Source organism: Squalius cephalus (genome assembly GCF_949319135.1).
Source record: "Squalius cephalus genome assembly, chromosome: 8".
NCBI lineage: Eukaryota > Metazoa > Chordata > Actinopteri > Cypriniformes > Leuciscidae > Squalius > Squalius cephalus.
Window position 1 is genome coordinate 9,438,513 of NC_137129.1, and position 257,273 is coordinate 9,695,785.

Consider the following 257,273-nt stretch of genomic DNA (forward strand, 5'->3'; position numbering starts at 1 on the left):
TTGTTTTGTTTTTTTTAAAAGCGTAAATACATTTTTTTGGTTACTCTTTATTTTAAGGTGTCATGGTTACAGTGTAATTATATATTTAAGTACTGAGTAATATTAATTAACTACATGTATTTACTATAGGGTTAGGGTAGGATTAGGATTTGGTTGAAGGTTAGTTACATGTAATTATGCATAATTTACTCATAGTACTATGGTAAGTACATGTAACCTATGTAACAAGGACACTGTAAAATAAAGTGTTACCATTTTTTGTCAAAGATTAAGTCTGGATCGGATACACAACAATGATCAAAACAAAGATGGAGTAGATCGAGTCCATCAACACCCCCAAAGCTTCACAGTCCTATACTCGTCCTGGGTCGACATTTCATTCAGTAACGTTAGGCAGTTTTAATTTATATGCTGTTTAATGTTGATGATCGCATTATTTTACATATGCATCTGCTTACATATGCTATCGCTTGTTTCTGCTGCTGCTTTGCATGAATCTGTATATTCAGTACTCTTTTTAGAAAATGTGTCATAGTGCCCCCTACCGTATAACAGTTAAAACACGGAAAGCCGGAAAATTCCGTCAGTGGGGGTGAAGCGTTGTCTCACAAATGACGGAAATGTCCATCAATGGCGGTGAAAGTGTTAAAAACACACAGCAAGCTAAAACCCAATACTTACCAAAAAAATAAAAGTGATAGGCTAGGTTACGAACGATCCACTATTTTTTTGCGGCTCAGGGAAAGAAGGACGAATTTGTTTGAATTGGGACAGCCTTTGTCCCACCGATGTGTCGCATATTCGCCTTCAAAGGATGCAGCCTCTGAATTGGGATGCAGCTTATATTAGTTCTGTGCATTAGTGCATTCTTTTCTCTCCTTGTTTTCATTATTTGCCGCTCCATGCCCAGTTGTACAGCACATGAAGGCAGTTGTTTCTCCAGTAAACATGCATTCCACACACACACACACACACACACACACACACACACACACACACACACACACACACACACACACACACACACACACACACACACACACACACACACACACACACACACACACACACTAATAAAGCCTATACCACACATGCACCATGGATGTCCTTCCCTTTACACTGGAATTTTGCTCCAGGATCAGAGTTATGGAATGAGTTGAATTCAAGGAGAAGGAATGTTTGTTCCAGAAAGGGCATGTGACTTAAATGGCTGGAATAAAATTACATAGACAAGGTTAATGACAATTTGAAACACTTAGCAGTATGGATTGGTGATGGAGTCCTGATGGGTTTGATCTCTGAGGAGAGTGGAGCAGACCCAGACAGAAAGTGCATTAAGATCTCATTTTCTGTTTTACATTAATAGAAATCCTGGAATACTTAATGGCATGCATCATAGATGGAGTAATCAGAAAGGATTTAGCATTGACGAAAATATATTTAATTTGGTTGATGATAAAGTTCATATATGACAATAATAATAATGTATAAAAGTTGTTTAATGTTTTGAAAGAAGTCTCAACAATGCTCACCAAGGCTCCATTTATTTGATAAAAAAATACAGTAAAACAGTATTGTGAAATATTACTACAATTTTAAAAGATAATTTATTCATGTGATGCAAAGCTGAATTTTTAGCATTGTTATTCCAGGCTTCATTGTCACATAATTCTTCAGAAATATTTATAATATGCTGATTTATGTCTTAAAGGGGTCATATAATGCCACTTTTTGTACAAGCTAATATGATTTTTAGGGTCTAAATGAAAAGTTTGTAATATACTTTAATTAAAAATTCTCATTAGTATTGTAAGAAAACATTTTACCTGGTCAAAAACAGCTCTGCTTTCAGCACGCTGTTTAAGTGCATGTGTCTTTAAATGATAATGAGCTTTGCTCACCCCACCCCTCTGTTCTGTGCGTACTGCGTACACAGTTATTTCAAATAAACACTGTTCTTTTAACACTATAACCATAACACATTGTTCATTATAAACATGGGATTATGAATTATATTGAGAACGTCGTACATATAAAACATGCCGTAATGTACCCTGAGTGTAAACCTTAGCTGCATTCATCGTGAAGCGTGCTAGCGATTTGCAAAGATTAATGTAAATATTAATATAAAGGTCAATAAAACGTTACTCTCACTTCAGTTCTTCTGGAGGTTCAGCAGGAACATGAATAGTTGGTACCGATCTTTTTTTCAGGAGCAGCTTCTTATACTGACCCTCGTTTGTAAAGCAGTCTGGTGTGTGAAATGATTCGCGCAAACATGAAAGCATTGACGTTGATCATGGGGAATATTCCCTTCGAAAACAAAACTCAACCACTGCGTCTTCAGCGGTTCGGATTTAGGAACATCAAAATGAATGCTGTGTTCCTTATTACACCCAAAAACAGAACACCACAATCGCTTAGACGCCATTCTGCTCATAGACAGTGCTCCAGCATATCAACAATGGACTATGGACTGTGGACTATGATTGACAGCTTGCTCACGAGCGAGGGCGGGTCTGTGTTGAAACGCTGCTGTCAATCAACAATCGTGGGAGGGGCGTCAATTTTGTGAAGTCACAAAATCAAACGGCTTGATTTGAGATGGGGGAAAACAGAAGATTAAAAAAAAAACACTGGATGGATTTTTATCATTTTATGATGGTTGTGTACAGGCACTGCCAACACACGTTTCAGTACCATCAACTTGTAAAAGTGCATGTATGACCCCTTTAAGAAACATTATTAGTATCAATGTTAAAAAACGTTGCTCATATTTTTGTGAAAGCATACATTTTGATTAACTTAATGCATCCTTGCTCAATAAAACTATTCATTTATTTTAAAAAAATATCAGTAACACTTTATTTTACAGTCTCCTTGTTACATGTTACATGTACTTACCATAGTAATAGTAAATTATGCATAATTACATGCAACTAACCCTCAATCAATCCTTAATCCTATCCTAACCCTATAGTAAGTACATGTTGTTAATTAATTACACCAGTGACACCTAAATTACCAATAACCAAAATATCTTACAGACCATTACACACTATTGTTATATGTAGTATACGTAAGGGTTAATGCCCGACGAGGTGTCCATTGTCAGGTATTAATGGACGACGGCGAGGCGTCGGATCCTCCGCCGAAGTCCATTAATACCTGACAATGGACACCTCGAAGGGCATTAACCCGCTTATACCATGGTCACTTGCCAAATAACACATTTTTAAAACATTAGTTTATATTTTAATTAGTTTTACAATCGAAATCTAAAGTTTTTACAAACAATAACTTGGTTTCCCTGGTTACACCTGACGGTTTATTGGTGTCACTTTTTAATGGACACCCAATCAGAATTGAGTATTCACCCAGACCATGGTATAATAGCATATACTACCAGCATTTTGTAAAATAAATAAATAAGTAAATAAAAATAAGTAAACAAACAAACAATAAAAAAATAAAGCTAAACTTGTGCCAGAAGCAACAGAAACTTGGTCTTTTATTCATATTGAATGATCTGGCCAAAAAAGCAATATCCAACGAAAGCAAACAACCTAATTGCAAAAGGACTAATTAACCTGTAATATTTTACCTGAAACAAGATTTGTACAGAAAACCTCTTAAAAACACTATCTCGTCCACACAATCTTGCTCACTTCTCTCCTGTTGCCCACACACATTTCAGCGTTTGCCCGCTGTTGGCACATTCTTCCTTCCCTCAGCATGCCGCCCCATCATCCCATTAAGAGTCTGAGACACGCATCCAGTGACCAGGTCAATCGATAATGATGCAGACTTCTCTCATTAGGAGAAGAAGCCCAACTGCCAGGCAAACTGCCACTATCCTTCTCACCTCATCACAGATACAGTAATATTCACAAGCCCAGAAGCCTACAGTGATATGGAAAAACTTGACAGATGGAGTCTAGGATTCACATGGCTTAGATCTGTGAATCACAGAAGGATGTGGTGGTTGGCACTCCGAGTTATTCAGGAAGGATAAATTATGTAGCTATTTCAAATCAAGGATATCGAATGCAAAATAAAGTATGTTTTAGCCCAAAATAAGCTAGCATTATAGCATTGCATATATATATATATATATATAATAAAATGAATATTCAATGAATTCTCAATAAGCATAATACAGACTTTAGAAAATGGCTGCCTTGATTCCAGTGACTCCCTCCATTTCCTAAAATAGAGACCCCACATCACCACTTAGGGCTTGAATGAAGAAAGCCACAGAAGATTAATTTACATACCAAAGAGAACCATGGCACAAGAGCAACAGTACAGTGTTTGATCTGAGAGCATCGACCACTAAAGGAGACCATGAACCCCCATCCCCCCTTTTTTCAATATATTCACAGATTTATTCTATTTATTTATTTATTTTTGCAAAAGAAAATCTATAAACTTTCCTTGAAGGAATGAAAAGATTTCACGAATAATACAGTACTACAGTACAGCTGATGCAAGCACCAGTTAGTAGTGCTTGCTAAACTTCACTCTTTCTATTGCTCATTCTTAAAGGGGTCATCGGATGCAAAATTCACTTTTATATGGTGTTTGCATATAAATGTGTCTTCGCAGTGTGTGGACACAACCACCATTAAATGAAAAAAATCCATTAACTCCTTTTTTTTAAATCCTCAAAAAGTCTAAACACTCTCAATAATCAGGCCGTTTGGATTTTCTGAGCACTATGATGTCATAATGCTCATGCTCCGCCCACGACCACTCCCGTATTAGCATATTTCTGCCCTCAGCCATTCGACACCCCCCATGGAAGAGAGGGGTGGGGTGAGCAGGTGCTCATTAACATTTAAAGAGACATGCACTGAAACAGGTCACTGTGAACAAAGCACTTTTTGAGGAGGTAAAAAGGGTGTTGTTTTACACAACCATTGAATTTTAACCAAAGTATATACAAACTTAACATCATGAACACCGTAAAGAATCATACCAACTTGTGGAAAATGGGCATCCGATGACCCCTTTAAGAGTAGGGAAAAACTACTCCAGTACAGTGACAGTGAGTTTTCCACTGAATAACAGCTCAAATCATGAGGGACAGTTCTCAACACTCCAGTACAGTGACAGTGAGTTTTCCACTGAATAACAGCTCAAATCATGAGGGATGTTAAAATAAAAGTTTGCTATTACTTTGCTAAGTCGCTAGCCTAGAAATCTAGACACACCCTAACGGCAGCAAATTTTATTTTGCAGCCAGGGTGATCTAGCAACTCTCTGTTGACTTGCGAGCTGGAAAAACCAAACTCTAGTCAGGCCAATCACATCATGTATAGAGTCGGTGGGCGGGCTTAACATAATGACGACAGAGTTGCGATGGTTCTCTGCTACTTGAAAACAAAGAATGGCTGCTACTGCTGGCGAACAGCGATCTTTCGAATCGGCTTTGGCCGCGACTCTGGATGACTTGGTTTTAAGTTTTTCTTTGAGAGAAGAACAAAGAACGGCACTTAAGACATTCTTAAAAAAGGAAGATGTGTTTGTAGTTTTGCCGGCCAGATACGGCAAACGTTTAATCTATCAACTAGCTCCGCTGGTGGGAAAACGCTGTGGTTGGTTGTAGCGCTGTCCTATTGCGTGAAGAGGGAATTTGAAAGACAACCGTTTATCCCGCCCCTCAGATTGAGCCCTGCCAATGGTGAGTTCCCAGACCCAAGACTTAGCCAGACTTATTCTTAATTCTCAATTCTGTAGAATTAAGGCCTGTTTACACCAATACCATTTTCTTGCATAAAAATTCAGTCCGATTTTCAAATGTGATTTGTCTGAAAACATACAAATGTACTAAAAAAACAACCATATGCTTAGTTTATGTTACAGTGCAAATAGTATTGGTTGGCCAGTCTTCGTATAGTGCAATGGAAAAGAGATTAGAACACCTCCCGGGTGAAGAAAAAAAATCTCTGTCACATGCCAATGTTTGTGTCAGTCTGAACAGATGCATTAAACAACCATTCATTCAAATAAAAATGTTTATCAATTATCGAATATTTGTCTTGATGTGAGAAGGCCTTTTCCCAAAGGAGAGACCCAAGGCATATCTAGAGACTAGAATATCATAGACTAGAGGCTGCATCTGAAATTGCATACTTCCCTTCTGTATAGTAGGCAAAAAACAGTATGTGAAAAAAATAGTATGTCCAAATTTACAGAACTCATAAAACAGAAAAGGTGAAAAGTACCTAGATGACTTACTTCTGGTGAGATTCTGAGGTGCACATCCAATGGACACTTTACAATCAAGTGGCCACGGGAAAGGAATTGTGAATGGCAGTGAAGCAACACAACCGATGCTGTACGTCAGGGGTTTTCAAAATCTAAGACAGTGGGCCTCCCTTTTGACACAACTTACCCAATGGCGCCCCAATCCCTGTATACATTCTGGGAACTATATTCTCAGAAGGCGAAGCACTGCTACTTGGGTAGCAGGGTAGCACCTGAAAAGCACCGTTGTTACTTCCGTCAACAAAACCAACGTGACTAGCTAGCTAGTAGCGAACGTGACTGGTGATCATGGCTGACTTTGAAGAATTGCAGGACTTTCTGCAAATCACTCCGCAGAAGTAGCAGTGCTTCGCCTTCTGAGAAATTAATTCCTAGTATGTATACGGTTAGAAGATGGCTGTGTCTCATGTGACCTTGTTATTTGTACACGCTGTGACTATACAAATCACAACATGTAAATAGAAAAATGTTGGCGTTATTTTGTCACTTATTGGGAGCAGTATGCTAGATGGAGCCGTTTACCTCCAATATTTGTGCTAAGCTAGGCTAGCGGTGGGTGCGTCAGACAGAGTTACGGCACGCACGGAGATGAGAAGGGTATGTATGGCCAGTGAATAAGCTAAAGTCCCAAAAAATCGGCGTGTTCCTTTAAGCGCCATTTGTTGAACCTTCCAGTTCGCAGGCCGCTGCTGCCAAAGTAGTCGATATGGTAGATGTTGTTCGTTCATAGCATACGTGACCGAACCACTTTTGGATTGCATTGGATTTCGCTTTTGGATTTCTTCTTTAACTGTTCTTCTTTGACTGTCCTCAGTCTGATGGTGTCATTTCGAAGCCAGTCACATAACATGTTCATCCTATATAGAACAGTTGCAAAGTAATTGCTTATTCAAAAGAAGTACTCAAAGTCAAGAGTATATGATTTTGGATGCAGCCAGAGACTTTAGGATGTGGCTCTTTTTTTTTTACTTGGGCTAGTATGCCGATTAGCAGCCACCTAACAAACACATACCAATGCGGCAACGCCCTGGCAACCTCCCACAACACTCCAGTACAGTGACAGTGAGTTTTCCACTCAAATTTTCTACAGAAATCTTATTTAATTTACAGTCTTCTGATCCAGTGTGGCTATGTTGCTAATAGAGTGCCGGTTGTTGGTGTGGTCTCATATGGAGATAAGCATGCTTTGGCAAGACTTCAGTACGAAAACTGTAGCCCTCCTAAGGCTAGTGTGGACACCACAGGGACACAGACCCTCACCATCTGCACCAAAACAGTAGGGGTGCCAGCAAGCCCAAGCAATTAGCACGCCACCGCTGTCTGTATGAACTTCCTCCCACCCACCTGACAGGCATGAATGTTCCGGAGCCCCGGTGCTGGGCCTCATCGATTGCCTCTTTGAAAAGGTCGGTTTCTTGGCAAGACACCGGCACCCCCTGCACACAATCTCTTCACAGCCCACTCACCTACTGCAGAGACAGCCGACCAATCTATTGTGGCAGGAAACACCAGCCGTCCTGTCAGAGAAAGACAGGACGCCCTGTAGCGGCAATTCCTAAACATGGGCTTTAGCGCACATGCAAATGTCTCAGCAGTATCTCCCTAGGAATTTGAGGAATCTGTGACATTCTCAGAAGAGAGAATATGTAATCTATGCTATCCAACAACAAAAAGATTGTACTCCTGACAGAAAAATAGATGAGGGCTTTACAGTGATGCCACCATGCCTGTCAGCAGTGGATCTCTTCAAATCTTTTAAGGTGGCTGTCATGTGCGAGCTATGAGTGACACATGAATGCTTTGTAAAACAGCTTTCAAAGCACTTGTGCTTCAGTCTCCCACCACAAAATAAAAACTGTCAGAGGACACTTCTCTTTCTTTGCCTGACACATCACAAAGATCTTTTATCTCACGTGTCTTGCTTGCTGCAAGCAACTGTCTCCCTTACAAAACACGCCTAAAAGACATTATGTTTGTCAATGAATGGATGGATAAGATGGAAGGATGGGGAAAATTTGATAAATATAATGATGGATGGATGGATTAGATAAAAAATGATGGATGGAAAAATTAGATAGATATAATAATGGATGGATGGAAAATTAGATTTAAAGATGGATGGATGGACAAGACAGGCAGACAGACAGAAAGACAGACAAATAGATAGTTAGATAGATAGATAGATAGATAGATAGATAGATAGATAGATAGATAGATAGATAGACAGATAGATAGACAGACAGACAGACAGACAGACAGACCTCAGCTGTTTTAAATGTGTTGACTGGATTTTTCCCTCTTCCCAGAATGATACATGCGTGTTTTGACAGGAAATGCCATGAACATTCGTTTTGGGATGGAAAGATGAGCAGATTCCATACTTTGCCATGCAAGTGTGATATGTGTTGTGACTGTGCTAATCACCGTGTCATCATGGAAACATTTTCTACACTTCTCAGGCTCGTCTTAAATAGGAACCGGTAATATTGCTTAAGGTGCGAGTAATTGTCTCTAAATAATTTTTAAATATTGATGCAGCATCACAATACATAAAGCTGTGGAGGATATTTTTAGGTTTTAATGCAACCTTGCTTACCATAAAATGTAAATTCTGTATAATTTATTCACCCCCGTTTTGTGTCCTGGCTGCTCTTTTTCCCACAAAGACTCGAGTAATGGCTGCTGAAAATACAGCTTTGCCATCACAGGAATAAATTACATTTTAATTGTATTAAAATAGAAAAGATATTTTACATGGTAATAATATTTCACATTATTATTGATTTTACTGTATTTTTAAATGCAGCCATGGTGAGAATGGTCAAAACATAAAAAAAATCTAAACGAGGTCAAACTTTTTAGGATACTTTGCACGTGACATCAGTTGTACTGGCTGGCGGGCAAGAACGTCATTCTCTAGCAACGAAAACCAGTAAACTAATCAAGGATCTTGCCAGGACGTTGCCAGTTTTAATATACAAAAGTTGGTGTTTTGAGGTGTACACGACATGCCAGATAGTTGTTGTGCGATTGGATGCACTAACCGCGTTTGTTGCCCGCCAGATATCACGTGACTGCAAAGTATCAATATGTCTAATCTTTATATCAAACTTGGCTCAACACAGCCATATTTCAATGTCTTAAAGTGCAAAAGAGATTTAACTGTAAAAGAGTAAAATAGGTTTATCAGTGAATCATTTTTCTTCTTCACATAAAGCTATATGATTTCAGAAGATCTGAAATATAGTGCACAAGCCATATGGACCAATTTTATGAGCTTCTTTTTGGAACTTGAAAGTTGCTGTCCCCATTCACGGCCACTGTATGGGGAAAAAAGCAACCAGGACATTTCAACAAAATTTCTCCGAAAATCTAAATTGCAAAAAAAGCAGCCATAAAGTTTTAATAAAATCCTTCCCAACAACTTGACATGACTTTTGACTATCAATCTATCGCCTCCCTTCACTGTGGTTATATTGTAATGTCCTGCAGCCACCTGAGGATCATGTTCAACTTCTCATCTCCGGTGCTCTGCCTCGGACTCGAGGTGGCGTTAAGCCGAGGGTCGCTTTCAGAAGCAGCTGCTGTTTCTTCATGTATGGTCAGTAACTCCCTGCAGTCCTGCATGTCCTTCAGCTTACGGTAGAATGCTCTGCAGCTGTAGCCTTCTGTCCAGCCCTGCTTTATGTGTGCCATCAGCTGCTTCAGCTCATTGTAGTAGCACAGACAGCCTGCGCACTTATACCTTTTAATCCCACAAACCCTTTTTTTCGCCGTTACAGTTTGGATAAAACAAGCGTTTAGTCCTGAGCTTTGAAGGTCTCGGGAAAGGTGGTTGATTCCTGTGCAGAACCTCGGGTCAGTTGTTTTGGTGATGGCTTGAAGGTGACCAAAAGGTCCACGTTTTATGGTGTCTAGCCTTGGGAGAAACTTGGATCGTCTAGGTTTAACATCCGGTCTCTCCATGCTTTTGGACGGCGCCCTTGCAAAGTTTGCAAGGCTGTTCTGACCTCGACTGTTTTTTAAATACACTTTAGGGTTTATTCTTGTCCTTGAACACTAACACACATTGACAAATAATCTGTGACAAGAGAGAGAGAGAAAGAGAGAGAAAGATCAGCATTTAAACCAAAAGGTCAAACATTTTTGAAAGAACACAAAAATGGTGAAAAATGGGTTTAATTCATTTTGACCTTTAACAAGTCTGTAAATAAATCTAAGATATATGCTTTTCCCAAGATTGATTTCCTCTCAGTCACTGTGATTACATGCTATAGACAATTTCCTTTCTACTTGTTGAAATGGTAAGAGAGGATATGAGTTGCACTGTAAATCAATAAATCTGATGAAATACAAAGAAAGACTCCAACAACAACATAACTATCAACTTGAAATCCCATAATGTGTCACCATAACAATCCTGTTTGATCCTGCTTAAAGGGGTCAAATCGTGAGAAATGTAATTTTTCCTCAACTTTGGAAATAAAACTTTTCGAACTGAAAACGGCAAGCTACAAAACCAGCTCGCTGAGGTGAGGTGAGTAAGATATAGGTAGGCTAATATTTTTAACAATATTAACAAAAACTAATATTGGATATATTAGTTGAAGTATTAAGAAATATTGGTGAAGAAAAAAAAAACATGATATGGTAAAATTTCAACTGAATATAACCTCATACTTCAATGACAAACAAAAAAAACAAAGGACAAAACAAATGGTACTCGATTCTCAGTTGCACTTCTGTGACTTTGTGAAGAGCAGCAGGCACTTTCCATACTGATGTACTCCAGGCTTTAGTGAAGGTAATCTAATCAATTCACTTAAGAGTCTGTGCGTATCCGTCTGTGGGCGACATTCTGTCACCTCAAATCATTAAGGAACAGACAAAGATGACAAAGTTACCTTCCTTTGTATATTGTCTGGCATCAGTGTCCGTAATGGCAGTTTTTTGGAGGCTGGTTATTGCACAGACCCTTTGAAAAATGACTTGAGAGGAGAAACAAACAGCTGAGATGGGTAAATGCAATCCATAAATAAATCAAACGAGGTAATTGTCTGTGGTATCCAAATGCAACTGTGACTGGAGCATTTATAACGTTGGCTTAAGGCTCGTTCACACAGAACGCGGTTTTTTTGCTTTGTAAAGCGCTAGACGCAGGCAGTGGAAAGGGGGATACAACGCTGAATTGATTTTTATAACTTGAGCGCCGCGTTTTTAGAACGTGCGGCAGACGCTGCAACAGTCGCAAGGCGCGTGCGCAACGGTTATACACGCCAGTCTAGAAAAACAATGGAAAAGTAGCGCATTAAGGCCTATTTATACTTCTGCGTCGAACTGCCGCCGTAGCTACGTCGTAGGCTCTGTGTAGCGCGCGTACCCTACGGCGTACCCTGACGTGCACCTCTCCAAAAATGTAACAACGCGTCAATTCAACGCGGACACAAGTGCTGTGATTGGTCTGCCAGAACCCCTCCCTCGGGGTTTCACATGCTCCCTAGGTGCGTCAACGCGGACAACGACGCAGAAGTATAAATTAAAACCAACACGTTGCCTACGGCGTATAGGCTCCGGCGTAGGTCCGACGCAGAAGTATAATGAGGCCTTTAGAATGGAAAAATGCGTTCTGTGTGAACGGCCCCTTAGACACAAATGGTATAAATTATTCCAATTCTGGGGAAATTCGGACATAAATTCAAAAGTAGCCTACAATAAACTGATATTTAAAAAGGATACAGTGCATAGCAAATGAAAGGAAGTCCTCCTTTTAAGTGGCAGGAGAGACGCAGAAAGGGAAGGAAAAGTGGGGAACGCAGAACGCAACTCCATTAGGAGTTAAATTATACATAACCCCAATAATAGCCTAATTTTCAAAAAGCTTGAGGAGGCATAACGTCTTACATCAGGCCACAACAAAGAAACCTGGATCTAAACATGTAATAGCTGCAATACACTCTTACCTTTAATGTCCTTCAAAACATATCCATCATATTTACCAAGTAACGAGCCTAACTTACACATTTAACAACTGTCTAATCTGTTACAGCGTTTACATTAGAAAAGCAACAGTATCCATCCTTGTTATTTTTTAAATGATAGTTTAGTGTTACCGAGGAAACCAGAATAAGGCTCTAACTATGATCAGATGTTTACAGGTGCTGAGTGAATTAAGTGATTTTTAATGAAACAGCACTCACCTACCTACCTGACAGAGATCGCTGAATTCAGTGTCCATGAAATATCACGGCTCGCTGTCTCACTACAGTAAAAACAGAATAGGACAGCGGGCCGCGCTCAGAACCGGCATAGTGAATGAAAAAATTGAAAAGGCTTTGAGGTGCTCTCAGCCTGTCAATCATTTTGTAAGTGTTCACAGGATGGCTCATGGCTGTTGTAGCAGAGAACGTGGATCATTTTTAAGCGCTATATTCAGTTTAATTAGCAGTAGTCTGTTCGTTTGTCGTTGGATAATGCTGTTGTGCTGCTGCTGTTTTTTTTTTGGAGGGGGGTTTGGCAACAAATAACAACATTTTCAAGCATTTCAAAGACAAGCAAAACATTCTTAGTTTACATATCGTGTTTAAAAACGCGTGGAAGGCACGGCTGTGCCGCTGTCTCCTTTCCAAAGCGCTTGCGCTCCTGTGGCGTCTGTCGTTGCTATGCAACCATGAACAGGGCACTCCACATCATGTTGACTGAGCTTTCAATGTTGTTGCCATAAGGGTGAAGCTGATTGGTTGGTTCTTGTCAAATGACCTGCGGTGCGCTTGCGGCATGGTCCGTGTTCACAATTGAGTTTTCAGACCATACAATGCAAATGCAAATGCAAAAATGCAAAATCGAAACCAGACGTTCATTTTTCTTCTTTTTAAGTTACATCATCAATGGATACTTGAATGGATGGCCATTTTCTCCCCTTTTTTCAATCTTATTTTTGCTAAATTGAGAAACAATCATTTGAATAAATGAAATCTTGCGATTTTCTATTTTTACATTTTTTCGTTTTGTAATTTGCGCCATGGGCTGTGTAGCTAGTTGTAACACCTTTGTTTTAAATACTTCCACACATGCTTGCATGACAAAACTTAGTATTTACTAGTTGCCATATCAGCACAGAAGACAATAGCAGGGTTTAAATCCCAGTTGTGCAGGTGGGGCATGTTGTAACACTGCGTTACAATGTACCCCTATTTGAACTATGCTAGTATTCTATTCCATACTTTTATGAATTATATTGATAGAACATGAGAAAAAGGTGAATAAAGACTGAGAGACACCATCGTCACTGGCAGGGACACCACAGTCTCCGGCACGGACATCAATGTCTCCGGTACGGACACTACTGTCTCCGCTACGGACAGTGGCACGGACACTAACGTCACCGGCATGGACATCATCTCTGGAACTGACACCGGCGTCTCCGGCACAAACACCAATGTCTCCGGCACGGACACCACCGTCTCTGGCACAGACACCAATGTCTCTGGAACGGACACCACCGTCTCCGGAACGGACACCAAGGTCTCCGGCAGGGACAATAATGTCTCCGGCACGGACACCGGCACAGAACCAATGTCTCCGCCACGGACACCTCCGTCTCCGGAACGGACACCGGTTTCCCCAGCACAAACACTGATGTCTCCGGTACGGACACCAACGTCTCCGGAATGGACACCATCGTCTTCAGCACGGACACCAACGTCTCCAGAACGGACACCAGTGTTTCCAGAACGGACACCACTGTCTCCGGCATGGACACCAACGTCTCTGGCATGGACACCGGCACAGACACCACCGTCTCCAGCACAGACACGGCGGTCTCCGGAACGGACACCAGCGTCTCCAGCACGGACACCGTCGTCTCTTGAACTTTATATTGTTGATATCAAGAATTAGCATTGTTACTAGTGGAAATGTAATTCCTGAAATCAAAAATTGCCATTGTTACTAGTAGAAATCCAATTCATGATTTCAATAATTATCATTTTAACTAGTGAAAATTTAATTAACATCCTGGAAATGAATAAAAGTTAAAACGGCTTGCCATAGGGGAGCGCGGGCCACAACCTAACGTGGGGTTAAATGTATCCCTACAGTATTAACAGTGAAAAAACGAAAAGCCAGAAATTTCCGTCAATGGCGGAGAAAGAGTTAAAAGGGGTTCACATGCAACAGTATGTTAAGCTTCACCGCCTGAAAGCATGTTGAACATTTATGCTAAACATGTGACTTTTACAATGCAAAATGGGGTGAAATCAGTCATTCACAGTGAAGGCTATCCAGTCATTTGCTGAACAGACAGTGTAGAAAATGATAGCGTGTATCTGTCAGTGTCTTTCTCATCTCACTTTGCCAAATCAAGCTTATTTCCATCTCTGAAAAGAGAAGCTCGGGTATACAGAGAGACCTTGTCGAGCAACACATGGGATGTAGGCGAGCAAGCTGCCGTCATATCTAAGATCCCAAACGCATCACAAAGAGGTGAGAGCCGTTTTCAACATAGAGATCATTTCAATATTTAATGGCCTTTTCTAAAGCAAAAAAGTGACGTGGTCGAAATCCCTTTTGCCGATGACTACCGTGTACCAACACGGACGCCGTTGCCGAAGAAAAAAGAAGTTGAAGCTTAAGCGAGACGAAAATAAGGTTCTCCACACTGATTCACAGGGAAGGCACATTTAACGCCTTTCTGGCAGCAGGGCTGGTGTGATCTGACGGCTTCCAAAGCTTCATTCCATGACCCTGTTTTTCCTAAAGCCTGCCGGAGTGTTCCAAACTAATCCCATCCTGCACCCGGAGAGCGAGGCAGATGACACCATACAAAAGAAGCCCACAAACAGTATGAAATATCAAACAGACGCACATCATGAATGAGTAATTGAGAATGACTGCGGGGCAGAGCGCATGAGGAGCATCTTGGCATGAGCGCTTCCTCATACTCAGCTGCACATCTTCAAGCCAGTCAGATAGACTGCCAATGACACCTCCATCGTCTCTCTGCGACTGCGACTCCGACATAAACGGTAAGAACAAACACGCATGCACAGGGAGAACGAGATTAGTGCTTTATAAAGGGAAAAGTTTGCCATTTATTTTCCACAGTAACACGAGTGACGTGCCAGAATACGAAATCAAACGCTTGCTGGAAAGAGACGGGAGTGTGTAATACAGCGGGAAAAAAAGATTGCCAGGGATTGTCGGTTGTTGGTGAAGAAAGAAGACAGGCACACATTGGGATGTTATTCAATGGCTTTAATGTGTAAAAAGTCAAACACGAATTCAATTTTAAGTTAGAGCAACTTTCATTGTTCAATTTTCATTACAGTTAAAAGGTGCACTCAATCATTTTTCTTCCTCACAAAAAGGTTTCAAGACAAAGAAATAGACAGTACACTCACATCAGATGCCTAATAAAAGCGGTTTTATGTTGAGATCACATGACCATTAAATACAGTAGTACTAATCTTGTTTCAGAAACTTTGCAGAATAAATTAATCATTGCTGACTGCAAATAACAAATACCGTAGCGTAACAAACAAAACTGAGTGCACCTTTAGTTAGAAATAAGACATTTTAGTAACCATAATTAAAGCATTTTCAAAAAAAAAAAAAAAGAGAAAGAGAAAGAATACCTTCATTTCTGATGTTAAGGTCACTTACATAACAGCATAAAAGCTACCTGAATTTTTCTTCCAGCATAGATATAGTTTCAAAACATTCTGCCTTCAGCAAAATTAAATGGAAAGTAAAATGAAATTAGAAATCATTCATTATTCCAAGAAAAGTGCATATTCACTGCCGCTGTAACCAACACCACTGTTTTGGCCATTTATTTAATTTGGGAGGGGATAATATGAACTTTAAACCACATTTATCTAGAGAATGTATCATTGTTTGTGTTTTGTACTTCCATTGTATGGAGTATACAAAAATGACCATAGACAAAATGGTCTCAATATGACTTATAGCCATCCACACATCTTTTTTGACCTGATTAAACAAACCCATTGTCAATTCTTAGGCTTTGATAGAAAGGAAAAATCCTACTGATTCAAACATAATGGGTTCTCATTTTATAATCATCATATAATCAATCTCTCAATCACCTTCTTATCTATTGAGGCCCTGGAAACATCTGTCCAGTATTGAGCTCATGTCACATGTTCTCAGAGAATCACATCAGTAAACCAATTCTCCCTTTGACAATGATAAGTTAGCCCATCACCTTATAGACTAATGCAAAAAAAAAAAAAAAAAAAAAAGAATTCTCCATAAACCTCACCATAGAAAACTTTCCTCTCACCCGTATTTTAGAAAAATGAACTGTTCACGTACTTTCGTCACTTAAAACATGTTAACTGTCTTTAAAAATAAAACATTTGTCTTTATTTACTCGCTTTTAAGTCTTTCAAAAACATTTTTCTTTGTGGAACACAAGATAAATTTATAGCAGAATGTTGCAGCTGCTTTTTTTTTCATAAAATGAAAGTGAATGATAATTTTCAATCAATAACTACTTTCATTTTTGCCCATTCTTCCCACAAAACTTCCATATGACTTCAGACGAATATAGTACATGACTTGTATGGAACACTTCTATGATACTTATAAAGTGCCTTTTTGGGGGGGAAATATCAGCATGTACATTCTTCAAAATATCTTCTTTTGTGTTCCAAAGAACAAATTCATACAGGTTTGGGTGAGTTAATATTTGACTAAACTAATACTTTCATGTAAAAAAAAACTGGTTTTAAACATACCAGCAATGTCAAGGACTCCAACAATAGAGTGGTGCAGGAATGACATTTTTTGTAGGACAAAATCTGGAAACGAGTTAGCATTTTAACATTTCCGGTTCTATTGTCCTGAAGTCAATGGGATTTTTGAATGTTATTTTGTTTAAATGCTTGAAATAAGGTCTGTGGTTAACACAATCTCAAGATATTTCTTTTATTCTATGATATAAAATATATCAGTAATACCTTCTTGTGATTTTTTTTAAAGCTTTTACTTGTCTCGTAAAAGCCGGTTGATAACAAGTGTCTAAATGTGAGGAAACAGAGGTTGTCGGGACATTATCAGGTAAACTCATCTACTCACTAGTCCGTTTTCACAGCCCCGTTGTGTTTATAATTGCGCTCTTTCAAACTATTATAACTCGAACTAACAATGATGGTGATGTTGAAGTCATTCGACTGTGGTGTAGTTCATATACGTTTATCTTTTGACTTGCCGCCTCATAATCCATAAAAGTGGTGTTCACTTGTGAAGATTAATTCTACAAACAAAACATCTAAGGATCATAAGCTTCTGTTATTCACAGACCTTATTTTCAGCAATAATCCAAAAGCCAATGAAAAAATCCATTTTTTTTTGTAGCTAGGGAACCAGGGTGATGCTAACTTCTGGGTTGGCCTACAAAAATACGTAATCCCTGCACCACACTTTTACTTAATAAATAACTGAGAAAGTTAATCAAACAAATTTGTGACAAATGACGTTAGCCTGACAGAAACGATCATTCAGCATGGGAAACTGACCCACAGATGGCCAGAATTTAAAGACATTTATGGCGCTTTGTCACTGCATGGTACAGCTCACTTTTGGGGGGGTTTCCACTGTACCTAGTACATTTTTGCAGGCGAGCCGTACCGATGCTAAAATGTAACGTGTAAACACTGCAGATCCCTGATTGGTCAGAGAGAATCGTCACTACCAGCGTCATTAGATTTGCGACACGAGACACCAAACCTGCTAGATTTAAATAGCCGGCAACACCCACCGCAGTATCATTTGTTCGCAGTTTTTTTAAACGACTTGCTTTACATGACCGTCACACGCAACTTGAAAAAAGAAATGGCTGTATCATGGTCAGTAGACGAATCCCACCCACTTTGAAGCGGTACTAAACTGCAGTGGAAAAGCAAACCGAGCCAAAGTAAAGTGAGCCGAGCCGAGTCGAGTCGTTCAATGCAGTGGAAAAGCACCATTATATCCACATACTCTAAACTGACTAGCATTGGAAAATGAAGCAAAATCACAGCACTTTGGCCACTACAATCTAGTATTTGCTTTGACATCCAGCTCTGTTTTGTTCCCTTCAAATGCCCAACAATCACATACAGCAGGTAAATGACTAGAGGTAGGCTGCCATACGCTTTCAGAAACAAGTAACAATCATTGTCCATTTTTAACTGTAATTAGTTATAAAAAGAGTAACCTAGCATCTCAGTCAGTGCATAGTGAGCTACTGAAATTACAGACATGTACTGTAAATATGAGCTGATGTTACAACATGGAGGACATGGAGTAAAATGGAGAATTTGGCACCATCTAGTGGTTGGAAAGAGAATGGCAGCAGTGGCACTGCCATCCCTGCTGCTTCTCTGAACCTAAACTCAATACTCATCCGAAAATAAACACACGACGAAGCTGCCAAGGGGCTCTAAGTTACATCAGGTACCAGATCACAGAGGGGGAGATTTTAAAAATGCTAGAAGCTGGAAAATGTCAAGTCGAAAAATTCTAACAGAAGCTACTTTGCAGAATAGCAGGGGAGATGGCAGCACTGACTGATTAAAATAACTCAAATTACCTTCCTGTAAAATTAAATGATAAATACAGTGTTTATTTCTTTGCAGAGAAATGGATGCGTTCAGTGACAATGTCTATTTGCATGCCAGTCTGGAAGACTAATTCACTGTGGGTTCCCTCAGGAACTTCCTGTGGGCTTTAAGAAAGGCCGTTTTGGATTTATGATTAAAATAAGGTTTTGAGACTTTCACATTTTATTATGCAACATATACTAGTGTTCAAAAGTTTGGGGTGTGTAAGATTTTTTTTTATGTTTTTGAAGTCTCTTCTGCTCACAAAGGCTGCATTTATTTGATCTAAAATACAGTAAAAACAGCAATATTGTGAAATATTATTAACATTTATTAATAATAATAACTGTTTCTATTTGTTTATTTTCAAAATTATTAATGTATTCCTGTGATGGCAAAGCTAAATTTTCAGCATCATTCCTCCATTCTTCAGAAATCATTCTAATTTGCTGCTCAAGAAACATTTATTATTATTATCAATGTCGAAAACAGTGCTGCTTAATATCCTAGTAGAAACCGTGATACATTCTTTCAGGATTCTTTGATGAATAGAAAGAACAGCATTTATTTGAAATAAATCTTTTTAACATTAAGAAACTCTTTAATGTCTATTTTGATCAATTTAATGCACCCTTGCTGAAAAAAATATTAATTTCTTTAAAAATTAAAGCGTAGTAACACAAACGGTAGTGAAAGGTAGTGTATGTTATATTACTCAACGCATGTTTACACGTGTTATTTTACTCATAAATCCAAAACTCTTTTGAAATTTCAGAGAACACTCATTGGCACGAAAATGGTCACTCTCTTCAGGTTTCAGGATTAAAAACTGAACGACTCTATTATAAATGATGAATTTTAATACACTGCAAAAATGTTCAAATCTAATACATTAATCACAGTATGAACTGTGCACCTCTTGTAACAGGAAGGCACTATCAATCCTAAGTGGAGGAATTGGAATGATCAATAAACTGCTGTGGAGTTGGAGCAGCTGATATGAAAGGAGTAGAGAGAACCTTTGCTATGTTCTCTCTTCAAAGTACCACTTCTGGGAGTCCGAGTCGGAGCAGGAGCGGAGAGCGGGGCCAGGGTTCCCATTGTCAGTCCGGTCCACTGCCTCAATGCATTTCTGTGACTGAACGTGGTAGAGAGAGCCATCCTGCAAATGCAAAGATTATGACATGCCTAATTTTAATACTTAGAGTCAGGGGTTTGAAATACTATAAAAGCCTCTGGCCCACTAGAACAGGAAGTTCAGCCACCCCTAGCATTTAATTGGCTCCCAGCTCTAATTCCCCACAGTCTAGTGAGAAACCTGCTGTCGTCACGCTGCTCTTCAGGTGCTCGCTGTACTGGCAAAGAGTTCACACTAAGGCTTGCTTCTGAAATGACACCGCAAGCCACACTGAAACCTCTTGCTGTCCATGACTTTCTCAAGTAACGCTTTAATGTGACATTTACTTGGCCCGTTGTTTGCTTTGAAGGACACTTGAAGTGCTGCAAAGCATGCATGTTAGTGTGTACAATTCTTGTCCTGACTACCTACCAAACCACATGATGACACTTGTAAATGTAAAACTAATACATTTTTATATACATACATACATACACACACACACACAAAAATATATATATATATATAAAGTTTGAGGTTGATAAGATTTTTTAATGTTTTTGAAAGAAGTCTCTTATGCTGCATTTAATTGATCTAATACAATTAAAATAGTAATATTGTGATTTTTTTTTTCCAGAAGTCTTCTGTTTTAAAATATAATATATTCCAGTGATGAAAAAGCTGAATTTTGAGCATCATTACTCCAGTCTTCAGTGTCACATGATCCTTCAGAAATCATTCTAATATACATATTTGGTGCTCAAGAGACATTTATTATTATCATCATCAAATGAAGCTTAATATTTTTGTGGAAACCGTGATTTTTTTCAGGATTCTTTGATGAATAGAAAGTTCAAAACAACAGCCTTTATTTGAAATATAATCTTTTGTAACATTATCAGTGTCTTTACTGTCACTTTTTGATCAATTTCATGAATCCTTGCTGAATAAAAATATTCATTTCTTTCAGAAAAAAATCTTACTGACCCCAAACCTTTGAACAGTAGTGTATATATATATATATATATATATATATATATATATATATATATATATATATATATATATGAGATTATTTGGGATGTATGTAATTCATTTTAATAAAACTGTTTGTACTGATGTGTTCAATGATCTCACCTCTCTGAATATAAACTTCTGGTCTTCAGGCACAGGTTCCCTGGGTTTACTGCAGTGTTGCATGGTAAGGAATGTGGAGACGGGATCAGCTACGATACAGCCTGCAGGATCCCTCGTGTTATAACGGATCTCTTGGAGCGTTGAGTACTCGAAGAACTGTCACAAAACAAGAAAGGAAAATATTCACACACAGAAGCTCAACACATCAAATCTTAATCAAAGACAAATCCAAAAAAGGCAACATCTGATAGAGAGGCACATACGGGTCAATCATGTTATGCAGTACATTTTGTCCCCATCATATAGTATCTTAATATATTAGATCAAATATTTAATCACATTTTTTAAATCTGGAAAACCTGGAAAACCTGGAAAGTTTTCTTTTATCGTAATATCACACTTAACATAAAAGTGAACTAGAAATAATTTCACTACTTTAAAGACATCAAAAACTGGCTAATTTATAAAGAAATATTCCAGAAGTTTATTATTTCTTTCTCTAATCAAAATGTTTCCTGTATCCTCAATATCTTCACTGACTAACATCCTTTAATTTTTAGTAATATCCAAAATCCAGTTCCTCAAAGACATCATCCTCCAAGAAGTGACAAGATTTTTGATGGGAGAACAACAACAAAGTGTATTAGTAATGGATTTGATGGACTCCTGCCTCTATCTCTAAAACATGTCATGCTGTAAAAGAATTGTATATCATAAATAATGTATATCATGTAAATAATTACACTATAATTCAATAAAGTTGCCTGATCTTGACCAGAACACATTTCTAAACGTCTGCTATACTCTTTTACAGAAATACTTCTTTACATTTAGGGCTGCACAATAAATCGCATTTTAATCGTGATAACGATATCAGCTTCTCTCGATTAATTTAAAAAAAAAAAATCAATACTGGCCTGCTGGATATTTGTCCTAGAAATATAATTTTTATTTGACATTTCCGTTATCTTGTATTGGTAACAAGCCTCCACTATCTTTCCTGCTTGGGGTTGCCAGATGTCAAGATGCCCAAAACTTAGTTTTCTCTTAAAATGATACTTCCTTAGTCTTTTAATCTTTTAAGATTGAACATTAGTCTGGGGAGTCTGCTCTGTATTTTCAACTGCACAAGAGGCGTGATCAACGGGCATAGTTCAAATGACTCTGTATGCAATTGGATAGTCCTTCAACCAATCAGACCAATGATCCAGGTGACGTACTTTGCAGCGAAAACTCCAGGCAGGAAATGTGTCAACAAACGTGTTGGTTTGGGGCATTGATTAGCGGTTTGCAGAAGCAGCAATGGCATCGAGCGATTTTTGCAGGTTGTGCAAAAAAAAACAACCATGAAAGTGAGTGATATTTACACCCACTCGAGTGATTTGTTTGCTAAACTAAAGAAGCCATTGAGCATCGTCGAGAGGTTAAAAGGAATTGGACTGGATTAAACCCGCCAATAGCGAGCCAGGTGGATAAGCCAGTTTGTGATTGGTCCCCGCAAATTTGTAATGGAAGCAGGATAGAAGAATGTACAGGTTTCCAGCCTGAGCTGCAGGGCGAAATCAAATCGCCTGCAGATCAGGCTGGGTTTACCCAGTCTAATACTTCCTAGTATTTTACTTAATCTTTTCTGATCTGGCAATCATGTGCAAACGCTTTCTCTAGCCTGCAAAAAAACACAGATGATCTTACAAAACTGACAAACATTTTTGTTGGGAGTTTGGCAATGTACATTGTGAAATTCGACTTGAATGAAAGTGTCATTCAGCCAGTCTGTTCCTTCACGAAACCGTGTGTGCAGTTTGCTGCTACTAATGCTGCCTTTGCGTGCTATCGATTATCGTAAATACGAGTTTCCAAGTAGGAATTTGGACATGAATGCCCTCTCATGATGGGTATTCTTTATTAGCTCATTCCATATCAGGTACATCGCCTTGTCTTGTCGTTAAAGTAGTGCATATTTGCATGTATAAAATAACCATTTGAAGTTTTTTACACAGCGAAAATGCATTTGACTGAAATTCCATAATCGTCAGCAAGCTGACTATCTAGATAGCACCATGTTTACATGGTTGTCAATGAATGGGACGATTAATATCATTTTGGCTTTAAAGGGATAGTTCACCCAAAAATGAAAATTCTGTCAGTAATTACTCACCCTCATGTTGTTCCAACCCCGTAAGACATTCGTTCATCTTCGGAACACAAATTAAGATATTTTTGATTAAATCTGAGAGTTGTCTCACTCCTCCATAGGCTTCTAAGGGACGGAAACTTGCTGGCCCAGAAAATGTATTAAAGACATCGTTAATATAGTCCAAGTGACTCCAGTGGCTCGATCTTAAGTTTATAAAGCGACGAGAATACTTTTTGTGCGCAAAAACAAACAAAAATAACGACTTTATTCCACTTTTCATTTCCTTCTCTCTGGGCCTCGGGTCTTTTCACGTAGTGTTTAAGCGTAGCGCGTCTGTGTTGCACGTCACCACGTAGGCTCACTATTGGCCGACGCTGGTCATGTGTGATACGTGGTGACGTGCAACACAGACGCGCTACACTTAAACACTACGTGAAAAGACCCGAGGCCCAGAGAGAAGGAAATGAAAAGTGGAATAAAGTCGTTATTTTTGTTTGTTTTTGCGCACAAAAAGTATTCTCGTCGCTTTATAAACTTAAGATTGAGCCACTGGAGTCACTTGGACTATATTAACGATGTCTTTAATACATTTTCTGGGCCAGCAAGTTTCAGTCCCTTAGAAGCCTATGGAGGAGTGAGACAACTCTCAGATTTAATCAAAAATATCTTAATTTGTGTTCCGAAGATGAACGAAGGTCTTACGGGGTTGGAACAACATGAGGGTGAGTAATTACTGACAGAATTTTCATTTTTGGGTGAACTATCCCTTTAATAAGATTTCCCCAATAAAATAGGCAAGAATAAACCTGGTGTCCTCCATGATTCCCAATCTTTCCGACAACAAACCAGTTTTCATAATGTAAAGCAGTTGAAAACAACAGAGCCACCATCTGTTTGCAGTGTTTAACCATATTAAAAGATGTATGAATTTGAATCTGTCTGTATGAATATGCATTTGTGGAGCAATCTGGATCTTTGGTTTGTCTAATTTGCAGATGAATAGCTTCTCTTAAAGGAGAACTCCGGTCAATTTTAACATTGAGCTCATTTTATTGTACATTTGGAGTGCTGTCAATACAGAGAACAACTACAAAAATCGGTGTTGCCTACACCGAGTTATTCTATTTTTAAAAATTGCACCCTGTTGACTTCAATGGGGCAAGTACTAAACCTGCTTTTAGCCTCTTAACATCCTTGATGTGTCATTACAAGTGCACAGAAAATGTGAGTGATTCCTTCTGAGTGAACACGAGTGGATCTGACTGCAGTAGATGTAAAAGATATGTATAAAAATGATGTTATTTAAGCCAGCGCAAATACCTGTTTACATCCTGTTTTTCGGTTGAAGTCCAAAGTAGTCGATTGCCGAGTTCACGCGCGTGATCATAGGTAACTAAACCTATGCGCGTGAACTCGGCAATCGACTACTTTGGACTTCAACCGAAAAACAGGATGTAAACAGGTATTTGCGCTGGCTTAAATAACATCATTTTTATACATATCTTTCAAATCTACTGCAGTCAGATCCACTCGTGTTCACTCAGAAGGAATCACTCACATTTTCTGTGCACTTGTAATGACACATCAAGGATGTTAAGAGCCTAAAAGCAGGTTTAGTACTTGCCCTATTGAAGTCAACAGGGTGCAAATTTTAAAAATAGAATAACTCGGTGTAGGCAACACCGATTTTTGTCGTTGTTCTCTGTATTGACAGCACTCCAAATGTACAAAAAAATGAGCTCAATGTTAAAATTGACCGGAGTTCTCCTTTAAAATATCAAACGTGAAGGCAAATTACAAAGCACTCAACAAAACCATGCATTACCAGTAGTTGTATTAATAGGAAATATATTGTTTAAATCACATTATTATAATCAATAAAATTTTTGTATTGACTTCCGTTTGATGAAGCTATTATAGTTGGTTAAAGCAACACTAAGGAACTTTTCCTCTTCGGTCGCCCTACAGGTTGGAAGCGGAATTGTCCATTAGCGCTGTCGTAAATAATTTAGCTTACCACAGCCTACTGCCGCACGCATGCTCGCTGTTTATCCAGCACCGGCTTTGGAATGAACGATGTCCACAGACAAGGTAGAGTATGTTGCATGATTTCATGAAAGTATGATGTATTGCGACATCAGAAACGAAGAAAAACTAAATAATGACTATTGTAACGCTTGACGTAAAGCAAGTCAAATTTGTAGTTTTCTTATGTCTCATTCGAACTACAGAAACGTGACCCGGTTTGGCAAACTTGCATAGTGTGGTTATTGCAGATATAGGGCCGCAAAGCGAATGCAGAAGTGCCTTTCACCCTGTTACGACTTGATGAACCACTGATACGATTTTGGAAACATTAATGTAAAAAATTTTCCTTAGTGTTGCTTTAAATGAAGTCCATGTGACACCTACGGGCCTATTAGGTAAAGAGTAGGCTGTAAGGTAAAGAACAAGAAATGGCCTCATTACATTACCTCTTTTGATAATTGTGTAATAAAAGCAAATATAATATTATATAATAATAAGTGTATAGCATCTGTCAAAAGTTTGGAAACATTAAAATGTTTTTATGTTTTTGAAAGAAGTCTCTTATACTCACCAAGGCTGCAATTATTTACTCAAAAATACAGTTAAAACAGTAATATTGCGAAATATTACAAATTAAAAAAACAAATTCAAAACTTTGAAAAAGGGTGAAATAGGTCCCCTTTAAATCTCAAAATGTGCTGCTTAACAGGATTGACCCATATGTAAAAACCAAAACAGAATGAGAGGAACATTTATCTTGTATTCACAGAGAGAATCCATTAGAAGAGTGTTGTTGTGCTGTACATAGCTGATATTGTGCACTGATAAGTCTCTAGGGCTCATCTGCCTCCCCACAGAGAGGGAGGAGACGAACAAAGTCACGCTGCTGTGCCAGGCGGCTAAAGTCACTTTAAAAACAAGCGTGCTGTGAAGTACACAACACATTATTTACTGCGCCATATTAGAATGGCATTTTAATAATACATTACAGCTGTGAGAGACACTTCCATGTGTATTCCTGAGGACGCATTAAATCTCTGTGTATTGTTTTGAATAAGTATATGTACTCTTTACTTCAATACATTTGTGTTGAGTAATGCAGTTACTCTTTACATTTTGCATGTCACCTAACCTTTTCTACTTTTTCTGCAGCTACAAAAGAAGCAATATCACCATTGCCAGGGCATTGAAAGTACTATATCTTGTGCCCTTATTCACCCAAACTTGTCAACATGGCTACTTTACACGAACACGTGTTTCATATAAGAGATGAGGACATGGCTGGAGCCCGCAAGTAGTCAAGTAACAGTAATTTATTTATCTGTTATACTGAACAGACCTTTTTGAAGGATATTTGTTTACTTATGCCCTTTTTGAGCCCTTTTTTTTTGTACATTTGGAGTGCTGTCAATACAGAGAACAACGACAAAAATCGGTGTTGCCTACACCGAGTTATTCTATTTTTAAAATTTGCACCCTGTTGACTTCAATGGGGCAAGTACTAAACCTGCTTTTAGCCTCTTAACATCCTTGATGTGTCATTACAAGTGCACAGAAAATGTGAGTGATTCCTTCTGAGTGAACACGAGTGAGTCTGACTGCAGTAGATGTGAAAGAAATGTATAAAAATGATGTTATTTAAGCCAGCGCAAATACCTTTGTTTACATCCTGTTTTTCGGTTGAAGTCCAAAGTAGTCGATTGCAGAGTTCACAAGCATAGTTTTAATACCTATGATCACGCGCGTGTTAAAATCAGATACTCTAAGACTTTTACTCAAGTCGTACTGAAATTGGTGACTTGTAACTTGTAATGGAGTCATTTCCACTGTAAGGTATCTGTACTTTTACTCAAGTATGTTTTCAGGTACTTTTTACACCTCTTGGAGCAGCACGGATGTCTGTCGTTACAGTTGAGAGAATGAAAGTTACCTGGTTTTGTCCCATGCCGTGACACGGGTAAAGAATGACCCGGTGACCGGCCATATTATGATCATCAGGTGGGTTGTAGTCAAAACAGTAGTTGGCCTTTCCTTTACTCTTCAGCTACAATTGAGAAGAAACAAAGAAATATTCCAACAATAGGGTCCAAAAATTCAATTTTTCATATTTAATTTTTTTTTTTTTTTCAACAAATTATATTATCAGCATAATATGAGTGAAAAGTTAAAGAGAAAACTATATAGACATTAATATTTCCTTTTCATTTTAAACTATATTATTTCTAAAAATCAGAAAAATTTGATATATTCTGAATGTAGTCTACACTTTTCCACTCGCTTTGTTGATTGTAAAGGAAGTGAACTCATTCCATGTCACAATTTTCTTGCCTTGCATTTTAAACTTTGAACCAAAAGAACAAGCAAACAGCTGCGGATAATGGCATTTTTACTTCTGGAGCTCTGCTGTTACAAAGCTGTGCATGTAAACACAAGAAGTTTGCATCCTCTCACCATGCCAAACATTCCAGGCCTGTCCTCTGGGACTTGAATGTCAGGATAGATGTTGTCCAAGAACCACTTAAAATCTTTACACCTAAGACGCATTCGGAGTTTCCGTCTGTCCGTTACATCACCATATGCTTCCTGAAAACAAGCAAAGAAAACAAGTTAATAATTGCTCTAATATAGCATAAGGTACAGTGATGCATAATAATATATATTATACATTAAACATTATATAAATACAGATTAAATCATCTTCATTAAGAAAAAACACCAGGAAGGAAGGAAAGGAGGACCAATATTTTATTCAATACAGCCAATTGAATAATTGGGGGTAATTAAGAGCCATTACACATTAATCATTATGAAATTGTATCTAATTGAGGAGGAGCACCACATTTACCTCAGAATGATAGATCATTTACATACAGTAGACAAATTTGGCTGCTTCAATCATCTGCATTCAGAGTTTACAGTTTCGATTTGTTCATTTTCGTATTTAATGTTTTTTGTTTTCTAGAGTGCTCAGATCTGCCAAGTTCAACGTGGGCACCAAAATGAACATGTGTAGCTCACGTCCCACAGTATGTGCAAAACAGGCTTAAGAGAATGTGAAACGAAAGCTCATATGCCATTGGTCAGTATGTTTTCTTTGTCAAACAGAGACAAAAATTTGGTCTTTAAAATAAAAATATTGACAGACGAACATTCGTCCCCAGTGTGAATAGGTCTTTAGGAATCCATAAAGTATGAGCAACGATAATTCTTGCCTTAAGACCCCGATATATTCAAGGCAAAGTTCTTTTTCACTCTTCGAATAGGGGTAAGAAGAAGCTTGAAATACCTTTTAAGCGGTATACTGTAAGTGAACATTTATATGAATGTTCAGCGGCATTTATATGAATATGTGAATATGTGCTGAGCGCTTTCCTCTCAATAACAATATAAACAAGAAAAATGACAGCAGTGAGAAAGCAGCAGTTAAGAAAGCATCTGATCATAGCGATGTGGATATGTTCGCGCTAGCTCTGCAATTCGGCACTTCAATCGAGTCAATTCATGTTTATATAGCACTTTATACAAAAGATTGCTTTAAAGCAAGCAGCTTTACAGTAGTAAACATGAAAAAACAGTATCGGTGTTTCCTTCAATTAGAATCACAACTTCAGTCTGCAGTGTGTTCATTTTTTTACTCGCATCTGAACTTGACAAACTGAAAAAAGAAATGTTCTGTAGAAGATTTTCACATCATAGAGGGTGGAGCCTCAGAGCACACCCACCTATTATGTCATCGGCACGGACCAATGGTAACGTTAGTTCAAAGGTGTTTACCAGCCGGAGCAAACTTTTCCAGTAAGTTCGCTTTAGGCAAGTTGTTTCAAACTCCTGAAACAAACTTCGTTTCCTGATTTTTAGGGCCCTATAATTTCCGCGATCACGGAATCGCGGACGGAATCGTGGAATTGGCAAATTAACGCGGAATCTAGTGTCAACACGGAATTTCGTGGAATTTTACATATTTGGAATAAAATTCTGTTTTTGTGTGGGAGAAAAACGTATGTCTGAGGAAAATTGCATATTACTGAAAGAACGAGCAGAGAGAGAGGCCCGGTCGCGCGCGCGTCTTCAAACTGTCTTGCTCTCTCTCGCTCCCTCGCGCTTATTAATCTAAATCAATGGGTGTGAATTGTGCAAAAAAAAACTTTTTACCTTGCCTTCTTCTCTGAAAAGCATTCCGCCCATTCAGCTGACATAAAAACACTTTCAATAAACTAAACAAAACCTATCCAATGATGAAATGTTTTCTGTGTTGACAAATCTTGTGCGATATCCTAACTGCCGGGATAATCACACAATGCGTACAAGTCTGCTAATGATACGTCCGATTCGCGAACTAATGACTCCTTTGAACCGATTCACTTTAATGAATAGTTAAAACAACTGATCTGTCCAACACTGAATCGGTTCGGTGTATAACAAAATCAGTAACACTTTACAATAAGGTTCCATTTATTAAACTCATTAACTATTAATAAACTGCACTTCTACAGCATTTATTAATCTTTATTAATGTTAATTTCACCATTTAGTAGCCTACATTATTTAAATGAAAAGTTGTATTTGTTAACATTAGTTAGCTTAATGCACTGTGTGAAGTAACATAATAAAAATACAGGGTTAGGGTTAACTAAGATTAACAAAGATTAATAAATACAGTAACAAATGTATTGCTCGTGGTTCATGTTAGTTAGCCTAATACATTCACTAATGTAAACAAACCAAACCATATTTAACACCTCTTAAAATGAGAATTTTGTTTGTTACCTCGATAAATTTAGGGTCATTCCTATTTTATTTGTGTACATTTTAATCATTAACATTAAAAACACTCTTTTTACGACAAAAATAACAGTAAAGGGTAAAAAAAAACTGAATTCCCAAAAATTAAAACGGAAAAAACGGAATTTGCAAAAATTAAAACGGAAAAAACGGAATTTGCAAAAATTAAAACGGAAAAAACGGAATTTGGGAAAAAATAAAACGGAATTTGGGAAAAAATAAAACGGATTTTATAGGGCCCTAGATTTTGTTCGAAATGATGTCTGTTCTTCGATTTCGCTTGAATTACATAGGGGCTTTAGTAAATGCCACATGAACAGACTGTCTACAATGCTCTCTCTTCATAGTACATCATCTGTTTTCACAAAATGATCACATAAAACCAAACATCTAATCAAACTTTCTCATCTTGTTTTTTAAACATTCTGATGCAATTACCCCACTGCGGTATACCACAAAATACTACATGATGCAACATCCTCTCGGAAAATAATGCTGCAACCCCACCTCAGCAAACAAGACTGATAAAGGCCAAGTTCCCCTGTTTGTTTGTGGCTGTGGTACCCCCTCATGACCGCCTGTCAGGCAGGAATTACTGTTGAGTGATGGTCTGTACAGTGTTGCCAGAGATATGATTCCTTATGAGGAACATCTGTTGGAAGTAGAGCTCTGTCGAAGAGGCTCAGCAGCTCTGCGGAAAGATGAATGAATGAAAGGAAGTGTACTTCTAATTAACCAACTTGATAGTGATTCATCAATAACGTACGGCCCTGCTGTGAGTGCCAGCCGGGTGGCACAACATCACACACATTGATGATCTGTCTGTGATCAGGCTTCAGTCTCAACAAAGTCCAGCTACACGGTCAATCGAGCGGCTGTCAAATGAAGCTTTCTGATCATCGGGATCCATCACAGAGCCTCGTTTTGTTGATCTTTAGGACTATGTGGCACAATCGACAGAGATTTTGGCCATGAATAAAATATGCCGTGAGGCTCGGAGGGTGAAAGAGAGAGTGATCCTCTTACGAATTTGTGTGGAAGCGGAGTATGAAGGTTGTCAAACCTGATCCACGCTGGCAAGGCCAGTGTTTGCATGTGGTTTATACCTGAAGAGAGAGAGAGAGCCTTATCTGCCGGCATCACATTAGATTGATTTCGAGTTGGCAGTGCCAACCTGGCAGCATCTCCAAGTTTCAGAGAGAAAAGGGTCACCAAATCTGTCACCAAGAGCACCTCTCTCTTTAACTACAGGGCTCAGCGGGGACCGTGAATGACAAACGCGGACTGAAAGTTGCTGCACTTCTCACTATAGTAATTTCACACTGAGCACAGAGAATGTCACCTGAGGAGTTTCAGCCCACCAGCTAAATGCCATTCATTCACAGCATATCAACAGATTGTGCCAAATACTATGTGCATCGTTCACAAAGGCTACGCAAGTCTATTTCCACTAATCTCAAAGATAGATGGTGATATAAACATACTCTTTGAAAACGAGCAGACAAGCAAACAAAAGCAGAGTTATGCAACAGACCGCACAAGTAGGCGTACCAGACGTGCATGAGGGCTGCGGTGATAATAAACTTCTTTGAATTCATCCATCCAGACTTCTGCCGCCCGCACGCTGTTGGCCAAGGCCTTGTTTCTTGAATATGGCGCTTTCTTTGGAAACACGTGACCCACGTGAGAGCAAGGATGGATTTCCAGAGTCCCTCCACACTGCCAGATCTGAAAAACACCACCAAGACAGGACATAGATTAGCCATCCGTAATAATCCATAGGCAGCATTTTAGGCATCATAGGCATATTTGGATATTAAATTATGCTGCCCCCTAAAACACATTTTAAAACATTTTGAAATAACAGCTATTAGTAAAACCTAAAATAAATTCTAAAATCAAAAACAGACTAATGGCAATTATAGCTTTTTTTTTTAAACTACCCCCAACCCTAAACCTAACACTAACTGTACCCCAATAAGATTACAATGTAATATAAAGAAGTATTTTATAGTTAAATTTCCATCAGATGTTCATCAGTTCATTAGCTGTTCTTACAACAGGAACTTCTTATTATTGCTATTAATATACTTGTTACAAATAAATTACATTTTATAATGAAGTTTTTAAAATATGCGTTGTGTATGAGTGTGTTTGTGTGAGTATATTCCCTATCTGCTATCTACTATTAAACATTTCTAACCCTTGAATTCTTAAATTTGAACTTCATATGAACTGTATGACAAAATGCATATTATATATTACAAACAAAACAAAGCAACTTGAATTAATCTGCTTATACGCAACTCGAACTCTCCCACCATCAAGCTTTAAAATGAATTGTGAGGATTCACCACCCTATGTCACATGACCATAAATAAATGCTAAAATTACTTCTTTGAAGGGACAATCGCATGCACCCATCGCTAATGGACTTGTGTAAATTCAGTTGTTCAGTATTTAGTTGTTCACTTTCGTTTGGAACACCCCTTAATTGGCGTTCCCTTCCCGAAGGGCTCTTCGAGAGTGCAAAAATGCTGTTTGGAATGCGCCCTCTGATAAGATCCCCTAATTGGCTGTTTCGTTGTAGAGGTGTAACTTGTAGTAGGGGTGTAATTTGTAGGGGTATGGTTTGTAGTACTGCAGGACACAGTAGGATACACTTGGGTTTACAGACAGTCAATTCACTAGATTTTGGAAAGGATCTACTGGTCCAGAGAATAAAAAAGCTGATCTGTCATATTGCATTGAAAGAGCATCTGTCTGGACTTTGTGATGTTTCCTGCCAGAATCTGGTTAAAACACATACCAAGGCGTTCAAGGCACTCAAAACTCAAATGAACCATTACTGTCTATGTAACAGTGTTGGAATCCTTCAGGGCATGAGCTGAGTAATCAGAGGAATTATGAGTAAGTAAACAGTGAAGGTCGCTTTAGTCATCATACTTGCTGGCAGACACTTAATAAAGGCGCGGAGTGACCTCCAAACATTGTGTGACTCATCACACAGTTTTCAAACTAGGATTGTTACCATCTGCCCAAAGGCTTTTCCCCCTCAGGAAGCCAAAACCTGGAGAGAATCTAGAGGAAAATGTTACAGAAAAAGCAACAAAATGCACTTACTCTGAATGAGAACTCCAGGTTCTCTCCACCCCACACCTCCATTCCTGTGTCATATGTGCCCAGGTAAAGGAAGTACTTCTTATCGACTGCAAACAAACCCCCAGCCATTGTAGGAGACCTGGATCAAAGCAACAAACAGAATTATTTCTGTGTCTACTTACATTAACTTCCAGGAAAAGCATAACGGCAGGGTTTAATGTTGTTTGATATTTAATTAGTAGAGAGCACGTTCAATTATGTTCACCTAAACAGTTCTGGTGCCTGAAATATGGCCATAAAAAAACATATTAAATCTTAAAATCTGCAGATATTAAAAATGGACTTGTGTGTTTGAATCAGGCAAAGCATAATAAAGCTCAAATCGCAATGACATACCAACCAAAACTTAGACTGAACATATCAACGCCATGTTGCATTGTTTTTCAATTGGAACAGGACCAAAAATTAAACACGTTTCCTTTAGTACTACAAATTGTTTTCCGCTTGAGTGCAACCATGAAGCACAGACCTGACGACATCAGTGACAGAACTTCTGCGTTTCTGCTCATGTTCTGGGATAGTGTGCCACGTGAACACCAATCGCCAATCAAATCCCCCGATCTGAGGTTCTCCAGGGTTTCCCAGGAACTCGAAGGTGTTCCAGTCAATGACGTCAATTACTGGACACACCACAGCCGAAGGCTCGTCCTTAATTCTACAAGATTTAAAGATAAAAAGGGAGATAAATATTAGTTCTCATAAAAAAAACTGTGATGTGACATGTAGCAAATAAAAAAGCATGCAAATTTGTTACGCTAATGCAATGTAAACACAAATTAACTTGTGCTGAAAGCATTTTGCCATAACAATATTTGCTAAAGAGCAAACGTATACACACATTTTGAAAATACTGCATGTTTTTGGGTTTGTAGAGGGGTTATCTGTCTCACCTCTGGAGTAAAGGCTCCAACCAGCCTTCATGACACTCACAGTGGCAATCGAGGAAGGTCAGTACATCTCCTGTGGCAATGGAAGCTCCCAGGAGCCGCGCTCGCACCAAACCCTCTCTCTTCCTTGCTCGGATCAGACGCACCTTTTTGATATTGGCGATGTAGTTTTCTAGAGGCTCCTTTAAATGATCTGTGGATCAAAGTCATGAGAAGTGCTCAGTAACAGCTGCAGTCCTGAAGGAAACAAGAACTTAGGACAGAAATATGCTAATTGGCTTTTGCATTAAGGAACAACTTGCTGTTTCACCACAGGGTGGAGCTGAGATGATGTTGTTGCTGTGGTATTTCATTGATAAGAGTTTTCAAATCTTTAATTATTTTGAACTTAAATAACAGCTATTATATACTTATTTATGTACACTATTTTATTAACATCCTGCATCATTTTACACAGGATTTTTTTTTGTGTGTTAATGTTAAATTTATGAAACATGAATATTAGCCTAGGTGACAGTATAAGTTGGGTGAGCCATCGTTTATATTTTTATTTGTTTATTTATGTGCATTTTTTAATTTGTTATTAATATAATTATTATTTTTATGTTTATTTTATGTTCACATTTATATATGTATATATTTTTTTTTTCGATTTCTTTTAACTTTTAAAAAAGTCTATCTGATTTACTCACGTAAAAAGATAATATTTTGTCCATTGCAATGTTATTTAAGTTTTATTAATGTTTTGAACTAGCTTTTATTTTGATATTTTTTCTTTTAATGTTAATTTTAGTTTTAAAAAACATTTTGATTAATTTTTAGTAATTTCACTATGTGCTTTTGTCATTTTATTTTATTCTTTTAAATATTGCTATTCTAGTGCTTCAACTTGTTGCCAAGGCAACATTTCTAATTTTCGTTGAATATTTATATTTTATTTTAGCTTTATTTCAATTATTAAAAATGTTTAATAGCTCTAGTTTTAGTCAATGATAATAACCCTGGTCCATTGTCATCAACTGTTCCCTGTTATGGAAAGTAAAAAAAACATCTGTTAAGTTCACCATTCTTCAGTTAGAATTTAGCAAACGGATTTCACTAAAGAAATAAAATATCACAATATTTTTACATTTTCTTGAAGAAAATGTGAGTGGTGTTTGCACATGCAAAACCTTATGATAGCAATGTTATCTATGGCAGTTATTTTAGCTGTTTGCAATGCGGTTGCTACTAGGATCTTGTTCTTGGTGGTTCCCACTTCCTTCCTGTCTCAAATCAAAAATGTTCCAAGTTCATCCTAATATGATTAACTTTAATACATATGATCTTTTAACAATCATGTGCTCAAAGATTGCATGAGAAGTTTCCGTTCAGACCAATACCTCGGTCACTGTAGTCATCCACCAGTATGACTTCAGTCAGCAGGAGGTCAGGCGAGGTCTCCAGGACACTGTGCACTGTCCGCAGGAGTGTGGACCAGGCTTCATTGTAGAAGGCTATCACTACTGACGTCGTGGGCAGGCTCAGGTAGTCATATTTCAGGTTTCTACATCTGAATAGACAGATCGTGTTAGTTAATGTCTTGCTTGCTGATGTACTGTACATCGCCAGATTACATTCATGTTTACAGTAGCATTATAACAAACAAATATGCACAGTAACTGCAGGATATTGTTATCTTAATGCCCAAGGGGACATTTGCTATTGCTAATTAGGCACATTAGGCACATCACAAATCATGGTGCAATATCAAATCAAAATCAAACTAAAATGTAATTATAAAACCACAGAGTGCTGCACAGTTACAGGTTCAAAAATATAACAATCACATATAAAAGATAGAAATAAAAAATATTAATTAAAAAGTAAAAATACATAAATAAAATAACCACCACAGATGCATCTGTTCAAGCCTAATGGTCATTTTAAAATATTGAAGGCTTCATTTAACAAATATGATGCAAACAATAAACACAACACATTAAAAACACGACCAAAAAGAGTAAATAAAATAACAGTTTGATAAAATTAGTTACATTCATTTTTAACCTATTAAGGTAAAACCAATTGCAGAATGTTCCTCTAGGTCAGTGGTTCTCAACCAGGGGCCAAGGCTCACTGTAAGTCTTGTGTTATAGTAACATAATATTTTAAATTAAATGTTAAAAAAAGAAAAGAAAAAAAGATATGTAACATTAAACTGACATTTTTTTTGTTAATTAGTTTTATTACAACAGACATGCCAGAGGTACATATTAACTTAGGATATAACTAATAGTTACAAATTAACTTTGAATATTGTCTCCTAAAAAGGAGGGCCTTGGAGTCAAAAAGGTTGAGAACAACTGCTCTAACTGGCTATAATAATGCACACCATTTGGCTTTGGGAGGGGCCACTGGTCACTTCAAACTATTTTTTTTTTTTATTCATTTTGTAATTAGGGGTCCACAAACGGGTCCTTGTTCCAAAAAACAAAAGGGATGACTGCTGTTGATTTTATTTATTATTATTATTTATAATTTATTAACATTTCAATCGTTTTTTTTTTTTTTTTTTTTTTAAATCCAAATAAAATAATAAATATTGTTTTGTTTTTTATTCTGCATAATTTATATGAAAGTAAGGCCAACTGCAAACTGCACCTCTAGATGTGACGGAGCCACATTGCACGTTTTTCTCCTCCTCTGGTACTTTGTAGACGTTCTCTATCTGTAATCGCACATTAAACACTGGGGCAAAGATAGGGACTGTTTACAAAAACATTTAGGCTACTACTTCCCTGTTTTGCATTTAATCGATGCGGATTTAAACAATAAAATACAGTCTGTATCCTCTTCTACATTCTGATGCTATTCAAATCAATCAACTTAATACATTTATGGCAAAGAGTTAATGATCTGTTGAGGCTGAATATCAGAACAAACTTCAAACATTCATGTACAGCATGGAGACTTACAGTGGGTTCCATCTTTCAGGCAGTCTGCGGTGTAGTGATATTTTATCGCTCACATAAGTGTTTATCTGATGCTTTTTGATGCTCTCCTCCTCCTCTCGCTTTTCTTTTTCAGTCAGGTCTAGTTTAACAGCTCTACCCATCTCTCCCAAAGCATTTACATCTAAAGGAGGCTTCTCGTAAACCGGTTTCTTCAGGAAATCTTCGTCCACATTTTCGCGCTGCTCGACTGGCACTTCTCTTCGACTAGCCAGGCCGACATCACTCTTTGTGTTCCTATGAAACACTAAATATCCCACTACAAAAGCCCCGAGAACGTACAGAATGAACTTGGACCGACTCCGTCTTCCACATATTGCCATAATGTGTCCGTCTAGTCCGTCCTGTTTCCCTCAAACTGTTTGTCATCCAAAGTTCAATCTCATAAAAAGTTCGAAAAAAGTTCGCCCATGTTAGAGGATATCGTTTCAAAGTCGATAAAGTCGACTACATTGAAGGGGAAACTATCAAAGCAAAGAGAAAGTTGGTCATTTCATCTGTGGCAAACCAACTTGTTGAAGTGTGTGTGTGATCGACATTAACATGAAGGGCGAGCAGAGCCGGTTACAGGGGGAGGAGTTGAAAACAGGAGTTGCTATATGGAAGCCCATTTTCAGCCACATATTAAAAAAATCGTGCTTTTGTAAATCATAATGAGGTGAAAAGTCGTCATATTATGAGATGCAAACTCGAAATTATGACTTTAAACGTCCTATTTTTGACATACAAAGTGGAAATGATGACAATGAAACTTCTTTAACGTTAGTATTTCATAATTATTACCTTTTATGTCATAATTAAAGACACCATGAAATCAAAACTGGCCATTCTAATTTTTATATATTAGAATTTTGCAGTAGCCTACTTATTATAATGACTTATCTGTGCGCATAATTTTTTTTTTAATTCATTAAACTTGTAATATTCCTCTAAATTAGGAAGTTATATGGAATTAGTAAATTGGGGAAGTTAAAGATTACAAGAGCAATTGCATAAATCATTTATAATAAATACTGCAATATTCGCTAAAAATAAGAATGGTCAATTTTAATTTCATGGTGACTTAAATGTGAGATATTGAGATCAATGATTTAGTATAAATATAACTTTAAAATAATTGTCAATTTGTTTCTGACTCTTTACAGAAAGAACAAAGAAACCCCTTCCTTGAACTTACCAATAAAGTAACTGAAGGGATAATATTGATTTATATTTTTTTATTTTTTTAACTGAGTTTCTTTGTTTGGAATTACATATTTATTGATAACGATACATTTCTTTGAAGAAGAAAAAAAAAACAGGGGTAATCATGCTTCCACTTCAAATCAGCGATACGGAAAACTTTTTCTTTGGTTATAGGATCTTTCTAATGTTATACATTTTTTATCCCTGATGTCAATGTCCCCATATAGGACCTGGAAGAAAACCAATTACAGGTTTATACATCTTTTTAATAAGTAGTTTTGGGGAAATACAATGAACACTTTTGAAAAATTCTGTTTTTAGATAGATTTATGCCAACATTACTGGTTTTGAGCCACAGCCATACAGTGGCACACACATCCCACAGGTCTGAGCACTGCAAGAGGGATTTGCGTGATCACATTAGCAGGCTTGTTTGTCAGATAAGGCCATGGCAGAACTGGAAGAGGCATGAAGAAAGAAATCCAGGTCAAATCACAGAGAGTCTTAGGGGTCACACACTGTGACAGAGCGCTAATCCAAATCCAGTTAGAGCCCGTCCGCTCTATAAACACTGTTATGCCAAGATATGCACACAAGAGTGCACACTCTCATCATTACTTAATACATGGAAAAATGGATGATTTAAATAATAATACAGCCTAACCCTTAGAGTTGTTTACTTTGACAACTTCGAGCAAAACACTTTCCTTTGCCAATGTTTCTTCGGGAGTTTGACGATATTTTAGTTGCAGACTGTAGATGCACTGTCATGCGATTCAGTCATACGTAAATATTTATTTGTGCATTCCTGTTGAAATAATTTCCCCCCACAGTTTCTGCCATATTATGCATTGTTGTTTATTAAATCCATATAATCATCTGCATATCTCTAGTGTCGGAACAAGGTTCATTGTACTGGACATTAAATGAGTCAAATGTTCATACAGTTTTTTGTTTTTATGAAATGAAGCATATTGATGTTTTTAGAGTCTCGGGCCTGAAAGGGTTAATATCATGATACAATTATAAAGTTTCTTTTGTGACCTGATGGAAATTCTTATCTAACTAATAGCAAATTACCATAGTCATAGTCACTACCACCAAAACTAGTGGTTTTAAGTTAGATTGTAGTTGTTGATAAAATGTAGAACAATCCAGAATTCTAATAATTTTATGTATTAAAGTTTTCCTGCTAGTCTGCATATTTGTGAGTTGTCTCTGTATCGCAGCAACAAAATGTAATGTGAAAGAAAGTGAATTATACTTAAATTCCCATTTTAAGAAAGTTCTTGTACAGCTCTTTTTTTATACAAAATAAAAAATTTAATTCGCATTTTTAATAAGTATTGTGCATATTGAAATTAAAATTTAGGAAAGAAAACATGACACTATACTTGTATACAGTAGCAGAATTGCTAGAAATATTGGTAGGACTTAGTCTAATATACACCCATAGAAATATTGTAATATTTTCCTCCCCCTACCATGACTCCATTCACTTCGTACAATAAATATTTTATAATAAAATATGTAAGATGATCCATGTAGCAAGCAAAATATGTTTACCCAAATTAATGTTTAATTATTGATTAGACCATCAGAGAGGTGAGATGGTAATCTGAGTGCCACACTTTTTTGATTGAACACTCTTATTGTGTTGTAATAATCTATGGTACACTGCACACAATGTTGCACAGTCATTTACCTCGTATGAACACAGAGCTGTGTATAATAGCTTTTCTAACATGTCCAATCAGCCACCAATGTAAAATATAGGCTGACATATTCATAACACCCAATACAAACCAGCACACTATACGTGTTTTTAAGAGATTAGAGTTTTGCACGTATTATCAGGATTGTGTAATCAAATGTCCCTTTAAAGTAAGCATGAAACGGAAGCTGCAATAGTCTATTCTTCCCTATTGTAATGTGAATCCGAGTGAAGCGGCTTCTCAGCCAAAAAACAAAACAAAGAAGAAAGTAGGACGGGACTTGATTTGCTATTGGTCGATCTCGTGTGAGTGACAGGTTGTCCCGCCCTCGTGCCAGTAAACACATCATCAGAAAAGACATGTCGCTTCAAGAGCGAGGGATTACAAGGGCACATGATGGATAAATCACTTATAATAAAAACAGCAATATTCCATTAAAAAAAAGAAGAAGAATTGTCGATTTTGATTTCATGGTGACTTGAATGACAAACTACATCCCAAATCTAAATAAAGAAAAATCTAATTGTTTGCACTACCACTGCATGACCTTAAGGGAAATGTGATGTGTAAGATGGCAATTAATGAAGGACTCATTGTTGCAATATTCTCAGAGGTCCAACTAGATGACAGCTTCTGTTAAAGAGCATTCATCATGCACCAACTGCCCACAATCCAACCATAAGTCATAGGGGGAAAATACAGCCTAATTTAGATATAACTGTAGATATAACATGATGATGACAATGTTCAGTGACCTCCAGCTTCATTTGTGTAATTGCGTGGCACACCTGGAGATTGTGCCATTAAACATTTCAGCCTGACTTGGCAGAACCTCCTTTCTGGTTTCCTCATTATCTGGTTTGTGTAAGAGGCTCAAAAAAAATTATTTTAAGGTGATGTAAATCAAGAAACTTTATCTGATTGCATGCATTACAATGCTATAATATTTTGGAAATATTTAGTCTAATCCCACAGCACATTTCCCCACCACTAGATGGCACAGCAACAGAAAGTCAAGGAAAAGTCAGTTAAAATAAACAAACCACCACAACAAATGTAACATTTTTAACTTTAATTTATTCAGACAAAAATACTATGCACTTTTTTTCCATGTTCCAAAAATACTTCATTACAGTCGATAAGCAAAACACATGATCACCACAAACTGTGCTTTATCAGTAGTAATTTCATGATCACTTTCCCACAATCCCTATTAAACCATTTTATTCACTGACAATTACAAAGGATGAGACCTAAAAACTTATGTCGCCATTTTAAATCCATTTAGTGCAAAAATAAAGGTGTTATCCATGTAGTCATTTACGATATAGCACTTTCAAGATATTTACCGATAGTCCTGTGAGTTTTGAATGCTGGAAGACCCATGATAAAAGCACTTTGTAAATTTTCTGAATGTTTTACTTTGGCCAATACCGTGGTAAAGTACTGTAATACTCTGATTTGTGAAGATAAATGAGCACTTTTGTGAAAGGAATCAGGCTGAAGAGGCACTTTCTGTTGAGTCAATAAATTACCTACTATACATTTTTTTTCATGGAAAACAATTTACAGGTAAAGTGGATAATTCCCAAATAGGTAGTAGAGAAAAACTTGGTTCTTAAATGCAAGGTAAAATGGGTTTAGGCCAATGAAAACCATGCAAGATCTGCAAAGTTTGGTCCATAATTGCTTAATATTTTGTTCCAACTCTTAAGTGCAGTTCCTGTAATCTACTTCAAAATGAAGTGTACGTATTAACAAACTATTTGAACACTGACGTTAGTTTGAGTGAAACTTGAATTGCTGGTACAGTTCCATCAACACCAGTGTGCCAAAATCCTCCATGAAGCTTGCACAAAATAAGGTGAAAAGACCCTAAAATCCCTAACAATATAAAAAAAGAAGAACAAAATAGAAAAGAAAACAGTCATAAAATGATAAAAAAAAAAATACCTTAGGAAACCAATAGGCAACAATCAAGACAAACCCATTCACAACATCTTCAAATCAGTCACTTCTGGTACAATTAAATAAATCACTGTGCAGTAGATTTAAAGATTAGCTACTGCGGAGTCTAAAAATGATTCACTAAAAGCATAGTGCATCAATGTAAACAAAAAAGCTGCTCCAACACAACACTATGTTCGTTGGATGGTTGAATATGCTACAATGTGATATTAACAGTACTAATATGCACTTCAGACTTGTAATAGCACACTGAACGTCTCTAACAAGGAAACGCAAGAATTGGCACTACAAATATATGTCCGCTTTGGTTTGCAAAGGCACTATATGGAGGATGGGTCCCATTTTTATGCCTTTTTCAATGCCAACCCGAAAGAGACGTTCCTTTTGATAATTGCACTTACATTTAAGTTCACATAAGGGTTAAAGTCACTCGAAGTTCCAGCGCTGGTGTTTGTCTCCGGGAGAGCAACTTCTCATCTGGATATCAGTACGGCCATCTTCTTTGCGGTAGGACGTGATGCACATGTTTGAATGAGGGTTATATATGCTGCCATCCTGAAAAGACACAATTGCCAGACAATGATCGTTTTAGGCATGGAAATGCTACAGGAAAGCATATCTGATACGCAATAACATGGCAAACAAGGTTTTGTCTTATCTCATCCTGTTTTCTGATGGCACGCCAGTGATAAACTGAGCTACAGGCGAACAAACTCACGTCTCTGAACTCCCACACGATGCCGGGAGGAACGGGAGCACCGTCTTGTGGACAGTGCTTCATCCCTATGTGTGTCAATCCATCCTGGACTTCAGCACACAGCTCGGTCACAGAGTTAAACCGAATCTCCTTTTGAGATGTGTACTCGAAGTACTGAGAGAGATAGAGAGAGAAAAATGTTTTTTTGAAATGTAATTTGGCACATTTCTTTGGCTTTTATGAGTTTTCATACATGGTGATGGTGTTAGAGTTGGGAAGTTCAATTCATTTCCATTTATGAGTCCAAATAGCCAATTTTAATGAATCTTTATAAATCACTCAAATATTCTGATTTGGTGCACAAGAAGCATTTCTTAGTAAAAATGATCCAGAAATAAATAAATAATAATTCTTGCTGACCCCAAACCTTTGAACAGTAGTGTATATGTTATTAAAAATGTGTATATTTATATATACACATTATATCATTTGAATCTACTTGGCTACAATGTCTGATACTCTGGAAAAGAAATGAGCTTAAGCCATTCATAGCAAATGCATAAATATTGAAATAGAAAAGGCTGAAAAATATTGAGAAAATATTTGTTGCATTTGAAAATCACTAAAAACATGCTTCTAGAAAAACTAAAAATGTTCAACAGCAAATGTCATTTAAGCGACAAATGAGGATGTTTGCAAGGATGGCGTTAAAAATCAACGCCCGGTTAATAATTCATAAGCAAACAATTTCTCAAAGCAGAGGATCAGAAATAGATCCTTTGAGGGTAAAGGTTAGAACGCTGGAATAAGAAAAAAGAAAAAAAAAAACATTAGTCTCATTAGCCACATGTATATTTCATACAGATGTCTATCTTTGAGGAGAAGTGGCTAAGGTTTCCTTTTCAGTCCGGGCTGTGGAAACATTGATTTTCACACACACATTCACTACTTCACCGTCCCTTGATGCAGAGCGGCGACATAAGCCACCGGACACATTTGCAGGTTGCCCTTTCCATTACATATACATCCCCAGCAACTCATTCACTTCTTCAACTGTGATACTAGATAAATAACAAACCTCAGAAGGGCAGCACATCTCAGGATGGATTATGTTTCTGCACAAATAAAGCTAGCTTTGTTTCGCTGCAAACGCAACAAACAGGGTCTGATGGATCTCCTGCATCTGCTGTCGTAGGTGTTATATAACTGGACATGAAAGCACCTCACGCTCATTTTTAAAGTAACTCGATAGCTCTGGCAAATATTTGAAAACCCCCTTTTATCCATTTTGAAGATATCAGGATGTGGGGAAAGACAGTGGCTTTCAAAGTGTGGGGTAAACTCCCTGCGGAAGACTATTCTCAAATCTCGTTCTCTTCCTCTAATTCAAATTTGCCATATTAACGATAGATGTGAGAACTCTTTCTCCTTCACCACTTTCTGCTTATATGGTGTTAAGTAGTGATGCACCGAAATGAAAGGTTTGGGCCGAAACCGAAAATTCAATATGCTCTTGGCTGAAAATTCCAAGTGAAATGACTTTTTTTGTATAATTGTATTAAAGGCTCAATATGTAAGATTTTTGCATTAAGGTGAAGACGACAACTCCCATCATTCCCCGCTCCTTCACAGCGTCATCAACCTATGCCTTTGTTATTGTTTTGAATATGCGACCTCTATAGGCGAAAATTACATACTGTGCCTTTAATACTAAACTTTTTAAGTACTTTCATGAATTAACACTGCAATTAAAAATGTCGGAAAATGAAAATAAAGTTTATTTATCAATCAATTAATTCATCAAATTTAGTTGAACAAAAAAATATTTGTTTTTATATTAACTTTTTAATAATTGAATTATGCTTCTACTCCAATTTGTAAACATTTACACATTGGCTGTATAAGATATCAGGAAAACAGTAAAAAAAAAAAAAATGTAAATATGATACAAATATAATATGCAAAGCAGTAGTTTGTATGTATTCATTTATTTTTTAAAAGACTACTTCCATAATTAAAATGTTTAAATTTGACACATTTTTAAAATGTATTTTGTTATTTTGATGTATTATTATTAATGTATTTTGCAGTAACGATGTAGGCCTAGTGACAAAACCATTTTTGAAGACTTTTTGATGCTTTTTATTATTCAACAAAACAGTGAAAACTGAAAGAACAGATTTTTTATAGCTATTTTTTCCCAATAATGCATTTTTCCACAGAAGCGTTAATATTGATGTTAGTTACCTGATTACCGCCCTGACCATGGCAGCCGAACAGGGACAGGTGAGCTCCTGTGGGATTGTGGTCCGGGGCATTGTAGTCCAGACATTCAGAGTGGATTCCAGCACTACGCACCTGCACCAGGAGCCAGGAAAAATGTAAAACCATTAAAGAAATTGCGTGAATGACATCAAAAAGGAACTCCAGAAGGAATTAGATTAGACTAGATTAGATTAGTCACTTACCGCTCCGTGCCATCCAGGCCTGTCCTCTGGCACATGCAGGCCGGGATAGATGTTCTGCAGATACCATTCAAAGCTCTTACACTGAAGCCGCTTTCTCAGTACAATCCTTTCAGATATATCTCCGTAAGATTCCTACAAGAACAAAATAAAATCAGGCCTCAAGACAAAGCTTACAGATTACCGACTGAAAACTATGTAGGACTGCCTTGACCACACGTCAGAAAGTATTATCTGTAATAGGGAGCAAATATTGGAATACTTTACAGCAGTCAATAAGACAATGTTCTACTTATCACACTTTTAAAGCTCATCTGAAGAAGTGGCTTATGACGAATCAGTTGTGTAAACATTTTTCTAAGAAATTTGAATAATGTGTTTGGGGTATTGTCTCTTTGTAGTGTTGTGTGTGTATAGCGGAGTATTTGTTCTTGTGTGTACCTGCCAAGGGACTGCGAATGTAAAATAGCAATGTTGCAAATGTTCATTAACATGCTTTGTCCCTATCAAATAAATAAACAAGAACAAATACCTTTTCTGCCACTAAAATCTTTCTGCTTTATCCATTCAATTTTTTAATCATCTTTACTGATATTAATAACTTTTTAATATCTTTACTTTAGTTGCAACTTCAAAAATAGCAAACAAGAATGCCACGTAAGTACTTCCTGTAGGGCGCTGTCCTGTAATGTTGACACAAGAACTGCCACGACACACTTCCAACAAGCCAAAAGTCAAAGAAACCCAACCAGGTAAACGAGATAATATTAATTTAGGTAACACCTCACACGGGTATGAAAAGGGTGTGTTTGCATTCAGACCTGAGGTACAAGAACAGCCATATATTGACAGGAAAAATATCCTTACTCATTGCATCTGGTGATGTGGCTACCAGAGAATGATTTATTATTTGATCACATTAATAATGTAATTTGTCTGTGAAGTAATATGGAGTTACATGCCACATTCATGTCAGCCAGGGTGATATAATATATGTCTGGCCTAGTTTTAGTATCTTTGTCAGCTAATAAGCTTTTCAAAGACAGCCAAAGGAAGAACAAACACTGTAAGCCGAGAGAACGAACGCATTCAAGCAAAACCTGAGCATCATTTATCTCTTTCACAGTTTTTCCCCTTCATTTTGAGAACAGCACTTTTCAAGATAAACACTGAAGCAGTTAAAAGAGGAAATAACACAATGGTTGTACACTTCTGATTATGCAACAACACAGGATGTTAATAGAGAGGTGCCATCCACTGACGGGTTATGCTGGATGGATGGATGGATGGATGGAGGTGTACCTTGCGTGCTGGAGGGTTTCGGTTATAGAAGTGCTGTTTGTAAGAGTCCATCCAAACCTCCGCAGCACGGACAGTGTTCTGAAGGAAGTTGGATCGGGAGTACGGAGCTTTCTTTGGGAAAACGTGACCCACATGGGAGCATGGGTGAATTTCTAAAGACCCTCCACACTGCCACACCTGTAACAAAACATGTTCAGAATGAAGCAAGAATCAAAATGAATTTCTGATAAAAAAAAAAAAAAAAAGACATTGTAGGTGGTTTTCCATTATAAAAAATTGTAAGGTGAAGTACTGAACAAATATAATATAGCAAATAATGCAACATCACCTTATTCATTATTAATAATTAAAATAAAGTTAAGTATATAATGTGTACCACTAGTGTCACAACATTAAGAAAAATGAATTACTAAATATATAATGTATTTTTTTATTATTAAATTATTAAATAAATAATTATTAATAATTGCAAATAATTAATGGCAAAAATCATTATTGTTTTCAGTATGGTTAGGATGCTAAAACAGATCAATGTTTTAAAAGATGTATGCTTTTAGGAAAATCCCACCTACGATTGACTTGTATATAGTTCTGCATATTAGAATATGATATGATAAAGTATTTAACACTGAAAAATTGTCACAGTTCAGTTTTAAAATGAAAGCTAATAACCCACAAGCATTTATATCTAGAGCATCATTATTTGTTTATGGAGATTCAACTCATCTCGCATACTTTTTTTGCACACACAAACTGAACATTTTCTGTGAACAAAGTATCTGATTTTAATGGAATGCACTGCCTGTCAGAAATAAAACATGACATGACAACAGCGCATTAGATCCGTTGAGACACCGACAAAATTCCTTTTTTTAGGCATTTTCCAGCTTTATTTCCCACATGCTTTTTTATTCCAATTCACAGCACATCTATTATACATGAACATCGTACAGCCCTAGAAGATAGAGCGTTGTATTCTGTTTCCATATGCATAAAAGATTACTCCATGGTATTAACCATCAATCTTCATTTCTAAGCATAGGCTGAAAAAAGAAATCCAATATGAGAGATGTGTCTAATTATAAATGCTCAGTCTCTCATGCAACCAAGAGCACGTCGACACGCTCTGATGAAAAGAATATGCAAATTACCAGTACAATAGGTAGCAGGAGTACAGAATACAGGTGCCTTACCCGGAAAGAAAGTTCCAGATTCTCTCCTCCCCAGACCTCCATGCCCATGTCGTAAGTGCCCAGAAACTCAAAGTAAGCCTTGCTTACGGCAAAGAGCCCCCCTGCCATAGTGGGAGACCTGTGAAGCGAAAAGCAGCAGATCATTGGCAATTCATCAGAGATATTCGCTGGCAGGTAAGTGCTTCTTAGTTTCAGTTAAGCACCTCTGGGTCTGCCCTCGGACGAACCTGGAGAGAAATCTAGAGCAGAACTGAACCGTATTTTAATGTAAGCCTAGGTCTGAAAATTAAATCTTTTTCACTGCACTGCAGTTAATCAACACAATACACATTTCCCTGTGAAAATAACTTTCTTAAAGTCTGGATGGCTTAAAGGGAGAGTTCAATTTAAAAGTCTCATGTCATTCCAAACTGTTATGACTTTCAATTAGGAATGCACCAAAATTAAACTTTCATAATTAATAAAAAACGGTTTGTAATTATGATAATCTGGTTGAAGGCCAATATTAAATGTCTATACTATTTTGTCTAAATAAGTTAAAAAATAAAACACTAAAAACTAAAATCAATTATAGACTTCATAACATAATGTGCAGCAAGAAAAATAACTATTGAAGGATTAGTTCACCCAAAAATGAAAATTCTATCATCCTTCACTCACCCTCATTTTGTTATAAACTCTTAAGACTTTCGTTCGACTTTGAAACACAAATGAAGATATTTGAATGAAATCTGAGAGATTTCTGTCCCTCCATTGACAGTCGATGTAGCTACCATTTTGACACTTCAAAAGTTCATAAAGTGTTCGGAAAATTAATCCAGATGAATAGAGCGGTTTAGTCCAAATTTTCTTATGAGACACAATCACCAGTTCTGGTAAACGGACACTCAAGCATGCTTGACGTGTGAGAACCAATGAGGTTCATTCTCGCGTGTCAAGCAGGTTCGGTTGAGCTTCTGTTTATGTTCTTTGATCAATGTGTATAAAAGCCTAAATAAAAAAATTAAAATTAAAAGCCCTGTCTCTTCAGAAAATTTGGACTAAACCCCTCAATTCATATGGATTAGTTTTATGAACTCTTTATGCATTTTTTCTAATGAGGGTGAGAAAAATTTAATTTCCAGATATGTTAAAAGTTACATTTAACAGTGTTATGAAATGCATTACATTTAATCAATCAAAGATTTTAAATATTAACTTTAAGTGAGCGTTAAATGATAGCAATGAATCTAAATGTAAAAATAGAGGAAATGAGAATAAACAATAAAATTTGCAATATCAGCTCATATAAATATCCAATATGGATCAATAAGCTAACAAAAAAATATACTACTATAAATGGTAGTATTGTAAAATATAGCAAAATTGTCAATTTCTTTTTTTGTGTTCCACAGAATAAATAATAAATGAAACAATAATTGAAAAAAAAATTCAATAAATTGAAATAACTTAATAAATAATAATTGAAACGACATACAGGTGAGGATGACTATCCCCTTAAACATTTATAATCTTTTTCTTAAATTGCCAAGAAATACACACAGCAAAGTTGGATTTGAAAAAGTTGACCAGAAACCAACCTAATGGGGTCAATTCTGGATTTGCGTATCTTGCGATCGATTTCAGGCACTCCATGCCACTGGAATGTCAGCCTCCAGTCAAAGCCGCCCACCATCGGCTCCTCAGTCTGCATGTAGAACTCAAATGTGTTCCAGTCAATGGTGTCAATAACCGGACATATGATGGTGGTCTCATTCTCAGCAATTCTGACGACAGAACAGACAAATAAAATTTGCATTTCCCTGGCTAATACACTTCACAAATCTGTTACTGTGGATTATGGAAATGTTTCTATGCAACATTTGAATTTTTAAGTCACACCTCTCCAGCAGTGGCTCGATCCAGCCAGGAACACACTCACAGTGGCAGTCAAGGAAGGTGAGCACGTGTCCTGTAGCATAGGTGGCGCCAATGAGCCGTGCTCGAACCAGACCTTCTCTTTTTTTGGTGCGGATGAGACGAACACGCTCCAGGTTACTAATATACTGAGCCAGCTGTGACTTCAGGTACACTGTAATCCATGCAAAGAAAATTTGAATCTTTTTATCAGGATCCAAAACATAAAGGCCAAATCACAGGAAAACAACTGATTAACAAGTAGACACATATGGATCTCAGCTAATATAAAAACTGGTAACACTTTATTTTACAGTGTCCTTGTTACATATGTTACATGTACTTACCATAGTAATAACAGTAAATTATGCATAATTACATGCAACTAACCCTCAACCTAATCCTAATCCTACCCTAACCCTATAGTAAGTACATGTAGTTACTTAATATAACTCAGTACTTATATAATTACACTGTAACAATGACACCTTAAAATAAAGTGTAACCTTTAACTGGATCTTATGGAATGATAACTATGGCTACCTTACTATCCAGAACTTTGTAGAGGAAGCATGAAATATGCAAACATGGACAAATGTGTGAGTATATTTCAATGCAATTAAGGCATGTTGAAAATGTTGCTTTTTAAACGTAATAAACGCAATATGAAACGTAATAAGGTTTTATTAAAGCCCGTTCACACCAAGGATGATAACTAAAAGTTTCTTAATGGTTCTAATTCCATGAGAATATGGCAGTCCACATCATGACTATAATGATAACGATATTGTTGGAATCATTTTCAGAACGATTTTTTCCTAATGATAAAAAACACTGACAGCCAATCAGAATCCACCGGCTTGAGCATTTTAAGGGATAGACAACATAACTGCAGAATGCACATAGAACAAACAGAATGTTATTGTCTGTTGGTGTGGATGGTAAAATATTCTTCAAATATTATTTAATAACGAGTTATTCATATAATAAATTATAGTTATATTTATAGTTATCATTCTTTGCATGAACAGGCCTTAATTCATCAATATGTAGCACCTAATAGGTTCAAAACTTTTCCTTGCTTCCAAAATATTCATAATTGGTTGTGGAAGTGCTGACCAATCAGGATGAGACAAATTTTCCTCTATAGTGGAAAAGGACGTAAATAATTAAAAAGTAGTTTTAAACTAGTGGAATTTTAGATTTAAAAACGTGAAGTCTGTCTAGAAAGTGTCACGTCACCTCTGTCGCTGAAGTCATCCACGAGTATGACCTCCTTCAGTAGGACGGCTGGCGTCGTCTCCAGCACACTATGGATGGTTCTCAGTAACGTGGACCAGGCCTCATTGTAAAATGCTATGACCACTGATGTTGTAGGCAGATGACGGATGTTGTACTTCTTTGCTTTGCATCTGGCATTGCAAAAAAGAGAAAGAGTTAATCAGACGGTTACGCAAACTAGCATTTATTCAGATCATGTGGTTTAAGCAAACAGTTTTCCCTGTGAGTTACACACTACATATTATAATGTGCAAATGTGAACATCTAAAACATAAAGGATCCTGACACAGCTCTGTGAAACTGACATCACGTTCATCCTGCAGTATGGATGTCGATTTATAATGTGTCACGTGACAATTATGGTGTGAAGAAGTAATCTGACTATTAATAAATCACTTTGAATTTGCAAAATAATATTTTTATTGTATTTGACCTCTAATTTAAAATCTGTAAGCAACCATTTCTGGTTCAGATACAGATTCTCAGTAAAAAAAAAAAAAAAGAGCTGATGGGAGACAACCAGACATGCCAGAGACATTTTCACAGTATTCTGAGTAACAACTTGAACCCTGGCAGAGACTTTAGAAATGCAGAGCTATCCAAAGCTAAAAGATACTCATTATTTAATGACTCACTTTTACTCAACAAGGACACATTCAATTGATCAAAAGTGACAGCATTTCTAATAGGGATGGAAACGGTTAATCGACTATCGATTAATTGTCGACAAGAATTTACTCGATTAAATTAAATTATTGTCGGCTAATTGACCTATGGTTAAGCCACGCCCCCTCCACTCAGTCGGACAAATAGTCAACATTCGGTAACAGACGCTATGGCAGCTGTCACAGTTGGAGACATTTCACAGGAGGCAATTGATGATTTTTGGAGACAGAAAGATTATATATCATCTCAAAGACACCAAAAGGGCCTTAACTATGCATTGGAGGGTTATATTAATCATTTTATTTTGAGAAGGTCGATGAAAAGCTTCAGCTCCAGACAAAGATTTAACGTTACAGGTCAGTGTGTGGTAAGTTTGGTGCTATTTCGCTTTAAACGCTCGCTTTATACGCGCGTCTTATTCGCTTTGGATGCGCAAATGGATTCAAAATGTTCAAGCGTCGAACTAGACGCGATACGCGCGAATTTGACGCTCTATTCGCGTTTTTATGTGAACGCAGCATAATGAACAGGCTGCATTGTCAAGATTGCGCAATGCTGGAATGTGTGTGTGTGTGTGTCAGAGAGAGAGGCGCGGGCGCGATCGAACAGTGGAAACATAAAAACATACTCCATTTTGTTCATACAGGACATCATTAAAACTGCAAAGTGTTTAGCCTACTTATATTTGTGTAAAACACAACATTGTGCTTTTGTCAAACTGTACTCTTGTCAAACTGCAACGCAACTAGAAGCTAGGCTAAAGTTACGTTAGAGATGTTAAAGATAACGTGCTGCTGCTGCTAATGTTTCAAGTTTTTCATTCAAGTAGTTTACCAGATAGATTATTATATGTAGGCTTAATATTGTAGGCTAAGCCTACCCATGTAGATTTTTATTTAAAATTTATTTTATGTTGCTTAATGTTTCACATGCAACAGGTGAGCCAGTGCACAATTATTTTTTATGTATTTTAATTTTCTGTAGATAATTTATTTTGTTAAAACTACATAAATGCCATTATCCCAACTGTTACAATAAAACATCAATTGAGCAATAACATGCATTTTTATTCAGTAGTCTATAAGCAATATTTAGCTTTTTATGTTAAAGACACTGTTGATACCGTGAGAAATTTACATTTTCAGGAAAATAGCCGCTTATCAGTTAATCGTTAATCGATCGATAAGGTCAATCAATTAATGATTAATGAATTAATCGATAATTTGCATCCCTAATTTCTAATGTTACAATATATTTCTATTTCAAATAAATGCAGTTCTTTTGAACTTTCTATTCATCAAAGAATCCTGAGAAAAATGTATCAGTTTCCATGAAAATGTTAAGCAGTTTTCAACATTGATAATAATGAGCAATGTTTGTTGAGCACCAAAATTGTACATTAGAATAATTTCTGAAGGATCATGTGACACTGAAGACGGGAGTAATGATGCTGAAAATTCAAAAACAAAATTGAAAACAGTTATTTTCTTTCTTTTTTTTAACTCTATTTTTGATCAAACAAATGTGTACTTCATTGTGTTCCTTGAACTCTTTAAACTCAAGACTCTACATTCACTGACGGCAACTACACTTGTGCACAGTTACAGTAATTATTGCTACAAAGAGAAATGCACAAGAAAAAAAAAACCACAGCATAATTTCTGGCAGTAATGCTTAAGTCTTTGACAAGAACTAACTTGCCTAAAAGTTATTTCAGAAAGCGAGCAAAAGAACTTCACATTAACTGATAAAAATCCCTGCTGATGCCAAGAAATGTGCTCCTGCCGTGTGTGATCTCCTGTGATGTGGCAACCGGAGAGCAGTTGAAAGACTGCAGGGAGAAAAAACGCATCCAATTTGTCTCACTTCTCGTCTTCCAAGGGGACACTTTCTCTTTTCAGAGCAGCAGCTTGAACCCTACTCATTATTGTGTGACAAGAACCATGAAACAATTATTCTCATACAAAAGCATTGCTGTTCTGAGAAAACATCCCAGCTCTATTTTCTATTGTTGTTCATTTTTAATCATGTTGTCTGGCTGCAGGCAATGGATTCGTTTCAGACAACAGACAACATCTGTAAAGCTGTGAGGTGGACAGAAGTGTATAAATCACCTGAGGAATCGCCATTCAGGACATGATTTCAATTCCTCTGGAAGTGAAAACAAGCACATTTTCTATTTATTTTTCATGCTTATTTGTAATGGAATATAATGTAATGCATTTATTTGCCACATGCCTCTATAAATACAATTGCAATGACAAGCATAGTCACCAACATGATCCTAGCTTATTCTTTGTGGTTGCCAGGCCATTTCTATACAGTTATTAAAGTGCATGTTGCTATGCAGTTTCTAGGTATTTGAGTGGTTGCCATGGCATTGCTAGGTGGTTACCAGGGCTTGGCTATACAGTTACTAAGGTGTTCTAAGTGTTTTTAGCATGTTGCTATGAAGTTGTTAGGATGTACTAGATGGTCGCTAAGGTGTTGCTAGGGGATTTCCAGGGCTTTTCCTTAACAGTTATTAAGGTGCATGTTGCTGTGCAGTTGCTAGGTGTTTTGGGTGCTTGCCGTGCCGTTGCTAGGGGGTTAACAGTGCTTGGCTATAGAGTTACTAAGGTGTTCAAAGTGTTTTTAACATTGCCATGCAGTTGTTGGGATGTTCTGGATGGTCGCTAAGGTGCTGCTAGGGGGTTTCCAGGGCTTTTCCTTACAGTTATTAATGTGCATGTAGTTACCAGGGCTTTGCTATAGAGTTACCAAGGTGTTCAGAGTGTTTATAGCATGTCGCTAAGCAGTTGTTAGGGTGTTCTGGATGGTTGCTAATGGATTTCTATGTGGTTGCCAAGGCTTTGCTATACAGTTACTAGGGGTGGAACAGTACATGTATTCGTATTGAACTGAAACGGTACGGGCGTCATGGTTTGGTGCATAAATTTACACGGATAATACACGGTATAAAAATAAATAAAACTCGCGTGCAAATTAATTAATGTAATGCGGAAAGAAAGAGAGAGAGAGAGAGAGAGAGAGGCGCGGGCGCGATCGAAAAGTCGCAAAGTGTTTACTTATATTTGTGTGCGTGTGTGTGTGCGTGAGGCGCAGGCGTGGGCGCGATCGAACAGTGGAAACATAAAAACATACTCCATCATTTTGTTTATACAGGACATCATTCAAACTGCAAAGTCTTTAAGTTACTGTTGATTAAAATTTTAAGGAATCTTAATCTGAAATGTAGCAAATTCATTTTCAATTCATTCAGGTACAATTACCAAACATATCTCAAGGTCTTTTTGTCTTTTTATTCATTTAAGTAATAAACTAATTATATAAAACTATTGTCAGTGCACTACAAATAAACTGGTTCTATGCCTTTCCTTTATTAATAACACTTATTTAAAAAAATACAAGTCTTAAGTAATTTATTTTCCTTTGGTGGTACAGCCTGAGACATGCACAAGCCTTCTGCATTTTTATTTTGCTTTTCCCTCCATTGTACCGAACCGTGATGTCTGAACCGAGGTATGAACCGAACCGTGACTTCTGTGTACGGTTCCACCCCTAACAGTTACTAAGGTGTGTTTTGCTTTGTGGTTGCTTGGGTGTTCTGGATGGTTCCTATTGTGTTGCTAGGTGGTTTCCAAGGCTTTGCTACACAGTTAATAAGCTGTTTAGAGTGTTTTTAGGATGTTGCTTTGTAGCAGCTAAGGTATTCTCTGTGGTTGCTAAACTGCTGATAGGTGTTCAAAGCAGTTACTATAGTGTTTTCAGAATGTTGCTAAGGCAACCACACACTACAAGATAATCAGGCTGATTGTGGGCACAATTCTCCGCTTTCAACAGTCCTAGGTAAAGTCACAATTATCTTGATGGATCTACAGATTATTGTATCAGATTTCCCTGAGGTGTGATGCGTGTTAAAATGATTGAATCTGCTCAGAAGAACGCAGGGGACTTAAACCACACGCACTCTGTAGATTGTCACGTGGAACGAAACAAATCAGAAAGCGAGCTGATAGAAGACAAAAGCATAACATTTTCTGTAAAAAGAAGTCTAAACACTATTATGGCCATTTTTCTTGCCCTTCATCTGCCATGTTTGTTTACTCTAAAGTCACGTTTAACCGCGAGAGATTTTCGCGAGGTTGTTTGTGAATGGTATCTGTTAGCGCGTGGTGTGCGTCTTGGTCACATCGCAGCACTCCACACAGAAACAAAACTGTTAAATCTATGAATGTTTTATCATCATGTTTGTGGCCTCTCACATTTTGAAAATCTGATACGTTTTTAAAAATCTTTTAGTGTGGGCCAGCCTTTAGGCATTGTTAGGTGGTAGGAGGGTGTGTAATGAGCCCATTGCTGTGAGCTAAGGAGTGGAAGACATACTCGTGCATCCTGTTGTCTTGAATATGGCGATGGAGAGATATCTTGTCGCTGGTGAAGATGTTGATGGCATAGCGCTCAATGCTGGCTTCCTCCTCTTTCTTCTCCTCAGTGCTGAGGGTCAATCGGGTGGCTCGGCCATATTCTCCAGGAGCGTTGGGGTCTGGTGCTAGCTTCTCGTAAACAGGCCGCAGGAGGTTGTCGGAGTTCTCCTCCTCAATGGATGGAAGGTCACGATCCAGGATGTGGCGTTGACCATCATTATCAGCCAGAGATGGCGGGGAAGAACGGACTATAAGGAGATAGAAGAGCCACAGCAGAGAAAAGAGGAAGCCGACCTTGGCCAGGAGAGCCACCTTCCTCGACCAGCGGATCTTCATGACCTGGCAGCCAGCACCAATAACAGCATTAGTCAAAGAGCCCCAGACTCCCACCTTTCTGAAGGGCAAGAGAGGAAAGAGAAGATGCAGATTAGTGATAGACTGATACATTGGCCAGGCTGATCTACTGAAAGCCTTGTCAATGAACAATGTACTGTTTACGAAAAAAGAGTGTTTCAAGTAGAAAATTTGTACATTTTTCTTTTTAACTGAAAACGGAACATATTATTCAGACACATCGTTTCTACTTTTAATCCCAAGGTGTTTGACTAAAGTCTCATGTTAACCGCCAGCTCCAATCACTGAAGCTGAATTTGAGGGGTTGAATACAGACAATCCATCATCAACTGAGTAATCACATAATTGAGCTGCATTAATATTTCAGCATGCAGGGATTTAGCTGAACAGTGGTCGTGACAGACGGACAGTCTGAGACAGTAATTCCATTCCTCAATCACAACACTTCAACATTTTAACCTCATTTAATAATGAATGTTGCTTACGCACACATATATATGCAACAAAACTGCACACTAAATAATATAAATGGACCATCAATGCACTTCAAATATTTGGGAGTCTGTGGTTAAAATGTTTGGCAGTATAACAGCTGATGGCAGATGCAGGCTTAACTACCGTATGAATGTGTGCAAATTGCAAAAGCGAGCGAAAAGAGGGGAAGATATGTATGAAAACAAACTCAGAACATTCTCAGAAGATCCAACTAGATGCTATAAATACCTATTAGCTTATTGGATTGCTTTAAATTGCTTCCACTTCTGTGTGCTCTTTAAAAATAGTAACACACGTATAGGTTTAACTGCACATCTTATGTTGAAACCATATGCCCATTATGAAACATTTACTCATAACACTTTGTCATAAATATAACCATTGAATTATAAATGATATATAAAACTAATCAAGTGCATTTCTTAAACACATTTTTGACCTTTAAAAAAAAAGAAGTAAAGTGGGCCCAAAAGTGTTTCAACACTTAAAGGTATAGTTCACACAATCTTAAAAATTCCATCATCATCATTTGTATGAGTTTCTTTCTTCTGTTGAACACAAAAGAAAATGTTCTGAAGAATGTTGGTATAACCAACCAGTTTCTGATCCCCATTGACTTCCATATCATTTTTTTTTCATACTATGGAAGTCAATTAGGTACCAGCATCTGTTTGGTTACCAACATTCTATAAAATATTTCATACAGGTTTACAACAATTTGACAAGTAAATGATGACCAAAAAAAAAAAAAATATATATATATATATATATATATATATATTTTTTTTTTTTTTTTTTTTTTTTTGGGTGAACTATCCCTTTAAGTCATTCCTAAAAGTGTTTATTTTTACAAAATGTTAGCAATTTTTAAAAAATGTATTATTTATATTATTTTTCATCCTTTAAGTTGGCTATCAGAATTATGAAAAGAGTGTTTTCTTCTCCTGCTCCGATCTATTGAAGATGTAGCTCCACCTTTCCAAAAGACTGGTCACAAGCCAAGTGACAAAAGCTTTCTGGGATTACAAAATGGAGAGCTCTCTGAAAGCAACCCTTGACTGGGCACCCATAAAAACTTCCGTACTAAACCTGATAGGTTGGGTGGATGTGGGAAAGCTGGGGAACTGCAGCTCTTGAGGGTTGAGAAGCTTGAGTATCACTTCTGTGGCATTATTACCTTTAAATTACAAGGTTCAAAAACTGGTTTTGTGCACAAAAGTGTTTAAAAGCTTATGTCTTTTGAAGTCCATTTGACTTTTTTTCCCCATGATACACTAAGTAGAAATTCACAGCAGAATGTCCAAGCTGTTATTTTTCATATAATGAAAGTGAATGGTGACCATAGCTGTCGAAGCAAGATTTTCAGTGAATAATAGCTTAAATGTCCTAACTATCATATGACTTCAGAAGACTTTGTTTATAATGCCTGCTGGGTAATACAGGCTACTTTTAGTGTTTTTGGTACATTTTGGAGCTTGACATCCACTGGTCACCACCTACTTTCATTGTATGGAAGAGAGAAGCTCAGACATTCTGCTAAACTTCTCCCTTTGTGTTCCACAAAAGAAAGGAAGTTATACAGGTTTTAAACAACATGAGGATGAGAGGGATGATAGAAAGGACTGTCTGTGCTGTATTAATAAGCAGGGAAAAATGAGACAACCCGGGCTGTTAGTACATCATCTAGGGAGGGTTTAGTCAGAACATTGTCATTATTCTGTGTACAGTAAGATGGATGTTGCTGCTACATGTGAATCAGGAGCCAGAACATCTGTGTTATAGACTACAGCTGGCTTACAGTTCCTGCTGAAAGCAATAGGCCTAGATGTATTTACTGTACATAACAGGACTTTGACGACGCTCTACTTAAATTTAGGTGAGTTAGTACCATCCCAAAATGATTCACATGTCCCGATTTACTTGTCGAACAAGTGCTCTCCATTTGCAGCTTTGTTCCCTTTTTTCGAAACACAACTATACCTATATATTTTTTTAAATGCCTACATCCACTTTGAAACGAATCAGTGATGGTCACTTGCTTGTTCTTAACACTAATGTAGCATTTCCTTCCATTTTCTCTTTTTTTAAATTATGACATTACATTACAGCACTCACTCCCCCTAAAACCACCTGTCCTCAAACCAGAACATCAGAACTTGAACTTCACATAGATTAAAATATTTTAAATAAAATATCTATCATTATTTATAGATATGTTTGTTTTTTTTTCTATTTTAAGTAATTGTCACTCACACCCATATATCAAAACATATTGGACTTTTTAAAATAATATTAAAATTATTTATAAAATTAAATATATATAAAAAATGTCAAATATACAGTACTGTCAAAGTACAAAAACATACATTTTTCTTGTTTTTGAAAGAAATCTCTTATGCTCAACAAGGCTGCATTTATTTAATCATAAATTAAGTAAAAACAGTAAAAACATAGGCTAATTGTTTTCTATTGTAATCAATTTAAAAATGTAATTTATTCCTGTGATCAAAGCTGAATTTTCAGCATCATTACTCCAGACAGTGAAGGTTTCAAATAATTGCTTTAATAAATTTAATAAATAAATGTAATAAATGCAAATAATACTGTTCATTGAACTTTCTATTCATCAAAGAATCACCATTTCCACAAAAATGTTAAGCAGCACAACTGTTTTCAACACTGATGATAATAATAATAAATGTTTCTTGAGCAGCAAATCAGCATATTAGAATGACACTGAAGACTGGAGTAATGATGCTGAAAATTTAGCTTTGCCATCACAGGAATAAATAACTTTTTAAATTATATTCAAATAGAAAACAGTTATTTTATTTTGCAATAAAATTTCTCAATATTAGTTTTACTGTGTTTTTAGTGAGACTTCTAAGAAAAACATTAAAAATGTTAATGTTTCCAAACTTTTGACAGGAGTTTTATATTTTCTGGATTTTAGACAACCCAGATGAAAAAAAGATGATTTCCTGGTCTTAGCTGGTCACCCAACCTTGTTGAATTGCTACTCAACTGGTTTAGCTGGTTTAGGAAAGTAAAACACACATTTTGTTAAAAGAAGAAGAAGCAGCAGCAGAGTTAATAATGTAAAATTCCAAAATAAGAAGTAGCAGTGCCGAATAAGGACTGAATTTTGACTCTCTCTCAACACTTAGAAACTAACAAAAACAAATCAAAGTACAAAGAAGTATGGTAATTGAAAACATGGTGGTACCGTGATGCATACCATGGTAGTGTAATACAGTTCTTTAAGAGCTTAACTATTATACACCATTTCATAGAAATATGGGCATCATTCAAAAGCATGTCAAAGCATATGGTTATAGTATTATTATGCACCATATGGTACCACCAGAGTATTTTTTACACACATACACATTACACACACATACAAAGTAATCTGAGAAGACTTCGTAAAGATGCAGCAGAAGCACATGACATCATCAAACTATTAATACAAGTATGCTAACCCATAACATTAACTGTATATAACATAAGGTAAATTTGCATCCAAAATACAATGATAAAGCCGAGCAGTGACTTTCCGTGTAAAAGCATGAAGGCTCGTTAACATGCAAAACATGTTCATATTGCACACTCACCCACATACATGCATCCACGAGACTCATGTAACTCAATAGCTGATGGTCTTACCTGATCTCTTCATGCCGTGCTCTTAGACAGTCAGATACAGTATAAGTGCCGCTCGTGTCACTGTCAGCACACACACATCCTCCTCAAACAACAAACCCGCTCTACTCCCCTCCACACACAACTGCAGCTCGCGCTAATCGCTTTAAGTAGCTGGAGTTTTTACAAACGGGCGATCTTTTGACGAGTTACATGGCTGAAGTAAATGTCATAGTCTTGCATGTACGGCATCGCACCCCAGGAAGTTTCAGATTTGACAGTCTGGGCTTCATAAAGTGAACCACGTGACCAGAGCATTATGGGAAGGCTGGAGTTCACTGTGCGTGCATTAGCGGAACACTCAAGAGCCCCTGTGCGTCATTTAATATTCACACTGTCGAATGTTTTTAAAAGATTTCCCCTGTATAATCTATCTATCTATCTATCTATCTATCTATCTATCTATCTATCTATCTATCTATCTATCTATCTATCTATCTATCTATCTATCTATCTATCTATCTATCTATCTATGTCTGTCTGTTTGTTAATTGCATTTATTTGAGAATCAACCAGTTTGTTTGTTTTTCGCCAATCATGAATCGACCAGCCAATAGCTGTTTGTTTGTTTGTTTGTTTGTTTGCTTGCTATCTATCTATCTATCTATCTATCTATCTATCTATCTATCTATCTATCTATCTATCTATCTATCTATCTATCTATCTATCTATCTATCTATCTATCTAAATCATTTTGTTTGTTTGTTTAATTGTTTGTGTAGCCTACTTTTTTTGAGAATCAACCATTTTTTTTTTTCTCTAATCATTAAATTATTTGAGAATCAACCAGTTTGTTTGTTTTTCTCCAATCATGAATCGACCAGCCAATAACTGTTTGTTTGTTTGTTTGTTTGTTTGTTTGTTTGCTATCTATCTAAATCATTTTGTTTGTTTGTTTAATTGTTTGTGTACAATTGTTTGTGTACTTCTTTTTTTTGAGAATCAACCATTTTTTGTTTGTTTGTTTTTTCTCTAATCATGCAATTTTTATTTTTTATTTTTAATCAGCCATCAATCAACCAATATTGTTTTTTGAGAATCAACCATTATTTATTTTTTCTTATGCAATTTATTATGCAATTTCATTATGTATTTCTTAAGAATCAAAAAGATTTACTTAATCTTTAATTATAAAATGTGTATCAGTTTAAAGGAATCAAGAGAAGACATCTTTAATTATGATGGATTCAGGTTAAGTGAAGAAATACGTTTTATGATCGATTGCCCTTTAAATATTTTTGTGAAGTATATATAAATAGCAATGTGAAGCTCCAACATCTAATTGATTTGAGTGAACACATGGAAAATCCACAGACAAATGAAAATGCTCTTATTAAATCAGCCTATAAAGAATACACAAGTTAAGAGAAAATTGACTCATTTAATTTACAAATAAGAAGCATGTGCATAAATGGTTAAAAATTTGAACACAGTGCTTGCTAAAGTTAGACAGCAGTTAAAACAGTTTTCTTTAATTAAAAGAACCCTATTAAATGACACAAAAGTATAAGCAATCATAATTGAATTGAAGTCCTGCTCATGTGTTGCTAGGATCCTCAGAATATAAGCATGTTGTAATTCTTTCAAATGTTGACTCAACAACGCCCTCAACTTGCAGACAAACTCACATTCTGCAACGTGGCAAGACTTTCATGTTCAAGGTTAGACTGTTAGATTGTATCTGGACATGATAGGGTTAACTGTGCTTCAGTATTACCTTTCGATTGTACAGGTGGAACAGGTATATCTGGGCCCTGTAAATCATTTCCAGCTCTGCACACAAGCCACAAATTAGTTTGGTTGCTATCAACAAATGTAAATATATTAAATACAATACATTGAACAGCTCATAGCAGGTGTTTTATTTAGTAGTCTTTTTCCATGACACAGCATGTGTGGACACCGTGAAATAACCACCAATGCCTGATTTTCTTTGCTCATCATGATCATTACTGTTACCATAGATCAGAAGTAATTATTGACAAGGGAACATGAACTGTATGCTGGCCAGTGTAGAGCTGCATGTTGAACAGAAAGCTGAGCTGCTGCCCTGCCAATGCACTGTATAACTCTTGTCTGAAACATTTATGCTCATTCTCATCTGTCCCAAGGCAGACATCATCAAACTGAGAACTGTGTCTCAGATAGTTTTATATGCTACATAATTCAAATGGACACAGAGACACTGAATTTATAGCCAAGATGTTACAACCTTGGACAGTTTTCATAACTTTACACTGTAAAAATCAATTTCTATAATCAGCATTTTGTCTCGTTCGCCAGTAAAAGTTTCTAATTAAAACGAGATAATAATGTTTTCAAAGAACATCTTGAATTAATCGATTTAAACAACAATGTACAAGTTCCAGGGAAAGTTTATCATTAGATAAATTAATTCAATTAATTATGACTAAATTTTTAGGCATGAATATTAAAACATTTAGTGTGAATGATCAGGCCATCTGGGAACATAAATGTAAACATAAATCTCTAAATAAGTCTTTCTCACACAATTTAAAAAAAAAAAAAAAAAAAAAAAAATTAAAATTTTTTTTTATATATATATAGGCTATATATATATATATATATATATATATATATATATATATATATATATATATATATATATTTTTTTTTTTTTTTTTTTTTTTTTTACTGAAAATCATTTTCTTTGAAGAGTGTTTAGATATTTTTACTGGAAAACATGACAAACATTTTGATTTATTATTTTATTGTATGCCAAAATGGTTAGGCCTATATAAGGAGAAATATCCTAAATTATTGAACAAATACTTTCATGTTTAACAAGTTATTTAATTTTTTTTCAACTGATAAAGTATGTTTACGAGCTGATTAATTCATAAAAAAGTATTTAAATAAAAAATGTATTAAAAACTAAATCCATATGGGCAAATATAAAACGCTCTATACTGTATATGAAGTGCTTGACAGAACCCTACATAACATTTTCGGTACCACTTAAGGCCTTGTATAATGCATTATAAAAGTATTCATAATGTACATTATAATCCATTATATCTTTTCATGAATAATTATAACCAAAGTATAAATGCATTATAATATTCACAGATTCCATCTGAAATTGGTTGTCTGTCGTGTTTAACTCGTGCATTATACTTTCTAAAGGTGTATTAGAACTGTGATTTCAATTATTTATGAGACCATAGAGTGCATTATTATGCGTTACAAGGCAAAATTAATGCATTTAAATACTTTTATAATGCATTAAACATAAATCATACATTTTCTTCTAAGAGTGGAAGATCAAGAGCTGTGTGTAAAGAGAACTTTGGTGACTTTCATGTACGGCGATTGTAAGATCCTTATTTGTAATGAATGACATTTCTACACTGTCCACACCCAGTTTGCTTTCTTTGGAAAGAATTGTCCTTCCCACCATGTCCTGCTAGTGCCGGACTCCATCTGGTGCATGTAGCATGACAGCTTTTAAAGACACAGTCCTTAATTTCAGGGCTGCTGTGTGATAGAGCACCAATGGCTCTGGATAAAATACTGAAAACATACTGAAGGCCACTTGTGGGAACATAGGGCTGTGGGAACATAGACATGCTCCCATGTTTATATCCCATTCCAACTCAAAATACAAATATAATATGTAGCCTACATATGTGTTTCTTAAGGTTTTAAAGTTATAATGTAGGCCATGTCTGCAGATCTTGCATGTTCAGTAATAGGCTATACCTGTTTAGAACAGCCCCTTTTCTGTTTTGGATTTGCACCTCCATGTTTGCCAAGAACCTGTAGCGCTTGATATTTTGCCAGTTGTGTTGCTGCTGTCTATGCCAAAACCAATTGATTTTTCTTTTTTGTCTCAGGGGAACTCGTTGCAAGAAAGGGAGTTATATTTCCACGATAAGATCTCCAGCAACCTTTACTAGATAGGAGCACACATTGTATGTCTTACATTACTGATTTTCTTCAGTGCACAAACTTAATAAGCCTGAGCAGAGTTGTGCTAGACCATGTTTGAGGTGCACTGTTGTCTGAATATAAAGAGCAACAACACAATTAAACCTGTAATCATCTATATCAAATGTTGTGGATATGCATTTCTGTGCTTTGGCAAATAGACTTTCAGACATTAAAGTTCATTCACAACTGAGTACTATAGCCTACTGCATGTCGCCTTATTCTAGTAAAGATATAAGTACTGACTTTTCCAAAAAAAAAAAAAAGATTACAGTTAGTCACCATTTTTACAGTCACCATTTTCAAATTCACGGTTTAAATTTGAGTCATACTTTATGATCTGCAGGAAGAGACTCTCTACCACAATAGCTTGATGAAGTGAAGGCTGTCACCTAGTGGTTATTGTATGAAACAGATTTATTATAACAGAGTTATTTTGATTAAATCTTCCATTTTCAGAATTTATCTTTTAGAGTTTCATAAGAATTTTTTTAACAAAACAGAGCAAAAGGAATATTTTATGCTCCAAAAAATCACACCGTGGTGCATTTACTCTACAGATCTGCAAAATAATGTCATATCAGAATCAAGTATAGCCTATATTACATTTTTACATTTACATTTATAAATTTATTTATCCAAAGCAACTTACAAATGAGGAATACAACAATCGATTCATATCAAGGATGCAATAACATGAGACGTTTCAAACATCGCAGTACAAACTAGAACAGGGATGATGATGATGATGATGATGATGAAGATTATAATGATGAAAATTTATTTGCACCGTGAAGGGGAAATTTGTTTTAGGCATACATATGAAGGAGAATTATTGTAAAACTAAAATTATTAAAAACATTTCTGTTAAATGAAATAAATAAGCTGAAATAAAATAAAATATTAAAATTAGTTGAAAAACTATTAGAAAATTAGAACGCTTAAGTTGAAGCACTAAGGTTGGAAATAAATAACAAACTAATTAAAACCGAAATAAAAATAAACTAAAAATAGCAATATTAAAAAAAACTAATAAAATGACAAAAGTACATAATGAAATTCCTAAAAAAAATAATTAAAAAAAAAATCTAAAAACTAACATACCTTAAAAATATATATAAAAAAAGCTAATTCAAAAGATTAAATTAAAATTAAAATAACACTGATTTGAAGCTGCGAACAACAAGACATAAAAAAAATAAAAAATAAAAAAAAAATAAAATAAAATGTCATTCACACTAGAATTCAACAGTTTTGTAGGGAGGGATAAACGAAATAGTGAAAGCATCACTATTTGTGAGTGTTCAACTGTTTCTTGAATATTGTCAGGCATTCTGCTGTCCAGATAGGGTTAGGAAGATCAATTCACCAGCAAGGAACAGTGAAGGAGAACGTTCTGGAAAGTGATTTTGTTCCTCTCTGTAACGGTACCACGAGGTACACCATCATATTCCTGCCTAATATCTCAGCCTTAGCGCTGATCTACTGACATACCATCAGATATGCTGGGAAATGTAAGGGTGCAAGCATTTAACAGTGTAATAAATCATAGCCAGACTTCAAAACACTGTCTGCAGCTAATGAACTTATTGAAGATTTACTCTGTTTGTTTGAACTAGTATGGAGTTTAGAAATGAGGTTTGGCTCATTCTCCCAAAGAATAACAATACAAGTTGTGACTTTGCAAAGCCTGGAAAGATTTATAAACAAGAAAGTCCTGGCGACTTGGATCAACAGTTAAGGACACAGTCAGGGTGAAAGTCTGTGATATGTATTTCCCAGGGGAGCAGACATTCACACACTTTAACAGTTAACACTTTCATTGTATGATTTTTAAATAAAAACAGAACGTTTGATTATTGCAATGAGTGTTCAGTGTTCCAATTCTAAAGGAAGGGTCACGGAGTTCGCTGTGGCGGCGGAGCAGCACCAGGATTACAGGAGGCAGCGTGCCATGCCATTATTCTGTGGCCAGGATCCCGGCTAACAGGGAACGTTCTCAGGGCTTTGGCATGGTTCTCTCAAAAAGTTAATAACAAACATTCTTCCAATAACATCAAAGGTGCAATATGTAATATTTATGGATTCAAATATTCAAAAAGCAATAGAACAATGTTATATTTTGTTGACTTGTGTACTTACATTGTCCCAAATGTTTTCAACAATGTTAAAATCCAGAGAAAGATGCAATTTTGACCAGTGTAAAGGTCTGTGTCATTGAGTCGCCTGTCAATAACGTCATATCCATGTTACCCTCGATTTTCGTTTTCACTTCCATAGAAACCATGAAAACATCAAAGGGCCTGTTTACTATTAAGATGTGTTTTGGTGGATCGGATCACAAGTAGAAGAGGGAGACACATTCCCATTTACACCTGGGGCCGTATTCACAAATAATTTTAAGGCTAAAAGTAGCTCCTAACTGGCGAATTTAGGAGCAACTCCTAAAAATAATGGGCGTGTCACTCGTAACTTTAGGACTCCTCATTTTTTTGACTAAGAGTAATTCACGAAGCATTTTAGCCCTAAAAGTAGCACCTAAGACTGGGACAGCTTAAAAGAAGTCGAGAGGACTCCTAACTCACTAAGACCTATTTACAAACCGCTTTTTGTTGCATTTCACGTTGCGATGTTTTGAAATGCGTATGCGGCGGCTACAGGAGCTTCCAGTCGCGAGGGAACAATTTTGCATCGTAGGCATAACTAGGGATGCAATAACGCCACCAACAACAACCAAAACTAGGCTACTCATTGCATGTAAACTAATTGTAACGTTTCATTGTGAATCAAATTAAAATGTTCTTCTCTTTGCAAACGTAGGCAGAGGCATATAGTGACAGATTAATTCAATAATGTTGCAAAGATATTGCATCAATCCATATGTTTCATTAGGCTACTAGGCTATTTGTTTTGACTTACTCTTTATTCATTTAGGCTATTTATTCAGTTATTCATCATCTTCCGTCCTTCGCACTACTTGTGTAGCGCACGCATTCTCAGACCTGTCACCTGTCACTCATCATCGTAGGGGAGGTGTTTGGAATCATTCCCGCGTTACAATCATCAGCCAATCAAGGTGGTCACTTCAGTCAAGCTCGTGCATGAGTAATGACGTCATCCATAGCAACGAAGACTCACTCTTAGTTTACAGGTGCTGGTCATAAAATTAGAATATCATCAAAAAGTTGATTTATTTCAAGAATTCAACTTAACAGGTGAAACTAATATATTATATAGACTCATTACATGCAAAGTGAGATATTTCAAGCCTTTATTTGTTATAATTTTGATGATTATGGCTTACAGCTTATGAAACCCACAAAATCAAAATCCCAGAAAATTAGAATATTACATGAAATCACACAGTAATTACACAGTGATACCATGGTCATTGAACCAGGTTTTGGTTATTTTGTCAGTGTGGGCAGGTGCCAATCCTGCTGGAAAATGAAGGAAGCATGAAGTGCTCTGAAAATGTCCTGGTCGACGGCTGCGTTGACTCTGGATTTAATAAAGCACAGTGGACCAAAGTCCTCTTTTCTGATGAGAGCAAATTTTGCATCTCATTTGGAAACCAAGGTCCCAGAGTCTGAAGGAAGAATGGAGAGGCACACAATCCAAGATGCTTGAAGTCCAGTGTGAAGTTTCCACAGTCTGTGTTGGTTTGGGGAGCCATGTCATCGGCTGGTGTTGGTCCACTGTGCTGTCCACTCAACGCAGCCGTCTACCAGGACATGTTCAGAGCACTTCATGCTTCCTTCAGCAGACAAGCTTTATGGAGATGCTTCCTTCATTTTCCAGCAGGATTTGCACCTGCCCACACTGCCAAAAGAACCAAAACCTGGTTCAATGACCATGGTATTACTGTGTAATTACTGTGTGATTTCATGTAATATTCTAATTTTCTGGGATTTTGATTTCGTGGGTTTCATAAGCTGTAAGCCATAATCATCAAAATTATAACAAATAAAGGCTTGAAATATCTCACTTTGCATGTAATGAGTCTATATATTAGTTTCACCTGTTAAGTTGAATTCTTGAAATAAATCAACTTTTTGATGATATTCTAATTTTATGACCAGCACCTGTAGGAGTTGTCATTTCTCTTTACTAGAGTAGGTCTGAACGGCGTTGTGAATAACTTAGAAAACTCCTAGCTAAAATCTTTTAGTGCGATTTAGGAGTAATCCTAGTGGTAAGATAAAATGCTTTGTGAATACGGCCCCTGGTGTTTTAATCCATCTCTTATCCACTTTCAACCACTTATGTCCTGATTTCTTCAAGGGGAGGGTCTATACACTGGTAAATTTTTTATTTTAATTTTTTTTCAGATCTTTTTATCTTAGACAAAGTAAGCTTGACTAATTAATATTTGAACGTGCTTGAAGACATCAGAAAAACATACAGAGAACAGCAGCTTTTGTTTCTGCTCTGATAGCCGGAATAGGGAATAGAGAGAGAACATTGTGCTTGGTATGTTTTTCATCTTCAACCCAAACTGGGGTCTTCAACCGATAAAGTTTAAATCCCATCTGGCTAGTGCCTGTAACATATCCACTGAAGGAGAGTTGCTGAACCCAAGTGCAGTTTATTTATATCCAAACGTGATCAAAATACAGAACAAAGACTTGATATGCATAACTTGACATGACTTGACAGAAACAAACACTCACCACACAGTGGTTACAGGGAAAACAATACTTGACAAAGACACATGGCAGAGGGCTCTGGAACGACGGCCATATTGGCAGAGGGCTCTGGCACGGCGGGCATGACGCGAGAGGCTCAGGCTCGACAGGCATGACTTGAACATTCTCTGGCTTGGCAGGTACTGTGGGATTGCTGGGCTCCTCATCCGCAAAACCCACAGTAAATGATGAGCCGCTCAAGAGAAGGGCATGGTCAATATATTGACTTAGAGTCCAGTGAGGGGTATTGTCATGCATGAGGTAACTAAGAAAGTCATTAAGTCAAAATGTCCTTTAAGGCAACATAATTAAAGTCCACCACATGGCAAAGCTCACAAAACTCTTCAACATAATCCTCAATAGGATGATTAACTTGACGGAGACACAAGAGACGAACTGCTGGGTCCATGTTAAGGTCAAAGATTCTGCAACGTATCCTCTGGAGGAGAGTTGCTGAACTCAAGGATTCCGGCCCCAACCCAGACCCCCGCAGGAACCCAAATGAAGGACACATCTTGTCCTCTATCACACAGTATTAAAAGCAAGTGGAATATTTGATATATTATATCTTGTCTGCATGATGCTTTCCCAGATTGTATACTAGATAATGCAGAAGCTATGGTTACATTTTGGTTCTGATTATTTTCTTCCAACCACTGTATTGCCAATAAAATTCCTAAAAGCGCTGCCGTGTAAACCGATAAATGATCTGTTGTTCTTTATTGGACTGCTATTTCATAATGAGGAATGAAGAAAGCAGCACCAGTACGACCTGTCTCTGGCTGATTTGATCCATCTGTAAATATTAATAGTTTATCTTGATAAAGGTCCATATAGTTTTGAACTATTATCCTCTGTGGCATAATTATAGGTTTTTCTTTTAACATTTGTTGAAGGCTTATATCTACATTTGACTTTATGAATTTCCAAGGTGGCACAGTTGATAATGCCACCGTGATAATGCTTACTTGAAGCTCGCTGAGGCTTGCATTTTGTGCTTTTGCATTTCCTATCCATCCAAAACTGTAATAATTAGTTCTACTATGTTCTGAGCAATCTTGTAAGGTGACCTTTGTGGGATGTATCCAATACGCCAGCATAATCTTAACCCAGGCATCTCTCCTGCCTCAACCTGTAATGCAGTCACTGGTGATGATTTAAATGCTCTAGTGCAAATCTGAAGTGCCTGTTCCAGTTTTTTAAGGTTTGATTCTGATGCTGACATATATGCTAGGCGACCATAATCTAACGCTGTTCTTAAAAGAGCCTGATAGATGTTTATGAGCGATGTTCTGCTTGCTCCCCAGTCTTGCCCTGATAAACACCTCAAAACATTATTAATCTTTTTACATTTATTCCTAACTTTATCAATATGTTGACATGTCAACTTCTCATCAAAGAACACTCCCAAGAATCTTACAAACTTAACAGTTTAAGTGGTACTGTTTTAGGATGTTTAGAAAAACATATAACTTGAAATTTTGAGATTGAAAGTTTAAATCCCCATTTATTTGTCCACTGTTCTACTTTCCCTATTACATTTTGCATTTTCCTTCTTAAATTCTATATTCCGACCTCTAACCCAGAGTGCCCCATCATCCACATAAAGTGACTTGACTATGTTTCCTTCAACCTGATCAAATATGTCATTAATCATAACATTAAATAATATTGGACTACACTGCCTTGTGGGATATCATTTTCCACTGTAAATCTATTTGAATATTCTGTACCTACTTTAATTTCTATTGTTCTTCTATTCAGGAAATCTAAAACCCAATTATACATCTTACCACTAATCCCCAATTTATTAAGTTTAATAAGAAGTCTGTCCTTCCATAGCATATCATATGCCTTTTCAATCTAAAAAAAATACAGCAATTTTCTTTACTTTGAGCTTTCCTAACTACTGACTCTAGGCATAATACAGAGTCCATTGTCCCCCTTCCTTTACGAAAGCCAGATTGATACGGTGAGAGAAGACCTTTATTTTCTATATAGTAAATTAATCTATCTGTTACCATCCTCTCCATGGTTTTCCCTAGTTGTGATGTTAATGCTAGGTCTATAACTAGATGGATCTGACTAGTTAAAAATCCCAGGTTTGAGTATCAGAATTATAATTGCCTGTTTCCATATTAATGGGAGTTTACCTGTATATTGGACAGCCTTAATATTATCTCAAGTGTAACGTCTTTCATATGACCTATGCTATAACATATACCATCTTTACCAAGTGTCGTTTGTTGTGTGCACTGTAAAAAATTTCTAACCTCCCTAACTCAATTTTCTAGTGACTGGTCACATCTACATTTTTCAATTGGCCCAAGTGAAATTCTGTAAATTTCAATTGGCCCAAGTGAAAATCTGTAAATTTAATTTTATAATTTACAGAATTTCACTTGGGACAATTGAAAAATTTAGATGTGACCAGTCACTAGAAAACTTTGAGTTAGGGAGGTTTTACAGTGTGTTTGATATAGCTCTTTTTAGCTCAAATAGAGTAAATGCCAAGTCCAGATCTCCCCCTGTTATATAACTTTCTACTATTCCTGGATTTTGAGCAAGTGTCTGGTCTCTACACTGCTTAGCTTTTGAGGATAGATTTTTGGAGCTTAAACAAACAAAAACAAAAAATCAGCTTTTTTTGAATTACTAATTTAATTTTATCATAACACTAGTATTTCCACATAGTTTCTTATTCCACTAATTTTCCTTATTGTTCTCCATATGTCTGACAACTGAGTTTCTCTTCCAATTCTATTACAGAATAGTCTCCAATATTCACGTTTGGCTGTCCTAATTGTTTTCCAAACTACTGCTTGTGTCCTTTTGGAGTTAATCAAAGTTTCCAGAGTGCTTTAATCTGCTTAAACATTTTATTCCTCTTCTTAATTGCTGTACTACAGCTCTCATCCCACCATGGCTCACTCTTTTTCCGTTTACTTCCTGCATTTTTAGGAATTGTTTCTACAGCTGCTTCTATAATTGCTGTAACCACTTTTTAATTCATTTCTTCTACTTCTTGTTATCTTTTTATTCAATAATTCTACACACTTAACTTCACTCAGCATTTGAAATGACTGCCAATCAGCTTTATCAAACTTCCCTCTTGGTGTTCTCACTTCACTATCATGATGTACACTCACCTAAAGGATTATTAGGAACACCATACTAATACTGTGTTTGACCCCTTTTTGCCTTCAGAACTGCCTTAATTCTGCGTGGCTGTGCTGAAAGCATTCTTTAGAAATATTGGCCCATATTGATATGAAAGGATCTTGCAGTTGATGGAGATTTGTGGGATGCACATCCAGGGCACGAAGCTCCCGTTCCACCACATCCCAAAGATGCTCTATTGGGTTGAGATCTGGTGACTGTGGGGGCCATTTTAGTACAGTGAACTCATTGTCATGTTCAAGAAACCAATTTGAAATGATTTGAGCTTTGTGACATGGTGCATTATCCTGCTGGAAGTAGCCATCAGAGGATGGGTACATGGTGGTCATAAAGGAATGGACATGGTCAGAAACAATGCTCAGGTAGGCCGTGGCATTTAAACGATGCCCAATTGGCACTAAGGGGCCTAAAGTGTGCCAAAAAAACATCCCCCACACCATTACACCACCACCACCAGCCTGCACAGTGGTAACAAGGCATGATGGATCCATGTTCTCATTCTGTTTACGCCAAATTCTGACTCTACCATCTGAATGTCTCAACAGAAATCGAGACTCATCAGACCAGGCAACATTTTTCCAGTCTTCAACTGTCCAATTTTGGTGAGCTCGTGCAAATTGTAGCCTCTTTTTCCTATTTGTAGTGGAGATGAGTGGTACCCGGTGGGGTCTTCTGCTGTTGTAGCCCATCCGCCTCAAGGTTGTGCGTGTTGTGGCTTCACAAATGCTTTGCTGCATACCTCGGTTGTAACGAGTGGTTATTTCAGTCAAAGTTGCTCTTCTATCAGCTTGAATCAATCGGCCCATTCTCCTCTGACCTCTAGCATCAACAAGGCATTTTCGCCCACAGGACTGCCGCATACTGGATGTTTTTCCCTTTTCACACCATTCTTTGTAAACCCTAGAAATGGTTGTGCGTGAAAATCCCAGTAACTGAGCAGATTGTGAAATACTCAGACCGGCCCGTCTGGCACCAACAACCGTGCCACGCTCAAAATTGCTTAAATCACCTTTCTTTCCCATTCTGACATTCAGTTTGGAGTTCAGGAGATTGTCTTGACCAGGACCACACCCCTAAATGCATTGAAGCAACTGCCATGTGATTGGTTGATTAGATAATTGCATTAATGAGAAATTGAGCAGGTGTTCCTAATAATTCTTTAGGTGAGTGTATCTCCACTCCAATCCTAGTTATTATTGGATAATGATCACTACCTACTGTCGACTGGTTTCCCAAGTCACAAAACTTCCCAAGGGCTGATTCCTGCAGTTACAGTTGACATTATTGTCAGATCAATAACACCGTCTGTATTATGTGAGCTACTACCTTGTACCCTTCCCGTCATTAATACATACCAAATTTTTATCATCTAAGAATTCTTCTATTATTGATCCATTTGCATCTGTATTCCTACTTCCCCCATAATGAACTGTGCATTAAAATCTCCACACCATCCTACTTCCCCTTGTATAATCCCACATACTGCATTCAGTATATCAGTGTCTGTTACAGGGATTATAGTAATTGATTATCATTATACTGTCTCTTCTTGTCCATACTTAGATTACAACAGATTCATGTTCTTTTCCTTTTTGATTGGTTTATCTTTTTATCCCATTTCTTACAAAAATTGCCACCCCTCCACCTTTTCCTGTTTCCCTATAATTTCTAATTGCAGTATATCCAGATATCACAAAGTCTAGCTGTGGTTTAACCATGTCTCCTGTACACATATTGCATGGGTTTATCTGATAAATCAGAAACAAACTTTTTAAATTATTGTCCATTAGTTATAAGACTCCTAGCATTCCACTGCAATATAACTAGAGTCATGAAGATCTATCAACCCATGATTGAGATTCAGAGATTCCTGCAGTTAACATTTCTTCCACAACTTCCTTCCACAAAAAAGACCTTTAATACCAAGGTATTTTTCCGCTGTTTTAACTATTATTTTGATCTTTTCAGTCTTCCTCTCTGTTTGTGCTGAACAATTTAGCACCTCAACCATAAACAACACAAATTCATTTTTGCTCATAATTAGCAAATTAGCAAAATAATTAGCTTTGCCACCATATTTCCACAGCTCCCGCAAGGTATATCTTTAGTTTCAATGTTTGCTTCTTTAGTTTCTTTGTTTGTCGATTTATAAACAATCTTTTCTCTAGACACTTTCTTTACAGCTTCCGCACATGTTATTCCTTGCAATGCCTTCACTCGTTGCACCTCCAATGCCTCTGGCTTCGCAGCCGTGGTAAGCTGAACTGTGCTCTCCTCCACAGTTGCAGCATTTAAGCTTTATTCCTTCTCCACAATTCCCGTACTCATGTTCGCCTGCACATCTACCACATCTCTGTTTGCCCTTACATATTGCTGCCACATGACCATATTTTTGGCACTTAAAGCACCTCAGTGGTGGAGGAATATATGGCCTAAGTTCATAGCTCATGTTTCCTATGTACACCTTATCAGGAAGTCTCGCTTCATCAAACTTATTCATAACAGAGAAGCTATTGCATTTCTCCCCATTTCTACTTAAGGCGTTTTACTTCCAGTACTTTTCCCTGTCATATTATCTTTCATTTGTTCTTCTGAAACATCTGCAGGTATTCCTGAAATGACTCCTCGAATAAATTTTTTTGTACTCAAACAACGAACACTGCACTCTCTTATTATCTATTTTATTCAGACGTAAGGCTTTTTCTTGCTGCACTTTTTCTACAAACAATCAACAGTGATCCGTTTCTCAATACCTTCGCATTTTTGACCACACCCAACAATTAGTTTATTGCTTTTGTTAATTTAACCGGGTTCAACTCACCAAACGTCGTCCCTTCTTCATTTAATTTTACGATCACTTTATGTTCCTCTTGCTACCTTGCTGTTACTTCGCTCACAGTCAGTTTCATCCATATTAGTTACATTATCCTTTTTTCACGTTTTCTCCATCGTACTACGTTCCATAGACTACTATCTCCCCCGCCATCTTCTTCAAATCCCATCTCACTTCCTGACTCGTCACTTCCTTCTGCCATCTCCTGTCCAGTCACAGTCCAGCCGAGCCAAACGCCCGTTCCAGTGTTCGGACCAGATGAGATCTCGATCGCAAAAAAACACGTAAATGTTAAAGAAGCCTCACTATTTCAAAAGAACGTTTGACAAAGACACATGGCAAACATGAGGCCTTAAATACACACAAGGACTAACCACTAAACAAGACACACCTGTGAACATGATTAGACAATTAACCAATGACAACATGACAAAAGAGACGAGGGAAGCACATGACAGGATCACATGAGGGCAAGGGAATCACATGACAAGACAGGAAACATGATTGCATGAAACAATACCAAAACAAGACGTGACAGCGCCCTTCAGGAGAGTAGTCGGTCTTTTGCAGCTGTTCGAGCGCATTCGACCACATGAGCGTCTACACTACGAAAGCAATCCGGTCTAATGCGTTTTCCAAGTGGTCGAAAGTGGACAATCTCAAAATGTTTACACACGTATATTTAGCGTCATCCACTTGTGATCCAATTGACCAAAACGCATCTTAATACCAGGTGTAAACAAGGCCTTAAATATATTATGTTTTATTAGACAGGTGAGAAACTGTTTAGATACCTTTATTGACAGAAAACTAATCAGCGCGAGGAGGCCTATATTTATAATTAGCCGACTATACTATAATTAGCTGACCTCTGTCCCATGACAGTTTTCCAGCATTCCTCCTCCACCCCAACTCCTCACTCTTATCTGTTCTTATCCCAGCCAGGGAAACGGGGGAAGTACTCTGGGATATGGCCACATTCCGAGCTCTGAGCCCTCCCCCCAGACAGCACGCCAAATTCGCATACTCTACTATTTGATTATGCAAGTGAATTCATGAAATAATGTTTTCATAACTTAATGGGAACGTTAGCAAAATATTCTTTGAGCATATGTGACAGATTTAAATATGTATTTTATAAATCCCTAAATCTTTGAAACACTGACAGCACTATAGTCACGCTATTTTGAATGTGTGTAAAAAGGTTTATAAAATGTAAATAATTAATTTGTATGTAATTTTGGGTTCATCTGCGATCTATTCGTTTGGCACAATCCCTCTATGGGCACAATGCGACATGCAATCGATTACCCTTGTCTTGTTGAACACTAGGGGGAGAACTTTTGCAGTGGGGAAACATCAGCGAGTTTTGTGTTTAATCTTTTTCCCCTCTATTCAGGGGTTCAACACATATATTTGTTAGCTGGGAGAACAGTATCTTCTGCAATGTTGTGAGCAAGCTTGTGCTCATTTTTCAGCACTGATTGTTGTGTTGCAGAGTATTGCACATTGGTTCAGCATACTTGACCCCATTTTTAATTTCTTCTTGTTAAAGAAACCACAGAAGGGGTCAAGGGGATCGAAACAAAAGCAGTCCTCTCAGTGTGTTTCCCTCAACCATTGACCCCCCTAAACCCCTATCAAATACCACAGAAACCTGAACTCGGCATCCTGGCAACAGCCAGAACTGTTTATTTGTGCTGAATTATAGACAAAGGGTGAAAATGTAGATGGAATGAAGCATGACGATAAAAGGAAGCCTTGCTAGGTGTCCTCTGTGAATGAAGGACACCATCTTGTTCTACTGAGAGACTATAAAGGGCTTCTGAGTTGCTCAACTGTCACATTCATTTCATTAATAATGATCACGATGCCAGAAATAATAATAATAAAAAAAAGGCTGTCAAGTAAAATAGCTAGTTGATTAAAATTAAAAGCAGTGACGGCAACATAACATGCTACATTTCTAACAGATATATATATGTATGTATGTGTGTGTGTGTGTGTGTGTGTGTGTGTGTGTGTGTGTGTGTGTGTGTGTGTGTGTGTGTGTGGACATTATGGGGACATTTTAGCACAACAACAAAAAAAATCTGTTAAATTTACGGTAAAAACAAAAACGGGCAGCTGTGGTTGCCAGAAAATAACCGTAAATAATACGGTAGCAACATTTTAGGTTTTACAGACTTAGCTTAAACATATTTCATAATATGATAAAATGTTAATCTACTGATCTATTGAAGTACTAATATCTGTTTTGTCCCATTGTATAACACTGAAAACATGATGAATCAAAGCTCGTCACAAACAGCTTTTCCAAGAAGCTGTACAGTGTCATTTACACAAACACAAAACACCATCATGGCAACACACATGAAATTTTAAAAATGCTACATTAATATAACAACATTGAATGTAACATAAAACCCTAATGTACATAACTGATTAGAAAAAACTAAGAAAAACTATAAAGAAACATTTATTTCAACAAAAATACATCAAATGTGAAGTGTCACGCTGGGAATTGTGGGAAATTTACGTTTTTTCACTGTAAATTATACAATGATGTTCTTTTTAACGGTGTTTTACAGTAAAATTACATTAAATGTACAGTTAGATCCATCACAGTTATTCACCGTATATAGTGCAGAAACTTTCTGTTAACCAATTAACAGTTTTTCACCGTTTTACCGTTAAAATCATGATAATTGTTTACAGTGAGCTTATAAATCAAGTATTTTGAAAGTGTAAAATTCGGAAAGTTTTCTGTGATGGGTAGGTTTAGGGGTAGGGTTAATTTAAGGAGATAGAATATACAGTTTGTACAGAATAAAATCATAATGTCAATAGAAAGTCCCTATGAAACGTAAAAACAACGTGTGTGTGTTCATCTTAATCAACTATAAAATGTCATAAACAGCCATTAGATTTAAGGGATGATAAGGAAAGAGTGGATGTGGTGCGATTAAATTGTCTCACTTGTCTTTATCAATAATAAGATGGCAGTCTAGGAGATGCTCTGGAGATTCGCCAGCTGAATGAGTCACGGCCTGTCCACGCTCATGGAGGAAGGCGAGTAACACGGCTGTGATCTCGTTCCTGCAGATGGGGCCTGTGACTCTGCCTGTTTGCTCCTGATAACACTGCTGGAATTGTTCCTTGCTTCACTCCCCCTCACATTTATCAAAAGCGAGTACAATGACATCCTTCAGTGCTGCTGCATGCTGAGGTGCTTTCATGGCTGTTGGCCATCAAACGAACATCCCCAGCACTCACACAAATATCAGTCTGGAAAATGTGATGGGTTTACATTCAACAACATTCTGACAAAAACGGTTGTTTTGTGATCATCACCAGCAAAATGATTGCAACACATTTTCATCATGCAAGGTGTTAGTTCAACACAGGTGTTCTGAGTGGTTCTTAGGCATGCTGGAAAATCCAGGATTGTTGGTCACTAGCAGGTATGTTTTCCATGCATGGGATGCTGGTTTGCTGGTCCCCAGTATGGGAAGCTGGAGTGCTGGTGGACCAACTACACCAGCTCAGATGACAATGCTGGTCCACCAGCTAGACCAGCCTGGACCGATATGGAATTCATGCTGGTTAAAGGCCCGTTCTCACCAAGAACGATAACTAAGATTACTATAAAGATAACTATTAGTGTCCACACCTCTGTGGTTCACACCAGTGGACGATATTGTTCTGTTTATTTTACGTACGTGCTTGTCTGCCGCTTTAAACGCTCTAGCTTATTACAGCAGGATGGATTCTGATTGGCTGTCAATGTTTTTATCGTTCATCAGCAATCGTTCTTAAAGTGATTCCAACGATATCGTTTCTCTGTGCCGTTATCGTTATAGTTGTGTGGAAACTCTGCTATTCTTTAACATTGAGAAGTTGAACGATTTTTAGAACTATATCTTTATCGTTATCTTTATAGTTATCGTCCTTGGTGTGAACGAGCCTTAATGCTGGATTTTTCAGCAGGGGGGTGTTACTACATCCAGATGCTATAGGGCATTCCCAGCTAACAAAACTATGTTCTAAGAACGTTTTACTAACGTACCCATGAAAATGTTATTTCTGAATGTTCAAAATGTCCAGGTTTTTTAATGTTTAAACAAAGGGCGCTGTCATGTCTTGTTTTGGTTCATGTTTCATGTCAGTCATGTTTCCTGTCTTGTCATGTAATTCCCTTGCCCTCATGTGATCCTGCCCTGAGCTACCCTCTTGTGTCATGTTGTCATGAGTTAATTGTCTATCATGTGTGTCTTGTTTAGTGATTATGTATTTAAGCCCTCATGTTTGTCATGTGTCTTTGTCAAGCATTGTTTGTGTAACCACTGTTTGGTAAGGTTCATGTTCATGTTCATGTTCATGTTCATGTTCATGTTCATGTTCATGTTCATGTTCATGTTCATGCTTGGGATCATTTGAATAAACTGCACTTGGTTTCTATAACTTTCCTTCAGTGGACTCCCTTTACAGGAACATTCCATTTCATCATTCCTCAAGCATTTTGGGGACGTTACTTTTGAATGTTCTCTGAACATTTTGAAACAAGTGGTAACATTTAAGGGGGTGGCACAGTGGCTCAGTGGTTAGCACTGTTGCCTCACAGCAAGAAGGTCCCTGGCTGAGCCAGGAGCCACTTTCTGTGTGGAGTTTGCTTGTTCTCCCTGTGTCAGCTTGGGTTTCCTCCAGGTACGTTGGTTTAGGTGAATTGGACAGTCAAAAATTTCCCCTGTGATGGAATGGCCCATCTGTCCAGGGTGCTTTTCCCTGCCTTTGGCCTAAGAAACTGGGATAGGCTCCAGCCTTATGACTTGGAAAGGTATAGAAAGAAAGAGAGAGAGTTACATTTAAACAATATCCTATAACTAAATATCTATTTCCTATAACTAAATCCTGAAAACTAAACCATCTCCCTCTTTGGTTCATGCAATTAAAATAAATATACCAAAACTTTTTCCGCTAAGCATGTTTATTTCATGACACCACTAGCAGAAGAGTTCCCTACCCTGGGGTGAGAAATGAATAAAACATGATGGAGAAGAGAGAGATCTAGTCAGCAATCTGAAAGAGACTGGCACAGATAGTCACCTTGTCTGGTTTCCCTGTCCTCCATTTCACCTCCCCGTGTTTCCGCTGCATCTCCCGCCGGCTCCTTTCCACTCCGCGTGTGTTTAATATTTTACGATGACAACGGGGACGATCAGTCGATATGAAAGCCTGTTTGCTATACGTTTAGGACAACAAAGTCACTTCATTATACCTCACAAAATAGCACATACTTTATTGCAATATTACTGCCTAGCCTATATTTCTTTGTATTGGTGACATTTGTATTGGCCTTGCTGTTATGAGCGAGACAGTCCTTGTCTGTCCTTTATAAACTCACAGCATCTGGCTTTTATAACAGAATTCGTGTGCTAAAATTATACCGTTGAATAGCGTGTTGTTTAGCTAAATCAATGCCCATTATTTCTCCCATCATAGGCATAAGCCCCCATGCACAGAGGAGACCGCAGGGCGATGTTTGTGTTATCAAAGGCTGACTCAAGCGCTCTGCTTCAGTGTGCAGAGGTAGCAATAAAACTCTCTGTCTGTGCGTTGTGTCACAGCTGAACGCTTTAACGGAGACTCACCCACACATCTGAAATGCTCAGCGCTTTGTCAAGGACATCCAGTCTTTCTTCCCATTTTCTCCACATGCTTTAGCCTTTTTTAGAGCACCAGAAGGTCTTAACACTCTGACAAGATATAATAACCCTCATGAGTCATAACTCTCTCCCACTGTTATTTAAAAATATTGTTTTTCCAGGCTGTTAAACTCCTAAAAACATTAAGTTATAGCCGTAAAGAAACAGTTCACCCAAAAATGAAAATTCTGTCACCATTTTGTTCAGTTTTCTGTATGGGAAAGAGGGACCAGCACAATCTTAAAAATTTGAGTTGGAAGTTTGAAAGAACACAAGGGAATAGTGAATAGAGTGGCGCATGTATGACGTCACTTTGTAGGCCAAAACGCAGAGGCGAGATACAGTAGCATTTTAGCATTTCCCAAAGTCTGTGTTTTTGGGGGGTTTTGGTTAAATGGCTTATATAAGGTCAATGGTGAACACAAGCTCAATACACTTTCAAGTTTTATTCTACAACATAAAATACATCAGTATTACCCCACTTAGTGATGGTGACGTTGAATTTGTGGGACTGTAATGTAGTTCGTTTATAATCTAACTTTAGCTTTTTACTTCTGGTGACTGCATTTAGGCTTCAAAATTCATAAAAGTTGTGTTCATCTGTGAAAATTATTGTGATGGACAAAATGTATAAGTATTAGAAACTTTTGTTGATCACAGAGCTTTAAATAATCCAAAATCCTATGGGAAAATCCTATTGGGTTTTTGTCGAGGGAACCAGTGTGATGCCAACAGCCGATTGGCCTTCAAAGTGACGTCATCCCTGCACCACTCTATGATGACAGATTTTCATTTTTGTGTGACTGTTCCTTTAAGAAACATGTTGTACTCTGAGAGATAGTTCACCCAAAAAATTTACTTCTGTCATCATTTACTCACCCTCATATTTAAATCCGTTTAAAAATATTAAAAAGGTCATTGCAACATTTTATCTCATAATTCTGACTTTATTTCTCACAGTTCTTAACCAAGGAATACATAACCAATCTACGCTCACCTAAAGGATTAGGAACACCTGTTCAATTTCTCATTAATGCAATTATCTAATCAACCAATCACATGGCAGTTGCTTCAATGCATTTAGGGGTGTGGTCCTGGTCAAGACAATCTCCTGAACTCCAAACTGAATGTCAGAATGGGAAAGAAAGGTGATTTAAGCAATTTTGAGCGTGGCATGGTTGTTGGTGCCAGACGGGCCGGTCTGAGTATTTCACAATCTGCTCAGTTACTGGGATTTTCACGCACAACCATTTCTAGGGTTTACAAAGAATGGTGTGAAAAGGGAAAAACATCCAGTATGCGGCAGTCCTGTGGGCGAAAATGCCTTGTTGATGCTAGAGGTCAGAGGAGAATGAGCCGACTGATTCAAGCTGATAGAAGAGCAACTTTGACTGAAATAACCACTCGTTACAACCGAGGTATGCAGCAAAGCATTTGTGAAGCCACAACACGCACAACCTTGAGGCGGATGGGCTACAACAGCAGAAGACCCCACCGGGTACCACTCATCTCCACTACAAATAGGAAAAAGAGGCTACAATTTGCACAAGCTCACCAAAATTGGACAGTTGAAGACTGGAAAAATGTTGCCTGGTCTGATGAGTCTCGATTTCTGTTGAGACATTCAGATGGTAGAGTCAGAATTTGGTGTAAACAGAATGAGAACATGGATCCATCATGCCTTGTTACCACTGTGCAGGCTGGTGGTGGTGGTGTAATGGTGTGGGGGATGTTTTCTTGGCACACTTTAGGCCCCTTAGTGCCAATTGGGCATCGTTTAAATGCCACGGCCTACCTGAGCATTGTTTCTGACCATGTCCATCCCTTTATGACCACCATGTACCCATCCTCTGATGGCTACTTCCAGCAGGATAATGCACCATGTCACAAAGCTCGAATCATTTCAAATTGGTTTCTTGAACATGACAATGAGTTCACTGTACTAAAATGGCCCCCACAGTCACCAGATCTCAACCCAATAGAGCATCTTTGGGATGTGGTGGAACGGGAGCTTCGTGCCCTGGATGTGCATCCCACAAATCTCCATCAACTGCAAGATGCTATCCTATCAATATGGGCCAACATTTCTAAAGAATGCTTTCAGCACCTTGTTGAATCAATGCCACGTAGAATTAAGGCAGTTCTGAAGGCGAAAGGGGGTCAAATACAGTATTAGTATGGTGTTCCTAATAATCCTTTAGGTGAGTGGATTCAGGTGGATTCAGTCATAATGAATCATTTTTATTTGAATAAACCAGTTACTATAAATGTTAACACATAAAGCACATTTTAGGTAACTTAATTTATCACAAAGTAGAGATATATTGAGAAAGCAGCTCCTTCTGAAGGTTCCCAGCCTAACATGCAATATTGACCTTGAATATGTAAACAGATACGAATGAATATCGCTGATAAAGAGCTTGATTTATAGATCTGCTGAGCGGAGACTGTGTTTTGTGCATTCACACCAGCACCTGGACACAGTTTGATGAAATGCAGCTAGACTCAGGTTAAGTACAAATCTAAAGGGCATGGCGGTGAGCCAGCTAACTGACTCTACCAATGAGAGTGCTTGGTTTTCTAGCTCACGCTGCAAGGGTAATCAAGAGAACGGGCATGACAAAACCAACCGTTGTTGCCATTACTTACAGGATCTGTCACAGTAAATCATTCTGACTCTATGTACTGTCAACTGCCAGGTGCAAAGACGCGCATTCATGATTCACACTGAGCAGAAAAGTCTTTGATATGCAGATCACTGCTTGTCACATGTGGCTTTTGTCTCGGCTATGGCTTGTCTTGAGCTTAATATCTGATATTCTCCAAGCCGAGTGCCTGATGCAGACAGTTAGATAAATAAATAAATAAATGCAGTCAAAAATATGTCAACAAAAGCAATCATATATATATATAGTAGTCAACATTTGAAGTGGATCAAAACCTTTTATCAAAGTTATACATGAATTTTGACAATTTTGCACATTAATTTTTATACATGAATTTGGACAACTTTTTTGATCCACTTCAAATGTTGACTACTGTATATACTGTATATGCAGCTCTTATTCTGATCGGGCAATTGAATAATTTAATGCAGTAAAATATTTTTAAACAATGACCTCTAAACTGAGCATCATAAAAATATAATTCAAGATGTTATACAGTATATAATAAGAAAGGAAATGTTTTGCCTGTCAGTATTTGATCATCTCATAACATGTTAAGTGTGTATATAGGTTACAGGTTTAGTGTATATGAGAGAATTGTCTGTTGAAGACTCCTTTTATGCCCATTCCACATAAAAGCTGCTGTATTCAGTCTTCAGACCATTACAATGTGTTTGACTTTGACACAAACAATTCTCTCTAAGCTACTGTTGGATTTAAATTCCAATCAAGTGGCACCCCTGACAGAAAACTACTTCATTTCACAAGTTTAAATTGGCAGCACCGCTTGCCTTTCTTCTGCTCTGGCAGGTCTCAGTTGGCAGAGCGGCAACATGATCCGAATATTTACACATGCCAGCAAATGGATCATCTCAGGCTGCTTTTCTCTCCTTTGTATGTGTGTGTGTATATATATATATATATATATATATATATATATATATCTGTGGAGCATAGCCAGGCTTTTTCATGTGTTATTCATGCATAACCTTGAAGGAGATAAAAGTCAATTAATGAAGCACCAGACAGCCAGTGCGCAACGTATGCTTTCCTAAACTAAACACAGGTGCATTAGTGTTGACATGGTCTCGCTCTGTCAATCTGAAATGTTTGCACTTATTGAAGTGGACGAAATTCCTATTTCAACTTGGGTCAATGACAAATAAGAATGTCTAAGGTGATGAAAAGGAATTTAAAATGATAGTGTTTTTTTTTTTTTTTTTTTTTTTCTACAAACTAATTTTCTAAATTAATTATGAATATCGGACATGATGGCTTTCTTGTCACATGACAACAAAATGGCTTCCTGCATGTTGGTTACACACCCAACTGGCAATTAGTTTGAAAGAAGTCTCTTATGCTCACCAAGACTGCATTTATTTGGTCAAAAATACAAAAATAAACATATTTATAAAACATTATTACAATTAAAAATATCCATGTTCTATTTTAATATATTTTGTTGTGCTGTTTTTTTTGTGTGAAAACCATGATACATGTTTTTTTCTTGATGAAAAACAAGTTTAAAAGAAAAGCATTTATTTGAAACTGAAATCTTTTACTGTCACGTTATCAATTTAATGCATCATTGCTGCATAAAATGTTCTTTTTAAAGAAAAAATCTTTCTGACTCCAAACCTTTGAACAATAGTGTAAATACATATGAATAATATAATAAAAGTCAGTTTAATGCAATTCAAGTTCATCCAAGTTGATTGTAGCAACTTTTTTTTTACAGTGTAATATTTAATATTACTATATATTACTACTAATATTTTACTAAACTGCATATTAAGAAATAATAATATAATATTACTTTCCCCTCTATGAATTCTGGCCAATTTATACAATGATTTTTCTTAAGAGATATTTTATTTTTGACTTTATGCCTCACAAAAAAAAAAAAATATATATATCTGCATGAATTTTATTTCAGAAATTAAAAACATATTCATCATAGAAGAGATGCATTCAAGTCATTGTCTATATAGGTTGCATTTTTAATGTTTCTGAAAATAAAAAAATAGATTCAGCCACAAAAAAAAGAGTATTCTTTCCATTGCACATATCCGTTTATTTGCACATACAGTAAGCATTTAGGTCTTTTAATCAGAAACGTACACATCGTTATCGACTCAGTGTTTTCCTTAGAAGAAGATGAGATGAGAAATGATTTCACAGGAAGCCACTGTAAGATGATGTAATGTTCCCAGAGCGTGATGGTCCCGTCCCGTCTCTGATGTGGACAGTGCAGCAGTTCCACTGGCTGCAACACAAGACACGAGCGGGAGTGAGAGGCAGCTCCCATGTCCTGTGTTGCAGCCCCTGGCCCAGCCACAGCTCACCTTCATCTCTACCACTTCTGCTGCCTAACTGCAAAAAAAGATAAAGAGGCACAGAATAAGTATAAAGGACAGAGAAATTGAGGGGGAGAGATATAGAATGGCGTGTATGTGAGAAGGAGAGAAAAAGAGAGAAAGAACGCTTGTGTCTTGAATACCACATCAATCCCAAACACTGAAAATAACTTCCCTGTTTCATCTCGTATTGGACAAGCCCTGCCTCTCACGCGCGCGTGCCCACGCCAGGGGAACGCAGACACTCTGGCCCATATTGCTTAAAGTGAGGTTAATGACATTGTAAGGCACCTTCCAGCAAAGACAGAGAATCTCTCGAGAGCCTTCCTCATATATCGAGCAAAGTCAGAGCAAAGCATTTCCATTTTTATCACAGGTATGCAAATCCCAGAGGAAGATACAGAAGGACTGGTGACAAATTTGTAATTCACAACACACAGATTATGCTTTGAATGCTTTGAAAAAGTGATAATCGTTATATCGTGTTGTTTATATATACCATGGTATTCTTTGAAGTATCTTGAAGATCATTTATTACCTTTCATGTCGTGTGTAATGTACACTGTAAAAAGTGAATAGTTGGATCAACTTAAAAAAATTACTTCAATTGGTAACACCTAAAGAAATTAAGTTTTCTCAACTTAAATTATCACGTTTTTCACGATTATCATGTTACACACCTACGTGACAATGTAAAAAATTTGCATAATGAAGCCTATGGTCTTCATTGGCTCCTAGTGAACAACGTCTACTTTGACCCGCCCTCAAACACTGAGGTTGTAGCTGAGGCCTGGAAGAGTTTGGTTTGTGTTGTTGGGAAGACGTGGTTTTCAGTGCTGCGAATCCACTTTGCATGCACTTCCAAAGGATGGGGACTCGGGCCCCTAAATTATGCCATCGTTACTGTTCGTATCACTGTCTATTCAAGCGCTGAGGAAGACCTGGAGCTGAAATTCAGATTCGTTTAACAACAAACGAATGCTTTTTGTCAACCAATCACAACAGACTGGGCCGACCAATCAGAGCAGAGTAGGTTTGTGGAAAGGTGAGGTTTAGAAAGACTGAATCTTTGAACAAACAGGTTTTAGACTCTTTGGGAAATTAGGTGATGTGCAATGTATAAAGGTGTTTTTTTTTTTTTTTTTTACCTTGTATGCATATAAATCTACTGTAGGAGACCTCCAAAACAAAATTAGGAACCTTTAAAATAGCATAATAGGGGCACTTTAAATTAACAGTTCACCCAAAAATGACATTTTAGTCATATGACTAGTTTGCTACATGGAAAACAGCTGCATGAACATCTTAAAAACTATAAAATAAAAAAAATAATAAAGATAATCTTGTAGGTATTAAGCTTTGATGGGTTTGAAATGCCATGAAAGTGAATAAATAATGACTGAACATTATTTTTTGGGTGAACTATTAATTTAATTCTCTCGCCTTTATATTCCAAATTACAACATACTTATATCTCCCTCCCATTAAGGTGAAAGACGGCAATCAGTGAAATCTCGCAGCTCCTAATGTGAAATTGGGTCCAACCTACTTCTGGAACTGCTGGGAGACGCACTACATGACACTTTAGCAGTCAGTCCAAGGACGACCCGGCAAGGTGAACCGAAAGAAGAGCTGGTAGGAAAAACGTACGTGCTGACAAAATGGTGAAATTCAGTCTGGACCCGATCAGATAATACGGACCTGAGAGTTCGGATGTGCTCTGTGATACGTGGTCTGGCATTGTAGAGGGAAAAGGACTCTAAAATGCGGGGAAAAGGGGGGGGGGGGTGGTTGAGTTGATCTGAGTGTGAATTATGGCACACAGGAAATAGGAAATGTCAAAAAGTGAATTAGTGATTTGAAATCATACTTTTGTCACACCATAAAGCAGAGTTATTTTAAGAAAAAGTAGGCCATCTATTTAAGCATTTATTCCTATGCTTACCTGAACTGCTTTTTATCAGTGCCTCAATGAAATGGATTTAAATGGGTCTTCGTGGTTTGCTGAGGGAGCTGCGGGCGATTAATGAAAATTGTAATTAAAGAATTGATGTAAGCTAATTAGAACCACTTACACAATGGCGGCACAGAATGAAACGCATACGTGTTCAGCCTTGTAAATGCCTATTGTCTCCTTCAAAGACCACAATGGTGTACTGTACGCACCAAAACAATAGCCAAATCCCACAGAGAAGCGTTTAGGACGACATCAATGTGAATGACTGTGCAGAGACGTGCTTTAAAGACCCTTTCCTGTATTATAAAGCTGATGTGGAGCTGTGCCCGAAAGTGTGGGCAATGACCTTGGGGTCAGAATGAGGGTCCATTGTGCTTGGTCCTACAACACAGTTCTTCCTGTGTGCGAAACAATGGATGTCCAGTTTTCAACAAGCCCACTGCAATCCACAGCCCAACAAACATCCTTCTTCTGTACCAGGCTCAGCCATCCTGCAATGTCTAGTGACAGGAACTGTACTTCTATCAGATCTATGAACAATCGGGCCAGGGGAAGCATATAGGGGCCGTCTGGGGAGAACACGGGGAGCCACTCGGCACACGTTCTGTTTTAATCATAGTAAAAAGGGGCTTAATTAATCGATTTGATCACAGAAGCTCAATGAAACGCTGAGAAATAACACACTGTGTCGGAACCGAATTGTGATCAAGTTTAGATTGGGAAAATAAGCATATTTGGCACTATAGTTCTTTCATCTTATTTCTGTAGAGCCAAGCTGACATCTGTATTCGCTACAAACTGATTATGCTGGGCAACCTGCGACACTCCATCTCATATGATTCGAGAATGGTTGAAACCGATTTTGATGCGGTTTAATAGGTTTCGCTTGCTGCGGCGCATACCCGTAAAATTAATTTCCTTCCTCAGCAATATACTAGTGGTTTTGAAGAGTCTACTTGAGTAAGAAGAAAATAACAACAATATCATGAGCGTTGTTTCTCTTTTCAGATACCCATTACACCTCTCATAACACCCCTAGAGCTGCTAAGATGTGCAGTTTTCTCTTCACTATCACAGTATAGCATTCTTATCCCTTGAGATACAGTACACATTAGAAGAACTTCTTCACAAACAAATTGGTTCAGAGGTCAAGGCAACAGCAACATTTTGTTAAATGGTTAAGCACTCACAATTGTTTTAAGATAAAAACCTCCAGGAATGTTTGATTATATATACATTTAAAACTTGATCAAATAAAGGATAAATCATCTCATAAACCAAGGTTATTCAGAAGAGAAGGTGTAATAAAGCACATTGTCACGGGGGGTTGCAGGCAAACAGAAGAGCGTTCTAACAAAGGAGGAACTTAAATACTGACACAATTAAATGACGGTGACCATGGTAACAAAGGAGTGACGGGAAAATCAAACAAAGGAAGACATGTGACTAAGGAAAACAAACTGAGGGTATGTTTACACGACGATATTAAAACTGAGAAGTTTTTCCTTTGAGTTTTCCGCGTACAGACGTCATTGTCAAAATGACACACGGATCCGCGAAAACGACTAAAAACGCTGTTTGCTGACGACAGGCCATTAGATGGCGATGCAACACTATTGAACATGTAATATGCATGCGCATGACGTCATCGTTTTCAGAGATTCACGTTTATTGTTGTTTACACAGAGGCCATTTTCAAAAACGTGCAATTTGAAACCCGTTTTCAAAAGTTTGCGTTTTCACCGAAAACGGCGTTGGCGTGTAAATGAACGGCCAAAACGCATACAAAGTTTTACGTTTATAGTTGAAAACGGCGTTTTGTAAGCAAACTGAACATGACTGTGACACACATATCCTGCAGTTGCGTTCCCGAGTTCGAGTCCCAGTTCAAGGTCCTTTTCAATCCTTCCTCTCTTTTTGCTTCCTGTCTTTTTCAGGGTGAATTTAGGTTGTTTGGGGCACTTTTTCCCAGTCGTCTCAATGGCAAAAAAATGTCCCAATCAACCTGAATTCACGCTAAATAAACAACAACAACAAATCTAAAAATGTTTATTATTTTAATTATCAAGACAATATATGTACTTTTACAGTAAATATTATTCAAAAGTAAGAGAACTTTAACTGATTTCAGTATTAAATATGAATCTTTCTTGTGAGTTTTATGTTACATTTCGGAGCTATACTGTTTATTGCATAATTTTAGTGTTGTGTATTAACCTGATGATGTGTTTGTCTTTGTAGCTAACAGCCAGTCTTATAATAATTTTCTTCAGAAAAAGTCTGTTCCAAAAACTATTCTAGAAAGAAATGATCTTTCCACACTAGCTTTAAAGCTGACGTCTATTTTTGTCCTGCTGACAGATTGGATGATCAAATTTCAATACGGATGAAAAGCCAGGGCTTAATGAATTGTTTACACTATATTTTCTTCATTGTCAAATTTAAATGAGGAAGGAAAATCACTATGTAAAAAATAGAGGCTTTTTAAAATGTTTCTACATGAAATGACAAGTAAAACGGTGCCAATTCACTCCCTGCTTTCATATCCATCTGTCATTTGCGCCGCCGCAAATGTGTGCCTATGCTTTACATCTACATTTGGGTGCAGTGACAGAACTATAAGAGGACTGCAAGTTTTAACCGAGTGGCTCACACGGACCTCTGCACCTCCATTTGCAGGTCTCAGCAGAATCAGAGTTGGTGTTGCATTACATATTCGTTGAGAGACTCACTCAGCTCTCTGCCTCCTACAAGCCAGTTTAGCGTTTCCAGTATGCTGACAGCACACTTCATCCCCCTCAAGACTTTGGACCTGTGAAAGGGGAAAGGCTTTATTCGCCAACACAAGAGGGTTCCTTCACTTAAAAAGGCACGGTTGATCGAGCCAGAACAACATTGGGGGGGCACAAACCCTCTTGCATATAGTTTCGCATTCAATGACACTGACATGCAACATTTTAAGCTCCAATAAGCAAAGTCAAGAATGTCCCTGCCAAATGTCTGCATCATATGCAAATAACATGTTCAAGGACAGCAGGATAATCATGAAGTAAATAAATAAATCTAATGTATATCTATTCTGGGTTGAAGTGAATTGAGAAATTAAGCTACAAAAGGAACCATTTTGCTGCAAATGAATGGAAAACGTTTGCTTGTTGCAGCCATAAATAACAGCCATTGCTTGTTACAAACATTCAGAAAGAATAATTTAAGAAATGGTGGTGGTGATAATAACACGCGGCTGTTCGCAAGAGGAAAATAACCTGCAGTTTGTGGCAAAACAAATAAAATGTTTAGTAACGATAAAAAGTGCACCTACCTGCAGCTGGAGTTCAGCGACACGCGCTCTTCTGAAAGGTGACGCACCGGTAACGCGCGCGCTGAAGTGAGCGCTCGCGGTCATCCTCCTCCGTCCTCCTCTAAAAACGAGAGCTCAATCAGTACCTTGTACTCTTCCCGGTCACGTATTCAGATGCGTCGTTCACAACACAAAGTCTCATTTTATTTGTTCAGGCAGTGACAGAGCGCGCGTCTACACCCCTCCGCCTCTCTGGCCGCGCGCCCGCTGAGAGTGAACGTGAACTGCTTTCTCCGCTGCCTTAAATATCCATTTGATCGACGCAGCGCCTCGGGCATCGAGTCCGTGTGATGTTGAGTTCCTCTCTGTCATCTGCGAGAAGACACGCAGCGAACGGTCCAGGAGGAGTCCGTTCTTGTGTAAAGCTAAATGGTGTATTTAAGTCCCTCGACAGTAATTGCGGGAAAAACAAACAATCAGTCTTGCTTTCTGTCAAAACTGAATCTTGAAATCTTAAATCTTCTATCTTAGTTTATTTTTGACAAATGATAATCATATTGCTAATGGCAACAAGCATGATATAAAATATTATAATATAGGCATATTATATTATATTATAGCTACTATTATATTTTTATATTATATTAGCCTATATAATACATGATATAATAATGTAATAATAGTTATAACATAATATAATATAATGTTGCCATTTATATATATAGGCTATATATATATATATATATATATATATATATATATATATATATATATATATATAGCCTTGTCATAAATGCAGAAAAATTATAATAATAAATAAGAATGAATTATTATAATCGGTTACTATTAATATAATATTATATTATTGTGTACGATTAAAATAATTTATTATTATTATTATTATTATAAGATCTTGACCTTGATATGTCCATGTAATCTCTGCTGCTAAAAAATATATATTTTATTTAAATTATTTTATTGATACTGAATTTTGATTTTATTATATATTCTTGCAACTAAATATAGCCTACTGTGGCTTTGGCAGACAAAGGTAACACTTTATTTTTCAGTTTCCATGTTACATGTTACAGGTACTAACCATAGTAGTTACAGTAAATTATGTATAATTACATGCAACTAACCCTCAACCAAATCCTAATCCTATAGCCCTACATGTTGTTAATTAATATTCTCAGTAAATATATATATATAGGCTATACACTGTAACAATGACACCTTGAAATAAAGTTGAACCCTTTATTTTAAGGTGACGTAGTTGTAGGCCTACTTACTGAATTATATGAATTAACTACATGTAGGCTACTTACTGCAGAGTTACGGTTAAGTTATATAGGGTTTGGTTTAGGGTTAGTTAGGCCTAGGCTACTTGTAATTATTCATAGGCTACTGTTATTAGGCTCTATATATAAGTAGCAATATAGTATTGTGTAGGCTACCCTAAAATAAAGTGTTACTGTATATTTACATATACATACATACATACATACATATATATATATATATATATATATATATATATATATATATATATATATTAGGCTATTGAACCTATGATGATCTGCAGTAAAAATCCTGAACACGATGAACACTAAAACGATAGCGTGCTGTTGTTAATGTAAATTAAAAATGTATAGCATTGGATTAAATAGTCTATACATCCTTAGCAATAGCTACAGTGTAAGTAAACGACATTGCATCTTGTTATTAGGGCTTTATTGGAGCAGTAAATCACATATGACCAGTGCACTGTAGGCTACGCGTCGCTAGAAAATAAACTCGCACTCCCAGAATTCCTCACCCGCATTGCGGCATTGTGGGTAATTTTAAAGTAAAGACTCGGCTGTTTCCTGTAGTCACGCTGGACCGAGAAAACATAATAAAAAATCCACACTGTTTTATTATACACCACAATTATATAATAAGTTAGCATTTGTAATAAGTTTGGACGCTGGACTGTTATCAAAAATGGTTGGCTGTAAAAGCAAACGCGATGACCAAAAAACGAGGTTTTTAATCAAGGCTTCTCTTCTTTACAAAGACATTTGCCCCGAACAGTCACGCTTTTTCATGTAAGTATTATGTAAAATTCTCATGTAAGTTCAGTTTTCATCAACTGTCTGTTCATATACGTGGACACATGCTGTACTGTAAATGCTCCTCCTCGCCATGCTTTCTACTGTAATATCATGAAGTCACCAGAAGATGGCAGGCTACTCCTCATTTTCACTTCACAACGCACTGTTACATTAAAAGACATTTAGAGATATTAGTTTTTATGACCATTACATTACCGATTATTTTTATGTCAGATAACTGATAAGCAGAACCGTTTTTTCTGCTTTTTTGAAATTTTTTAAATTATTATTATTTATGCAACGTTGTTTTGCAATCTTAATGCTAATTGAAATTTATTTATGTATATTTTTTAAACCTAAAACGATACCCTTTTCTAACTTGAGAATAAACGGTTTCTGATTAAAAGCACAGTTTATGCAGACTGTGTAAAAATTGCAGTACCTGTGAGTGTGAACCCCATTATTTCCTGTTGAATAGTTGCATTAATGTCATTGTTGGATAATTGTTCTTTAGATACTAAAGAATGACTCCATATTGATAATTATAGTTGCTTTCTATGTGATTTCTTAAGTGAATGTTCAGTAAACCTTGTGGTTAGTTCAGAGTGAAAAAATGTTAGTGATGTGTTCAAAAGCACAAGTGCAGTCCCAATCATCTTATTTTTGTATTTGTGGATATAATAGCAATTGAAATGCACCATCAAGGTGATGAAATAAACACGTGCACTCAAATCCCATCAGCTAAACAGTGTGTTAGTCATTTTAGAGTTTTTGTTCGGTGTGTTAAAGGGTAATCCCATGTGTAGCATCATAAACATCTGTTCTTTTAATATTGAAAGTGGATGGAGAATGTCTGATCTCCATTGAAAAATCCATATTGATTAACTAACACATATATAAATGGAACCTCAAATTCTTTTATCTGTGTTTTAGTCTAACAATCAAATAAAACTTCATCTTGAACAGTGCTACCGTTTCAGTTATAATAAGTGTAAATAATTTGTGTTATCAATATAGATTCCTTTTTTTTAACCTTTTGCAGAGCAACTAAACCAACCATATCTTCTGTGTTACACAGAAGCTAGGAAACTAATGGTGAAAAGTCAAATAAAAATGAGCCCGGGAAAGATTTGCTGAAGATTCTTGCTTTATTTAAATTCCTCAAGCTGCTGTGAATCACCTGGTTTATTGGCTAGTACTGACTGTGTTCTCACAGCAGAGTGAGTGAAGATCAATGACGCTTAGCCTTGTGTTGTGGCATGTTTTTCTTAGATTAAATGTCTCCCATGTGCAGGGTCAGCGCACTGCATGTTTCGAGTGTTAGTCGGCTTGTTGTGCTCGTCGAGTTCAGGGTACATCTGCACTGACTCACGACGTGCATGAACGTGAGTTACTGGAATCTGTTGTCTGAAAGTATGCGTGCCATGATGAGATATGTTCTTATTTATAAACCACTTGAGTTAAGCCCTTTTGAACGTAAGGTTCACTCTCAGTATCTTCCACTGGTGTGTTCGTAAGGCACGGGCTTTTGCTGCCTGGCTCGTCAATAGGGATAAGCTGTGTCTGCCAGAGTTATCAGTGGACTGTAATGGGGGCATTATTCTCTTTCTTGATTTTTATCACAGGTGATTTAGCTAGAGTAAGGTTTAGTTTTTGTTGATATAATCGTGCTGAGACAGTACATTCATTGAAAATGTTCTTTATCTTGGTTCTGAGAGCACTTAAAAGAAGCTGCATTATTAATAGGTAAATTATTTTAATTAGATTACCACAGAAAGAAGACATGTTGTCATGTCTAGGTGGTTTTTACTTTTTTTAATTCAAAAGGCAAATAAAAGAATGAAAATAGTCAAATCAAACAAAACTCTGAAATAATAATAATAGCCTGATTATAAAACAAATGAATAGAAGTAGTGCTGTGTGTGTGTGTGTGTGTGTGTGTTCAGTCAAAAAATTAAAATGAAACAAATCCAAAACAATCTTTTGGAAATAAACAGGCTCACATGCTTTTAAATAAAGCACTGAAATAAAACAAATAAATAAACATACAAATATTTTTTTCTTAAAAAATATCAGAAAAGCTTTGAAATGAAACAAAATAATAAAAACAAATAAATGAAAATAAAAAAAATTCAAACGAAACTTTAAAATGAAAGAAAACAAACAATTAAATAAAAGGACTATTTGTTGTTTTGTTATTATAGTAGAAAAGCAATGAAATAATTCCAAATAAACAAGCTTTAATGCAATTAAACAAAGCAAAGGAATAAAAAAAAAAAAAGCAAATAAATATGTCTCAGAAAATGTCAGAAAAGCTTTAAAATAAACAAATAATTGCTGAGTGGCAATTGTACAACTTTCAGTCAAAAAAAGCCAATAAATAAATTAAAATAATAAAATTAAACAAATAAACAATGTAACAAACAAACCCAAACGTTAAACCCTTAAGAATCCATTTATTTAAAAAGGGAAACAAAACTAAATGAAGAAAAAGAAAATCCATTTAAGCCTGGACACACTCGACAGAGAATGTTTGCGACACAAATGGATGTGTCCCTGTTTGTAATGTGTTTGGAGGACATTTATCAGACTTATTTCTCTCACACTTCATCACTACCCAGATAACAGCTCTATGTGTTCTCATTGAGCAAGAGGTCTGCCCCGGCTCTATGGCATGCTGTGAAACATCCACTGTGGCATTACAAACAGTTGTCCATGGGATGTCCATGTACATTGGATGATTAGAATAAAAAAAAAAAAAAAACTGCTTCTCTTAAAGGTCCCATTGCATGAAAATTTCACTTTATGAGTTTTTTTTTTAACCAAGGCCTGATCACACCGGGACGAATTTCGCGCGCGATATTCGCCGACGTTTAACGCCTCGTGACTAAATAAAGGGCGCCAATGTGAGTGTGCACACCGACGCGAAAAACGGCACGCGTAAAAGCGTAATTTTTTTTTAAAACACCTCGGGTTTGTTTTTTTGGTTTGACGCGCCGTGTCAAAAACTATCCGACCAATGAGATTGGCGCTTTTGCTCACGTGTCTGGAGCTTCTGAAGTTACAGTAAAACACAACTTTGGGGCGCTCAAACACAAAACGGTCTTGCCGAGCACACATACGTAACGGCGAAGAAGATATACGCCAAGTAGCATCTACACTGCCGGGAAGAGGCAAGATGAATGTAGAGCTGCTGGTCTCGTTGGTGTCGGAACATAAAGAACTATATGACAAACGCGACAGCGACTACAAAAATCTTGATAAAAGAAAAAAATCTGTTTTACATTAAGCGCCATCTAATGTCAGGGAATGAATTCGCATGTTCACTCGGCTCATCGTCAGCGAAAATCGCTTGGGTGTGAACACAAAAAACGCGTTGAAAAACGCTGGCGAATAACGCGCGCCGATATTCGTCCCGGTGTGTAGGGCCCTTTAATATGAGTTTCCCTAGCCTGCCTATGGTCCCCCAGTGGCTAGACGTTTTGATGGGTGTAAACCAAGCCCTGGGTATTTTTGAGAAAATGAAAGCGCAGACGGGTGAATCTAGAAATCTTCCCCTTATGTCGTCATAAGGGGAAAGGTTACCTCCCCTTTCTATTCTTTGCCCGCAAAGAGAATTTGGCTCTTTGCGAAGATCTTCATTCACGCGACCAACAGGCTGTCATCTGCTCAATGCTCATCACTGCAACTTTTTATGTGATGGGAATAGATCTAAATACTTAAAAAACAACTTCTCACGATTCGTTAATCCCGATAGCTGTAATAGTAAAAACGTTTAATAGCTGTAATAGTAAAAGTTTTCGAGAGAGTTCCGCATGTAATGCTAGATATTTCATATGCAAGCATGTCAGCAAATCACAGCAGTGGGCGTTTACACTGAAGTCTCACAGCAGACACGCCCCTTCAAACAGAGCATTCAAATCAGAGGCTAAAATCAGGCTAGGAAAAATGCCTTTTATTTCTAAATTATAACAACTTTTGATCTAAAAACATACTAACATTATAAGGGCACCCCAGGAAACATTCTAAAATAATAAAATAATCCATGCAATGGGACCTTTAACATGCACGTGCCACACAATAACAAGAGGCAGCTTTTAGCAATGTGAACTAAATTTAGACAGGATTATGAAGCTTATATAAATGAGATAGGAAGAACAGCACCATGTCCAAAAATAGGATGTAGCCCACACTCACAAAGTCTCAGGGGAAATTAAAGCCCCCGGGGAAGTCATGGCCACTGACAGCCTGTGTGTACAGCACTTTGACCTCAGTATTTGTGTTTTAAGGAAAACTCCTGAAATTACATATGTGGCGGGATATTGAATATTGTACCAGATAGCAACATTGGGTCAGAAGAATTATTTTTTTTGTTCATAGTCTGTTGCAGAGATTTCACTTTGCATTTTAGAATCTATAGACCTTAAAGCCCCGCCCCTTTTTCTGTCTTCCGGATTATATTTCCACAGCATGAAGGTAAGATCTTACTGATTTATGAACCGCTCATTTTAAAGGAAGTTCACTTAAAAATGTAAATTTGGTCATCATTTACTCACCCTCAAGTTGTTTCAAACCTGTATGAATTTCTTTCTTCTGCTTTCTATTTTGAAGAATCTTGGTAACCAAACAGTTGATGGACCCCATTGACTTCCATAGTATTTTTTTTCCTACTATGGAATTCAATGGGGTCCATCAACTGTCTGATTACTGACATTCTTCCAAACCGAAAGCAGAAGAAAGAAATTCATACAGGTTTGAAACTTGAGGGTGAGTAAATGATGACCGAATTTTTTTTTGAAGAGGACTATTCTTTAAAATCTTCCCGGTCTACTGACATTTGTAATGAAATCCGCTTCAAACATTACAATGCTCATGATAACTTTAGTTAACTCTACAATAAGTAAATCCGCTTCATCACTCTTCGACAGCGATGCCATAGAAATATACAGAGCTACAGTAAAAACGGAAGTTCAAACACTAAATTTTAAAGATGGTTGCGCGCTTGTTTCTCTGGCGCATAAGGTCTATAAAATATAAAAAACTGGATTAGGGTGCAAGACCTCTACCAAGCTCATAAATTATTCATAAGCTGCCATATTCCAGGCTAACTCTTTTAAAGTCTGAGATTTAAAGACTAAACTCTTTTACTGCTTTTTTTATTACAGGAGAAGGCATCAGAGCAACGGTAAGTTATGGCTTTGTTCTTTATATTAATAGACTTGTATGTCATTGTAAAGAGCTTTTAATGTACTCCCAAAGTCTATATAAGACCTTGTAGGCAACAGAACAGAAAGTTGGTTTTGAAAAGGAACGGTATCCCAAGTTAAACCCAGTAAGTCCAACCACATTTCCTGATGTAAAACATGAATCCATTTCTATGGCCTTCACAGACCTCAAAGGCCCGACAGCAGGGTAGGATGACCACATATTGGAAAAGCTGCTTTCCAAAGTCCAAAATGCCAAACTGTCCTCAGAATAGAGCATAGCATCACCTGTTTTATTTTAACCAGTTGCCATGTTAAAAACCTCATCTATGTTTCTCCCACCGTTCCAGCCGCTGCCCTGCCGGAGTCTGTGATCTGCCCCTTCTGTTTCCAGTGGCGACAACTGGGAAATCATCACGTGCGTCTGCGGCCCAAGCGGAAGCCCACGGCGAGGATCAGGAAACTTCTCAAGAGGGATTCGGCGGGAAAGAGACTCAGCGCAGAACAGACTGTAGTCCTCCGAAAGTTTAAAAGGGCCTCCAATGCTCTGGTGAGGTCAAGTCCACATGTTTTATGTCCTCTTGAGTTCAGTATATCTGCTGTCTCTATTTCTACCTTTCTGCCCTTTCCTGAGTGTTTTAAGAACAGGTGCTATACAGTTATATAAATCAGAAAGAACAAACACCATGTTGCCATATATGTATGCCACTGTTCAAAAGATTGGGGTCAGTAAGATGTTTTGAGAGAAATTAAAACTTTCATTCAGCAAGGATGCATTCAATTGATCAAAAGAGATAGTAAAGACATTTATAATGTTATGTAAGATTTCTATTTCAAATAAATGCTGTTCTTTTGAACTTTCACGGTTTAAATAATAAATAAATATCACAGAAATAAATTACTTTTTAAAATATATTCAAATTAGTGCTGATAAGTCACGATTAATCGATTCTAAAATGAAAGTTTGTGTTTAAATAATATGTGTATATATATGATTATATTTATATATTTGTGTGTATAGTGTGTATGTGTATACATATGTAAATATATATATATATATATATATATATATATATATATATATGTGTGTGCAATATATATATATATTATATAAAAATATATTTTGAATGGATTAATCGCGATTAATCGATTTGACAGCACTAATTCAAATAGAAAATAGTTATTTCTAATTGTAATAATTTTACAATATTACTGTAATTTCTATATTTTGATCAAATAAATGGAGCCTTTTAGTGAGCATAAGAGACTCCTTTCAAAAGCATTAAAAAATCTCACAGACTCCAAACTTTTAAACAGTAATACAGTAAAAAAAATCTTTGAATAGTGGGCAAGAACACATCATAAATATACATTTAAAATATGCAACAAGCGTTTCTGAATTATAGAAACATTTTATGTGCAAACTTTGCATTTTTGCTTTTTATTTTATTATCGGGGCTTTTTTAAAAATTTTATAGGATAGTGGCATAGAGAAAGGGAAGTATGGTTGAAAAAGGAGGCACGGAATTGGGACATGACCCAGGTCAGATTCAAACTGGGCTCTTCATGAGCCAGCAGCTCTTATGCATCCTGACCACAGTCCACTCTGGAATAGAAACTCAATAATAGAAAGGTAAAAGGTAATGCAATAGTACAAGCTAGAACAGGGAGATTAAGAAACAGTGGAAGCATAGGCGAAGACATTTCTTTCTTTCTTTCTTTCTTTCTTTCTTTCTTTCTTTCTTTCTTTCTTTCTTTCTTTCTTTCTTTCTTTCTTTCTTTCTTTCTTTCTTTCCAGGAGGATGTAGTTAAGTGCTGATGGAAGAGATGAGTTTTCAACTGTTTCCTGAATATTGTCAGGGATTCTGCGTTCCGGATAGGTTTGGGAAGATCATTCTGTGTGTTTGCGTATACCTGTATATCTCTTTTTGTCTGCTCCTTTTTTGGGTGACACAGCCAGGATCGTTGATGTGGCTCTAAAAGCAGTTCCCATTGATTTTGGTACATGGCCTATATGAGTGCACTTTACTGCTGATGCACACTTGGAAGACTGAATTTTAAATGTTTGGAAATTTCGCAAGGAGTATGACTTTTTTTAAAGTTATGGTTACAGACTATCACGTTAATTATCATTCATCTGGCAGAAAGACATTAATGAGACACTGAAAAGCTTCTTTTATAGTGATTTGTTTAGCCTCAGATGACTTCGATTTGAAACCAAGGAAGATGATTGAGAGCAGAAAAGTTCTCATTTTCTGAAGCTCTGCTGAAGTGTGGCTGGATCAATGTGTGATTGGAGGTGTTTCTTTTTAAAATAGAAGTATTTAACCCTTAAAACAGGGTTCACCAATCTCGGTCCTGGAGGGCCGCTGTCCTGCAGAGTTTAGCTCCAACCCCAATTAAACACACCTGAACCAGCTAATCAAGGTCTCACTAGGCATACTAGAAACATTAGCCGTTTCTCAATATGCGAACTTGTCTGTACTTGTGTTCTTGTGGACTTGTGAAACGTCATCAGTCGCTGCCCTAGTACTGTTCCAATTCAAAGTTCACATCTAGCCAAGTCCAGTTCGAATCCCCGGATGTGTTCTTGATCCGCCCCTTTTACCGAGGATGCATCGAGAGGTGACTTGTGCGGACTTCAGACAGCCAGGTATCCCAGAATGCATCTCACACCAACCAGCAAGCGTCAATAGCAGAGGAGAAACCCCGCGTAATTTAAAAATACTGCTATAATTGTGTCACAAAATGTAGTTTTAAGAGTATTTCAGGCGAGAATGTAGTTGTTAAAAGCTCAAATCTTTGGTTTATTTATAAAGATAGCGTCTATTTGAAAATTTGATCTGACGTTTTCGGAGTTTTGAGAACCAGGCAATCGGACGCTCGGCGCTCGTACCCCGCCGAGAACAGCCTCTCTCGGCTAGTGCTGCTGACTTGCCGGTGGCTCGGATGTCTAGTCTAGTGGTTTAACTAACATGAGATATAAATCGTCTTGTGTATATCCAACAGGCGATTTATTTATTTTATTTGTCTCATTAATATAATTTGTTCCCTGGCAAAACGTTTTAGCTGAGAGCAAAGTGAAGTTTCATAGCTTTATTTAACGTTAGTCTATTTAAATTTAACGTTTTAGCGAGAGCTGACATGTTTGACTGAATCGTTGGCTTTTTATTGTTGTATAGCTTCTTATACCTTTTAGGCTACTTATACTTTTAGAATGGCTATTATTGATCATTAAAACTGACATTTAACAAAAAAGGTTATGTCATTTTATTTTATATATTTAAAACATAGCCTATACAATATTTTATTATAGTCTGCATGTTGCCTATTCTCTTCACTGTATATACATATATGACACAACCCTGTCTCTTTTTGCTAAATATTCGTTTTAATGATCAATATTATAATGTTTTTTTATTCATCATATTTTTAAAATGAAAACAAAAAGAGTCAGGGTTGTGCTTTATATTTTGTGTTGTTGTAAATATGCAGTGAAGATAATCAATTGCGTTTCCTGAACCACATTTGTGTGGCCATTATGTTAAAGATTTTTTTTTAAATGAAAATGAAAAGAGGCAAAGTGGTGGTTTATAACATATTTCGTTTTATTTGTAGCCTAAAGAGATAACCGGAGTAGCCAGAGCAAGCTGAGTGAGTGACGCTATCAAGTACGCCGCTGTTCCATTTGCAGAATTATCGGACTTGTGTCCTCCCGTCCTCGGGAGTTCGTTCTCCTGAGTCGAACTTGTCAGTCCGAACTACCAAGGACTCAAGTCCGAACTTTGCGTACTTGGTATTGAGAAACGGCTTTTCAAACAGGTGTGTTGGAGCTGGTTGGAGCTAAACTCTGCAGGACAGCGGCCCTCCAGGACCGAGATTGGTGAACCCTGCCTTAAAAGGTCACGGATGTTATGGAGGTGTACGTGCTGGTGTACACTGATGCATATCTCATGCTTCTGGGGGTGGAGTGGTTGGCGTTAGACTGCTAGATTCTGCATACATTGCTGGCATTTGTTTCTCTGCAGGAGAGGAAGATTTTGGCTTGACGAATAATGAACTTGATAGGGAGACAATGTCAGGAGAGTTAATTTATATTAACCGTCTCAAAATCTCTTTAGTGGAGGTCATGAAGATCATCTTTCTCGGTTTGTCTGCCTTGAATACATGATGTCAGATTGAATAGAACATAAGTTTAGCATCATTGTCACTATTAATAAGATCCTTCAAAAAAAAAATAGTCAAAAGGTTGATGCTTGAAATTCATTTGCTGTGTATCCCAAAAAAGGATTACACGCTGAGATTCTAGCAATTTTCTTTTTATTACATGTGCAAAAAATGAAAGTGCTCAGTGCATTTTAAAAGTCAACAAACGTTGCGATCACGCAGGACCTTCTTCAGTTTTCATAATCTTTGGAAACATTTCATCTTTATATACAATTTCTTACATCTCATTCAACACGCATGAATTCAACCCATCAATTATAGACCGGTCTCTTTGAACCTTTGAATTAGTCAGAGCCACACAGTCTCTTGCAGTGAAATGCTTGACATGCTGTGGCTAATGACAGCTCTGCCTGGTCTTTAGAAAGTTATTTCAAGTATCCTTTTATATATTTGTTGGCTAGTTGGATTAATGACTGTTTCATCTTCCCAAACACATGCAGTATAGCACACAGTTCACTAGCGTATTTTTAAGAATCAAGACTCATTTTGGCACATATTACACCATGCAATAGTTTTTGATTACAGAAACCCTTGTTGCATACTGTAGGATGACCTATTACGTTTTTTTTCTTTTTTTTTCGTGTTTTTTATTTTTATTTTCAGCTTTCTTTAGTGTGTAATGTTGCTGTTTAAGCTTGAAAAAGATCTGCAAAGTTCCAAAGCACAAAGTCACTCCTAAAGGATTTATTCTCTAAATCAGGGTTCACCAATCTTGGTCCTGGAGGGCCGCTGTCCTGCAGAGTTTAGCTCCAACCCCAATTAAACACACCTGAACCAGCTAATCAAGGTCTCACTAGGCATACTAGAAACTTTCAAACAGGTGTGTTGGAGCTGGTTGGAGCTAAACTCTGCAGGACAGCGGCCCTCCAGGACCGAGATTGGTGAACCCTGCTCTAAATCAACAAACACTGATTCTGAACTCCCTGAAACACATTGATTGTAGTCTTGAGTTTTTCTCCCTCATTTAAATAATTCCCGCTCACAGCATACACAAAAAAGGGGGTGTGGCCTGGTGTTGAAACTCACGGTTATGGTAAGGGACGTGACATTTCTGTCACGTGGTTGACCAATCATAACACACTAGTCCAGCCAACTAATCAGGGCACATTGTTCAGTTCATTTCAGTTCAGTTCAGGTTATTTTTTAAGCACATTTAATAACAGGAACAAGGCTGACCAAAGTGCTGTACAATACAAAATAAAAAGACCATAAGATAACATATAAAAGGAAACAGAGAAGAACAAAACAAGACATTACAATGTTTCAAAAGCCAACAAAGACTAGATTTGAATGCAGATAAGGTAGAAGCAGCGCTAATGTGGTTTGGAAGGCTGTTCCATAAAGTGGGACCAGCCACAGGAAAAGCTCTATCACTTTAAGCGAGTTCATGGAATTTGAAGTAAGTTTTGATCTTCAGACCTCGGGATTATAGGGGTGTAGTAAATTAGACAGATATCTTGGCATTTGATTATGTAAAGATTTATAGACAAGTAATAGGATTTTAAACTCAATTCTATAATTAACTGGCAACCAGTGTAGATCTTTCAGAAGGGGGATGACATGCGTAAATATTTTACGTCCTTTCAGAAATCGTGCAGCTGCATTTTGAACCACTTGTAAATGAGAAATTTTAGACTTTGATATAATAGATGGATTTGCAATAATCCAGCCTTGTCGTATAAAAGCATGGATTGCAACTTCCAGAGACTTCTCGGATAGAAAAGGCTTAATTTTACCAAGCAAGCGGAGATATAAGAAACGAGAACCAATCACAGAGCTAATATTGAACTGTCAAACTCCACACCCAAATTCCTCACAGAAGGAGAAACAAAAGGTTGTAGATATTTAAGTTCTTCCTGGAGAAACAGAGGGGTTTTATCTGCATTCAAAAAAGGACGTTTTTAGAAAGCCAACATTTAACCTCATCCATACAGACAAATAGGGTACATTGGAAGTGGTGCACCACCTGAGCATCTTTGCCAAAAGATTACATGGCATGCTGTTTTCAACATTCCATGATTTGTGATGCACTAATTGCATTTTTATGTCCTATATTTAGAATAGATATGATGAAAATTTGTATGCAGCACCTGCGTTTCTAGTTCCTTTGTTGTTGTCACTTTTGAGTTGGAAAGTTTCCATACCTCCAACAGAAAGCTCAAATGTTGCATGTGCATCTTTCAACATTTGGGGAAGCATCTGTGCCAGCAACCTTGGCTTTTTCCAGCCTGTGTTTGATGCAGGTTATGCTTGGTGCATGTGACATCCTGTTTCCCCTCAGGGAAAGAATCAGCGATGCAGATTTTCCATGTTTGGTCAAGGGGGATGGGCGTATCACAGATCGATCGCCCTGGAAAGCAGATGTGTCTCCACATATCAATAGCTGAACACACACACATATTACTTGGCCAGGCTTGCATATCAAGGGCAGCTGTGGCATCTAGAATCTCAGCAGGAAGGTCAGAGCCGACAGTCTAGCCCGGTTTGTGGCTGCTGGGTTGAGGGTATTTCAGGAGCCTGGACTAATAATAGAACACAAAAAGCCCATCTGCTGGACTGATGTGTGTGTGTGAGGCAAAGTGTCAGTAAATGTTTAGAAGTTTAGGGATAGCTCGGTGAAAAGCTCAGTTAAACAGCTTGTCTATGGCATTAACGAAACATCAACATGATTGCAGAAAAAGGTTATGTATCCTGCATACATAGATATAAATGTATGTATGTATGCAGGATACATAACCTTTTTCTGCAATCTACATGTTGATGTTTCGTATATATATATATATATATATATATATATATATATATATATATATATATATATATATATATATAGATATATATATATAGATATAGATATAGATAGATAGATAATGTATAGGTTATCTATGACTGAAAAGTCTGAGACCACATTCAAAATCTTATATTAAACCTCAAAAGTAACAAATATATAAAAATTACACACACACACACACACACACACACACACACACACACACACACACACACACACACATTTTATATACTTTACATTACAAGTTAAATTTCATTAGGAATCACATTTTTTGAATAATCCAACAGATTAAAACAAATCATCACATTGCATTGTTATGGATTATACAGTTCTAAGTGTACAGGAGACATCGCCTTTTCCAAATAAACATACTTCCTATAGTTGCTGAGATTGAACAGCACTTTGCCAACTGTTTGGCCCGTTTTAGAAAAAAGTCCACGGATCTCTCACTCACACACACGCACACGCACACAAGGGAGTTATGGGGACTTTCTCTAGATTTGATTTTCATACTGTACAAATTTACCCATCACAAACTTTCAGAAAACTTTCTGCAATTTTACATTTTCAAAAAACATCACTTAGTATGATTTATAAGCTATTTTCTTCATGGGAACCAAACAATTTCAAGGCCAAGGATTTCAGATATTGTCATCTTTGTGGAGACATTCTGTTTATTGTGAGATAAAAAGTCGCAATTGCCTATTTTTTTTATTCTGTGGCAGAAACAAGCTTCCATAATGACTTCCTTTCTTCTGTGGAACACTAAAAAACATTTTGAAGAGTGTTGGTAACCAAGAGTTTCATTTGTTTTTATTTTATTTTTACTATCTGAGGTATGAATCAAAAATATTTCTTTGGTAATTTTAGTTGCCTCTGTTGGAAACATATGTTTTTTTTTTTGTCACATACTGTATGTTGTGTTTTAGTTGCTGGTTTGTTGGTGTACCTTTCAGGCTTCTTAACTATCTTAACCAGCAATAATTCCTTAATCTACAGGCTCCACCAACTACTAAAATGGCCTCTACTGCAGAATCATTTAACCCAGAACTTTCATTTTAGAAACAAGGGAATAGATACTGGTTATGAATGACATCTCTACTTTGTCTATATCTCTCATCTCCCTCTGAATCCATCTTTCTCTTCAACAGTGTTTATCCCAAGGATTCATTCCCAGCCTGGCTGTGTCGGATGTCTCTTTTTTGAGCATTGTGTTTATGACCCTGTTAAATGGGCAGATTTTGATCCTGGGGAATGATCTATTTTGGGATTGAGCTGTGTGATGGAGATTAAAGGATGTGTTATGTCTGCTGTCTTTATATGGAAAACTGCTCAACTTTTAAAGCAGTGGTTAACTTGTATTTGGTGTTTTCTATTTTAGCTGTAATCTTGATATCATATTCTCCTAAAGCTCTTTGCATGGTTAGTGTGGTCAGTGTTTTAGTCTAATGCAAAAACATTGATTTATATATTTATTTAGCCTCGTAAGATGAAAAGATAAAATAGACTTTTGTGGCACATTTGAGTTTTAATGCTGAATTTTTTTTTATTAAGTACAAGTGAAAAGATTTCTCATACAAACCATCTGTACTTAGTCCACAGTTCCCATTCAAGATGTGCAGTACTAAATGTACAGAAGAATTAAAAGGAGAATTGTTTGGTTTATTGATAATAATTGTGTTACTTTTTAAAGACTTGGTTCAAGTTTCTGAGGAATTCCATTAAGGATTGTTCGGATACTACAGAGCATTCTTTCAGTAACCAATCAGAGACAAGAGTCAGTCGGGCAGACTCCGCCCTCGCTGCAGCTGATTGGCTCGTGCTGCTCTTTATATCTCCACACATGAAGGGTACTGTAGTAAACATAGCTGTTCTCACATACATGCCTGGATCATCTCAAATCATCTACACGTCAGCTTAGCCACCTGTTACCTCAACAAACAATGGCAGCCTTTGTGTCGGTGAGTTCAATTTCCACACAGAAGAATGCAAGTTTCATCATGTGCAGTTAACATAAATTACATTAATGCAACAATGTAACCATATGTTCAGGATTTATGAATCAACCACTGAAAGGTTTTTCTTGTCTATACTACCATTCAAAAGTATGGGGTCTGTAAGATTTTTTTTATGTTTTGGAAAGTCTCTTATTTAACACAAAACTGCATTTATTTGACCAAAATTACAGTAAAACTGTAATATTGTGAAATATTAGAACAATTTTAACCAATTTTTATATTTTAAAATTTAACTTTTTTCAGTGATGGTAAAGATTCAGTGTCACATGATCCTTCAGAAATCATTCTAATATGTTGATTTGCTGTTCAAGAAAAATGTATTATTATCAATGTTGAAAACAGCTGTGCTGCTTAATATTTCTGTGGAAACTGATACATTTTTTTTTTAAAGATTCTTTGATGAATAGAAAGTTCAAAAGAACAGCATTTTGAAATGGAAATCTTTTGTAACATTATAAATGTCTTTACTGTAAATTTTAATCAATTTAATGCATTCTTGCTGAATAAAATAAATTGTATGTCAGTATATTGAAGTGTATAAATTTGAAGATTAATAGGTGTCAGTTGAAGATTGGAAATGCTAGGGGTTGGTCGGCTTAATTTAGTGCTGTCTCTGGCAGTTTCTGTCTGCGGATGGCCTCCGGGCATGTGGGTGTGTAGTGTACTTTTGGCCTGTACCTTGTTGTGTATAGAGCTCACGTTCATGTACAATGTGTGAAATACCTGAGATAAGTGCTCACAAGTGCCTGCTAAACCTCGCAACCTCTCATGCTACAAAACTTTTTTTTTGTTTATTTTATACATTCGATTTAGTAACTTATTCATGTTAAAGCATTCATGTTGCTATTTTGTTTGGGGTTCCAGTCAGCGTATGAAGATTGGGCAATCGACTTTTGTTTGTGAGACGCTTGTCTATCAACATTATTAATGAATGAATTGTGCATATCAGTATTTTTGCATTCCAATTTTAAGATCCACGAGTACATCTGATGTCAGACATCGTTTATCTTCTCTTCAGATTTTGTTTTGATAGATATTCTATTTTTGTATTACAAACAGGGTTTTGTGTATGTAGAGAATTTATATTTTAATCTATCCTTAATATGATAAAACATTTTATATACTCATTTTGTCATCAGGAAGAAAAAAAAAAACTTATCATATTAGGCAATTTTAAAGTTGGGATATCCAGACATTTTCTTAAATTTAAATTTTTTTTAAAAATAAATAAATATATATATTACTGTTATATTACTGCCTACTGTTTCCACATACATACATAACATAATGTACACATATATATATATATATATATAATTTTTTTTTTTTTTTTTTTTTTTTTTATATATATATATAAAATACCCCTGTGTGTATATATTAATGTGTGGGGGTAATAAGGGTAATTAATAATATATATATATATATATATATATATATATATATGTGTACAGTGTGTGTGTGTATATATATATATATATATATATATATATATATATATGTGTGTGTACATTATGTTATGTATGTATGTGGAAACAGTAGGCTATGTGTATGTGTGTGTGTTTTTCAAATAATTTTGCCATGATGACATATTTTATCATTTAACCAAGATACTTTGTTCTCTTAGATGGCAACGTGTTACACCTGTAATAAGATGTCCAGACAACCTGGAATGAACCGTGAGCTTTTGGCCACTCTGTCACAGAACCGAAGTACCCCAGGAAGTGCAGGCAAACAAAGAACTCCACAGTCTGTCAACAGGGCCACTCCAAAATCAGTAGCGGACAGAACACCAAGTGGCACACCAAGGTAAGCTACTCTTTGAACATATATGCTGCAGGTCCCAAATGCATCTCTCAGAACTACTGAAACCATTTACTCAATGATTTCTACCCGCAGGTCAGTGTCTTCAAACACCAGCTCGACATCAAAGTCTGGCAGCGCAAAGTCGTCACCCTTCGCCCGCCTCAAAAAGATCCTTATGCTGGAAAACAAACAGCAGAGTAAGAAAGGTGGTCTGAAGGACTTCCTCTCATCTCTCTGAAGACCTTCGGGATCGTTGAAAATGAAAGACTCTGGCCCACTTTGAAAGGAGCTACTGAAGTTCATGATGAGGATGATAATCACTTCTCCTCATGTGTTACAATGCCACCTAGTGGAGGAGTCACTGTAGCCTGGTTTATATTGAAGGACTGGGTTAAATTGAACAAAACGTCTCATTTCCTTCTCTTAAGAATCTGTTTCTGGATCCTTCTGGACAAGTGGCATAAACATTTATTTTTGCAGGACAGTGTAACTTGTGCTACAGAACAATGCTGTGACTTTTTGTAGTTTTTTTTTAAATGTGCTAATATTTTCATGATACCACATATTGTTATTTTTTCAACGAAAAAGATAACTTTTGATATGTTGTGCGTTTAATGTTAATTTTGTACACTGAATTCACACATTTGAATCCACTGTTTGGATTACTGATATTAAAAGAAGGATTGTCTTTACACTTGGCTTACACATTGAATTAATTTTTATGCTCAAAAAAATAAATAAAGAATTGTGCTGTGTTTACATTTGGTGGCATAGTTGCCTTCAGACTATATAGAAAAGACCAAAAATATGTCATACTGGCTTCTTTTTTTCTGTCGATACATTTAAATTGTCTTGTTTGATCTTTGACAGAATTGTTTTCCAATAAAAAGTAAAATAATAAAGTTTGTGTGTTTATTCCTCTTAAAAGAAATTAAAAGACCCATAATGTTTTTTCTAGGCCCCAAACTGTATTATAATAATTTTTAAATTGTATATTTTAAAAAAGCAACACAATTTGTGTAAAAATACTGTACTTGTAGAAAACTGGAATCACAAAATGAATCGTGGTAAATAAACTTCTTAATACGTGGTCAACCCTCCCAGTTTCTGTTAAAGTTCAAAAACATGCAGGCAATATTTTATCCATATGGACATGTATATCTTCATTTACTGTAACAGTGAGTACATAGAGCACAGGCTTATTTTTCAAAATAATACATACTAAAAATAAGTTTCTTAAATTATATAATTGGTTTTTAGAAGTTTTATCTTTGACGCACTGTAGTTTTTAAAAAAAATCTCAATGCACGTTTTAGAGGCCTTTTATTTTGAAAAAGCACTTTCACCCGGAAGGGGTCAGACAGACGCTGATATGTGCCTTTAGTTTACAATCATCATTACTCTGAAGTATTAACTTTTTGAACATAAAATGTGATTATAGATATTCAAGAAATTATCTCCGACGAATGTACAATGTCAGCTCGCAAACGAAGCCGAGAGCATCACGAGGACAGACATGAACGAAAGAAACACAAGGAGTCAAAACAAGATGATGACAAATTCAAGAACCAAACCAGAAAACTGATTCAAGAGGTGCAGAAACTCAAGCATGTGGAGACTTTGTGAGTATTTGCATAACATCCGTTTGGTATTGGTAATTCTTTTGTATAACTTAAAGTTTTTATTATCTGAACTGCTGTAGCATTATGTTCCACTTTTGTCTTGTATATGTTATTACTTTCTTTTTTATTTTTCCTTTCAGCTATGAAAATCCTCCTCCTGGGTTCATCAAGGTTTGGTCATGGCTTGAAGTGTTGCCATTAAATGCTGCGAATTTATCATGAGCTAGTTGGGTTGCACTTCATTTTAAGGTGCCATTGTTACAGTGTATACATTGTATAGAATTCAGTACTCAGTAACATGAATTAACAATATGTACTTACTATAGAGTTAGTTTTATACAATTATGCATAATATACTGTTATTAGTAAAGTAAGCAAGCACCTGTAATATATGTAACAAGGACACTGTAAAATAAAGTGTTGCCTCTAGTCATCAGAAATCATGATTCATGTAAAGGCATTAGAAATAAGTTTTTGAGTGAGCATTTTGCAATACACGCATAACTGCTTTTGCAGGAAGATGATTACAAACCAGAGGACTGTATTCCTGATGACCCTGGTAATGAGGACGCCAGGAGCTTCTTGGCTCACGCTCCCACCAAAGGACTGTGGATGCCTCTGGGGAAAGAGGTGAAGGTCATGCAGTGTAAGCAGACTTTCAGATATATTTACTTCACTCTTAAAATAAATATTTTTTTTGTGATCTAAACTGAACTTCTGAATTTAATCGAGTAGGTGTTCATTTTATGGAAGCTTCCTTCTGCCACGTAATTAAAAATAAAAGGTAATTGACTTTTTTTTTCTTACAATTCCAAGTTAATAGTTTGCGATTCTGACTTTTTTTCTTCTCAGAATTGTGAAACATAGATTCAGATTTGGGAGAAAAAATAATTATGATATAAAAACGTGTAATTTTTGAAGAAAAAAAATGTCAGAATTGAAAGACATAAAGTCCCAATTATAAAGTAATTGGGACTTTTTATCTCACAATTCTGACTTTTTTCTTGAAATCATTAGTTATAAACGCAGAATTGTGAGAAATGAAGTACGAATTGCAAGATATAAATTTGTAATTGTGAGATAAGTCATAATTGTGAGATATAAGCTTGGGAGATAATAAGTCATAATTGTGAGATATAAACTTGCAATTGTAAGAAAAGGTCAGAATTGTGAGAAAAAGTTGCAATTACATTTATTGCGAGTTTATATCTGACAATTATGACTTTTTTCTTGCAGTTCCGAGTTTATATCTTACCATTCTGAGAAAAGTCAGAATTGTGAGTTATAAAATCGCAATTGTGAGAGAATTTTTTTTTAAGTTTAGGATTTTTAGTAATAAACTCGGAATTTTTAGTAATAAACTCAGAATTTTAAGTAATAAACTCGGAATTGCAAGAAAAAAGTCAGAATTGCGAGATATAAACTCAGAATTGCGAATTATAAACTTGGAATTGTGACAAAAAAATCAGAATTTGCGAGATATAATCTTGCAATTGTGATAAAAAGTCAGATTTGAGAATTATAAACATGGAATTGCAATAAAAAAAGTCAGAATTGTGAGACATAAGCTCTGAATTCTGAGAAATTCAAAGTATCATCATGTTATGTTTACAACAGGCTTCATTTTACTCATAAAAAAATATAAAAAACATTATAAAACCCCAGAAGGAAAATCTCAAGGGAACCAGTGGCGAATTAATCTTCCAGATTTTGGCCATCCATGCAGCACTCCATTGCGAGATAGTCACAATTGTGTTTATATCTCAGAATTTCGAGCTTATAACTCACTATTCATACTTTTCCCCTGTCAGAATTGAGAGATAAAAAGCCTTTATTATTTTTTTATTACTTGGCGGAAACAAGCTTCCATAGTCTTTGACTGGTCGTGTATAGAAACGTTTTTGTGTCAGTATATAATTACATGAGTTTGTGCTGTTTATTATAGTTCTTTTTAGCGACAAATGATGTTTTAGATTTTACTGTGCGGATGAAGGTCATTGAGAAAACAAACTGTGTGTGTAGGCTGGAGATGTAAGAAGTACGGCCACAGAACAGGAGACAAAGAATGTCCGTTCTTTATCAAAGGCAACCAGAAACTGGAGCAGTTCAGAGTAGTAAGTGACACACACATGGCCTACTTTTTACACCGCTGCAGTTGAAGGGATTTATTTAAAACCATGTAGAGTAACCTTGACTTAAAGCCTGATTAAAAACTTTGGCCTTACATATACAGGGTTTGAACGTTTTTTAAGAACATTTTTAGAGATTGAAGTAGCAGATTACTGATTATACAAAGTATTGATATATAACCAAGCTTCTTTTTATCACATGCCATGTGGTTTTGATCTTTTTAAAAAAAAAAATGTATTGAATAAACATTAACATTATACATGCACTTTCATTCAAATGCAAATATTAAACATTAAACAATTATACATGCAAAAATAACAAGAAAAAAAAAAAAAAAAAAAAGGTGCCAGGGAGGTAGTAATATAAAAATCTGAATAAAAGTACAGTTGGGTATAAACATACCAAATAAATTCTTTCTTATTCAAAGAGTCTGTCTATGTACAGCCTTATTTCAGACAACAAAACCATGAATTAAGAGTTTTTTATTAGTAAACTTGCATTTATGAATATGTAATTTGAAATTGTCATCATGTGATTATGATTATTGTTTAGGTTTTCCATCCTTTCTCTGTCCATTAGAACTAAAACATTGTTTTTTTGTGTGTCCTTGTTTTTTCACAGTGTGTCTGTGCCTTTAAAACACGTATTACTGCACTTATACACGTTGCGGTTTTACTATTTTTAAATTATGCAATGTAGTTTTTATCTCCCACAACCTTCAATAACAGCCACTTTGCAAAGCTCTGAAAGGTACACTCAGTATTATTTTCCTTATAAATAAATTAATAGTACTTAATAAATTAAACTTAAACTTAATAAATTAAATTAATTAATTATAAATGAATAGGCCTAATAAAAGTTGATTTATTTACATGGAGTGGTTTGCCTCACGGGGTCCAACATGTTGAAGTCACATGGCCAGCCGGGCCAGCCTAATACAAATGATCTCTGTATCCCCCTTATTATTGTCAGATGCTTTCGCTGGCACACAACCTAAACTTTTATTTTTGTGTGATGTTGCATCCACACCACTAGGTGTAAGTATAAGTCCACAATGACTGCCATATTGACTGCACAACATAAAAAATGTACTATAACTGAACTGAAGCTATAAAATATTCTACTTCCACTGCAAGTTTTATTTATTTATTTTTTTTATACGGTGAACCTTAACTGTTTAATGAATGTTCATAAAATTCTTTCACAGGCACATGAGGATCCAATGTACGATATCATTCGAGAAAACAAACGCAATGAAAAGGAGACAAGGTACGTCAAGTTTTATAAATATTGAGTTTTATAAATAGCTAAAATAAGCAATAAGGATAGACACGATTTACAATACAATGTTCAGAAGTTTGGAATCAGTACGATTTCTCTCTCGTGCTCACCATGGCTGTGTTTGTTTTATCAGTACAAACATTAATATTGTGAAATATTATTACAATTTAAAATAAAATAACTGTTTTCTATTTTAATATATTAATGTAATTTATTCCTGTGATGCAAAGCTAAATTTTCAGCATCATTACTCCACTCTTCAGTGTCACATGATCCTTCAGAAATCATTCTAATATGCTGATTTGGCTCAAGAAACATTATTTTTGTGAAAACTGATAAAATAAATCAGGATTCTTTGGTGAATGGAAAGTTCTAAAGAACAGCATTTATTTAAAATAGAATATTTTGTAACATAATAAATGTCTTTAATGTAACTTTGGATCAATTTAATGCTTCTTACTGAAAAGAAAATCTCACTAACCCCAAACTTTTGAATGGTAGTGTGTGTCAATGAGATGAAGAGCTTTTAATAATGTTCAGCCTCTTCTGGATCTGCTTATTAATAAGTTATTTGGTGTGTTGAGGTCTCTCAGAGGCCAGTGTTGATGAATTGTGTCAGTTTAACAAAAGAACCCTGTTGCAGACGATCACGTAACTCTTTACTCCACTGTGATTAACTTCTGTTATGTGGTGACAAGAGCTCCTGCTACATGGGAGTAATTAGAAACCGTTATGTGGGATGTAAACCCATTGTGGGCCGTTTTGACAGATTATTTTGTTCGTACATTGCTGAGCTCCACATTTATGCCACAGAACTGTTACTAAACATTCCCATGGGACTGGCAATTTGAATTTTTCAGCAGGATGTTGGAATACAAGGAGTAGCTTGTTAAAAAAAAGTTGAAAGTCAGAAATCAGCCGCTTTAACATTGATGCAGACTTCACAGCATGTAGTGGATGAAAGCAAAGCTAAAACGGGGTTGTGCGGTTCTGTTAGAGGATGTGAACCCTCTGAACAGCAGTGATCTGATGAATTGTTAATAGTTTCAGGTCAGTGTGGCACAGGCTGTCAGAAGGTGCTTGTGCTTTCTGCTTCCTCTTATGTTGCCCAAATCAATAACAATTGAATTTAGTTAAAGATAGAGTTCTTAAAATATTCTAAATAAATCCAATTGCTCAAGGGTGAAGTGTGTAATTTCTGTGCTTCTAGCGCCACCAAAAGGAGTTGCAAATATATAAATAACTGTAAAATGTATGTTTTCTATACATTTTTGTAGGTTCTTAAATATTATAAATATAACACTAAATGTTATTTATATTTTATAATATTTAATATAATATGAAATATAAATATTATGTGTGTATTTATGTGTGTAATATGTATATAAATATTTATTGAATATTATAAATATATATAATATACTATATATTTATAATAATATGGTATATATTTATAATAATATTATATATATATATATATATATATATATATGCTTATGTTTATATGTATATAAATATATATTAAATAATATTTATATATTTTTTATATTTTATTTAATATTTATATATACAGACACACACACACATATATGTATGTGTATATATTAGAAACTATTAGAAATATGTTAGAAATATTATTTGTGTGTATATATAAGACTATATACACAAATATTTATAATATATTTAATATATATTTATCAATACACACACATGAAATAAATATTATTATTATAAGTGTGTTGTGTGTATGTGTGTATATATATATATATATATATATATATATATATATATATATATATATATATATGGATAATAATATTAAATATTATTATTATTATCATAATAAATATTATCATTTGTAAACTAAATGTAATTTTACATTTTTAATCTGTAATAGGACTATTTTAAAGGAGATGCGTATATTTTTTCATGTTAAATGTTTTCATGAGTTCCATTATCTATAGTTTGATTATCTTTTTTTGTCTGCGTATTACAAAATTGTGCATAGAAAATAATTTTGATGTCTTTTTTTTTCTCCTCACTGTAGGATCCAGCAGTTGAAACAGCTCCTTCAAGACACCACCTCCGACTCTGACTCCACCTCAACTTCCTCTGCCTCCTCGGATCACAACCGGAAGAAGAAGAAGAAGAAAAAGGAGAAGAAGAAGAAAGAAAAGAAGAAACACAAGAAGAAAAAGAAGAAGCACACGGCCAAGGCTAGCGATGACTCAGACTAAAACAGGGGCCAGTGTCTGGGTGTCTCAGTGCTCATCATTAGCTCTGCAATAGTGTGTCAGCCCTATCAAGTATACACAGGAGGCTTCCCATCAGTTCTCCAGGCCATCTTCATATCTGCTTAATAATTCATGGATGCATTAATCCCCTCTGTCGCATGGAATGCTTAGGATATGTGCATCTTTATCAGATTTCCTATAGCTCTTCCTTATCAAACTGTTTGTTCCTTGGGCTTATTGGACTGAAGTCTGAGGTGAACAGAGTTCTGAATGTATGTTAATTTACATTTTGAGAATGCGTCACTGTGAAAATAACTGACGAGAGCTTATGATACATGCCATCTGCTGTCTTGAACAGTGACGTCCTTAAATGTCATGCAAATAAATCAATGACTATTCAGCATTTACAGCTTCTTTTTATGGTAATCTGATATGTCCTAAAGAGATTTTGAGGATTTTTAGGATCGTGCACCTCAAATTACAAGTGTGAATTCACATCCTCTGTTTCCATCAGAGTGTTCGGGGCTTCTGCATCTGGCTGTAGTACGTAAGCGCAGCCAATTAGCACCTCTTGAATGGGTGACAATGGTTTGCACATCATTCACATCACCAGAGAGGCTTATTGAGAGGGGAAAAGATGCTTTTCCTTTGATCTCGTCGCTGAAATCCGGAGTCCTGCGGTTGTCGTTGAAGTACATGTGCCATTTTGTATCAAGATAAATAATGCATCATATTTTATCAAAGGAGCTCTTCATAATGCTGATTCAACTTTGAGACTATTTAAACGTGCTTTTAAAAAAGAAAATAATAATGAATTATTCTTAAATATTCATATTAATAACATAAATCAACCACTTCAAAAAACAGTCTATGACTGACTATCAGGGCTTTATTTGATTTTCAAGTCGTTAACTTGCGCTCATCTTCAGAATGAGTTTGTACTGGTAATAAAAGCTTGATTCTCATGTTTCCTTTTTAGTTCCTCTCTTTTCATTGTGTCTCCCTTTGTTCTGATCTGGCCAGGGCCAATAGAAACGTGTGTATGTGACATGTTCCCTTTTTATCAAGCCGTGAAGGTCACAAATGAGTTCCCCACTCTTTAAATATATTATACATTTTGGTTTACGCTAGAGAAGTGTGATTTAAAGTTCAATTGTGACAGAAAATTCCAGCACAACAATTTAGCCTACAAAAATATGTATTTTATTAAATAAAATAAATTACATTATCACATACCAATTACAAACACACATACTGTATGTGCATATATACAGTCAGAGGTGGACAAAGTACACAACTTCCTTACTCAAGAGACTTGTGAAGAGTTTTTATTATATTTTACTCAAAAAATTGAGGAGATCAGAAGTGCAATAGAGCCTTCACATTCCCGTTCATCAATTAATCCTGCGCTGTCTAACAATTTGACTAACTCTGAACCAGTTTCATCAGCGCAGCTGGCAGATATTGTCTCTAAAATGAATGGAGGTAGCTGCAGACTGGATATTCTCCCTACTCATCTTTTAAAATTTGTTATTCCTGCTGGGAGTTCTAGCCTAACAGCTATAATTAACAGTTCCTTAATGAGTGGAGTAATACCAAACTGTTTCAAACATGCAATTGTTCATCCCTTGTTCAAAAAACCTAATTCGGATCATACAGTATATAACAACTATAGACCTATATTCCTAAACTGCCTTTTATCTCCAAGATTTTAGAGAAAGTGGTCTACTCACAGCTATATTTGAATACTTTTGATATTTTAGACACATTCCAGTCAGGCTTTAGGACCTGTCACAGCACAGAAACTGAATTGCTCAAGGTCACTAATGATGATATATTATTATTGTTGGGCTCAGGATCACATGTTGTTCTAGTTTCATTAGATCTAAGCGCTGCCTTCCATACGATTGACTATGAGATTCTTCTCAACCGTCTGGAGTGTTGGGTTGGTGTCCAGGGTACAGCCCTTCAGTGGTTTGCCTCATATTTAAAAGACAGGACAGTTGCTGTGAATCTGGGAGACTTTTCTTCCACATTGGCCCCTTTAGTTTGTGGTGTTCCTCAGGGGTCGATTTTCGGACCGTTGTTGTTCTCTCTGTGTATGCTTCCTCCAAGCACTATTTTTTGAAAGTATAGTATTGTGTACCATTGTTACGCCGACGATCTCCAGCCTGTGAGCTTAGATAAAACCTGTTCGCTGGACAAAGGAATGTTACAGTGATATTAAACTTTGGCTTTCTAGCAACTTTCTTCAATTAAATGAGAGTAAAACTGAGGTTTTGATTGTAGGTTCTCCCATCTCACCTACCTTTCCTGATCATTTAGGTTCCTTGTCCTTAAAGATTGAAGATCATGTAAAGAGTTTAGGGGTAATTATGGACTCATCACTAAATTTTAATAAACAGATTGGTGCTGTTGTTAAAGGTAACTTTTTTAACCTGAGATCAATCGCTAAAGTAAAGCATTTTCTAGTCAAGTCAAGTCACCTTTATTTATATAGCGCTTTTTACAATACAGATTGCATCAAAGCAGCTTCACAGTGATAACATGAAAATAATACAACAAAGCTTGTTTCTAGAAGAAAATTGCGTCATCGTCCACCTTAAGTAAGGCAGATCAATAATATTGTTGAATATTAAATGTCCCCAACTAAGCAAACCAAAAGCCAAGGCAACAGTGGCAAAGAACCAAAACTCCATCAGGTGACAGAATGGAGAAATAAAAAACCTTGGGAGAGCCCAGGCTTTGTCGGGGACAGGTTCTCCTCTGGCCAATGAGCGAACAGTGTATGATTATGACCCAGGCAGCATTACAGGTCAGAAGTCAGATTGGATCAGAACATTCAGAATATTTATCCAGTTCCATCTGGTTGGATGTCGGAGTCATCACGCCGGTATGGAGACGAGTTTGTTGAGGATCAGTGCCGATGGCTGTCGTGCCGTTGAGGCCTTCACAGGGCTGATGAGGCAGGCACCTCAGGGATGGGTCCAGGCGCAGGTCCACCATCTGATCTGGATACGGCCGGGGTCCGGCTGACTTCAGTAAACAGGGAAGGGACTGGTTGACACTTCAGGACTGCATTGTCATCGTGTCCAGGCGCAGGTCCTTCATCAGATCTGGATGCGGCCTGGATCCGGCGGACTGCGGTAAACCTTGGATAAACAGAGAGACTAATATTATCGTAAACAGCATCCTTCTTATGATGTAACAAGTACATCAGGATTTATGGGAAGTGTTCCCGGTTCTGGCTGACCTAAACTATGCAGCCTAACATTGAATTATAGAAGTCTATAATGTATTATGTGTATGCTAGGCCAAAGAGATGTGTTTTTAGTCTAGATTTGAACTGACAGAGTGTGTCTGCTTCCCGGACAATGTTAGGAAGATTGTTCCAAAGTTTTGGTGCTAAATAGGAAAAGGATCTACCGCCAGCAGTCGATTTTGATACTGTAGGTATTGTCAACTAACCTTTCTATCCAGTAAGGATTTGGAAATTGTGGTTCACTCTTTTATCTCATCAAAGATTGACTATTGTAATTCTTTATATATTGGTCTCCCCCCGACTATGTTAGTTCTCAGGTCCTCAGATCAACGGCAATCATGCTTTTTCCGTGGTTGGTCCCAAACTCTGGAATAGTCTCCCATTCCATGTGAGGTCAGCTCCATCAATTGCCACTTTTAAGTCTTATTTAAAAACTTAATTATTTTCTTTAGATTTTGAATAAGTTATGTTTGTTTTGTTGTATGATTTTAATGTCATCAGTTTTGTAAAGCACTTTGGGGCAACGTCTGTTGTTTGAAAATGTGATAAATAAAGTTGCTTGCTTGCTTGCTTACTTGAGTGAAAGTACAGATACTACTGGTCAAATATTACTCCGTTACAAGTAAAGGTTGTAAGGACCGATTTTTACTTAAGTAAAAGTACAGAAGTACTCATTTTTAAAAGTACTTAAATATCAGAAGTAAAAAGTAAATGTCAATGCATTGTTTTATTATTGTTGCATTGTTGTATGTAGTAGCCTACCATATGCCTCTGAATCTATGCCTACCTACCTACCCTCATGTCAATATCAAATTTATTTCTAGAACACAGTTCCAGTAGTGAGATTGAATGTGAGATTGAATAAGTGCACTCAGTAATGTCCACAATGGTTCCCTCAAATAGTACCCAATATTTAAAGTTTTTTGGCTTTTAGTATGAACATGTTAGCCAGCTTGGAGCTAGTGTGCTCCAAAACAATGACAAAATTCACATTTAGAAGATGAAAATCAGGTTGATGTCAGAATCCAACGTCACATTGACGTTAATCTCCAACGTTGGACAGATGCTGTTGGACACAACATCTGTCCGATGTTGGATGTTGACGTCAACCCGACTTTCATTTCTAGCCAAAATCCAACGTCTGTCTGACGTCGGTTTCTGACGTCAGTCCGACTTTCATTTCCAACCAAAATGCAACCCCTTGCAACTAAAATAATCCCCTGACTGACGTCAAGGACCTTGACAGAAATGTAGTGGAGTAAAAAGTATGGTATTTGTCCTTCAAATGTAGTGAAGTTAAAGTAAAAAGTTTCCAGTAAAAATAATACTCAAGTAAAGTACAGATATCTAAAAGCTGACTTAAGTACAGTACTCAAGTAAATGTACTTTGTTAATGTCCACTTATGTATACAATATGTATATCTGCTGGACTGATGTGTGTGTGTGTGTGTGTGTGTGTGTGTGTGTGTGTGTGTGTGTGTTATTTACAATAAAATAAATTTCCAAAACATTGCATTGTCATTTACACCAATGATGCAGAGTATGGTTTTGGTTTTCAGCAGTTTCATTTCCTGAAGAACTAGAGTTGTTCATTTCACATAGTCCAAAAAAAAAAAAACCTAATTCCAAAGAATGTCACAGCGTTCAGAGAAGAGCTGTTGCAGAGACTGACCCATGATGTGTATTTGCATAATGGTTTTTATAGAGAGAAAAACTAAAAGTAACATCACCTCTGCTGTCATGGACTGAAGCACAGAGGTATTGCATGTAGACTGGATTTTGGTTTACATAATCTTTTACATCATGTGCGTTTCTTAACAGAATTCTAGACATTCTTTTAAAGGCTTTTAAAGAATTACATCCTCTCTCTAATCACCAAAATGGAGTAGGCAAATGATGTCAGCATGGGACGGTTAATACATCACTTTGTGTGGGACAGATAATCAATCGCCTGTGTGTGTGGACATTGTGAGGACAGACATCTGATGGACAGATATTTACAAAACGCCAACTATGTCCTGAAGACAAATGGCCAGGCAATGATGTTCTGTTTTAATCATATTTTCCTATATAGACTTGCTGGCAATAATTCAAGCTTTTAAAATAAGGTAATTTGTAGCTTTTTTATGGAAGTCTCTATGTCTCTAACTATACTATGCACTTAAATCATGCCGAAAACTATTTTATACAAAAAAGCAAAAGCAGCCATCACAATCAATAGCCAATATCCACTAGACTAGATTGAAAAAGTACACTGATGCGCTTTTATAGGTCTTACTCTGCTGTTATTGGTGGATGACTGAAACAGCAGAGCCAATCAACAGCCGGGGGGAGGAGGAAAGAGGAAGTGAAAACAACATCAGCACTATCATTCTAGTGCGCTAGAGAAAGGGAGGGAGCGCTCGCATGCAACAAACTCCCAAACATCAATCCCTGGAAGGAGGAAAAGTCGCCTCACCGCTTCAGGTTTGTACGTTTTATTACGCATTGCCCATTCCTCTGTTATCGGTGCGACCACAGGCCACTTCGTGCTGTTTCATTCTTGCTGGTTGAAGTTTAAGCCCTGTAGTGTGCAGTTGTGAGACATTCGTGATTCGAGAATAGCCCCTCTATGAGCGCGAACAGACAGATCGCAGCGGGTGGAGAGTTTGACAGAGCTTAGTGCATGACTGACTGTGCTTTACTTCATGCGTACTTTATTCCACACACGCATTTAAACATGAACATGGGGTCAAAAGAGTGTTTCAAACACCAGTGGTTGTATTTTTACGATTGATACAGTTTATGTCGACAAGGTGCATTAGAGAGTTCTGCACAATGACAACGACTTCTCTTTTGTCTCTTTAGGGAAGACCAGCAAAATAGACAAGCAAAAGCTTTAATGTTCTTTGAAACTTTATTTTATTTATTTAATGGAAGCCCCTCATGGACTTTGGAATGATACTTTGCTTGGCTTTGTATTGCACGCGACTGTGAGTGAAATAAATGTCCAGTTAAAGGGACAGATCACCCAATTCTGATATCTTGTACTCTATGGCTGTGTTATAATGCATATTACTCGCCCTCATGTCGTTACAAACCCATACGACATTCTTTCTTCAGTTGAACACAAAAAGAGATGTGAGACAGAGGGACAGTCTCAGTCACCGTTTACTTACATTGTAGGCAAAAAAATATGCAATGCAAGTGAATGGTGACTGAAGCTTGACAGTTTGTCTTTTGCCTAACGTGTCCTTTTGTGTTCCGCTAACGTGAATAAACGATGACAGATTTTACATTTTTGAATGAACGGTCCCTTTAAAATGTAAATGTATGAAAGGAAGTTGTGTGGCCTTTGTATTACTAAGATGACTCATACAAAAATGCACAAAAAAACATATCAAACAAAAACACTAGCCGACAGCAATACACACACACACACACACACACACACACACACAAAAACAGAGATTCAGATATGAAGCATTTTATGAATGTAGCCTATTTCATATTTGTTTTTATGCATTTTTGATACTTTGCTTTAGTCAGCATTACCGAGGTAAAATCATGCAGTAACTTCAAAATGTAGTTAGGCCAACATTTCCTTATTTTAAACATTCATATAATATTCCCATATTTATCTTCTTCAAATTAAAGTAGCACACAGAATCTTAATTATGTTATAAGGATTTCAGGATGGTGCTCATCCATAGAGATTCACTTTTGTAGATTTTTTTTTTTTTTATCATTGTTGCAGTCCTAAATGAGACTTTTAATCTACCAACAACTCTTTACACACTGATATATTGTATTTATATATTGTGGTTTTTATTCTGAAGAGCTTTTGAAGCGTGTAAAAATTGAGGAAGAAATGAGATCTGTAAAAAGTAGAGACTTCCATGCCCTCTGGGAAGTAAATAGTTCCTTGCTTTTCATTTGAAAAACTATCAGAAGCTCAAAGTCTTCATCCTTTTCATGCATATATTTCCTTGACTTTGTAGTTGAGGGTATTTCTGATGCGGTCTTGTGGAGTCCAGATGAGAATGTGTTTTGTTGCAGTGACAGTCTTTATCCTCATGTTGTTGAGTCACTTTTGTGTCTTGAGGGAAGTGTGAGCTCAGCGTCTTGCCCCATTGGTCCTTTAGATCACATGCATGCGCTCTTGGTCAAACGTAAGCATGTTCAGTGTACGTTATGTGGCATGTAGCGTGTTTTCTGGGTCAGAGATCATTGAGTCACATCACAACATTAATGTCAAATGCATCTTTTTGGTTGTAGACATGATTCTGTCTGTTGGGTGCCACTGTGTAGATGTTATTTTTTGTTATACACTCTTAAAATAACCTCCACGGAACTAGCCTGGGAAAACCCAGACAACTTCCGGCAAATTTAGATTTGCTCTGCAAGTAGTCTGGCAAAGAGCTCATTCAAGCCGATTTCCAAGCCGTCGAAATCGCGGCACCAATCAGAAACGTTGAGGTGGGCTTTACACGATGACGATCGCTCTGATTGGTTTTAGGTCTATCCAATTGCGCCCAGAGGCATTTGAGCGACGTCCGTTGGTGAAGCGCACCAACTTTTAAATGCATTATTATATTCAAATTGCAAACACATGAGGACAGTCTCCATGAAAGACCCACTGGCAGATGAACATGCTACTACATTTCTCTCTGAAACGGTAGGAAATTAAATTAGATTTAATAGAGGATTTTAACTGTGACAAGATGATTGACAGGGCAGTTTACGTGACAGGATGCACGCGACAGATCCGTCTGATAAAGATGATGAAGTAGTATGTCCCAAAGCTTGCCTACTTTTTTTGCTACACATTCAAAAGTAAATACCTTTTCTTCACAAAAAGAGTACATACTTTTATGGCGTAGTTTAACTTAGGCGAATTGGGATGGGACGCAGCATAATGGCTTTACACGACGACGATCGCACTGATTGGTTTTAGGTCTATCCAATTGCGCCCGGAGGCATTTGAGCGAAGTCCGTTGGTGACGCCCCTTTGGAAATGAGTTATTAAAGAAGCTTTGCCAGACCATAACTCAGTTAACTTACTACTGAGAATGGTCTACCATGGAACCTTTCCATTGCACAAAATGTTCTTTACAGTGGAAAAGGGTCCTTTAGATAATTAGATTATTAAAATGTTCTTTGTTCGATTAAATAATTTTTTTGGGAACCTCTTCAATGCCATTGAACCATTGTTTTTAAGTGAGAAATAGGACAGCATTTTCAGTGAGTAGAGCGTGAAAGGAGAAGTGTTGCGAGCTGGACTCGAACCCACAGAGCCCAAATGAGCACCATGGTGTAATGTGTCAGAGCTTGTACTGTTAAGCCTCAGCAGTTTGATGAATGTGTGCAATGCGTTCAAGTACTTATCCTATTTAAAATGTCTGCGACATAAACTCATGAGGGAAAGCATCTTAAGTCACATAAGAAATGCTTTTAGGCTTTTCATTGTTCTCAGTTCTGGGTTGGAGTCAGGGGGGGTTTATCATTGTCTCTGTGTGCGGTAGAGGCAGTAACTAAGATCAGATGAGTTTTCTAAGAGAGTCAGAAGTTTACGGAGTCACTGTGTGAGCGGCTTATTGAAATTCTGCACATGTGCGGCATGCATATATAAATTACTTTCTGCAGTTTCTCAGTCTCTCACCTCTGAGTGCTACCTTGCCAATTTATGATGAGATCTTGACTGCAAGTGATTCTCTCTTTCACACTGTGAGGGGGGAAGGGGAGGGGGGGGGGGGTACATTCTTAACTGTTCCTTGTCTAATGTTCTCATCTCTGTCTTCTCTTATCTTCCTTTCCACCAAAATAAGCGAGAAGTTTTGGCTTTGTCTTCTTTTGGTGCCAAACATCTCTTCTTCTAGCTGAGTGCATCTCCAGTGTGGTAATATAGATAAACTATTGTACGTACCCATGCAAATTTGTAAAAGCCAATTGCATCAGAGGTTGTTATGTGAAAATTGTGTCATTTTGACAGAAAAAAAAACAACACTTTTTTTATTCAATTATAAAATGCACGTATGGTTGGATTTTTTAAATCAAATGTAAGGAATAAAATTGGGGTTTATAAAGGCAGAAACTGACATGAAAATATGCCGACTAAAGAGCATGCAGGCAATTTTAAATTTTTTTTAGTAATTCAATTTATTCGAGTGCCTGAAAATAATAATCTGTATGTCTTTACTGAGAGTGCGCTTAGATTTCCTTGTCCATTGATGATGACTGCGGTACTTCTTTATCATAAAGATCATGTATCATAAAGTGCTTTTACACATTGCCCTTGACTTTAAAGGAGAACTCCGGTCAATTTTAACATTGAGCTCATTTTTTTGTACATTTGGAGTGCTGTCAATACAGAGAACAACGACAAAAATCGGTGTTGCCTACACCGAGTTATTCTATTTTTAAAATTTGCACCCTGTTGACTTCAATGGGGCAAGTTTTAAACCTGCTTTTAGCCTCTTAACATCCTTGATGTGTCATTACAAGTGCACAGAAAATGTGAGTGATTCCTTCGGAGTGAACACGAGTGAATCTGACTGCAGTAGATGTGAAAGATATGTATAAAAATGATGTTATTTAAGCCAGCGCAAATACCTGTGTTTACATCCTGTTTTCGGTTGAAGTCCAAAGTAGTCGATAGCCGAGTTCACGCGCATAGGTTTAGTTACCTATGATCACGCGCGTGAACTTGGCAATCTCTAACAATTCTCTGTATTGACAGCACTCCAAATGTACAAAAAAATGAGCTCAATGTTAAAATTGACCGGAGTTCTCCTTTAAGATGAACTGATTTTTAAAAGAGATGAATTGTGCATACGGACAGTAAAAACTGTAATATTGTGAAATATTATTACAACTTAAAGTAACGGTTTTCTACTTTAATATATTTTTAAAAGTAGTTTACTTTTTCAGTATTCTTGCTTGTGCCATTATAAATATCTTTACTGTCACTTTTAGTGTCAGTTTAATGCGTCCCTGTTGAATAAACGTATTCGGCTAATTTCTTTCTTTAAAAAAATAAAATAAATTAGTCAATTTATGGACTCTAAGGTCTGGTTTCACAGACAGGGCTTAGATTAAGCCAGGGGTATGCCTTGTTTCAATTAAGATATTTAAGTATCTTTAAAATTGCCTTAGAAAAAAGCATTACTGGTGAGACAAACAGCTCAAACATGCATTTTAGTCTGGGACTAGGCTTGGTCAGTGAAACCGGGGGAATACTTTTGAACAGTAGTATATTTAAAATTCTCTTATTGAGTATTTCTCTCTCTGGAAAAATGTTGCTCTTGCACTTACATACAGTATAGAAATTTTTGTCTAATAAAATCCTTTCTGGAATGAGACCTCCTGCTAACACCAGATGCCTGTTACTATTGTTCCTTATGGCAGCAGATATCATCTGAACACCCCGTTTGCCCCCAGCATTGCCTGCCTAGATCAATTTCCTGCTTTAGTAGATAATGTAGCAAGCAGTGCATTTAATTATTGCTTCTGGCATTACATTAATTAAAGAAGCAGACAGGTTTAAATGAAGGTGTTAAAGTCGCATAATACGTGTCGGTGGAAGTGTGAAGAGAACCTGTGATGCTGTCATAGCTTTTTGGGTTGAAGCTGTTCTGCTTACTTCCTTGCTTTGGATAAAACCAGTGGATGTGAGAGTAAAACCAGGTCATTAGAAAGCTTTGTTTAGACCACGTTCTGTAAAAATGGATCTAGTCCAGTCCCTTGTCTGGACGTCCTCTGTGACTGGGTTGGGTCGGCGTCATCTCTAGACTGTGCCAGCAACACATTTTGAAGCTTTTCCTCGCACCTGTGCTCTTGAGAAGCCAGTGATCCTGTGGCGCCGCTTGTATGTACTAACATTTGGTTGAACTGGCCCGGCTGGTACTGATTTGGCACAGTCCGTTGTCTCTGAGCGGGCACAGATCGTCTTTGTGAGCCTCAGGTCATCGCAGCTGCACGCTCGTGATCGGTCCAGCTGTGTGCTCCAGCTGTGCACTTGCCGTAAAAACTTTCTCTCTTGGAAAGCCGTGTGGCGGCTCACTCTCTATCCCTCTGGCGAGCATTTCAAACTGCATCATGGTGTTATCGTCACTTTGCCAAGACTTACTCCATTAAAAGAGCAAGAGGTTGGGATGACAATATTAACAGTGTTGATTTGTAGGGATCAACACAAATACAGCTTTGATCCTCTCCACGTGGATCATGCGGCTTTAAAGTTGAGCACTAATGGCCCACATCTTGATCTACTTTGATAGGACTTCATCTTGGGTTAAGATTTGTCTTTGTTGCTGTTGTGAGCTGTTGGATTTGCTGTGTTTGCTATAGCACTGATTCACTGGCTCTCTGTTAACACATACAGACCTTAAGCATCATCCTCATGTTAGCTCATGGCAATTCTGGGATCAAATAGGCAAGTGCAAATTCATGATTTTAAAGTCAATTAGTTTGCTGAGTAACTGGCATTGAGATGAGTGAGAATGGGTTGATGATGACTTTTTTTTTTTTTTTTAAATACATTAAAAGTACCATTCATACATGCCATACAATGACTTGAATACATTATATTCAATGTCTGAATTAAAAATCATTTAGATATTTTTGGGTGGCATAAAAAATAATAATAGGGAAACAGCTGTAGACACTGCCTTTAAACTTTTTTTTCTTCATTATGTGACAATTTTATGTGAAAATGTGGTGTAACTCCCCAAAGACTTGATGATATTTACAGTATAAATTAACTCTTTTCCTGCCAGTGATTTAAAAAAAAAAAAAAAGTGTCTTTGCCATGCAGCGTTTTTGATAATTTTCACCAAATTTCATGGCCCCCAGAATATTTTGTTGTATGAACAGGGAATATATCAAAAGAATGATCAGACCTTCTGCTTTTAAACAGAACAATTATATTCTAGGCTAGCTTCATGCATTCTTTTTTTTATCAACACTTGAATGGGGTAAGTTTAATAAAAAAGCATTTTGAGCAAAAAGCTGAGAATCATATTTTTGTAAAAAACTACATCCAGATCGGATTCAGAATGATGATCAAAACATAAATGTAGTAGATCAAGTTTATCAACACCCCCAAAAGCTTCACAGTCCTATAGCTCGTCCTGGGTCGCCTCAATATTTCATTCGGTAACATTAGGCAGTTTTGATTTACATGCAGTTCAATGTTGATGTTTGCGTTATTTTACATAATGCATAGCTTATTATTACACATAAGACCGCTTGTTCCTGCATTTTTACCCGCATGTTTTAATCAGGTGATTAAGTACTCCTTCAGAAGATGTGTCATAGCGCCTCCTACTGTATAATAGAGACAATACGGAAAGCTGGAAATTTCCGTCAATAGCGGGAAAGTGCTTCCTCACAAATGACGGAAATTTCCGTCAATGGCGGGGAAAGAGTTAAAGGTAGGGTAGGTAGGATTTTTATAAAAAACTTTTTTTCCAATTTGTTTAAACTGCCTTTATATACCAATACATAATTAAAATGTAAGTGCTCTGAAAAAGAGAGTATAAAAATCGAGTGACTGTTGACCTTTTAATCTGCAATAAACACAGCTCATTATTTCCATTCGGGACGAAACAATTGATTGGTTTGGGTGACTGTCACTCACTCTCGCAACCATGGCTACCACCCCTGTTGCTAGATCTGCCCATATGTGCGCGCACCCGTTTGATTTGAGGAGCGCAAGAGAGGCGCGGAACCTACGAAGAGTAAAATTATGGCAGAAAAAGAGCATTCAAAATTCAAAGCACCTGCATATATGCAGTCAGCGAAGGCAAACAAGGCAAAAACTACTTCCTCGGACCCTGGTTGCCCGCACTCTTGAACGACCTCCTCTGCTTCGCCCTCGACCCCGGACCTGTCCTCAAACCAACGAAGCGGTACTTGTCTCTGGAGTGTAGTCCTCATTAGAGTCAACAATGTTTTCATCATGGAAACTCGCAAAACACCGTATATGTTATGAATCTTACACGAAATTCACCTTGATCACAGTGTAACTGATGATGGAAAAACGTGTATCAATGCAACCTGTTTTTAGCTTTGCCTTATAAATATAGCTCGTTACCTATAAATATAGCTTGTTACCGAATCAAACAAAGTATATTTTAAACTTTACCAGTATCGATATGCTAGCTTGATAGTGAGTACTAAAAGAAATCTTATTTGTTTATATTTATAGTGATAAAGTTAGGTATTTTATTACATGTGATTCTGACATGATGTCACTGCATGCACTGCGCTCCTTCCTCTCCACTCATCTCAGGTAAATAAATGCGTCTTCCCGCTGACCCTGAGCGTTTGGCGTCGCGCGTTCATGTGTTTTGGGGGCGTGGCTTTGGAAGGAGCTCAGAAGGGAGGGGGTGGAGTGAATGGAAATAATGAGCTGTGTTTACAACAGTCGTGAGAGGTCTACAGACACTCGATTTTTATACTCTCTTTTTCAGAGTACTTACATTTTAATTATGTATTGGTATATAAAGACAGTTTAAACAAATTGGGAAGGTTTTTTTTTTTTTAGAAAAATCCTACCTAAACTTCCTTTAATAGTTGGTTAATAGAATGGGTTAAAAATAACTTTTACCTTGAAGAATATATTTAAATTTTTAAAGATAACTAAGATTTGAACACTCATATATTCAAGTTGTAAAGATAAGGTTATCACTTTTTACTTGGTTATACACCACATAAAATTGAGAATTACGGTGTTGACAAATAACATCATATAATATAAAAAAAATTGGTTGACAGGAGTGGGCCATTACATTGAAATGTCATGAAAATATATTAAAAGTTTTTATGAAACCAACATAAAAAAAAAAAAAGATTGACATTGACCCTCTAGGGAACGCATGCATTAATATGCTTCCCTTCTATGCAGTATAAATCAATTTGGATAAATCTGTCTGTCAGATATGTAAATGTTGGACATCTGGATAAGAGGGAGAGGAAGTGAAAGTCTGGACGGGATGCTAAAGCATTTCACTATTGCCATGGAAGCTCGGTTTCTTTTTCTTTCTGTCTATCTCTCTCAGGTTTAGTGAGGTCTAACAGCAGCGCATGCCATTCCCAGAATGTTTGTTTGCATAAAGAGGAAAACACTGCACCCCCATTTTGCCTTTCTTCCAGTTGATGAGTGTCATTACGACTAATTACATCAAGCCCCAGTAGAGATGTTTGTGTTGGGTGTGTCAGACATGCGCTATATGAGTCTAGTGGAGAGACTGTACGTTACTCTTTTATCCTTCACAAGGTTTCATTTAAAGACGGCTGATTCATCATAAAGATTTGCGTTTCGCCAAGAACGGTCTGTGTCTTTTGTGACAGTATCAGGCTGCATTTGGTTGCAATATGAGTAGGGTGGACATAGACTGAATTTGTCAAGGCTGTCTGGCTTTGACTTTAAGCTTTGTGGATAAAGATCTAGGATGCTGTAATGTGTTAGCAAGGATTTTTATTCTCTGTAGAAGTGCTTCTCTGAGATGATGAGACCCTTTTACTGTGTGATTGTGAATGTGCAGCAGTAAACAGCGGGTGTCTCTGTGTACACAAATGAAGCTGCTCTTTAGAGTTTGAGCATGCACTGCCGAAATTGAATTGAAGAGTGTACACTACAGTTTAAATACAGTCATATTTACATAGCTAGTGTGTTTTTACAGATATAAAAGAAACTTTGTTGGTGCACTTTCTGGATTTTCAATTGCTTTGGGGATGATTTCTGTGGTGATGCTTTAAGTCACTCTTAAATTTATTCCAGGGTGGACTGTAATTCAATGAAACAAAAGGCATAACAAACTTTGTTCTGCTATTTATTTAAATAATTACACACTCTTAGTTTTATTCATCTGTTGAATGCCAGGTAATAATCACAGCATCAATTGTCATCACCCATTGCCCAGCAAACTTAATTTAATTGCCAAACCATTTTATTTATTTATTTTGTTTAATTTTAAATTATTATTATTATTATTATTATTATTCAGCATTGCTTATTTTATTTTAAATTTTATTTTAAATTTTATTTTAAATTGTATTTTAAATTGTATTTTAAATTGTATTTTAAATTGTATTTTAAATTGTATTTTAAATTGTATTTTAAATTTTATTTTAAATAAATGTACCAATTGTAATTTAAATTTAATTTATTATATTGTTGTCGTTGTCTTGTCAGTTAATTGCGGATCAAAATTTTTCTAAATATGAAACTAATACTACTACTATTATTTGTATTATTATACTAATAGTATAAAACTGAATGCTTACGCCTCATTGGTTGACAGAAGTTGACCTTGTCAGGTGTGCTTTTATTCTTAGTAATTCAATGGACCATCAATAACTGCATCTTGTACTCCAAGAATAATAACAAAAACAAATGAACTTTTACCTGAAATCATCTAAATGTTGATTCATCATAGTCAAACTGACCCTCCTCAGTGTGAAAGGCTTGGTTAACCTCCATGCATCTGTCAACCTGATGGTGGGTGTCTTATCTAGTGCTATCCGTATATGAGGATAAAGTGGGCAGCAGTGCTAGACCACTCCCTTTAAAGGGATAGTTCACCTAAAAATTTAAATTCTGTCATTTACTCACCCTAAAGTTGTTCAAGACCTGTATGAATTTATTTCTTCTGCTGAACACAAAAGATATTTTGATAAATGTCGGTAACCAAACAGGTTGATGGACTCCATTGACTTCCATAGTATTTTTTATTTTGTTTCCCATACTATGAACGTCAATGGGGTCCATTAACTGTTTGGTTACCCATATTCTTCAATATATCTTCTTTGGTATTGAGCAGAAGAAAGAAATTACAGGTTTAGAACAACTTGAGGATGAGTAAATTATAGAATTTTAAAGTCCGCGTGAACCGGAAGTTACAAACGACTTTTCTCCAGTGTTGTGACGTTTTTCCCAGTGAAACGGAATATTGAACAGAGGGCAGGGTTTTACTCTAGCGCTCCTCCTCTTCATCTCTGCTCATAACAGACTAACAGTTTGAGGGGAGTGGTTAAGCGTTTCCCAACCCAACCCGTCAAACCTACATCATCAGAGAAGGAACGCCATTCCAGACCGGAAGTAACTTTTCAGACTTTGATTAAAGATTACGACGGCAAACAATTTTTTTCTGTGTATTAACTTGCACGGATTAATTTTTCACCACAAGACTAGTAATATGTGCTAACAAAGTAAATAGGGTCAATTCTGATTTCAGTTGGACTTTAATTTTTGGGTGAACTATCCCTTTGGTGCGCATAGAATAGTTATTTAGATTGTGGATGTCTAGAATTTCAGCCTAGGCATAACATACTGTAATTGTTGTCTAAATGCACTGGAGCTTGAAGTTTAGTGGTTTGAGCCTCTGAATTTACAGCATACTGATCAAAATCTGAGGCTTGGGAAGAAGATATGCATGCACATTTGCTGAATTTGGCCATACACTCCCCTCTGCAGGGTCTTAATCTGGAGAGACAAATGGCTGCTCTTTTTTTTTTCCGAGGTGCTGGAATGTCTCCTCTGAAAACATTGTTGACCTGTGCTACTGTTCTGCTTGGAATGTTCTGCAGGTGGTTTTCTTCACTACTGTTCCGCTGTTTCTTTCTTTTTTCTCTCTCTCACTCTTCTCTGTATATCAATTTGTTTTACTCTCTGTCAGGCTGCTATGAACTCTGGCAGCCGGTGCATCTGTCTACTGACCACCTGCTGTAGACATTATCACAGAGTCTGACCCCTGACAGGCCTGTTTCTGTGAGGCATGTGTGAGAGAAATCTACCTCTGTCCAGTGTCATAATATAATATAGCCTAATAAATTAGATATTTAAATTGAATCTACTGACAGGCTTAGTTTTATTTCAACAGTCGCCTGAGGCTTTTTATTGTTGCATTTTTTTCTGTGTTTGAATGACTGAAGTTGAGTCATGTTAGTGAAAAGAAAAAAAAAAACACAACTGCACATCCGTCTTCAGCGGAGAGGAAGTCTGAGCTAAAGTCAGGTGAGCTGCTTCCTGTGTCGCCTACAGTGCACTCTCATCTATTTCCTGCGCTAACGGACGTGTACAATGTTTTTCCAGAGATGAGTGTTATGTTCTTTCCTGTTTGATGTTTGATCGCATCATAATGAAATTCAAGAGGGTTATTACTCTCTCCATGGCCAGAACAGAACCCTGAGAATAACTTTTATCGCTGATGTAATGGATTTAATATGAACAATTGTGTAATAGAATCTTTAGGCATTTGAGTGGCAGACAGAGGAAGGTCATTTTCTGATGCATATTGAAATTTTTCTGGTTCATCTTAAACAGATAAGTGTCAATAACATGATGCTCTCTTTTTTTTGTCTGGATGTGGGTACATTTAAAAAAAAATAAATAATGTAATTCATACATACAATGACATGAATACACTTTTTCTATAATAAGCTTGTTTGTAGTTTCTACATTTAAAATTAATTTAGATTTTTTTTTTTTTTTTTTTTTTTTTTTTTCAGTGGGTATTAAGTAAAAAGATCAGGATGATACAACCACTCTTTTACAACCACTGTTTTTGTTTGGGCATTTTCAGATTTTGATTAAAGATTACGAAGCCAAAAAATTTTTTTGTGTGGATTGACTTGCATGGATGAATTGTTCACCACAAAACGATCAATTTAGGCAAACAAAGTAAATATGGTCAATTTTGATTTCATGTGGACTTTAAAGTGTCCCAGGCTTAGTCCTGTCCTGACCTCACCTCCTCTTATCCTTCCTGGGTTCCTTCATGGAACTCGAGACCACTCCCATGGCTTTTGGCCACACCCTGCTTCTCGCCACATACACAAAGCGAACAAAGAGCGATCCCTTTATCTTTTTACCCTTGGTCCCTTGCCTATTGATTCCTAACCTGCACCTGTACTGCTATTGACACTGTAAATTCCACCCATGTGTTTTAAAATAGATTTTTCCTTTTCTTTATCATGGACATTCTTGTTCGTCATATTCCCAAAAAAAGGTAACCATGCCTATAATAGATCTACATCAATTGAAGGACATCCTGAGTAATGTAACCACCATGAAGAATAACAGCTCAAAGCAACCCCAATGAATGGGTAGAGTAGGGCTGAGGCCCAGAGATGAAAGCGTGTGTGGGCACACACACTCGTACACATACATAATGAAGGCTGGCATTGCAATGGGCGTTCCCAGTGAAGGCGGTTTGACTGAGGAGAAGATCCTGAAAATGGACAGTGGAAAGGACTGTGTTTGGTCTTGGTCTGTGATGATGGGGGGATGGTTGGTGAAAGACCAGATACAGCTGGGCGTTAGTGCGGAGCAAGGGACAGCTGGCTTTGTGTATGTGTCTGTGTGTGTGTGTGTGTGTGTGTGTGTGTGTGTGTGTGTGTGTGTGTGTGTGTGTGTGTTAAGCACAGTGTCTCTTTGTTCCCCTCCCCATCCGCCTGGCACCGACCGGATCATTTAAGACCACAGCCGTTCATTGGCACCTCAGGTTCAGGAACAGCCTGGCGACTCTACAGAACGGCTGCACGCTACGGGGAAGATGCTTTGAAGGTTAGAAGGCCCAGCAGACAATAATCTATGCCAGCACTCCCACAGCCTGCAGTGTTTCCATAGCACGTTATTATTGCCCAAATTACAGTGTTTGGGATAATTATGTGTATATATATGTATATATATATATATATATATATTATAATCCTTAGTTTGGAAGCTTAATCTTTACTGCCGCTGAATGATAGTTATTCGGGTTTGAGATCTTTAGAAAATCCAGCCTGTCATGGCTCAGTGCAGGTTAAGACATTGCTTATGACCCTGAAACACTTTGTTTGTGTAACTTGGAGGGTTTATTTTCATTGCTCTCGAGAATATTTCTACCAGTGGTGGGATATTAGCGGAAAATTTCTGTCAAATTGTCGGGTAAAGCCATGTAGTTTTGTGCTGGGGATTACAGAGCGCGTCTCGTTTCTCGAAAAGACTTTCTGTACTTGTACTTAAATGGGCCATATATATGAACCAGATCCTTGAAGTGGGGTGCCTAAAAATAGCATCAAATCAATCATGGAATGTTCCAGGTTCTTGCAGGTCTCAATTCAGGATAAATTAACCCATCAGGGATTGTGGTGACATGTTGCTCTATATTTTCAGTAGAACTAGAATCGCTGGTCTAAAATGGGTAGACCCGTAACACTGAGTTTAGAATGTAATTTGCTTTGTCATAGTGGCCTTGTTGGGTTTACAGACTTATCCCTGCTGGATGTGTGTTATTAGTGGGGCTTGCTAAGGCAATAATCACTATCCACTTTTCCCCTGTTGGACCAGAGCGTTCCGGGTGGGGCCAGTAGCCTCGGACCTCGAGCCACAAAATCCAAAATCAAGCTGCGTTTCCACTGGTGGACCAGTTGCCCCACAGTAAAACACGCCCTTAACACTTAATCACGCCTTCATAGAACAACGTCACACAACCCCACTGTTTCACCAGCTCAAGGAAGTTAGTGGAAAACTAACTAAGTGCACATCAAACATACTGAATCAAACTGCATATTATTATTATTTCACATAGAAAGAGAACATGCATACTTATTCAGTCGTGCCTGTTTTCAATGATTTGTGTTCACAGCAATGCACAAAACAACTCCATTAAGTCAAAAGGCTTAAACATATAGAAAAATACTATTACAGTATCATATTTCATATCACATTTCTTTAGAAAAAATATACATTTCAATTCATTTTCCAGGAAATTATGCAATCTGAGGATGTTTGAGTGATCTCTCCCGTCTCACTATATTGTTATCCCTTCAGTCAGAGCAATGGAGTGAGTTCAGGACAGACAACAGGAGTTATGAGTTATACGAGTTAACCGGAGTATACATATTTTTTTGGGAAAGTAAATGAGTGTTGTCATTCATACTAGATCACGGTATGCTGATGAATCAGACTGCAGATGTCAAGTATGCATACTTGCAGACCCCTCCAGCAGAGAGCCTGGGAACCCCCACATCATTAGCAAACTGACGGATGTCATTAATCTTTACGTCGTGTGATGGTTGTTCATGTTATGATACTGTGTGAAATGGAGCTGGTCCAACTGCTGTTTATTTTCCATGTTGTCTGTGACTCCTGCTGTTATCCATGTCCTGAAATCACCGCTCGTCTGGTACATTACGCTGACTGCTCATAGTACAATTCTCATCATTCTCTGAGCAGAATAATCTAGAGCAGTTAAAGGTGCTCTAAGCGATGTTGGGTGACGCCACTTCTTGTTGACGTTCAAAGTATTGTCAAACAAAACGGAGGCTAGCTCGACCCTCCCTCCTCCTCATCCCCCCCTCCCTTCCGTGCTTCCTGAAACAGTCATGAATTTAGAAAAAACAAACTGGATTTCCCCACCTGTCCAGCAAAAACAGAGCCACCTGAATGTCGGATTGGAAGCCCTTCTGCTGGCGGAGTTCTCGCCACCTTTTGAACGCTTTTCCGATGTAAATTCGGGACTTCACGCTTTCCTTCTCCTTTTCCCTATTCTTTGTTATTTGTTCATCGGAACGTCGTCTCTTTGGTCGTGTGTCGGCTATATCAAAATTCTCAAGAATATAACATTTTAACGTTAGTCGTTGTCTAGGACATCTCTCCTCTAGCTAACTTCCCTCTTCATGCTTCTCTCTCCTAGCCTGGCTCCGCCCTCCTACGTACTTCCGCTCAATTTCATTTTACTTCAGTACTACGTCTGGGACTGCTGTATATTCTTAGGTTTCCAGAAATCAATTTTTTGTAGGACCAATCAGAGAACAGAGGGAGTGGCTGAGAACGATGACGTTGATGTAGTGCGTCAGTTTGAGTTGGAGTAATGGTAGCGGAGAAAGATGTGAGAAAAGCTATTCGGTCCATTGTTGCAAAACTGCCGAATATACAGAAGTTAAAGCCGGAGCAAGAACAATGTTTGCTAAGTTTTGTTGGTGGCCATGATGTTGTGGCCCTCCTCCTCACGGGGTTCGGGAAAAGTTTGATTTTCCAGCTCACTCCGCTAGCACTAGAAGTGCCAGAATTCCATAACTACTAGAACTGCCGCAAGCGGTCATTTTGATCGCTATTCAAAACTCTATATCTTTAATGATAAATCCCCAATTGAGAGATTAATGCATTTATTGTATTAGGATGTATTTTAAAAACAAAACACCAAACTGTACATTTAAACAAGTTTAATTATAATTTATAAATAAATAATATTCGTAGATGCCCTGAACAAAATGACGGAGAGTATAGCCTATGTTTTCATGTTTCCACTGTTCGATAGCGCCCGCCGACACACACACACACACACACACACACCATCTTCCAGCATTGCAGCCTGTTCATTATAGCCATAATAAAATATAATAATAAAATAGTCAACCTAACATATAAAAATTCCACTGCTCTGTGTGAAGAGGATGATTTTTTCCGTCGATATTGGAACGTGAGTGAAGTTCAAAACCTATGATAAAGAATTGTTTAGCATCCAAATACATCGCAAATGTTGAAACATTTTTGATTCTAATTAGAGAGTTACGTGAGCCTAACGCCGCTTACTTTCACTTTCGCTTATAAAGCATTTCATTTTGGCTTTAGTTATTTTTTCATTCTTGTTCTGTTCTGAATATCATTACATTTAAATGATTTGTTGTTGAATATGTTTAGTGTATTTTTTTACCACATTTTATTGTTGCGTATAGCCTATTGGTATAGCCTAATAATACCGCGAAATTGTGCGGTCAATATGACCGTTTATGGCCGAAATAGGTAAATATGTTCATTTGTTTTGTTTTTTTGCCTTATGTGTAATTTACATAGGTAATTTATATGAAAAACATTTTAAATGAAAATACAGACACTTTTAGTAAAAGTCAGGTACCAGCAGGATTGTATTTATTTTTTCAACAAAGTTATTGCAGATATAAAATTCAAAACGGTCAAAATGACTGCCATGGCAGTTCTAGTGGTGAATGAGTTAGCTAAGGCGAACGATAGGGATGCAAAGCCGATAGTTGTTGTCGTCTCCCCTCTTGTTGCACTAATGGAGGACCAAGTGAAGGAGGCAGAAAAGTTGTTTCCGTATCGCACAGTAGCCTGGTGATCACTGTACAGCATTTGCGGCAGATCCGAAACGACCGCAGCGGGCGGCGTATTGTTAATGATTAGACCCAGCTTCGACAGTTGACTGAATACATCACTGTCCTTAGTGTCAAATATACATTTAGAATTTGTAAATGTTTCCGGCCGGTTTCGGCGCATGACATACGTCACGACCACACGTTAGCGATTGGCTATGGCAGATCCTGAGTGACTCTGGGCAGATCCAATAATTTGAACTTTAACAGAGAACCCGCCTACAAGGAAGTAAACGTTTCTCAATGGAGAGATTCCAGACTCTCTGTACAAATGAAATGTACGAGAGTCAGGTAGAACCAGGCTATCTCTCTCCTCCACTCCCCACACATCCCCCTTTATATGCACGCGCACTAACCCCCCAACCCCCACCCCCAAATCATTCTTGTCGGTTATGTCCAGGCTGGCCAGTTTGTTTTTCTTGCCGTTTGTGGAGCCTGGGGTGTCTACAGAGACCGCATTTTTTTTTACAGTGTGTTCAGGGGACAGACAGCTAGCGGATAGTGAGGAGATGTTTGCTGTATGTGACAAAAAATGTTTTGGCCTAAAAAACGTGTGACATCGCTTAGAGCACCTTTAAGAGGTGCCTCCTTCTCAGGTGTGAATCTCTGAATTCCTGCTCTGAGATATATATATATATATATATATATATATATATATATATATATATATATATATATATATATATATATATATATATATATATATATATATATATATATATATATATATATATATATATATATATATATATATATATATATATATATATATATATATATATATATACACTTTCCCGTATCCCAGATTAATATACAGATATTGTATCCATTGATGAACCAATGATGAACCATTGATAGGTTTAGTTCACTATCAATTTAAATCATTGTTCTGCTTGTTTGACTGAGCTTCCCGATCGGCCCTACAAGGCAACATTGACTCAATCAATGCGGTTAGTTTGGGGGCAGGGCTATATATTTGTCTGTCCTATGGAAGACATGAAGAATGTTCGGGAATTATTTTTAGGGTTCCCATGTTTATGAAAAACCTGGAAAAATAGTGAATTGTTATTGTAACTGAAATGGAATTAAGTTTTCGTCATGAAACGAAAGTAGCGAAAGATCTTTTTTTCCATATTGTGTTGTACATCCGTGTGAAACTTTTGGGAACAGAAAATAAAATGTTGGCGGTTTTGCCTTTTTTTTTTTTTTTGCGATAATATAGTATAGAGTAGACCGGAAGCGAAGTGAGAGAAAGAGAGGGGGACTGGATCGGGAGCTGTCATGCTACATACCCAGTTGCCCTATCGGCTTCAACCGTTAGCAAATTTAAAGGTTGGAAACATCATGGAAAATCATAGGAATTCATTGGTGGAAAAAAAGTGGGGGTATCCTAATTTTTTTAACTTTGTTTATTAATGCTAATATCAGAATACGTTTCTGTTTGTAGAAGACTGGATTAGCCTAGTTTCTGGTGTTGTGATTTTCTTATAATAGTGAGGCAAGGTGTGTGTAGCTCTAGCATTGTGTTTGCTCAGTCCTTTTCATCGACATGCTACACAGCACAGTCTTTAAAATCATTTGTACAGATTGTTCAAGTTCATGTTGAAACCTGTCCAAATAATATCATCTTCTCTGCAGATTTTAGACTGGGTTTGTCCTCAACTGTCACTCTCATTGTGCACATACTCAAGACGATCAAAGAATCATTACCAAACTGTTTGTAATGTTTCACTCATTCCAAGAGAGAAGAACGGCTGTGCTTATCTACGGCTGGCATGATGCATCATTTTCAGGTGTTTTTCTGTCAATTTTTTATTATTTTTTGTTATTTTTATGAGTGGGAATTTGGAAAAAGGGATTTATGATCCCAACAGACAAGAATAGACAGTTTTTGACATGACCCACCTCGACAGACACAAATAGAGCCATGATGATGGTCGATCCATCCTCACATTTATTTATGTGCCAGGGGAAACAAGTTCTTCCACTTCCCTTTTCTTTTGACTTGGAAACAAGTCTTTTGTTTTACTTCCACAATTGCTTAATCTCAGATATTGTGTTTTGGATGCCTGTTCTGGAAACTGTCCAAATGCAGATGCTAAGATACTATTACTAATTCTGTTGGGATTCAAACAAACCCTTAACCCTGAGGAATAAACTTTCATGTATAACTTATCCCACACCGTTTGTGCGATAGACATCAATGATGCCTTAGTTTTAGGGGTAAGCTGAATAGTCCCAGTAAAAAAAAAAAAAAAAAAAAATTAAATTTTCAAGTTGCTATGTGGTTTCTAGGGCGTACTATTTAATTGTTTATAGGTATCATGGCACTTTTGGCAATTGTAATTTTTTATTAATATAAAATAATTATATGTAATGTAATGTAATGTAATCTAGTATAATACTATTGTTCAAAAGTTTAAGGTCGCTTATAAGTCATGCTCACCAAGGCTGCGTTTATTTGACCAAAATACAGTTATAATAGTAATATTGTAAAATATTATTACAATTTAAAATAACTCTAAAATAAAATGTTATGTATTCCTGTGATGACAAAGCTGAATTTTCAGCAGCCATTACTCCTGTCTTCAGTGTCACGTGATCCTTCAGAAATGATTCTAATATGCTGATTTGCTACATAACATAACATAACATAACATAACATAACATAACATAACATAACATAACATAACATAACATAACATAACATAACATAACATAACATAACATAACATAACATAACATAACATAACATAAAATGTCATGGTTGCACCATTACACATGTTGGTATTTAGTTTTAGAAGCATTGTTAAACAAGCTCTCCTTTACTCTGATTATCTAATGCTTGTTTTTCATTGAAGAGCATGTTTCATAACCCACGTGTTTGTGTAATTCAGCAGTTTATATATATAAATATAGCGCTCTCACTATTTCTGAAAGAACAGTTTATGAACAATGCCGCCCACTCCGTCCCACTCTATGGTAAGTGCTCCTGAGGGCAGCGCATCGCCTGCGTTTAACATTCATCAGTGGTTGTAACAGTTAGACTGCTGCTGCTAAATAAAGGTTTTGTGCTTATCCCCGGAGAGTCCCACACCTCTTCCATCCCCTCGGCCTGAGGCCATCTTTATGTGAGAGACTATACAAATGAACACGGTTCCCATGGTTTCCCAAACAGGATCTATCTATCAGGGCTGGTGTCAAACGGTCAGAGACTGCCATTGTGTGATGCTTTCAACAGCCAGAGGTCAGTGGCACATTTTCAGCATGGATTCGCCCATGGGCTGTTCCTCTTTCTGAGAAGAGAACTCATTCATGAGACGTGTTCATTGATTGTATTCCATTAGCTCTTCCCCATTTAAGTAATCATTTGAAACTTTTGTTTAGTTTTTTACTCATGTATTAAAGATTATAAAAGCTTGCATTGCTTTGATGTGCTTTGTTTACATGTTCATAAATTAGTTTCATGAATAGATTAAGTAGTGAGTATGTGGCGAGAGGAATTAAAATTTAGGGTGCTAACTTTTTACAGAATTTTAGGTAGGCCTATTTATCAAAACAAACTTAGCATTTAGAAAAATGTCACAAAAATCACAAAAATTGTGGATTTTTATTGATTAATTTTTTTATTTGTTGACATCAAGATAAATTTATGATCATATGTGTGTGTGTGTGTGTGTGTGTAATAAATATTAATATTAATTATTTTATAGATAAATTAATTTGTATAATTAACTCTTTCCCCTCCATCATTAGGGGCTTTCACACCGGAGGAACCTTTTCATAGTTCCTAGAACTAATGGCGGCAGTAAGCGTAAGGGCTTTTTGGCGTGTTCACACTGCAGGAACTGAGAACGATTTTAGCTCTAGGAAAGCCTTTTTTGGGGGACTAAATTAGCTTCTACGGTCTAACCCAGCAGCACAATAGGAACTACCAGATTGGCCGAATGCACGTGAAACACCAGCACCCGCCATTTTTAAAAAGCCATGAACGCACAGTTTATAGCCTATATATTTACTCCATGAACTAACTCTATGAACATGGAAAACAGTGATAAATAGACCTATCAACCTTTACGCTAAGGGAAAAGTCCAACGCAACTTTGAGGGGACCAAGCGGAAAATGATTATGTATTTCTGCTAAGCTAGCGACATTGGACATCAACCACACGACAAACGCTAATACTTTTTCATATATTGTCTACTTTCTTTGTATAACAGTTCTATCTAATAACGTAGACAGGACTGTTAAACAGATCGTAAACTAATGAAGATGGAGAACGGGAGCACTGTGTGCTCAGGCTCTGCCGTTCTCAGCACCGTCAAAATAAATGTCACAACAACAACAAACGCAGCTTACATGTCACTTCAGAGTTTATACTGGCGGTGTGAATGCAACAAGGAAAATGGCCCTAGGGGAACATTTAGTTCTCGGGGAACCACCCTGGTGTGAAAGGGACTATTTATGACACAATGGTTGCTCACCATTGACAAGTTTTTCTGGCAATCCGCGGTTTCACTGTTATATGGTAGGAGGCGCTATTACGGATTTCCTGAAGTAGTACAGCATCTCCAGATCCAAAAACAAGCAAAGTAGAAAATCTGTGTAAACCAGGGCTGTGTTCGAAATCTCCCCCTGTTCCCTACATTAGTTCTCTAATATAGTTCACTTGAAGAAGGGAATGAAAACGAGTGAGTGAGTCTGCTGGAAGAAGTTTTTGCTTGCTGTTTAAGAACTTTTTGAATCTTAGCGAACTGTAGTAAGATGAAAAGAGTTATCTTGAGCTCTGTCATGGAAACTATGTATACACTGTAAAAAGTGAATAGTTGGATCAACTTAAAACAATTACTTTAATTGGTAACACCTAAAGAAATTAAGTTTATCGTGAAAAACGTGATAATTTAAGTTGAGAAAACTTAATTTCTTTAGGTGTTACCAATTGAAGTAATTTTTTTAGGTTGATCAACTGTTCACTTTTTAATCAATTTAATAATCAGTTAAATAGGAATTTATACCTGTATGATATTATGTTGTACCCACATTGGACCAGCGGTTCGGCTGCGGGCACCATCTTCTGGTCAGACTCTGGGAATTCATCAGCTCGCGACTCTCACAGTGCATTATGGGTATTCTCTAGCCGTTGAGCGTACATGAGTTGTACACTCGTTATTGCGGTGCATTGTGGGATTGATTGAGTGCACTCGATAACATCCACTATGATTTTGAACTCCACTACAAATGGCTCTCCCCTCAAATAGTGCCCTATTAGGGGGGGATTTCAGACACAGCTCAGAAAGAGCGGAAAGAAATTGTCGAAAACGACTGTACAGGCTTTGGAGTTGTTGATTGACGATGTATGTTTTGATAATCGTTCTGAATCGGATCCAGAAAACGTCTTTGACAAAAATGTGATGTTCTCCACTTTTTGTTTGAAATGTTTTTTTAACTAAACTTAAAAATAAATAAAAAATAATGAATTGAAGCTAGAATCAAATGTTGTCATTGTTTTTTACGGGATTACGGGAGCCATGACATACAAAAAAAAAAAAAAAAGCTAAATAAAAATAAAATCCTGGCAGGGAAAGAGTGAAGTGCAAATATTAAATTGCACAATAATTATTAAAAAATTTGAAAATTTTGATATATAGCTAGTACTGTATTGCAGGATACTGTTGTCACTCTGCTCCCACTACCCGGGTAGGCTACATACCTGTCATTATTTTTGCAATTCCGTTTAGTGACACAAGAGGCACCGAAAACTGGCTGTGGTATTTGTGCACTTTGCTTCACTTGCAGTGGAATTTCCAGCCATCAGTATGAGATCCAAGTAGTGTTGGATGCTGAATTAATAACTGATGTTGCAATCCTGATGCAGAGCTTTTCCTCTAAACTCTCTCTTAATCTCTCTGCTATGTCTGTTAGCCATCGATCAGATCCAAGAGCTGCACTGGCCAGGATCTTGTGGGGATGTTTGGGGAAATTGCTTGAATTTCTCTCATCCCATCCCATCATTACTAATTCATTTTAATTTAGCCAGAGAAACCAGTGTAATGAGGTGAGGGTTGATTTAAGAGTCCTTAAATGTTCCAGTTCACTTTGTGGGATGTGGTGTAGGGGGTGGGAGCTGGTCAACATGGTGATTTTTAGTGTTTGTGTGCATTGGCATGTGTGCGCAAAGTGACTTACCAGAAGTGGTTCATGTTAGGGCACTAAGGCAATTCTTATGGAAACTATAGTACACAAAATAATCAACTTACAGTTTATTTGAATAATAATTGTTTGTCTAGTTGCTCATGTTGACTTTACTTTTTGCAAACTTTTTAAACTTTCTGTCCATCAAACAATCCTGAAAACAAAACACGCATCATGGTTTCCACAAATATATGAAGCAACACAATGTTTGTAACTGATAATTAGAAGAAATGTTTCTTGACCAGCAAATCAGCATATTAGAATGATTTCTGAAGGATCATGCGACACTGAAGACTGGAGTGATTATGCTGAAAATTCAGCTTTGCCATCACAGAAAATAAGTCATTTAAAAATATACTAAAATAGAAAACAGTAAGTTGTTTTAAATTGTAATAATATTTCATAATAATTAAGTGTAGCGTCAATTCTGGCAGGTCACGTTAGTCAAGCTCGCATCAGCTGACTCTCAGCTGATACGTCTACCTATAGGAATACGACGCCTATCACTGTATACATATATAAGCTCCTTCAGTATTATCAGCAGCTATTGCGTTTCTCAGGAGCAAATTACCCTGATCCAACCCCAGCTCCTCCTCTCGTCAGTCAGGATTTGGCATTCTGATTCCCCTTGAATCAGAATAAATTCTTGAATTATGTTGTACTTAAAATCTTGATATCTTAATACATTCATGTTGGTTCTGTTCTGTTTACCCTAAGGATGGTTATTGCTGCTCTTATCCATGCTAGGCTGCTGGGAGTTCTTGCCCAGAACGGAACCATACCGTCAATCCAAACTGTATGCTAATTGTCAATCGTATTTGACGATAGTGGTCCTGACAGAATTACTGTTTTTATTGTATTTTTTATCATATATGCAGCGTTGGGGAGCATAAGAGACTTCTTACAAAAACATAAAAAACTCTTACTGACCCCGAACATTTCAATTGGTAGTGAATCTATTTTAAAATCTATCAGCTGATTATTAGAATTCTGTTTTTTTGTTTTGATATCTGTAACTTTCTACAAATTCCATTATTGGTTGCCCACTTTGTGGCAGTCGTATTAATAAATGCATATTTTTTTTGCAGTGTAATTGGGTTGCGAGAAAGAAGTTTCCATCTGCAGGTAGATTTCTGGGTGTTTTCCTTTCTCTCAGTGTGGGAATGTGGTAACTGTGTCTAATGTATATTGACTGTCATGGGTCTGACCTGTTTAGAGAGTTTCACACTGGGTTGAGAAGTCTTTGAGCAGAAGGTCACACAGCCAGTGTCTCTCCCCACCTCCATCTCTGGGCTTGCGTCCACAAAGCCTTTTGTAGAGGCGACAAGGTCTTTTTTTTAGATGCTCTAGTCTAGTCTTAGACCTGAAACAAGCCACTTCGCTTGACAGTAAATGTCACTGTGACCAAACTCTCGGCTTACGCTGCATTATATTTAGACGTTAGTCATTCTCTCAGTGTTAACTCTAATGTTCCAGGAAAGATTACTTATAACTACAGTTGGGAAATAGCATTATATCCTATTTCACAGAATAATTTCTTAGTGAGCTATTGGATTTCACATTGTTATTGGAATGGAAATGCAAAGGAGTAAAGTGAAGCTGCAAATTGATTTTCATGGTTTAAAAAGAGGGAAAAAGCATTAATGCATATATCTTTTATAATCTTGCAGCATCTGTTACTGTCCTCTTTTAAAAGCTCTTTCTCCATGTAGATTAAAGATGATTACAATTACTGCGGTAGTGTTTAGATGGGCGGCTGGGCTCTTTTCCCATCTGCACTGGTGCTTTTTAATTTGAATCTCTGTTGTATATCAAAATATCTTTGAATGCTTCATTGATTTAATTGAAAAATACTTTGCTATGCGGAATTTAGAAATGCATGCACAACACAACACAACACAGGCATTTTTACAAAAAAAAAAAAAAGTGAGTTAAAGTTTGGAAGCAGCAAAATGGGTTAAATTACCAAAGTGAGATGAGCCTGAATAAATCCAGACCAAGTGTTTCCATGTGCAAAGGAGGTTGACAGCTCTGCTCATGAGTACCACCAGCCTGTGTCTGCTTTTGGCAAACTAACTCCCAAGGCTGGATTGGGTGACTTAATCAGGTTTGTCAGAGGCAGTACAGCGTGTAGGGGGTCTCTTTGCTCCTGGGGAGGGGTTTAGGTACCAAACACAAGGAAGGGCTAATTGGAACACAGCGCATCATGCATGCATCTCCAAGGAGACAGCTGGCTCCTCGACCACCAAGACGGGAACATCGCTTCTAGGTCAATTGTGTTTGTTTCTCTAATCAGGAGACTTTTGATTTAAGGTGAGATGAGAAGTTTGTGTGCTTATTTTTCACGAGTAAATATATATGGGCTTGCGGACTATTTTTATGGTGCTTTTATTCATGACATTTTTGTAGGTTGACAGTATTGGTTGTAATTTGCTTTTGTTGTGATAGAGCAGCATGAACATTCCTGCAAAACCTTATTTTATGCTCCGCAGTAGTTAGTCATACAGGTTTAAACCAATATGAGGGTGTGGAAATGATGCCTGAAGTTTCATCTTTAAAGTTAATTAGTGATGCACCAAACATTTTTGATTAATAATCCATTTTGGAGAGCCGAAGTCATTGACAGAAATGGTGACGTTTAATTGGCTTTTCCCCGATGGCTCATTTTAACCCTGTCAGTGTCTACTTTGTTCAAGCATCTTGGATAAGCTAGCTAAACATGTCGGCTGTGTGGACACTAGGGCTGCATCTGAAATCGCATACTTCCCTGCTATATAGTTGGCGAAAAACAGTTTGTGACAAAAGAAGTATGTCCAAATTAGGTCCAAAGTACCCAGATGACCTACTACTTCCGGGGAGATTCTGAAGTATGCTTACGAAGGACACTTTACTATCCCATAAGGATTTGTGAATGGCAGTGATGCGACGTAATTGGCGCTGGTAGGTCACATGATAATGACAACATGGCGAATGTAGTACTTCCAGATTACATTCATACTACACACATTCATACTATATAGAACATACTTTTTAGGGGTAGTGAAGTAATTAATTATTAAAAATAAGTACCTACTAAAGAAAGTATGCGATTTTTGGACGCAGCCTAGGGTTGGGTTGACAATATAATTTCTTGTATTGGTATTCATTTTGATGAACCAAGATCTTTTAGTCGAATTTGTTTTCGGTTGATGCGTGAACAACTTCTCTAAACATTACTTGTAGCCTGCCACCCAATAATCACATTAAGCTTTGTATTTTGTTCATTTTGATATGAAACAAAGTCTGAGCTTTCAAATTCTGTAAATTGTTCAATTTTGTCGCTCTTTAAACGTACACTATGTAATTTTTTTCGCCGCTAGGGGTCGCTAACCTCTTACAATAACAAAGGCGTAGTTTGATGATGCAACATTTGCTAAGAATTATGGATCTTGTCGTCAACGTCAAGCCGACCGATCTAATAATGTTTATGGATGACTGAATACATCGATGCTTTTATCATGACTGTGATATGAAGCAGTTCGGGATTGCTAAGAGACAGCTATCAGCTCCACACGCGACGCGAGTCCCGCGGATATAAAAGGAATATGGACATTTCATTCTACCGAACTACACGCAAGTGCAGAATTACAACTCACAGGTCAGTTTATTAGACAAATTAAACTTGTGAGGTAACACAGCGCTGTTTCACTTGGTCTAACATTACACTATCACAATAAACTTAATTTGAATGTGTTGACATTTATGTGTTAGTTTGTCTGTATGAGACTAGCAGTAAGCTAGATCAACATTAGAATAACATACAGATCATATTATAACATTTTATCATTGTTGAACTATATAACATTGATTACTTTTATGTAAATGTGCTCACCTGTTTAATAAAGTACATGTAGGAGCGGTCGAAGTCTCGGACGTGGAGCTCGTTTATATACTGTCTAATGGAGCGCTAGGCATCTCGAAAACACCGCTCTGATATTGATTCTCGTTTTAGTTCTTTTTTTATCCAAAGTCTGCTTGCCATGGTCCATAATGTTTGAACGAAACAACAACAGCATGCAAATAGACATTGCGAACTACATTGTCCACGTCTGTCACCTTGGTTACTATCAGAGGGCTCTGGTTCATAGCTCTGGTTGCTATGGCAGTACGAGCGGAAACCAGGGACAACGCGGATATGACGCCATTGACTGCGACAAAACGGAAATAAAGAAACGTGCCGTGTCTTCTAATTAAATTAAAATTTCTCCTGGTTTGAAAGTTGTTGGAAACAGTCGGGATAATGTAAGTACACAACTAAAAAATATAAATAACATAAATATAGTGATTTTTGCTATTTTTAAAGCAAAAAAGTTACATATTGTGCCTTTAATGTGGTCAGAGCCAGTCATTGTCCATAACTTGCTAGTTGGCTAGAAACAATGTCTCTAGAAAAGAGCATTTTGCTAAATATTTGTAATATATTACATTTTCATTATTTAATTGGAGTAGGAACATAATTATATAATTAAAAAGTTGATATAAAAACATATGTGCAAATTTAAATGCTTATATAGAACTCGTTTTCGGCTGAATGAAACTTTAATTTCAGTTTTGTTGCATCATTACACTTTTAATAGGGAACATCTGAACACTTTGCACATTGTATTGAAAGTGGAGCTGCCATTCATTTATCACAGTAAAGGCCCCAAGAGGACACTGTTTAATTTTAGATGTGCTCATTTTCTGGAAAAATGTGTGGCTCTCTTTCTTCCTCCTCATTTGTCTCTCTTTCTCTCTAGCTGGTCTCAAAGACCCTGACCAATTTTACCAGTCAGTCTAAACAGCGATGGTTTGATGTACCCGACCACGCATGAATCTAGGCCAGACCCAGCATTTTTCATTGACCAGCTCTCCACTGATCTCTATTCATAGCTTGAGGGAACCCAGTGCCACTTCAACAGCTGTGAGAGCAGGGCCGGCCGGCCCTTAGGAGCCCACAATGGGTGGAACCGGCATATGCTCCTTCTCGTTCACTAACATGAGCCAATTTAGCCATCCTGAAGCTTTAATGGGAAACGAGATGTTAAGCAGTTCTTGAGTTTGCCACCCAGCTGCTGCTATTGCATCAGAAACAACAGAGCATGCTCCTTGAAATATGGTGAGAGGATGAGCAGATACGGGAAATGAGAGTAGCCGGCCCATGCTGTAATCAGCAGCCTTTGTGCTCGTTTCCTTTTTTAATCCTTTAAAATGCGCCATTGTGATAATTAGCACACTGATCATTAGAGCTATTTGTGAGTTGCACCAGGCATCAATTTCCGGGAATGTCATTCTGCCCATGCAGCCAGTCATAATCTGAGCATGTTATTTTTCCACTTGATGGGTTGTTTTTTAATTTTGTTACCATGGCACTATGAGTCAGTGACAGTCGTGTCAACTTTGTTTATGTGGGCCGCACATGTATCACAGGGGGATCGTTTGAAAAGACAAAGAAATTTCACACAGAAGTGGATTGCTTTCATCACACATTATTTGTACTCAAGATGCAGAAGTGTTTATTGAATGCCCAGCCGAGTTATTTGATATTATATACTGATATTATTTTTAATATTTGATTTAATTTTTTAAATATTTTATAATTTTTTTTTTTTTTTTTTTTTTTAGGACCAGATTTCCACTTATTCTTATTACTGTAATGCAGAAAAAAAGAAGATATATTTATAAATCATGGTTTTAATCAGTATCGAAAAATCAAGCTACTTTTATTCTGATTTAAATGGGGAAAAATTTGGGTTAGGATGATTTTCATTACTGTATTAAAGGAATTTGTCTCAGATTCTTTATAACAGTAATGAGAATTATGAATGGAAATTTGTCCCATGAAAGTCGTTACTGTACAAAAAACATCATAACAGCAGAAAAATAGGTTTCATTATCTTTACATAAAGTATCATTTCTTTCATTTTCTTTTACAGACATACACATATCATAAAAACTACTTCCTCCTATAATGACCACACAGCTTTATTTTGACAGATTATTTGTCTTCCAAACGCTCGCACCAAATCATCGCTTTATCTCAAGCAATCAGTGCGTCTCCATATTTCCTGTTATTGTCCGACGTTTTCAGATAAGCCCAGCCAGGACCCGTGTGGTCTGTTTCCTCCTCACGTCTTCAGTTGTGTTGCGTCTTTGAAATTTGCCGCCTTTTGTGCAACTGTGGCCCAGCAGTTTCCTCTTCTCATGATGAACGCCTACTTCCTCCGTCTCTTTCACCTCTTTTTCTTTATCTCTCTGTCTTTCTCGCTGGTTAAGACAAAGTTTGTGTAAAGTCGTGCGATAAATACGGGCACAGTCTTTATTTTGAAGTCTTTTGTTTAATGATGCATCTCTGTGCGGAGACAGCATACTGTACTGCTGAAGAATAATCGGCTTAAAGAGCTGGAAACATTGACTTGTTCGACCAGCTTCTAGTTGTGGGGGTTTCCGGGTAAGTTTCTTTATGCTTTCGGATGAATCCGGGCCGCTTAGGGTGTGGCTTTGGCCACTGGGGTCAGCTCTGCGACCCCCTAATATATCACTACAGGTCTATCTGTGAACCAGGCTGCATTTTTCTTTTTGAAAATCTAAATGCAGTGTTGAAACTTTTCATTTGGTCTGTTTGCTTCTTTGAGGTGTCTCCATCCAGCAGACAAGGCAATCGGCCGGCTTAGACGTTCAGAATGTGCTTTTAAATTATATTCAGATTTGATTTGAGATGTTTTTGACCTGTTGAGTGACATTATCCACACTGTACTGCGCTGTGTATACTAAATGCATTCATATATTTCATATTTCATATACCTATTTTTTTTTTGTGGGTGAATGTTTGTATTAACATTATAACTTTAATCATTACAATTTCATAGGGTAATTTTCTACTAGGAAGTGTAGTTTCCTTAGGTACTAGTGAAATGCAAATGTGAGGAGTTGGAGATGTGGAAACTGTTGCTTAGCTGTGACAGGATATCCTGGTTACTGAATGAGACTTAGAGGACCTGTTAGAGGACTTGTTTTGACACTATAGACGCCTGCTGCGGCTCAAACTGAAAGAAAAGAGCACAGAATCTGTCTACACTAAAACTAAATATTTCTCTTTTTAACAGATCATTGTTAGTATTTAGGAGAGGAAACGGTTAGTTTGTGTAAAGTGTTTGATTGTAACGTAAAATGCCTGTTTTATGTCAAAACATCATTCTTGGCTGATGTTCATCTCTCATTGTTTCCCGAACAGAGATTATACTATGAAAAAAGCACCTTTGTACTACCATATTGTTTTAGACATTGAATTATGGTATAACCATGGTTTTGGGCATGATTATGGTAATCATTCAAGTACCATGGTATCAAAGTATCATTATATTACCATGTAATACCATCACTGTAGTATTTTTGTAAGGGTATTGTTGGAAACAAAAATATGGCCATAAACACTTCAAACTTAACTTAAATTGTACAAATCCCTCTCTAAGGCATTATTTAGACAGGCAGCAAAAACAACTCAAATTTTCTTTAAAAAAAATATACTTTTAGATTTACTTTAATACTTTTAGTATGAAAAACAAACAAACATGAAATCCAGTGATACAAATACATGATGTGAATTCTGAATTAGTTTTCATTCATTCATTGATTCATTCATTGTTTATTAATATGTATTATTGTTGTTGCTGTTATTAATATAATATTAAAAATAATTATTTATTAATTTATTATTATTATCATTATTATCATCATTATTATTATTATTATTATTATTATTAGGAGTAGTAGTTGTAGTAATAATAATATTAATAGTTTGTTTTTATCTATTAATATTTTATTATTATTATCATTCTTACTACTACTACTACTACTACTACTACTACTACTACTACTACTTCTACTTCTACTACTACTACTACTACTACTACTACTACTAATAATACAATTCTTTATTTGATTTAATCTTATTTTGTGTCTCAAGTCTGAATGGTCAGATCTGAGTAGTTTTGGTCTTTCAGGATATGACACGTATGTAACACAATGTGTGCAGTGTTGTCTGAAGCTGTGTCTGAATACACTCATTTTCACTCACACTTTCCTCATTTGAATAGTGAACGAGTCAGTGGTTTCGCACAATACATGCATGAATGTGAAAAATGCCTGTTGCGTATGTTCGTCATACTCTTGTGAGTTCAGCGCTGAGGGGAAGTGTCATGTTAGACGTGAGCAGAGTCCAAGTCTGCGATTTCCCATTTTCTCCTTCCACACTGACATCTCCACTCAGAATGTCTCTTGGCACCATGCTGATATTTACATCATTACTATAGCAACCAATGGAAATACACCAGATATTGACTATGTATAGGCTATGTGTCTCAAAACGGGACGTGTCTTAGACTGGACCCACAGTTTTGTCTCCTCAGTCTCCACAAAGCTTTTGTAGCAACATGGCACAGGTCAGACCTGCAGGGTAGAAATGAGAGCCGGCTGGCTCAGTGAAAGAGAGCGAACGTGAGTAGCAATAACTCAGTAGCTGTCTCGCGTGTCTTTGTTTCTCAGCACAGATAAAGCTCGCTGCTCCTTTGTAGACCCTGACGGTGTGGGCCCTCTGTGCTCTGGGACCCTTTGTAGAGGTGTCAGATGAATCACTGGAGGGCTCTTTTGAAATCTATACAGGACGTGGGCAATCCAGGGAAGGGAAACCTGGAGAAAGTGTGACCTTCTGAGCAGTCTTTCACTTTCTTCTCGCAACTGACAGACTGCAGCTGTTCAGATTGGTAATGTTGTTCTCTCTGCAGGAGTCAGGTCTTAACATTTAAACAGCACTGGGCATGTCACACTGACAACCACATGCTGTACCGTCCATGATACTCGGCATCTAATAAAGGTAGTCTTTGTTTGACCTCAAGGATGAACTGGCTGTTTTAGTTGGATAATGTACTAGTGTTTTCCTTTGGGTCATTTGTTACATTACTGATCATTTTACAGTTCAGTTAGATCTTTACATAATATCAGTAATGAAACATCATGTCACTGCTTGGTTTGTAATTATGCTTTAGAGTGGCCTGCAATTACTGCAGTTATTGTTATTGCTATAATTTGTCTCTAAGGCCCTGTTTCCACCTGATGTTAAGATGTGTTTGTCGATCTGATCACAAGTGGATGATGCTAAATACAGGTGTAAATGGAGTCTAAAACGTTTTGAGCTTGTCCACCTTCGACCACTTCCAGAGTTAGTCGAAAACGCATTCACCCGGATTGCTTTCGTAGACGCTCATGTGGTGGAATGCTTTTGAACAGCCACAAAGACCAACTTCTGACTTGTTGCCATGGTTTGTCCAAAAACATGGTATTCCAAACGCATCCAAAATCATGGTATTGCCATGTTCCATGGTATTATATTGAATTTAGGATATGTACCATTTCCTAAAACATTGTATTGCCATGGTTCCTGTCCTAAAACAACATGGTATTACCATTGCACATGTCCTTAAATAAAAATACCATGGTACATGTCCTAAAGCATGGTATTGCCATGGTATGTGGGAATTGCCATAGTATATGTTCAAAAACATGTTATTGTCATGGCACATCCTTGAAACATGGTATCGTAGTGGCATGTGTCCTAAACATTGTATTCGCCATGGTACTTGTCCTAAAACATGATAATAACATAGTTCATGTCATAAAACATGCTACTGCCATTGAATATGTGGGTCCTTCCATGTCAACTTAACCAGAGCTATACATACATAATACATAAATGAAGAAAGCCAAAATATGTCAGCTGATTTTTTTTTTAAAGATGAATGTCTGAATAAGTAACGTTGAAACCAGAAATATATCTTGTTTCCCTCTATTAAAACAATTGCATAGAACATGACTGCCCAAAATATTGACTGCCCAGCAATTGTAATTTTGACCCCAGTGTAAAAAATTGTGTATTACATAGTAAATATTTATCTAAGATTTCAATATTTTCACTTTCATTACTATTTTTGTTTGTATTTCTGTAGATTTATACAATCAAAAAAAATTACCTCTGGAAATTTTTTTAATTTAGTTGATTTGACACCATGTCCAAAATCATGATGTTGCATGTCTAGAAAACTCTGTTATTTTAATGTGCAGTGTGAGAAAGACAATCTAGTGTAAAGTGTTCCTCAACTTCACGTTTCCCCACAGTGAAGGTTGGAAGTTTCACGGAAACTGTTGATTGATTAATTCGGTGGGTTTTCCAGAAGGAAGTGGAATAGAAGAGCAGGAGATGCTCTGTGTGTCCCTGCCCCCCCCCCCATCCCATCCCATCCCATCCCATCCCATCAGAGAGACAGAGACATCTCTAGGCCTGCCTGTTTATCTGACGGGTCTATTAAGCCCTCTGAAGAAATCAAATCCCTTCTGTCAGTCTGTTTTCTTCCCGGTTTCTTTCATCAGCATTATTGTGTAGGTTTAAGAAGCCATGTCGATCAAAAATGTAAATTTGTTTCGCATCAATTGGGCTTTTGTTTTGTAGAACTTTTTGATAGACAAGAAATGTGAATGTTTTTAGCCTTACATGGCTGTTGCTTGTGTCCCACTGGCTTTGTGGTTGTATCCACATATCCAGCATTTCATGCTTTACTGTTATGTCAACATACAGTGTGGGATTAAACCGCTTGTACTTGAATGTTGTAATAATATCTGCATGTGTTCTATTCTCTTGTAGTGCATTCTCTATACATGTGAAACCCAGAAAAATAAGTAAAAAAAGAAATACTTATAAGAGATACTTATTTTTAAAGCACTTTTATTACCCTATTTGTGTTTAAGTGTGCTCAACACGCATTTTAAGGCATAGGAGGAATATTATCATTCATTCTTTCATTCTCATCTGTGTTTTTTTTTTGTTTTTTTTTTCACTGTGAAACATAAAAGAATATATACTCATGCTGAGCAAACCAGGACTAAATGTATAATTTTCTTCATATAATCAGTGTCAAGCAATTAAAATGGTTATGTTAATCGAATTATTTTCAAATTAATCACACATCAAATTTTGCTGAGAAATCACCCCCAAAATATAAAGTCATTATTGTGTTAAATGAGACGAGCATTAAAAAGACATTACAAAAAGAAGCTTTAGAGAGAAAAAATAGTTTGAGTTTGTTTGATTCAACATCAAATTGACATAATTTACACACAAACTTTTATAGGTTGTACTGGGCATGATTGTGTTCTTCAAAATATCTTCTTTGTTCTGCAAAAGAAAGAAAGTCATATAGGTTTGAAACAACATGAATAAACTCTAAATAAGATACTAAAACTGCCAGTAGGTGGCAGTAAATGTCTAAATGCATAAGTTATCGAGTCATTCATTCGATTCGTTCAAACGGCAGATTCATTCAGGAATTAAGTAAATAGGTGTGTTCGACTTGAAGTGGCGCCTTGAAGTATCATGAGAGCAATTAGAGGACAGTCTGCTTTCGAGATACTTCAGACCACTAAATACTAAAGTACTTCTAAGCGATGTAGTTCCTTATGATGAGAGGAACCAGGTATGCTGAGTATTCTGTTCTTTTTATGGTCGCATCTTGTGACCTCATGTCCTGTTTTGGGTTCGTTTAGATGTCTTTGGTCCGTGTTACGTTCATATTTCAGTCGAACTGCACCAGAGTTTGTTTGGAAGCAAAAAGGTGGGCCTCAGTCCGCTTGTTTGGTGCGCACCATGGGTTCAGATGGCAACATTTACGCTTGTTAAAATGAACCGCACTAACAGAGTAATCACACCAGCATTCGTTTTACTCTAACCAAACCTGCCAAGTGTGAACATACCCTATTCATCTTTAGTATGCATTGTGGCGTGTTTGTTCGCACTTCGCAGTGTGATACAGACTCCGCTGTCGGTGGAAAATAAAGAGTAGTTTGTGCTCTTGTGTACAAAAGTTGCCTCTAGATTAAATGTAGCTTCTGTTTCTCTCAATTTATGTTTACAGTATCTCAAATCATATAAGATTAAAAATTCAACTCAGTTTCAAACAGGAGTGCAGCTAGTCTGTCCATTTGAACAACAGCTGAGAGCTTTACATAAAACCTGGTTATGAGATTTATTGACTTCTGTCAAATGAAATCATGCCATCTGTAATGGGGAAACTTCTTACAAGGAATGAAACATTTCCAAGCGAACCACCCTGGAAAGATGCAACTTCTGATGGAACAGCTGCCATAGCAACAGAGCCTGGGTAGTGTGTGTGGAGATTATTATGGGATGAGTCATGGCAGAGTGACATGGCAGCTTGTTTGAATGGGTTGAATGAATGCTTGTTTCACAGGCTGCGTGTGTTCTTGTTTTCTCTCCAAGAATCATCCCCATGCATTATGGAACGGGGGATTAAAAATGTAACTGGGTTTATCCACAAGGACCAAAGATGATCCGCACTGTCCCGAGTGTCAGGAGTACTAAATAATTTACAAATTGCTTTTGTGTGGATGGATGTCACTTTATCGACTCGCCTAACCTTTTCTTTACTGTTCTATTGTGCTTCTGCTGTACCTTTTATGATACTTCAGACAATTATTTATCTTTAAATGCTTATGTTATTTAGTACAGGCCAGATACTTAAGGAAAATTGAGCTAGAATTAACTTATAGTTCGACTACTAGTTATAAAGAAAAAGCCTGTCTTTAAATGATTAGTTAATGTGCTTTAGAGAGAGATTTGCTTTTCACTGTCACTCACACTGATACTCTGTATTTCTGTCTGAAAATGGGCTGAAAGAAAATAGTCCAGTCACTTCGGCCAATAGTCTATATCATGTTAAACAACATGTCTCTTGCTCTTTTGAAATAAAGAGTTCAGTATACTCTAATCACAATACAAAGCTCCCCTCAGCAATCCGCCGAGACCAGAGAAACTAAACTGCACAAATGAGCCATTTGTCAACATGTCAAGTTGTCATCATTATGATGTTACAACCATGAGCACATTAATATATGACAGTCTTTGTTTACATCAGTGAATCAGCATCTTGGCCCACTGAACAACACTGTTGACCTTTGAGGCAAGCCAATAATAACAGAAGTCTGTTACATACTAGAAGTCTTAAAGGTACAGTTGCAAAAATGTCATGTTTAATTCTAAGAGTCAGAGATTGTAATTTTACATAAGAAGCTATTGAGTTTGTTGTTGTTTGTTTGGATTGAAAACCACATTATGACCTACTATGTATATAATTAGTACTTTACTACAAGACTATAACCAAGACAAAGTAAACTTTAGCAGTGGATAAATTTAGCTTGTAGATGTGTCAATGGTTCACACTAAAACCACCAGGGTTTATTGAGATGAGTAGGTGCTATATATATTATCTGATGTCAGTTGATCTCCATAGTTTTAGTTTAAAAGCAAAGTTCAGACCTAATGTAATAAAAGTGTTTAAAAGACACAAGTATGTAGATCGTACTGCAGCGAATTGCAATTAAAATGTCAAGTATCAGACGTCACAAAGGAAGAATGTTCTTGTTCAGAGTGGATCTCTCACACGGCACCAGCCAAAGCTTTGCATTCCTGAAATTCATTTTCAAGGTTTTCCAGAAGAATTCCTCAGTGTCAGCTTTTGCGCAGTAGCAGCAAGTTATCTAGTGACAGAAAGAGCTCTCTGATCTGACCACGAGGTCAAACATGCTTTTTAGCCAAATATATGGAAGTCTGTTGAGTCGCTGTAACAGATAAGGTGGATGTTAAAAGACCATATATAATATTTATGACTATAAATGGTCATTAAATTAATTGCACAGCAGAAATGTACTTAAGTGATAATTAATCTTTCACACTGTTAATATAATTTAAAATAATATCGTATTTCCATATATGTATATGGAGTATAATCAGGAGATAATTGTTTAAAAAAAATGTGTGCTGTCTTATTCTTAAGCGATCTTGAGTGTTGTATAGAATACAATTTGTCACAAAGCTGCAATCATTGGCTTTGTTAAAAGACAGCTGGAACCAAACCTAAAACATGGCTTCACACTTTTATCTGGGCTTTTAAATATTTTAAATACACAAATTTCAGCAGCTCAACTGGTAGAGCATGCCATTATATCATTGCTATCAATGCCATTATATCTCTATATTGATAAAATGTATGATTTGCATGCAGTTTGTCTAAAAAAAAATGTTGAGCCGGAACTCTGTACTTTAAAAACTGTAAAAATGCTGGTATTGTTACATTTTTAGACGCATTACCAAAGTACTGGTACTTTTGACATCCCTTGTTGTACTAATCAGTTTTCTGAAAAAGAGATGTTTGATAAATTAGTATGCGTAGTATGACCCAATGTCTCCCTCTACAGGCTTGGATGACAGCCAGGCATCAGTGAGCGGCCACATCCTCCATCAGCGCAGCCATGCCTCCCCCAGCAGACATCGTGAAGGTGGCCATCGAGTGGCCGGGGGCCTTCCCCAAACTTATGGAGATTGACCAGGTCAGTTCCTATTGCTGACTAAATCTCCTTGTATATGCATGCTTGTATATCTTACAGAAGTGCATTCTTGTTTTTTTTACCATTGTAATATATTTTTTTACATTGTTCAATATTTAACCCGTGTTTCTTTCCATACAATGACATTTCATGACCACGGCTGTTGATATCAGAAAACAAAACATCAATAAGGGACAACCAGTCCTCAGTGATTGTTTGCTCCACAGAAGAATAAGTTGTAGGGGTTTGGAACAACATTGTGAATAAATAAAGATTTTCGCTGAACTATTCCTTTAACATGTGAGCGAAAATGCCCTGCAGTGCATGTGTGAATGATGAAGAATATGTGCTATAAAAACTATTGAGACTAACCTTGGATAAATCCCCCTAAAGTTCTTTATTAATCATTCATCTTTATTTTGCAATTCTTTATTCATTCTTTGTTGTTTTCCCGACTTGACTCAACCAAATGTTTGCTCAAAAGTTGTAGAAACTGATGTGAATGCAGCAGTTTTATTGGGTATGAAGAATGTTTTAGCCGTAAAGAAATAAGGTAGAATATCAGTTCTAAGACTAGAGGAAAAAACAAACATTTTTCTTGTTTTGTTTTGTCTGTTGCAGAAAAAGCCTCTCTCAGCCATCATTAAAGAAGTGTGTGATGGGTAAGTAACAAACCAATTTTTTGTGCATTCATACCAAAGTTTGTGCAAACTTGACATTGAAATAGACAATTCACGTGATTCGTGCAAATCCGAGGGGAATGTATATCTGAAGGGAACTGTTTCGAAGGCATTTTCTTTTCATCTTACCTTTGTATGATGCCTAATAGATCTTATTCAGAGCAGTGCCATAACAGGTATGAAAGGGAGGTTGTGAGGGATAGACTTATTGTGTTTTCAATGGCATCCGCTGTGTAAGGTCCTAGATTACTTTGGCTTCTGAAATTTTTGCAGTGTTTCTTTGGCAGAACAATCCAAAAACACATTAAATAAAAGTACAACCCACTGAAGAGATGTATCTATCCCTCACAGCCTCGCTTTCATTCCCGTTAAAAATCTAAGATTTCATAGCGCTGCTATGAATATGGTCTATATGAATAGTAGTGTTCCATATGCACTTCGCCAAATGATTTCAGTTATTTCAAAGGTCCTTACAGACTACAACAGCAAAAGAACCAAAACCCATAACGACACTGACCAAGCAAATAAACATAGTAATCAATAGGATAAAACCGTCAAATTATTTCCAAAAATTATGTTTTTTTATGTACGGAAAGCACACACACTCTTTCTCTAGCTCTCTCTCCAACTCAAACGCACACGCGTACAGTACGGACACACACTCTCATAGAAATGTGTTGTCAGCATTGCTCTGACAATTTTATCAGTAAGAGTTAGCAACTTAAAAGCTACATGACATTTCTCACTAAGGTGATGACAACGCTGTTCTTGAAGCAGATAAACGTACAGTTTCGCTATAAGTAGAGACAACTAATTTGACTTTTGAGAGACACACAGACTCAGGTAATTACTCTTGCGCTTAATCTCTCTCTCTCTCTCCCTCCCTCTCCAATAACTGCATTAATGACTGCAATCTGCTATCAGTGGCTTAAGTCTCTATTAGGGGTGCACGATTCAGAAAATGTCACGATTCGATTTGATATCGATTTTTAGGCTCAAGATTCGATTCAAAATCGATTTTCGATTCAAAAACGATTCTCGATTCAAAAAAACGATTCACAGTATAAATGTTAGGGGTGGGAATCTTTAGTCACCTCACGATCCGATCCAATTCCAGAATGATTCTTTTTCTACTTTATCAAAGACTGCGAGAGATCTATTAAGCTGCATTCACGCACGGATCTCTTTTGAAATATAAGAAGTAAAGTGGTTTGTCCTGTCCGTTTAATCCATAACTGGCTGTGTTTACGTTAATTTTGCACAAGTATATTAAACCACTTCAAGGAGTCGCACAGCCGCATGCGCGAGCAGTCTACACAAACAAAGCGCGCGTCAGCATTTGAAATTGAAAGCAGTCTTCTGTTAGTGAGGTTCATATTTTAAATATACAAGTCCACTGCATTCCAAACCACATAAATGATGACTTCGTAGAGCATTTGTAAGGAAAATACCGAAAGGCGAGACAGCACGCTTCAAGTGTAACGTAACATCAAACAAAGCGCGCGTCTCTCACAGCGCATCCTTGAAGCCTGTGAATGTCCTAGTAATTCGCTTCAACCTTTCCGAACTTATGAAAGATTATTTTACGGAAAGTTTGATTGGTGTAGCCTATGTATGTGTGTGAGGAATTGGAAGAAAGCAGATTACGGGTGTTTCTAAAGCAAACTCAGCGTCATCACATATCTGGTTAAAAACTAAGCTCAGAATCGATTCTTAAATTCTCAGAATCGATCCAGAATCGTTGGAGAGAGAATCGCGATGCATCAATGGATCGATTTTTTTTCTCCCACCCCTAGTCTCCATTACTAGCTCTAAAATTACGTTTTGGAATCAGCAACGGATGCTTGGGATTAGATGCGCAAGAAATTAGTCCTACACACAAGAGCGTTTAAGGACACAAACCTGACAAACACCTTGAAACACATCATCTAAACAATGTTTTGAGGTGTGGTAACAATAGTACAAACAGAATAATTGACTCCGGGTCATTGAATTATTGAAACATTACGCACACCCGAGGTGTAACGGCATTACCTCCTAGAGTGTGCATTATAATTCTAATAATTCAATGGCCCAGTGTCAATTATTCCTTGCATAATATATAGAAGTTTCCACTGTTATTTCCAAGAAATCCTTTTTTTTGCCTGTCAAGAGTTTGCATTATGCTGATATTGTTTTTGTTACACAGCAACAAACATCACTGTATAGCAATCTCAGATGTTTAACTGAATCTTCTTTGACTAGATGGAACTTGCCAAACCCTGAAACCTATTCCCTGCAGAATGCTGACTCGACCAACTTCTACATCACCGAAAAGGTTCATTGCAAAATCTCGAAAAGAAGCTGTATTGCTAAGCTCATTCGTTTTAAAAAAAATTCTTATAACAATGCCTCTTCTCCTCTTATTTTTCTTTTTCTTTTTAAACCCAGAATCGCAACAACATCAAAAACGGCTCCATTCTGCGGCTTACTACGTCTGCTGTAAGTAGCACATTTGAGTTTACTGATGCCAGAAATACATACTCTATATATAAAGGCTACATCAGCAGGAGGAACCTGCCTTTATCCTCTGAAGCCCTGTCCCATCCAGCTGGGGCCTGTAATCCTTCAGATGTGAGGGGTGAAAGGTTATATCACCAAAGCTTCCTAAAGTGTCAGGCAGCAGCTGAGAAACAGTCTTGCATGACCTGTCAATGCGTAAATGTGCCCAGCTGTCATTATTTTCACTTCTTTTCTCTCTGCCGGATACAGAAAATGTTGGGAATGGCTCTTTGTTATAAAAAATGTATTGTCGCTTTGGAAACACATTACATTAGAATAGATCTTTCATTCAGAAACTGCTTTTTTTATGACCTATCTGAATTTGCAGCTTGGGGATGATGGTATTTAAAGCTGATGTCTGTGACATTTGAAACCGTCCCCTCCAGCATAATGACAGCAAGGGCTGTTTCTCTTCCTGTGATGTTTTGCACCAGCCACCATTGATATTTAACAGTCATCAGTCCTCTGTGTGGCTTCGATAGGTTTCATAGAAGAAAGCAACGGTGTTCATGATTAAGCGTATTATGATGCTGTGTTCAGTTACATTGGTGCAATCACAGTGTTTTGTTTTTTAAGATGATCAAAGCATGCAAGTTTAGTTTGAAGGGAAGAAAGATGGAAATAGTTGCCCCAAAAAGTTTTTGGACTGATGCCACACTTTAAAAATATATGAATGTTTTTGCATTAGATGCAAAATATCTAAAGCAAAGTTTTTGCTTTGCTTTTGCTTTACATCAGAGGTGGCTTAAATATTTTTTTTTACTGAATATTTACTGAATTTTTAAATCTGTGTCAGATCATTCAAACAGTTTGTCATCAATTTGACAAAACCATTAGAATTTTGCTTAGTTCAGAAACACTTCCATAGTAAAGGATGCTAATATGGTATAGGAATGACAAAACATGGGATTATTGTTCATTAAATGGAGTGAACAGATTTGATAAAAAGAAAGCATGGTAGAAAATGTACAACCCAATCTATCAAAGAGATTGATAATGGTTATTTGTAGATAAATATAGTTGCTGCATGTAGTTTAATAATGGATAATGAAACATATCTAGTCATATCTAGCCAAGTCTAACATACATATATATATATATATATATATATATATATATATATATATATATATATATATATATATATATATATATATATATATATATATATATATATATATATATATATATATATATATATATAATGTTTAATATAATTAATTAATAATTAATTTATAATTAATTAAAATCTTGTTGAATGTCGAAACCATAAAAAAGTATTTTTCATTACTTGAAATAAAATAAATTTTAACTGAAATAAAATAAAAAAACACTTTAAACTTTTTTTATTTCAGCTAGTTGAAATAAAATAGTCAACATTTCTAGGCAACATTTCTCCTTTCTATTTGATTTATTAAATAACAAACTAAAAATGAAACAAAAAAACTATATAGGCATATAAAAAAAATGACAAAAACAAAATTACTGAAACTTGAACTAAAATTTAAAAGAAAACAAACTATAAGAATAAAAACGAATTAGAATTCTTAATAAAAACTATGACAGTATCACAATTCTACTAAAATATCTCAAATGCAATGATATTCATTGATTTTTTTTAAAAGTTTGTCTTAGATGTCGAAATACTTTTTAGGGGCACTGCAAATGTGGAAATTTATACTATCTAAACTAGTTTTTAATTTATTTGAATATAGCTCACATAATATTTTATTTATAATTAGTAATCGTCAGTATTGAACACACACTGTCACGCTAAATACTGTTGAATGAGGCAATCATTGTTGATTCAGCTAGATTTAGAGAAATATAGTCTCGCCTTCTTCCTTGAGTTGTGTGACTGAAAGGCCTGACCTCTTACATGAGTATCCGTCACCCTCTCACTAACACGCCTCTTCTGTGGCCATGGTAACAGGCCCAGATGGCCCAGCAGCTGCACGAGCGCATCCAGTCGTCCAGCATGGACATGAAGCTGGACGCTCTGAAGGATCTGGCCAACTCTTCACGAGACATCACCTTTGCTCAGGAGTTCATCAACCTTGACGGCATCTCGCTGCTCACACAGATGGTGGAGAGCGGCACAGAGTAAGTAACTTGTGTTTGTTCCTCTGGCTGCCTTTCCTCCTGTCTCTCTGTTTTCATTACAGTGCTCTTGATATTCACTCATTGGTTTGTTGCCTTAGCAGGGCTTAAGCAAATTAAAACCCGAATAAAGACTTGGCCAGTGACTTGCACCGTACGCTGTGATGATGTCCATTCAAATGTCTCTGAGATGTTGTTCAATAGGAGTCTTCAAATCCCAATGAACTAAAATAAAAGTTTGGGGTCAGTAAGATGTTTTTGTTAAAGTAAATCATAGTTTTATTCTGCAGGGATGCATTAAATTGATTAAAAGTGACAGAAATCTTTTTTTAGTCAAATCACCTTTACCTTTATTTAAATAGTACTTTATACAATACAGATTGCTTTACAGTGATAACAGGAAAATGATACATTTTGGCTGGTGTTTAGCTAAAGTCAGTTTTGTAACATTATAAATGTTTTTACTATTTCAAATAAATGTTGTTTTGAACTCTCCATAAAATTGATCCTCATCCACAAAAATATTAAGAACTAAGCAGCAACTGATTTAACATATGATAATGATAAGAAATTAGCAAATAAAATAGAAAACAGTTATTTTAAATTGTAATAATATTTCACAATATTGCTGTTAGTATTTTCACAAATAAATGTAGCCTTGGTGAGCATAAGGGACTTATAAAAATAAATAAATAAAACATACCGGCTCCAAACGTGTGAAAGCTAGTAGATTATTCTCAATGAGAACAAAAACACAATGATTTGGCATTGGTAATACACAGTGCCTTAAAACACAACACAGCGACTCACCTTCAAACATAACGCAACGTGCTGTAAAACACAAAACTTATAACCCAACACAACAAAGTGTCCTCAATCACAACACAAATAAAAATGTTCCCTCAAATACAAAACGTGCTTTTAATCACATAAGAACACACCAGTGTTCGTGTCTTTAAACACAAAACAACTTGCTCTGATACAAAACAACACTGAGGGCACGTTGTTGTGTTGTGTTTGAGGCCACAATGTTGTGTCTGAGAGGGTGTGGTGTTGTGTTTTCACACACTTTGTTGAGTGTGGTGTTGTGTTTTCACACACTTTGTTGTGTTTGATGACTCTTTGAGAGCAAATGTTGTGACTGAGGACATTTTGTAGTATTTTGTTTGTATCTGTCCAATACAACACAACTCAATCACATCAGAGATGCATCATCCAAATAAACTGAAGAATTTTTATATCACAGTGGTCTGTTAATAATAAATGAAGTGTATACATTTCACTCCCTCCTCCAGTCTCCTCTGCGATCTAAAGCAGCCGTGTGACCTGACCATCTCAGTTGAAGGTTAAAGCGGAGATAGACTATCTGCTGAGCTGGCACTTTTTCAACTCCTATACGGACGGTCCCATGAGGAGGCCGAGCTCTGCCAGCAGACACAAACTGCCTTAGGAGAGAGAGAAACATGGAGGGAGAAAACTGGGACTAGAGAAACACACTTAGAGGCAGAGTCAAGGAATAATAATGTACTAAAGAAAAACAAAGGCGGCTAGGAAGATACACTTTCAAGACAGCTAGAGGGAAGAAATTGTTTAAAAAAAGACACGGTTGTCTGTCAAACTGGATGTCTCCTCTACGGCTGGTCAACTTCACAGGCTTGTGCTTTTGTTTTCCGTTACATGCTAACCTAATTATGCCTGTCCTTGCTCCATTTGTTAAGGTCATACTATTCCAATGGCTGTTTTCATGTAGTTGTGGAAGAACATTTATCTGAATTGCCGATACATTAATTTTCTTGCATGAGCAAAAGTGATTTCCCTCTGGTGCTCGGCCGGTTAAGGGAAATTATGCTGCCGTTGGGATGTTGGTTTTATTTCACTGAATCAATAGCTGCGTTTTTACTTATCGGAGCTCTGCGCCGCCAGCTGAGGTGTTTCAACATTTCGGTACGCTGAAGAGCTGACCATGGAAATGATTTCCATGGGTATGTTTTATATAAAGCAGCTCTGTGTCAACAGCTCCTGACCTCAAAGAGCCTATGTGTGGGTTTCTATGCAGTCCTTTCATACCGTTAAGAATCCAAGTGGACACGCACATGCACACAAGTACACACTGTTTCACATTCTTGCCGTGGATTCCCGTTAGCCGCTGACCAAGCAATGATTATTCAAAAGACTTAAGCATGACGGCACTCTTGAGGATACAGAGTGAGTTCTCTTACATCATGGGGCATGAATGCAGCCGGTTGAAGAGTTAGTGGTGTAGTGGCTCCCTCTACTGGTCATGTGCCACAGTAACACTCTGATTGAGGTTGTTGATAACCGTTAAAAGATTCACAAAGTAACTTTATGCTCTGTAAAATGTTTTGCATTTAAAACGAGTATTACCGCTGTTTTGATTGCCAGAGGAATATAAATTCAGAAATTGTTTCGGATGTCTTTATGCTTGTGCTATTAGTGAAGGTTTATGATATCAAACTATTATATTTGTCAGACACAATTATTGGCAGTTGATTATTATTGTACCAGTTGATTATTAACCCATTTAATCCTAAATTATTCCCAGCTAAGTGTACATATGTATTTTTAGTCCTTGGATTGGCCAATGAAACAAACTGCATTAAAAAAAGGTTTTAAAAGTCGAAAGTATTGATTTATTTTTGGTCACAATTGTAATCCGTAGGAAAATACATAATCAAAATTGGCACAGTTGCTCAATAAAATCCAACAGAAAATTGAAAACAAAGTTTGTAGCTTCACATTTAGTGAAGCCAAGTCTAATTAAAAAGAAATGTATTATTTATTGTATTTATTGCATTAATATTTATTACTTGTTAGGTATTCATGGTTTATCATATACATACATACATATATACATACATACACTCATACACGCACACATATATATATATATATATATATATATGTATGTATATGTGTGTGTGTGTGTGTGTGTGTGTGTGTGTGTGTGTGTGTGTGTGTATGCATATATTAATTATTTTTGTTTAAACAATTCCAGTTGTTTGGAAAAAAAAGAGATGATAAACCATGACTAAATTTTAAATAAAGCAATACATTTATTTTTAATTTTAGTTTCACTTATTGTAACAGTACTTTGAAATCTGTAATTTTATAAGCATTTACAAATGAGGCTATGTGTTTTCCCATAGTTGTGACCACTAACATAAATGTAATATATGGAACTAATTATAGACCCTTAAAACATTATATCCACCAAATGTGATAATTGTATCAGTTTTGTATTTTGGAGCTTTGACACCGATGTTATCTTCCAAGGGGGCAAACCGTCCACATGAACGTATTTTCAAGACCGCCTGCACTTATATTTATAGTTGACAACTCTGTGTGAAATACATCAACAACCCTTTTTTCAGACCCTTCCATCTGTAAACACAAATTCCAGTCACAAATGTAACGTGAAATTAAATGCGTTTTAAAAGTACAGTGCAAGTCATTCGGTAAGAAATGACACGGCAAAAAGGCAACATGCCTCATCTTTAATGATCATTCACGATGAGTAATATCTGTGGATTACAGCCCTGCTGACAGGACCATGAGAGGAAACAAGAGCCACGTTTGAGTCATAAATAAATGCAATATAATGCATGATGATTTGTAATGGATACTTTAGGTAATCCTTCACACTTGCTCATAACCACCACAGGGAGTTAAGCACACGTCGTGCATTAAATGCGTGTGTAGGCAGTATGCTTCTCCCACAGTTCTGCTTTGCATGCTTTGTGTCTCTCAGAAAGGTTTTTTAAATGTTCAGCTATTTTTTTTTTCCTCTCAACTCATGCTGCACTGGATGTTTATGATATACTTTACTTTGTTTTAAACCTTGTGTAAGGGTTTTCCACAGATTTTCCTAATTTAAATGTCATAGTGGGTTCGTAAAGGAATATTTGGACCCTGACTATGTGTTTCTGTCACCCTGACGTCAAAGTTTTTAAATCTTTTCAGACGGTATCAGAAACTACAGAAGATAATGAAGCCCTGGTAAGCCCCTCCCCTCGAGCTGGATAACCCCCCTGTCACTTACCCTCTAATCTCCGGGCCGAGTCTCTGCATGATCGGGCTCTGGCCTCAGTGCTCAAAACCAATCAAAGCGATGGGAACACTTGGCAACTGCTGCTGTTACTACCATTTTTCTGATGGTTTTATGGTTTTGTTTGGATGATTTTTCCATGTAACCAAATCAGCTGTCTTTCTTTGTTTTGCATGTGGTATTGGGCAACATTGGTGCTTTTGGGGAAGCTCTGCACTAATCACTTTTGGGAAACATTTTCAGGTGTTTTTTTTTCTTTTCTCTCCACTCATCGACAACAAACTGCGCTCACATTTCCATATAATTGTAACATCAACTATTCCTCTTAACTCTTAAACAAAATCAAAACACTGCTTGTTTTTTTCAAAAAAGGATGCCCAGGATCCCTCTAAAATTATTGGTTGTCAACCAGAAACTACTTTACTCAACACTAAATATCCCCTTGTGATATTTGATCATCCCTCAGTGCCACTGTGGACATTTTTTTTGTAGGGTTTTGCCCAATTCCAGCTGCAAATACTTCCTGCTCCCAGTGATACATTTATGATTTGCTGTTCAAACTAATGTATTTTGTTATTATCTAGCTAACTTATGCTGTATTAACTCCCTGCTATATAAATACTCAACACCAAGCTAAGTGCAGGCTACTTAAAGGGTAAGTTCACACAAAAATGAAAATTATCCCATAATTTACTCATCCTAGGTGTATATGACTTTCTTCTTTCTACCAAACACAATCAGAGTTATATTAGAAAATATCCTGGCTCTTCCAAGCTTTATAATGGGAGTGAATGGTATCTGAGATTTTGAAGCCCAAAAAAGCACATCCATCCATCATAAAAGTAATCCATACGGCTCCAGTGAGTCAATAAAGGTCTTCTGAAGCGAAGCGATGCGTTTGTGTAAGAAAAATATCCATATTTATATCTTCACTTATTACAACTTCAAAATCACTGGCTTCCGTACGCGAGTCGAGTTCCGGCCGAAGAGTGACCTCTGATCTGATGCATGATGTATTGACTTTATTAACCCCCTGGACCCGAATGGATTATTTTTATGATGGATGGATGTGCTTTTTTGGGCTTCAAAAAATCTCAGTTACTATTCACTCCCATTATAAAGCTTGGAAGAAAGAAGAAAGTCATATACACCTAGGATGGCTTGAGGGTGAGCAAATTATGGGATAACTTTCATTTTTGGGTGAACTAACCCTTTAAGTAATTCCTGTTTCATTTCTGCCTTTTTATGTTCTGTTATTTAAAAAATGTTATGTGTATTTGTTTTTGTAACTTCAGATTTCTTGGCCTGAAGTTTTTTTGATTTTTGTTTTTTGATATTTTTTTTCTCATAAGATGGCTTTTTTGTAACTTTTTGTTCCACCTGTATTTTCGTTATGACAAATAATGAAAAGGCATGAACAGAGGTATTTGTGATGATAGGGGGCAGTGTTATCATTTAAAGCCAAAAATCGGTGAAAAAAGCTGTGGCACATAGGGTGCTTCTCAAACAGAAGGCATGTCCTTCCTAGTCCAGTCCTTCTGAGGTTTGTAGGTGAAAGTCCTTAGCATTAAAAGTTAAAATAAGACAGTCTAGTGAGTGCGCATGGCTACATAAATGTTTCCACCCCTGGGGTCACAACAAGAAGTACAATTAAATAATATATTGTGTATTACAAAACTTCATATTAACTACCTTTCTATTAATGCAGTACATGTTATGACAACCATCTGTGGTCTCCCAGTGGTTCACATTACGCACAGTTTAGCATTATATGATTAATTTACAACAAAATGTATGAAAACATAATGCCTTTATCTCCCAAATATATATTTTTGTCTTGAGTGAAAGTGAAATTGGACAAGCTCAGTGCCGATTCATTTTCTGCCAATTCTTCATTGTGAATTGGAATGTGTGCAGAGGATTGTGGACTGAAGGACACGAAGTTTTCACTTGATGCATCCTTCAAAACAGGCCGAATGAAGGTCCCAAAACAAAGGTTGCCTTTAAAGGATCCTTTAAATTGAGACGTCCTTTGACGGAGCTTGATGACATGTCAGCCGAGATATGCAAACCTTACTAGGATTCAGCTTTCTGATTGAGAAGCACCCATAATGAGGATTATAATTAGTTTTTATTTAAAATAGGTCTTTCTTTTTTTTTTACTCTCAACTAAGTAATTAAGTCCCTGTCTTATTACTTAAAGGAATATTTGAGGTGTAATACAAATTACACTATTATCAACAGCATCAGTGACATGGTAGTATGACTAGAAGTGATGTTATTGTTTACTAAAACTACTAAAAAACATTTTTGTTAACCGATATATAGCTGAAGTCAAATATAATTATAAGATGGAAAAGCTTAAGAATAGTTGCCTTGGAAACTAACTGAAATAAAGTTGAAGTACTAAAATGACTAAAACTGCAATAAAATAAATTAAAGCTATATAGATATATAAACAATGACAAAAAAAAAAAAAAAAAGTTAATTAAGAATATTAATAAATACAATAATAGTAAAAATAATAATAAAATAACCTGCTGTTCCACAAAAGAAAGAAAGTAATTCAGGTTTGCAACAAATAATGGCATAATGTTCATCTCTGGATGAACTATCCCTTTAAGTTGTATTTAACCTACAATATTCCTTTGAAGACTATCATATTCTATTGTGTGTCCGTTCATCATTACTATAATGTCCCAAACAAACTGCTGCATGATACCACTGAACATTTCTGCTAGTGTAACTGCTCCTGCTGCCAAACGCTCTGGCATTGGCTGCTCTTCTGAAGGACAGCTACATCAGCTCGGCTGACTCCATGTCCTCCAGCTTCTTCTCACTCACTCTCGCTCTGTAAGGCTGAAGCTTAGCTGTTCTTTCAGTGCAGGTGAGCGGTAGAGACGTGGCTAGTGGCTGTTGTCTTGTCTTTTATAGCTTTGGTGACCTGCTCTCCTTTACACTGACGGCCTTCGTGGAGCTCATGGACCATGGCATTGTCTCCTGGGACACCTTCTCTGTGGCCTTCATCAAGAAGGTGCGTGGTCTGTGTGGGTCCTAACGCCCCAATATAGTCATGGGGACACTATGCTGTCAAAAAATCTCTATCCTTCGGATGAGACGTTAAATGAGGTCCTGACTATCTGTGGTCATTAAAAATCCCAGGATGTCCTTTGAAAATACAGTAGGTGTTTAACCCTGGCATCCTAGCCTTATTTGCCCATTGGCCTCTGTCCATTATCATAGCCTCCTACTCATCTCCATATATACTGATTGGCTTCATCACTCTGTCTCTTCTTCACCAATAAGCTGGTGTGTGGTGGGCGTTCTGGCACAAAATGGCTGCCGTCGCATCATCTAAGTGGATGCTGCATATTGGTGGTGTTTGAGGAGATTTCCCCCATTCCATGTAAACAGATACATGTACTTTTTTTCCATGTGCCGAGAAAAGTGCTATATAAATGTAACAAATTATTATTATTATTATTATTTAAAAGTCACAAGGGTGTATAACTTAAGTATTTTATGTCGTTGGATAAAAAGTAAAAACATCTTGAGCTTGTGATCTTATTTCAGGCATTTAACCTGATGGAACCAGAAGTGCAATTAACATAATGCATAAATTTACATTATAAAATAAATAAAATTCACTAAGTTGTCACTAAGTTGGGGCTTCAGCTGAATATAATGTGTTTGATTATTAAACATGTCATAAGACATTAAATCGTACTGTGTTCATGCTCTATTTTGATGGAACTCTAGCTTTTAAACATTTAAAATCCGCATTTCTGTGCATTCAATTCTTTTTAACTTGTCACTTCATCCTTAGATTGCCAGTTATGTGTGTAAATCTGCCATGGACACTGCTGTACTCCAGAGGTCTCTAGCCATCCTGGAATCAATGGTCCTCAACAGTCAAGATCTCTACCAGAAGGTGGCTCAAGAAATCACCATTGGCCAGCTCATCCCTCATCTGCAAGGGTATGGAGCAGGGATAATTTATATTTCTTTGGCATTGTAGTTCTCATATTGTATTCAGTTTATTTAAAGAAAAAGTTAATCCATTTATTCTTACCCATTTGTCATTTATTCTTCTCCAAGCATGACTGTCAGGCTCCAAAAATTACAAAAATGCACCATTATTAGTGCGTGCAGCCAAGTTTGAATATGCACATCGGGGCGTCAAGCTTTTGGGGCTTTACAACCCTTCGTTACTGTATTTTTTGTAATTGATGATAATTTTTGGTGAACTATACCTTTAATTGTTGCTCTCTTAATTTTTTTTTCCCCTCTCTCTCTGGCAACAGGACGGATCAGGACATTCAGACTTACACTATCGCAGTGATTAATGCGTTGTTCCTCAAAGCCCCTGAGGAGAAGAGACAGGTACAGCACACACAAACCCATTTTCTGCTTTTTCCATTTGTTTGTTGTTGTATAGACTAAATAATGATAGTTTCTTCATCAGGCAAGACGTGAGAAAATGTCACCCGAATGTCTTCCATGTTTGTCTAAATTATTGTTCTAACAAGCCACAACTTTCTATAGTGTCATACAATATTATTTCATGACAACTCTCGATATTGAATGTTATTGAATATGGCATATATTAATGTATTTGGTCTTGGCGGACTAGATCTGCTATGCTATTGCTTCTGCTAATGATAATTATTATTGCTGCAGCAGAGCAAATATGGACTTGCTACAGCTAATAGATACAGAGACACGTTTCTGTGAGCATGTAAGATATGCTGCTGCTGCATAAATAGACCATCCTGTAGTAGATCTAGGCAGGTGGAGCGGGGGAGGTGGAGCATACACTGAACCAGACTATTTAAATGTTGAGCAAGCAATCTCATTGGCTGCAACATCAGCAGAGGCCCACCAGCTTGGGCCATGCGGTAATGATGTGAGTGCTTGCAGATTGCATGCAAAGAACCTTTCAGCCTGCGCCCTCTAGTGGTTCATGACTGAACTAGATACATTTTGTCCGTCGTTCGGTATTATCTTGGATGGCTCCGCACACTGAAATCTCATTTGTCCAAATTCTTACTCCACATCACTGCATATTAAACATCAAATATGTAGTGATTGGCTAACATTTGTCACTTCATGCAGCATTTTGGTTTCAGTGCGAACATAAAAATTGCTAGACATTGGAAAATCGGTTTGGACAAAGTGTAAGAGGTGCCGTTTGTGTTAAATAGTGCATGCGTAGTCATGCAAGTATGTCACTTAATTTGGCATAATTTTGTACCTGTTTGTGTGTGAGTGTCCGTTTGTATGTTCGTTTTTCACCTCAGATCATTTCCTTTTCCTTTCCTCCACCCTTATTAAATGCCTGTTATTCTTAATAACCAACTGAGTGGAATGAGTGAGACAACAATCCTTAAAGGCGTGGTCACATTTACAGATTTTCTGTGAGTTTTCGTGTGTAAAATCCAGTAATTTCAATAGGACGATCATGAAATTTGTGTGAGAGCGAAAGATTTCGCCACACAGATTTTGTCGCTCGAATTTGCCACGTTAACTGTCAGAGAGCTGCTTGGTTAGAAAGTGACTACTGTGTGATCTGTGCTTCATACATTGCTACACTATTGACAATAAACAATGGACCTTTTTTTGGCCGTGAAGCTAATGTGACTGCGTTTTTTAATTTGATTAACTGAAGTGAAGGAAAAATATTTTGTGAAAAAATAAAACATTTTTAGGTAAAGCTGTTGTAAGCAATGCTAACCACCTTGCTAACTTCCCTTAAACTAAGCCACTGAATTAGATCGCCCCTCATTTCTACGACCATACGCCTGCTCTCCTAAGATACGTCGAAGTCCGGACGTTAGCAGAACCTGAACATGCAAAATGATTGACAGACAGCGACTCCCAGTGTTCTGATTGGCTAACACATGGTGCCTGTTTACAGAGCCCTGTGCTGTGTGGTTTCTCAGGACACCTATTTTTGTGATATTAGTCAGGCAGTTGGACATTTTTTGTGTAGTACTAAAAAAATTGCTTACAGCAGCTTTAAGTAAGTGAGTGACTTAGGAGTCACAGCGGGCTCATGTACCTGCCTCATATCCTAAATGTCAATTTACAGTTTCTCCAGGTCTGTTTTGCTGACCTCTCATTTCTGTGCTACTAACAAAATGCCTCTGCTTTCTCTCTCGCTTCTTTTCTCTTCTCTTTTTCTGTCTCATTCTTTCATTATTTCCTCCCCTTGCTGTGCTCGTAATGGTAGTTTGATGAGGAAAATGTGAACATCCTCGATTGTCCTCTAACAGTAAGTGCTCTCTAGTTAAGGTGAACCCTCTGTAGGGGATTTAACTGATATTTGACTGAGCTGTTTTGTAGAGCTATACCTTTTAAAGAGGTTATTGAAGATGTGTGTGTGAACGTGTGAGATTTAAGGTGACTCAATGTTTTGTTTGATTACAGGAGATGGCTCACATTCTAGCACAGAAGCAACTGCGCTCAATCATCCTCGGTGTAAGTGCACAGTATGCATACTACAAAAATAGTACAAGTAGTATGGCAGTATGCCATTCTGAACATAAATATCTCTCGCTGGTTCTGTTTTCCTGTAATTGATGCAAAAAACATACTGGTAAAGTAGTAATTTGTTGTTAGTATTTAGAAGTAGTATAGGTATTAGCAGTAATAATAATAATAATAATAGTAATAATATATTCTTTAACCCTAATCATTAAATGACTGGAAAAGTCACGATACCATCTCCACAGCAGTCAAACGTTCTCCATCTGTCTAACATTCTCTCTCTTTCTCATTTGTCAGAATGTGATCAGGAGTAACAAACCCATAAATGATGAGATGGCACACCAGCTCTATGTGCTACAAGTCTTGACCTTTAACCTTTTGGAGGACCGCATGATGACGAAGATGGACCCTCAAGACCAGGTGAAACTCTATCACTGAACAGTTTTTACAGATGTAGTCAGACAACGTTCAGCCCTGCTTATTATATAGTTGCTTGCCAAATAAACAACTGGACATTACATATTGATTTGATTTATGAGAGCTGTGCAATAATATGGTTTCATTCCTGTGTTTATGAAGGCTCAGAGGGACATCATCTTCGAGCTGCGCAGGATTGCTTTTGATGTTGAGTGCGAGTCCAACAACAGCGGCAGCATTGAGAAGCGCAAGTCCATGTACACGCGAGACTACAAAAAACTGGGCTTTATTGTAAGTTTTCATACATTCCAATGTTATACTCTTTGCTAGCTCTAAATTGTCAGAACTGGAAAAAGATCTAGATGTTTTTCATTGTAGTCCTCGCTCATTTAATAAACTCCGTGGTGAAGATACATTTCAGTATGTGGGTGCAAGCGAGAAAGTCTCATTTAGGCGCAATGTCCAAAAATGTAATAAATTCATGAACAATGACCTGGAATTGTTTATCTGAAGCTGTTTGTCCCCAAATAACATCACTATAATTGCAGTTCAAAGCATTGTCTGAATCCATTGAGGCTCGGCTAAGCTCAGAGCATTCAGAGCTCTTTTATAAAATTTGTTTGACACATTTCACTGCAACAAAATATCCAGCGCTCGCTCCTTTGCACATCAAACAGGGCACCTCATCAGACATGCCCAGATGGCAGAGATGCTGCCTGTCAATCTGTCATATTTCGACACTGTATTTTTTTTTTCTCATGTGAGTTTGTCAGCCAGGTTTCAAGCAGCGACATCAAGGCCTGGGCAATATGAAGGAAATATGTATTTATTATTTTGATGGCAAATATTCAGATGATTATTATTTCATGTTTTGCAAATTTTTCCCTCAAACTGTAATGCTGAAAATATAATTTGTGATAAAAAAAAATCAATTAATATATTCAATTAATATATCAATTAGTTTGCTGTTAGTGAGCTGTGCAGAATGTGTTAAGACAACAGTGTTGCTAATGAGGGCTGTGTTCCAACTCTCTCAGGGCATTGTCACGTTGATGGATGGGAAATTGGTCTCCAGTGCCCTCGCCACAGACGTGTTTTTAAGTACTGTGCGCTGCCAGTGGACTTTGCCTCTGGCTGACTGTGTTCAGAATGTAATATTAGCATCTTGCATTCTCCATACTGTGCATTATATACTGTATGCTATGCACTGTATAACTTAAATAAACTACTGCTCAAAAGTTTAGGGTCGGTAAGATGATATATATATACTGTAATATAATATAATATAATATAATATAATATAATATAATATAATATAATATAATATAATATAATATAACAATATTTTGTAACATTTTAAATGTATGCTATTTCAAATAAATGCTGTTCTTTTGAATTTTGAATGATCATGGTTTCCTCAAGCAGTATGTATAATAATATTATATAATAATAGGAAATATTTATTGAGCACCAAATCAGCATATTAGAATGATTTCTGAAGGATCATGAGATGCAGAAGACTGGAGTAATGACGCTGAAAATTCAGCTTTAAAGTAGAACACAGTAATTTCAAATTTGTATTATTGTATTTAAAATGTTTTTACTATTTTTTTTATTAAATAAATACAGTCTTGGTGAGCAGAAGTGACTTCTTTTAAAATCTGACCCCTTACCGAACTTTTGGCATCCCGCTGTCTCTTAACGCTTCCATTGAATGGAAAAGAGCAGTGTGAACATTGTTCCAAATTGTTCTTTTTGTGTTCCATGGAAAAAAGAAAGTTAGTTTATAACAACATGACATTAAAGACTGTAAATTATAATTTTGGGATTAGCTATTCCTTTTGCTTCTTTTAAAGTGCTATTAACTAATGATTTAAGAATAGGGTGCAAAAAAACATTGATGTTACTTGCAGTTCATTTGAAATGTAATATTGCATTGAGGGATACAGAATTTTGTTCTGGTTACATACTGCTTTTTTATTCCATACATGCAAAAATTGCCATTTTTGCACAGTACACACATACTCCAAACTGCAAATCTACAAAGTTAGAATGCCCTTCCAAACGTTCCTTCTGTCTCTGTTTCACTGTCTGTGAGTAATCAACCATGTTTTTACTCTGTGGTTCCTCTATTCAGCACCACAGACTCACCAGGGTCCATCCAAAAGCAAACACAGCATAATTGGCAAACTCTAAATCCAGTCAGGCAGCCACAGAGCCCTCATCCTCAAAGCCAGCCATCTCACATTTTCTGAAAAGCGCAGATTATTTTGAAGTAGACGGTCGAGCAGAGGGAGCCGATATCGCAGTCGTAGCATTTGCAGAGAGCTTGCTGGGCCTTTGTCATCCACCGGGGATATACAGGCCTGTTTCTGAATCACAGACTGGAACCAATGTAACACTTCTCTTATCTCGACTCAACTACTCAAAATGCAATACGAGACTCTGCGTGATTACGATGCGAGTCATGGTGTCAAGACTAGTGTGTGTGTGTATCCTCTCGATCATGCTTGTGTTTGTGTGTGTTTGTGTAGAATCATGTGAATCCTGCGGTGGACTTCACTCAGATTCCTCCTGGGATGCTGGCTCTGGATAACATGCTCTATTTCGCCAGGCATCATCAGGATGCTTATATCAGGGTAAGACATGCTCACTTTACATAGGTGCGGAAACAATTTTCTTTCAATATTTATTTCTAATCTGCTTTATTTATAAACTGACTTGTGCTCAATTATCACCTCTGAAGCAAAGTGTTACCTCACCAATGCTGACCTGAGTCATGCATTTACATTAAGATTTTACAAATTAAATTTAAGACCTATTAAAATGATTATTAATATTTTTGTTATACCAATTAAGACATTTAAGACTTTTTATGACCTTAAATATCATAAATTTGTTTTTTTAAGGACCTTCTAGAATTTTTTTTTTTTATTCGCACATGTGCTCTTAAATGCATTTTACAGTTTGCACCCATATTTTTGGTCGCAACTGATTGCACTTGCACTTTCGAGCCCTGTCTCCCCTAAAATCCATCATCCACCCCTTTATTCATACTCATAGACTCAGTAAGGAAAGTGAATTGGGATTGAATGAGGACATTCCTTGTCTCCTCACATTACTCTTTAACTGTACTATTCCACTTCACTGCCCTCTGCAACAGCGTGCTGTGATTCTGCAGCTCATCGCTTGCGATACCCTGAAAAACCCTAAAATACACTCAGAACTCCGTATACACCCCAGTGCCCAAACACTTAGCAGTATAAAGACCATTTTTGTGGGCCCCCCTCATCTGGGACTGACAACAATTCCTCCCACACTGAAATACAGCTTAAAAACTTGCTTGGTGTTATTTTTGTTATTTCTAGCAATAAACGGTAAATAAACATCCAAATTAAAGAGAGAGTTCACCCAAAAATTAAAATCATGTACTCACTCTCATGTCGTTCTGAACCTGTTTGACTTTCTTGCTTCTGTCAAACAAAACAAGTTGTTTTCAAGAATTGTTTTGTTCGTACTTTGTCAGTGTGGTCCAAAACAACATAAAGAAAAATTAAGACTGGGGGTGAATTATCCATTTAAATAGTCAAAATGTATAAATAAAATGAAATAAAATAAAATAAAAATAACTGTCAGAATGAGTAACAAGATTGTGTCTGGGGTTGTAAATTTAGCCTAAACTATTAGCCTACTCTAACCTATTACATCTTTCTGACCAAATGTTGGTTTGTAGTTGTGGATGGATTAATGGATAAATGTGAATTTGCCATAAATGAAATATTAGTTTGATCATTTTTCTTATATTAACTCTTTCCCCGCCAGCGTTTCTTAAAGTTGCCAGCCAGCGCCAGCATTTTAGAAAATTTTCACTAAACTTTCATTGCCCCCAGAATATTTAGTGGAATGAATATCTGATCATGCAATATATTAAAAGAAAGAAAAGAACATTTGCTTTAGAAAAAAATACATGCATTCTTCTTTTTAATCAACAATTGAATGTGGGTAATTTTTATTGAGAGAAAAAAAGCAACATTTTGTACAAAAAGCTGAGAAAATCGCATTTTTGTCAAAGACTACGTCCAGATCGGGTTCAGAAAGATGATCAAAACATAGGCTGAGTAGATCGAGTCCATAAGTCCATCAACACCCCCAAAAAACAGTAGCTGAAAAGTACCCAGTTGACTTACTATTTTCAGCGTGATCCTGAAGTGCACAGCTGATGGACACTTTACTATCCCATGAGGCCACAGGAGAGGATTTGTGAATGGCAGTGAAGCAAGCGACACAACTGACGCCTGAATTTCATTAATAATACCCATATTTATAGTATATAGAAAGTACTTTTTTAACTGTCTCAAAGTAAGTTCATATTCAAGTGTAGTACCTACTCAAGACGGTATGCAATTTCAGACGCTGCTATGGATTGCCAGAAAATTCTATCAATGGTGGGGAAGCATTGTGTCATAAATAACGGAAAATTCCGTCAATGGCGGAGAAAGAGTTAACTTGTTGTATAAAGGCGAGTGGCTACATAAAAAAAAATGCACACGTTTTTTTTCATGGGTGTCACAATTTTAATAAATATAACATATTTTTTGAAATTGGGGAAATCATTGGTAACCAGGTTGCACACAAAAATGAAAAGTAATTTATGCAGCTCAGTAGTTTTTTCTACAAAGCATTTTGCTTTAACAAAAATTTAATTCTTTCAAAAACCCTTTAATTCTTTGTGTATGTTACAGATTGTACTGGAAAACAGCAGTCGTGAGGATAAACACGAGTGTCCATTTGGTCGCAGTAGCATTGAACTGACGAAGATGCTGTGTGAGATTCTCAAAGTCGGAGAACTTCGTAAGTGTCTTCTTATTTACCATTGACATATGCCAGATGTCTTTGAGTTTCTTTATTGAAAGAATCATTTTTGTCATTGTTTTGTCTTTGTCTTTATTCCACACGTTGAGACTGAACATTTACAAGCAGTGAAGATAAAAGGCAACATTAGACTTTATAATTGTAGAGGAGCTCATAAATTAATGAAGTAAAGAGCCTAATGTTTGCCCTCTTCCAGTGTCTGAGCTTTTAAGACTTGCTTTTATGTCTCAAGTTGAGGCTGCAATAACCGACGATGTCTGACCTGAGCTAATGCATGAGGATTGAGTCTAGTATGACTCAAACTCAAAGCAGGACACTCTGTTGCACATGAGAGAGAGAGAGAGAGAGAGAGAGAGAGAGAATATATGGAGGTGAGCATTCTGCTTATCGATTCATGTGTGCGCATTTTGGTGTGGTTTTAAACCATTCAAGCGCAAGAAGAAGCGTAAGAGAAGACAATTTGGGACTCTAATGGAAAATAAAACCATAAATCCACTCACTATAAATACATTTATTTTCTAGTGATATTTTATTAGTCATATTGAGTTTCTGCCCCCACATCCGTAAATTGTACCTCAGGGCCGGTATAAGACAAAGAGTCTCCTTTTCATCCTTCTCTGGAGTGGTTGAGAAATCACAAAGAATTGTAAATCCGTTGCTATATTCAGTCACGCACCATTTAATGTGGCACAGTTGGAGTGATCCATCACATTTATTAAGCACAATATTGAGAGGGTAATGAGCAGCCAGCAAAGCATTTTATTGTTTAAAAACTCCATTTGGTATTCTGATTCAAATTAGCAGAAAAGAGCACAACCTCACTGAGAGCTTTTGGGCGTTATTGAACGGTAAGTATATTCTCAGTGGAGATTGCTCCACCATCCTGTCATCGGAAACTTAATTAACTGAACTTGCTGAGAAAGCTTAATGTAACTCCTCATTTAAAAAGTAATGCGTGTCTTTTAAAGCAAGGGCTGTGGGAGGACACTGCTGTTTTAACTAGGAGAAGAACACTTTCACATACACTTTAAGTAAGTTTCCATTTGGCAGATACTTTTGTTCAAAGTAATTTATGATGCACTTACAGACTCAGGGTAGATGCTTTGTATGAGTTGACGTGGCAGTGAAAGATGTAGAATTGCTTGTTTTGATTTTTGTGAATGTTAAAGGGGCGCATATCTTTAACCACAATGCCATACTACTCACTATACTCTTCTCATTTGAAGTTTTATACAAATAGCAGATACTTATTTTGATGCATATGACTCACTTTGATGTCATATCTTCAACAGTGATGGGCCAGTTTGTGCACTCATCAATCCAGAAAAAGCCATGTCACACCTTTGAAAGCTTTGGAGACCCCATTGGTGTTGCAGATGATTGCTCATTTTATGTTAATGAGAGTTTCCCGACACTTGTTTTAGCTTTTAGGCTATCATATCCTTTCAATTATGCTGAACAGTACACTGTTGTGGGCAAACAATTCTTCCTGAACCATCTCTCAATACCCTGTCAATTTGACCCTACCCATGATAGATTTTTTAAATGGCATTTCCCACATCACATTTAAATATGTTTTATCTAGCTGTGGTATAAGAGTTTCTGTTCGACCAGCACTTCCTTCAGCAGTCATGAATTATTTATCAGGAATCCAGGTGTCCCTGCTTCACCTCCTCTCAGAGAAGTGTTGAAAGTTTTATAGCTGTCCATGTTTTTCCTGCAAAAGCTTTAATGGAATCTGCGGTGGTCAGACGCCATGCAATGGCTTCCAATTTCAGCCTTTAAAAAGGCGTATCTAATATTTATGAGGAGAATCAAAATGGCTACTGGCAGAAATGTCCTTGCTTATGGATTTATGGTGTTATTGTACTTTTACTGGGGGAAGAGAGTTTCCATCTTATGACTGAACTAACATACTAATGATGGCTCAGAACTGTGAATAATTTGGCCTATTATAGAGTTGAACTATAGGAACTATATTGAAAACTATATAGTAAATATATGCAAACCAGCACATTCATCATCTTTGTCAATAAAGATCTTACAAAAATCAATTTTACAATTACAGTAAACCATAAATATAGCAAAAATGTCTGGTGAATGCTGTTTTAACATCTCACCGGGGTGTTTTTAGAGATATTGATGTTGAGCAAATGCCCTAAAAATTCAATTTGACATTTATCTAAAGTCAACGTGAGTTGAGTTTGAAATGTAAAACAATGGATCAAGCTCCTAATCCAAAGTATGAGGATTAATAATAATAATGATTCTTAGATTATTTTATAATCTATATACACTACTCTTCGAATAAAAAGTTTGGGCTCCGTACGATTTGTTTTATGTGTTCACTGAGGCTACATTTATTTGATTGAAAATACAAAAATACAACAAAAAAACAGTATTATTGCGAAATAGTATTGTAATTTAAAATTACTGTTTTCTAGTTTAATATATTTTTTAAAAAGCTGAATTTTCAGCAGCCATTACTTAATCATTCTAATATGCTGATTTGGCGCTGAAGAAATATTTTTATTATTATCAATTTTCAAAACAGTTGTGCTATTTTTGTGGAAACCATGATACATTTTTCCCCTCAGTATTTTTTGATGAATAGAAAGTTCAAAAGAAAAGCGTTCATTTAAAATAAAAATCTTCTGTAACAATTAATTTTGACCAATTTAATGCATATTTGCTGAAGAAAAGTATTTATTTCTTAAAAATACCTTTATAATCTTGAACCGAGATGTACTGGATATCAGACTTTGTATAAATCAATAAATATCAGAAAGAAATTGGGTAACTTTTAATAATAATTATTAAAAAAAAAACTTAAACATTATTACAGTTTCATTCTGCTTTCTAAGATAATTCATAATTATTTTATTCTATTTATTGCGCACATCAAATATGTCTGGACCACACGTGTGCCATCAGGGATGAATTGCAAATTCAACTTAGTTTTACAAATCATAAAAGAAAACAATCACAATGAGCATGTCACAGTCAGATCCCCTGCGTTTGATTTTATTAATACAGCCACAAGCATCAGTGATCCTCAGCGCCCTGCAGATAAAGAGTGGGTTAACAGCATCAGGAATAGGCTTGTCTGTAAATGTCCGTATTATCTCACACCTCCAAGATGATGTTCTTGACATCCCTGCTGCTCAATCATGAGCCCCCTACTGAGATATGGCACACTTTTAAGATGGGCACATGGTGCCATGCCTGGGCAAGCCTGTGTAATGCCTGAGGGATCAACTTTAAGTCTGTGGATGAAACCAGACCGCTCTTCTGTTCAGCTCTAGTTGCTACCAAAATGCAGCGGAAAATACAATGGGTAAAAAAAGTGCTCCTTTCTGCGTATTGACATGGTGCTCCCGCATGTCTTGTTAACCACTGAAGTGTATTTGTTTAGTGGGAAATGTTCTCCTAGGAACATCTTCTGCTTCAGTACTCACTGAGGCTCTTTTTCCTCCCCTGTACAGAAGTTAGTGGATATGGATGTCGGTTTTGACAGGCCGTACTATTGGAGTACTTCAGTTTAACTTCAGCTGCACTCGGTAATAAGACCGCTCATGGCACAACGCACAAATGCTGACAAAAATACACGCGGTGTGGGCAATTACATGGAGTGAACGATGGACGCTAGAGAGCTAAGTTGAGTTAAATAGAAATTTACACTGCCTTTGAAGTGATCCCTGCGGCTGATTCATATTATAAGGTCCCATTAGCAGCTCAAAGAGGTTCAAAAGAACCATTTGCATGCAATATTTTATCTAGTTGAAGTCAAGAATAGTTGAAAACAGGGTTCTTGAATCTTTTTGAGGCCGAAGACCACTTTGTGAATGGAGAGCTGGTGCAGAGAACCCGTTGTATTGGGTGTTGCTTTGTAAGCCTGCCCTATAATAATGTGTATGGTACCATATCAGTGCATTTGTACATACTTTGTTTTGATGTTTACATTACAATGTATTCATTTAAGTTCAGATGCACATCATTGATATTCTAATGGCTCTGCAATGTGGAAGGGACAATGAAAAACATTTATTTAGCTTTTAAAGCTAGGGTAGGTAATCCTGTTCAGAAACACTTTTTTTTATACTGGGTGAAATGGTCCTTCCATCCTGAGAGTAGTCAATAGTTCAGAAAAAGGAATGAAAACAATCAGACCTCTGTAGCAGCTGCAGGACAGTAAAAACTCTGACCAATCACTGCCACTCGGTCCGAGTGTAAAGAACCAATCAGATGCCTTCATGTCTCGTGCCCACGCCCCACTGCGTGCGCTGACCTGCGTGCACTCATCACATGTCACCGTTCCCGGAAATATTCAGCTCACTACACTGAGTAAGCAGGAGTTTGCGGCACAATGGCTGAGAAAATGCAGCAAAAAGTACCAATGCTAAACTTGCCTACTTTGCTAAACTACTTCCTCGGACCCTGCCCGCACTCTTGAACGACCTCCTCTGCTTCGCCCTCGACCCCGGAGTGGACCTGTCCTCGAACCGACGATGCGGTACTTGTCACCGGAGTGTAACGTTAGTCCTCATCAGAGTCAACAATGTTTTCATCATGGAAACTCTTACATGCAAAACACCGTATATGTTATGACTCTTACACGAAATTCACCTTCATCACAGTGTAACTGATGGTAATGGAAAAACGTGTATCAATGCAACCTAGCTTTGCCTTATAAATATAGCTCGTTACCTATAGCCTAAATATAGCTCGTTACCGAATCAAACAAAATATATTTTAAACTTTACCAGTATCGATATGCTAGCTTGATAGTGAGTACTAAAAGCCATCATATGTGTTTATATTTATAGTGATAAAGTTAGGTATTTTATTAAATGTGATTCTGACATGATGTCACTGCATGCACTGCGCTCCTTCCTCTCCGCTCGTCTCAGGTAAATAAATGCGTCTTCCAGCTTAGCCTGAGCGTTTGGCGTCGCGCGTTCATGTGTTTTGGGGGCGTGGCTTTGGAAGGAGCTCAGAAGGGAGGGGGTGGAGTGAATGGAAATAATGAGCTGTGTTTACAACAGTCGTGAGAGGTCTACAGACACTTGATTTTTATACTTTCTTTTTCAGAGTACTTACATTTTAATTATGTATTGGTATATAAAGACAGTTTAAACAAATTTGGAATGTTTTTTTTTTTTAGAAAAATCCTACCTACCCTGCCTTTAAAATGAATATTATTATAAAGTTAACTCAAAAGCATAGTTAATCCAAAAATGTTGTTCTTTCATTCTTTTTATCACTTTCATGTGGTTTTAAACCTGCATTATATTTATTATTTGGTGGAACACAAAAGAAGATTATTTGAAAAAAAGTCGGGGTCCAAAACAACATTGAACCCCACTGCCTTTCATTGAATCGACAAAAAATGACACAATGATTTTTATGCTGGACAAACTTTATATTTTATACCCTAACCCTACCCATAAACTCAACCCTCACAGAAAATTTCCTGCATTTTTACATATTCAAAAAACATAATTTAGTATGATTTATAAGCAGTTTTCTTCATTGGGACCAAAACATGAGTGTGATATGTGGTTCAGGTATTCCCTACATTTTGTTCCACAAGGATAGTAATTCCAGAAATCTTTGACCTTGACAAAATGTAGGGATTATCTGAACCACATATCACACTCTCACATGCACAATTTTTGAAATGCCTTTTAAAAATCACATTTTTCAAAATATCTATAAAGTCATACTTGTTTGGCTGAACTATTTGTATTTAACTAATTTTGATTTAAATCCAGCAATAATAGGTGAACCCCCTGCATTATTGCTGTAGATTCCCTGTAGAAGTTAAGCATAAATTTTTCCAATCTTGGAGACAACAGTTGGATGGTTGATTTCTGAACACTGTAATGTCAGACTGCTGGGAGGTCTTTTCAGGATGGAATGAATGGATAATAATGGATAAAAAAAAAAAATAAATAAAACTGTGCCATTGGTGTGGTCAAGTTTTCTCATGCAAAAAAGATGAGTGAACAGATGCAGCTGCTGTCAGCATCTAACCCACATTCAAACACAGAGGTGCAGGTCCAGGAGAACATCTGCTGTGCTTATATTACATAGCAAAATAGATCCTGTGGCGTATGTAGATAAACATGACATGAGCATCCATTTCATCACACTCAAAGGAAATCAATAGTCTGTGTATTAGTGTACGTGTGTATGTATCATAGTTTGTGGATTGACGAGCATTTATGATAGTGGATTGACATGTGTGTATTATAATTTGTTGACGTGTATTATAGTTTGTGGATTGAAGTGTTTATGAAAGTTTGTGGATAGATGTTTGAGTATGAGACAAGTGAACAGATTGGCGGCGGTCTCATCTGCCATGCATCGTCAGTTGTTTGCATCATGTTGGCAAACCTGCCCCAAGTAAAACTGCTCCTTGATCTCCCTCAATTCTCCTGCCTCAATTCTCCTGCTTAAAGCCAAAATTTGCTTAACGATGATTTAAAGTGATACATTTAAAAATAGAAATTCTGTCATCATTCACTGACCCTCATATTGTTCCAAAACTGTATGACTGACCTTGTTGTACACAAAAAGAGCAATTTTGAAGAATGTAATTTTGATTGATAGTTAATACTTTTTAGCATGTCTTTTTTTTTTTTTTTTTTTTTTTTAACTGTTTTTTTTCGTGTGCAATCTTTACTGATTTTTATAAAGTAAACATAAGAATAGCTTTTATATTGTTAGTAATAGTTCAAGATAAACACTTACTGGACTGAAGCAACTTTGTTATACTTCATGTTAAAATGTGATTACTAATTATGATATATCAGGCTTTTGAGGAATGTTTATTTGTACATTGAATTGCATTGCATTAAATGTTTTGCCCCCACACAATAAAAACTATATAGTTTTGATCTTTAAACTATGCTTTTAAATTTCATCTTACTAAAACATTATTGGGAAATATAGAGAGACAGTTGATATTTATATGCATTTTATGCAAGTAGTCTGCTATACTGTTATAAAAATCTCATTAATATACATTACAAACTGTCAGAATTGATTTCATCTTAATTTTTGGTCATATACATATCAGCAACAGCACCAAATTGTATATTTTTGCTCAGTTTGGGCCTAAAAAATTAGGGTGTTTTTCCTCCTAGAGTACGAGCTCCATATTTTCTTAACTTATGCTGTATGAGCCATAAAAGCCTGAGAAATCAGAGATGATAAATTTTTTTTTTTTTTTTTAAATTCTGACTACTATTCCATATGTCAGGCATTACAGGGTTAAAAAGTAAATCTCAAGTCTTCAGAAGTCATTTGATAGTTTCTTTTTGGCCTAGTATAGCTTTCCAGATTTTTTTTTAACTTAATTTCCCTCTGGAGATGTCACAGGGTGTACTTTGCCTAATGGCAATGATTATTTCATTCTCCATGTCTTGAAGAGTGTTCCCTCTGCATTGAAGAGCCAGGGTGGCATCTATCACTGTACATTCGTCAGTTCATCACAGCTCTTGCCTCGAAGATGACCTCTCGCAGCTGTCATCTCATCTTGACATCTCATTGTTCATTGTGTGATGTTTGAATATCATCCTTGGGGCTTTCAGCCTTGTACTCGCTTGTTTAGTTTGTTTGTTGTTTTCTTCCCCTAAGATGCATCTTGTCTTCCATAATTATCTGTAGCAGAACATCAAGAAGTGAGATGATCATGTCAGATTTGGAGAGGTGGAGGGGTGGCCAAGGCATCTGCCAGTCCTATAATCCTATGACCTCTGTGTAGATGCACAAGGATATGGACATATGGGTGAAATTCCTGGGCAGATTCCCAGTATGTCGGAAGATCATATGTCTTAATTAAAGACCACCCAGACAAGTCTCTGCAGAGCCTGTACTCTAGAGCAGTGTTTCCCAACCCTGTTCCTGGAGGCACACCAACACTACACATTTTCCAACTCTTCCTAATTGATCACACCTGAATCAACTCATCAGCTCATTAGTAGAGACTCCAAGACCAGAAATATATGGGTCAGATAAGGGAGACATCCAAAATGTGCACTGTTGGTGTGCCTCCAGGAGCAGGGTTGGGAAACACCGCTCTAGAGCAGTGGTTCCCAAACCTGTCCTGGAGGACCACCAACACTGCACGTTTTCTTTTTCTCCCTAGTCAAACACACCTGATTCAACTCATCAGCTCATTAACCCATGTGATAATGAGCTGATGAGTTGCATCAGGTGTGTTTGACTAGGGAGAAAAAGAAAACGTGCAGTGTTGGTGGTCCTCCAGGACAGGTTTGGGAACCACTGCTCTAGAGGATAAGGCTTCCTAGCTCAAGTTGTGGAAGCTCTTAGTGATGACCTCCAGATTCTCAAAGATGAACCATTGTTCAATCATCAAACGGCTCAGAGTTCAGTCTACCTCATGCAACTTGTATGAACTGGCTACATGTGTCCTCCACCGCAGTGTCTTATACAGAGTTCAGAACACGTCTTGTCCTTTTTGTTGACCTGCTGTAGATAATTCACTTCTGCATATTGTGGCTCGTCTTTTGCCTTGAGGGATCAGCAGATTGCCACACCTTTACATCACTTCTCTATAACCAATACACATGTAGAAGTCGAATCATTATCATGAAGAGTTTGTTTCAGTTAGTCTTCCATGTGTTGAGTCTTGAAAAGCCTGCACGTACTGTTGGGATTGATGTGATTATATTAAATGATAGGTATTAAAAGTAACAATATATTGATTCTAAAGTTACTTTTGTAAAGCCAATTGGCAAGGCCTATCATGCACCAGGGGTGTTGAAATGAATCGTTTCTACGATGCGGACGTGGACGATTCTGCATCGATGCAGTAATAGACCATAATCCATTATAGCCTACTGACGTTTCTCTGACGTCATTCGTCACATACGCGCTTGTCACGCTAGCATAAAAAAGGCGAAGGGAGGCAAAACACAAAAGTGAGTAAAAAAATGCATCCACTATTTTAACATTTACAGAGTGCGTGCGAGTAGCCTGTGTGTGCTTGTGTGCGAGTGCCTGTGTGTGTGAGCGTTATTGTAACTTAAGTGCCCTACCCGACAGCTTGTGTTTATTAGTTCTTCTAAATGCTCCTGTCGTCGGCTGTGTTCAGGCTTAGTTTTTTTTATTTTTTTTACTACATTCAGGAAGTACTTTCTTGGACCAGATAAAATCAAAAGGAGTTCACAAAATAAAAAGGGAGTTCTGCTTGTATTCATTGACGAAAATGTAGCCATATGCAGTGATTATTTTGCAATGCATCGTGATTTCGAATCGAATTGAATCGAATCGTTGACATGATAATTGTCATCTAATTGAATTGTGAGACCAGTGACGATTCACACCACTATCATGCATGCACTGACATCAAATGTTGAAGGATTCTATGAGAAAAGCCATGAGAGGAATCATAACTTCTTCTGCATTGAATGCTGGTATGATGCTGATTCATAGCTGGCTCATGGAGGGAGTACAGGAGGTCAGATGTGACTCTGCTGACGGATTAAGGTCATGAAACGTGTTTTAACACTTTTCTGACAGCCCCTCTGCTTACCCAACTAAACAGTTGAATTTGACATGTTGAATTGTAAGCTATTTACACTGCAGCTTTGCGCTGTGCTGTGGTTGTTAGCCGGAGAACATAAAGCCCATGTTAATACTCACACCATGCACATAATATCTCTGCCTCCTCTGTTATGTCAGTCACGAAAAACTGACTAATATGATATAATGATGTTATATGATGTAATCATGCTTTTGAGTGTGGACATAATGTATACAAGGTCTATAATAGCTGCACAAACATTTCTATGCATCTTAAGGGCTGTTGTTCGTCAGGTGCAGGATCCTCGGAAGTATGTGACTGAATTCTGTCATTTTTGCTGATTTGCAAATGCCATGTGACTAATCACATTGAAGCTGCATTAAAATGAAATGAAATTCAATTCAATTCAATGTTGTTAAAATATTAAAATATAATAGATATTATTCAAAATATTGTATATATATTTTCACCCCTAATAATGATCCCCTAGAGTATAATGGTGTATATTTGCAGAAAGTCTCTTGACTTCTGGATAAATAGGAAAGGATTGTGTTAATCACACTGCTTTGAAGATTAAAGGTCAGGAAGATCTTTGAGGATCCTTTAGTTACAATATGAGAGAACATCCTGGATTAATAAGATTCCTCCATTCAGTGTGACTGCCAGCTAGACTTTTAGAGTTGCATCAGACTGTTAATTCTGCCCAAACCTGTGAACTCAGGGCTTAGGCGAGAGCCAAAGTGACTCTGACATTTCATTCCTCAGCAGGTGGGTGCTGATAGTGCTGCCCTCCCCTTCAACACACCCTTGAACTCCTCTGACTTCTGAAGGAAAAAGAAACTATTACAATGAATCAGTTGGAGCCATCCCAAAGGACCAGGCTCTGTGGCTTGGGCAGTCTGGTGGATTGAGCCTCAGATTGACCGGTCAGGTGACGTCACTCTCAATGAAACCCCATTGCGCCTTCAGGCATCATTCATTATGCTGTGAAGTTTCAATTTTGACCAAGCCAATGCAATTACTGGCCCTCTGCTGGGGCTTTGGCAGGTTCTCTGAAACTTCAATTCCCCTAAATGAGAATCTCAAATAGTGGCTCTCATTCAAAGCACCATTCCACTCGAGTAGTGTTTGTATTAAAGTGGCTTAGCTGACATAGGTGTGTGCTGCCTCAGGGTGAAAGCCTCAGTTTCATTTTCACCTTGACTGCTTCTGTTTATAAACACAATAATGGCACCTTCAGTTTTTATAGCGCTCACCCAGACTTTAATTTCCAACGCAGCCATTCTGATTTGATTCAGGATTTTTTTTATGAAGCACTAATCTCACACGATAGATCATCACAGAGCTCTCATTCCATAATCCTGCTTTAGTAATATCCCGGGGGGAAATCTTTGAGGATCATTTATGAAGTGGCGAGATGAAGAGCAAGTCTCTCTCTTATCGTTCTTATGAGGGTAATCAGCCAACATCACATCCATCTATATGCCATCTTCATGTTGCTGTTACGTAATGTGTGATGCACTAGTTGGAGTCAAGAACTCCAAGACCCAGGCCAATATCAGACCCCAGAGACTCGGACCGAGATTAGACCCCTTGAGATCCGTCTGTCCAAAAAGCATTTTCATGAACTGAAAAAGAGAAATGCTGCATTTATTGCCTGTAAAATGAGACCCAGATTTGTATTAATTTAGCAAATGCTTTTATTCAAAGTGACTGAGACATAAGGGATAAGAAGTTTCAGAATTGCTCAGAAAAGTACAAAAGTATGTGATACCATGAGACAACAGAAAAAGAATGAGGAGGGTTTCTTTACAAGAAAGTTTTAAAGAGTAAGTGCCTTAACAGTTGTAAGTCAAGTGTTCACAGAAGAGTCTTTATGCAGTCTTTTGGAGAGGAACTTGGGATTTAGCTGTTCTGTTGAGAAGATCCAGACCTGAGACTGAAAAGGCGGTGACGAAAGCCAACTGTTGTCACCTCACGTCCCTGCTCCCTGCACATTGTAAAGACTACTCCCAAGCTAAATAGCACATTCTTCTGCGTCTACATGAGAGGAAATAACTCTCCATAACAGTAATTGGCAGTAGTCTATATGCATCTTTCAAAAAAGGAAATCAGAATAGCTAGAAATGTGAATATACAAAAAAGAGTGATCTCTCTCACCAACGAGTGCCATCGGTGCAGAACACACTGCAAAAACTAGTCCGAATGATGCTCAACTACAATATTAAAACCCAGACTAGACCAAGAATCTAAGTAATGAAATCCAGAGAAGGGCCACCTAAATCTGGAGTTTAATGCAACACTAGTACAGCATGATGTCAGTCATTTTTTCTTTTTTTTTTCTTTGTGGGGATTGGAAGAGGTTCTTGACAATCTCAAAGGGTTTTTTGAATTTCTGAATTAAGACTACTGACTAGTTGGCAGGCGAATGCATTGAAAGAAAACGCAGCTATAAAAATTCCATTTTTATCCAACTATTCACAGTCACTTCAAATGTGTAGGTGTCCTGAGAGCCAAGCGCATGCTTCTAATGCTTGAAAATAATCGTCTGCTCTGCCAAGAGGCTCTTTCAGAGAGATGTGTCGTGATGTAGCACCATTCGTTCCCAGCCATATCTGATGCATCAATGCATGAGAAGCCCACGTGAGGGCTGAAGCTGGCTAAGAAAGCAGACACGTGAGCCTCCTTAAAAGTTCATGTTCAAAGTCCCTGTTGGAGAGTCAGAAGTTCTCTTGAGACTGCTTTACTTGATAAATCAACTTTCCTCAGGTGGATTGGGGTGCAACATTTGACAATGAACAAAACGCTGACTTTGTCCCAATTGTTTGTTTACAGCCAGCGAGAACTGCCATGACTTCCACCCCATGTTTTTCACCCATGACCGCTCTTTTGAGGAGTTCTTCTGCATCTGTATCCAGCTACTCAACAAAACCTGGAAAGAGATGAGAGCCACTTCTGAAGACTTCAATAAGGTGAGAGCAGCCCTTTTGATTGAGTCCCTGCACCTGTGTCTAATTCTACATCAGTCTCCCTCTTCTAGTGGTCAACCAATGTGGGTTTTTGATTGGCCAATGCTAGGGTTGTCATGATACTAAAATTTCAGGAATCAATAACAATATCAGTAAAATTACAAGACCATAGCTAAATCTAGTATGCTACTGAACACAGCCCTTTAATTTGTTAACAATATTTCACTTTTTTTTTTATTAAATTACAATGGGTTAAGGATTTCTGTTATTATTTAGTTAAGAAAACATTAATATTTTTCAAGTAATTATTCAAACTACTTACAAGACTTAAAATAAAGATACAAATTAAGTATCATGCATTTTCAGGTACCTTATTGTTTAATTAATATGAACAAAATAATTGACACTGCATTTGACGGTTCACATGCAATTTGAATTTAAATGTAGAATTATATTACAATTATTATTTACTCAAAATTGAAAAAAGAAAATTGAAAATGTTTTATTCCATGTGCATTGGCAGGTCTGTCAATAGATTTTAAAGTAGTTTATCAGCCAATCATGTTCTTTATCAGATATTTAGTCTATCACTACTTCACACTACTAGGACTTTTGCAGGGGATGATGGCTGTTTCAAGCTCTTGGTAGAGATTTTTTTTTTTTTCTGGTAAAAGAGGTGGTTGAGATTTGCTAGGCTGTTGTTTGTGTAATTATGATAATCACACAGCAAACTTGTAACCAATTTATAGCATAGGATAAAAGACCATCTTGTGTAAAGCTGTATATTTGAGCTTAATTAAGATTCATGGACATGAAAAGTCATTTTTAAAATATCTCCCTGGAGCATGTCTCCCTGGACACTGTGATTAAATTCATCATCCTTTGTTTTCTTACATGAGCAGCACATCTGAGAAAACTTGCTTGCTTTTGCCCCTCGTCTGTATTCCTGCCTTATTATAAATAGACTTTCTGAATATAGAGATAAAACTGCTATTTAATCTGGTGATCAGAACTCCCTATTCTTTTTTTTCTGACAGTTGTCTGGCAGTGTGCACACATGGAAATCTTAAACTTTACTGGAGGGATGAAAAGTTGCTGTCGGTAGATTGATTTGTTTCAGGTTCTTTTAAAGGTAGCGAGAAGGTTGAGGTGGTGAAATGCACTAATCAAAACTTTAGCCCTATCAAGCTCTTGTTTCATTGAATGACTTTTGCGTGAGTGGCCTGTGATTCTTGCCTGTGTTCCCTCCAAATAAAAATCCACATAACCATCAATTCTGAGATGCATTGAATAACAAGACCATCACGTCATCAGCAGAACGACTGCATGTGATTTCTCCCACTAAATATGAAGTTATGCCAGTAGGGAGTTATCCTTTTTCTTTTCACAGAAAGAACACCTAAGTCTCAACATCCCTGGGCTGTGTTTACTTGTCGTGTGTGGACACAATCCTGATTGAACTGAAGAAGATTAGACCCACCTCTCCGCCCACCTTTGTGGGAGCTTAATACAGACTTAGAGGAATAACTCTCGGCTTCATTGTTCAGATGTCGCCTTCTTAAGCACACTTAACTTTGGCATTGTTTTAAAATTAAAGTATTATAGTGCCTTAAAAGTTTGAGATAGTTGTTAATTACATGTTGGTCTTGGATCCCTCCATAATATATAAATAACTCCTTAAGCCTCTACTACTATAGAATCGTCACTTTAATAAAGTAGTATAAACTTTATTACACCTCGTTGCTCCAGTTTACTATACATTTATAAAATATACGTATATAAAGTTTATATAAACTTTGGGACATCTGCCTTTACATGCACATGAACTTGGGAATTTATGGGAATTTTTTACCATTCTTCTAGAAGTGCATTTGTGAGGTCAGGCACTGATTTTGGACAAGAAGGCCTGGCTCGCAGTCTCCGCTCTAATTGATCCCAAAGGTGTTCTATCGGATTGAGGTCAGGACTCTGTGCGGGCCAGTCTAGTTCTTCTACACCAAACTCGCTCATCCATGTCTTTATGGACCTTGCTTTGTGCACTGGTGCACAGTCATGTTGGAACAGGAAGGGGCCATTCCCAAACTGTTCCCACAAAGTTGGGAGCAAGAAAAATGTCTTGGTATGCTGAACTAACTGGCACTAAGTGGCCAAGCCCAACCCCTGAAAAATAACCCCACACCATTTCCCCCCCTCCACCAAACTGTACAAGTTGGCACAATGCAGTCAGGCAAGTACAATTCTCTTGGCAACCGCCAAACCCAGACTCATCCATCGGATTGCCTGACAGAGAAGCGTGATTCGTCACTCCACATAACACGTCTCCACTGCTCTAGAGTCCAGTGGTGGTGTACTTTACACCGCTGCATCCAACGCTTTGCATTGCACTTGGTGATGTAAGGCTTGGATGCAGCTGTTCGGCCATGGAAACCCATTCCATGAAGCTTTCTATGCACTGTTCTTGAGCTAATCTGAAGGCCACACAAAGTTTGGAGGTTTGGAGCTATTGACTCTGCTGAAAGTTTGGCGACTTCTACGCACTGTGCGCCTCAGCATGCGCTGACCCAGCTCTGTGATTTTTACATGGCCTACCACTTCATGGCTGAGTTGCTGTTGTTCTCAATTGCTTCCATCTTTGTTATAGTACCACTAACAGTTGACCGTGGAATATTTAGTAGTGAGGAAATTTCACGTGAGGACTTATTGCACAGGTGGCAACCTATCTCCGTACCACGCTTGAATTCACTGAGCTCCTGAGAGCAACCCATTCTTTCACAAATGTTTGTAGAAGCTGTCTGCATGCCTAGGTGCTTGATTTTATACAACTGTGGCCATGGAAGTGATTGGAACACCTGAATTCAATGATTTGGAGGCGTTTCCCAATACTTTTGGCAATATAGTGTGTGGGTGTGTGTGTGTATATGTGAAATAGTGAATTAATAATACAAATAATAATAATAATGAAATAATAATACAAGGATAATACAATTTAATATCATGTATGTATGCAACTGTCTTCAGGCCATACTTTATAGCATACTTTATGTGCTTTTAATGCAAGCTAAATGTTGGGCTATATGTAAGTTCTGGCGTCCCTGAATGTGTGGATGTTTCTGTGGCTTTTTTTGGCATGTGAGCTGATTTTATTTATTATGTCCTCCATTTTGTGCTTTTGTCTTGGTGGGTCCAGTCAGACATGCGTTAAAATGATTATGAGGCTTCACTGTCACTATACAGCATTGATGGACCTCCACCATTTTCGGATGACTGCACCTCACCATCCTCTGCCTCTTCTCACAGACACACAACCATCTAATTTTTAAACGCACATGCTATTTTTCTCCTCCCCCACTCTCTCTTCATGATTGGCCTGTCACATCCTGTAAATATTGTCTGTCCATCTGTGTGTGTGTGTGTGTGAGAGAGAAAGAGGTGTGGAGACGAGAAGCAGGAGGCAGGTCTGCTCTCAGCGATGCTTTGGGGGCTAAAAAAAACTGACGGGCAATGGTTTGCCTGTTTCCATGGCAACCACATTCTAATTACTCCCTCTCCCGCTTCACAATAACATAGAACAGCTATTGTGTGCGTGTGTGTTTTGGTTCATAAACAGCTGTCTTCTCCACCCAATCAGCTCTGATGAAGGCAGCTATGACACCTGACTTTAAAATGGCCACTTCGGTGCATCCAAGCACAGTAGTAGTGATGTAGTGACTCTGTTTAAGCTATAGCACAACCCCCACCCCTCCCCCTTCCAATCTCTCCCTCTCCCTTGTATACAAACCACGTGATCCTTATTGCCGGAACTCCATTGGCTGAAGCAGCCATGGCGTCTGGCCAATCAGGCTTAAGCGCTGAAATGGACATAAACTGAGCTGCTTGGAGATGCTTTCAGACTTCAGAGTGTTGATGGGCAGAAGAAATCAACCTTTGGCTAAAGCATGGTCCGTTTTCATTAGCAGCGCACACACACACAAACAGCCCAGGAACCATCTGCCACCACTGTTTATTTTCCTTCTGGCGGTCCTTTCGTCCCTGCACCTGGTCAGGGTTCGTCTCTGCTACACTGGGTTGGACCAGCGTGGATCCGCGCTCCCAAACATGGAGGTGACAATGGCATGTGAGTACTGCTTAAGAGATCGCGTCAGGTGCTTGGAGGAAAACGGGTGTAGACTGAATGAAAAGGATGAAGGGTCATTTGCAATTTTGTCTGGATGCTGACGGGAAACGAGAGATAAAGCAGGCGCACAGATGGAGATGGCTTTGTGTGAAGCTGCTTGTAGTAATCAGGTTAGAGGCAGATTTCAGCTAGCGATTAACGAGGAAGCGATCCAGCGAACGCTCCAACCAGTGCGCTCCTCCGTTGCCCATCCCCTCCTTGGGGTACTTGTTATGAATGAGCGCTTTAATGTGTTGTTTCTCCATCACTCCTTTATCTGTAAAACATTGACCTCTGCTGTGTGGCTGTTCATTAAGTTTGAATTATTTGTGCATGTATCCCACGTGTACATAGGCGTGTTGTAAGATCAGCACATTTTTTGTTACTCTGTTTACAGGGAAGGCTTTTATTGAGGTTAATCCCTTTTGTATACAGCCTTGTCCTTTGTGAATTCTTTGTTAGTTCAATGTTCACAGGATTTACGTTTTGTGATCAAAAAGACTAAAAATCTCCCAACACTTCTGAATTCTGTGATGGGCTGTCAGTTAGCCCCTAATGTTGATTGATTATGGTAATATCGCAGGCAGGATTTTTTTCAGAGCATAAATCTGCAAGATCTCATAAAGTGAATGATGTCTCGAGGTGTTGTTTGGTCGTGCTCAGCATCCGCACCCAAGTCCACAATTCCCTACTTCCCCTTGCAGAGCATTTTTTTTTCTTTGTTTCTTCTTTTCTTTCTTCACTCTTTCCTTTGTTCCTTCCTTTCTATCTCTTCTTCTTTATTTCTTCACTTTTCCTTTCTTCCATCTTTCTTCCATTTTTCCCTTGTCTCTTTTGTTCTCCTTCTTCCTCTCTTCCGTCCTTTCCTTCTTCATGTCTTCCTTCCTGTCTGTCCTTCCTTTCTCATTTTCCCTTTATTTCATACTTTTCTTTCTTAATTTCCTTCTTCTTTTCTCCTTTCCTTTCCTTTCTTGCTTCCACCATTTCTTTCTTTTCACTTTTCACTTCACGTTTTGTCCTTTTCATACTCGCACACAAACGCAGTGCTACTTTACGCTATGAGCTGAGTCTCCTGGGACCTTAAGTGACCTTTAATGCATTGCATGCTTTTGGCCCTTGGAGAAAGAGTTGCTCCTGTCAGAGGAGTGGATGTGTGGTTGGATCCTGAGAGAGTTGAGTGCCACCTGCTAGAGTACAACATTTTTGGGGGGCTTTTTCAAAATCTTGTGTTATGAAATGTTTCCTTGTCAGAGAGCACTTGCGTGTTTAGACTGTGTCCTCTTTAGACCTGCTCCACGTAGGATACGAACCGGGGTCTCCGGCATTGGAGGCGAGCGCTAAGAGGCAAGGGGAGTGAGGTTTACATGCACAGCTCTTTCTGGCCTATACACTCGTTACAATGACCCCCCTAAACCTCACTTCCATCTGGGTCATGGCACCAAATGTAAACGGTCCTACTCGTGCCGCTCTGAGCGGGATTCAAACTGGGGTCTCCGGCGTGGGAGGTGGGCGTGCTAACAAGGACGCTAAAGACCGCAACCGCTAACGTGCCTCTTGAAGCCAGGGGACTGAGGTTTACACGCACAGCACTTACTGGCCTATGTCTGTTAACATCTGCACTTGACCATTTATATGTTTGTTCAAGTGTCTTTCTCTGTGTGGTCATCCTCAATACTGCAACAACTATTGGAGGCTACATACTTATGATACACCCTAAAACATTGACTATTCTGTGAGACTGTATTACTATTTAAAAAAGGCACCCTGAGATAATCCGTTTCAGTCAGGGAGCACTCAAAGGAGCCTGACAGATGTCATCTTCTGCACAACTAACACACCAGGTTCTCCAAAGTAACCCTGGCCAGGTCTGAGATTTATGGAAGAGAGTGGCAGAGCCTACCCATAGCATCCCGTTGCATGCAAGACTGCAGGTCTCTCTCTTGGCATGCATATGCATGCACAGGTGTTTTATACTTGTCTACTCCACTTGTTATTCATAGACTTACCCCCAACATTTATGAAAAAATGACTTCAGACTGTACTGCATCTAAATTCATCACATGGTCTTTGCGGTCAGTGTTTCTGGCAAATTATTTTTCCGTTAATGATATCTATTTATTTTCTTTGAAGCAATGCCCATTTCTTTGATTTGAATCATTATTAACTGTTATAAAAATCATTATGGGGGAGGAAACCGCATAATTAGCATGCCAATTGTGGAATGGATAAATGTCCCGTTGCTTTTTCATGCCTGATTACCCCATTGGGTCCACGGTCCATAAGAAGCAAAATGAATGCGAAGAGGGATGAGTGCAAGATATGCTTCCCAGCCTGTACTGCAAATTTGTTTTTTGTTCCTTTCCAGTTCAGATTTGAAGTTTATTACCAAGTTTATTAAACACTATTTGAATGATTGACAAGTTGTAAATGATAATTATGAATGGTTTCAGTTGTCTTCTTTTGATGTGACTTCCTGAGCTAATTAAGCAGCATTGTCTTTGGAGAACTGCGCCAATTGAAAGGTTTTGGGTTTAATCCTAACACCGTGTCCTAACCAAATGTGACGCGATACTGTGACATTAGAAGAAAGGTATCTTTGCCATGTTAATCAGTTTTAGTCCTAACCAGCTTCGACCCTGTCATCAGAGGATTCTATTTTAGAAACAGTTTATATTTCTGTAACATTGCGCCTGGAACAACAACATACAAACTATGACAATGAATATCTCAGGTACTGAGTATGTACTTTATTTAAAGTTAAAAGGGTCTGTGTGAGTTTGAATATCATTTTGCATGACCTTTATAGTCATACTGAAAGCAGCAATGGATAATTTACCTCAGATCTTGAAAATAAATTAATGTTATAACTGTGAACTCAATGACCATGACAAAGATTGTATCAGTCTCTCAATATGTATTTTAATCATGTTAAAGTGGTTTAAAATGTATCGATTAGATTATGTAGGCTACTTATTCATTTAATTGAGATTGCAGTCAGAGCCCTCCCACATGCTCTTCTGATTGGCTGTGATTTTTGATGGATTTTGTAGTCATGTCATGTCTGGTGTGGACAGACAAATTGCTTGTCGCTGAAATTTTACCGCATCACGTCTGGTTAGGACATAGTCCTAAAATTTTACTAAGACAATCCTGTGGCGGTCACCGATGTTCACTTCAGCTTCACATGCAGAATGTTTTAATATGCCATTTCCTGTGTATATTAGTCATACAAAATGTCAGGATCATGAATAAAGATAATCCTCTGCTAGGCTTTGTTTACAGCAAAGCTGCTCATAACATTATATGTGATTTATCTTCCTAAATCAATAAAAAAAAGTCTTCTGATGTAACTGAATTACGGCCCTTGCAATAATTACAGGTAGGAAAAAAATGACTATTAATAATGTGCTGGTATGTAAAACACAGAGGCATACCTATGAATTTATGATGGATAGCTGCGCAAAGTTGTAATTAAAATTGGACGGGAGCGATAAATCTTGCCTGCCCTGATTGGAGGCACAGAAGTGCTTTGATTGGCTGTCTGAATGAGGGAAGTATGCAAACAGTTGCAAAAAAAGGTGCTGGTAAACCAATGAGTGGACCACTAAATGCTACTGGAGGTAATGTGCTTTTCAATGGTCATATGGAATAACACTGTCCTATGTCATGGTGGGTTTTGCATTTTAAATTGTCGGTTTGTTTATAGGCCAGACAGACGGAGTGTAAAGTTAAAAGAGTTTTACCTTTAACAAACACCACTTTCATAATGGATTGGTTTCTCAGTTTTGTGTGTGTGTTTCTGTAGGTGGCTGTTGTGCACTGCTTATGATCTGACAGGATAAGACAGGAAAACCTAATGCACATGTATCACTATTTTTTGTCTTACTGATGCATATGATAGCCTAGTTAACTGCATTTGGTTTGTTTATCTGTTTCTCATTAGCATTTGGCTTGTGTGTCATAGCTGTGTATTTGGAATTGGTTTGGACCCCAAAGAACAAATTTGTTTTAAACTTTAATCATCCAGAAAACCCATTTGTTATCTTTTTTCAGTTGTCCAGCTGCCAGTTTATCAGATATAAAAATGTATGAAGGAATACAAATATATTTTACAGCACTTGTCTGTAAGGGCCCTAAAATCTGGATTTGCTTACTTCTGTTTCCTCAGTATAATCCAAGACGGCAGAATACGAAAGCTTGTTGTGTTTTATAATATTATTGTATTTTATATTATATATCATATTACTTTGTGTCATTGCACAACTCTCTTCATGGCCTTTAATGGCGCTGGCATGATCCCACAAACCCACTCACTTTCCAAAGATGATTCAGAAACACTTTAATATTAAGATTAATCCCTCATTTGTTGTGCCTAAGGGAAGCAATAGATTTCTTCAATGCCATTATAGCTTTGACATTCAAATATATTAAATAATGCAGGCGCATTAGAGATTTATAATAATAGCTCTGATGTATCAATATAAATCAAAATATATAGTCCAATGCAGAATAACAGCCTTGGTCTGAAGAGTGCTTTCAATTTTTGAACACACAAGCGCACAAATACACACACATTCATTCTTCTGTATGTCACTCTGTATTATCTGCAGGCTGACACACAGTGGGCGAGTGTGTTCTGTGCATTTAGATGCTCGAGAGAGGAGAGGCGAGAGAAAGACAATAAGCATGGCAGGGCAGATGAAGACTCACACACTTCCTGCTGAGGCTGTGACACACTTGCGTGCGTTTGTCTAAAAAAAAAAAATTGGTCCATTTCCGCTTTATTCATAAATATCACCACCCACCACATCAGCAGCTGAAATTCCACTGTTCCCCCCCATATCACCTCGTCCTCAAATAAAAGGTCTGCTTCTATTTCAGCCATCACGACTTGATTTAAAGAGGCTGATAAAAGGAAGAGAGAGAGCTTTGGATTAATTTTTGAACCGTGAAAAATCTGCAAATGTGCTCAGAAAATTGCTTCCCCCGGCATAAGGGATTGTTTCAAGTGGAGATGTTCGCTTCTTCGTCCCCCACCTGCAGCTGTCAAAACCCCCTCCCCTTTAAACCTTCCTGTGCAGTTTGAATAGAGCCGTATCGGTTTATTCCTCCAGCAATCACTCCGCTCATTCTTCAAGCACGGACATATCAGCCTAGTGATTTGGGAGGGGGCCTTGACCTTGGCCCAATCTTATCACTAATTAAACCTCATCTAATCCTGCTGTGCGAGCCAGCAGCACCTGCTTCTCTGGGTGACTGGGAGGGGATGCATGCGAAAATAGCTACTGGACTCGTTTCCAGCTTCCCAACTCATGCGTTGCTGTGCTCCCTAGCTAATCACAGCATATGATCTGTAGCCCAAGGCTCGGTGCGTACACCAACCCTCTGTTTGTGATTTCGGGATGTGCATTATTCAAGCATTACCAGAAAAGCCGTGGCTTTATTGCAGCTGGCCGTTTCTGTATCTGAGGATAAAGGAAAGTTGTCTTCTTGTGCTGCATATGGGTGAATTCTTGTCATAGTCCATTGCTGGCTATTGCTTCTGTTTATTTGTATTTGATTCTTCATCAAACCGTAATCTCCAAGATGGCTTTCATGACTGTGCTTGGCTGGCCTCCACTTATCTCCACATGAAGAGTTTCTTCCGAGCAACTTCTTAATACGTGCTCTTCAATGGTGGAACCAATACCTGTGAGAACAAAGCCTTGAAACTGTTATCACTGGTGTTCCACAAGGCTCAGTCTTGGGCCCGCTTTTTATTTTTTATTTACTGCCCCTTGGACATATTTTTAGGAAGTACGATATTAATTTACACTACTATGCTGACGACACCCAGCTTTACCTGTCTTCCATGCCTGGAGCTTAATAAGTTTGTGAATGCCTGTCCAGGTATTTGCCAGTAATTTGATTTTGCACAATATATTTAGTAAGAAGTTGCTAATAACATAAATGTATAGAATTATCCGTGTGTGTGTGTGTGTGTGTGTGTGTGTGTGTGTGTGTGTGTGTGTGTGTGTGTGCGCAGTTCAGGTATACCCTAGATTGTCCCACAAAGATGACAATATACGAAATCCGAAAACAGCTAAAAAAACCTTACTAAGTGATTAGGTTTTTTGAAAACCTAAAAAGGAAGAAAGTTTTCTGTGATGGATAGGTTTAGGGTTAGAGTTTGGGGATAGAATATTTATTTATATATTTTTTTTCCTTGTTTATTCAGAAACCTTTTGTCTGGGAATGTATGTAGACACTTAGCATGTACACCACCAGTCTGTCTACAAAACAAATTTCAGGCATGTAAGCATTAGGTTTTTAAGATCATGATCATAATAGAAGTTGTCCTTTTATGTCAGTTATACTGACCTTGTGCTGTCATTATCATCATTAGTTTCAAGTTTCAATCAACGGTCTGATCTTTTGTCTTTGTTTAATTCAAAAGCTGTACTAAAGTAAAAGCAAGATTTAAGAATGAGAAGTTTGTCTGCCTGAATGCATAAAATGATCCTAATGATGAAATCTGTGTTTGTGTGCTATAGGTGATGCAGGTGGTGAAGGAACAGATCACTCGTGCTCTCACGATCAAGCCTAACTCTCTGGATCAGTTTAAAAGTCGTCTGCAAAATCTGAGCTATACTGAGATCCTCAAATTGCGCCAGTCCGAAAGGATGAACCAGGAGGATTTCCAATCCCGGCCCATCCTGTGAGTCACTGGAAACTCTTTAATTATCTGAAGCACTCATTTCCCACAATCAGACTCACACAGTTTTGGTCCATGTGTACTGCACCTGTGTCCCACTCATTGGGATTGAAAACAAGCCTTTAAATGGTTCATAACTAATTAAACTAAGAGGAGACTCCATTAAATAAATTACCCACTGCATTACAGTAGTGTCATTTGAGCTGGAATGTACAATCGCAGAGAACATTGGTTTTTTGTGCGTACATCAACATGCAATATAACAGTGAAATGGAAATGTCCGTGTTGAACTTTCAGAGCTTGTTTGAACTGAAATGCTGGTAATATCACTCATGATTTCATGTTCTATAAATGTGAAAAATATAACATGGTTCAGTCTGTTCGCTATAACAGAAATATCAGTTTGTCAGCTTGGCTTTTGACAGTATACACAAGGTTCCCACATTTTTGACCACTGATTTTTCCATTAGCTTTTTTTTTTTTCCAGTATTCACAAGCATTTTTAATTAATTTTGTTTTTATTATTATTTTTACAGTAGTAAACATGGTTCCTATGGTATTAACTAGGTTATTGTAGCTAAATTAAATAATTGATAAATTACTATTCATTAAAAAAAGAGAGCCCACTTTACATGATATTGAGGATGGTTACTTTTTAATCCCTAACAAAATTAAACATAAAAAGGATAAAATTTAGAATCAAAACCAGATAAGCCAACTCATTACCACAGAATGTGATCAAAATGTTATTTTCTCATAAATTACTTAGCTAATGCTCAGGGCGTTGCTTAAATTACATTAGAGAAGTCTTTAAATGGCCAATTAATATTGCAAATTCTCAGCTTTCGATCTAAACGCAGTAAATTTGGCAGTAGTATTAGCAAAACCACAAGATAAAAGGAAGTTTGCCTGGCTCTTCCTGACTTGTGGTACAAAGAAATGTCTAAAGACCAAGTCTGTATGTCACAATTATGTTTTTGAGTCTTTCTTTGTGTAAACTGCCAGGAAAGTGGTGGATCAGTACTTTAAACTGCATTTGTCTGATGTTTCTCCAGGGAGCTTAGGGAGAAAATCCAGCCAGAGATCATGGAGTTGATCAAACAGCAACGCCTCAATCGCCTGTGTGAGGGCACCTGTTTCAGGAAGATCAGCAGCCGAAGGAGACAGGGTAAGAAAAACACCATGTCATAAGGCAACAAAGTGACACAACAAAACTAAAAGCGACACAAGCTGCCTCTTTCTTGTTAATCCAAGTTTCTGTCCAAACCAGCAGCTATGAACAACACTACATTTGGTCTGTTGCTTGATTTTGTTTTCAGCATTTCCCACCCACACAGTACATTCATTGAGCAACAATCCTGCACCTCATGTATGTTATCCATTAAGAATTGGCAAGCCTGAGAGAGATTGCATGTGGTAGTAGAGAAACATAGGATATTGCATGACAAATCCCTCAAGGTTCTCTTAGGAGAACCATTAAAAGGATGCCGTTTGCTGAAGCAGCACAGAAATGAATGAAAATACATGCGTTTTTAGCATTAAAATAATATCAATATGCCCTCATTTTTCTTACTGTGTCTCTGTGGTGTAATGCAGCATTTTTGCCTTCAGTTTCCCCTAAAAAAGTGTGTGGTTAGTACACAGTATAAGATTTATGATATCTCCCCTAAAATGAATGTGCTTTCAGCTGAAATGTCTTAATGTATCATTTCTGAGTGAGCAGAGCTGCACTAGCTTTTTATGCTCATCTTAAGTGTGTGAATTGATTCACTTAATGGGGTTGCTCCATTCTGCCTTTTATTTGGGACCTCTACTGGGCTGCTTCTTTGAAACTTTGGAATTACAGGAATTTACAGACACCTTCATTGGTCACAAATCTATTATTATGAGTGCTATTATTAAACCGACAGCATGATTTAGCAAGTGTGAAAAATAGCCTTTTCCGTTGCTGAGAGAGCGGAAGTATGGAGCCAATTTCAAACAAACGCTGAGTGGTGGGAGTGATAAAGCTTACGGCACAGATTGGAGAGTTGAAGGATCGTCAAATGTAATACCGCTTTTTACGCGGGCTGGCTGAAGAGGAGGGCTGCCTGCTGAGCTCAGAGGGAGGCTTTATCAGTTAGCCTGGATAATTTAACACTCTTCACACTTCTACCGGATTAGATCATTCTAAGACTAGACACCTTGTCTATCTCTTGCTATGCATTCGTTTGCCTGCCTCTCTTTCTCCTTTCTTCCTTTCTCTATTCATTTGAGAATTGTCACACTTTTCCTGTTTTATTGACATAATTTTCTTCAATTATGAACCTCATTTATGTGAATGAAAAAAAAAAATTGTTCACAATCAACTATTATATTATCTGCCAAAGGCTTGAGACACTTAATATGACTTACATGGCACCCTCTCATAATTTGACTGACATATGCATTACACATTTGATAAGTCGATATTTATCCAGTGGTTTGCCTTAATGAGACAAAGTTGAGCAGAGTTCAGCTTTACGCAGAAAAATGAAGCGGTGACTACTGACTATGAGAGTGCAGACATAGAAGCTCATGTGAACAAAGTTTAAATAGAAAAAAATCCAGGGTGGGAATATTTGAATGTTGAAATTTTTTGCCCCAACCTCAAAGTATTCCAGTCAACTTGCATTCGTGGACTCAAAATTTGATTTGGTTATTTTCACTTCCACTGAAAATAACCAAATGGAATGGCGCTTGATCGATCTGTCCCAACTTATTTTCAAGTAGAAGGTTGGAGAATTCCAAGTTCCAAGGTGTCCAGAATGCAGGATTGGATACAGCAGTAAAGGAGGAATGCCTACTAGTAACCAATATTTCAGTGACTTATTCTTATCCGTGTGAATGCACCACATGAAATAGCATTGAATAGTTACCTTTGCACGTGTCCACGTGTTTGTGGTGTGTGGCAGTATACTGTATATCAGTTTTTTCATTACAGACACGGATAGGTCCTTAATATATTTAATTTATTATTGTTATAGTAACCTTCGTTATATTGTCATTTACTTTGAATCACATTGAATGTATTTGCTCCATGACATTCAGGTATGTTCTACTTCCTAATATAATCTTTAGAATGAGGTTCCCCACAGGAGTGAGGTACTAACCACAGGAAGCCACCAAAATTCCCAAGATAGCCCAATGTCAGACCATTGCTTTTGTCCATGAACAACTAACCTTTTCAGCAAGCGTTTAAGGACTGCTCTTCAACGACAGATTATAGCGCACCTGTGGATTTTCACTGTGACAGGTGCTACATTGACATTTGTATTCCCTATTGTTCCCGCATAGCAAAGCTTTCTTCTCATGGTGGACAAAATGAGCTGTCCAGTTTCCACCTTGAATCTTAAGTATTGCAGAAGTTGCCTGAGGCTGAGCTTTCTGAATAATATTAAAATGTAATTCTTCTTTGCCTTTAATTTACTGAAACATTTTAGATTTTTGTCCTCTTTTAGACAGTGAACAATCCTACTTCCGGAAGCCCACCTTCCTTAAGAATCTAGCTCCAACCCTAGTTAAAAATCCTGAGCCAGCTAATCTTCAGAATTACAGGTTTACATTGGGAGCAGATTGAGTTCAACTCTGAGAGATTTTAATGAGTTGTTTTTGCTTTGTAGGCGTTTGTTCACTTCAGATTGCCATACGCTAGTTTGTAAATCTTTGCATTTGATAGATGTTGATTGGGTTGCAGTGTCATCTTAAGGTTAAGGAGATCTTATTTTCTTAGTCCCAGATGTAGGTTTAAGTGCATGCATGATGCCTGAGGAAAGGGCACCACAGCACTAGCATTCATCAGCATTCTTAAATAAAAATAACTTCTTTCCGCATCCACATCGCTCCCTCTGTCTCATGACTTGTGTACTGTATGTCATCAATTAGAATATAAATTCAGGAAAGCCATGTACAAAGGAAGCCCCCTTTTCATCATGCACGTGGCACTGCATGTATGCCTAAACCATTCTGCACATATCTCTTCTGACATCTCCGAATGGGCTCACAGATGGCTGTTAGCTGCAATATCCATTGGTTGTTCATTGTACATTTGTAGTGGTGGATAAACGGCCCATTGAGCTGGTTTGTTGGTAAGCTGAAGCTATAGAAAGAGATCACCCTAGATCAAGCTGTTTCCAGCACACTCCTTATCTCTTTGGGTGTGTATATGCAGCCTGTAAAGTGCCACCCTGCAGGTCTTTCATCCCACAATGTTTTTTAATCTGCCAAACTGCTATTCCCAGCTATTAGGATTTGGATTCAGGCGGCAGGGTTGAGTGCCAGCTATGGCCTTCTAGGCTAAATGTGAGCAGTCCTGGCAGTGATCACTTTTGTCTGCTTTTGGCATGGCACAGGAAGCCTCGGGAAGTGATTTGGGGGGAAAATTGCCTGTCACGGCTACCCAATCTGCAATGAAAAGCCAAAGAATATTAAGCATTGTACTAGAATGAAAGACAACTTGTTAGCATTACATTGTGGAAGACTGACCTACTGCTCTGCTTCTTTTCAGACAAGTTCTGGTACTGTCGATTGTCGCCCAATCATAAAGTTCTCCACTACGGGGATCTGGAGGAGAGCCCTCAGGGAGAGGTACCCCATGATTCCCTACAGGACAAGCGTGAGTACAGCCTGCGTTCTGATTGTGGTGTAGTGGCTTCACTCTATAAAGATGGGATTAAGATGGCCACACCCTGTCTTATTAATTATTCTTTGTTCCCTATGGCAGTTCCTGTGGCTGACATCAAAGCTGTTGTCACTGGTAAAGACTGTCCACACATGAAGGAAAAGGGAGCTCTGAAGCAGAACAAGGTGAGCAAAAATTCTCTTGAATATCCAAAGATCAAATTTTCCTTTGATGCAGTGGTGCGTGGCTTGGTGACAAAGGATGCATTAGTTATGCCTTGTATCTTTGTGAGTAATGATACATCAGCTCACTTCAGTTTCAAAGTCACCCTTTCTTCTTCCCACAGAACAAAGCAGACAATGTCAAATTTATGCCACAACTGTAAAAAATGACTCCCTGTTGACCAAATTGATTAAACTTGAGGACAGAATATCAAGTATAGTTGGAAGCTTCTGGCACAGCCATAAGGATCCCCTTAGTCCTGAAGACACTGACTGTAAAATAACAATGTGTATCAATGTTGGTTTTTTTTGTACTTTCTTTAAGCAACATTTATCTTAATAGGAATTTGACACTTCCCTCACTAACTGCTGAAAAGAGACGGAATTCTGATTGTCTTGATAGGGCAGATTTGATTAAGGCTCAGAAACACTGCACCAGTAATGCCTGTGGTAAACTTAATGTTTGCCGCAGAAGTACGTCCATTTCTGTGCTTTTTTCGTTGTCTTATTAACCATTCCAAGAAATTTGAAGGATTCCACTTCGGTCACATATTATTTTCATGGTGCAGAAGTATCTGGACCTGCTCCTGGATGACCACATTCCTGCAGAGTTTAGCTCCAACCTGCATGGAAGTTTCTAATAATCCTGAAGACCTTAATTAGCTTGTTTTATTAGAGTTAGAGCCACACTCTGGTCTAAAAGGGTTATCTCTATTCTCTTAATGAGTAATGGGTGTGTTTTGGGCTTTACGTGCAATAAACCAATCAGAGTCTCATCTCCCATTCCCTTTAAATGCCAGTTGCACTCATGCCATGGCGGATTAGCTATTTACATGACAGAATTTGATAGTGGGAAGACCGAACGAGTCTCCAGAGCGCAAACGGATCTGCTCGTGCGCAAGGTTAAAGCGTGCGAGCAGACCATCTACGGGACAAGCCGAACTCCACCATATCTTTATGTACAGTACAATAATAATCTTTTACATTGTAATCCTTTTATTTTTTATATTTGGCAGTTTTGCACGTCCCTGCGTGTTTAATAAGTAGACCTTTAGACCAGGTTTTTGTCGGTCAATGGCACAGTCTATTTCAGTTGCCTCAAAACGCGCCAACAATGCGAATGAACACACCTCGTTTTCAGACCAGCACGCCCATGGGCGCACAGATGGGCACACAGATGGGCGCAAATGCATTTGCTATTTAAACAACGTGGCGCAGGACGTGAAAATGATAACTGCGTCAGGCTGAAACTAGCAAAAAACACTGTAGGCTTATAAGTAACTGCTGTTTAGTCTTTTTTTTCTGCTCTAGACAGGCCAAGGGGTCTGAAAAGTGTTGATAAGATCTAGGTATAGACATTTCAAATGTGCCATAGAAAGGATTAGATTGTTGGCCAATTGAACAAAGTGTCCTCTTCTTACTTGAATTGGTGACTTCGATGGCTTGTCCATAATTTTGACAGGGCTGTTACCAAATGCAATTACTCCAAAAACGACATGCATTTTCTGTGTAGATTTGAGTCCATGAGACTGAAGTATCTTGTTAAGGTAAAGCATTGATGCACTTCCTACTGCTTTCACTTGGTGCCCGGCAGGAGAAGCCAGTATACAATCACACACACACACACACACACACACACACACACACACACACACACACACACACACACACACACACACACACAACAGATTGGACCATCTGCTGTCGTAATATGTTCAGAGAGGATCTGCAAGTCAAGCAATAGGAGGCACACAAACACAGCAGCCCCATTAGCATTTGACAGACGGTGTCAATTCTCTTTCTTTCTTTAGGAGGTGCTGGAGCTGGCTTTCTCTGTCCTCTACGAATCTGATGAGTATCTAAACTTCATTGCCCCTGACAAGCACGAGGTGAGCAACCAGCAACTGCAAGCTACAAAGTGGTGTAGCACACCTCCTTTGTGTGATTTGGATTTTGGGCATGCTGTGGTTTAATGCCATGTTTTCTGGCTGTTTTTCAGTACTGTGTGTGGACAGATGGGCTGAATGCACTGCTGGGGAAGGAGATGACCAGTGAGTTCACTCGCTCAGACATGGACACTCTTCTCAACATGGAAATGAAGCTCCGCCTCCTGGACTTGGAGAACATCCAGATCCCTGAAGTTCCTCCCCCAATCCCCAAAGAGCCAAGCAATTATGACTTTGTTTATGACTGCAATTAATCCCCTTTCACTGGACTGACTGATTTTTCGTAAATGCATACTGGAAGAAAGACTCTTTCCTGCTAAAACTGGGCTCTCTAGTACGCCTCATCACAATGGATTTGCTGAACTTAATGGCCTATGAACCATCTGGTCTGGTTGAAGAACCACCACAAACTGGTCCTCAGGTCCTAAACCCCTCTAGTCCTGTCGCAGTAATTTCCAGACATCTCTTCAAACAGTTACATTCCTCAAGCAGCCCACCTCCACCTGCTCTGGCTTTAAAATGGTTGTGTCAAGAATTTTTGTCCCATCATAATTTCTGGCTGTTCGGAGTGGGATGCTCCCTGTAGAGTGTGCAAAAAGTCTAGGGGATTGTGGCATGTAGCACTCACTGTAGTATGTTTCTCACTCTAACAAGCGGCAGCTATATTGCTAGCAAAGTCCAAGTTTGTTCTTTCTCCAAGTATCCCATTCATGCCTCTTATACTGTAGACTGTTAAATTAAATAGGCAGCTTCATGCAAGAGGTTGCCTTTTTTGTCTTAAACCATACCTGCTTTGTGCGTACTTTGTTATCATTGTCTGACTATAATGCAGGCGTGTAGATATAGCTCTTTCCTTCACTTGACATCAACCAGACTCATGGCAGACTGCTGTAACATTCCAAAGCAATATTGAGCTTCTGTTTTTGTAAGCTGGTATAAACTTTTGTGATATTCGTGATTGCTGCCAAGTAGTCAGTATTATACATTTCTGTGTGTTAAGGAATTTCATTTTTCAGGGCCGTCAAATTTCATTTGAACTTTCATGATTCATTTAATTTAAGATTGTGGGTATTATAATTGTTATGATTTATGGTTTTTCTCCCCTCATGTTTGTTAGAACGCAACATCCTGCTGTTTACATTAAAGATGGATTCCAGTTCAGTTTTTAGTTTTTAGCATTTCTTTAATCATGCTGTCTTGCATACTTTATATAAGGAGTGACCAATCCTGCTCCTAGCTACCTACCTGAAGAGTTAGGTTTTGAGTTTAACTGGCTTTAGGAGTGTTTAATTAAGGCTGGAACTTAACTCTGCTGGAAGGTGGCCCTCCAGAAACAGGAATGGACTCCCCTCATTTGTACATATTATACTTCATACTTGCTTGTATTTTATATTTTTATTAATATATTCTGTATGAGTTTGTGGGAACCACCTTTGATTAGTAGTGGTCTCCAGGGGCCTCATTTATAGAACGGGAATTTACTCAAATCCACGCCAACGTTCATTTTTATAAAAATATACGTCTTTGACGTAGAAAAGTGCTTACTGCCACGTCAGGTTCTAAGCAGATGCACACACCTTTCCTTGTGGCAGAGAGTTGGAGTACTGCAGGTATTTGGAAATATAAGCAATTCTTGCCGCCACCATTCTCAAGTAAAGGATTTTTGACAAAAAACCTGTGTACATTTGTTCTCTGAATCACACGTATGCACATTTGAGAAACGATCATAAGATCAAATCTAGGACGGTTTCTACGCAACATTTTATAAATGAGGCCCCACAAGAAGTGTAAACACTTACCTCTCATATTACACGAGGAACATAGATTACTCTACTACCCACAAACACAAAAAACCACTGGCCATCACAGCCTGAGCGACTCGGGGTGTTCCAGGAATGTTCTTCACAGCTCTGTGTGGTAGGGCTGTCAAAATATTAATCGCGATTAATCGCATCCAAAATAAAAGTTTGTGTTTACATAATATATGTGTGTGTACTGTGTATAATTATTTTGTATATATAAATACACACACATGCTTGTACATATTTAAGAAAAATTTTGATTTTTGTATAATTTATATATAAAAAAATTATATTTATATATAATATAAATTATATATAAATATAGTAGGCCTATATGTATGCAAATATTTCTTAAATATATACAAGCATGTGTGTGTATTTATATATACAAAATAATTATACACAGTACACACATATATTATGCAAACACAAACTTTTATTTTGGATGCGATTAATCGCGATTAATCTTTAGACAGCCCTACTGTGTGGTATTAACAGGACCATCTTGGCAATAATCTGCTGGTCTGTGTAACTCTAGCATTTCCAGTGACTTCCTCCTACTCACTGCCACCTCAACCTCCTTTAAAGGTTGTATCAGCGATTTCAGGCCCAAAAAAGGCCCAAACATAAATGATCACATTCATCTAATCTTTCATAACGATCCGCTAGCTGCCCGCCCCATAAGCAGGCCGTCAAAAAAATGCGTCTCTGTAGGCAGCCTAGGCTCTGAGATCTGCACACAAAAACAATTGGTTTCACCAACCACTCAAAACCAAAACAAATAGTGTTCCAACCAATCACCGACAGGGGGTGGGTGTGTGAGGTTTTGCCCTCGTGTTCTCCATAGACAGTAAGGTGTTCTGACTTTGCGAAAACCTCACAACACCCACCTCCTGTCGGTGATTGGTTGGCACTTGTACGGTTCCTAAAACAAGTTACTTGTATTAACTTGTACGGATTAATTGTTCACCACAAGACTAGTAATATGCGCTAACAAAGTAAATGTTGACTTTAATCTAATGGCATTTCTTAATCGACTGGCAGATTTTGTACTAAGCACACCCTTCAAGCGTAGATAAGAATCTTGTCTCTCTTACGGGGAGTTGCATACTTGACAAAACAAATATATTTGCTCTCACTGTTAAGGTAAATGTAAAGAATTGATGCAGAAAGATGATCTCTGCATTATTGAAAATATTTTTGTTAAATCCTACACTCCTGCTGCAAGAATATGTTCATTTCATTGGCTATTGAGAAATGTTTGTTGTATGTTCAAAAGCTTGTAACTGTTCCAAACCTTGTTTTTGCAAGAAACCAATGCTTCTGTTTACAAAGTAGCATTTAAATTATCAAAAAAATGTCAAAACATTAATGCTACTTCTCAAAGTGTTCCATTTGAACATACTTCCCTACTATATAGTACTGTAAGTGAAGAACAGTATGTGACGAGCATTATTTTCAAATATTACTCCCAGCGAGATTCTGAAGTGTGCATATGATGGACAATTTATTATCCTATGAGGCCACGGGAGAGGATTTGTGAATGGAAGTGAAGTGACGCAACTGACAAATGTAGTCCGGATTACATTCATAGTACACACTTTTATAATCTATACGTTTTTTAAGTTGGTCATGAAGTAATTAGCCTACTTATTCAAAACAAAGTACTACTCAAAGATTATGAAATTTCGGATGCAGCCCCTTTCTGCAGTCTTGATTCATACTTTAATCTCTTCAGTTCAGTTTTGGTTTTAAAAATGGTAACAATGAAATCTCTCGATCTAGAATTGTAATTGAACTGCTCTTTGCTGATAGATGAAGGCTATTCCATGATTGTGTACAGTGTCTTTATATGAAAGTAAACAGGACAAAGGGAGAAGTGGAAGGCTCATCTTGTCAACAGACCCTCATCTGGCAGATTTATTAAACCGTGTGTAATGTATCATGCAGAAAGTTCATCTGCAACACTAAAGAGTCTCTGATCATTTGAAATTCTTTCCACAAGACCAGAATTTAAGAAAAGCCACCAACTGACAAAAAAGGAGAACCATAAACATTTAGAACAATGTAGTGGATGTGTATGTTTGGGAACATCTTAAATGTCAGAAGTGGGTTGAAACCTTACCATATTAAATCGCTGCTTGTCTATCATTTTCATGCCAGGGTTTGTAAATGGGCAGAGAACATATGTCAGTGGATAATTAGGGGAAGCCCATTTTGAAATAGGTCTACAAGATCAGACCAATAAGTTGGTATTAAAATTTGACATTACGCTCATATATGTAAATATACATAAATATACTGACTAATGTAGAATTTTGTGTAATTGATAGATGGGGAAAAACTAACGTGGCCCGTACGGGGATCGAACCCGCGACCTTGGCGTTATTAGCACCACGCTCTAACCAACTGAGCTAACCGGCCTGACGCACTGCTAGAAAGACGTCATAGTTTCTGAAAATTGAGGACTTCACTGAAAGTCGTTTCGTCACGCGGATAAAGGAGTGATTGCAGTGATTCAGTTCACTGTCTTTACTATAGTAACGTATAATGGCTCTGAAATGGTGTTATTTGGGAATAGATCATACAAAAATTAAAAATCAATTATTTACTCACCTTTATTTACTGGCGTTTTTTTCGAAACCCATTTGACTTTGTCTTCGTCTTCGATGGAAATAAAGATAATTAAGAATGTTCTTTCCATTAAATTCCAACAATTGGTGGTGTCTAGGCCTCATGGAAATAACCGTAAAATCAACTTTAAAGTTGTCCACATCACTCGCTATATACAAAGTCTTCTTATGTCAAATGACAGCTTTGTGCAACGAACGGATCGAAATTTAAGTCGTTATTCGCTGATCATCAAATCTCGTAGGTAAAAGTAGCGTTGGCGAATTTGAACAAATGAGTTATTAGAGAATTGTCTTTTTAATGAATCGGTTCATTCGGAATAATCCAGTTGCTAAAGATTAACAGTTCCCTCATTCACGTAAAGCTACTCCATCACTTCTGAAGAATTGGATAGCACAGTAAGCACACTGGTTTGCATCATTTTGAAGGACTCTTCAGTCACTACTGTCATTTAAAAGACATTCTTCAAAATTTCGTCTTTTGTGTTCGACAGAAGAAAGCCATCAGGTTTGGAACAACAAGAGGGAGAATGAATGATAATTTACATTTATTGGTAAACCAGTTATTTAATTATGTAAATAAGGTGCAGCTTTCCAAAAGAGCCTTATTTTAACCAAAAGTGCTTACCTTTAAGTGACATTTAACAATGTTTTCCACATTATCTCCAGCTTGGTTTTTGTTTCAAAGTCTGTTTTCAAATCTGAAATACAACCCTCCTCACACCAAAGGCAGATTTTTACCGTTTGCTTCAATAAGCAGCTTGAGGAAGGATCAAGAATAAACCAAGGAAAAACTGATAATCTACTGAGGAGGAATAGTTCTAGCTTTCCTTATTCTTTTGATAGTCCACAATGCACCTGAACCGTTTATCCTTTATGTTAATGTTGTATTTGAAGTGTGTTGTACTCGTGTACTTGTGTGTTGTCCTTGTTAATATAGATGTATACTTGATGATACTGATGTGAATGTGATACTATCCTGAGAGTATAATAAAGGCTGGATCATCAACAGACTGAACTGATGCACCCTGCTAAGAGCAATTTTGCTTGTATCATTTTGTTCCCCACCCATGATGCCAGTACAGTGTCTTATTCTATTCTAGTCCTATGATGTCACTTGTTTTCATTCTGTTTTGGCTAAGATATAGTTCAGTGGGCCTTAGTGTAAGCCCACAATACTAACAGCAGGGGCCAGAACAAAGGATGGCTATATTTACCTCAGCAGAAACTGCTGCATCAGACTATACATGTACAGTATAGGCCGTGGTGCATCTTGAAGCAACTCTGGATTCAATTTAACGATTTGTGAGAGGAAAATCCAACTCACATGAGCACAAAACTGAGCATGTGCTAGGATAATCAAAGGTGCAGAGACTGCAGAGACTGCAGAAGCTCAGGTATGGCCTAAGGGAGACTAAAGACAATGAAAAAATTGAAAAATCAATTTAGGAGAACTCCGATCCTGGGGGTCTGCAGATGTCAGTTATTCACAGAATTAGCTAGAGGCCTTTACGATTGATAATATAGAAGATTCTACTCTTATACATAGAGAGGGACACACAGGTCTTGGAACACAGATTGAAAAGTATATATGCAGGACTTTTTTAACAACACCAATTGGCTTTTGGATAGTAGGAATATACTGCCACCAACTGGTTATGGTAAGTATCCCTTGATATTGATGCTAGAGAAACAGCAACAGCATTGTCACATAAAAACACTAACTAGCACTCAAATGAATTATTTACTATCTATTGGTATTCTCTTTTTTCAAACACCATTTTCAGTTATACTGAGGCCCTGAAGAAATTAAACAGCCAACTTAATTCCAAGAAGAATTGTCATTTATTAAAAAGTTCATTAATTACATATTTAATATATACACACATTTGTTTTCTTTACATTATATTGCCTACAGCAGCTAAGCAAATTTAGCAAGCACGTCACTCGATAAACGTCAAAATTAATTTTTAAATTATTTGTTCAGTGCTACTGAAATCAAGTCACGTTTTTGATACATCCCTCTGATTAACATTAAAACATTGAAAGTATGCATTTGCTCTTGAGGAGAAAAGTAGAAAAGCCCAGAATGTGTGATACAAACCGAGTCGATCGTATCACATAAAAATTCACCTTCTAATGCCCTGAGCTGTAGTAATTTATGCGAGGCTCTCATTAAGCCAAGGTCACCCGCTGACCTGCTTTTAATGAAGCAGTTCTCTGAGACTTGCCTTCCTTGGATGCTCCGAAAGACTCATATCTGCATTACGGAAGGAGAAAACCAACACAAATAAGTGATTCAGCAATGCAGTGGTGTGAATTGTGCAATTGAAATGTGTACAGACAGTGCACTCACAGTTCAGTGTATCTCCTCCAGTCTTCTCTGCTGACAGATGCTCTAGTGTTAGCCAAAGCGGTGGTCAGGTGAGTTTGGCATATGAGAGAGCCAGGCTTACTGGGACCAGTCTGAACCAGAGAGGATTCATCCTATGAACACAAAAGAGCAGCAGATCTCATCTACTGAACAGCTACACACTCGAACACAGCCTTCGATCTGGATGGATGGATGGATGGATGGATGGATGGATGGATGGATGGATGGATGGATGGATGGATGGATGGATGGATGGATGGATGGATGGATGGATGGATGGATGGATGGATGGATGGATGGATGGATGGATGGATGGATGGATGGATGGATGGATGGATGGATGGATGAGAAAACTATATAGAAAGAATGATGGATGGACAGGAAAACTATACAGGTAGAATCATAAATGGAAAGATGGATGATGGAGGGGAAAACTATATAGATAGAATCAAATGGATGGATATATGGATGGACGGGAAAACTAGAAGGATATAGCAATGGATAGGAAAATGGATGGATGGATAGAATGATGGATGGGAAAACTATATATAGAATCATGGATGGATGGATGGGAAAACTACATAGAATCATAAATGGATGGATGGGAAAACTAGAGGGATATAGCAATGGATGGGATCATGAGAAAACTCACTGAATGAATGGATGGATGGGAAAATTAGATAATGGATAAATGTAGGGGAAAATTAGATGGATGGAGGAATGAATGGAAAAACTAGATAGAATGATGAATGGATAAATGGATGATGGATGGATGGCTATAAAAACAAAAAGATGTAACCCATGTAGGTCAACCACTGATAAATTTTGGGTATTAAAAACAAAAAGACAGGAAAACTAGTTATTTAAATTGATGGATGGATGGATCCATCCATTAAAAGGAAGGCAACTGACCGTGTTTTTGCGGTAACTGTTCTTAACGGTGCTGACTTCTGCTCGGAGGCGTTCCGACAGCTCATGGGTCAGTTCCTGAAAGCCCTCTTGCAGACAGGACATGAAAAGGGGGGCATGACAGGAGCTTGGATCCCTCATTGATGCCCCTGTCAGGTCGGGGGCAGTCGAATTGGCTCCAGACAGGTTCTGAGAATTCTGGGAGCAGAACAGAATGTGAGAGTCTCATAAGAAGCTCAAAAGTATTAAATTATCATAGTATTTGGAATGACATATGATCAATTATTTTGAAATATAACATTTGTAAATTTAGAGTCTCACCAATTCAGATAGAGACTGGTTATCCAGTTCAGACTCAAAGGAGCTGCCAAAGTAAAGGCGCCAGATGTTGTGACGTGGGTCCTCAGGTGGGAGTTCACTGGGGTCCAGCAGAACCATAGAGTGCTCCAGCCCTGCGTCCCCCTCTCCAGCTGAGTCATCTGACCCGCTGCTATGGTTCAGGAAGATCAGGGACGAGAGGCTGACATCACTGTCTGACCCTGAGCCCAGATCCTATAAAACAGCAGAGAGTCTGATTCACACACAAGCTGTAAATTTAGCACTGATGTACTGACTACTATTATATCATTTCTAAATCTAGTGTAGTTGTAGACTGACATGTCGACAAGGCCAGTTATTGACCATTTTGAGATTATCAGCGTTGATCACTTGGACAATTGTATATTGTATTTATATAAATATTTTGAGTGAATTTTGTGTACATGTTCATTTCAACACTTGTCTTGATTGTATATGACACAACTCATATGTATTTCAACTATCACAGAAATAAATTACATTTTAAAATATATTAAAATAGAAACAGTTATTTTAACTGTAATTTGTAAGAATATTTCGCAATATTACAGTTTTTACTGTATTTTTGATCAAATAAATGTAGACTTGGTAAGCAAGAGTCTTCAAGAACATTTCAAAATCTTACCGACCCGAACATTTTGAACATTAGTGTATATGTTGATCATTGGCCGCTGGTCTTTAGATATGGGCATCAGCCACTGAAAAACCCATGTAGGTCAACCACTGATCATGTGGTTAGAGTGATATATGTATGGGTCAATGTTTGAGTTTGTGTGTAACACACATGCAGAAGGTTGGGCCCCAGGCTGCTATGGATGGCCTCTAGCTGAGCGTTATAGAGGAGGGCCTTCAGGTCGGCTCCAGTGAACAGCTCTGTTGCCACAGCAATCTGCTCCAAATCCACATCTGCAGCCAGCGGCACAGAATGAGTCAAAGCCCTCAGGATCTCCAGCCGAGCCTCCTGAAGGACAGATATGTATCAGTGAATTAATAGTGAAGATCTTTTAGGTGTAAAACCGATGTGCGCCAGACAACATGCTGACCCGATCAGGAGGAGGGCAATAGAGAGACTTGTCCAGTCGCCCAGGTCTCAAGAGAGCAGGATCAATCAGGTCAGGACGACTGGTGGCAGCCAACACATACACCCCTGGAAATAAAAAACTATGCAGAGATCTCACAAATACAACAATGCAATCTTCCAAATATCAAAAAAAACAAAAAAACAATCTCAAGTCACATAATTGGCTTTGCTCTACAGTCTCAGTCTTGGTGTTTTTGTGGCAAAACAAATTGTTTTTTAAATTTAGAATTAGATGGTAGCAAGATATCTTATCTAAGTTAATCTACTGATTTTTATGATGTTGCTACAGTATAAAGCAATAACCACAGCAGAATTAAAAGCATGAAACTGAAACTTCGCACAAGTGTCCTTGAATGAACACTACATGCTAACATGAGGCACTTGGGTAGTTGACATACAATTTCAAGCAGTTTCAACAGTGTGATGGTGGTGTGCTACTGTATACAATAATTTTTTCCCCAGTTGTAATATAATTATACAGTTTTTATTAGAATACCTTTTATGTTTTTAAAAATTAATTTGTCACCCTACAGGACTACTGAGCAAAAGATTGATTTAAAATGTTGAAAAACTTGGTGACTTTACCATATACATACACTACCATTCAAAAGTTAGGGGTCAGTATGAGAAAAAAAGAAAATGAATAATTTTATTCAGCAAGGATGCATTAAATTGATCAAGTGACAGTAAAGACATTTATAATGTTACATAAGATTTCTATTTCAAATAAATACTTTTGAACTTTCTATGCATCAAAGAGTCCTGAAAAAAATATTAAGCAGCACTGTTTTCAACTTTGAGAAAATTAGAAATGATTCATGAGTACCAAATCAGCATATTAGAATGATTTGTGAAGGATGGAGTAATGATGCTGAAAATTCAGCTTTGCCATCACATGACTACATTTTAAACTATATTAAAATAGAATCTTTTTTTTTTTATTGTAAAACATTTTACAATATGACTGTTTTTACTGTTATTTTTGACTAAATAAATGCAGCCTTAATGCAAGAGAATTCTTTCAAAAAGATAATCTTACCAACCTGACTTTTGAACGGTAGTGTATATATAAACCTTGAATTGAAAAAAAGGCCATGGACATTTTATTTGTCAACTACCCATTTACTCACAGATCAACAAACTGGGACCATGAAGCTGGTCAAAACGGAACAACCTCAGGTTGAACCCAGGTAAAAGTGTGAGCATTTGATCTTGATGTACCTGTCAGTCCTTCCACTCCATCCAGCTGAGTAAGTAGCTGATTAACCACACGGTCAGTGACCCCTGTGTTGTCATGGCCTCTTCGAGGGGCCAGAGAGTCAAACTCATCAAAGAACAGTATGCATGGCTTAGCTTGTTGAGCCCTGCAGCAACACAGGCACACGTTTGGTGATGACTTCAGTAAACTGCTACTATATTTCATATAGAAGAGCATTCAGACAGACCTCTGAAACACATCTCTAACTGCCTGCTCACTGGCACCAATATACTTGCTGAGGAGTTCGGGACCCTGGAGAAACACATAGGACATCACAATACATCAGGACATTCAAATTTGATGTCAATACACTTTCCCTTACCTTGATGCTGATGAAGTTCATGCCGCTCTCTTTGGCAACAGCTCCAGCTAGTAAAGTCTTGCCTGTACCAGGAGCGCCAAAGAGCAGCACACCAGAGCACTGACGCATGGGAAGACTGGAGAAGAGCAGCGGGTACTGGACACAACATGACACATCAGACTATTACTTCAACCACACATGAATAGGGATACATAATGGAAATTCTTTGGTTAAAAAGAATGAGGGAACTCTATGTCTGTCCCAGTCCTTATGATCACTTTATTTCAATTTATAGACATAGATTAATTAATATTTTGAATTAGTAGATTTAAACAATTATTCTTGGTGTCTCGAATAACATTAAAAATATGACCTGAGCAGTGTTATTTTAGTATTATTGATATACCGTTTCAGTTTTTTTTTTTTTTTTGAGTTTTAGATTTTATGTTTACATTTTTTGTTTTAACTTTAATTTTTGAATAATAAAAAAAATTAAATAATTTTACAGTCATTGTTACATATGTTACATGTAGTTACTATAGTAATGACTATAAATTATGCATAATTACATGAAACTAACCCTAAACCAAATCAAACCCTAATCCTAACCCTTTAGTAAGTACATGTAGTTACTTAATATTACTTAGTGCTTAAATGTATAATTACAGTATAACAACGGCACCTTAAAATAAAGTGTAACCAATTTTTGTTAAACTTTTAGTAACTTTGTTGTGTTTTTGTCATTTTTATTATTTTTAAAAAAAAATGTGTCTATATAGTTTTTATTAATTTTAATTTATTAGTTTTAAGTTTATTAAGATTGTTATTTTAGTGTTTGAAGAAAAACTAAATGAAAAAGAGAAATGTTTCCTTGGCATCTATATATATATATTTCAGTAAGCCTTTATTTAGTTTTTTTATGGTTTTAGTATAAGTTAATGATAATGACACTGATTTGAGAACAGATAGACCAGTATTATCATCCTGACTTGTTAGGAACACAAGTACTCACAAAAAAATACTCTACATATTTTGATTCAAATCAATTCCATGAAAAAAATGTTAAAGTCAGTTCAGTTAGACACTTTTTAACACACTCTTTAACACAGATTTGTAACCAGTCTAGTTGATTCGCCAAATCTTCTTGCACATGAATTGGATTTTTTTTTTATTTAGAAAAGCTGGTTTTACTGAAATGTCCACACACTGAAATTAAACCCCCAAAATGTATTTATAAACAGCGCAACGTTTCGACCAGTCAGGTCTTCATCAGGCACAAGTTATTTTTATTTATTTATTGTTATCTTTTTGTACTGCACCTGAGCCCAATTTGGGTTTTAGATGTGCCCATCTTTTTTGTATTTTGATTCTTATACTGAAATGGACATTTTGTGCACAACAGCTACCATACCTTAGCTGGCAGCAGTATGATGTCCATCAGGAGCTGACGTGCCTGATGAAGTCCCCCAATACGCTCCATGCCAGCCCCGGTGGGAGCCTGCAGCTGAGCCCCCCAGAGGGAGGGTGGGGTGAAGCCCTGAAGGGCCTGTCTGAAGTCCTTATAGCTCAAATCTGTAGAACCAGAAAACTTAGATTTCAGAAAAACAGCTAAATCAGAGAAATATATGAAATTAGATTTAGCACTGGCCTTCAGAGTTGCCATCGTTTCTGCTGTGTAGAGTGTTGGCATGGATGGCCCTCTCGAGCAGCAGGTTCAGGTCTCGTGGCATGAAGCCCTCTGTTTCTTTGGCAACACGGTCCAGGTCAAGTGTAGTTTGACAGTCCAGGAAGTTCCTTTTGACTGTCAAAGACCTCAGAATCTCAACCCTTTGTGCCTACAAAGAGAAAACATCCTTTTACAGTCATTTTCTTTTCTTAAAAAAAAAAAAACACATGCAGGAATAAAACTAAAATAAAAATGAAATTCAACTAAAGATATACTTAAGTATATTTGATTGTGCTAAAGTGGAACTATTGCAAGTATACTTCAGGTATAAATATCTTGCATTTAAAGACTGATATTATATCATACTATCCTTACTAATAGTGATATTAAAACACATTTAGGCTTAATATTAAAAAAAGTACTCCAAATAAAGTTTAATTATAACACTTATATCAGTAAATCTCAAGCGATATGTCAGTAAATATGTTAATGGCTTGTAGTATACTTTTTTTCACTAGGGTAGTTTTGAATAGTCAGACTTTTTACTATAGGTATAAAGACTCGTCCACACTGCAGCTTGTTCTGGCAGGGATTCAATAACAGGAACATCACAAATTTGAGCAAATTCAGTGACTTTCTCATCTAAAAATGCCACCTTTGAAGTCCAAATGTTTTTGTTATATTGCGGTAGCGCTGCATGATTAATCTAAATAAAACTGAAATCGTGATATGGCCAAGTATAAAAATTAAGAAATTAAGACAGTCATAAATATAAGTATTATAATTTTAAAGTTTCAAATTATTGTTATTATCATTACTATTGTGGTTGTTGAATATAATTATCATATTTATAATTACTATAGTCATATTGATATATAATCACAAAATTTTGGGCCAAATTGTGCAGCCCTGGCACAGTAACCCTGGAACTTTTTAAATCAATTTTTCACCCAAATCATAGATTGCAGTTTCATGAACCCACCTGATCTGGTGTTTGGATCTTGCAGAAGCTTTGGAAGAAATGTGAACCCTGCACCGCAGTCAGAGTCTGATGAAGGGAATGTTCACTCTGTGCTGTGACCATCAGAGCTATGAGACTGGAGCGCACCACCATCTCATCCACCAAATCCCTCAGACCTAAGGAGAACACGCAAAATAAAGACATCCATCAGATGATTCCTCACAGAGATTCATGTGGAGCCAGGCACGTCCGTTATGACGTCTTACTCTGTGCTATGTGCTGCCGCAGTACGGCCTCTGGCCCCTGCTCGTGCTCAGGTGAGGTCGCAGCACCGGTCACGTGATCCAAGTCATCCAGCAGGACCACTGAAGGTTGTCTCCAAACTGCCTGCTCGAAAACCTCCTCCAACCTCTGTCTGATTTTGTCTGCTCTCTTACCTAACATTCATTCATAATATTGAGAAATATGATTGATAAAAGACAAAAATGTAATTAAGTTGGAATCCACATCAAAACAGGTCAGTCTAATATTCTTGCCTACCTTTTAGTGTTTTGCAGTCCACAACTTGAATGTGGACGTCCAGCTCTTCACTGGCCTTTCGACACAGCGCTCTAGATAGAGAAGATTTTCCACTGCCCTGTGGAGAAAAGCAAGACATTTATCACATACATCCTCTTTTCTTTTTTACCATACAAGTCAACACATATCCTTAATTGTTATCTGGATTTCCAAAAAAAGTCACAAAATTTGACATCAGTGTAAAGTCATCAAGTGCATGGGAGCGATTGCTACATTCAAACTTCCTACTTAGAACGCCACCTGAAGTCAGACTAACAACATGCAGAGATGTTTAACCCTGAATTTTGATGCAAATGTACACTACCATTCAAAAGTTTGAAGTCAGTATTTTTTAAAGACATTAATGCTTTTATTCAGTAAGGATGCATTAAATTGTAAATACAAATGACAGTAAATACAGTACATTTATGTATGTTACAAAAGATTTCTATTTGAAATAAATGCTGTTCTTTTAAAATATTCATCAAAGAATCCTGAAAAATCACCTTTCCACAAAAATATTAAACTTTTTTCAATGTTGATAATAATCAGAAATCTTATTATAAATTTCTGAAGGATCATGTGACACTTGTGTAAGACTGGAGTAATGATGCTGAAAATTCAGCTTTGCCCTCATAGGAATAAATAACATTTTAAAATATATTAACATAGAAAACAGTTATTTTAAATTGCAATAGTATTTCACAACATTACTGTTTTTACTGTATTTTTGATCAAATAAATGCAGCCTTGTTGAGCAAAGACACTTATTTTAAAAACATAAAAAAACATTACAGACCGCAAACTTTTGAACGGTAGGAAACCTGATCGGTATGATCTTAATTAATATTCTCGGTTGATAATCGCATACCTGCAAAAATAATTACTTGCATAATATTAAGTGCAAATATCCCACATCGTACTCTGAAAGGGCCATCGCATAAGCGTGAAGGTTACCTTTGCACCTGTGATGAGCAGAGCTCCACTCCTCAGTCCACGTCCTGTGGAGACCAGCTCACGCGACAGAGAACCTCCCATTAGAGCATGAGAGATGTGCTCGAAAGCAGACCTGCTGATGTCCTCTACCCCACTGAGCAAACAGATTCAACAGTCACATACAACAAAGACTCAACAGAAAGTAAATTCTGTTTGCTATGGATATTAAAAAATACACTGATATTAGAGCTGCACGATTCTGGGTAAATTGAGAATCACACATTTTTTGTTGTTGGTTTCAAATAGAGATTGTGATTCTCACACGATTCTGAACAGACAACTAAACATGTCATTTACTTCTGAAAAAAATGTAATTGCTGCAGTCAATTTAAAAATGTTGAATTAATTTGTCTGAATTGAATGAATGATTCAATGACTCACTCATAAAGACTCCACTTGTTCCATGACTGGTTGAATCAGCGTTTTTGAATGAATCTCTTGAACGAATGATTCAATGACAAACACATTTTTTTTAACATTCACTCTTGTGATGTAATTGATAGGTGTTTTGCTCTATTTTGTCTACCATAGACATCAGTGTTTATATCTGTAAACTTTTATCTCGGTACTTCTGCAATAATTTGCAACACAGAAATATGATACTGTGTGGTTGAAAAGACTATTTGTAAAGCTGTTTCTTACCTACGCTTTCTCTGGGTCAGTGGCAACGGCAATGCAGATCTGAATATTCTAGTGTGATTTTGTCAAAGGATTAATAGACATAGGAGAATTGTTGTCATTTAGAAATAAGATCGCATGGGTGTTTGAATCGAGATCTTTTAGCGAATAATCGTGCAGCTCTAACTGATATTTCCTCTTTTTAAAAAGAATACGAGCATACCCAAGAGAGCTGACGGAGGGAAAGCCAAGATACAGATCTTCATTATCATCATCAGCGCCACTGTGGTCAGAATATTGTGGCTCTCTGACAATCTAAACAGAGATTGAGCTGGTTTGTTGAGCATGCATGAGAAGGAAAATGAATTTCCAAAAATGATATGTCTTTATACCTGCACGTCTGTTTTCTTTAGTAAACTGGATGATAGAAAGAACATCTCATCATCTTGCTGTTGCTCTGGTTTTAGCACAGTCAAGACAAACTCTTCTTTTCCTGAGAAGAGAAAAACACAGTAATAATTGTAAAATGATTGAAAACATACTGTACATTTTTATGGTTCTTCCTCACACCTTCAGCACAGGGTAAGAGAATGACATTAGTGCGTCCGGTCAGACAGGTCAAAGGTTGATGGCTCTGAGCATGCAGCCAGTTGAGGAATGCAGACTGAATATCTTCTTCTTTTTCACTTTCTGCCTGCAGACAAAAAAGGGAATAACTTTACAATACAATATTTTCATTACCTGACAACATAAAGCACTAGTCTGAAAGAAAATATTACCAACGGTAGTAATGGTCGAACCATGACTGCTTCTGCTACTCTTGGCAATGATTTTAAAGGCTGAATCCTCACTGCCGAGTGAGGTTCAATCTTCAAATGCCTTTGCAGCACCTTTGGGATCTACAACAACAACAAAAATTGAACACGATTTTTACTAGGGATGCACAATATACCTGTACTATATCGGTTATTAGCCTTATTAGTTTGCATTGGTTTGATACAATATATAACAAATATTTCTATGAAACTTTATAACTGAACTGAAACTGTAACAACTTACCCAAACCTTCCCAGAGTAAATTTCTTCACATTTATGGAATTTCTGGTCTTCCTGCAGCCTTTTCATATTGTGACAAAGCATCCTGACCACAGCAGCGTTCTCCTTACATTCCTCTGCGTCGTTCCCTTTGTGAGGTCCATCTCTGATTTTCTTCTTCTCCATGGCCTGCTTGACTTTCTCCCTGAGTTCTTTAGGAGAAAGGATCTTTGAAAGTCTACCGTATGTTAAGGCAGACTGCCCTGGATTCCAGTTCTCTTGTTCTTGCAGGTTCCATGGCAGTATATGGACATCTCCGTGACATGAGCCTAAATGACTGACGGAGCTAGGAGGAGTTCCACATGTTCTGAGGATACAGTCATTCAGGATGGTGGGAATTGTGGGAACTGTGAGATTCTCCTTTGCAGGCTCAAATCCTCTTTTAAACAAGTATCTAAACAAGCTTTTGAGATCAGCTATACCTCCCCAATGGCCTTCATTCTGACTCTCCAGATGATCACTGAGGGGTTCCCGATGGATGATTGAGCTGGAGGAAGACGTGACATCAACATTCTGATGTTGTAGATGTTGACTTGGCTCCACTGATCGAGTTTGGTGGAGTTGTTCATTTCCTGGATGTAGTTTTGGAGAGACAATGAGCTCAGTGAACTGCTCCAGTCGGCCATAAGGAACAGATGGAGACAGGGATGCTAAAAAAATATAAGAATCATTAGTGTACAAGAATCAGTTCATACCCAATGACAACTTCAATATGACAGATTTTTAAAATAGGGCATACTGACCTATCCTGATATAGATGACAGTGTGCTGGTCCACCCATACAGGGAACACACCGTCACTGAAGACCACTCGGATCTGATCCAGGAGTCGCTGTTCCAGAACAATGCTGTGCAGCTCCTGGAACAAAGTTCAATCAAATTTTTCGACTGAAAAGGCATTCACAATCCATTTTACTTGATGTATTTTTATAAAGTAAAAAAGGTGTTCAATGAAAATACATTTTATTGACTGGGTCATGAAATGTGAGCGTTTCATACCAAAATTGAGCCAGATGCGAATGTTTGCAGTGGATTGTGAAGGACTAACTTTGTTGTTCTTTTAGAATGATAAGCACTGATGAATCGTGCAAAATAAGACCAGTAATGTGTATCATGAATGAAAATTAGGTCCATTTAGATTTCACGTAGGCTTTGAAAGATGTGTGATTTCGATTTATATGCATTATAATGGGCATATACCACTATATATCAACTAAAAATCTCCTTGGGACTGAAGACAGAGATAAACGATGCCACTGTGGCCTCACCAGGATCTCCCAGTCATCTGGAGACAGAGGCTCTACGAACACCTGCTGCACTGACTGCACCTGATGACATGGCCGCAGATACCCCTAAAACACATCACAACCATGTTACATGTATCTACATCAGTGCTTCTCAACCTTTTTGACTCAAATATTCAAAGGCCTCATGACTTTTCCAGTTGTTCATGATTTAAGTGATGATGATTAAGGATAAGCAGCATTTATAATAATATTTTTACTCAAAATGTACACCTGTTAAAATATTTTAGAGCTTGGCATCACTACAAAAATGTATACCGGATTTCATAAAATGTATAAAAAATGCCCAATGGAGTTAATTAACATGACTTTTCCCAGTCTGGAAATAACACTTTTAAAATGAGGCATATATCCAGTTTTTTTTTTCCATACAAAACTGAAATAAAATATGAAATATCTTCAGTTTTAGTTGTTTTATTTGAATTCTTGTTTTGTCTTATTTTAAATAATTTTAAGGCCCACTTGTGGGGCCCCCGGTCCCTTGGTTGAGAACAACTTATCTACAGCCATGCTCCATCAAATCACTTCACAGTCATATGCAACACATCTTAACCAGTGGCAAACCTGTTCTCCCTCCTTAAGCCCAAGTTTCTCTCCCAGCTGTCTGCTGATCCCAACTCTGTCCTCTGGACCTGAAGACCTGATCCAGCTGAGGAACACGGGTGCAGAAACACCCCATGACAGCTCCAGGATCTGGTTCTGACATCACATTAATGATACATGACCCTCAAAACATTCAGAACTTGACATATGATGGAAGGTAAACATTCAGTAAACGTACAGTAGCGGACTAGTAAATAGCATGTATATTGTTATAAAGCAGCTAGCTAGACACGAACCTCATGAAGACAGAGATGAGTGGCGAAGTTTGATGACAGCTGAAGAAAGCAGTTCTTGGAGTTATTGAAGACCAGAGTGACAGGCTGAATCCCTTGACTTCCCAACATTGCCTTGCAAGGCTGCAGAAACCTCGCTCCTACTACAAAATTATACCTTGTTGAAGTTAATCCGTGGTATTAAAGTCAGCATGCTAGAACTGTCAACATGAATTGCATGTAAGACATTAAAAGCCCACGGAGTGTGTCGATCAGTCGTAAAAGCGTCGTTTGAATGAACAGTTTCGATTAGCTGCGTCTGGCAGTGTTGCCAGAGTTCACTGGGAAAACTAGCGATTTACCCATAGCATAGACAGTAAAATAATTTTTTGGGGGGATTTACCCCATCAAAAATGATTCTGAAAATAATCCCCCCAAAAACGCAACCCACGACTATCTATTTTTTATAAGTGAGTTTATTCATTAAAAAGCGGCAACACTCTTGCAACTGGACATTGATTCCAAAATAATTGCATTTAGTACCCAGAAATTGCAATTAATAAACAATTAGGATAAAAAAACACTGTTTTTAAGGTACTTTGTAAACTACTGATTTAAGTTAGTAATTTATATATTCTGCCATTTTATCCCATTATATCAAAATACCGAAAGCTCTAGGTCTCTAAGACTTTTATTTTGAAATGTTACATCCCGGATGTGTTGTGTTCATTGTCTGTGTTCCCATTGAATCCATTCGTGTGACTTGCAGATCAATTGAACTGAAAAAAACAACTGGTTTCTATGAGTTGAAAACCGCAATTTAGTCCTTGCTCTAAAATAAGTAAACCTGATGGAAACGAATAATGTATTTATCGTTTAGAATTTTTTGTGTACATATTTTATTGCTCTGAATATTAGTTAATTTTGACATGGAGGAAGTGGAGACAGCAGAGGAGCTGTTAGCCAAACAGCAACGCAAGGAAAAGAAAGACCTGCAAGGTTACATCTATAAATACTAATTTCTCAGAAATTTCCCTTTGAAATGCCACAAAATGCATTGCATGACACTGTATGGGTTAAGAAACGAAACATAAAAGTACACAATACTAAATATAGATGTATTTTTCATGTCATAGCTAAAATACAGACTATGAAAAATGCTGTTCCCAAAAATGATAAGAAGAGGAGGAAACAGCTGACAGAAGACATAGCCAAACTAGAGACTGAACTTGATCAAAAACACGAAAATGAGCTCAAACATCTTCAGAACTCTTCCTCGGTAAGTAAAATGTGGTTAGAAGATGTTAGAACACCCTATTAGAAACCAGACACATCATCTAGATACACATGACAGCTCACTCATTCTGATATCATGAATTGTTCCAAGGTGAAGGAGGTTTCAAATGCATTGGAATCTGTGAGTTTGGCAAATAATGAGGAAAAAACGGATCCAAGCAAGCCAAGTCGGACATCTAAAGCCCAGAAGAAGCGGGTGAGTTATTTTAATCATTTAAGGTGACTGTACTTGCGTCTATTTTGAAAACACTGAAAATTCTTGGTGTTTTTTTTTTTAGGACAAAAAGGCTGCTCTTGAGAAGGAGCGGGAGGTCCGGATTGCTGAAGCGGAAGTGGAGAATCTCACAGGCTCCCGTCATCAGGAGGGGCTGAAGCTGAGACAGAAGCTGATGGAGAAGCACCTGCAGATCAGAGAGATCTCTTCTGACGGTCACTGCATGTACCGCGCTGTGGAGGATCAGCTGACGGAGAGAAGCACCACCCTCAGTCTCAAAGAGCTTCGGGCTCAAACAGCTCAGTACATGAGGAGCCACGCGGACGACTTCCTCCCGTTCCTCACTGACCCCAATTCAGGAGACATGTACACTGCAGGTGAATGCCATACACTTCAATAGGTAGATATAGATAGAATATATTTTAAAATGTAATTCATTCATGTTATGTGAATTTTCAGCCTCATAACTCCAGTCTTCAGTGTCACATGATCCTTCAGAAATCATTCTCAAATTAAGATTTGGTGTTAAAGAAACATTTCTGATTATCCATGTTGCAAATAGCTGTGCTGCTGATTTTTTTTTCAGGATCCCTTGATGAATAGAAAGTTATTTTGAAACCAAAATATTTTGTAATATTACAAAAAGAATTTGTGCCACTTTTGATTTCTGACACAATTTAAAGGGTTAGTTCAACCAAAAATTCTGTCAGTAATTACTTTCCCTCATGTCATTCAAAACACCTAAGACATTCGTTAATGAAGATCTTTGTGTGTCATAAAGCTAAATGCTTGTTGTTACATGATATGAATGGATTCTGTTGTTAACTGTAGATTAATTGTTACTTTAGATGAGTTTGAGAAATACTGCAATGATGTTGCAGACACAGCTGCTTGGGGTGGACAGTTAGAGGTAAGAATACCAGCCATCTATTCCAACAACAAACATTAAAAAGTCATAATCCATCATTTGCCTATTTTCTTAAATATTTTGATATTTTCTCCATGGCAGTTAAAAGCCCTTTCACAGGTCCTCCAGCTACCGATAGAAGTCATTCAGGCAGAATCCCCCACTATTATTATTGGTGAAGAATATGACAAGCCACCAATCACATTAATGTAAATAACTTAAGTTGTATTTTTATATATTTAAAATGAATATTCTGTGCTGTGTACTAAAGTTTGTTTCTCTGTCTCTTTCAGTTATATGCGGCATGCTTATGGACTTGGTGAGCACTACAACTCTGTGGAGCCTTTGAAAGATTTGGCAAATGAGGAAGAGGGTTGACCCAGTCACTGACACACATTAGTATATGCATCTGTGCATAGTTAAACCCGTAGAAATGGACCTTCTGGAGTTTGATTCCATTTTGCTAGGATGAGTGGAATTAAGGTGGTTCAGTCAGGATGCTCATAGAAGATGCTGAAATAACACATGCTGATGGTGACTTCAGTTGCACTGGACGAGTTTAATGAAATAGTCCATGCTTCACAGTGTTATTTATGAATAAACTGCTATGTGATTTGTGTTATTCATGGAAAGCTGCATATCTGCAAGGCATTTGCTCTAAGAGGTGCTGGATCATTCATGATCATGCTTACGTCATTGAATAAAACGAACAGAACTTCCTATCAATGTCAACAAGCTTTTGTCTTAACGGCACATTAGACAAATACAGTCTCCCTCTTTAAAATGGGGATTTTGGCCAATAGAAAAAACACATTAGTGCCCGGTTTCACAGACAAGTTTTAAGACTAGTCCCAGACTAAAATGCATCCGTTTAACTGAAAGCAACTTGCACTGACATGTCTTAAAATATGTCAGTGCCATTGTTTTGTCTCAAGATGCACACAGGTAATGTTTTTTTCTAAAGCACTTTTCTAAAAGCTACTTAAATGTCCTAATTGAACTCAGGCCTAATCCTGGCTAAATCTAAACCCTGTCTGTGAAACCAGGCTTAGAGGTTAGACTGTATCCAACCATCAAAATCACATCTGAACTTCACAAGATCAATCACAACTTCATAATAATTTAGACATACTAATATATTCAGTAAAAAAGCTTTTTCTGATAACAAAAAATTTAATTTTAATGACAACTTTTTAAGATTTAGTACATGATTACATGATTTCCCCCATTAAAAAAAAAAAAGAATAAAATTATAAAGAAATAACTTTATTTGGAAACTTTCAAAAGCATGATGAAATGTAATTTTATATTTTGTTTAATGTTTACTGCTAAAATAAAAAATGCAGTAATGCTATCACACAAATTAGGGATTTAACAGTCTTTAGACTTTTAGGTTGTACAAATCGCAAAGCCCATAGAAAATTAGTAAAAAAATAAAAATGCCATCTTTGATCATCAAAACTTTCTGAAGGTTGACCTTTCACTTAGCATTTTCTGAAAGGCAAAATGCGTTTTAAAACGTTTAATGTCCTATATTTGGTATAATATTCAAAGATCTAGTTTATTTTCTGTGGTCAGTATTGAGGCGCCAATGATAGCATGTCATACTCATGTTAGGCCGTCAGGCGGCGCCAGTGGCTTCAGACAAGTTGCGTTGCATCTCCATAGAAACGTTGGGAAAGTCAAATCAAATGGCTAATGATTCAGTTATAAGAGCTTTAAAAACGAAATTTAAGTCGCTTAATTTGAGTTCCAGGAAAATTACACATCTTCCGGAAGGTTTTGCGCAGCTGCCATGGATTGCTGTATTAAAGTTGAATAATAATTATCTGTCGAGTCTGCCGTCTGAACTGATGTGTTTACAGAAGGTGAGTTCAGACACTTCTGTACAATAATAGGAATGATTCATTTAACAACAATATATCATTATTCTGTGATAGAGCCCAAAAAATATGTTCATAACTTACCATTTTAATAAAGTTTTCATTCATAATTGTGAGTGAGTCAATGTTGTAATTTAAACGACAATGACAACTTAATTATTGCAAAGCCAAAATGTAGTATTTTAATCTAGATCATGTAATTCGTTGTAATGTTTTCATAGTTTGTACTGTACATTTATTAAGTTGACAGAGCTCAATCTGGGAAATAATGTTCTTGAGGAGATTCCATCCGTGTTAAAACACCTCTGTTGTCTACATAAACTTTATTTATATGGGAACAAAATCAGCCATTTGTCACCAGAGGTGCTGGGTAAGTTCAAACTCGTATTCAGCTTTATCGTATTATAGTTTGTTGAACTGGGTTTTATATGTGTTATATATATTTTCAGAAGGCCTGCCAAATCTCGAGCTTCTCAATTTGAACCACAACAGAATCAAAGTCATTCCCGCAGAAATTAAAAAGTAAGATGAATCAAGTTTTTTGGGGGGACATGTCACACACACACACACACACACACACACACACACACACACACACACACACACACACACACACACACACACACACACACTTTGCTAATTGATTATCATGCATGCTATCTGGTATTTAAAACATTTCTTGTTTATTTGCAGACTGTGTAGTCTAAAGAGCATCAGTGTCACAGACAATCATTTGCAGCAGATTCCAGCTGAACTGGGCTTGGTGAAGAGTTTGACTGAGATTAACTTCACTAATAATAAACTGACTCAAATACCACAGCAGCTATGCAATTTATCACAGCTGAGGAAGCTGTTCTTGGCCCGAAACAACCTGACAGAACTACCAGAGGCAAGAGTGACGATTATCATCATACTTAATCCATTCTTATGTCTATTAGATTAATATGTGTCCATTCTTTGCTTAGGGTGTGCTTGGTTGGAAAAATCTGAAGATCTTAGATGTTGCCGGAAATTTTTTATCTGTGTTTCCAGTTGGTGTAAGTTATTTGGACAAAGTGCCAGCCATTTATGTTTTTGCTATTTATAATCATTTTGTCAATGTAAATGTATGTAGTTTTTAAATAAGCTGTATAATTGAAATACATAGCTGATGCTAAATGCTAATTAGTAGCACCTCAGCCTCCCCTAAATACACAATTAACTTTATATTTTACTGATGTTTTTCTCTTTAATGTTTAGTTTCAGTTTCTTACGTTGGATGAACTGTTCTTCGAAGGAAACAGTTTAGTTCAGTTCACACTGATGGAGTCCATTCAAGAGAAAGAAGTCCTCGCATTAAAAGTAACATTCTATTATTTCACACTCGTTGCCCTTGTTGCGTCCACCACCCTCGCATTGACAGGGGAATATCCAATCTGTCCGATTACAGGGCAGACGCAAATGCACGTATTCGATTAATTTCAGATTTATTTCCACATATGAATGAGGCCTGAAACCGATTGAGAATATTGAAATTCATGTGCTTTTTTCCTGCTTGCACGTTCGTTGATCATATCCGATCTGTGCCACATGGGAGAAAAAACTCAGAATTGGGTCACTTGAACCATGTAATGTACAGACCCTTTCCAAAAAATTAGAATATCATGGAAAAGTTTATTTATTTCCATAATTCCATTCAAAACGTTAAACTTCCATAGATTATAGATTCAGGGCCCACAACTTAAACGATTTCAAGTATTTAGTTGTTTATTTGTACATAATTTGGGCTTCCAGCTCATAAAACCCACGAAAACAGGATTTCAAAAAATTAGAATATTACATGAAATCACACAGTAATTACACAGTGATACCATGGTCATTGAACCAGGTTTTGGTTATTTTGGCAGTGTGGGCAGGTGCCAATCCTGCTGGAAAATGAAGTCAGCATCTCCATGAAGCTTGTCTGCTGAAGGAAGCATGAAGTGCTCTGGAAATGTCCTGGTTGTGTCCTACGGCTGCGTTGAGTGGACAGCACAGTGGACCAACACCAGCCGATGACATGGCTCCCCAAACCAACACAGACTGTGGAAACTTCACACTGGACTTCAAGCATCTTGGATTGTGTGCCTCTCCATTCTTCCTCCAGACTCTGGGACCTTGGTTTCCAAATGAGATGCAAAATTTGCTCTCATCAGAAAAGAGGACTTTGGTCCACTGTGCTTTATTAAATCCAGAGTCAACGCAGCCGTCTACCAGGACATTTTCAGAGCACTTCATGCTTCCTTCATTTTCCAGCAGGATTTGCACCTGTCCACACTGCCAAAAGAACCAACACCTGGTTCAATGACCATGGTATCACTGTGTAATTACTGTGTGATTTCATGTAATATTCTAATTTTTTGAAATCCTGTTTTCGTGGGTTATATGAGCTGGAAGCCCAAATTATGAACAAATAAACAATACTTGAAATCGTTTAAGTTGTGGGCCCTGAATCTATAATCTATGGAAGTTTAACGTTTTGAATGGAATTATGGAAATAAATAAACTTTTCCATGATATTCTAATTTTTTGGAAAGGGTCTGTAAATGCGGCCTTAGTTAACTATAATAACCCTGTATGTGATTTCTTCCCTTTTTTTCCAGAAAATCATTCAAATGAAATAAAAACGGTTATTTTTTTAACCATAACATTTCCATACTGGTGCTGATTGTAGTTTAATGTGTCCAGGAACTCTCAGCCAGGCTCATCCTCCAGGAGAGCACTTACAGTTTCTCAGTGGTGTCCAGAGCTCTGCCAATGTACCCAGATCTGCAGGACATGCTGTCTCATTGGGGCCAGTGTGGCCTGTGCACACAGCCCTTCCTCACCACCTGGCTGGAGTGTGTGCAGTTCATCAACACCAAGAAGGTACAGCATCAGTTCATTCTGCATATCACTTTACCAGAACACTTCAGTGCCTGTGGCAATAAATGCAAAAAAAAAGTGGCGCTGTTGTAAAGGCTGGCAGGATGTGCTTCGCTCAGAATGTTTGATGACAGTTATATGCATTTCATATGCGTCAGTCGCGTAAACGACATTTCTAATCAACAGATTAACAGGGTCACAGTTTAACTTAACTTAGTCAATATTAGCAAAACAACAATGGCAATATGTAATTTTCTTCTTCTACTCTTTTTTTCTGCATGATCCACATTGCATGTCAATAAAGTGCAAGAGAATATTAGACTATCCTTTAGTGATTTGAGTCTGTTCTATTGTCTTTGAACAGCACATGGGGATGAAAAGCTCACAGTCTGTTCCAGTGAGAGTTTTGCTGTGCTCTTACGACTGCTTCAACAGAGATGACCACCAATACTATGGGCTTGCGCGGTTATAAATGAAAAATTAAACATTTAATTTTCCCCAATGACTGATCATGATCTAAATCTCTTTATTATAAAGAATGAATTTTGATGTTTTTGCAATACACCAGCAGATGGCAACATTTGATCACTGATGTTTTGACATTTTGATCTGGCTGTCAGATTGATATCTACTGTAGTTAATCAATCCAGTAATTTTATATATGCATGTATATATATATATATATATATATCACAATAATGCACATCAGTATACTTCTGTATTAGATTAAAATGTCATACACTTATTTTTCCTTTATCCTTTACATTTAAAAAAAAGAATTTTTTCATTACAGTATAACGATTTTATTCACTTTTAAGTGCACAATTTGACTTCTATTATAGTCATTATACATTTCCTCCTGAGTTGATTTTTTAAGTAATCTGAAGCACTCCGCCACAGGCTATTCCCAATTTTGATCTTTTTTTCCATTAGTATTTTCGACCTTTCTATAGTCTAGCTTTATGCTTGCCATTATAATTCCCTACAATGAATGCACTCCATACCTCTGTTTGGGCCAATGGCATCTGTTCTAACCTGAGAGGAAACTTCATCTCTCCAAATTAATTTCTCATGCAGGCCTCCTGAGCTCAGAGCAGAGTCTACCGAGTTGGGCCTGATGAATAATGCAGCAGGTTTAATTGCAAAGCCAGAAACTAATGACTTAGGACTGGTTAACAGCAGGGGAACCATACATCTCTGCAAACTGAATGAAAAATCAGTTCAGAAAAAAAGAAGGGGGGAGAAAACGCTAATTGATGAATAATTAAGCTTGAGCTACAGGGCATAATTGTGACATTTTGTTTCAATCAATTTAGAAGTGCGGGGGAAAGTGCACTTAGGAAACTAATGGTGACTGTGTGGATGTCCACTGAAAAGTGCCACGAGACTCAGTCATTTATTATACAGCCCTCAGTCAAGCTCAGCCATTATTCTAGAGCAGTTGCCTCAATTTCCAAGTGATTGTGCACTTGGAGGGCGTCAATGCGCCTCACAAATGGTATATGGACTCCCCGTGAAAGGAGGAGAGGAGATAGTGTAAACAAGTCTGTTTCAGTCTGATGTTACTAAATTACTTTCTTTGAGGCAAATGAACCAACAAGCAGAAAGCTGTCAGGAGAGCCGGCCGCTCGGCCATGATAAGACTGTATTGTTTTCAGACATCAGCAAAATCAATCAACCAAAAGACAAGACTCAATATAACACTTCCCGAACCATCCCCTGTATTACGATCACAACTGTCTTTGTAAATCATCAAGAGTACACACAGATCTTTTGTTCATGGTTTGGCACATTGATGAAAAATCGGTAACATTTGATCCAGCATGCAAGTTTATTGAGTCACATGTACTCAAAAACGTGAATGACTTTGAATCTACATTTGTTAGACCATCAATATTCCTAACTCAACTAGCCTTGGATTGTTATCTGAACCATCAATTTCATATTGAAGTAAGTTGCTGATTTCTTTCTGATTTCAGGCTCTCAACATGCATGACTAAATTAAGCAGTTACCATTAAAAAATGATTGTGTAGCAGTTGCTTTTTTCATGCCATTTAATAACAACAAGATTGATGTTATCCAAATGCATAGCACGAGGTCATAGATAATCACAGCTATGCTGATATCCAGAACAATAATTCAGTGTGATATGGATTTTATACAACAGTTCAACATACAAGTTAAAGTTGAGTAAAGGTGCTATCACATTTACCATTGTACCGATTGCGAAATCCAGTAATTTCTATAGACCTTATGTAGCCCCCCTGCCCCTTTTCAGCACTGCTCTGTCTTCTGGTTTGTATTTCCACAGCATGAAGGTAAGATCTTACAGATTAATGAATGATCCGCTCGTTTTAAAATCTTCCCGGTCTACTGACATTTGTTAAGACATCCGCTTCAAAGATAATGCTCATGATAACTTTCATTAAAGGAACACTCCACCGTTTTTTGAAATAGGGCTTATTCACCATCTTTCCTACATCTAGATAGGTGGGCAAACGCATTTTTGTCTCAGTGCATGCATTGTTTTAGTTTGGAAGCGCCACCGCTAGCTTAGCTTAGCATAATGAATGGAATCCTTTGTTGCCAGCTAGCATGTCATGAGTAAAAGTGATAAAATAAAAAAACGAATTACTTCTTGTGGCCTGCGTATTCACAACGAGTACAAATAGCAAAGCAATGAAGCTCTGCTTCACCCCAATATAGTCCCAAGTCAATATCTGCCTAGGAAATCGCCTAGTCTTAATCTGCATTGCTATTTGTACTCGTTGTGAATACGCAGGCCACAAGGAGTAATTCGTTGTTTTTTTTTTATCACTTTTACTCATGACATGCTAGCTGGCAACAAAGGATTCCATTTATTATGCTAAGCTAAGCTAAGCTATCGGCAGCGCTGCCAAACTAAAACAATGCATGCACTAAGACAAAAATGCGATTGCCCACCTATCTAGATGTAGGAAAGACGGTGAATAAGCCCTATTTCAAAAAACGGTGGATTGTTCCTTTAACTCTACAATAAGTAAATCCACTTCACCAGCTAATTACTCTTCAAGTCTTTGACAGCGATGCCAGAGAAATATACAGAGCTACTTCAAACACAAGATTATAAAGATGGCTGTGCGCTTGTTTCTCTGGCGCTAGTACAGTAGGTCATGCTGGCTTAAATATAACATTACATAGAATAGGAAAACACCCCAATGGACTTTGCACCTGCTGCAATACACAAGAGACAGTAAAACATATTCTATTAGATTGCAAAAGATAGGAAGAAAGAATGGAGTTAGAGATGCAAATTTAAAAACAAAAACAGAATTTGCTGGGGAAAACATTTGGGAAAATGCACAGTCTCCTAATAAATGATCTGAAAAATACTGGGATAGAGAGAGGATTTAGTACGGATATCTAGTATTTATATATTTATTTATTTATTATTATTACTATTAGTAGGTGGAAGTAATGCGCCTTTAAGTTGGTTTGCCTTAAAATAATGTTTCCAGCATCGTTTCAGTGGTTCATCAAGTCGTAACAGGGTGAAAGGCACTTCTGCATTCGCTTTGCGGGCCTATTTCTGCTATAACCGCACTATGCAAGTTTGCCAGATCGGGTAGCGTTTCTGCTGTTCAAATGAGACATAAGAAACTACAAATTTGACTTGCTTTACGGCAAGCGTTACAATAATCATTATTTTGTTTTTCTTCGTTTCTGATGTCGCAATACATCATACTTTCATAAAATCATGCAACATACTCTACCTTGTCTGTGGACATCGTTAATTCCAAAGCCAGTGATGGATAAACAGCGAGCGTGCATGCGACAGTAGGCTGTGGTAAGCTAAATTATTTACGACAGCGGTAATGGACAATTCTGCTTCCAACCTGTAGGGGGACCGAAGAGAAAAAGTTCTTTAGTGTTGCTTTAAAACCAAAAGAAGTTGTTGTTTCTCTGGAACACTGGACCAACAGAAACTACTTGGTTTGAAAGCTACTTCTGTGTGAACAGCACTTAATACATTGCTACACTGACACAATAGAAAATAGACCCTTTTGCCCACAAAATTTCGTTAATGTGACAGCAACTTACTAACTTGTTAGAAAACATATTTCTGTTTAGCTTGTCTACTTGTGCTCTTCCAACGAAGTTCTAAGCGAAGCGACAGCAGAATTAAATGTTGCATGTCCGAGTAACACATTTCTAATTTCTGAATTAATCAGTGTTTTGAACAAATCCTTGAGTGAATGATTCAGTGACTCACTCACTTGACGCCAGCTACAGGGGTACAGAGAAAGACAGACGCAGGAAAACATGGTGTGGTCGACATAGATGCACGCTTTCTCCTTCACTGTGGTAATTATAAAAAGGTGGGAGAGAATCACTTCTATAAACTCTCAAACCTCATGTTTTCCAGTTCTTCAGAAATGGATAAAATACAGATGTTACTCTGGGAAGACCCTTTAATGTTTTTTTTTTTTTGTGTGTGTGTGTGTGGCAATGTTACAAGCTCATATTTTACATAATTTGGCAATTATTAAGGTAATTATTGAGAGAACTGAACTCAATGCAACAACATATATTTATAGTGCATATTGTAAGATTAAAAATACATATATGCCAGAGGGGGTTTTGTTAATTTGTGTTCATTTACATTTGTGTGTACATTAGGAAGCACACCAGCCTGAGTATTTCTTTGTGAGTCTAGACAGAAACAGTCTGCCTTTGTGGCAGAGCCCAGTGGCAGCCATTACTCAGTGCACTGGAAACAAATGGTGCACCAGTCTCTTCCATCTCTGTAGCTGGATTGTGAGCGCCCGAGGACAGCTTTGAGGCCACCAGAGCAGAGTTTACCGCATGATCTGTGGCCTTTGCATTACAGGCAGATCACCGCTCCATTTTAGAAAGAGAGGGAGCATCTGAAATGAAACATGCATTATTCCAGAGAGCAGATGTTGGGGTCCTGGAGCAGCAGGACCGCCTCGGGCCCTGTCTGGTGTCAGCGTGTGTGTGTTTGCGGATGTGTATATGTGCGTGAGCAGCTCTCTTCTGTCAGACCACTTTGTTAAAACGGAGCCCAGCCTTTCCTCTTGTTTTGCTAACCTCGGTTCACACAAACACTCCACTGTTGTTTTCATACATCACCGATGTGGGAATGTCACGACACGTCTGGCGTGCCCGATCCCCTATTTGTGGGCATTTGTGCCGCCTGAATAGAGAGAATGTGTTTGATTGACATTAATAGCAATGCAGAATATCTGTCATTGGAGAAAATATCACACAGTGGGTGACGTTGTGGCGAACTGAGAGCATTATGCCTCTACACTCTAAAATGTATGCCATATGTTAATTAGGAAGTCTACACTCATATAATTACTGAAAGGGAATATTGCCTATGGTGAGAATATCTCCCCGCCACCTCATGGGGAACGTAAAGGAAGATAAAGTAGGTGTGCATAAATTTTAATTTACTAGCCTTGAAACGGGAAGAGTAATGTTGGCAAATTCACTCAGGATGATCTATTGGAAAGCCGGAGCTTTATTACATTTCTCCTTTGTCAGACTATTTAAGCTTCTATCAAGCCTCTACACACAAACATGAGCACATTAAGAATGCTTCAGTAGCTACGTTACAGATTAGATCTCTTTAATTGGGTTTCGTTTGACCCGTTTCAGAGATGTCTCCGTAATGCATCATGGCATCACTTATAATGTAAAATAGGGTTTTACACACAGTGATAGATAACATAATGTATTCACTTTATTTACCTGCATACATTTACTATATCGAGCTTACAGCCAAACAAGATTTTATTGCACCATATTGCTTTCATAATCTCTTACACGCAAGTAACCGGAATGAGATTGCTTTGATTGTGCTTTTGCCCGAGGCATCCCTGCTCATCTCTCCTACCCGTGCCCAGTCTCCCGGGTCCAGCCTTATACCCCTGAACGTCCTTGTGTGCTGCTCAGAAATTGTTTCATTGTAAGAATATGCATTAAAAGAGTGAAAAGAGACTTATATATGTGTTTATCTTTTTCTTTAACTCTTTTTATATCACCTTGCCTCACAGAAAATGGCATATTAAACAGCAGCCCTTGTAAAAACAAAAGAAGTACACTTAAAAAGAGTACTTATTAATTATATAGGCCTACTTTATTAGAATATACTTAAGTGCAAGCTGAATGTAATGTTTTCCGAAACTTAAATGGGTTTTCATGTATTAATCACCTTTTTATTGCCAATGTGAGAACAACTAACGGAACTTTAAAAATGAGACCTTCCCAGAATCCCTGACTTCCTAGGTTGTGTATGTAAGCCTGGCTGTAGAATGCTTTTTACGTGAAGGACTCTAGGCGTTTTTGCTGGGAAGATCAAAAGGATGTGACCTTATAAGACACATGAAACAAATTATATGATACGGTGATAATATGATAATAATGCCGAAAGAGCTATTCTGTAATGTCAATGTGTCATGCAAAGAAAAGAAGTTAATTCAAACTTTATTTTCATATAGCCAGATCTATTTCGTCTCAAATATACTTTATAATAAAACTATCATAACAGATTTTACCTTCTCTGTCGACATGATGTGAATTGCAGTGTGATTCACATCGCTATGATCAGATGCTGTCTTCACTCATTTAAAGTGATGGCTTCATATATTTTATTTCTTGGCAAATCTGAATATTTTACATAATTGCATTCTGTAATGACCACATCATTACTTATATACATCAATGCTTGTTGTTCATTTCTCCGATATGTCAAATAAATCCCTAGGGAGAATATGCCTACCCCTCTGAATATGACTGGTGTGGGTCGATTTTCAGTCCTTCAACCAGACCTGTTATCTTCTGTGTTCAAGTATTAAAATTAGCATCATTGATTGGTGTATTGGACTGCTTCTGAGAAGGGGAAAAACAGCTACTCAATACCACGCAGTGAACCACTGTCAAGCTACGAAGAGCACTCTCCAATCAGGGAAATCTATTGTCTGGCATCTTATGCTGAACGAGGGCTCTCCTATTGAGCTGCTGGCACGGCACCAAGGCGTTGTCAACATGATGGTTCCACAATCAATCTGCCACACTCCTTCTAGGCGCCAGTAGGGGCCACTGTGTCTCTCTGGTAAACGTCTCGACAGCGCTCAGGATTGAAAAGCGTTGAAGCAGAGCATGTGAAAGCATCTATGAGGATGAGAATACCACACTAAACAAAATGGCTGAGGAAGACTGGAGATGTGCCAAAATGTAACCAGAAAATAATCAGGAACACTGACAATAGGACACTGCTTTAGCCCAAAAAGACTGAAGCGTCAAGTTTTGTAGATTCACACGTTTATAATTGTACCCAAATCAAAGCCAAAACTTGGGGTTTAAAGAAAATGTGCATCCAATGTTTCATATTATTCCACTGCAACATTTTTCTTTTGATATATTGATTTCCTTAAAAGAAGACAGCATCCCAGCCATGTAAGCCTTTGTTTTTCTGCCTCGGCTCAGAACATATAAAAGTAAGTGTTAGACAGAGTGAAGCGCAGATGCTTTGAGGTGAAGATGAGGCTTGTACCATCATTGGCCCTCTTCTCATTAGCTGGAGCGCCACAGAAAGACCCATTCGCTGTGGCAGTTTTGGGTCATTCGCCCCTTTTTCCAAGTGTAAAAACACCTCGTGTTGTTAAGAGCAAGAAAACACAGAAGAAGCAAAAAAAACTTCAAAGAGCAAATAAGCTTTAATCTTGTTTCGTGCTCTTTGAGAGTTTCAGTAGTCACAATAATGACTGTAGACTATCCATAGGGGAATTATAAACCTGGGCCTTTTTCATACTTTTGAGAGGCTTTGTTTTTCTCGGAAAGTCGGTTTTCAAGTTTTGTAATTTGAGACGAACTACAGCGGATGCACTGAACCAAACAATCCTTTGATGCGCCTTGGTTGAAAGAAAAAGAAAAGAAAAAAAAAAGGTCAGCAAATTGTGAGCACAGACACTGAGGATGATATGAGCATTGGTTCTCTTCTATAAGCCGTGTAGACATGAAATCAAAACTGAAGACTTTAAACATTGTGCATAATTCTCAGTGCACATTATTTCAAACAACTCAAAATGTTGTCTTTGTAATCTTTTTATTACATAATGACTTGCTCCACCTCTTTATTGGTTATTTATTGGTCACTTAAGCCCATGTTAACCAATTCCACATGTCTATTTAGGCTATTTAGCTATTTAGGCACTGCGTGCCAATAGTAATTTAATGCTTATTAACATTAATGTGATAAACTATATGGTAACAGCAAATAACGATAGATTTCAAAAAGAAGTGTTACCTCTGGGGAACGTCATGATGCTCTTGAGGATGAACTTGACCTCCTCAAAGGTGGATGTCAGTGGTGTTTCAGGATGAAAGTAGTCCTCCAAGCCCTATTTTTTTCTCTCCTTGAATATCCTTCATCTAGAAACATGTCTCATTAAAGTCAAAGCTAACAAAAAGTTCCATGGCAACAGGCCTATAATTATCAGGTACGTTTATCCACACTTTTATGTGCACACAAAAACATTTTTTTAAAAGATTTTTTGCTTGTCATCATGTTTATTTAATATTATTCTTCATATAAAGAATCATTGTCAATAGATCTTCAATCCTCATGCTTGTGAAGCATAAAAAAGCTTATTCTGTCACATTTTGTAAAATACATGACATAAAATTAGTTGCAAATGCTGTTGACTTTTACGCTTATATAAGTGAAATGTTCCTTTAAAAAATGATTTGTGTAAAAATAGCACTACATTTGTTATAAATGTTTCCTTTGCTTGTGAAGTGTTTGTATGTCATTTTTGCCAGTCTGCAGCATAATGTCTTGACCATCTGAGAGTAGGTGCCGTCTACTGTCTGTGTCTCAGTAATATGGGTCTGTTTTCCCCATTGCTCGCTGATGGCTCACATGGCCCGAGGAGCATGCTCAATGTGAGAGGCAGCTGACACCAGCACGACCCAGGTAGAGGCATCTGCACACAGGATTTTTCTGGAACACGCCGCGCCTGTGGCATTCTACCTCCACTGGATCAACATCTGTTTCATATGGAGGGACAGGAGCAACGTCCTTGAGGAATATGTCCGCTGTGTTCATTAATCTCTCTCTCTCGCTCTTTATTGCAGTAACTCTCCACCACAGCATCAGTCATTGCCCTGTCATATGTTACATTTACCCTATCACATTGCCATATGTCTGGCTCATATGTGCACTCATGATTAGACTTAAAATGACAACAGGATTTTGACTACACGCATAACAGATCTATTAAAAGGGACCTATTATGGTTTTTTTATATTTTCAACTTTCTATAGTGTTTTGGAGTTTGAGCATGAAAACGTCTGCAAAGGGAGTTATTCCAATGCTATCTTTGAGGTATGAGGTGGCTGATTCGTACGAATTAGTATGACCTCACTCATACGAATTCGTGCAATTTGTCTAAACCCCAGTGATGGGTAGGTTTAGGGGCGGGGTCAGGGGTAGGTCATTCATACGAATTGGGCAACTCGATTTAGCAAAAATCGTATGAATTCGTACGAATTAACCACCTCGTAAAATACGTACGAATTGCTGTGAGATCAGGTTGGCTATTCGCTATATCAGATAGCACTGTTATTGAACTCCCTGAAACACCTCGATTATTGTTTTCAGTTTTCTTCCGGAAGCGAACACATACGATACTCCTCATTTAAATCATTTCGCCCAAGGCATACACAAAAAAAAGGGCGAGGCCTGGTTGAGAAGTGTAAGAGGTGTGTTAGAAGTGTGTTGAAACTCACGGTTATAATAAGGGGCGTGACATTTCCGAAACAAGCTCCAAGCAGTTAACCAATCACAACACACTGGTCCAGCTGACCAATCAGAGCACACAGCCATATTGGAAGGAGGGGCTTTATAGAGACAGAAACTAAACAGAGCGTTACTAACAGACTGGGAAGAGAGGTGCTGCAACAATGTAAAATCTGTGAAAAAGAATGTGTGTTTTGAACATTCAAGCATGAAAACCTATTCTAGTAGAGTAGACCCACGCCAAAAGTTATTTTTTGTTTTCAATAATTCTGAATATAGAAAATGAATATTATGAATCTATTAGATGTTATGGTGCTGGTCTAGTGCAGCGTATGGAAAGGCTGATTTGCTCCAGCAGGTGTGTTTGAGGAAGGGAAAGCGCTCCGAATGCTGGTGTCGAGCGGCACTGCAGCCGTATGTGCTGGAACACAGCCAGCCTAATTGAAGCACCTGGCTTAAGTCAACCTCCTCAACCCAGCCATTAATGCTACCGCTCTGGTAATGCAAGGAACATTTCTAAAATGAGACGATGAAGACTGTGACCCATTGAGACTGATATTCAGACTGTCTAGTTAGGAACTAGTAGCTAAAAGAAATTCCGGTGAGATGAACTGGCCATATTTTTGAAGCCATAATATTAAAGAGAGCTGATGATTCCACATCTCTCATGATTACACCACACCACATTAGAATAGACTAAGACGGGTCCTTTTTTCAATACTTTTTGTCACTTTAATTTATTACTTATCAACAGATGACATAATTATATACCATAATTGGAAACTTTTTGACTAATGAATCATTTGAATAATTTTTGCATTATTAGCCTGTCCTGAACGGTGGAGGATTGAGCACCATTGAAGTGGTTTTGAAGTTCCTTCTTTAACAGCCAAAACATGTACTACAATTGAATACGTTCTTTGATGTATAACAGCATACTAAAGGTTGTGATGTGATTAATGATAGTACTCATGTTTTGTTTATGATTACAGCAGGTTATTTTAGAGACTGTAGTTCTTGCACTGCAAAAGAAAAAAGAAATCTTAGTAAAAAGAAAATGAAATGATCCCATTTGCAAATGTTTTTCTTGTTTTAAGCACTTGCGTCACTTCATAAAATTGAGGTTAATCCACTGGTGTCACATGGATTACTTTAATGATTACCTTTCTGGGGCTTGAAAGTGGTAGTTTGCGTAGGCTGTCAATGGAGGGACAGAAAGCACTCAAATTTCCTCATAAATATCTTAATTTGTGTTCCGAAGATGAACAAAAGTCTTACGGGTTTGGAAGGACATGAGGGTGAGTAATTAATGACAGAATTTTCATTTTTGGGTGAACTAACCCTTTAATATGTTGCACAATCTTTTTTTTTTTTTTTTTTTAAGAAAAATGTTAAAGTGTATGTATTTATTTATTTTTATTAGTATTTTGTGTTTATTTAATTTAATTATTTATATTATTTTTATTAATTATTATATATATATATTAAATGTACAAACTACTCCACTACTCTACTTTTTCTTTTAATTTTTAAAAATGTACTGGAAGAGTAAATAAAAAAGTTCAGAAAGTGTTTCTTTTTATCAGATGTTGCAGGGTCGATAAAGTCTAGTTTCAATGTGTGAAAAATGATCCTTATTCTAATCATCTCCATACAGCTGTCTTGAAATGCCAACTCGATGTGTGCCATGCAAATGATCAGCTGAAAATGATGCATTCAAGCCAGTCAAGGTGGCAGAAACCTCCTCGGCACATCCGAATAAATCACTCTCGCCGAGACAGACAAAAGACCGTCTGTAAATATTTATCTGGAATCTATATAATTAAACGGGCAAATGTGTCATGTCAAATGTGTCAGGTTCTTCGCACAGCTGAATAATACAGTTGAACAGCTTGGTCAAACATTTGTTTTAGATCTGGGTGGCATCAGTCATTGTAGATGGATGGCTGGGACAGAGGGTGAGGAAATCTCACTGCTGAGCCCAGCGACTCACTGCTGGAGGGAAGTGCAGGGTATGAAAAACAAAGATGTATAATGCTGAAGAAATTATAGAGGGTAGTAAATCTGCATGATTAAGGCAAGCATGACATTGAATGTGAGGGTGCAGCTACGATTCGCCCGAGGGGAGAGAACGGAACATGGTTTTGTTGGCACATAGAGTCTCATTTACATGGGCTGGTGTCACACATTTATCTTGTATCCGTAGGGCAAATGCTGAATACAGCTGCAGACCTACATGCCTACAGGTACTATGTAGTAAGTATGCCACAGTATGTTCTGCATCCCTTCTTCACCAATGGGAACACAGCTTTTGATCTGTTACAATATCTCAAACATGCGATGAAAAATGATAATTACATTTTTATAATCCCTGACCTTAAAGTTGCGATGAAACATAACATCTTTTCTTTCGTAATGTGACGTATCCAAGAGTAATGGAATATTGAAAAATAAAAAATAAAGATATGACATTTGACGTTTTAATGAAACATATATAACATGCAGAGCGAATTTAAGTTAAGTATTAAATCATTTTTCTATCCAATCAGATGGTTTCAACCAAAATGAAACTGAGAAATCTAATTAGATAGTTCCCATAATTCTCAACAAAAAAGCCATATCCATAGGCCAGGTGGGGTCTTTATTATTGGATTTTTTACTTTTATTTCAGTTTGTCCTTTTAAGGCATTTTCACATTTAATGCAGCTGATTTTTTAAAAATGTAAAAAAGGTACAAAAATATTGTAAATCAAAAACTAATACTAAAAGTTTACTTTCATAAGTTTATTTCAGTTCGATGTTTTTGTTAATTAGTAATGAAGTAATGAGTACCTAGGTTCTACTTTTATTGCAGTTAACGAAACTGTTTTAATACATTTTTTGTTTTAGTTAATGATAACACTGCCACCAAGCAACCACTCTAGGATTGTTCCAATGAGTTCTGCACCAGTACCACTCACATTTCCATTAGAAAATGTAAAAATTCAGTAGTTTTTGCCTCTCTGAGGTTTTGGAGGATGAGATCATCCATCAACGTGCGTGAAGGTGAAGATGAAAGAGCTGTGGCATGCGAGACTGGCTCCATCTCATGAGGGGTAAGAGGTGTCATCTCAGCCACTGGATTGATCAAGATGAGTGTGAATAGGGCGACACAGTGCCAATCTTGACATCTCTTGCTCATCTGCTCTCGATAATCTTGCAGCTTGAAATTTATTCTCCCCCCCCCCCCCCCCCCCTTTTTTTTTTTAGAGGACCAAAGCTCAGATGCATATTTCAGTGTGATTTCAAATCATCTGAGGGTCTTGGGTGGGATTCCCATGTGAAGATAAGGTGCCTTTTAAGTCTCAACGCTATAAAAAATTTAATTTACTGAAAAATCAATTCCACATTTTGAGGCATCGGCCATCCATATAGATTCCCATTCCAACAGGGGCCACTTTTATCACATCTCATCAAAGTGTGACTGAGGGAGGCGAATTATTCGCTTCCCGGAGACTCTATAGGAATCTGAGCAATGACGCTTGTCAGCATGAAATATGATTTGGGGGCTTGATAAGCAGACTTTGAGAGCTTGCTAATCTTAAATGCGGCAGATGCATGATTGCTGCATTTCGCATTGAGACCCGAACAGCGTTTACCTGCAATGCTGTTTTGTTTCGTGTGTTTATGATGCTTTCTCTCCATCTTTACTCCATAGAGCACCTGCTGGGTCCTTGCGCTCTCTCACCCCTCCCTCTGTGGCCTGTGAGAGATGGATGGCTCGTCTCTCTCCCGGGCCCACGTCCAGGTGTGGAACAGCTGGGGAAGACCGTGGTGGGGGGACGGCAGAGATGAGGATGGGGGGAGAGCGCGGCAGGAGCTATAAATTGCGCAGGAACTCTGGGTACTTAACACCGGCGTGTCTCTCTAGCACTATTAATCATGCGCAGGAGCTCAGGTGTGTCCTGTCACTCCTCTGGCCGTCAGCTGCACTTATTCACCTCCAATCCTTCTCTTGCTTTTTCTCTCTTCTACGTTAGCTCTCTTTTGCTCTATATTTCTCATTTGCCACCCTCCTCCTTTCGCTCCTCGTGCCGTTACTCTGTGCGTTCAGTAGGGAGAAGGATGGGGGTGGGGAGGCCAGACGGAGCCTCGCTGATTTATGACCTCTCTCTGGTTGTTTATTTGGTGGAATGAAAGGCACATCACCAGCTTCGCCACACTGAATTTCTCACATCCTCCATTTCCTCAGTGATCAGTGCAGTCGTGTGTGTGAGAGAGGAAACTTGAATAAGCATCCGACCAGGATATGAGACAGACCAATTCACTCTACTTTTGAAGTAGACCTGTGGTTGACTTGCTCTCAAATTCAACCCAACAATCTATCCACCTATTTGCTCGACTATCGAATTTCCCTACAAAGCCACAGCAATGGTTGCACATCTCTGGGCATCATACAGCAGTGGTGCTTAGTTGCTGAATGAATCAGCCTTTTTTTAACAAATTGATTGTATTAATGATTTAATGTGTCAAAACTGGTTAAAACTGGTTTCTTCCCTGAGTGGAATCACTGTTTTTGAAGGAATCGTTTGGGTGAATGATTCAATGACACATTCAGTATGGCTGTGTTCGAAATCATTTTGAGAGAACAGCCATTTGTAGTGGTGTCTCGAGTGCATATTTTCCGTAATATCAAACATGCAAAAAAGTGTTTAATTAAGGTTTGGGTACAAGGGTACAAGATAAATGTTTTCATTACTACTGAAGCTGCCAGTTTGCAAAGTTTAAAATGATTATTAAACAGCGAGCGCAAACTGTGCAAAGGCGGCAGCCCTTCCGACAGACTCAGTGTCCGAATTCACTCACTTGTTTTCGTTCACTCCTTCAATTGGGCTATATTAGTAGAGTAATGTAGGGAATAGTGATAGCGGGCGATTTTGAACAACAGCCAAAGACTTGTTTCATACCTGAATGATTCAGTGTTTTTGAACAAATCATTTGAAGGAACAATTCAATGACTCACTCATAAAGACAGTCACTTGTCAACACCCTGTGGAATAAAGGCCTGTTCACAAGTTAACTATAACGATTTCTATAACTATAAAGTTTCAATAATCGTTCTAATTTTATGAATGAGAATAGCAAAATTCACACCGAAGCTGTAGCAGCAACAACACAGGAATCATATCAGAACATTTTTTTTTTCAGCTGATGAATGATAAAAACATTGACAGCCAATCAGAATTCACCCAAATTTAAGAGCTCAAGCATTTAAAGCGGCAGACGGCATAACCAGAGCACACTTATAATAAACAGAATGTTATCGTGCGCTGGTGTGGGAGCTAATATAGTTATCGTTCTTAAAGAGTCACTTCAGCAGTGTTGGAATGCCGCAGAACTAACTGTTTGTATAATAAACACGATAATTGTAATTGTATTAAAATCCTATAAAAATATCATTTAAATTAATAAGCAAAGTAATAAATGCTTACTTCAAATATTACAGTAAAACTTACATTTGGCTCCAAAAGAGGAGGACACATATGTCGGGCAGCACCTGACCCAGCTGCTCCGCTGTTTCGCCTCTTGCTGGCAAACTGAAAGTCACATTTATTTGGAACCATTTATCAACATAATAAGCACTTGGAGAAACACAGTGTAAGGCATCTCTGTTTACTCTGAAACTTGCCCGCTGTGATCTCTTTAGCAGTGTTTCTCAAAACAGTTTACAAAACAGATTACAAAAATGGATCAGCTGGCTGCAATATTTCCGACGATGGCAGCCTGGATCGTGTTGGTGTGATATCTCACATGAGAAATCCTCTGTGGAAGACTATATTAGCAGAATGATGGATAACACACAGTCCCACTGTGAATTCAGACGTTTCTAGTGCCAAAATCCTGCTGGGGAACTATGATGATTCAACGGCCCCGAAGTTGATCGAAACATTACTACCAACATTTCTTCATTTTACATCGATTCTTCATCAAGGTCGTAAGATGAGCCACGTGCCTGTTTTACAGCTGCATTAGTTTCAAGCCTAGCCAACTGACAGTATGCAGAGCACATCCAGTGAGGTCTGAAAGTTGTGGGTTCCATATGCCTCCTAAAGTTTTATTGTGCAGTAGGCTGGCTCTCGTAAACACAAAGTTTGTATTTAAGTCAGCAAGTGCTGCCCTGTGTGCTTAGAGCAAGCTGTTCCTGTGAAGAGGGGGCTCGGGAGCCATGAAAAGCATCAATCACGCTTTAAACACACAGTGGGTAGCAGTCGGCCTGGGTCCTCACTCTACTCTCATTAGCCATCAGTCATCTCAGCTGGGTAAGACCCACAGCTCTGGGCTTCTGACGGTGTGCACGTCGGCACTTTTCTCACAAACCAGCCCCAGTTTAGTTTCAGGGGGACTGCAGGTGATTCTCCTGTGCTGTCTCATCTCTGCATTTCTAGAGGTGCATTTCCACTCGACTGCGGTCTTTTGTGTCTTTGTTAGGGCGCCTGCCTCCCACGCCTGAAACGGCAGTTCGAATCCCGCTCGGAGTGGTGCATTTAGAACCGGAGGGGTTACATTGGTGCCCTGACCCAGATGAGAGTGAGGTTTAGGGAGATGAATAAAGGAGGCCAGCTAGTAAAGAGCTGTGCAAGTAAACCTCACTCCCCTAGCTTTAAGAGGCGCACCGGCGAGTGATTCTAGAGGCTGCAGTCTTTGGCATCCTTGTTAGTGTGCCCGCCTCCCATGCCGGTGATGCTGGTTTGAATCTTGCTCGGAGCGGGTGCAAGTAGGACCAGTTACATTGGTGCCGTGACCCGGGTGGGAGTGAGGCTCAGGGGGTGAGTGTATTGGAGGTCAGCTAGTAAAGAGCTGGCCTGGTCTCAAGAGGCGCACTAGCGACTGACACTGGCGAAGCTGCGGTCTTTTGTTAGCGTCTTTGTTAGGATACGGCAGTTCGAATCCCGCTTGGAGCGGTGCAAGTAGAGCCGGAGGAGTTACATTTTCATATGTAACACCTCCTTAGAAGTATGCTCGGGCATATGGGTTAACCCTAGACTGATGACTGTTTATTTTTTTATTTCAATATATTCCATACAATCTCTCAGTATTTACTGCAGTACACAAAAGTGCTCATGCCGTGAATCTGAATCACCATAAAATAAATAAATGGATTCATTAATTCGAAGTGTGTACTCACAATCTGCACATAAACAAACATTTGTGATGTCTTAACTTTTTAAATGACTTAATTGTAGCAAATTGTGTACAACACAACCAGTAGTCCGCTTCACAAGTTAAATAACGGGCTCTTAAAGTCAGCATGAAACAGAAGTTTCGATTGTCTTTTCTTCCCGATTGTGACATACATCTGAGTGAAACGGCATCTCAGACAAGAAAGAATTTAGGGAGAGACTTAATTTTGATTGATTGGATCATTGTGGTTTGCTATTGCTGTGATCTCATGTGAGTGACAGGTTGTCCCGCCTTCAAGCCAGTGAACGCATCATCAGGGAAGAGATGTTGCTGCAAGACATATAAAAAAATAATTTACATTCCTTCATAAATACAGCAATATTCCATTAAAAAATAAGGATGTTCAATTTTGATTTCATGGTGACTTTAAGAATTATTTGTTGTGAATCATAACAAATGTCTCCCATCAATCAGATAGACTCATGAACCGGTCTGACGAATCCTTCACTGAACGAACTGACTGAATGCATCACGTATGTTCTGGATCAACAGCTGACTCACTCACTGAACTGCAAGTTATCATTACTCTCCCTGATAGCAAATTACATCACAACAAATGACAGTTATGAGCCGCTTCTTTTAACAAAATATTTTAATAGATTTGCAAGTTTAAATTGGTCAGATGAATCATTCAATAAACAAACTTCAGGTCTGTGAAACTTAAATCAGTATCACTGTTCATGTCAACAGTTGTTTAAAAACACGCTCATACAGTATATATATTAACCTCTGGGACGCCAAAATAAGAAATTGTTTGATTTTGCTTAACTGACTTGTACATATACCTTCCCGTAGATTTATAACCTAGATTTACAATTTATTTACTCAACCTAGATCCTAGATTTACACGTTTGAAACCAGGGTTTATATGTCCTCTAAGAATAATGGATTACACATTTTCTCGGTGTAGCAGATTTTAAGACGGTGTGAGAAAGAGCAGTGTTGTTTTATTTTCCACAGGATAAATATAGGCTTGAGCTCTTCGGCCCCTGGAGATAAACGATAGATATCTTTCTGTTCTTTTTTTGCCCTGTTCATCAGCAGGGTGCCGAGGAACCATTAGCTGACATTTAAGCAGTGCTTTTGTCACTGCCAAGCAGCCTCTCTCTCTCTCTCTCTTTCTCCCTCATCTTCAGTTAGGATGATGGAGGGTCGGCTACATGCATCATTCAGGCCTGGGTGGAGATGCAGTACTCCACTTCCTTAATAATGTCATTTTGCTTGAATGGTATTAACAGATTATCCAGGCCCGGGGGCAGTGAGGCATGTGCTGGAGAAAGATAACCTTGTGTTCTGTAATTTAATCAAAAATGTTTTCTCCATAGAGTCACTTTGCCCACACCATAACAGGCCTAATATGCTCTCGTACCCCCTAGTTGTATTCCTCTGTGGTTGCAGAGCACAAAAAAAAAAAAAAACCTATTACAAGAGAGTTTCGCGAAGATTCCTCAACGAGGTGTTTCGAATCACTCAGCGCCTCATCCGTGGACATGGGACTATAAACAGGCTTAGATGAAATCAGATTTAAATCCTCAAATTTAGCTCGGCTGCATATCAAAGAGACACTTTCGCCTGACTCTCAAAAGGCAGAGCGTTATTTTCTCCTCCGTCACTGTGGGCCTACAGTAATATTCCTCGCCGCATATCGGGTTCAAAAAAAGCACGGTGAAATTTTGCGACACAGTTTGATTTAGAGGCAAAAAATGTAAACCATTTAAAGGCGAACTCTTTATGGAGTTTAATCCTGCGTTCCATCCCTGGAAGCCGAATTTATATCCTGCATTAGCTCGTCGGAGTATTGCTCTTTTCCTCGCACGAGCGTTTTGGGGGCAGACGCAGGCCCTATCGCTCACGAGCACATGCACACACAGGCATTATGGGCTTATCTCATCTCGCGCAGCCCGCGCTAGGCCGCGGCTCGGTCCTCCGGGCTACTTTACTAATAACCTTTTCCTTATCAGGCACTCTGCACCTCTGCCTGTGATCAAAGACCCAATTAATGGAGCGGGGAAAGGTGAAGCATTCAAATAATAGAGACAGCTGTTTTTCTCTGTTTGAGAGAATCCATTTGTATTGTTATCGGCAGAGAACAGTTCTCCGGACCTCGCTTAATTGAGGGTCTGTCAATTCTCGCCACTTGATAAAAAACGCGAGTTGAAACGCGAAAGGTGGTAAATGGCAGGAATATCACAGTGTTTCAACTTATCCTTAGCTTTATGATCTCTTAAATGGTAATAAAAGCAGATAAGCGGCGTAAGAGGTTCACAAAAGCGTAGACCTCTCGGAAGAGTCGTGTGATTCTCTGAAGGTTTTGTAATGGCTAAGCGATCGCAGGGTTCATTTTGGCGTGGCTTGGGGGGCGGACGCATTTATAAAGCCTTTCGGCCGGGACGAAGGTAATTGCTGGACTAAATGTGTTGCCTTGTCAATGTCGCTGTCACATTTCAGGACAAAGTGGGCTGAATATTTCACATTTTAACATTTCAACATTAGGTAAAATGTAAAACGGCGGACATGGGAATTAAGTGACACTTTAAATACAGACCTTCCACACTAATAGCTTCCCTTCAGAGAGCATTTACTCTTCAGTTCACAAGGCTACTTATGTTGGGGATAGCAGGCATTTCAAACGGCTTTTCAAAGGATAATTTCACTTCAAGCTTTTCTCGGTTCAAGTATACGTACATACCAAAACACAATTTACTCAACCTTTAACAGTACGTCTCTTACTTGCAGTATAGCTTTAGTTTTGGAGACATTTGTTGTAAAAAAAAAAAAAAAAAAAAAAAGGCCATTTAAATTGAGTTTAGAAATGCTTAGAAGTCTTTAATAGGCTTTATGCCCAGCTCCACTACTTCCTGAACTTCAGCCAGCTCCTTTGTTTCCTGTCTGCCATTATTGGACAAACTGATTAATCCAGGTGTGTCTGACCTCAGTAACAATAATCAGACACACCTGGATTAATCAGTTTGTCCAATAATGGCAGACAGGAAACAAAGGAGCTGGCTGAAGTTCAGGAAGTAGTGGAGCTGGGCATAAAGCCAATTCCCACACCTTTTGACCAATAACCATGACTTTTCAAGTCACTCCAAATCATTCTTGGTAAATCATAATTATGATAAAAAGGCAAAATGAAGAGATACTAAGATGTAATTATGAGATAAAATGTAAATGACAAGAAATTATGAGAAAAATTACATAAAAAGTAATAATTATGACAAAAACAATTAGTAAAAAATAAAAAAATAATTTGAATTGAATTCAACAAAATGTTGAAATTATGACAAAAACAATCTTAATTTTGACTTTTCATGTCACAATTATGTTTTACAAAGTTAAAAGTTATATCTTTATTTTGACCTTTCATGTCCTAATTATGATTTACATAACCGTGGGAACCCTAAAAACAAAATCTATGCTTTCA

The 257,273-nt window shown here is 37.4% G+C and overlaps 7 protein-coding genes and 1 long non-coding RNA gene across 16 annotated transcripts; 5 read left to right on the forward strand and 3 right to left on the reverse strand.

The window, feature by feature from the left end:
• Positions 1-19,125: 19,125 nt before the first annotated feature.
• On the reverse strand, positions 19,126-60,692 carry poc1bl (POC1 centriolar protein homolog B (Chlamydomonas), like). The gene is made up of 22 exons (XM_079878799.1): positions 60,432-60,692; positions 55,876-56,310; positions 50,785-50,954; positions 49,528-49,717; positions 49,227-49,412; positions 47,647-47,764; positions 46,454-46,630; positions 45,155-45,286; positions 44,934-45,044; positions 42,708-42,860; positions 42,420-42,544; positions 42,226-42,248; positions 37,086-37,473; positions 35,511-35,680; positions 34,132-34,321; positions 33,711-33,896; positions 33,203-33,320; positions 31,631-31,807; positions 27,749-27,880; positions 27,228-27,341; positions 21,133-21,288; positions 19,126-20,040 (listed from the first exon to the last, which is right to left on the reverse strand). The coding sequence occupies exons 2-22, from the start codon at positions 56,250-56,252 to the stop codon at positions 19,903-19,905; spliced, it is 3,531 nt and encodes a 1,176-aa protein (XP_079734925.1). The 5' UTR covers positions 56,253-56,310; positions 60,432-60,692; the 3' UTR covers positions 19,126-19,902.
• Positions 60,693-85,546: 24,854 nt separating this feature from the next.
• Positions 85,547-91,322, reverse strand: LOC307163232. The gene is made up of 3 exons (XR_013822039.1): positions 91,124-91,322; positions 90,537-90,616; positions 85,547-85,863 (listed from the first exon to the last, which is right to left on the reverse strand). It is a non-coding gene; the product is annotated as an uncharacterized lncRNA (long non-coding RNA).
• A 1,601-nt stretch (positions 91,323-92,923) lies between these two features.
• On the forward strand, positions 92,924-110,334 carry rmp24 (ribonuclease MRP subunit p24). The gene is made up of 5 exons (XM_079878316.1): positions 92,924-93,192; positions 98,364-98,383; positions 98,753-98,952; positions 109,063-109,244; positions 109,335-110,334. The coding sequence occupies exons 1-5, from the start codon at positions 93,089-93,091 to the stop codon at positions 109,477-109,479; spliced, it is 651 nt and encodes a 216-aa protein (XP_079734442.1). The 5' UTR covers positions 92,924-93,088; the 3' UTR covers positions 109,480-110,334.
• A 232-nt stretch (positions 110,335-110,566) lies between these two features.
• Positions 110,567-116,904, forward strand: rp9 (RP9 pre-mRNA splicing factor). Its single transcript, XM_079878317.1, has 6 exons — positions 110,567-110,863; positions 111,004-111,034; positions 111,380-111,509; positions 112,886-112,977; positions 114,201-114,262; positions 116,322-116,904. Exons 1-6 carry the CDS (start codon positions 110,715-110,717, stop codon positions 116,509-116,511), a joined length of 654 nt encoding a protein of 217 aa, XP_079734443.1. The 5' UTR covers positions 110,567-110,714; the 3' UTR covers positions 116,512-116,904.
• A 5,202-nt stretch (positions 116,905-122,106) lies between these two features.
• elmo1 (engulfment and cell motility 1 (ced-12 homolog, C. elegans)) lies at positions 122,107-212,073 on the forward strand. Of its 9 annotated transcripts, none has more exons than XM_079880142.1 (23): positions 122,135-122,236; positions 159,441-159,572; positions 160,191-160,231; positions 162,494-162,566; positions 162,680-162,730; positions 164,724-164,893; positions 168,872-168,907; positions 171,891-171,990; positions 172,783-172,934; positions 173,261-173,339; positions 175,189-175,230; positions 175,386-175,436; positions 175,743-175,865; positions 176,025-176,153; positions 178,397-178,501; positions 180,605-180,713; positions 193,126-193,262; positions 203,946-204,109; positions 205,162-205,274; positions 208,632-208,739; positions 208,848-208,930; positions 210,778-210,855; positions 210,966-212,073. In XM_079880142.1, exons 2-23 carry the CDS (start codon positions 159,495-159,497, stop codon positions 211,164-211,166), a joined length of 2,223 nt encoding a protein of 740 aa, XP_079736268.1. In that variant the 5' UTR covers positions 122,135-122,236; positions 159,441-159,494; the 3' UTR covers positions 211,167-212,073. The 9 variants fall into 9 exon arrangements, with proteins under 9 accessions (XP_079736272.1, XP_079736268.1, XP_079736270.1 ...); XM_079880141.1 differs by lacking the exon at positions 122,135-122,236 and adding an exon at positions 151,391-151,572; XM_079880146.1 differs by lacking the exon at positions 175,189-175,230 and having other exon boundaries at positions 122,107-122,236.
• Positions 212,074-217,168: 5,095 nt separating this feature from the next.
• On the reverse strand, positions 217,169-229,979 carry pex1 (peroxisomal biogenesis factor 1). Its single transcript, XM_079880175.1, has 24 exons — positions 229,661-229,979; positions 229,386-229,520; positions 228,786-228,869; positions 228,262-228,376; positions 227,483-228,168; positions 227,203-227,322; positions 226,994-227,117; positions 226,816-226,916; positions 226,647-226,738; positions 225,767-225,899; positions 224,792-224,888; positions 224,518-224,688; positions 224,273-224,427; positions 223,273-223,459; positions 223,036-223,196; positions 221,646-221,780; positions 221,511-221,575; positions 221,287-221,429; positions 220,028-220,131; positions 219,769-219,945; positions 218,949-219,179; positions 218,631-218,825; positions 217,701-217,831; positions 217,169-217,604 (listed from the first exon to the last, which is right to left on the reverse strand). The coding sequence occupies exons 1-24, from the start codon at positions 229,766-229,768 to the stop codon at positions 217,520-217,522; spliced, it is 3,735 nt and encodes a 1,244-aa protein (XP_079736301.1). The 5' UTR covers positions 229,769-229,979; the 3' UTR covers positions 217,169-217,519.
• Positions 229,980-230,349: 370 nt separating this feature from the next.
• On the forward strand, positions 230,350-233,283 carry otud6b (OTU deubiquitinase 6B). Its single transcript, XM_079879496.1, has 7 exons — positions 230,350-230,635; positions 230,773-230,915; positions 231,024-231,128; positions 231,211-231,523; positions 231,995-232,056; positions 232,156-232,262; positions 232,347-233,283. Exons 1-7 carry the CDS (start codon positions 230,566-230,568, stop codon positions 232,429-232,431), a joined length of 885 nt encoding a protein of 294 aa, XP_079735622.1. The 5' UTR covers positions 230,350-230,565; the 3' UTR covers positions 232,432-233,283.
• A 442-nt stretch (positions 233,284-233,725) lies between these two features.
• lrrc69 (leucine rich repeat containing 69) lies at positions 233,726-237,381 on the forward strand. Its single transcript, XM_079879428.1, has 8 exons — positions 233,726-233,921; positions 234,180-234,306; positions 234,386-234,458; positions 234,630-234,825; positions 234,902-234,973; positions 235,176-235,277; positions 236,643-236,822; positions 237,184-237,381. Exons 1-8 carry the CDS (start codon positions 233,745-233,747, stop codon positions 237,289-237,291), a joined length of 1,035 nt encoding a protein of 344 aa, XP_079735554.1. The 5' UTR covers positions 233,726-233,744; the 3' UTR covers positions 237,292-237,381.
• Positions 237,382-257,273: the final 19,892 nt, after the last annotated feature.

Excerpts from the sequence above, each read along its gene's own strand:
- poc1bl (XM_079878799.1), bottom strand. The coding sequence starts at position 56,252 with ATGAAGATCCGCTGGTCGAGGAAGGTGGCTCTCCTGGCCAAGGTCGGC. Across the intron at positions 49,413-49,527 it reads ATCGAGCCACTGCTGGAGAG|AATTGCTGAGAATGAGACCA; the intron begins GTGTGACTTAAA and ends TTCTGTCGTCAG. Across the intron at positions 45,287-46,453 it reads GAAACCCTCCAGCACGCAAG|GAATCTTACGGAGATATATC; the intron begins GTACACCTCCAT and ends TTGTTCTTGTAG.
- rmp24 (XM_079878316.1), top strand. The coding sequence starts at position 93,089 with ATGGTTGGCTGTAAAAGCAAACGCGATGACCAAAAAACGAGGTTTTTA. Across the intron at positions 93,193-98,363 it reads GAACAGTCACGCTTTTTCAT|GAGAAGGCATCAGAGCAACG; the intron begins GTAAGTATTATG and ends TTTTTATTACAG. Across the intron at positions 98,953-109,062 it reads AAAGGGCCTCCAATGCTCTG|ATGGCAACGTGTTACACCTG; the intron begins GTGAGGTCAAGT and ends TTGTTCTCTTAG.
- rp9 (XM_079878317.1), top strand. The coding sequence starts at position 110,715 with ATGTCAGCTCGCAAACGAAGCCGAGAGCATCACGAGGACAGACATGAA. Across the intron at positions 110,864-111,003 it reads CTCAAGCATGTGGAGACTTT|CTATGAAAATCCTCCTCCTG; the intron begins GTGAGTATTTGC and ends TTTTCCTTTCAG. Across the intron at positions 111,035-111,379 it reads CTCCTCCTGGGTTCATCAAG|GAAGATGATTACAAACCAGA; the intron begins GTTTGGTCATGG and ends CTGCTTTTGCAG.
- elmo1 (XM_079880142.1), top strand. The coding sequence starts at position 159,495 with ATGCCTCCCCCAGCAGACATCGTGAAGGTGGCCATCGAGTGGCCGGGG. Across the intron at positions 172,935-173,260 it reads CTCATCCCTCATCTGCAAGG|GACGGATCAGGACATTCAGA; the intron begins GTATGGAGCAGG and ends CTCTGGCAACAG. Across the intron at positions 173,340-175,188 it reads CCCCTGAGGAGAAGAGACAG|TTTGATGAGGAAAATGTGAA; the intron begins GTACAGCACACA and ends TCGTAATGGTAG.
- pex1 (XM_079880175.1), bottom strand. The coding sequence starts at position 229,768 with ATGTTGGGAAGTCAAGGGATTCAGCCTGTCACTCTGGTCTTCAATAAC. Across the intron at positions 219,946-220,027 it reads ATTGCCCTCCTCCTGATCGG|GAGGCTCGGCTGGAGATCCT; the intron begins GTCAGCATGTTG and ends TCTGTCCTTCAG. Across the intron at positions 219,180-219,768 it reads TGGGGCCCAACCTTCTGCAT|GATCTGGGCTCAGGGTCAGA; the intron begins GTGTGTTACACA and ends GCTGTTTTATAG.
- otud6b (XM_079879496.1), top strand. The coding sequence starts at position 230,566 with ATGGAGGAAGTGGAGACAGCAGAGGAGCTGTTAGCCAAACAGCAACGC. Across the intron at positions 230,636-230,772 it reads GGAAAAGAAAGACCTGCAAG|CTAAAATACAGACTATGAAA; the intron begins GTTACATCTATA and ends TTCATGTCATAG. Across the intron at positions 230,916-231,023 it reads ATCTTCAGAACTCTTCCTCG|GTGAAGGAGGTTTCAAATGC; the intron begins GTAAGTAAAATG and ends AATTGTTCCAAG.
- lrrc69 (XM_079879428.1), top strand. The coding sequence starts at position 233,745 with ATGGCTAATGATTCAGTTATAAGAGCTTTAAAAACGAAATTTAAGTCG. Across the intron at positions 234,826-234,901 it reads ACCTGACAGAACTACCAGAG|GGTGTGCTTGGTTGGAAAAA; the intron begins GCAAGAGTGACG and ends TTCTTTGCTTAG. Across the intron at positions 235,278-236,642 it reads AAGAAGTCCTCGCATTAAAA|GAACTCTCAGCCAGGCTCAT; the intron begins GTAACATTCTAT and ends TAATGTGTCCAG.